A 268,740-nucleotide genomic window follows, 5' to 3' on the forward strand; every position below is an offset into this window, starting at 1 on the left:
AAGTTCTGGATAATTATAAGTAAGTGTTCCTGATAAGCTGCACTTCTGCTGCTGCTAACCAGGAAACAAAAGATGATAGCACCACACCTCTACAGTTTGTAAGCAGATTCTTGTTGTGCCTGTGCAACACTACTGTGTTCAACTGTGGTGGTGTTCTTGCGCTTTATGGATAAGTGACTAGATATATACAGGGGGTGGACAAAAATGTGGAACACCAAAACACATTCCTGTGCCTAACATGCTGTTATAGGAAACCAATTGGCATTCAAAACAACAGAATGGATAAATACAGGTCCTGTATGGGTTTCAAGGGAATCTTATACCATTCCACTTGCAAAATAATAGCAAGTTTAGAAAATAATTATAGAGATGGATAGTAATCGCTCACCCTTCTCTTTTAAGTAGACCACAAATGCTCAGTAATGTTGAGTACTGCTGACTGTGATGGACAGAAGAATTGCAACAATTCATCCTTGTGCTAACAAAACCAGTCCATGACAATGTGAGCTGTGTGAACAGTGGCCCTGTCGTCTTGAAACATCATCTCCGTTGGGGAACAAATATTGTCTCATGGGCATGAAATACCATTGTATGGTTGCCCAAATCATCACCAACCCATGCATCATGTTCCTTGCTTGGGTCATAAACCCCACCATAAGTTGGAAACTGTATGAAACAAGATTTATCTGACAAAGTGGCTTTCTTCCATTTCTCCAGGGTCCAGGTTTTATGGCTTCAGCTTAAAGGTCCCTGTTACGGGCATTTGCATCACTTACGAGTTGTTTTGGAATTCCAGTGCTCCCTGCAATTCTCTGCTTATGGAGCTCACTTTGTTTTGTTTTGGTGTTGACAGGGTTTATGAGTGTGACCTTCAGTTCTGTAGTGACTTTTGCAGCTGTTGTTTTATTTGTCATCACAATCTTCCTCAATGACAATCTGTCATGACCACTCAACACACACTCATCCACATTGTGACTTAGTGGATGATGTTTTTTTGATTTCCCTGTATGTGTTATAAATCAACAATATGATGCCTCTTGAAACATGAAATATTTAGACTGCCTTGGTTACGAAGCACCCACCATACAAGCACCAACAGTTTATGCACGTTAAAATTTACATAGCTCTGAGATAATGCACTCACAACTACATAGAATACTGCTCTGACCACAACTGATGCAATGTGTTGAGGACATTCAGGTGCTGTTCATGGCCAAATACAACAGTGCAATCTCCAGGTTTGGCTAGAAAGTGCATTTATATTCAAGCATATATTTTTCATGGTGTTTCTATATTTTTATCCAATACCTGTATACAGGGTGATTCAAAAAGAATACCACAACTTTAAAAATGTGTATTTCATGAAAGAAACATAATATAACCTTCTGTTATACATCATTAGAAAGAGTATTTAAAAAGGTTTTTTTTTTTTTTTTTTCATTCAAAAACAAGTTCAGAGATGTTCAATATGGCCCCCTCCAGACACTCGAGCAATATCAACCCGATACTCCAACTTGTTCCACACTCTCTGTAGCATATCAGGCGTAACAGTTTGGATAGCTGCTGTTATTTCTCGTTTCAAATCATCAGTGGTGGCTGGGAGAGGTGGCCGAAACACCATATCCTTAACATACCCCCATAAGAAAAAATCGCAGGGGGTAAGATCAGGGCTTCTTGGAGGCCAGTGATGAAGTGATGAAGTGCTCTGTCACGGGCTGCCTGGCGGCCGATCCATCACCTCGGGTAGTTGACGTTCAGGTTTCATAACTAACCTTTTTTGTAGGACTCTCCATACAGTTGATTGTGGAATTTACAGCTCTCTGCTAGCTCTGCGAGTCGATTTTCCTGGGCTGCGAACAAATGCTTGCTGGATGCGTGCTACCTTTTCATCACTCGTTCTCGGCCGTCCAGAACTTTTCCCTTTGCACAAACACCCATTCTCTGTAAACTGTTTATACCAACGTTTAATACACCACCTATCAGGAGGTTTAACACCATACTTCGTTCGAAATGCACGCTGAACAACTGTCGTCGATTCACTTCTGCTGTACTCAATAACACAAAAAGCTTTCTGTTGAGCGGCCGGCATCTTAGCATCAACTGACGTTGACGCCTAGTCAACAGCGCCTCAAGCGAACAAATGTACAACTAAATGAAACTTTATAACTCCCTTAATTCGCCGACAGATAGTGCTTAGCTCTGCCTTTTGTCGTTGCAGAGTTTTAAATTCCTAAAGTTGTGGTATTCTTTTTGAATCACCCTGTATAAAAATTCATATTCTGAAAATGTGCATTTCAGATCCAGTTTACTTTTGTATATTGAGAGGAAAATGCACTAGAAAAAATTATAAAACTATGAGACAGAATTGTTAGCCAGAACTTGCATTCAGGTTGTGAAATTTCGAAACTGCTGATAGGGACATATGGAAACACCTAGATATGTGATACTGCCCCAGATTGTGGAATTAATAGTTCATTCCTGACAGATAAAATGTCTCCTCTGATCCTCACAACAGGCGGGTACTTCTCATTGTGGGGTCTGAGTGACCTGCTCTTCCTTTTTAACCTTTGCCAATCCATCTCGCTCCCCTCTTTTCCCAAGGTAGAAGCTGTTAGTTCCAAAAGCCAAGGTAGTATCATGTATTTTTACATGTGCCTATCAACAGTACTGAATTTCGGCCACTTGATTGAAAGTGATAGCTAGGAATTCTATATCTCAATTTGCTTTTTCTATACGTTTCTTAAACATCTCCAGGCAAAAGCTGGGATGTTTCCTTAAGTACCTTTTCCTACCTGTGACCAGCATGGCTACTGTTGTCTCTAGTGGTGCAGCTGAACAAGTATCAGACATTAACTTTTTTCCCATGGTTTCTAGAACTACTACTTTCAGTAATGATGGCAGTGTGCTTAATGTTGCAGAGAATTCTCTCATCACACCCTGAAAACAAAAGCACAAGTTGTCTGACATCTAATTGTTGGCAATGCATCATTGTGTGGTACTTCAACACAGGAATTGTGATAAGAGAGAAAAATTTGTGTTTTTGCCTTAGATACACTCTTACAGTCCTAGTCCATCAGCTGTGAAAACGGGCCATCTAATCCTTGCTTACATCTGCACTGAATAAGGTAACCCAGAAGTTTGACAGATGAAGAGCTGAGTTAGATGTTCCACACACAATTGTGCTGATCATCACGTAAATCCTGTAACAGATAGTTTTGTTAGTTCAGTCTGAATAAATGGACTAATGCTTTTTGCCAGCACCTTCTCATCTTCCGACCACTTGTGTATCTGAAAGTGAATGATGTTCAAAGCCAGGGAAGATTAAAATCTTCTTGTGATCCTGTCTTGTGCATAAGGAGAGCATGGTTTGTTTTAGTGGTCTGCGATGATAGCCTTCCAGCAGTATTCAGCAAAATTTATTGAAAATCCAGTGTTGTTTTTGGGAGTCTGATGTCTTCTGATGGAATGCCACATATTGTGTGGAACAATATGATAGAATGGACACTTTCCAGAATTATGAACAGTGGCTGTTGCTATTTTTACTTCAGTAAAAATCAATCTGATTGGTGATAACTTCACATAATTTATGACCAGATCATGCACATCACAAAAAACTCTAAACTAGCACCTCATAAAATGGCTTTTACCCTGAACCAGAATCAAAGATGATGTCAAGACAACAGCTAGCTTTGCAGTTCAGTAAAAGCAAGAACAGTCATATAGAGCCGTTGAATCATTCGGCTAAACAGTGTTGTAACTAAAAAAGAAAGGCAGCTGTTCCATGCCTATCTATTTGGGCTTTATTGATGCTGGCAGTGTATATGAGCAAAAACATCATTCTGCATATTTTTGTAACAGTTGTTATACAATTCCTTATGTTATTTTTGAAAAAAAAAATCATATTTCAATTTTCCTGGGTGAACAACATTGCATTCATCCAGTTACAATGTTGCACTGTTGCAGTGCACTCGTTTTTCTGTGTTGCTTGTTGCAGAAATTGAAAGCTTATTTTGAGAAAAGATAACAACATGGGTTAAAATCACATAATGTTTATTGCAATAAAGATCTGCTCAAGCAGCGGTACAAAATACTGAAAAGTTTGACACTATTCTCCGTGCTATTACTTTAAACATGTAGTCAGTATTACATTTTCAGTCCTCAATCAATGGGTTTCACCAGACAGACTTGACAAATCCATCATTCACTTGATAGTTGTGGATAGAAATTCTAACATGTGTCAGTTAAATCTTTCTTCTTGTCACTTTTGCTTGGCAAAAGTTTATCACACAAGGTAGGGAAAAATAAAACGTTAGCTGACAGCAGATTTCTTTACCCAGTACCTCTCGGCTTCTTTGCATTGATCTGACCACATCATGGTTGTAGGGTGTTACGACTTTTTCTTCCCTTACAGTAGTAGGGTTGTCATGAAATTTATTGTCAGGCATACTCAGTTATTTTGAATGAGCCTCTATGCAACCCTTGGTCTAGTGCACTAAGATCCCTGAAATCCTCTGGTTACACCTTGCAGACTCGAAATCCATTGTCCTTGGCATTGGTAGTTACTTGAATCAGTCATTTTGGTAATACACACAAAAAGATTCTTTGTTCTTCTCTGTAAGGACATAATTCCTATCACATGGTAGGAAAATATGCCACACAATGACGAATTTCCGGTCTACAACAGTGAAATATTTACAGCTGAGCAGTTTTTGGAAAAGGAAATTTTCTGTCTGTTGTTCTGCCCAAAGCAGTGATCAGACCAGATTATCATATTCTGAAACTCACCATCATTGAGCGGATCGAAATGTGCAAGAACATACTTCAGGTTGCATGAAGGTGTGTGTGCTGCGCATGTTCTCACAATGTTTACTTGTCATAACGACATGAAATCAGTGTTATTACCAATATTACATATTGCCACATTGTAAAAACAGTACTGATGTTGATAAAATGCAGAAGAATTGATTCAACTGTGGGCAGAAGAATTGCTACTGAAGATCGTCACACAAAGTCACATTACTTCCTGATGTTTTGCTTTTCCACTAGCAGCTGCAAGCGTCTTGTATGCTGCTTCAGCCGTTATGTGGTGAATTGCACTTTCCAATTCAGCTTTTTAAATCATTTGGCAAAATTTTAATAAAAATATTGTCCGACTCTGGCGCGCACAATTTTAATTTAAAATCATTTCTGAAAATATCTCTTTACATGTTTTCACTGATATTTAGTTTAGGATACTTATTCTGGAAAAGGACATACATTTTGTGCAGGCTCAGAGCTGAATTTAAATACCAACTAACAGTTTTATCCTTCGAGTAGTGGCTCTCTTACTTTGAAAGTGATTCAGTGTGTTTCTTCACCAAAACCTCTGTCATGATCCGTGATTGTGTTTAAGCTGTTGGAATGCTCTTCTGTTTTGTCTTCGAGGGTTGAATTGTTCTTTAATTTGTCAATCAAAATTTGCACTTCGCGAAATGTAATGAGCAAAACATTACATAGTGTCTTTTGACAAATGTGTACGTCTACTGGTTTCTAAAGGTAAATCAAACGTATATCAGTGAACAATGGCAACAAAATGTTTTCTCTTCTATTGTACATCTCTTCAGATCAGCTACCTCAGTGCACTGTGCAGCCCAAAAATGTGTTTGATTGTCAAAATCAGGTGCGCAAAATCTCCAAAATGAGCTGCACCTTACTATTTGCTGATAAAACTCTGCAAAATAGGAATTATGTTCAGAACATTGCAGTTTCGATTACATGTCACACTACTATATTAGTGCTCTACAAATATGTAAAATAAGGGAAAGGAAACCAGTCATATACATCGGACTGACACGTGGAGTACAGAAACACGCAGCAGAAAACAGCGTTCACACTAGCTTTTGAGTACTACTGTAGTACTTTTCTAGTAATAGTACACACAGTCTCGCAGACACCCAAATACACACTCACATGCCATGACAAGACTATTAATACTTGACTATTGAAAGCAGTTACCTGGGCTGTTAGATGGAAGTGTGGAGGCGTAGGGAAAAACAGGAGGAGGTGGTAGTGTGAAAGAGGTCAGTATGTTACAGATGACATAAGGCCATGCAACAAGATGAACAAAGTATACAGCAGGGGCGGCCAAGATTCTGGCTCATGGGACATGCCCTGGCATGAGTGCCATAGCACTCGGCTTCGCTGCATATTTCCCCGCTGCCATGCCATACTGTCTGAACAGGAGAAGGAAACTGTGAACATGCCATATTTAAATAGCACTGCAGTTGCACTGCATACAACTTGGTTTTATATTTCAGATTTCTCAGCAGCATGGATCACAAACAAAACAAATTTTCAGTACTATTTAATTATTTGGTGGACTGAAGACATAATTTTTGGTCTGGTACAAACTGTCAGCGTACTGGCAGATGCAGACAATTTCACATATTTTTGCACTCAGGTTGCCATATAGCCTTGACTTATTTAGTTTCGTAATCGAAAAAAGTTCTTTCGCACAAATAAGTTGATCAAAGCACTTTTGCTACCTCATTATGGAGACATGGAAACTCTACCTGAGGAAAACAATGTAGACATCGTCGACAGTTTTGACATAAAAGAATTTATCGTTAAAACAGGAATTTCCTTGCAGATCAGACTATTACATGTGCACATCACAAGGGCGCTTTCAACTGAAACAGCGAATGGTCTCGAAAATTGATGTAAGATTGGCAGTATCCTCAAAACTTTTAGAAAACTGCTTTTTTAATTCTTCTGAGGCCTCTGTGATTTCTTGAAACCTCACATTTTCTTTAACAGCAGTGAGCTTAGGGAAGTGGACTGCATTTGTTTAATGTGATTTTCTTTCTAAATGCCTCCTCATCAAATCAGAAAATAATTGTCCCTCACCTTGCAGTGCCTTACTGTGGGCAGTGAGCAGTGAAGTCTGCTCTTAAAATGCAAGATCTGCACTCCGTTCCAGATGTTATAATTTTTGTTCCTGACTTCTCTTTCCTACATAAATTCAACAATAGTGAGTTTTATATCGAAAAATTGTTCCAGGTTTGACTCTTGACTTAACCAATGTAGTTTGCAGTAATATATACAGTCTTCATATTCTTCGTTCAACTCCATCGAAAACAGTTGCAACTGACAGTGGAATAATGCTTGCAACATCAGAAATTTAACTACTTATATCACCGATATCTTCACATGCTGCATGCCTGCAAATTTAGGACAAAGTGCTTCTTGATGTACTTGAACAATAGATCCCATCTGTCAATCGTTACAATTCTTTGCTGTTTCATTGTCAACTAAATCTTTATATTCTTTCTGCATTGTAATATTTTTCCTAGCAAATTTGCAGTACCTGTTGCTTATGCAATTGCATAATATATATTGAGAATTTCATCCCTCTCTTTTGTCATTCCCATTGTTTTTTTATAGGCTTGTGATGATAGAGTGCTAGATTTCCTCTTTTTGTGCAAACATCCACTGGACCTGTGAAAAATGAACAAATAGTGAAGAGTAAACACTGCTGATATCACAATTCTGCTGAACTGAAGAGAGTTATGCCGACCGAAAAAATCACACTGCATTGCTAAATGAAATGTCACACTGTACCAAGTACTTCCAAGAAGGACCAAGCAACGTTGATATAGGTAGAGCCATGGCATGTACACTTCGCCCTGCATGAAGTTTAGCATGCCGTGGCTGGCCCTGTTATAGAGGGCACAATTAAAAAAAAAGTAGGGAGGAGGAGGCAGTGGAAGAAACTGAGGGGCAGAAAGGGGAGAGGAGAGAAAGGTGAAGATAAATAGGGAGAAGAGGGGGGAGGGGTTGAAAAGGAGGGAGAGTAGATGGTGTGGGAGCATGCCTGGAGGGGGGGGGGGGGGGGGGGGAGCAAATGATGGGAGAAGGCAGTGCATTGTTTGGACAAGGAAGGGGTAGTATGGACATAAGAGAGTACGGAAAAGGCAAGGTGAGGCAGTGGGTACAGGTTAGTTGAGGTTTAGGCCAGGGGGATTGAAAGAGTGCAGGATGTGTTGAAGAGGCAATTCCTATCTGCATAGTTCAGAGAAATTTGTGCTGTGAGGGGTTATCCAAATGGCTCATGTAGTGAAGCAGCTGTTGGAGCCATTTGTATTGTGGTGTGCAGCTTGATCAGCAACTGCATGGTCAAATTGGCATTTGCCACAGTTTGGTAGTGGCCATTAATTAGACAGTCAGTTACTTGTCATACCCACATATAATGCTGTGCAGTAATTGTATCATAGCACCCAAGGGGTGCAGGATTGGGGGTTGGAATAGGGATGGACAAGGATGTTTTGTAAGGTGGGTAGGATATCCCTCATCTCAAGTTGCATGGAGCACAGAAACACACAACTGAAAACAGCATTCACACCAGTTTTTGAGCCCAAGCTCTTTTTCTAGCAATAGTTCACATACATGTAAAAACACCCACACACACACACTCCCAAGGCCACAGCAAGACTAATTTATTGATACTTCATTATTGAAAGCAGTTGCCTGAGCTGATGGAAGTGGGGAGGGAGTAGCAGGAAAGAGGCAGGTCTGTGGACAGATGATTTCCTGCCCACACAAGATGAAGAGAGGATAGAGGGTACAGCAAAAAGAGATGTAGGAAGAGGTGAGGGATGACTGAAGGGGGAAGAAAGGGGAGGAGGAAAAGGAGAGAAAGATGAAGACGGAGAAAGAGTGGGAAGGGAGAGGGGTTGAAAAGGGGGGAGGAGAGGTAGAGGGAAAATGCTCGGATGGGTTACATCTGTTTTTAGTTCAGTCAGTCTTGTCATGGCCAGAGGACTAGGTGTTTGGGTGTCTGTGTGATTGTGTGTGTGAATGTGCGTACTATTCCTGGAAAAAGAGCTAGTGCTCGAAAGGTAGTGTGAATGCTGTTGTGTGTTTTTGTGCTCCATGCATTGATCTACTATAGGTGAGTATTTTATATATTGCTCCATCCAAGAATTTCCATTATTGTTATAAAACTCTACAAATATACAACATATACACCTTTTTGGCTACACAAATTATGAAAACATTTTCTCATTTCAAGTAGCAGTTACGGTGTTCCACTCACCCCCTCATATAGCAGTTTTCCAAGAACAGGACCATTTCCCCTCGATGTGTAAGGTTGTCCACTATCCCCTAGCACCTTGTGTTTATTGTCCTTCCACACACAAATGTTAACTTTGTTTCTTATTCAACCCACAGTGCATTCACTCATAGTGAAGTACACTGCAACAAAGAATTTCACAGTTCAGCAATTATAATAAAAATAATCTGCAGTGGAAACAATAATAAAAATAATCTGCAGTGGAAACAGTTTAATCAGCAGATATATAGTGTCATATACAATGTTATTCCAATTCTAACTCACTTTTGTCAAAAATGTTAGTTACAATTTTGTCTGGGCAAATGGTTCAATTAAATAAACCATTGCTACTACTGTTACTATGTCAGGTGATCGGAAAATTTACCATTATTCACTTGTTCTCTAAGTCTCTGGGGAAAAGCTAGAACTTTCCTGAAATATGAAGTTATTTTCCCTAACTAGATTTTCAATTTACATACTGTACAGGGCAACTGGAAAGATTTAGGTTTACTTATCCCTATATGGTTGAATGATGATGATGTCAGTAACTGTGCTATTTTTCCATTGGTGGAAAAAGCTACATTATCCTTGTATCACTTGATGATAGGGCGTACAACTGCAACCCATTGCTCAGAAATTGTGCATCTTCCACACCAAATCAAGCTTGTACATTCTCATACTTCATTGTTCGATTTCCATTAACAAAATAGTCCTTTGTAATCATTTTCTGCACCGTTATTTGCAGAAAGACAGCATTTCATACATATAGGACATACCATTTGATGGAATAATTTCTAAGACTGGATACATCCAGTGACCTTTATTGGCATAAACTGATTTGTAAAATTGTTTATCCAAATACTACAATGATGGTGGAATGAACAGTTCTTGTAGGTGGTGGTGGTGTGGTCACTTCAATCCAAAGAATGGTTTTTCCAGTTGTGTGTGTACAAAAGTTGGTCTTCAGATAAGATGTGGTTCACAACTAGTGTTCTCTTACAACACATACAATGTACTGTCCTGTAGTAAATTTCATTGCTGCTCTTATGGCTTAATTTATATGCATTAGTTCTGGTTACCTTACCATGAAGAGTATCTTCAAAATATTGCTATATTTACTTCCATTTGCCAGCATTCTGAGGAAAGTCACAGGATTGTGATTAGTACTATCTTACACACAAAGCTGTAGGTCCAAGAACACACAGTTAGGCAGTGTATACAGGAAACTCAATAGTACTGCAGGTTGATGGTTTGTCACAGCTGTTGCAATGTGGATATGACAGCACATAAGTAAGTTACCACATCCTTCCAGCAAAAAATATGATTATTAAGTACCAGTAGTTTATTACACTTGTATTGTTTGGTCATTTCTTTAACATCTAAATGATTTTGATACTTGAAATACTTCCAGTTTCCTCTTTATCATTCACCATGGTTTTCAGTTTATTAAAATGATTGATTATCTATGTTACATCACAACATTTTGATTTTTAATAACATATTTTAAAACAGTGTAGAATTTCTTATAATGAAACAAGTCACATAATGTATTGCAGAAAACAAATAAAACAGATTATTATATTCCAATAAAATTACTTGTTAGCTGACTATTCACACCTTGTAACTGAGTTCCAACAGTCAAAACTTTTGATGTCGTGCGGAAATTGTATGCTGTTGCAATTGTGCCATGTTAATGTATGCAGCTGAGACACCTGGAACAAGCAGCGTGTAAAAACTGGTATTTTAAGCCCTACTCACAGACTGTTTGACTACACTGACTGTAACAGGAAATATTGTTTTGTCCTGCTTCCTCTCTGAGATAGCTCCAAAGCATTGACTGCTTTCTGGCAATGGGCAGCCACAGCAGACTCTCATGTCTAATACCCCGTGCCTGGCGTGGCAGCGGAACATCCATCGCTATTCATGCAGCAATCAATGCGTTGCGCAAGGGACAGTTGACACAATGTGGTAATGCTGTAGTGGCACACAACCAATGTTAACAAACAAGAAATTGCTTATTTCATGCTCTGGCAGAAACAAATATTATAGTATTCATGCATTGTGTCTGTTTCTACTTACAATCAGATGCATATTTTGACATCACACCGACTGCTTTCTGTGGTATGTGGTGACTTTTATCCCTGTAGTGCACATTTACATAGGCTGCAACTGCCGACTAGTATTATGCAGAGTACAACATTGCAGTGACAAAGGATAATATACACTAAAAATATGGAACAGCCCACATGTCATGCAACCATAATAGAGCTGCAGCAACACAAAGGCTTTATAAAACTGATGAAGGCATGTTTTGTTTGCCCCCCATGTCTCATGGCTATAGTGGTTTCCACGTGAAAAGTCGGCAACACAATGCATTCTGTGCATGGAGATTCCTTCTCTCTCTCTCTCTCTCTCTCACTCACACACACACACACATACACACACACACACACACACACACACACACAGAGTAAAATGAATCAAACTGCCCTGTATAAGACAGCTTCAAACTTCTGATTACTTTACAAAAGAGTTAATGTGTTAAATGTTTGACATTAAACATGTAAGCAATAAAATATTTGAAATTATATTTAAAGTTTGTTGACACTGGATGAGTATGTTTTAGGTCATTTCTGCTCTGTTTTAAGAAAAAGCTAATTTTTCATGCATCTCACTGTTTGTCATACCACCTGTAATCATTTGTCATACAATCACACAATTTTGCAGGTACATTCAGTGATATATGTGGATACTGTATGCAAAATGCGTTGCAGATAAACTTAGTAATAATGCCTGCTGTTGAAATTTTACGCTATGAACAACGAAAATGTAGTAAGGAATGAACTTTTTCTCTTTCATCATTTATGGGCCCAGGAGGGTGGGGGGGAGGTGTCAACAAGAAAAATTTCCACAATGATTTGAAATTGTGTGTAAAGTTTTTTGCAAGTCACCAAGTGCTGTCATTCTCAAATACTGGATGAATATAGTCAGGGTATTTGTGCACAGTAAGTTACGTTGCCTCGAGGCATATACACAGTTTATAACTGTAATACTTGTCATACTGTGTTGAACATTTCACATAAAATTATGCCTATTAATGATTAGACTACATTAACTTTTTACATTCGGTGACTATTTACGTGATATATTGAAAATCAAATTTTTGTTGCATGTGGAAGCTATTACATAGGCATCCTTCAACTGTGTCTGGGTTTTGTGCCACAGTATTGTCACTTAGTAACATTGATAAGCTTGGGAAGACTACCCTTGTCACTTCTTAGTGTAGTACTTGTCATGTTTCATTTATGCCATCCATAATGAACACTATAGTGGCTAAGTAACCTCATCATACATTAGCTAACATGAAAATCAATGCTAAATATGCTATGTGCATCCCAGTACACATCCTACAGGCAGCCAACGCAGACTGGCACTACTGGCTGGAGCATCATGCCATGCAGTGCACTACCTCTTGACTCTGTGCATTGCCTCTCCACCTGCCTCCTTATGTGCACATCACTATAACACCCTTCAAAATTTTCGATGTTTTTAGTACTCGCACTTTCAGATCTCTGTGTTAGTTTATCACTGACAGTGAGAGCCATAAACCAAGCAACAATCTCTGCAAATTTCTCTGGTCCATTTACTGTCAGCTGCAAATGGAAAGTGGGTGCAAGGAGGCCGCAAAAAATAGAAAAACAATTTTCCCCAAATAAGAAGCACTGACTGAGGCTTCTTAGTGTGGAAGAATAATAATAATGTGAGTTTGATGATGATTATGATGATAAGTGGGTTTCACATTGACACACTACTTTAAGGATGCAGTCCTCTTGTTTAAAACAGTCAGATAGAATGTTAACAAGTCAGTGTGGGGTGAACGAGGACAATCAAAAAAAGCAAGATAGTTGTGAAAATCCAGTGTATGGAGTCGTCTGAGGATACTATGCATAAAAATAGTGTAATAAGATTTGTGAATGAAGATATTTTCCTATGTTTGGTATTTGAAATAACACATTTGTATGAACAGTTAGCTAAGTATTAATAATGAAATAATGTTAACTTCAAATAAAATAAAACAACAACATTCAGGAAAGCCTGACACTCCTTTAGCTTCATGATATAAACTGTTGAGAAAAATACTACCTGAATCCACTCAGAAAATGACTGAGGAAGTGTTTGAATTTTCCAAAGTGACAGTTGATTATTTTTCCCAAGATTATTCCTATGCACCTGTAGAGGGTAACACTTCAACAGCTACTCAAGCATGTAAAGTCCTTTCGCATGTGGAGGATGGAATTAAAATACTTTCCTTATCCCAGGAACTGAGAAATTTTACTGTTTCAGATATAAAATTAAAAGCGTCTGGGAGAGTTTCTTTAACACTTCCATTTAAGGTGCCACAACATGCTGTAGTTGATTCTGGAAAATTCAGTATAGATTAATGACAGTATTAGGAAGAGGATAGATTGCTCCTTACTGTACAGTGGAGATACTGAGTCACAGTCTGGCCTCGGGGGCCAATTTCTTTTGGCCAAAATGTTACTCATAATATTGTAGTTGATTTTTAGTGTGATCTTGTGCCACATCAGGTGCTGGAGACATGTCCAAATCCAGTTCCTACGTTCAGAAAGGGCTGTTGCACACTATGTCATTGGTGACATCAATATAATTGGTGTCTCACTTCCTCTCCTTAGCTGGCCGGAGTGGCCGAGCAGTTCTAGGTGCTACAGCCTGGAACCGCGAGACTGCTACGGTCGCAGGTTCGAATCCTGCCTCGGGCATGGATGTGTGTGATGTCCTTAGGTTAGTTAGGTTTAAGTAGTTCTAAGTTCTAGCGGACAGATGACCTCAGAAGTTACGTCTCATCGTGCTCAGAGCCATTTTCCTCTCCTCAGTGGTCTCTTTCTGGTGCACAAAAACAGCATCCTGACTAGTGGTAGTGGTGATTTTAGAACAAGGTGCTCCACTGTGGACAGGGCAATGTCTCCTCACCACTAACAAATTCAAATTGAATGACACTTACAGGCATCAATAAGAGCCACTATTCTAGTGCTACTACTGCTTATACGTGATCAATAGTTATAAGAATGTGCACCTACAGCTTTAATATACCGTCTAATTGTGAATACATGTTTGTACAAGTTACAAAGTCTTCAAGAACAGAATTTTTATTTCTACAGCTGAGCTGTATATGACTTGCATAGCTTACAATGGCAACTAATCAGTTGATACCAGGACTTACTATCATTAAAAAGATTAGAAAGAACAAAAATTTACTAATGGTCATTTACTGAACATATTGGAAGGCAGCTATTTTAAGTTTGAACATAATGAATTGGTGGAGAATAGATTAAATCTTAAGAACGTAGGGGTATGCTGTTGTGATGATAGCGTGGAAGCAGAGATTTCAAATATGTTTTATGACAGTATAGTATTGGAAAATATGGGCAGTGATGGTGATGAAAGCTGTCCAATTAGAAAACTACTGAGAGAAAGATTCTCAGTTTGAAAATAGAGGAATAGCAGTGATCATGAGGCAGACAGATATGCTACCAACTTACACTCTTTGCATTTTGCTGAAAATCCACAGCCAAGACATACAAAATCACATGATCTGTTATACAAAATATGGCCTATACTGAATTATTTTAACAATGGAATGAGGCCTATCTCTGAATAAATCAGTTGTTCTTTGGAGGAGGAGATTGTCATTTAGACAATAAATACCAATTAAAATATTCAAGTGTGCTGTGTACACAGGGATGTTTTGGTGGAAAGTCTAATGCTGAAAAGGTCATTTTACATTTGTTGATGGAGAACCCCATGTTGCCCATCATATTTACATGGAGAGTTATTACAATAACTTTGCGATATCTAAAACTCTGTTGTATCTGAAAATGGATTGCATTGAGATACTAAGGTTAAATAGGAAGAACATTAAAGAAGTTGTAGTCACAGTACTGGTAAATGAAATACATTTGCTCACTGTTTGCATGACATGATGATCAGAAAATGGAAGGCTAGGTAGAATGTTAGTCACATTTTCACAGATTCCATAATACAATGTTCCAGTTGATGAATTCATGCTAGCAAATAATTTCAAAATTGCTTCCATTTGTCAAATACACCACAAATATGTATGGGAGTGATAGAAAGCACCAGATAATCTTGTTTATGTTAATGGAGGACCATATGATGGCGCAAGAACTATTCTTCCACATCACTGATGTGCTACTTTTCAATTTGCATTACCTGTACAATAAATGCTCAAGGAGCAAAACAAAGAGGTATGAATAGATAATAAAAACTTCCTCCCATGAAAATTCAAAGAGACATCATAATACATTGTTCAAAATACATCTATACTCTGTAAACCACTGTGAAGTGCTAGGCAGAGTTAGGTCCGATTGTACCAGTTATTAGGGTTTCTTCCCTTTCCATTCGCGTATGGAGTGCAGGAAGAATGATTGTTTGAAAGCTTCTGTGTATGCTGTAATTATTCTAATTTTGTCCTCACAATCCCTATGTGAACGATACTTAACATGTTGTATATTCATAAAATCATAATTAAAAGCCAGTTCTCGAAACTTCATTAGCAGACTTTCTTGGGATAGTTTATGTCTATCTTCAAGAGTCTGCCAGTTCAGTTTCTTCAGCATCCTTGTAAAACTTTCCCATGGGTCAAACAAACCTGTGACCTTTTGTGCTGCTCTTCTCTGCATACGTTCAGTATCCCCTAGTAGTCCTATTTGGTATGGGTCACCCGCAGAGCAATATTCTAGAACGAGTTGCGCGAGTGATTTGTAAGCAATCTCCTTTGTAGACAGGTCGCACTTTTCCAGTATTCTACCAATAAACTGAAGTCTATCACCTGCTTTACCCAGGTGTTATACCCAGGTATTTGTATGAGTTGGCCAATTCTAGTTGTGACTCATTGATATTATAGTCCTAGATACTATGTTTTTTCGTTTTGTGAAGTACACAATTTTACATTTCTGAGCATGTAAGCAAGTAGCCTACCTTTGCTCCACTTAGAAATCCTATCAGGACTTGACTGAATATTTATGCATCATCTTCCAGACAACACTTCATTATAGATAATTGCATCATCTGCAAAAAGCCTGATTTTACTATTAATCTTGTATGCAAGGTCATTAATATAGGACACAAACAGCAAGGATCCCAACACACTCCCTGGGGCACACCTGAAATTACTTCTACATTTGATGCTGACTCTCCATCTGAGATAACATGCCGCATCCTCCCTACCGAAAAGTCCCGAGTTTAGTCACAAATTTCACACGATACCGTGTATGATTGTACTTCTGAAGGCCATGTAGGTGCGGTACTTAGTCAAATGCTTTTTGAAAATCAAGAAATACAGCATCTACCCGGTTGCCTTGAACCAAATATTTCAGTACGTTATGTGAGAAAACCCCCCCATGAACCATGGACCTTGCTGTTGGTGGGGAGGCTTACGTGCCTCAGCGATACAGATAGCCGTACCGTAGGTGCAACCACAGCGGAGGGGTATCTGTTGAGAGGCCAGACAAACGTGTGGTTCCTGAAGAGGGACAGCAGCTTTTTCAGTAGTTGCAGGGGCAACAGTCTGTATGATTGACTGATCTGGCCTTGTAACACTAACCAAAACGGCCTTGCTGTGCTGGTACTGCGAACGGCTGAAAGCAAGGGGAAACTACAGCCGTAATTTTTCCCGAGGGCATGCAGCTTTACTGTATGGTTAAATGATGATGGCGTCCTCTTGGGTAAAATATTCCGGAGGTAAAATAGTCCCCCATTCGGATCTCCGCGCGGGGACTACTCAGGAGGACGTCGTTATCAGGAGAAAGAAAACTGGCGTTCTACGGATCGGAGCGTGGAATGTCAGATCCCTTAATCGGGCAGGTAGGTTAGAAAATTTAAAAAGGGAAATGGATAGGTTAAAGTTAGATGTAGTGGGAATTAGTGAAGTTCGGTGGCAGGAGGAACAAGACTTTTGGTCAGGCGAATACAGGGTTATAAATACAAAATCAAATAGGGGTAATGCAGGAGTAGGTTTAATAATGAATAAAAAAATAGGAGTGCGGGTAAGCTACTACAAACAGCATAGTGAACGCATTATTGTGGCCAAGATAGACACGAAGCCGACGCCTATCACAGTAGTACAAGTTTATATGCCAACTAACTCTGCAGATGACAAAGAAATTGAAGAAATGTATGATGAAATAAAAGAAATTATTCAGATAGTGAAGGGAGACGAAAATTTAATAGTCATGGGTGACTGGAATTAGGTAGTAGGAAAAGGGAGAGAAGGAAACGTAGTAGGTGAATATGGATTGGGGGGAAGAAATGAAAGAGGAAGCCTCCTGGTAGAATTTTACACAGAGCACAACTTAATTATAGCTAACACTTGGTTCAAGAATCATAAAAGAAGGTTGTATACATGGAAGAACCCTGGAGATACTAAAAGGTATCAGATAGATTATATAATGGTAAGACAGAGATTTAGGAACCAGATTTTAAATTGTAAGACATTTCCAGGGACAGATGTGGACTCTGACCACAATCTGTTGGTTATGAGCTGTAGATTAAAACTGAAGAAACCGCAAAAAGGTGGGAATTTAAGGAGATGGGACCTGGATAAACTGAAAGAACCAGAGGTTGTACAGAGTTTCAAGGAGAGCATAAGGGAACAATTGACAGGAATGGGGGAAAGAAATACAGTAGAAGAAGAATGGGTAGCTTTGAGGGATGAAGTATTGAAGGCAGCAGAGGATAAAGTAGGTAAAAAGACGAGGGTTGCTAGAAATCCTTGGGTAACAGTAGAAATATTGAACTTAATTGATGAAAGGAGAAAATATAAAAATGCAGTAAATGAAGCAGGCAAAAAGGAATACAAACTTCTCAAAAATGAGATCGACAGGAAGTGCAAAATGGCTAAGCAGGGATGGCTAGAGGACAAATGTAAGGATGTAGAGGCTTGTCTCACTAGGCGTAAGATAGATACTGCCTACAGGAAAATTAAAGAGACCTTTGGAGAAAAGAGAACCACTTGTATGGATATCAAGAGCTCAGATGGAAACCCAGTTATAAGCAAAGAAGGGAAAGCAGAAAGGTGGAAGGAGTATATAGAGGGTCTATACAAGAGCGATGTACTTGAGGACAATATTATGGAAATGGAAGAGGATGTAGATGAAGATGAAATGGGAGGTATGATACTGCGTGAAGAGTTTGGCAGAGCACTGAAAGACCTGAGTCGAAACAAGGCCCCGGGAGTAGACAACATTCCATTAGAACTACTGACAGCCTTGGGAGAGCCAGTCCTGACAAAACTCTACTATCTGGTGAGCAAGATGTATGAGACTGGTGAAATACCCTCAGACTTCAAGAAGAATATAATAATTCCAATCCCAAAGAAAGCAGGTGTTGACAGATGTGAAAATTACCGAACTATCAGTTTAATAAGTCACAGGTGCAAAATACTAACACGAATTCTTTACAGACAAATGGAAAAACTAGTAGAAGCCGACCTCGGGGAAGATCAGTTTGGATTCCGTAGAAATATTGGAACACGTGAGGCAATACAGACCTTACGACTTATCTTAGAAGCTAGATTAAGGAAAGGCAAACCTACATTTCTAGCATTTGTAGACTTAGAGAAAGCTTTTGACAATGTTGACTGGAATACTCTCTTTCAAATTCTGAAGGTGGCAGGGGTAAAATACTGGGAGCGAAATGCTATTTACAATTTGTACAGAAACCAGATGGCAGTTATAAGAGTTGAGGGACGTGAAATGGAAGCAGTGGTTGGGAAGGGAGTGAGACAGGGTTGTAGCCTCTCCCCGATGTTATTCAATCTGTATATTGAGCAAGCAGTGAAGGAAACAAAAGAAAAATTTGGAGTAGGTATTAAAATCCATGGAGATGAAATAAAAACTTTGAGGTTTGCAGATGACATTGTAATTCTGTCAGAGACAGCAAAGGACTTGGAAGAGCAGTTGAACTGAATGGATAGTGTCTTGAAAGGAGGGTATAAGATGAACATCAACAAAAGCAAAACGAGGATAATGGAATGTAGTCGAATTACGTCAGGTGATGCTGAGGGAATTAGATTAGGAAATGAGACACTTAAAGTAGTAAAGGAGTTTTGCTATTTGGGGAGGAAAATAACTGATGATGGTCGAAGTAGAGAGGACATAAAATGTAGACTGGCAATGGCAAGGAAAGCATTTCTGAAGAAGAGAAATTTGTTAACATTGAGTATAGATTTAAGTGTCAGGAAGTCGTTTCTGAAAGTATTTGTATGGAGTGTAGCCATATATGGAAGTGAAACATGGACGATAAATAGTTTGGACAAGAAGAGAATAGAAGCTTTCGAAATGTGGTGCTACAGAAGAACGCTGAAAATTAGATGGGTAGATCACGTAACTAATGAGGAGGTTGTTGTGGTCTTCAGTCCTGAGACTGGTTTGATGCAGCTCTCCATGCTACTCTATCCTGTGCAAGCTTTTTCATCTCCCAGTACCTACTGCAACCTACATCCTTCTGAATCTGCTTAGTGTATTCATCTCTTGGTCTCCCCTTACGATTTTTACCCTCCACGCTGCCCTCCAATACTAAATTGGTGATCCCTTGATGCCTCAGAACATGTCCTACCAACCGATCCCTTCTTCTGGTCAAGTTGTGCCACAAACTTCTCTTCTCCCCAATCCTATTCAATACTTCCTCATTAGTTATGTGATCTACCCATCTAATCTTCAGCATTCTTCTGTAGCACCACATTTCGAAAGCTTCTATTCTCTTCTTGTCCAAACTATTTATCGTCCATGTTTCACTTCCATACATGGCTGCACTCCATACAAATACTTTCACAAATGACTTCCTGACACTTAAATCTATACTCGATGTTAACAAATTTCTCTTCAGAAACGCTTTCCTTGCCATTGCCAGTCTACATTTTATATCCTCTCTACTTCGACCATCATCAGTTATTTTGCTCCCCAAATAGCAAAACTCCTTTACTACTTTAAGTGTCTCATTTCCTAATCTAATTCCCTCAGCATCACCCGACTTAATTAGACTACATTCCATTATCCTTGTTTTGCTTTTGTTGATGTTCATCTTATATCCTCCTTTCAAGACACTGTCCATTCCATTCAACTGCTCTTCCAAGTCCTTTGCTGTCTCTGACAGAATTACAATGTCATCGGCGAATCTCAAAGTTTTTATTTCTTCTCCATGAATTTTAATACCTACTCCGAATTTTTCTTTTGTTTCCTTTACTGCTTGCTCAATATACAGATTGAACAACATCGGGGACAGGCTACAACCCTGTCTTACTCCCTTCCCAACCACTGCTTCCCTTTCATTCCCTCGACTCTTATAACTGCCATCTGGTTTCTGTACAAATTGTAAATAGCCTATCGCTCCCTGTATTTTACCCCTGCCACCTTTAGAATTTGAAAGAGAGTATTCCAGTCAACATTGTCAAAAGCTTTCTCTAAGTCTACAAATGCTAGAAACGTAGGTTTGCCTTTCCTTAATCTTTCTTCTAAGATAAGTCGTAAGGTCAGTATTGCCTCACGTGTTCCAGTGTTTCTACGGAATCCAAACTGATCTTCCCCGAGGTTGGCTTCTACTAGTTTTTCCATTCGTCTGTAAAGAATTCGTGTTAGTATTTTGCAGCTGTGACTTATTATGCTGATAGTTCGGTAATTTTCAAATCTGTCAACACCTGCTTTCTTTGGGACTGGAATTATTATATTCTTCTTGAAGTCTGAGGGTATTTCGCCTGTTTCATACATCTTGCTCACCAGATGGTAGAGTTTTGTTAGGACTGGCTCTCCCACGGCCGTCAGTAGTTCCAATGGAATATTGTCTACTCCGGGGGCCTTGTTTCGACTCAGGTCTTTCAGTGCTCTGTCAAACTCTTCACGCAGTATCGTATCTCCCATTTCATCTTCATCTACATCCTCTTCCATTTCCATAATATTGTCCTCAAGTACATCGCCCTTGTATAGACCCTCTATATACTCCTTCCACCTTTCTGCTTTCCCTTCTTTGCTTAGAACTGGGTTTCCATCTGAGCTCTTGATATTCATACAAGTCGTTCTCTTTTCTCCAAAGGTCTCTTTAATTTTCCTGTAGGCTGTATCTATCTTACCCCTAGTGAGACAAGCCTCTACATCCTTACATTTGTCCTCTAGCCATCCCTGCTTAGCCATTTTGCACTTCCTGTCGATCTCATTTTTGAGACGTTTGTATTCCTTTTTGCCTGTTTCACTTACTGCATTTTTATATTTTCTCCTTTCATCAATTAAATTCAATATTTCTTCTGTTACCCAAGGATTTCTACTAGCCCTCGTCTTTTTACCTACTTGATCCTCTGCTGCCTTCACTACTTCATCCCTCAAAGCTACCCATTCTTCTTCTACTGTATTTATTTCCCCCATTCCTGTCAATTGCTCCCTTATGCTCTCCCTGAATCTCTGTACAACCTCTGGTTCTTTTAGTTTATCCAGGTCCCATCTCCTTAAATTTCCACCTTTTTGCAGTTTCTTCAGTTTTAATCTACAGGTCATAACCAATAGATTGTGGTCAGAGTCCACATCTGCCCCTGGAAATGTCTTACAATTTAAAACCTGGTTCCTAAATCTCTGTCTTACCATTATATAATCTATCTGATACCTTTTAGTATCTCCAGGGTTCTTCCATGTATACAACCTTCTTTCATGATTCTTAAACCAAGTGTTAGTTATGATTATGTTGTGCTCTGTGCAAAATTCTACCAGGCGGCTTCCTCTTTCATTTCTGTCCCCCAATCCATATTCACCTACTATGTTTTCTTCTCTCCCTTTTCCTACACTCGAATTCCAGTCACCCATGACTATTAAATTTTCGTCTCCCTTCACAATCTGAATAATTTCTTTTATTTCATCATACATTTCTTCAATTTCTTCGTCATCTGCAGAGCTAGTTGGCATATAAACTTGAACTACTGTAGTAGGTGTGGGCTTCGTATCTATCTTGGCCACAATAATGCGTTCACTATGCTGTTTGTAGTAGCTTACCCGCATTCCTATTTTCCTATTCATTATTAAACCTACTCCTGCATTACCCCTATTTGATTTTGTGTTTATAACCCTGTAGTCACCTGACCAGAAGTCTAGTTCCTCCTGCCACCGAACTTCACTAATTCCCACTATATCTAACTTCAACCTATCCATTTCCCTTTTTAAATTTTCTAACCTACCTGACATTCCACGCTCCGATCCGTAGAACGCCAGTTTTCTTTCTCCTGATTACGACATCCTCTTGAGCAGTCCCCGCCCGGAGATCCGAATGGGGGACTATTTTACCTCCGGAATATTTTACCCAAGAGGATGCCATCATCATGTAATCATACAGTAAAGCTGCATGCCCTTGGGAAAAATTACAGCTGTAGTTTCCCCTTGCTTTCAGCCGTTCGCAGTACCAGCACAGCACGGCCGTTTTGGTTATTGTTACAAGGCCAGATCAGTCAATCATCCAGACTGTTGCCCTTGCAACTACTGAAAAGGCTGCTGCCCCTCTTCAGGAACCACACGTTTGTCTGGCCTCTCAACAGATACCCCTCCGTTGTGGTTGCACCTACGGTACAGCTATCTGTATCGCTGAGGCACGCAAGCCTCCCCACCAACGGCAAGGTCCATGGTTCATGGGGGGGAATGAGGCGGTATTGAATAGAATTGGGGAGAAGAGGAGCTTGTGGCACAACTTGACTAGAAGAAGGGATCGGTTGGTAGTACATGTTCTGAGACTTAGAGGGATCACCAATTTAGTATTGGAGGGCAGCGTGGAGGGTAAAAATCGTAGAGGGAGACCACGAGATGAATACACCAAGCAGATTCAGAAGGATGTAGGTTGCAGTAGTTACTGGGAGATGAAGAAAATTGCACAGGATAGAGTAGCATGGAGAGCTGCATCAAACCAGTCTCAGAACTGAAGACCAAAACAACAACAACAACATGTGAGAAAAGTGCGAGTTGAGTTACACATGATCGATGTTTTCGAAATCCGTGCTGGTTGTCATTGAGGGGATCATTCTGTTCAAGATACCTCATTATGTTTGAGCTCAGAACATGTTCTAAGATTCTACAAGAAATCGGTGTCAAGGATATTTGACAGTAGTTTTGTTGGGTCACTTCTACTGCTCTCCTTGTAGATGGGTGTGACCTGTGACTTTTTCCGAGAACTAGGCATGGTTTTCTGTTCAAACAATCTTCAATAGATTATAGTTAGAAGAGGGGCTAACTCAGCCGCAGATTTAGTATAGAATCTGGCAATGTTTCTTCGGGCCCTGGAGCTTTGTTCTGTTTTAACGATATCAGTTGTTGCTCAACACCACTGACACTTAATACTTATTTCATTTATCTTTTCAGTGGTATGAGTATTAGTATGGGGAATTCTCCTGGGGTTTCTTTTGTAAAGAAACATTTGAAAACAAAATTAAGCATTTCAGCTTTTGCTTTGCTACCCTTAAAAATTTCAGTTCCTGTCTCATTCACTAGGGACTGGTCACTAACTTCGGTACCACAAACAGCCCTCACATACGACCAGGATTTCTTTGGGTTCTGTGAAAGATCACTTGAGGGTATTCTGCTACAGTAATCACTGAAGGCATCATCCATTGCTCTCTGGACAGCCAAACACACTTCATTCAGCATCTCTCTATCTGTATCCCTATGCTTTGTTTTACACCTATTCTGCAGTAATCTTGGTTTCATTAGAAGTTTCGTTACAGTGATTATATACTATCGAGGTTCCCACCCATTATTAACTGTTCTTCTTCTTTCATGGCTCTGCAGCTCATGGTGAGCCTTGGCCTCTTCTAAAATTTCCTTCCATTTCTCTTGGTCCTTTGCCAGTGCTCTCCAGTTTCTATAGCCCATCTTCCTAAGATCTTCAATTACTCCATCTTCCCATCTGGCTCTTGGTCGGCCATGTCCTCTCAGCCCTCCTGGCTTTCCTTGTAATATTCTTTTTGGTACTTCTGCATCATTCATGTGAGCCACATGTCCCACCCATCTCAGTCTGGAGATGATTTCACTTTCCTTCTGATGGGTTGGTCTTACCAACTTTGTCGAGAATCCCAGTTCATCTAGAGCTTGATAGAACTGCTCTCTATTTATGCTGTCACAAACTGCTTTGAAAACTATAAATAGGTGATGCGTGCCAACCCCGTATTCGTGTTTTTCTTCCCTCCAGGATTTGTCTTAAGGTGAATATTTGATCAACAGTTGACTTCCCGGGGAGAAATCCGCATTGGTATGGCCCCGTCTCCCTCTGTATGATTGGGAGGATTCTATCGAATAGCATATTAGAGAATATTTTATATCCCAGATTAAGTAGTGTGATCCCTCTGTAATTGCCACACTCCATCTGATCTCCTTTCATATATATGCGGCATATGATACCCTCTTTCCATTGTTGGGACATTTTCTCCTCTTCCCATGTTCTGGTGACCATTTCCAGAAGGCTTCATTCCAGCTCTCTGCCTCCTTGTCTAAACAGTTCTTCTGGAATACCATTTATCCCTGCCACCTTGTTGTTTTTCAGTTTCTTCACAGCAGTTTTCACTTCTTCTATATTTGGTGGGGCACTGTTGTTGTCTGTGTCCTCTTCCCCATTTGTTTCTATTGGATTCCCTGGTATAGTTTTCTAGGGTTGAGGAGACTATCAAAATACCTGCACCATCTTTCACATATTCTCTTCTCTTCACTTATTATATTTCCTGTCTCATCTTTTATTAAGCTTGTTTTACTACCAAAAGGCTTCCGTGCCGCATTCACCTCTCTGTAGAATTTTATTATTTCATTTTTGCTTCTCATGAGCTCCATTTCTTTGACACTTGCTTTCATCCATTCTCTCTCTCTCTCTCTCTCTCTCTCTCTCTCTCTCTTTTCTTCTTCTTCTTCTTCTTCTTCTTCTTCTTCTTCTTCTTTTTTGAGTCCTCTTTTCAATCCTCCATTTTTCTTTGTTGTTTCCTATTATCCCCCTCGTACAGTGTGATCGCAATGTCCTTCTATGTGCTTAGTTCTTTTTCCCATTCAGTATCAAACGGTGATGGTCTTACTCGTCTAGTCCCAATTCCAAGTATCTCTTTTGCCGATGTCTCTGCCATCTTTTTAATCACTCCCCACTGATCTTCAATGTTGTTATATTCTCCAACGTTTTCCAGAATCCGAATTATCTTCTCCTGATACTGCTCTCTAACTTCCACTGATTCTAAAGTTGTTATATTATATTTCTGTACCCTGGGTCGGACTCCTTTCACCGCATTAGATATCCTCACCCATGCCCATACCAGAAAATCATCTGTATGTATGTTTGGGCCTCTGAGGCTCCTCACTTCCAATAGGTCCGATTTGTGTCTCACATTTGCCAACACGAGGTTTATCTGGTTTACTGTTAGAACTGTTCTACTGGGTACAAATATATCTACTGCATGGTCAACTATTCTTTTAAACTTGAGCCAGAGTTCCTCTGCACAACCCTGCCCTGCACTATAAGATACAAGTTCTTCATTGAGATATGTCTGTACTGACATTTTATCTAGTTTATTGAGCATATATTTCTTTCTGGTTGTTTTAGTTGTACTTTGGTAATCATTGTGGTCACAACCGAGTCGTGGTCACAGATACTAGTTTTGATAAAAATATCCTCAGAGAGGTCAGGTCTGTTTGTTCCCATTAGATCCAATATATTTCCGTCATAAGTGGGGTTCCTGATTATCTGTTCTACGTAAGTTTCAGATAAGGTATTTAGTAAAGTTTCACAGGATGTCTTGTCACACCCACTACTAACAAAACTGTAATTTTTCGAATTGATTGTTTTATGATTTAAGTCTCCACCAATGATTACAGTATGACTGGGGGACTTTTGTGTAAGTGAACTGAGGTTCTCTGTAAAATTTTCAGTTACATCAGGAGATGAGTCTGATGTGTGATAAATGGATCCAATTATCATTTTATGCCCACCCCTGATACCGAGTCCTCCCCCGAACAATATCACATGCAGCTTCAATTTCTACCTTGGTGGATTTGAGTTTCTTGTCCATTGCGACAAACAAATCACCTCCATCTCCCATCTGCCGATCCTTTAGATATGTACTTAAATTTTCCCCAGCTTTCTGTCCCTAGTATTATGTGAGCTTCGCTGTGTTTTCTGAATGCTTCAAACTTTAACTCTGTGTTGCAAATGCTTTGGCAGTTTACCATTAGGATTTTAATACTCTCACCTGTGGGAGGCATTTCTTTCATTCTTAGACTGATACTTCTGGGTTTCCTACAGTTATTGTTATCTGGTTTGGATAGAGAATTGCCTAATCTAAAAGACCCTTTTTTGCATCCCACACATAGTCAGCTATCTGAGTAGCAGCCTATGATGTGTAGTGCACACCTGATCCACGTAGGGCGACGCTACAGTTCTCAACCTTACAGCGCAAGTCCAGGAAGTCACAGCCTAGCTTGTCACAGAATTTTCAAAGTCTCTGGTTCAGTCGTTCCTCTTGAACCAAAGGTCCATGATTAGTTCTGGAGACAATACTGCAAATTGTAATTTTCATTGAAACTCCATACGCAAGGCTGGTTTTCTTGACATAGATTGCCAGTTGCTGTAATGCCCCAAGAATGAACTTGTATTCCAGATGACAGGCATCATTTGTTCCAACATGTGTCACAGTCTGAAGTTGGTTGCACCCTGTTCCTTCAGTGGCTGCTGGAATAGCCTCTTCTTCATGTTGAATGAGGTCCCCAGGCATACACACTGAGTGCACCTGCTGTCCTTTCCTGTCTCTTGCTGCCATTTCCTTAAGGGGTACCATCTTTAGCTGTATGTTTGAAATGGCGACAAGTAATAGACAGACCCCTACCCTTCTGTGTTTGCCTCCTCCTCCTCCTCCTCCCCCCCCCCCCTCCCCCCACCTCTTCCTCACGGTGGACAGAACAGGTTTCACCAAAACAGGTGAAGTGAGTCCCACTAGTCAGTTTGATCTCCCATTTCAGTGAAAGGCACACCTCAAACTTGTTGGTTAGGGGGATTGGTGCAACACCTTCAGTCCTCTCTGGACCCTGCCCACCCTGTCCTGGACGCTTAAACTGCTGTTCAAACGTCACTTGCAGTCAAGTGGATAAGTAATGACAGCTCTAATACTTTCTGCAGAGGAGAGGTTAGCACTTGAGGTACCTCTGGTACAGGTACACAACTCACAAGAGCTTTTCCAACACTCCAATTCACAGCAGCTACCAACAGTTTGACAGTGGTCAAAGCAATTTCCAGTTGCTTACGAACATCAACCAACTTGTCCTGTGTCCAAGAATAGCATTTACTGTGGGGCTGCATTTTGACTGGTGTAATGTATTACAAGCAGTGAACAAATAAATCTAAATTAAGCCCACTGAATATCTTTTAATGTGTTGAGCTAAAAAGTTGCTAATTCCATATAAGAACGTAAGAAAATACACAGAACACAAAAACCTGTGGTAAAAATTATTTTTGTAGACATTTTGGGGTTAATTATACAAATATTTATGTTGTTGTTAGCAAATTCAAAAACAGAGTTAATTTACAGTAAATGCAGATAAAATATAGGTCCTACTTAAGGGAAAACTGGGTGTAACACAATATATTAATTAGAATATCTGCTACAGTAACTAAACCACACATGATGATTTACTACAAATTACTCACAGATTATGTGAAGGACAATGGCAGTTTCCAAAAATTCTCCAAAATGTATGTTTATTTGCATTGAAATTCAGGGGTGATGTATTCTTTGGCAGAACTGTGAACCACCAACACTGATTTTCTATTAAATAAATTACATATCCAAATCACTCATACCAGTAACTTACGAAAATATACGAAGTATGTCCACAAAGTAAGTTCCCTTAGGTTATATAAAACAAATGTGTTCAGATACAGAAAAAATATTTATTGCACAAAAATCTACAACTGTTAAACTACTTTTCTACATAGCTACCGAAATTTTGTAGGCACTTCTCATAGCGTGGCACAAGTTTTTTGTATGCCTTCTCCATAGAAGGTTGCTGCCTGTGTATTCAACCATGGGATAACATGTTCTTTCAACTCGTCATCATTGTTGAAGTACTGACCACCAAGGACAGATTTTAGGTGTAGGAAGAGATGAAAGTCGCTAGGAGTGAGGTCCGGGATGTACGGAGGATGATCAAACGCATCGCAGTGAAATTTCCATAAGAGTTGTTCAGTCACATTCGCCGTGTGAGGTCGGGCATTATCGTGGAAGAAAAGAACACCTTTTGACAGTAATCCTCGGCACTTTTCTGTGTTGTGCAGCACAATTTCTTAATGGTCTCACACTAACCATGTACATTGATTGTTTGGCCTCGTGGTAAGAAATCAATCAGCAAAATGCCGTTTCTGTTCCAAAAAAGGGTGCACATGACTTTATGAGGTGTCAAGATTTGCTTGGCTTAACCTTCATTGGGGATGAAGTGTGCCTCCATTCCATTGATTGCTGTATTGTTTCAGGGATGTCATATATATATATATATCCCGTGTGGGGTTGTTGGTACCCCCATCGGGCACCTCCCCGGTGGCGGATAGGGGAAAGCTTCCTCGATATAGGTGGTACTGGGGAAATGAAATACCCAGGGCGGACCAAAAACCAATAAACCCAGTGGTGTCTGTTCAGCATCTGGCGGCCAGTTGAGGCTGCCTCTAGTTGAGGCGGCTGCACAAAATCTTCTCGAACTCAAAAATTGAGTCGTATACCTGTGATCTCAACAGAGATCACCACAAAAACTAAAATTCAGCTTGAACGCATGATGGAAAAGACGACCACAGAGTCACTACCCCAGGCACCAGTCGATAGACTGGATTCACCTGATCATCGGATTCTGGGGGATCAGGGACACCATGCGGAGAAGAATCGGAACTTCTCAAAAACTCCTCACACTCTCAAAACGAAACGTGAAAATTTTATTGGTACAATTAATGTGAACACCCTCACTAAAACAGGCAAATTAAAGCAACTTACCAACGCAATGCGAAAATTTAACCTGAAAATCACTGCACTGCAAGAGACAAGATTCACAGATGAAGGACACTTTAACACAGAGAATTACAGGCTCTACAAGGGCAAACCTGCCATAAAAGTAAGAGACAAACTACCACTTTTCGGAACAGGATTCGCTGTACACACTTCTGCACTCGACTCAGTTATTGACTTCACGTCTCCCAATGAAAGAGTCTCCCTTTTATCAGTAAAATCAGCTAATAAAGCATACACTCTGATCAATGTGCACACCCCCACAAATCACCACAATAAAATCTACCCTGAAACAGTGGACAATTTCTGGGAAACACTAGAAGAAACAACAAATAAAGTACCTAGGCACCATGTGAAAATCTTAGTAGGCGATTTTAACGCACAATTAGGGAAGGAAAAAAAAATTCAGAGATACCACTGGACCCCACACCAAACACAAACGTACCAACAAGAATGGTGAACAACTAATCGACTTCTGCAGAAACTTTGGACTTAAAATAATGAGTATCCAGTTTCAAAAACCTGCACATAAATTAACCACATGGAGATCACCCAGTCTTAGACAGGGTGAATACCAAATTGACCATGTCGCAATTACCAAAGAAAACATAAAAGAAATTCAAAACATCAGAACCCGCAAAGGTGTCTTTGAATCAGATCATCATCTTCTCCAAATAAAAACAAAATTCCAACCCAACAGAATGCTAAAAAGGCCACCCAAAAGTACCAAACCAGATCCGGAATATCTGCAACTCAACAAAGAAAAAATCATCATGCAAATTAATCAGGAAAAATCAACAGACTGGAAGAAACTAACAAAGAAAATTCAGGAAGCCCTCAAATTAGGACAACCCTCTCGCAACAGGAAACATCGCTGGTGGAATGCAACCTGTGATGAGGCAGTCGACAACCGAATAACTGCATGGAAAAAATTTAGCAGTCACAAAACTGAAGAAAACTGGGAGAACTTTCTTAAAACTCAAAAACAGACCTCAAAAATAATTAGAAAAGAAAAACGGGGATATGACAACAACAGACTCTCTGAAATCCAGCAGGATTTCATCAAAAATAATACAAAAATTTTTTATAAGACTTTCAGAGAAAACTTACAGGGATACCAAGCGCCTAGCTTGTGCTTCAAGAAACCCGATGGCTCTTTGGAAACCAACACGAAAAATAACTGCAAAATCTTAGCCCAATATTTCAGTTTCCTCCTCAACTGCGAACCACCCCAAGAAAAACTTGTCTTCCCTTCTCCAGTATTCACACACCCAGACTCGCATGCCCCGGATCTTGAAGAAAGTGTGGAGATAGTCAAGCAGTTGAAAAATAACAAAGCATCAGGAGAAGATGGGATCATTGGTGAGTTCTGGAAACTAAATGATCCTATACTTATGAAGAAATTACACCATATAATGTCAGACATATGGATAACGGAGCAGATACCAGAGGACTGGAAATGCACTCTAATTGACCCGCTACACAAAAAGGGTGACAAGACAGACATGAACAATTACAGAGGAATTTTCCTGCTCCCAGTCGCTTACAAAATCCTTTCCAAAGCGCTTTTAAACAGGATAGAATCCCAAGCAGATACACTAATTAGTGAATACCAGGCCGGATTCAGAAAAGGACGCTCATGTGCGGAACAGATCTGGTGCTTAAAGACAATATTACAAATGAGGAAATGCAGAAACACAGTAGTTACCTTCATCGACTTCAGGAAAGCATATGATTCAGTGGACCGTGGAACCCTGTTTAAAATCATGGAAGAATTTGGGATTGACCGAAAGACATGAAAAATCACAGAACAGACACTTACATGAACAACGGCCAAAGTGAAATTCATGGGCAAAGTATCAGAACCCTTCGAAATCAAATCTGGAGTCCGGCAGGGGGACGGGCTATCCCCAATCCTTTTCAATATTGTTCTAGAAAAGATAATCAGGGAATGGGAACCTCACGTAAAGGGTATCCAAATTGGTATCAAGAAAGAGAACCGAATTAAAGTGCCTTGCTTTCGCTGACGATATTGCAACTATCACCAATAACAGAACAGCAGTGATTCATGCAGTGGAAAAACTACATGAAATTTCACAAAAAACCGGACTACAGATAACTTATGAAAAAACTCAATATATGGAAAGGCAGCCAGAAAATAAATCCCCTTTAATAACAAAATATGGTAAAATTGCACAAGTCTGCCATTTTAAATACCTCGGTGAAACTATACAGTCCTCAGGATTAAACCAAATTGCCAATGAACAAAGAATCACCAAGCTCCAGAAGGACTACAAGCTAACATGGACGCATTACAGCAAGAAGTGCATTTCGACAGGCGCAAAATTAAGGCACTATACAACAGTAATCCTTCCGGAAGCAATCTATGCAGCTGAAACAATGGTGATTGATGGTCATTCAAAAATTAAGGAAATAGAAAAGCAGGAAAGAAAAATTCTCAGGAAGATTTACGGTCCAATCAATAAAAATGGCATTTGGATGAAGAGACCACAAAACGAACTCTATAGAACGATCAGCATAGTAACAGATGAAATCAGAAAGCGCCGAGCCAAATTTTATACACACATCTACAGGATGGAAGACTCCAGAACAGCAAAGAAATTATTCAATATTATAACAAGGAGTAAATGTGGCACAGAACGGCTGAAAGAAGTCCAGAGGGATCTACAGCAGATCAACATAAAAAATCTCGAAGATCGCACCGAGTGCCGGCATAAAATACAAGTGTGAAGCTTGGGGAAAGATCATCTTGTCAGCCTGATAAAAAATGGACACAGGAATGGAAGAAGGAGCATTCTGAGGGGATGAGGAGGTTTTGGGAAGCAAAGAAGAAAAACATCCAAAGATGAAATTATGAATTCAAGTTCAATCGCTCTCCTAAAGGGGAACAATCGTTATTTTTATATATATATAAAATAGAGGGAAACATTCCACGTGGGAAAAATATATCTAAAAACAAAGATGATGTGACTTACCAAACGAAAGTGCAACAAACAGTTGCTTCATCAGGAAAGAGGGAAGGAGAGGGAAAGACGAAAGGATGTGGGTTTTAAGGGAGAGGGTAAGGAGTCATTCCAATCCCGGGAGCAGAAAGACTTACCTTAGGGGGGAAAAAGGACAGGTATACACATGCGCGCGCGCGCGCGCGCGCACACACACACACACACACACACACACACACACACACACACACACACACACACACACACACACACACACACAGACATTTGTAAAAGCAAAGAGTTTGGGCAGAGATGTCAGTCGAGGCGGAAGTACAGAGGAAAAGATGTTGTTGAAAGACAGGTGAGGTATGAGCGGCGGCAAATTGAAATTAGCGGAGATTGAGGCCTGGCGGATAACGAGAAGAGAGGATATACTGAAGGGCAAGTTCCCATCTCCGGAGTTCTGACAGGTTGGTGTTAGTGGGAAGTATCTAGATAACCCAGACGGTGTAACACTGTGCCAAGATGTGCTGGCCGTGCACCAAGGCATGTTTAGCCACAGGGTGATCCTCATTACCAACAAACACTGTCTGCCTGTGTCCATTCATGCGAATGGACAGTTTGTCGCTGGTCATTCCCGCATAGAAAGCTTCACAGTGTAGGCAGGTCAGTTGGTAAATGACGTGGGTGCTTTCACACGTGGCTCTGCCTTTGATCGTGTACACCTTCCGGGTTACAGGACTGGAGTAGGTGGTGGTGGGAGGGTGCATGGGACAGGTTTTACACCGGGGGCAGTTACAAGGGTAGGAGCCAGAGGGTAGGGAAGGTGGTTTGGGGATTTCATAGGGATGAACTAAGAGGTTACGAAGGTTAGGTGGACGGCGGAAAGAGACTAGGCCCCCTACAAAACCTTTCACCTGACTCCATCAACCTCCTGACCCCACCAACACCCCGCACCCCTACCTTCTACCTTCTTCTTAAAATTCCCAAACCCAATCATTCCGGCCGTCCCATCGTAGCTGGTTACCAAGCCCCCACAGAACGTATCTCTGCCTACGTAGATCAACACCTTCAACCCATTACATGCAGTCTCCCATCCTTCATCAAAGACACCAACCACTTTCTTGAACGCCTGGAATCCTTACCCAGTCTGCTACCCCCTGGAACCATCCTTGTAACCATTGATGCCACTTCCTTATACACAAATATTTCGCACGTCCAGGGCCTCGCTGCGATGGAGCACTTCCTTTCACGCCGATCACCTGCCACCCTACCTAAAACCTCTTTCCTCATTACCTTAGCCAGCTTCATCCTGACCCACAACTTCTTCACTTTCGAAGGCCAAGACATACCAACAATTAAAGGGAACAGCCATGGGTACCAGGATGGCCCCCTCGTACGCCAACCTATTCATGGGTCGATTCTTGAGTTTCTCCCGGCATATTTGATAATCAAAATATTCACGGGTGTGCTGCCGGTCTATAGTGTCCAACGGGCACAATATTTCGGCGATCATACATGTCGCCATCATCAGGTGAACTGACGGACTGAGCTCCTGTGAACGTGCCGGCACGGAGATCCGTACTCTATGGCTGCTCAGAGGGAACTGGTGTGCACTTCATCACGTCCTTCATTGAACAGTCTGACCCATCTTCTAACCATTGAATCACTCATAGCATTTTGTCCATAAACCTCGCAGATTTGCCGATGAATTTCCGTTGGCTTAACTTTCTTTGCATTTAGAAAACAAATCACAGATCTGATTTCACGTGTGTCAGCATTTTCAATTACGGCTGACATTATAAAGAAGCACTATAAAGCACACATTGGTAGCATCAATCTGAAAATGGCGTACGTGTCTTCTCCTTGAGTCAGAGCAACTGCTATGCATGCTTGGAACTGCAATCGTAGCGCTGCCACGGATAGAAATAGAAATGGAACTTACCTTGTGGATGACCCTCGTGGTTTTGTGACCTTCCAAAAATTCTTTAATTAACCTATTTCTCACATATTTGTATAGTGAAATTAGATTGGTGGTTTTGAATGAGGATAGGCCTACTGTTCTCAAAAATTTCAAAAGAGCACAGTTAAGTTTAAGCCTACAATTAATGATAATAGTAAAAGTTTCTTATGGCTCTCGCAAATGTTCGAAATTTCACAATATATCGTAATACAAACAAGTATTGATACAATCAGTGAAACAGTATGCTACCCTCAGTTTCAGTTCCTGCCTCATTGTGTAGGGACTGGGCACTAACTTTGGTGTCACTAACAGGCTTGGGTTTTGTGAAAGATCATTTGACAGTTTCCACTATAGTAGCCATTAGGGCTTGACGCATTGCTCTCTTGACAGCCACACACGTTTGATGCAGTATGTCTCTATCTATAGCCTTATGGGTTATTTTGCACCTAATAAGCAGTAATATCTGTTTCTTTAGAAGTTTCTCTACAGTGACTGTGTACCATGAAGGGTCCCTCCCATTATGAACGGTTCTACTTGGTACATATCTATTCAGTGCATGTCAGCCACTCTACTCTCTTAACCTTGAGTCATAGTTCACCTACATGCCCCTGTTCTGTACTGAAAGTTTCAAGTTCCTTATTGAGATATGACCCTACTGTTTTTTTTTTTTTTTTTAAAAATCTAGTTTACTGAACATATATATCTTTCTGCTCATTTTAGTTGGCCTTTGTATTTCGGTAATCATTATTGCCACAACCACATTATGACCACTGACCAGGTTCAATGTGGACAGCCTCAAAGAGGTCAGGCATATTTGTTGCTGTTCGATCCAATATATTTCCATCATGAGTAGGCTGCTAAACTAACTCTTCTGGGTAGTTTTCAGAGAATGCTCAGTACTGTTTCACAGAATGTCTTATCATGTCCACCACTAACAGAACTGTAATTTTGCCAGTTGATTGTTGGATGATTAAAATCTCCACCGATGATTACAGTATGATTTGGGAACTTAAATATACAAGCGAACTGAGATTAGGTTTTTGGTTACATCAAAAGATGAGTCTGGTGGGTGATAGAAGGATCATTTACTATTGTATGCCCACCCTGGATATTGAGTTTTGTGCAAACAATCTCACATGCAGCTTCAGTTTCTACCTCAGTGGATTTGAGTTTCTTATGTACTGTAACAAATAAACCACCTCCACTTCCCATCTACCTATCCTTTCGATATACACTTTAGTTTGCCACAAAAATCTCACTGCTTTTAGTTTCCCTGTTTCAACTAACTTTCTGTGCCTAATATTACATGAGCTTCACTGCTTTTCATGAGCACTCCAAACTCTGGCATTTTGTTGCGAATGCTTTGGCAGTTAGCTATTAGGATTGTGATACTCTCAGCCAATGGGAGATATTACTTTCAATCTTACACTGTTACTTCTGGGTTTCCTACAGCTGTTGTTACCTGGATTGGATGGAGAGTCACCTAACCTAAGCAGCCCTTTTGTGCACCCCACACACTCAGCTACCTGAGTAGCAGTCTCTGATGTGTAGTGCACACCTGACCATTTTGGCAGACGCTAGAGATCTCAACCCTGTGGCACAAGTCCAGGATGTCACAGCCTGACTTGTCACAGAACCTTCAAAGTGTCTGATTCAGTCCTTCCACTCAACTCAAGACCAAGGAACCACAATCAGTTCTGGGGACAATGCTACAAATTGTGAGCCTTGTTGAAACACTGCGCACAAGGCTGCTCTTCTCATTGTACCCTACTAGTTGCAGAATAATCCTTAGAGCCCAGATGACAGGCACCATTTGTTCCTATGTGCACCACAGTCTGCAGCTGGTTGCATCCTGTTCACTTAATGGCTGCTGGAATAGCCTCTGCTATGTGTTGAATGAGGTCACCAGACATACACACTAAGTGCACCTTGTGTCATTTCCTGTCTCTTGCTGCCATTTCCCTGAGGGGTACCATTATTGTCCCACTGCCTCAGTTTCAGTTTCAGTGGAAGACAGGACCTCAAATTTGTTGTTTAGAGGAATCAGTATAATGCCCTGTGTCCTCCCTGATCCTCATCCACACTGTACACGTTACTTATATCTGCCATTGAAACACCAGTTGCAGTCAAGTGGACAAGTAATGGCAAATACCATACTTTGTGCAGAAGAGATGGGATCAACAGGAAGAAGAAGCGAGTGATGAGAAAGAGCTGTAAAAAGTGTGCCAAATGAGACAAGTGTACTGTCACAATTACATGAATGTCAGAATTTCTTTTCCTTACTGTTATATAATTATTTCATTATTTTCAAAGCCTGTTTTTTTCTTTGTTAAAGATGCACATTTGCTCATTGTTTGAATTGTAGTTTCATTGCATTGGCGACAAAACCGAGGTGCCACTGTGATTTTTGAAAAACGGTTATAACACTTACAAGCTTATTATACAAACCAAGTGCTTTGCATGCTGATATGTGTCAAAATAGCTATCAGTATATTACGTAACTACAGAACAGAGACCTCAAGATTTTGCTCGAGTATGCACACTCTCAGTTTTCCGTCTCACAGATTGACTGCTCATACTGATTCCCACAGTGAACATGTAGCAACCCTGCAAGTCTGGATGGCATCACATACAGGTTTTAGTGTAGTGAAAAACATGGATTGAGTTCAAGAACTGTTTCTATAATCTCTTCTGAATGTTCACAATAATACTGGATTTTTCCCTTGGCAACTGAGAAGCAGCAAGTTTATCAGCAGATGACCTGCAATTAAATCTATCAAGAGCTGTAACAAATTTGTCCACATTGTTCCTATAGGGAGCAGTGGTCCCCAAGACTTTGGGGGCAGTGCATCATTGGGATGATGAATTGTACAGCTATGTATTGCACCCAATCCTGGCAATAATCTCTAATTTAAACACAGCTAGCTAGCTGTACTGATTCTGTTTTACCATGCTGAAAACACCATTTTATTTATATGAGGGTTGGAACTTTAATAGCGGCAACTGTTTATTTACAGCTCGCACAAAATAGATACATGTTTCAAAGTTTTACTGACCTTCACAGTAGTCACCAGCATTGTGTATAACCCATTGCCAGTGATGTGGAAGGCATAGGACACACGTAGCAGTGCCAGCTGTGTTGACAGTTTGAGTGGCGTGGTCTAATGCCTGACGAATTTGTAGCAGTTACGAAGCGAATACCAAGAAGTGTTTCCTTCAGTTTAGGAATCGAGTTGAACTCAAAATGGCTTAAGTCAGGGGAGTGCCGTAGGTGGTACAGCACTTAGCAGCCCCATCAGTCAAACAAATCAGTAACAGCTTGCACTGTACATGCTTGACCATTGTCCTGCAAAATGATGGTCAGGTGTCCACAGCTCGTGGTCTTGTGGTAGCATTCTCGCTTCCCACGCACGGGGTCCCGGGTTCGATTCCTAGCGGGGTCAGTGATTTTCTCTGCCTTATGATGACTGAGTGTTTTGTGTTCTTCATCATCATTTCATCAACATAAACTCGCAAGTCGCCGAAGTGGCGTCAACTAAAAAGGACTTGCAATACGGCGGCCGAACTTCCCCGCTTGGGGCCTCCCGGCCAACAATGTCATACGATCATTTCATTTTTTCATGGTCAGGTCCTGCAGAAAGTGTCATCACTTCTGTCTCTAAGCTGGTTGTAGGTTGTATTCCAAAAATGTGTTCCACCTTTGCTTGAGGTAGAATGAGAAAATTATAGTTGTGCACTAAATACTGACAAGCGTATTGCAGTTGTAACCAGTCAAAGGAAAACAGATCTGGTAACCCAGGAACCCATGGGCTTTAGTGAAGACTCCAAGGAAGTGATTGTACTAGAAACATTTGATATTGAACAACAAACGAAATAACTCGATACACAGTTTTCTGTAACTGCTCCACAACTAGTTGTTGCTCAGAGCAATAGCAACAATTTAAGAAAATGTTTCAAAATGACTATCCCTTGTCATCTCTTGGTCATGGCTATCCAGTATTCCCTGTATGCCCTCGAACAATGTGGATGTGACCGTCATCTGGGCCCGGGCCATTTTGGGATCCTGGGAAATGAACTTGCTGATAGCCTGGTCAAACAGGCTACCAGTAACATGACTCTTGAGATCAGTATTCTGGAAACAGACCTCCAATTGGTGTTACATCATCAAGTTTTAGGGATCTGGAACACGGAACTGTTCACCCTGACTTCACCAAACTAACTACGAGTGATAAAGGAGACTACAAACCTGTGAAGGCCTTCCATGCAGGTCTCTTGCAAGGACTCAACTGTCCTTCGCTGGCTCCGCATTGGCCATACTTCACTGAGTCATAGTCAATATCTCCATTGCGAGGACCCACCCCGCCATCATTATGGTTCCCAATTGACTGTAGTCCACATTTTGTTGAACAGTCCCAATCTAGCCCTCCTGCAGTAGACTCTTAATCTCTCTGACTGGCTACCTCTGGTGTTAGGAGATGATACTTCAGTGGCTGACTTAGTTTTACAATTTATTTGTGAAGGGGGCTTTTACTGCTCACTTTAAGGGAGGGTCACTTAACCTTACCAGTCCATTGACGGGTTGGCAGAAAACTCTGTTGCCTCCACTGTCCAGACCAGACTGTAGCTGTGTGGGCTCAATGGTCCACACCCGCTCTGATTCTACCTGCTCTTTTACTGTTCCTCCCCCCTCTTGTGTGGTCTGTTCGACTTGTTACTCTTTTATCTGTCCATGCTTCTCTTGCCATGTCTGTGTTGCTCGGTCTTTCCAAGGCAGTTTGTGAGTGGGATACCTCTGGTACGTGCTGGGAGGGGTGGGGGAGGTATGTCTCCTCATTGCACTCTGCTTTTGGGGGCTTCTGGCTGCTCCCTAGATGGCGCACCTCACCTGCCTTTCTTCTTATGTCTCTGTTTCTTCTTTTTTGTCCCTTATCTAGACTTCACAGACCTTTGGTGGACAGTGCAGTTTTCTTTGCCCAGGTTTTGTGTGATATGCCATCTCTAATGTACGATGATGTACACCTGTCTGTTCAAGGAAAAGGGACTGATGGCCTAGTAGTCTGGTCCCTATAATCATCCAACCAACCAACAACTATTTCAGCCAATGAACAGTTTAAATTCCTACAAAGTCTTTCAGGTTTATCTGAGTCTTTTAGAATTTGCTTATTTTTCCAGAAAAAAATGGTTTTCCTGACCACAGCAGTTTTCCAACTTGCCAGCTTGCACTGGAATTCCCAAAGAAAACAGGAGGAATGTGTTACAGAAAAGGATTTTAATTTAGTTTTAAAACTGTAAATTTCACACCTTTATCATTGATTATGTAATCCTACTGAAAATAAATGCTGGAGAACTTAGGAAATTTTAATCCAAGTATAAACCAATTTTCTATCTTGTTTTTATTTAACACGTGTAGCAGGTTCTCCTGAACAAATTCATGTTACTGACAACCATCTCCACAAGACTTGGGCAACGTATTCCAATTCATATAACCTTAATAATATTTTATATTTGCGTTGCAGATTAGTGATAAAATTACTAAACCCTCTGATCATGTATCTTCAGTAGAGAGCACTGTTTACACAGTGAATGAAGGGCAGCATCCACATGGACAAACAGAAGCAATCATTTTCAGAGTATTAACTGATAATGGATGGAGAATGTACATGAAACATACTTCTGATTTTAGCAATGTCAGAGTTTTTCTTACCTTTAAAACATAATACACTAAATAGAATTGGGGTCTTCTTTACTTATAAATGCAATTGAGTTCTAATGTCTGACTTAGCATCATATCCTACAGATAGTCTGGTTGAATGGATCTCAACAGTTAACTTTGGGGCCCTGCATGTTATAGAAGTATAATACAACTCTGATAACAGGTTACGCTTTAACCACAGTAGCCGTATAAATGCTGTAAATTTTTCTAATAATTATTTACTAGTATACTATGATAAATTTCTGTGAAAAATTGCATAGATGAGTATTTATTAATTTCCAACACGTGAGACATAATACGGATAGTTGTGGAGGTTCTACTTTTTGATATTGTCTGTCAGCATCAGATTTGATGAGTGACTACGGTACTTCAGTGTTACATGCTATCCGATATTCATTGTTCTTGTATTGGTGTCCTGAAGGACTATCTTACAAAAAAAGTGTTATTGAAAAAGTTTAAAACAAACAAGTTGACGTTCCTATTGAAAGTTACTGCAAAAGAGTTTAATATAATTATTACACATTCACAATACTTAACTGCAATTTCCACTTCTTGAATTTTACATTAGCTGATCATCAGATTAGAAAAAAGAACTCCTTGCTATCAGTGTATTTCTCATTGTATGCAGAACAGGGTTCAGTGGTAGCTTTACTGCAATCATCTGTTCGAGACTAATATTAATACAAAAGTGGATATAAGAATAATCAACAACTTATTTTCACCTTTAATACATATTTCTAGTACACAGGTCATATAAGACTCAAGTTTTTGAGAGTTACATTGTCCTGATTGTTAGCAGATGAAATCTGATTGTTGATTTGTGACTTATGGGTGTGTCTGTATTCACAGAAACTATCACTATTGCCAGTAGGCATTCTCCAGCAATGAGTTGAACTAGTTTATTGTGGAAGGAGGACCCATCAACGGCAGCAAGGGCCTTTGCAATTGTGTGGTCTATGGGACACAAACTGGCAGTCAGATTTTATCACCTGACAGTGAAGATAGTAATTATGACCTTCAAGTGGTTGAATTTTGATTTTCATTTGATGTAGATACTGTAGTAAAAACATTGTATTAATGAGTGCTGTTGCAATAAACTTCAAAATGATAGTGTGTGAGGCTTTGATCCCGTTCTGTCTTGGAAACTTTTGGCAGTCTCAGGTCTGGATTTATTTTATTTTCTGAGTCCCTCCTTTATTTAAGACTCTGTGTGCCTCACAAACATAACTTTTGTTTTCCCTGAGTTGGCCAGTCCGATTAACTGAACCATTCAATACTGTTTCGCCAACACAAAACCAAACTGTCACTTTCAATGTAACATGGATCTTGGGATATACCATAAATCAGTATGTCAACCAAACCTACATTCCAACAACTAATGTTGAATCAAAAGAAATATTGTCAGTGTTGTGTTCTCATTTTATTTGCAGGCATATGACATAAAATACATCACCATTACGTTACATGACAAAGCCGAAATTCGGTAATGGTAGGTTCAGCTGACCCAGTCAGTCAACTTTTTTCCACAGTTTCTTTTTCATTTCAGTCATTATCAAAATATCTTATAATTATGATATTTTGTTTTCCTAGGTAATGTAAGAGGCACATACTACATGTTTCGTTGTTGGTGTTATTCCTGCTTTGACAAATATCAAGTTTTCTAGCACAGTGATGGGGGTGAGGAGGTAGCAAGACCAAGCAAGCATTGTATATCAGAATCTAGATCAGTAAATAATACACCATGCAAAAATAATTTTCTGTAAGTTAAATCTTCAAGTCAAATAGCATTCTGTTCATGAATGGGGTAGGTGTACGTAGTGCAAATCTCATTCCATGTAGTTGTTCTGTTCAGAGATGAAACCTTGAATTGCCATTGTAATGATGATCACACTGAAAATTTGGAACCAATCAGATTCTTAGCTATCATTGGATTTTCAGGAATAACATCATATAGCACCAATCAGGCCAATGTACTGTGGCAACTTTCAATTATGTGCAGCTGTTATACGGGGTAAAACAGTTTCCACTGTTTGGTTTTGCATTACATTTCTTCAATTTAAACCATGTCCGGCCCCGGTAGCTGAGTGGTCAGCGTGACGGAATGTCAATCCTAAGGTCCCGGGTTCGATTCCTGGCTGGGTCGGAGATTTTCTCCGCTCAGGGACTGGGTGTTGTGTTGTCCTAATCATCATCATTTCATCCCCATCGACGCGCAGGTCGCCGAAGTGGCGTTAACTCGAAAGACCTGCACCAGGCGAACGGTCTACCCGCCGGGAGGCACTAGCCACACGACATTTCATTTCATTTAAACCATGTTGTTGTTAATACGAGGGTTGAATAAAAAGTAATGCCTCCACCTTCAGTAATTGGGTTTTGATGGGAATATTTTAATAAATCAAACACAGAAATAATCCTTAGAATGTGATTTTTAATTACCAATATTCACTTTTCCACATAATCACCAGCCAAATAGATACATTTCTACCAACGATGAACAAGTTTTCTGAAGCCATCAGGGAAGAAATCGACATTCTGTTTCCATAACCACAGTCTCACAGTTCTTTCAACACCTTCATCAGAAGCATAATGATGTCCCCGCAGATCGTCTTTCATTATTAGAAACAGATGGAAGTCAGATGGTGCTAAATCTGGACTGTATGGAGGATGCCATATGGTGGTGAGATTCAGTCTCTGCTGTGATGGCATGTGAAGTGTGTGATTTGGCATTGTCATGCTGCAGGAAAACATTTCCCTCTTCCTTTCCCTTGTTAGCCGTCGTTTCAGAATTCGCAGTGTTGTGACGTAATGCTCCGAGTTTATTGTTGTTCAACAATCAAGGAAATCAACAATGATAACACCATCTGCATCCCAGAACACTGTGGCCATGATTTTTCCAACTGAGGGCTGCATATTGAATTTCTTTTTCTGGGGCGAGTCTTTGTGTTGATATTCTGTAGACTGACATTTCATCTCCGGGTCGTAATAGTGTCCTCACATTTCATCTCCTGTCACAATTGAATGGAGAAAGGCGTCATCTTCATTCTCGTAACGTGAGGGGAGTTCCTGAAAATTTCAAGTCTGTGCACTTTCATTTAAGGAGTCAGCATCCGGGGTACCCATCGTGCGCAGTTCTTCCGATAACCAAGCAAACCAATACTGTAACCCACACATTCTTGTGAAATGCCGATTGTGCTTGCAGTTTCTCTCTGAGTGACATGACGATCATTCTAAATCACTCTGTCAACATTTTGCTTGTGAAACTCATTGGTTGCTGTTACAGACATCCAACTATTTGTTTGTCATGCAGGTCAGATGTTCCTGCCTCAACATCGTTAAACTTACTCGCCCAACGCCGCACATCAACACAATCACCATAAACTGCTTTCGTTCTCTGACGAATCTCCTTTGGGGTGACACTTTCTGCTGTCAAGAATTCAATAACTGCACATTGCTTAAATAGCATGGACCGACCGTCTGCACAGCATTCCATTCTTTACACTGTAACAACACAACCGTTCAATGCTAAGGTTTCGTGCCAACTGGAGCTGTAGGGAAGAGGCTTTGGAACAAGCCAGTACCTGCCGCGTATCAGTGCTGCCAAGTGTTGAAGAGTTACGAAGGTGAAGACATTACTTTTCTGTCAACCCTCATACAAACAGGAACATTTCTGCAACAGTACTTTTTGTGATCTCAATATGAGCTAAGTGTGTGCATTAACAGTAACTATTGAAGATGAAAATTGACCTGGCCACCAGCAACAGCTAATGCAGGAGATAATAGTCTTGTGTTCACACAGAGAGAATATCCACTATGTTTACCAGAAAATGGTAATCTGAAATAGATGGCACTAAATCTACCATGCTATGCGACATTGCTTCTCTAGACTTGGTGAAACTTGGCATCAAGGTGGCAAGCACACCTTTAGTTGTGCACGTTTTAAGAAGCTTTTGCACATGTGCAACTGACGTGATGTAATTGCCTTAAGGGCCAAATACATACGGATTTGATAAACGATGTGCACAGTTCATGGCATGCACAGCTAGCCGTTACTACTCAGCTACAAGTTAACACCAATGCTACCCGGTGGTAGCACACTACAGCAGACTTTTATCTCCATTCGCTTGGCGTAAATATAGACAGTAGCACATTCCTCAGATATGCCAACTCACTCACTATATAGTAAAATTAGATAGGATATCAGAATATGTTGTAGTTACCATGATAGAAAAACCTATTTTGGGGGTTCTGAATGAGGTGCAGTGTATTCAAATTTGGATTTTATCATACAGTAATCCATGTGAGGTGTGCTGAGAACCATAAAGCACTTAATCATCAATTGTAAGGCTGTCATTTATTCATGCTTCTGACACCTGTTGATCTTATGGTGGGTCTGGTTTATCTGTACTGTGGGCCCACATTGTACATATATATGAACATTCACGAAAAGCTGTCTCAATGGTTTCTCTGATATTCACTTGAATGTGGTGTCGAAGATGGTGTGCTTTTGGTCTTTATGGCTCTCACTGCCTCATTCGTATTCTAGTCAAATGATATTGTTGGTGGATGGTACTACTTCAATTGAATCATTTCCGCAAATGACAGTTTATGTTTGGAGTTTTATTTATTTAGTTATTCTCCATGGACAAATACAAGGATTTGTTTTGGGTAGTTTACATATTGACCATTTCCCCTTATAACATTGTGGGAAACAATTATATAAAATAGGTCTAACAGATAAAAAAATTATGTTGCTTTTTTTACATGTAAGTACTATTTATACAAATGAAAGTATTCTACTCCTCTGAGAGGAATTCCTTAATGCTATAAAAACACTTATTGCTGAGGAACTCCTTCGAGGCAATTTCAAGGCAGCTTCCACTTAAGGGGATTTTAGTTTGTTATAAAATTTGATCCCCATTTAATAGAGACTCTTGTCTGCACTTTTTGTATTATTTCTTTCCAGGTGATAATCATCGTCCCTCCTGGTATTGTACATGTGCACTTCTCTATTTAGGTGATTGTACTGCTTGCATTTTAGCATCACCTGAACAGTTTTATAAATATATAGTGATGGAAGTGTTAGTAGATTCTTAATTTTAAAAATTGCTTTGGTAAGCTTACACATGATCCTAACTGCCTTTTTTTTTTTTTTTTTTTTTTTTTTTTTTTTTTTTTTTTTTTTTTTTTTTTTTTTTTGAAGGATGAATACCTTATTTACAATTTACATGCTTGGCAGCAGCACATCCCCATACTTCAATTCCATATGTGAGAAATGGATACACTAAAGCATAGTAGATTACACTCATTTGCTCATATTTAAGAAATTGTGACATTGTCCACATTGCATAAATTGATTTGCTAAGTTTTTGCCATAAGAAATGGATATGATGCTCCCAAGAGAGATGCTGATCTACCATTACGCCAAGGATGGAAGTTTTACCTTTCAATTTTATTTCTGAACCATCATCAGACACAACACTCCATTGCATTTCATCTTGTTTGTGGTGTATTTGAAATTCCATTAGATTTGTTTTATTGATGTTTAAGCTTAAGTGATTGTTTTAGAATGAGTTCTTCAATCCAAATAAGACATCAGAACAATTTTGGGCCAAATCATTCTCGTTGGTTCCCCAGTTAACGGTTGTGTCATCCGCATAGTTAAGTATCTTGCTGTTGTGTTCTTTGGGCAGATCGTTAACATATAGTATGAACAATAAAGGACCCAGAACTGACCCATGGGGCACACCATACTTTACTATAGCTGGACTGGAGCTGTACTTCTTAATAACATAGTCCACTTGGTGTGTGACTTGTGTGACCTGATATCTGTCTTGTAGGTATGACTGTATGAGATTTTTGGCTATTCTTCTAATACCATAAGATTCCAGTTTCTCAAGTAGCAGCTCATGAGGTATTGTGTCGAATACACGCGATAAATCTAGGAACAAACATGCCACCCTTTCTTTATCATCTAATTTCATAAGTATCATATGTACTACATCGCATATGGCAGATGATGTTGAATAGCCTTTCCTAAAACCATGTTGGGTTTCTCGTAGCACTTTTTCTTTGACAAGAAAGTTTTCTCATCATACTAATATCTTTTCTAATACTTTGCTTAGGATTGGAATTAAGCTAATGGGTCGGTAGTTTTCTACCATTAGCTTAATTCCAATCCTAAGCAAAGTATTAGAAAAGATTATCTATTCAACGTCATCTGCCATATGTGATGTAGTACATACGATACTTATGAAATTAGATGAAAAAGAAAGGGTGGCATGTTTATTCCTAACTTTATTGCATACATTTGACACAGTATCTACTTTTAGTACTACCTTTTTTGTGCAATGGCTTGACTATTTTATATTTCAATTCAGATGGAAACACACCTTTAATCAAACTTTCATTGAAAAGGCGAACCAGAACAGGTATGAGTGAATGTTTGCATCGTTTTAATATAACGGAGGAGATTTCATCCCATCCCGTAGAGAATTTGTTTTGCATTTTATTTACTATTCCCTTTACTTCAGTTGTACCTGTTTCATACATAAATACTGATTTTTGTACCTGGTAAGGAGTTCTGTAGTCATCAGTGACAGAGGTCACATACATGTTACCTGAATTTATAAAGTGGGTATTAAAAACATTGCTGATCATATATGGATCTGAAATATTTACATTATCAGTTGTTAGTTGGATATTGTTGACACTAGGCTTTGGTTTTCTGATGATTCTCTCATTTACACAGTTCCATACTGATTTGCTTATGTTATTTGAGGTAGCAATTTTTTGCTGTATAGTTTCCTTTGTGTATACATTCAGTGCTTGTTTATAAGCTTTTCGATATGTTTGGTAGTTGTCTCTAGTTGATGTGTCCTGGAACACTCTATATATTTTCCAAATAATAAACATTTTCTTCTTCTGAAGGAAGTCTTAGGCGGTTTTGAGTATATTTATTTTTGAAAGTAACTGGACATGTTACATTGAAATGGGTGAAGAAAGTGTTATAAAAGTTATTCCATTGGTCTGCAACATTTTCTGCACAATGTGTCATTCCATGCCTCAGACTGCAGTGCGGACCCCAACTTCTCTAAACATTTTTCATTTTTGCTTCTTATTTCAATCGTCTCATATGTACTTTGTGAATCATACATATTCAGTATTTCCATTGTCTGGCAAAGATGATCAGAGAGGTGAAGGTTTATTATGTCAACTCTGCAGTTATCTATGTTGGTGTAAAAGTGATCTATACAGCTAGAGGAGTCCTTAGTTAGTCTGGTTGGCCCATTAACCCTGTCTGACAAATTATAGCTACATAGAATATCATTTACTTTTTCATAATCTTTAGTATACTTTAAGGAATCTATATTAAAATCACCAGCTATAACAATATGTATGTTCTTATACTTATTACATACAATTTCTATCATTTTTTCCATGTTTTGTAAGAAATTGTCCACAATACTACTAGGAGATCTGTACAGACCTATAAAATCAGAGCTTTATTGCTGAAATTTCAAATGCCATGTCCACACTAAGTTCTGTGATAAAATCCAGTTTTGTGACATGTAGATTGTCTTTACAATATATGGCAACTCCCCCACTTTTATGATCTGTTCGACAGAAATTACTATTCAGAGTATAGTTGGTTGTTTACTGTACAGGAATCAGCTTTCCATAACATAACTAATCTATTTTAAATGCTAACAGAAGAGAAAATTACCAGAAAAAGTTAACCACAAAGGAACTAGTGTCTCGTAGACCAGATCCATTGTCTGAGAAAGTGACAAAATGAAATAAGTGAGACTATAAGCAAACATTTAACAAAGAAGTGTATAATAAGCGCAAGTAGTTATGTAGGTGCAATGTAAGAATGTCTGATTTTCAGCCTGGAAGTTAATTTGTTAACTAACACATGTTTTAGGGGTCTTGTACATTTGTCCAAAAAAATGAAAAAGCCCAAAAACTCCCATTTACACAAAATGCGAAATTGAGAGTAGTGAAAACTTAAACATTATTTTGTTCTTGCCATAAACTGTACTTAATTATGTGAAAAATAACAAAATTCCACAAAAATATTTTTTTTTGTTTTTTCACAAAATTATTATTGGCTCTGAGCACTATGGGACTTAACATCTGAGGTTATCAGTCCCCTAGAACTTAGAACTACTTAAACCTAACTAACCTAAGGACATCTCACACATCCATGCCCGAGGCAGGATTCGAACCTGTGACCGTAGCGGTCGCGCGGTTCTGGACTGCAGCGCCTAGAACGGCGTGGTTTTTCACAAAAGTTATGCATGTAATAATAATAAAAATAATAATAATAATCATATTAAACATTTGGGAAACAGAACAGATCCCTTCTGAATGGAAATGCGCATTCATCCATCCACTCCACAAAAAAGGGGACAAAACTGAACCAAATAATTACAGGGGTATCTCACTCGTACCAGTCACATATAAAATCCTATCAAAAGTTCTCATGAATAGATTAGAAGAACAAGCTGACCCACAAATAGGAGAATACCAGGCTGGTTTTCGCAAGGGACGATCATGCATAGAGCAGATCTGGAATCTGAAAATGATTCTCCAGATGAGAAACACCCGAAACACAGTGGTTACTTTTGTAGATTTTAAAAAGGCCTACGACTCAATAGACAGAGTAGCGCTCTGCAAGACGCTGGAGGAATTCAGCATTGACAGAAAGACAAGAGCAATCATTCAGGAAACATTAACTGACACAATCTCCAAGGTTAAATTTATGGGGGATATCTCGGAACCATTTGAAATCCAAACTGGAGTGCGACAGAGTGACAGACTTTCACCATTACTCTTTAATATCATTCTTGAAAAAATTATCAGGACATGGAAAAAAGAAGTCAAAGGAATCCAAATTGGCATTAGAAAAGATAATAGATTCAATGTGAAGTGTTTAGCTTTTGCGGATGACCTTGCAATCCTCACAAATAATAGAAAAGAAGCCACTAACGCCATAGAGAAGTTACACGAAATTGCACAAAGAACTGGCCTGCAAATCTCATATGAGAAAACCCAGTACATAGAAAGAGTGCCACAAGACAAATTGCCTATTGTGACAACCCATGGGAAAATCGTACAAGTACCACATTTTAAGTACCTGGGAGAAATCATCCAGCCATCAGGGATCAACCTAAAGGCCAATGAGGAAAGAATAAAAAAACTACATAAAGCATATAAACTCACGTGGAACTATTATAACAAAAAGTTCATATCCATTAACGCAAAATTGAGGCACTACAACACTGTCGTACTTCCAGAGGCACTGTATGCATCTGAAACAACACAAATAGGTGGGCAAACTAAAATCAAAGAAATAGAGAAACAAGAAAGGAAAATTCTCAGGAAAATTTTTGGCCCGATACAAGAGCAAGGAATCTGGAAGAAGAGACCAACATCAGAATTATATAAATACACAGACAAGATTACGGATACAATAAGGAAAAGAAGAATGCAGGTCTATGGACATATCCACAGGATGAATGAAAACAGAATTTCAAAGCGAATTCTTAAAGTCATCAACTCAGGCAGGGGAAAAACAAAATGGATAAAAGAAGTTGAAGAGGACCTCATACAAGCACACATAACAGTAAACGATGCATAAAATAGAACTGAATTCAGGAACATCATCAAAAAACATAAATTTGACACCACAACACAGAAGAGACCAGGATGCAAATGGACAGCGGAGCGAAAGAAACAACACAGTGAACACATGAAGAAAATTTGGGCTCAGAAAAAACATAAACAATCATCATAAAGGAATTACAGTTCAAACGCTCTCTTAAATGGGAATAATCGAAAATAATAATAATAATAATAATGTTATTTATTATGATTTTTGACAGCAGCTCAAATTGTATAAATATGATGATAAGCATAAATGTTATACAGCAGATGCTATTAATTTCACACTCTCATATTTAACTGAATTCAGAAATTTGTGATCACCCATATTGTATACTTACAAGCCGTCACTGCGTACAGCTGTTGAATGCCATAGTGGGTAAGTCAAGAACGAAAGATTCAGGGTTTGGATTTCTGTGCTCATATGTTGGATAGGTTTAGTGACACCATTTGGCACTGTCACTAGTGAAAAAGTGTAGTGTGCATAATTTACAAAAGATAATGCATTTCAAGTCACTGATACTTCTCTAATAAAAATTACAATAGCAATGTGTGTGCACAAAAATGAACAGTGTAAGCATTCTTCACTGCTGGTGAACACACAGCCACAGTTGAAGATGTGAGGCATAGGAACATAACCACAAACTGGTGTAGTGAAATATGCCTTCATAATCATTTGGGAAGAATCCACAGTTGGACAGAGATGACCCTGCATTGGATACTGTTCTACTACATATAGCAACTGCTCCTGTGGCAACAAAAAAATCAAACACTTTATCTTGAAGAATCACATTCCTAAACAGTTAACCCTTCACTTTAGCAGTCCAGACTTCCTCCTGTGCGCTTCCTCTATCTTTCTAAAAGAGACTTGATCAGCTGTCAACCTTCTACAATCTTATCATCAGTCGTTACTCAACCACCATAAGTACATAATTATAGTATGCATGTAGTCATCATACACCATAAATAAATGTAATCTATTGTACTAAAAAAATGAATTGACTCTACATCACTTGAAATAAGATGAATATCAACAAAAATAAAACAAGGTTAGGAGATTAAAATAGTTGAATTAAATTGGGTGGTGCTGGGGAATCTAATTAGGAAATTTGACACTGAAAGTAGTGGGTGAGTTTTGGTATTTGGGCAGTAAAGAAACTGATGATGGCTGCAGTAGAAAGGATATAAAATGTAGACTGGCAATGGCAAGAAAAGCATTACTGAAGAAGATGTTGATTGATGGATGTGGGGTGCTCAACAGCATGGTCATCAGGACCCTTACGAAGTGTCAGCATGCCAGCCATTCACTTGGGTGGGGGGAGAGGGAGGAGGGAGAAGCTGTCTCCATGAGCAGAGTGATTTATAGAGCATGAAGATCAACCTATCAGTTATAAAACACCTCTATCATGATGCACTAAGCTATGACACAGAATATAGAAGAATGTAAATGTCAAAGTGATTGGGCAAGCTATTCATTCATTTGATGCTGACGTCAACTCCCTTACATTTAAGGGATGAGGCCTGATAGTTCACAAAATTTCAAAACCCATGTTACACTAGTCTTGGTTAGGATGGTAGGCAGATATCCAGCCCAGCTGAGGGTTGCCCTTATGTCAATATACAGAAAACACAAAGCCAAATCGTGTTGAACCAAAAGTGGCACACCACAAACTTCAAATAGTGGTGGAGCCAGAGGAGGAAACCATGTGTTGGTGGGCAATTTCCGATGTGCAGTCTGGTGGGCAGCACTTTCTTCCATTGGTGTCACTGGCCTGAAGTCCACCCTGCCTTCATGGTCAATTTGAGCAACCACAGTTTGTTCTTCACCACTTCCAACCATTCGGCTTCCCACTGACACATGATTTTCTGTCAGCCAATGACATGACGATGTGCAAGAGAATGGCACATCGATGCATAATGCCATCCCTACTCACTTCTTTTCCTGTTTTGTTGGCTGTAGCATTCCCCTGTATCCCGACATGTCCAGGTTCCCAGAAAAATACCATCTCCTTGCCTCAGTGTAGAAAATACTGTATCACGGATGAATGGATGATTTGAATCAGTTGGTTTACTGGATACATGCAGTGGACTGCTCATAGTGCACTGAGCAAGTCCGAACAGATGAGAAACTTTGTACTGTGATGCCTTTGAATTCACTTTAGTGCTGTCATAATGGCATATAACTCCACATTGTAATTTGTAAAGTGTTCTGGAAGGCATACTAGGAAACCCTATTGGAGAAAACAGCTGAACAATTTGCATCTAGATCTACATCAATACTCCGCAATTCACCTTACAGCGCATGCAGAGGGTACCCCATATCACTCATACCACTACTAGCCATTTCCTGTCCTGTTTCACTGTCAAACAGAATGAGGGAAAAGTGACTGTCTATATGCCTCCACACAAGCATTAATTTCTCATATTTGATTTTCTTGGTCCTTATCTGCAGTGTGTTGGAGGCAACAGAATTATTCTGCAGTCAGTTTCAAATGTTGATTCTCTAAATTTTCTCAATAATGTTCTTTGAAAAGAATGTCCCCTTCCCTCCAGGGATTCCCATTTGAGTTTCTTAAGCATCTCTGTAACACTTACTTGTTGTTCGAACCTACCAGAAAAAAATTTAGCAGCCTGCCTCTGAACTGCTTCGATGTCTTCCTTTAATCTGACTTAGTACGGGTCCCAAACACTTGAGCTGTACTCAAGAACAGGTCACACTAGCATCCTATACATGGTCTCCTATACAGATGAGCCACACTTTCCAAGAATTCTCTCAATGAACCGAAGTTGACCATTCACCTTTCCCACCAAAATTCTCACATGCTTGTTTCATTTCATAGTGCTTTGCAATGTTACACTCATATATTTAAATGATGTGCTGTGTCAAGCAGGATACTACTAATGTTGCATCCAAATTGTAGGGGCTTATTTTTCCTACTCATCCACATTAACTTACATTTTTCTACATTTAGAGCTAGCTGCCATTCAACATACCAACTACAAATTTTGTCTAAGTCATCTTGTATCCTCATACAGTCACTCAAGTTCGACACCTTACTGTACACCACAACATCATCAGCAAACAACTGCAGATTGCTGCCACCATGTCTGGCAAATCATTTATGTGTATGAAGAATAAAGGCATGCTATCACATTTCCCAAGGGCACTCCTGATGATACCTTTGTCTCTGATGAACACTTGCCATCAAGGACAACATACTGGGTTCTGTAACTTCAGAAGTCTTCTTCAAGTCAGTCACATATCTGTAAACCTATTCCATACTCCCATACCTTTTTTACCAGCGTGCAGTGGCGCACTGTGTCAGATGCTTTTCGGAAATCTAGCACTATGGACTCTGCCTGTTGCCCTTCATCCATAGTTCACAATATATCATGTGGGAAAAGGGCAAGCTGAGTTTTGCATGAACAATGCTTTCTAAAACCATGCTGATTCGTGGACATAAGCTTCTCAGTCTCAACAAAATTTATTGTACTCAAACTGAGGGATTCTGCAACAAATCGATGTTAGGGATATTGGTCTGTAATTTTTTGGGGCTGTTCTTTTGCCCTTGTTATACCCATAGTCAGGTGCATTCCATTGCTGGAAGCCACCCGTATATGCAACAATAAAACAGATTTGTTAAAATATAATCTGGAGTACACATTTTTTTTGTAGTATTGAACTTAGATTACTTTGGACCTCTGAAGACACCAAGGTGACAATTTGTTCCATCTGTGGTTGTGTATTCAGAGGTCTGATATATGCAGAACTATAAGACAGTTAGTAACACCTATCCTGCATGGCGCAGTTGCATGGGATCAGTTCCTCAACAGCCACAAAGTTGGTGTGGACTGTCACTCTAAATGCTAATGACTGAGGCAAAGTTAAGATTTTCGGAGCCTGTTGAGCTTGAAGGAAGTGTCGCCAAATCTGGAGTGGTGGTTCACCAACCTTTACACACAGACTCTGAACTGGACTGATTCAGAAAGTTCCAGTTGATATCCAAATGCCCTCATGGTGGATAATGTCTAACATCTTGAGACAGGAAGTATGTTCCAGTCCATAAACAACACTGCCTTAATCTAATTGTGATCTGACAAATGCCCTACGAAAATGTAGGAGGTGAGGCCTGTCAGCTCGCCACGCCTTTTCACCAAGGTGATTCAAAAGATTTAGTGATTTGATGTTCTTTTTCATAAATCTTTCAGGTGCAGAAGCAAGGTTAATTTCATATCAAATAGTGGACTCAAAAAGTGCACATTTTCCATAAAATTTAAAATAGTGTCCCTCATCATGAGTTCTTGTTGGTTAAAACTTCGATGAGCTCAGTTAAAATTGATGCAAGTAGGCCTTCTTTGGTGAAGATCTAAAACCAGTTTTATTGGCCCAAGCATCCAGTCTCCTAATGATCAGCTATAGTTGCCTAGTTGTGCTCAATAGTCTTACTCACACAGCTGGTAATGGGTACACTCTGGTACCTATTAAGAGTTGGTAAGATCCTTGCCTGGTTTTCTTAATGGAATTGATATTGCTTCCTTCCAAGTGGCAGATCTGATTGAAACAAGATAGGAGCTTGCCTTCAGCTCCAGGGCACAGGTGATGGAGCATGGCATAATGAATCTGATCCAGTCCTGGTGCAGTGTCTCTGGCTGCGGATGGAGCTGATTCCAATTTCAATATGTAGAATGGATGATTGTAGACCACCTCATTATATGAGAAGAATTTGAGCCACCTCATCTCCAGAGTCCTACAGAATATCTGAAAGTCATAAGTTTGTCCAGATGACATAGTGACAGTAAAAAAATGTTCAGCTAAGACCTTAGTCACATCTTTAGGCATGTCTACCAAGACTCTAATTCCCAGCGAGGCTATTAGGGGAAGCGAACTTCCTTTGCCTGAAATCTGGTTATTGATTCCCAAACTCATGCAATGGAAGTGGGCTGATTAATGGAAGTCAAAAATTCCTTCCAGCTCTACTGCAATAGAGAAGTCCCTGGGGACCATTGATAAGCACTGGTTTTCCTTGTCCTTCTTCATCAGTGGCAGTGATTTACACAAGAGGTGGGGAGGAACTTTAAATGGTACCTGGCTCTCCGGGCCCTCCTTATGGATATCAATATCCTTGTCAGTAAAATCACCATTGGAAACAGAGAGTGCACACTGATCAGGTGTTTTAGCTGACACATTCAGTGATTTTGAAGGACTTTTTATTTGACAGCTTCCTTACTTATGGGAGGAGTTGGTTGCATGAGTAGAGGTGATGGCTTAATGAGTCTCTGATGGTGAGCTGTGGTATGTCACTGAGGTTCCAAGTCTGTTGTTGACAGCTTGCAAATGGTTTTTGGGTCAAGTGTAGCTTTCCTCCTGAAAATACATGTGCATGTAATCACACTTGAATCTGTGGTCTGGGTTTGTGTGGAGGCATCACTCTTGGTGACTGGCTTCTTCAGGGCCAATGTGAAAGAAGACTAACCATTTGACATCTCTTTGTTGGGTGGGCGCGTGTTCTACCTGACGGTACATCCATCTCATTATGAGTAGATTTGAGTTGAAGTCTCCATTGAGTGACCATGAATCGCTACAGAAACAGATGTCGATCCAGGCAGAGTCCCGTGTGCCTCAGCAAACCTTATACAACTGGTGGTTGCAAGTGCCCCAGAGGTTGCCTGGTAGAGGCTGTTTTGCCTCAACAGCCATTCACCCCATTGGCACATAGCACACTTTGAGGTTTTTAGTGTAGAGATGTGTATATTCCTTGCAGCCCAGGTGATGAAGCTTAGGCCCCCATTCTCCACAAAACTTAATTCTCCACCGCCATGCCTAGCGATGGTCCATGAAGTATGCCCAATGTTCAAGGTAGATAAGGTTTGGCAGCACTGACCAGTCCGAGGCTTGGGAAACCCCTTGTCTCTGTGCCTGTATCCAACCATTGCTGGCGAAGCTACCTGAAAAAAAAAAAAAAAAAAACAGTCCTCCCTTTCCTAAGTTGTGGGCTCTCATTGTCAGGCTCCTCCGCTGAGACCTGCCCAGCGTGGGTGGCCCTAACAAGTAGCTACACTGCTGCCAGCATAGCCCTCAGTGCCATTGGGGGGCACAAACCCTCCTGCCTGTCACAAAGGGTGCCTACGATAAGATGGCACCCTGGGAGGGTACTGAAGAAGAGAAATTCTTTGACATGAAATATAAATTTAAGTGTTAAAAAGTCTAAGTCTCTTCTGAAGGTATTGAATTTGTCTGGAGTGCAGCCTTGTATGGAAGCGAAACATAGACAATAAGCAGTTCATACAAGAAGAGAACTGAAGCTTCTACTCATTGGCTGAATTTTTAGATATAAATTAAGGGGGGGGACAACAACTTAAACATTAGTGTCATGCAATATTTTGTGTAATGTAATATCTTGTAGAGACATCTTTTATTAACCTGACACGTTCCACGTCATTACGAAGTGTTGTATTCATGATCTATGGAACAAGTATTAATCTAATCTAATCTGGTGCTACACAAGAATGTTGAATATTAGATGAATGTTGAAGGTCAGACAAATATTGACAGTTAGATGAATGTTAATGATTAGTTGAATGTTGTACATTAGATATGTAGATTTCGTAACTAATGAGACGGTATTGAACTGAACTGGGGAGAAAACAATTTTGTGGTACAACTTGACTGAAAGAAAACATTGGGCTAGAATGATTTGAGGAGGAAGCACCATATCAGTCAACTCCTATCAAAAGCACATCTCTAGAAAATCCTGGTAAAATGTAGATCACCCACAAAGGTCACTTACAAAAATGATCATTTGACCTTTTGAATAATGTTAGTTAGTCTGGGATTCTTACCAAATTAATGGAAGAAGTAGATAAGATTCAAAGAAGGGTTGTGTTGAAACTTCCTGGCAGATTAAAACTGTGTGCCGGACCGAGACTCGAACTCGGGACCTTTGCCTTTCGCGGGCAAGTGCTCTACCAACTGAGCTACCCAAGCACGACTCACGCCCTGTCCTCACAGCCTTACTTCTGCCACTATCTCGTCTCCTACCTTCCAAACTTCACAGAAGCTCTCCTGCGAAGGGTTGTGTTGTTAGCCATTGGTTTATATAACCAGAAGGTTGAAAGCATCTCAGAAAGACTTACTTTCAAAATTCTGAGAGCCTGTCTACATCATCTCAAATAATAACCTAACAGAGAAAAGTAGAGAAATTTGATCATATACTATTTGTTGTTGTGAAATGTTTTTCTCTTGTATGATTAGCATATACAGAAAAAAATATTGTACGATTTGCAAATGTAGAGGGGAAAATATGAAAATGACTTTGCTACACACTGTACAGTAGCTTATGGAGAAAGAATGTAAATCCAAAGAAGAAAAACTAAACAGTTTGTCAGGCATAAAACTTGGAAAAAAGTTATAAGGTGTAAATGCTAGCTTGTGGCCAAGGTAAAGGTGCTACTATTTCAACATCCTGGGTGATTTTATTAAGGCTCAGGCCACGCCATTATACTCTACGGAAACGATAGTTATATACAAGGATTTCTGTTTTTGGATTTGAAATTGGATATGCTATTGTTATGTGACTGTCATTTTTACTCGTCCCGCAATTTCTGAACAAACTTAATGGAAAAATCCGAAGTCGTCGTAATATTACGTATACCGTACTTCAACATTTTTGAAAGATTGCGTTTACTAAATGAACGTATACGGAGATTTAATTTATTTGACAAAATTAAGGAACGAATTTAATTTACTATCCATTTATAAGCGTATGTATTGAAAACTTACGGTCTGATTCATGCTGGAGCTGTTAACCACGTGAAATAACTTTCACCGTTCCCTTTCTTCTGTCGAACATATGGGACTACTATGCCTATAATACAAGCATTTACTACACAACCTTTTGTAAGAGTCTGTTATTTATTACAAGTGGTAAAAAAAAAGTTAGCCATATGTGTTCAATGTTGGAAGTAGTTATAATGGGGGAGTACGGGCAATTATGTCTGCAGTTTAATAGTTGATTCAGTGTAGAAGCAAACAACTCAGTCCTGAGTGAAGCCGATAGCAATAACTGCAACTAGTTTCTCTTAACTGTCCGACTGTTATGAGCTTTTGTGTGAATACCATTTGCTGTTCTTCCGAAGCAGTCGCTTGCATATCGTGTAACTTATCATTATTGGTGAAGCGTTCTACATTACACGAAAAATAATTATGCAAGTGTTAAGCAGAACAAAGGACTGCCCTAATTCCAGCAGCTTACGGCATGAATGTTTACGATATTCAAAGCGCTCATTTCAGCAATGCGATTACAATCAGAAAAATATCTGGCGCATTATGACAATAAAATACCCTTCCTTAGATTAGATACATTAAAATATAGATTCTCGTTTTATAGATTATGCGTTCAAAACTAAGGCTCAATTCGTTTTTCCATCTCTCAGTCTTCCGCATATTTGAATTTTGAGGATACAAGCCACTCAAAATTTCGTGCGTGCTCATCGTGCTGCCATCTAGTGTTGCATGACGTTAAATAGTGTCCACGTGATCGGCGCTTGGTAAATGTGTGTGTGTGTTGATGTGTGCAAGTCCCCAAAGTTTGGTTCCACATGTGAAGATTATTGAAAAATTTGAGGACACCCAGTAAGGAAAAATTTTAACCTATGTATGTTGTTAATGTAGAATCAGCTGTCTTGTCGATTTGTAAACAACAGTGCATTTGTTGGGACGTAGTTTGCTGTCGAAAGCTGGTGTTTAAAAATGTGCCTATCGTGTGGCATATTTTGTAGGAGTGTTGCCTGTTCACGTTGGCTATAAATAACGTTACTGTATTAATAATTTTAACGTTTCAGTGTAATAATTGATTAATATATGTCATTTTTGTTTATTCCTGCATTAATCATTTCGAGGACATGCCGAAGTTTCGTAGGTATTCCGACCGGCGCCAAGCTAAACAAGTGAGCATTGATAGCATACCATGCCTCACGGCTTGGGTTACTGTTAGCCGGTTGCTAGTTGTTCAGAATATAAATATGAGGTACCAATATAAGTATGATGATTGTAATGAGAGAGGTTGGATAAGGTTTTGTTTTCGATCAATCAGCAGCTTTGCTCGTTCGTTTCTATAATTGTTTTTTTTTTTTTTTTTTACGTGACGGAAAAAATTATCGATGCCTGCCATGGAATTTACTTTCCTGAAACCGCCTTTTTTTTGTTAGTAATAATGATGATGATAATTATTTACTAACGTAACTAAAGTAGAAGCGGGTGTCCGGACATTATAAGCAGCGTTTCGGATAACCGTATTGAGAAAGGTGAAGTGAAAGTAAATCAGATTTACAAATGTTTTTATCGCATAGAGGCATTTCTTCCTTTTTTTTAAAAAAAAAAAAAAAACATTTTTCCATTTGCATATTTTACTGGTGTTCTTCCTTTTATTGACTTTCGTTCCAACAACTTTGTTAGGTCTAAATTCGTTTTCATTCGTATTTTTTCGGAATGAATTAAGAGGCAAGATTAGGATTTGCTGTAGATAAGCGAAACACTATAGAACATTTATAAACGCCCTGTTTCTCAAATATTTAATAATTAAATTGGCATTATACAGAAGATAATGTGCTTACTGCTTTGTAGCCATATAGGTACGTAACTGTTGATATGCAAAAAATTTCTTCTTCCCTATACAACTAACCATGTTACAATAGTAGCAGAGATAATACCCCGACGTCAGGATCATATGTTTGAAGTATTTGTGCTAACTGTAGAATAGTAGTAGCCAGTCACTGCAACATTCAGTACTGCTTATAAACAAATAAAAAATATATACACATAAATCCATAATTGCTTGCTCCTGTACCAATCTCATTGTGATACATTTTCAGTTTTAACATTAGATAACAATGCTTATTGTGTACTGGAGGCCCAAGCTAATTGATTCTAGCACCACTAATCATTTGATACACTACATTAATAACATCCAGTAGTGATATACTTCATTTCAAAAGTTGCAGTGCATTACCTTTATTTACACAAATACCATACTGTTCTATCTGCTCATGACTTTAGTCACTGCCCGTCAAAGGGCAAAATATTTTTAACTGACAGGTTTTTTAGTTGCTTAACTTCATTTACAAGCAACTATGAAAATGTCTGTATTTTTCTTCTCTATTACCTGTCTGCTATATTTCACATTTGCAGTTGTTATTGTTGATGTGAAAATTAAAAACTTATGCCTCTTCCTATTTTTTTCTGTCAAACAAAGGACAACATTTAAACCTGCAGTTGCATTTAGATAATAATAAACATTCTGAAAAACAGCGTGTGTATAGTGTATTTTAGAGTGTAATCATTGTTGTTAGTGAGAATAAAACTGCTGACCTGGAGAAAATGTGTAGTATCCAAGATGTGGCCTGTACTAAATGATCACTGATGCTCTTTTTGCAGTTGACAGTTCCATTATGGGGTGCTAGAGGAAAGTAGCCTAGATGAATCATGGGCAGATGCTAGATAACAAATGAAACTGTTTTGCATACAACTCTTTCAGCTCTTGTCCCAAGTAAAGAAAAGCACACGTGTAAATTGTCATTTTTTCATAACAGAAATAATACAACTGCTGCCTCTTTCCCCGATGTACATAAGTGCTCAGTATTGCTGGTTAGTTTCAACCTGTTTCAAGAAATATAAGTTGTCATCTGGATAGGAATCCAAACGTAATATTTATTTATTTCTAGCTGTCAGTACATGCAATACAGGTTCTGGTTGGCACCAGGTTTATTATATTAATTGTACAAACAATGTTGGATACAAACAGAATCGGATTATTTGTTGTTGTTGTTGTTGCTCATGTGCATAATACATTTGGAAGTCTATACATAGTTGTTAGAATAAGACCAGAACTGTTGACCAGGAGAAAATATGGCAGGGTCTTGGCAGTAGAGAAAAATAGTTGGGACATAAAAGACTGGCAGATAAAAAAAAACTTAGATCTTGAAATCCTGCGTATAATAATACTTTTTGTACACAGTAGGTACTGCTTTCAAATATCCCTTCATTTTTGTTCTTGGTTTGTACATTAATTAAGATAACATTGTAACTGACATTTCAACAAGTGAGTGGTATGGGCCAACTGCCAATCATAGTTCTCTCTAGAAAGTCACATGTGACCTTTGCTGCCTGCTTTGTAAGTACACATAAGGTTTTGTCAAGTGTACCCATAACCATCTGTCTATATTCTGTATGGCAGAGTTTATCTCCTATTATACCAGATCTTAGGGCTTTTGCCCATTCTGTTCACTTGTGGAGTGCGGGAAGGATGATTGTTTAAATGCCTCTGTGCATACTGTAACTGATCTGCACATGTCCTCAGGATCCCTGTGGGAGTGATATGTAGAAGGTTGTAGTATATTTCAAGAGTCGTCATTTAAAGCCAGTTCTTGAAACTTTGTAGGTAGGAATGTGTGAATAATTTGTCTCTGTCTTCTAGAGTCCGCCAGTACAGTTTCTTCAGCATCTCTCCGACAGTCTGCCGCAGATCAAACCAACCATTCATGCTGCCCTTCTCTGTGTACAGTCAATATTCCCTGTTAGTCCTATTTGGTATGAGTCACACACACAATATAGTAGGATATGCTGCACAAATGATTCATAAGGAATCTTCTTTGTAGACTGATCGCACTTCCCACATATGTATAAATCACAGTCTTACCATCTGCTTTAGACCGGTAATTACACTATCAAATTTGTCAAAGTTTATAAGTCAAAAATTTTTGTCAAAGAAGTTTGATGGTGTAATAGGGCACTATGTCAAATCTCGTCTGTCGTCAAATAAATTTGATCAAATCTAGGGCCTCGCTGTAGATTTTATCATAACAGTCGCTTGGCTTCTGTTCACTGTAATGTGACATATTACCACGTGGAGCGCTAGCATCGCAGCGTTTTGTCATCTGTAGTGTGTTTATAAACATGCTTGGTAAATACAGTTGGTGTGTACCGACAACTACAAAATTAATAGAGATGTATGAAGCTGATGAGGCACTTTACAACATGAGTCATCCTGAATACAAAAATATATTGAGAAGATTGGAGACCTAAACTAACCTAACTCTCTCCTGTAGCAAGGAATCTGAGTGTTACAGTGAGCCTGTCTTCTGCAGATATAGCAGTTCTTAAGTGAGTATTCTGCTTTGTGATATGAGTATACACTTCACTGAGCAAATACTGAAATGTATGCTCACGTAACAAGTTTTGTTGAATGCTTTTATCGTCTCATTGTAAAACCCACGGCTTCACCTAGGTACGTTCCCTTTTTTCCCTCGTGCTTGTCTTCCACATGTGCACACAGTGCAATTGTGGTACATGCAACTGCTTGACGAAAAATATGAGGACAGTGTAATACCCCTTTTTAGTGCCACGTCATAGATCTTTGTCAAATAATTTTGACGGATATTTCATCAAATCTTTGACAAAGAAATTTTATAGTGTAATATCGGTCTTACCCACAGCTGAACCTGTATGATCATTCCATTTTGTATCTCTACAAAGTGTTAACTGTAGGTATTTATTTGTGTAAGTTAACAGAACACTTAATGTCGGGTCATGGCTGGTGTGCAGTACTTAACAGCTGTGATTCAAACAGCTGAGGGGGAATGGCTTCTAGATGTTGCTGGCAGGAGGCAATTTGCAAAGGTGTGATACAAAGTAAGAAATATTATCATAGATATTCAGCATAAAACTTAATCAGGTATATTAATATGCACTTTAAGAAGTAATAAATAAATTGTGATCAAAACTGTTTTTTATAGTAAAAACTTTAAGAAAGAGCTAGAGTTTTCACATACGTCCAAAGAGAAATATTAATTCAGATTACAAGTTTTCTCAGCACTTATAGGAGCAATTAAAAACACAACTGTCAGATGCGCTCTTCAAATAAATATCATTTTAAAACTTTTACATTAGGTTCAAGGAACATACACTTACACAAAACATAACCACATTTGGACAGTACTTCACTGCACACAAGCATACTGTAACTAACATAGACTAAAAGATGCGAGTTGTAGAAGCTGTGCCTAAGGGATGTTTTTGAATTTGCGTCTAACATCTATTTTACATCATATAACAGGCTGTTGTAGGCCTTCCATGTACTAATGGAGCTGTTTCTCCCCTGTGCCTCTGCTGCCCACATTTATTTGTCTTGGTTGTGTCAAGGCTGCTGCTGTGTGCAGCCTTTTTATCGCGTTTTCATATGCTGCTTTCAATTACCTTAATTGAGCACTGTTTAAGCTTTAGAGCTTTCAGTTGTATTTCTGATTCTGCCCCTTTGTGTTATACCTTGGCCCTAAGCCATCCACAGTTTCTTAAATCTTTTCTTGGTATCCCCATTGCATCTGTGACTTCTTTTTGGTACACTGAAGTCAGTTAATTATATTGTACTGCATATTTGCAGTTACCTTTTAAAATTCAAACTAATATTTCTCTGTGGACCCATGTTAAAACTGTAGCTTTTTCTTAAAGTGCATTCTAATGTGTGCAGTTTATTACTATGCAGAATATCTAAGCTCATATTTCTGACTTTGTGTCATGCCTTTGCAAACTGCCTCCAGCCAGCGACATTTAGCGACCATACACCCTCAACTGTTTGCACCATAGTTGTAAGCACAGTACACTGATGATGACCTAACATTATGAGTTGTGAGTGTTTACCATTTTATGATGATTTTTACTCTGTTAACTTCATGAAGACAGGTATGTTTGCTAACCTTCTGGACTATGGATGTTAAGTACTGCTTGTAATAGTTGATAGCCTACTAGTATGTATGTTTTTCATAAATATGCACATTTTTTCTTTTTACATCAATCTGAAGATGAGCATAGGGATTGAAACCAGTGATTGAATAAACACACATTTGCAATCAGAAACAGTTGTGATATTTACAGAATTTCTAACATTGGATCACTGTCACCTTCATAAAGATTGTTGCCCCTTATCAAGAATAATGGTTCATGACTGGCATTCAAACCCAAATATCATCTTTCCATGGGCAGTCTTCTTTCAGTTGGAAGAATGTTACCAGCAAGTGACATGTACCCAGGGTTTGAGATTTGGTCTGGCACAGCTTTAGTGCTCCTGTACTGTTCTCTGTGACACGTACAAATTCCTCTTAGTAGTTCCATAGTAAGGAGAACATCAAGGATGTAGAAGCTGTCATAAGAACAATAATACACGATACGCGTTTTCATAAGAATAGTTATGTTAATATTCTTTCCACACATCCTAATTCAAATGGTTGTGAAGCCTGAAGGATAAGGAAGATTATATTCTTTCTTAGTAATGGGACATTCGTTACTCAATTGTAGTTGTCTTCTTGCCTTTATAGGCAAGAAAACAATGCAACGATTGCTGAAATACATTGTTGAGAATAACTGGCATGCAACAATTAGTCTATTTGGCCTCAGTTGCTCTTTGTCTTTCTGTGAGACAGATGATATCTGTTCGTGGTGTGGCCCTATAATAATATGTCAAGATTTATGAACAGAAAACTGACATCAGTGATGGAAATGAAAATGATGTAGATGAACCGGAGGTGACATTTCACGAATCAGTACTAAAAAGTCAAAGTATTGAGGGTGCAAATAAAGCTTTGCATGATTTGGGGTGCTCTCCCTTAACCCTCGAGTGGGTGCGGCGTTTTCATAACACGAGCGGGCACACGGCACACTTAGTACACATGAAAAGAATAGTTTTCCTTATGTTACCAAGGTAAGTCATGTGTGATCAAAATCACAGTTTAATCTTAGTTTATTTCAACAAGAAGAAAATAAACTTACATAATATGAGCTAAACTACTGTTTTATTAAACAATAATGAAATAAATTTTCACTATAACTCTCTGTTGCCAAGGACAGGTGTTAAAGAGACAGTAATGACCCATTTGAAGCATTAAGCAGTGCAGTTCCATCAAATCTTGGTCAGCTGCTTATTCGATCACTAATTATCTCGTAGACAACTACCTCAATTTGGGATTATGGTGCTAGTTCGTAATTGGGGTCATTTTTTTGAACTGATCATAAATTTTTTTCTCGCCAAGCTCGCTTTGTATTTTATATTGCTGCTGCTCCCTTGGACGTACGACAGCACAATTTATCGCTGTTACCTGTAGGGATAGGTATAGGTTTGCAGTTGTGAAACAAAAATGGAACAGCACAAAATCATTTTATTTTTGGTTGGCGCACTTTACCCTCTCGAGGGTTAAAACTTAACTCCATTCCAAATCACAACAAGGCTTCATATGGCAAAAAGAAATTAGAAAAAGCATGTTTTGGAAAGAAAAGCATGCTGGACATTAGATTGCAGTTCCTATCCAAGATTCTGACCAAAGAGAAGAAAATTTTGATGATGGCATTGTTAGGAAGCCAAAGGCTTTGATGCCATGATATTGTTAACGACATAAAAAGTGGGTAGTGTAAGAGTACCTGAAAAAATTCAAATTTTAACTTTAGCTCCACCCTCTTCGTCAAAAAGAAACTGTGTCATAATTCAATGTTAGTGAGGAAACTGAAAACAGAAATGGGTATTTTATCAATTCCTAAACCAAAAAGTGGGAAAGTTATTTTGCTGATGAAGCGGTAAAGATTGTCACTGATCAAAATGATGAATATACTCGAATGTTACCAAGAGCAAAAGACAAAGTTAGCATTCAGAAAAATGTGCATATACTCCTGTTTTAAATGGGAAAATCCAAGCACATTAACATTGGTCTTTTTAAATTTTATTCAGTAAGACCAGAGTGTGTATTTTTGCTGGTGTTGTGGGAACTCATTAAGAGAGAGAGAGAGAGAGAGAGTGAGTGTGTGTGTGTGTGTGTGTGTGTGTGTGTGTGTGTGTGTGTGTGTGTCGGAGGAGGGGGGGTATCCGCTAAAATGTAAAACTGCTTTGGGATGTGGAACACATTGAGGAAACGTACAAAGAACTTATAAAATTTCTTATATGTGACTCTGAAAACTATGGCTGCTGGCTTAATCACTGCGATAATTGTCCCAGTGGTGACAAACTGTCAGAATTATTGAAGCAGAAATTAGCTTACAAAGATGCTGATGATGAAATTGAGTTCAGTCAGTGGATAAACACAGATCATTGGTTAGCATTGGTAAAGCATTGTGCAACTGTTGGTGAATACATAGACTTGTTGGTGACAAAATTACAGGCACTTTGAACCACACCCATTTATATCCAAATGTCAGTCAAAATCATTGAAAAAACTGAAAGAAAATCTAAACCCGGAAAAAAGTTCTGTTAATGGACTTTGCTGAAAACTACAGTATTATAATTCAGAATGAAATGAGTTGCCACTGGACAAGAAGCAGCTTTACAGTCCATCCCTTGCGTGTTTGTGGTAAATGATGAAAGTTAATTGGTAGTAGTGAACCAATGCTTTACAAGTGATTGTGTGGAACATGGTGTTGGATTTGTAAATGCTGTCCAGAAAGAAATGTTTAAGTGGCTGGCAGAGCATTACCCACAAGTGAAGAAAGGGCATTATTTCACTGATGGATGTGCTGGTCATTATTAGAAGCAGCTTTAAAAATTTGTGTGAGCACAAAAATGATTTTGCTATTGATGCTAAGCATTCTTTTTTTTGCTACTAGCCATGGTAAATTTGTGTGTGATGGTTTAGAAGGAACTATAAAACATATTGGGAAGAGCTAGTCTCCAACTACTGGGTGATGCAAAAATAACAACTGCATCTGGTGTTTACGATTTCTGCAAAGCTACTATTGACAGATGTTTATTTTGCTTCTTTGAGAAAGTAAATGGGATTTCCTATGCAAGAACCTCAAGAAGACATTTTCTACAACCCGCACAATACCTGGTACCAGAAATTATCACCATTACAAACCACTTTCTTGTGATTCTTTAGAGATTAGAAGAGTGACTTTTTCTGAAAAGCCATTCTTGATTTTTGTCATTCAATGAAAGTGGCCCACAATGAACATGCACTCGTCCCCAACAAAATTCTTTTGTAGCGCCTGTATATGACGACAGGTGGTACTTTGCCTTCATAAAAAATGTGTGTGATGAAGAAGGAGATATTGAACTACTTTTCTCCACCCACTTGGACCAGCAAAGTCATTCTTTTGGCCTGAGAAGGAAAACTATGTTTTGTGCCTTTGGAAAATTTTTATGTGCTGTTAGTGTGCGTAAATTAACATCATTAGGCGGAATGTATTCATTACTTTAATGAAAAAGATGTGAAGTTAACAAAATATAATTTGTCACAGTGGATTAAAAACAGAGATGCTCTTAAAAAGTTTCATTGATAGTTTCACTGCTGAACATGTACATTTTAAATTAACATTCGTGTGGATAGAATGATTGCTGTTTAAAGATGTTAATTTGACACCCTAAATAAAGTTAACCCGTGTAATGAAAATGTTTCAGTTAAATTTATAACTTTTGGTTCTCTACATTCACAAGGCAGCCTTACTGTAAAGTGTCAGTTTACATACTCTGATTTGAATGATCTTCTGAACAATGATGCGATATAGTGAAATGAATATCCAATATCTATCAAAACTCAGGGTGCTTTTTCCTTTTTAAAAGCCGGCCGCTGTAGCCGAGCAGTTGTAGGCGCTTCAGTCCGGAACCACGCTGCTGCTACTGTTGCAGGTTCGAATCCTGCCTCATGCGTAGATGTGTGTTGTGTGATGTCTGTGGCGAAATAAATAAAAAACATTTTATATTTTAAATTCCACGTCATTGTTGATTTAATCAGAGTTCTCACCTTAGACGTAGAATTAGTCCTTCTGCCACAATATTAATTCATTAGTCGCCATCGATGTTCTTCTCTTTGTTGACCGTGTGTACCATCATGAGTCGGCATCGGTTCACTTCACGAAGACGGTGGAAACCAAGGAATACTATGCTACGTCGCTATAAATAATTTTCGTAACACTTCGATACTTTTCACTATTTTTTATTCACAACACAATAAGACTTGCTGTGCTCATCGCACAAACCATAATTACCAACCACATGGCTGCCTTTCCGCACAGTCCAAAATCACGTCCATCCTCTACAAGGCAACAATCGAAAGTGTCCCTTAGCTCCTTGGAGTATCAAACAAAAGAGAATCCAATGTGAACTTTACAAAGATTATAATATACATGCCTCTCAATTTATCTTTGGCGCAGCTTTTAAGATATCGTATGTCTCTGCATAGGAATGTGTCATTACAACTGCCCCCCTACTGTATACTGTCACTAGAAAATTTTATTTGATTGACAGGATACAGTAGTCGACCTTGCAATTGATAGGTTTGGGGGTCTTTTATTTACAAACTTCATTTTTATTCTCTCATTTTCATGGCACTGTGAATTCTTTGGTATTTCTGAGTGTGTGTCAGTTTTTTGGTATACTTATGCTAATATTTACAAACCTTAATCCTAATATACAAAGTTCTGGTTAATACTGAGAAAATGACATCATGTAGTAAAGTTTGTACCATAAAATATACACTGAATACAACGTTACATACAAATGTTTCCTTCCTCATCCGAGGTGAAAATTAAGTCCTTGTATTGCTTTCTGTATTTATTCTGGGGCGACGAGCTTTGTTCGCTAGCCCGTGTTGAATATGGGCGGGTGACACGCGCGCCTGATTGTTTGGTCGTCCGTTAGCTGGCGACGTTGGTTGAATGCGCGCGCCAGTGCACTGAATATACACCGACGTGCGGGTACCGTCAAGACTTCCGAACCTCAGTATGCGTGTGCTTTTTGTAGTTCCTTCCAGTACTTAGACTGGATACAACGAGGTACATTGGAATATGTGCCCCGAAGAACACACCACACTATGTGCGAGGCGGAGGACGATCCCGTCGATGCAGCTCCTGGTAAGAAGCGTACCATGTCAAACTTGTTAGGCATTGTCCTTTCCTACTGTGACGCCATGGGTCGTTTGACGATACAAGCTTCAATTTTCGCTGTCACTTGTTTAGGGTCGCTGACATTTGCAACGTAGCACTACTTTGCACAATTTTAATTTCTACACACACACCACTTTAACCGCGAGTATTGCGATCGAAACTTCCTTTTCACTACACTTTTTTTTCTTCGCATTAACCCCTTTTACCTATTGTACTGAGATTCATTCCCCTCAATACTTCTGGTCAATGTACATAATTTGTAAGTCACGGGACTTGGCATGAAATACAAAATACATCACATACAATGGAATAACATATAATACATACAATACATTGTTTACATTAACTACAGGAAAAAACTATCGACTAAAATTGAAAAAATTTTTGACCACTCATAGTGGCTTCTTCGTCTTGGATTTTACTGACACACACGCTCGCCTTTTTCCATTAATCTGTTAGAAGGAACAAGTCCTTTGTTTTCCTTCTTGAACTCGAGTATAAGTTAAGGTTTGCCTCCGTTACGTATTCTTCATACGTAACGACATGCATCAGCATGCTGAGAATACACCTGTAGCCGCTCCACTGAAGCTTGGGAAGGGAATTTTCTACCTTCTACTTAGGTTAGTGGCAACGACTACGTGTATGCTACGGTTTTTCGCGTATAAAATCTGAAAATGCACGAAATAATCATTTATATGCAGCATAACCCTAATATGTACAGTGTTTTGGGCGTAAGCACATTCTGGTGTGCTTGTAAATCATTAACCCTAATAAAACTTCCTACCTTAACATGGACATATAAACATAAAATTTTGAAGTTCAGGGTGTAACTACTATTACTATGTACAGAGTTTCATAATAGCGGCACGCCCTTGTTTGCGTGTATCATCTTCAATTAAAGTGCGCTTATAGGCGTCTTGTGTTATCATGGGAGAAAAAATACAGACATTTTAATGCATCGGTTGTCATGAAAATCTATGTACACGAACAATCAGACTTTCATAGCTTCAGTGCAGCATGAAATTCTTTACGACGCTTTTGTTCATAATTCATTTTATAGGCGATTCCTTTGCTTACAGGTCGTCGATCACACTACTTACCTGTTTCTCGTATAGCGGCGAGATCATTTTCATTCTTTGTGACTGTAAATTGTAATATGTGTGAAACATATAATTTTGACATGATTTTTTCCTTTCATGTTTCAAGTGGGTAAAGTAATTCATACCTTCCTTTTGCATACATGAGTGAAGCATCGCTAATATTGCACTTTGTGTCAGGTTTTTCACCTTTTCTCGTACACTCGTAGAGTCTTACAGTTTTAATTAAGTTGTTTCCTGACGTTAGGTATACCTGTTTATACGAGGTTGTCTTACAGTTTAATTTTCCTTATACACTTCTACGTTGTGTAAGTTCCGTACATGTACAGGGCTTCTTTCGCCTTTCACACATTCATACATACGTTTATACACAAAAAAATATCTACCACTATAATATACACTTTGCTGGTGGGGCCCTTTTTCGGTACCCTGCACCATTCCTTCAATATTCCAAAATAATTCAGGGTGTGCTGAGCATCGTCCCTTATACTAATAATACTTACAACTAAATATTTCTTCTTACATACATAACTGCCTTACAGTCCATTAATGCGCAACATTCCCTATTTTCCTCCTTTACACTTTAGCTTTCGTACATGTACCCTCGTGTATAGCTTATATATTCTACAAAGTTGTTTGCTGAGTGCTTCAGGTGTTTCCTAACGTTAATGTGTGTCTCTCTCTCTATAAACTCTACGTATTTGTTTTGAGAGCGATTCAGTTCATTACTCACGCTGCATAGATCTGTTTATTATTTTCCTATTTAAAATAGCTTGTGTCACTCTTTTCCTTAGTCACAAAAATTCCCGCGTTTACCTTGTTGTTCATTCTGAAAATCGCTATCTACTGTGTAATGTAAATGTATGCGTTATCTCTTTGATTTCCTCTTTGCTGCTTTTTCCCTATATGTAATTGTGTGCTGTTCTCGTGTACATAGCCTTTCTTCCGGTTATATATCTGCATTATTTATCTATTTATTTTTTTTCTATTTTCTTTCTCCTTCCGTACAAGCTAAGATTTTACTCAGTATAATATAATATTACAATACCGTCCATGACCAGTATGTACTTGCATGTTCACTTTTATTACGTAATACCAGCTTATAATTAAATTTTCTAAGTTACTATTTACAAGACTTGTGTACCCTTTCCTTTCTTGTTTTTGAATGACTTTCGTCTCTATGTCTCATAGTAAGAGTGGCCTCAAAACTTTTAAACTTTCCGCGCATGCGCGCTTACGTACCACGACTGGACTGTAGGTGCGGGGAAAACTCTGCATTGTTGGTGAACATTATTCGTGATAGCCACCATCGTGTAATAGTCACGTGACACCTGGACTCGACCGCGCATGCGCCTTTGCGCTTTGTATACGCTCAGCTGATCGGACATGGAAGGGGGGAAGATTTCTCCCCGGCTCGCTGCCTACAGCGCGGCCAATGACCTCGTCTTGACATGCAGCTATCGCGTGCTCATGAGCTGAGCGTTGGATTGCAACTTCGACGTGTGGTTTGTTGCTCGTCTCAAGCGAACAAACTCTGACCTTCGCGCTAATTTGTCTTTGTTCCCCTCTCTTAAATAATGAGTTAGACTACAAAAGTACTGTATGGTTTATTTTTATGGTGTTAAGACTCACAGTAACACATGTTTCATTAGGTTTGGTTAAATATGCGCTTTTAAGCTGGCATATGCCCCCAGTTGTTCGCAAGTTTCTTAGGTTAATGACAGCAATTTTACTATGTGATCCAAGGTTGTACAATTTCAATTTTGCTAAAATAACATATAACCTTTAATGAAAAAATTCCTTGATGTCCTTGTGGGGGTATAACCCTTTCACCTTGCCCGTTCGTGTTTTACCTAACAGATAACATCCTGGGTGAGGTTTGTCTATTATAATGAAAGGGCCATCATACAACAACTGCCACTTTTTGTTTAATGCCTTAATTTTAGAGGATTTTGGGTGGGTACGTAATAGTACTTCCTGTCCAATGTTAAATTCTGTAACCTTTCTTATCTTTTTGTTGTTATTACAGCCTGCACGAGGTCACTTACCTTGTCCGGTGCTTTCATCTCTTCTTCACATAGATCATCTTCTACGGTCGCATCCTGATCATATCTTAAAAATAATTGTCTAAGATGTAATGTGTGCTTGTTTGTGCCCCCTGTTGTCAAATCGGTCGGCCGGTGGGGGCTCATTACGACCGATTGTTGTTTACCGGGGGAGACAACGGCGTTGCTTCAGTAGTGTCCGTTACCTCTACAAAGTGTACTGAGTGGTTATTCTGTCGCCAATTAGTTTCCGGACCGCTGCGTGCAACATTTTCTTGCGACCGGCCGTCGCTATTCCTCCTTGGTCTATCATTCCTATTACTGTAACTATTGTAATTTTCATTTGTGTGCCGCCTTTCATCACGCGGGCCTGACCAATCATTCACGTGATTTCTATCATTTCCATACCGGCGTGGACCGTAATCTGTACTATACCTTCGGTCTTCACGTCTCTGTGGCGCCGAATTCCTCCGATTTCCGTAATTCCAGGTTCCATTATTTGGCCTTGTCGCATACGGATGCCAACTGTGTGGGTTTTGTCCACTGCCATTAAAATGATATCCGTTACCGTTGTTTTGATTGGTTCCGGAATATTCATTCCGATTACTTGTGCTCGGCTCTTCTTCGTATATTAGATCAATTGAGTCAAGCACGGAAAGAAAGTATTCAAGGTCGTTCTCCGGTATGGTTACCAATTTTTCGCGTAAGTTCGCGGGTAGTTTGTTTTTCAGAATTTTGAGAACATCTACGTGCGGTATTGGATTGTTCCAATAGCGCGTCTTATTCAAGTACTTTTCGAAATACTTTCTCAACCCGCCGTTTTTGAGGTTGAACGGTTGTGGGTTGAATACTTCACGGCGCAGTCTTTCTTGGACCCCAGCAGACCAATATTTCTCCAAGAAAGCCCGTTCAAATTGTTCGTAGGTGACGCACTGTTCAGCCATGTCTGTGGCCCACAAAAGTGCGTCGCCTTGTGTGAAGCCTACTACATATCTAATCTTCTGTGCCTCAGTCCAGTTTCTTGGTAAGACATTTTTAAATGCTCTTACAAATACGACTGGATGAGTTTTTCTGGATTCTGTGGAGAAAACTGGAAACTGTCTATGTTTCAACAGGCTCTCATCGACTAGAATCGTCGAGATGCAAGGCGACACGCCTACTGCCTGTTGCAGCACCGCGTTTGGCGAATAGCCATTGTTTGCCTGTGCCGGTGCGTGCACATACGCCGGACAGGGCGCGTGATGTTCTGCGTTATTGACATCGTAATCTGGCATGGGCGAATAAGTGTCGCGCTGCTTGTTGCTTGACGTAGGCAAGTCATTTGAAACGTTTAGTCTACCAGCAATTTCCTTACGTATTCTGTCCTCGGCTACTTTGATTTCATTACCTAATTTTTCAAAAAGTTTTGTTTCCCGGTCAGTTATTGATTCATTTACACTACCGTTTTCTAAAGTTTCATTTATTTTGATAATGTCCGCGTTGATACGTCGAGTCTCCTGTTTCAGAAAACCGACTTCTTCGTTAACTTTATTAACTTGGTCAGGTATTTCTTCACATGCGGACTGTACTCTTGTTAAATTTAATTGAATAGCCTGTACGTTTTCATGTATTTCTTTTTGTACGGTTTGTGTTTGATTGTGTGTTTCTACTATTTCTGACAGTTCCTGTTCCTGTTTGGTTGTAAGATCTGACAATTTCTTTTCTAAGTCATTTGCCAATACATTGTATACACTATTGACGGTTTTGATGACTTTGTCTTCGATCTTTTGATCGATTTCATTGGTGAGTTTATTTAAGCGTTGATCGAAATGTCTGTGTATGTTTTCAAATTGCGTGTTTACACTTGAAAACTGCTGTTGGAACCCAATTTCCATGTTTGACAATTTTGTGTTTGTCATTATTTCTAGATTCGCCAGTTTCTCGCTCACATTTGACATCAGACTATATAATGCCTCAAGCGTAACTGACGAAGCTTGTGTGTTTGTATTTATGCCATTATTTGTTGCCATTGTTTCTCTGCCACGGTCTGATTGAATCGAAACCGGGCTAGGTTCACTGACTTCACGCGAAATATTTTCATCTGATCTGGTAATCGATGCTTCATCGACTGAGCACAAGGTTTCATTTGCAAGTGGTTCGTTATTTTTAATCCCTGTGGAGTGCAATTGAATTGTATTTACTTCTAGATTATGTTGTGCTGAAAAACTAATTGCGTCATCATTTACGTCACTATTGTCAGAATCGGTGACGTGTCCATGAACATTTGTCAAATTAAAGTTCTTCGATTCCATTGTGAAGATATTTTTTTTATCTGTACTTTACTGTTAATCTAAATCTTTAAATTCTCTCGCAGTTGAATTAATAAAAATATCTCGCGATTGTTATTTGTTGCGCGTCGGAAATTTACAAGATGGCGCACTACGTCTTCTAATTCTGCGATTGTTGGACATAAAAAAGTAATTATCAAAGTGTAATTGTGTGTTGCCACAAACACTACCAGGATTTTAATATGGACAGGAAAATGGTTCTGCTTTAAGTGGAGCTAAGCCAAGGTGCAGCCACTGCATGCGTTTGCGCTTTCCTACCTTAATTCCGACTGAGCTGCGTCACTCACGATTACGTTAGTTTTGTAAATCCTTGTCCTTGTTCCTTCTGGTTATTGTGCCATCCGTTTATACAGTTAATATTGTTTCACTTTATTCGTCATTTTCCATGTGCGTCATGTAACAGAGAAACAGTAATTAGTACAAGTACATTTGTAGCACAACAATGAAGTACTTACTCTTTGTTCCACCAGCACTGTCCCTGTCAGCGGTCGCCAGTGTGGCGATATAAATAAAAAACATTTTTATATTTTAAATTCCACGTCATTGTTGATTTAATCAGAGTTCTCACCTTAGACGTAGAATTAGTCCTTCTGCCACAATATTAATTCATTAGTCGCCATCGATGTTCTTCTCTTTGTTGACCGTGTGTACCATCATGAGTCGGCATCGGTTCACTTCACGAAGACGGTGGAAACCAAGGAATACTATGCTACGTCGCTATAAATAATTTTCGTAACACTTCGATACTTTTCACTATTTTTTATTCACAACACAATAAGACTTGCTGTGCTCATCGCACAAACCATAATTACCAACCACATGGCTGCCTTTCCGCACAGTCCAAAATCACGTCCATCCTCTACAAGGCAACAATCGAAAGTGTCCCTTAGCTCCTTGGAGTATCAAACAAAAGAGAATCCAATGTGAACTTTACAAAGATTATAATATACATGCCTCTCAATTTATCTTTGGCGCAGCTTTTAAGATATCGTATGTCTCTGCATAGGAATGTGTCATTACATGTCCTTAGGTTAGTTAGACTTAAGTGGTTCCAAGTCTATGGGACTGATGACCTCAGATGTAAAGTCCCATAGTGCTTAGAGACATTTGAACTTTTTTAAAATAATAATATCAGAGTTTTGATAAAAATAAATCTTGTATCAGCTGGCAGAAAGTGTTTTACATACTATTTAAAAATCATTGTTTGGGCCTCAACAGCCTAAGTTGATTTTCTGTTTCAACAGGTCAAGAGTAGTTATTATTTTTTTTCCAATAAAGATACATCCCTTCTGTGACATCAGGCAAAATATGACTGTGATGTACTGAGAATAAGATACTTTCTGTTGTTGTCTGAAGTAATGAAATCCAAATGACAAACTTCAGTTGCGGCATTTACATTTGTAAAAAATTTCCATTTTTTGTCCTCAAACTATATGAAGTATGTGGAGATATTTTGCGTTGATTATTGCCATCCAGAAAGTAACAAATAGAAAAAGTTCCGTGAATACTGAAGCAGTGACTGTTAGGTATGGATGAACTTACTTAGAATTATTTTCTTTTCATCGCAACACAGAGTATTGTGATTTCAGATTTATTTGTATGTCCATTTGTAGAAAACTCATTAATAATTTTATTTTGAATTATTTAAGACCAATTAAAAGTTCCCACCAGGTTGGAGACTGTGATATAGGCATTTTTCAATGCATCTTACTTTTTTCAGAAATAGGAAAGTGACATATATTAAAACTTTTTGCATTGTTCTTTGTAATTTTATTGTTTAAGTAATTACATGTCTGTTAAGTATGTGCTCTTCTTAACTTATAAAAGAAATCTAAATCAAAAGCTTCATAAACACCTGAGTTATGGGCATTTATGTAGATAAGTACCATTTTTGCATTGACATTCTCGCAAAGCACAGTATAAGCATAAGCAAATGTGCAAAGTTTTATGAAAATCTGAGGTGGTGGGTGACAAGGCCTGCGTGATTTGTCGTGGAATGACCCTTGTCAGTCATATTTTTTTTCTCAGGAGGATGTAAATTTTTTCCAACAGAGTGTAAGATTCCATTTTTTGACGATCTTCTTGCTAAGTCAGATATTCAGTGCCTAAAATTAACACAACTAATTTATTTGCAGTATCTCAGTTATCAGTTTCCTTATTTTTAATTTTTAAATTGCTATTTTTATGTTCATGTATGCTGGTTTTAGGTCTGGGAAGTCCTTTTATGTCAGCTTTTTAACTATTAATTTTTCTCTTATGTTGAATTGAGAAAAGCACAGACAAGGATACATATACACTCCTGGAAATGGAAAAAAGAACACATTGACACCGGTGTGTCAGACCCACCATACTTGCTCCGGACACTGCGAGAGGGCTGTACAAGCAATGATCACACGCACGGCACAGCGGACACACCAGGAACCGCGGTGTTGGCCGTCGAATGGCGCTAGCTGCGCAGCATTTGTGCACCGCCGCCGTCAGTGTCAGCCAGTTTGCCGTGGCATACGGAGCTCCATCGCAGTCTTTAACACTGGTAGCATGCCGCGACAGCGTGGACGTGAACCGTATGTGCAGTTGACGGACTTTGAGCGAGGGCGTATAGTGGGCATGCGGGAGGCCGGGTGGACGTACCGCCGAATTGCTCAACACGTGGGGCGTGAGGTCTCCACAGTACATCGATGTTGTCGCCAGTGGTCGGCGGAAGGTGCACGTGCCCGTCGACCTGGGACCGGACCGCAGCGACGCACGGATGCACGCCAAGACCGTAGGATCCTACGCAGTGCCGTAGGGGACCGCACCGCCACTTCCCAGCAAATTAGGGACACTGTTGCTCCTGGGGTATCGGCGAGGACCATTCGCAACCGTCTCCATGAAGCTGGGCTACGGTCCCGCACACCGTTAGGCCGTCTTCTGCTCACGCCCCAACATCGTGCAGCCTGCCTCCAGTGGTGTCGCGACAGGCATGAATGGAGGGACGAATGGAGACGTGTCGTCTTCAGCGATGAGAGTCGCTTCTGCCTTGGTGCCAATGATGGTCGTATGCGTGTTTGGCGCCGTGCAGGTGAGCGCCACAATCAGGACTGCATACGACCGAGGCACACAGGGCCAACACCCGGCATCATGGTGTGGGGAGCGATCTCGTACACTGGCCGTACACCACTGGTGATCGTCGAGGGGACACTGAATAGTGCACGGTACATCCAAACCGTCATCGAACCCATCGTTCTACCATTCCTAGACCGGCAAGGGAACTTGCTGTTCCAACAGGACAATGCACGTCCGCATGTATCCCGTGCCACCCAACGTGCTCTAAAAGGTGTAAGTCAACTACCCTTGCCAGCAAGATCTCCGGATCTGTCCCCCATTGAGCATGTTTGGGACTGGATGAAGCGTCGTCTCACGCGGTCTGCACGTCCAGCACGAACGCTGGTCCAACTGGGGCGCCAGGTGGAAATGGCATGGCAAGCCGTTCCACAGGACTACATCCAGCATCTCTACGATCGTCTCCATGGGAGAATAGCAGCCTGCATTGCTGCGAAAGGTGGAAATACACTGTACTAGTGCCGACATTGCGCATGCTCTGTTGCCTGTGTCTATGTGCCTGTGGTTCTGTCAGTGTGATCATGTGATGTATCTGACCCCAGGAGTGTGTCAATAAAGTTTCCCCTTCCTGGGACAATGAATTCACGGTGTTCTTATTTCAATTTCCAGGAGTGTAAATTAACTGAGACAGTCAGTATGATCGGAAGAACTCTGGGAGGACCAATGTGCCCTACAGAAAGCATACTTTTCTTTTTTGTTAATGTATTCCTGGCATTTGTAATTTTAAGACATGTAACATTTCAGTTGGTATATGATAAAATTTTTTGCGATATAGCTATTGAAGAGACATTATTGGCAGGATCTGTAAACATAACTGTCCACTCCTTTGGTGATTTGATTTAGAAACTGCTTGACATAACATTAAAAAACCATGTTCTAAGAAAAGTTCATACATCTACAGTGTAGTTGAAACAAAATTGCACATGTAGCTGGAATTAATTACCAGCAAGCAGTCTCTAGTTCTGCGTTCTGAATGTCAGCTTCCCCACCTACGTTGTTACTGCCCATTCCTTCTTCCAGGTGCCTATGCTTATCTAGAAAGCTATCATAATGTATAAATTGACTCACGATAAAATCTCATTAGAGATGCAACAATAACATGAAACATTGTTTTCTTATACTTTGGAATTGTGACATTCTCCTTAACCAGAAATGTGAATGGCAGCATGATGGAACAGCCCTATAAATTAGTGTTATGTTAGGAAGGCTGCAACTTGAGTGTAAATGTGTACACTTTAGTTTTTCCTGCATATCTTTGTTACACAAATCATGAAAATTTCTACACACTTTGTGTAAAACAATGAAATACTGTTTTCTTAAGCAGGTAAAAAAAAAGGATATAGACTATGAAATTGTCTTAGGAAGCATTAGAACTTTTTGGTGAATAATTTTTGGAAACAATTCTAATTTTTCATGTCTCACTTGCTGTCTAAATATTGAGATATTGTATTATTTATTTATTTTGTGAGGTTAATTCTTAGTCATTTTTGCTTTTCAACCTTTTTGTATGTATTAAATAAGTGCAATTAATTTTTATTTCCGTACATACTTATTTGCATTTGTCTATAATTATTGTTTTTGTTTTGCAGAAAATGGAGGCAACATTTTTAAACTTTTGTGATGAAAATTTTACAACTTTGTCCCATTTTTGCCGAAAGGTACGTGTGTTCAGCAGTAATAAATTTGCTTATCATAACGTAATTGCAACTATGTAGATGTTTATGCTTCACACCAATCTTTAACTGATTTACGATTTTGTTTTAAAGGATGAACCAGATGATCCAGACAGTGGTCTGCTTGATTTAATTCATGATGACTTCTCATACCAGGCATCAAACTTTGGGGTGGCAATGGATCTCTGGGAAACTGAACAAGAGTAAGTGGAAGAAATTAAACAAAAATAGTCTACAAAGTTTGACTACTTACTCATTTGACAAAAAAATGCTGCTTTAAACAAAACAAAACTGACACCAGTGGGCCCAGCTACACATGTAATACACCATGAACACATCAGTACACCAAACAGATGCTTATACACAATAGCTGAGCTGGAAATCATCCATACTCAGGGCTGAAATCGGTTAATATCACAAGTTTTTGTGCTACATGTGATAAGTTCTATAAAAAGCAAATCACAGTTATAGTAGAAAAGTTCTGATAAAATGTAAATACTTCAGGAGTGAAGGAGACCTCCCACCAAAAATTAGAAGCACTGAGTGTTATCAGGCACACATAAAAGAAGACAGAAAACTTGTTAGGTTTCCGAGTAAATATTTTCTTGTGCAAGAGTATAATTTATTTACTCTTTAGTCGAGCCGGTGTAGTCAGGTTCCCGACAGCTTGCTTGTCAACTTCAGTCTGTGAAGTGCTGACAGCTAAAGGTGAAAACAGTAGCTGTATACTGAGCTGTGACAACACCGAAGGATTGGCAAACAGATGTTTACAAAATCGTATTATGATATTGGTTGAGGCAAGTCGACAGACCTGCTGCTGGCCAGCACACTGCAACTGTCAGGGCTCAACTATAGCTTGGAAAGGATTTACTTCACATAGCAAGCCTTCTGCCTTTTTTTGCGTGTGCCTTTTGAAGACTCAATGCTTCTGTTTTTAGGTGAGTCATTCTTTTTAATTCTAAAATATTTACAGAGGCAAATCATATTCACATGGCATTATGCCGATATGGAGGAATAATGTTTATTTGGAAGAACTTGCTGTTAGTTTTCATTCACAAGAGTGGAAACAGAAGATTCAGATAGCTGTTCCGGAATTGCTCCTGTTCGTTTATTTTGTAGCAGTTTTCTGTTTTCAGACACCCTCAAAATCTGCTTCTAGGAGTTAACATGGGCCATTTAATTTATGCATATTGATAAAATTTCATACAAACTTGTAACTCATTTTTATTCTTAAACTAATTTTTAGGTAGTTTGGAGGATGAGACGTATAACTTGACGTTCAGTGTTTTTCGTGTTCAGTGTTTTTCGTGAATTTGTTTGATAAAATTGGGTGTAGCTAGTAGACCTGATGGCCTATTGTTGTTTTATATAATCTTTAACTTGCAGTCAGTGTAATTATAACTTTCAATTCTTAATCTCACACTTCATCCAGGAAATGACACAGGAAAAATGGTGCAGAGTCATTACAGGATCAAAACTTGTAAATTACTATTACTGTTTACTTTTTCTCATTTGATGGACTAAGGTGCTTTTTTGCTTACTGGTTTTCAGTCAAATCAATGCATTTGACAGTTGCCTCCATGTCAAGTGCAGTTCACCCATCTACTTACCTGAAGAATCTTTGAGTTGGTTTACTTGTGTATCATATTGAAAGCCCAACAGTTCATTCTGGATGATGTTAAATAAGTCATTCTTTTGCTGCACATGGAGATTATTATTGTTGTTACTACTACTAATAGTAATACTAATACTGATGTTGTTATAATAGTTTTAGTGGCAGCAGTACAAGTACTGCCTGTATTAACTTTACTAGTTCATAGTCAGTATGATTAACTCACATTGCCACATGGCAGACTCTCTGTGATTTTAATACTACTTACACTATTAAAATTATTTCCTAGGAAGCTATGGTGTAAGAAGTTAGTGTTTGTGTGAAACCATGGTCCGATGTAAGAGGGGGGCCTGATATCCATACTCACACCATGTTTGATAAAAAATAAATCGAAAATTAAAATTGCAACCAGATGTTTACAGATGGATTTCAGTTTACACTTAGCCCTAATTTTAGAACCCTCGGTATTCTTCTCACTCTTTGTAAGGGGAAAACTTGAATACAAACACTGAAATATAGGCTCTTGACTTTTAATAAGAAAAATAAATCCTTCAGTAAAAATGTTCATCGAACTTACTTTTACACTGAGAGGAACACAAAAAGAGCCCTGTAATCAAGACGAATGTCTAGCCATTACTTACAATACATTTATATACACTTGAGGTGACAAAAGTTATAGGGTAGTGATATGCACATAATACAGATGGTAGTGATATCGTGTGCACAAGTTAAGAAATGGCAGAGCTTTGGTGGAGCTGTCATTTGCACTCAGGTGATTCATATGAAAAGGCTTCCAACATGATTATGGACACATGACAGGAATTAACAGACTTTGGACACAGTATGGTAGTCGGACCTAGATGCTTGGGACATTTGATTTCAGAAATTACAAGGAAATTCAATATTTTGAGATCCACAGTGTCAAGAGTTGCTGAGAAGACTGACTTTCAGGTATTACCTCTCACCACGAACAACTCAGTGCCCAGTGGCCTTCACTTAATGACTGTGAGCAGCGCCGTTGTTTGCGTAGAGTTGTCAGTGCTAACAACACTGCAAAATATTTGCAGAAATCAACATGACTGCCGGAAAGCCTCCATGCATGCTCAAATCTCTCTAATTTTACATTCATGATCACCTCGGGAGGTATAAGTAGGGGGAAGCAATATATTCGATACCTCATCCAGAAACGCACCCTCTCGAAACCTGGCGAGCAAGCTACACCGCAGTGCAGAGCGCCTCTCTTGCAGAGTCTGCCACTTGAGTTTGCTAAACATCTCTGTAACGCTATCACGCTTACCAAATAACCCCGTGACAAAATGGGCCGCTCTTCTTTGGATCTTCTCTATCTCCTCTGTCAACCCGACCTGGTACGGATCCCACACTGATGAGCAATATTCAAGTATAGGTCGAACAAGTGTTTTGTAAGCCACCTCCTTTGTTGATGGACTACATTTTCTAAGGACTCTCCCAACGAATCTCAATCTGGCACCCGCCTTACCAACAATTAATTTTATATGATCATTCCACTTCAAATCATTCCGTACACATACTCCCAGATATTTTACAGAAGTAACTGCTTCCAGTGTTTGTTCCGCTTCTTATAATCATACAATAAATAATTCTTTCTATGTATTCGCAATACATTACATTTGTCTATGTTAAGGGTCAGTTGCCACTCCCTGCATCAAGTGCCTACCCGCTGCAGGTCTTCCTGCATTTTGCTGCGATTTTCTAATGCTGCAACTTTTCTGTATACTATAGCATCATCCGCAAAAAGCCGCATGGAACTTCTGACACTATCTGCTAGGTCATTTATATATATTGTGAAAAGCAATGGTCACATAACAATCCCCTGTGGCATGCCAGAGGTTACTTGAACGTCTGTAGATGTCTCTCCATTGAGAACAACGTGCTTTGTTCTGTTGGCTAAAAACTCTTCAGTCCAGCCACACAGCTGGTCTGATATTCCGTAGGCTCTTACTTCATCAAGCGACAGTGCAGAATTGTATCGAACGCCTTCCGGAAGTCTAGGAAAATGGCATCTACCTGGGAGCCTGTATCTAATATTTTCTAGGTCTCATGAACAAATAAAGCGAGTTAGCTCTCACATAATCGCTGTTTCCGGAATCCATGTTGATTCCTACAGAGTAGTTTCTGGGTTTCCAGAAATGACATGATTACGTGAGCAAAAAACATGTTCTAAAATTCTATAACAGATCGATGTCAGATATATAGGCCAATAGTTTTGCGCATCTGCTCGACGACCCTTCTTTAAAACTGGTTCAACAGAACTGATCATTGATTGGAAATAGTTATTTTCAGCTACTCGGAGACCATATGCAGCCATTCATAGACATTGTACCCATAGACCGATGGAAATTTTGCTCAGTGGTTCTTCAGGGGCCTTCCAATGATTTTTGTGTCCATGCCGCTGCCCCCCCGCCCCCTGCACGCGCGTGCACACACACACACACACACACACACACACACACACACACACACACACACACACACACAGTCAGTCTGTTATGTGTTATGTTGCTTGTTTTATTCCCTGCTTTGCAGTTCAGCATCTGTAGTAAATCACTTGTGTTCCATTTAGCTGAATGCTGAAAAAACTATGAGTGACGGCCAAGTGCCTAACTTATCATCATATGTGAACGTCCTTGTTTGAATAAGTAAATAATAGTTTTTCAGTATATGAAACTTGTTCCAAATTTTGTTGTTCTTTTGACGCTTCCTGTTGTTCCATAAACTGATCCAACATTTTGGTTCTAAGAGTTCTGGCATTGCCAATGTGGATTGTCTTTACAATTATTTGAGTTTTCGTCACCAGATAAAATTTTTGGTTAGCGGCCAAGTTGTTATATTCTTAAAATAGCTGGTATACATGTACAGGTGTTCATTAACACAAAACACAAAGCAGTAATTCTGCACAGTAATATTGTAACATGCACATTGAAGCAAATAAACAATAACTGAATACAAAACTGAAAGTCATGGCATATCTATATACACATAGAAATTCTATTAAAATGTAGAAATGTTCAAACACAAGAACTTTGTATTTTGCTACTATCCACGCCAGTTGTCTCTAGTTTTACAACAACACAGTGAAATTCCTTTTTTATGCTATTCTGCGGACTGATCCAAAAAAGTTTAAAATGCAGGATAGTGTAAAATTCAGAAAAGCATAGGAAACACAACAATCAGAAATGAATAAATTACACTTACTGTCATTTTCTTCGTATTGTTCAAAATATGAAATTAAAACAGTTTAAATTTTGCCTATTAAAAAAATCTGAAATCATTACTCGTTTTTGTTTCTTTTCAGCAGCAATTAGCTCTACTTGTCTCTCCACAGTACTCAAAAGAATAAATGACAAAGGCAGTGGCTGAGTGCTAATACAGTCCCATTGAGGTCCGATGAAATAAATAAAACATGGAAGCAAAAGTCTTTTGTGAAAACATATTAAAAAGATATTTGTGTTTTAATGTGAGACTTGTTATTGATAATCATTATAAAACTGCAATAAATAAAACTTGTAACACAGTATTGCTTAAAACACTGAAGTTGACAGTCTTCATAAACAGAGATCAATAGGCATGAAATCCACAGCTTGTTGTCGAGAAGGAGTACTTCAGGGACATCCTGGTTGAGAAAAAGGCCAGAAATAGTTGTGATGTTACAGAGCATCTTGAGGAGCAATGCTTACTCCATCAGGTTGTACCAACCTAAGACTGTACGCCTAATACGGATTAAAATATCTCATGCAGAAGTAACGACGATTTGTGAGAGCTGATTATAAAGATGGGCATCTTTGAAAATGGTGTTTATTTGAATAAATGGCTGTGAAATTAAATTAATGTTGCTGTAATTCAATGTTACCCAATATGCCGACAATGAAAATCTTGCTTGCCTTGCTAGCGCTACATTACATGATAGATAATTTTGCGTATTGTCAGTGCATTCTGCTTTGTTCCAAGGCCTAGTTTGAGCGGGAATATGATACAATTTTTGCAGAAATCTGTATGAAAATCATTGTTAAGGGTTGCGATAATGTGAAAGAAAACTTAAAATGCAGGAATTGTTAATGATGGGAAAGAATCGTATTGAGAGAGTAGGACTTCTGTTGGGACCGACAAAAATGAACGTAAAATCGGGGTTTTACTGTGTTACAGGTATCATTATCTAGGACTGTAGTTTCACCAAACTAATTGGGCAATATATTTCTATATATGAGCATTAGTAAAAATTGCAACCTATGTTGTCACAAATATTTAGGTGTTAATTTGAAATGTATTGCAGTTGTGGTTACGGGTAGAGCTTGAGACTGCAAAAGTTCTGGTCCCCCCTTCCCCCCACCTGCTGAATACGTAGCAGATTTCGCACCTGTAGTGACATGAGAATGTGACAATAGTTCTTCCTCTCTTGCTTCCCAGTGTGTCGTGTACCCATTTCCCAGAGTGTCGTCTACCCATTTCCCAGTGTGTCGTCTACCCATTTCCCAGTGTGTCGTCTACCCATTTCCCAGTGTGTCGTCGGAAGCAAAATGCCATGTTTTGCATGTTTCAGTTCAGTGAACCCTTATACATTTCTTTGTGAAGTACTGTTTATCCCCCCTCCCCCCATGGGTCCATCTTTACTTGTGTTATTTCAGTGTCATCACAGTTATGATTATTCGTACTAGCTCTCTTTAGTATTTTCTCTCATCCTATGAAGTGTTCAAATGGAACCTTCATTCTCTAATCTTCCCAAGAGTGTTGGTGGTTTTGTTGTGTGTGAATATTGTATGAACTGAATTGGCAAAGAAAATAGTTGCTATTTGCAGACTAATGAGAAGTCATTATTTACTCTATTTTTTCAAGTAAAATTTGCAGTTTTATTGTTTTTTCCAAATGAAATAATTCTATGTTTTCATTTTTTTTCTGTGGGTGGTTGTCATTTAACAATGCTTTTGTGATGTTGCAGTTCAAACAGTGATTCATCAGTTCTACCAGTCACCATTCCACAAGAGGGAAGCTTGTCCCGAATTGATCATAGTAACAAGGAAGATTTCCAAAAAATGCTGTTGGATTGGCAGGAACATTTGGGATCATTGCAGGTATGTAACATATTATTATACTGTATGTTGGCTTTTGTGAGTTGTTTTCTTTGTGTGAAACATGCAAAATTTGAACCTTCATATATTCGTGAATCCAAACAGTGTGACACATTGACATGAAAATCTAACATTCCTGAGATTTTTTCCTCCCCCCAGGTGTCAGATACAGAAGAAATAGATGCTGTGCCAGAGCAGCTACCAGACAACATATTTGAAGATCACATATATGACAGCATGTTTACAGAGAAACCAATATTTACTTCCGTAACTTCGAAGTCAACACCAAGTATATCTATTAAGGATGATGATATCAATATCTATAACTTGGATGAGTTGTTGGATTGTGCAGATGATAATGATGACAAATTACCTATAAAAATTCATGAACATGTACTCAGAAAAATGGGACAGTTTAAAGTGGATCCAGTTGCTAAGCCTGAGATAAAGGCGGTGGTGAAGTCAGAATCTGAGATACGTGAAGCTGGAGGAGAACGACCAATAGATAAAAATAATCAAAGAAAATCTGTCAAATTGGAACCTAGAATTTCAGTGAAGAAGGAATCATATGTTGATTGCAAGTTTATGAAAATTAACAACATTAATGAACAGTTAGCGACAGCAGAATTTGCTAAAGGTGCAAGTACTCTTTCAGAGCAAAATGATAGTTTTGAACTGTTGAACTGTGATCCTTTAAAGATGGAAGAAGAACTGTTAAAAACATTCCCAAAAATAAAAGTTGAACCATCAGAGCTGGATCTCAAACTAGAAGTTGATGAAGATTGTGTAGACATTGAGACAGTATCTGAACAGATTCCAGGTAATATTTTAATCAGTGTCTATAGCATTCTTACTCATAATTTCCCTTATAGTCCTCTGACATATATTTTTCTTCCTTCCAGTTCTTGAAGCAGGTGATCTTAAGAGTCTACTAGAACAGTTTGAGGCATCAGAAGCAGTAAGCCCTAACATAGTTACAGGAACTGCAACATCACTGCAGCAGCAGATGCCAGCTGACAGTACACTGTGCAGAGAGAAAGCAGATACACCTGCCACTGCTGCTACAAGTGCTCCCTCCACTAGCATAGTTTCTGCACCTATCAAGCCTCCAATTACTTTACCTTCCTCAGGTCAGCAGGTGTTGCCGAATGTTACCACATCAGTTACTACCTCAGTTGTGAGCACACTAAAAACACACACACCTGCACCACATGCTACATCTGCCATTCCTTCTTGTCTCAAAATTTCTAATTCTGCAACTCGACCACTTCTTAAATCCCTACATTTGTCTCAGTCGGTATCTGCAGTATCTGTTGCAGCCAATCAATGTCCCAAAGAATCCAAGTTGTTTGACAATTCGTCACCTTCAACATCTGTAGCAAGCAGTGGGAGCAGCAGTCCAGTGTCGCAACCAACTACACCACCCCAGTCAAACCATAAAATCCAGGAGTCATTATCTGCTGCACTTATAGAGAAACTAAAGGTATGTTTGAAATAGATTAGGAATTAGTCTAAGCAGTAGATCAGCTAAATGTAAATGTGCACTCCACACAGTATCTTGTTTACCTTTTTTACAGAATTTTGAAATGTGGTGATGTTCACCGTTGTCTTTGCCGACTTTCTTTATGAACAGAATGATGGTTATTGTTGAAAGCTCAGGTTTTTGTAGGGAATAAATGCAGCAAATGCACAACACAGAAAAGTTTGTGTTTGAACATTATTTCAGTTTACATTACCCTGAAGTCTTCTGCAATGGATTTGATGTATAAACTGTTCTTAGGTGTTGTTTTAGAAATAAAGATTTCATAGTCATGAAAGTTAAATTAATGTATGAACACCAACTTTTCTTTGTTCTGAATAAATGCTTAACCACAGGGACTTGTTGTGGACCTATTATTCCTTTCAGTGGAAATCCACTCAGGATTAAGAAAAATGTGTGGTGTCTTTATGGTAGTAGTAAGTTGTTAATTAATGATGTTTAATAGAGTGAACAAGAAATGTCTTCCAGCTGTAAACTTGTCACTTAGAATCAGAATGACTCATTCTTGTAAGTACTTCTATTATGATTGAGTTGGTGTTGTAATGTCATTCCAGATATGATGCAAGGGTTTGTATTTGAAACTTAATTGACTTCAGTTTTAAAATAGGAAAGCTGTGACAGCTGGAGAGTATGGAAGAGGAAGGGACAGTAGTTTAGTTTGCCAGTCATGAAGTGGTGAAAGATCTTGTGAACAATTAGTTTGCTTGCTATTAGGAACACCATGATATTCCTTTCGCATAGTTATAATCAGTGAAGATACTCCTCTACATGAATTATATACTTAGTTCTGAAGCCAATGTAGGGTTTTTTAATGAAATTTCTGCCATTTTGCTGTAAATTATTACTCATTTATTTCCTAAATTATTACTCATTTACTTCACACGGTTGTGATTTCAGTGCTGTAGCCATTATCAAGTGAAAAGTGAAATACTACCGCAAATGTCCAACATACCTGCATGACATGTCGTCATTGAAATAACGTATCTGGTTTTATAAGCCACTCGCCTTATTACAGGAGATGAGTGCAGATCAAAAATATGTAAAATGGCAGAACTTCATTCAGAAAGTTGTACTTGACTGTGGTCCCCAACGAAGTAAAAAATCATCAGTGTTATAGTGGTCCTATCATTCTTCAGATAGCTCATTTATATAAATTTGTAAAGGAAGACAGATATGGCTCATGTTTTTTTATTGTAATTATCAGTCAAAAAACTGGTTTGATGCAGTCTACACACTAGCCTATCATGTACAGGCCTCTTCGTCTCTGCATAACTGTTGCAAGCTACACATCTATGTGAACCTCCTTATTATATTGATGCCTTGGTCTCCATCTACAATTATTACTCCCTCCCCCACATTGCTGTTTATAAATTGACTACTCCTTGATGGCTTATGATGTGTCCTATCAGCTGATCCTTTCTCAAATTATGACAGAGGTTTCGTTTTTCTCCAGTTTGATTCAGTGCCTCCTAATTAGTTATTTGGTTTACCCATATAATCTTCAGAATTCTTATGTAGCACCATATTTCAAAACCTTGTATTCTGTTTGCTTGATGTAACTCTTAGACAGTCATCTTGCAGTTAAATATTGTTTATTGACCTGTTAAACATTTTTTTTATGTTGACAGTTACATGTGGTGGTATTACAATTATATTCTGCATGCTAATGAATTTTGTGCTGTTACAGGCCAGTGGCCGCAAGAAAACAATACCAGTTATACCAGCGATGCCAACAAAACGTTCAGGGAGAGGTGCCACCCGAATGCAAGATGCTGGAGCTGCTCTCAGTAGAAACAAACTTCTGAAAATTGTAAGTGTTTGTGTTGTTTGCTCTAATTATACAATATAGTCATTTCTTAAGTTACTTATTTTTCTTGATCAGTTAGTAACATGCGGCAGATAGAAAAATTAATTGCTGCAAGTCAGATTTCCATTACTTGTAACTCAGATTTACTTCTGAACAAGTGCTGATGGAATTGGAGTAGATTGGATGAAATGAACTAGTGTAATGCAAAGAAACACAATGTAACAGAGTAGTGTGAAACTGTAAGGAAACAAGGACAGTGTGTGAAAGAAATGGTATATTTTATTGTCAATTAGCAGTTCGATAAACAGCATATTATGAAGGAACAGATAAGTAAGCTTCTTCTCAGTTACACAAACCTTCTGTGTACTTAAGTCATTATCTGCTCCTTCTTTTGCCCTGCTCTGTGCACTCCTTGTAGCATGCCATTCTGACCTTATACTCATCTTGAATTACATTTAATCTTGTGTTTTGAGTTTGTGTTTTCTATGAGCATCTATAGGGTATTTCATGTAAAACGCAAGTGGCATGTTTGGTGTTCCACAGTAATAAATACTGTGAGGGTGGGCTCTGTTCACCATGAACTCTAGGCTTGGGCAAGTGTCGTATGGGTTTTAGTTGAGCCACTGAAAGAACATCCCTGACAGCTGGCAGCCATGTTGCCAATGCTACTACATCTCAGTTTGTTGTTATGTTGTGTTTGTCAGTCTGTGAATACCACATCTGTAAATTTTAGAGCCACTGCAGTGCCAAAACGCTAATAATCTCGAGGGATCAAGACATCTCAGTTCATAATTAAAAACAATATATTTGCAAATATATGCTGAGATAAAGATTACGGTGTTTCAGTATTTTAGTGCATATTTTATTTCTTACCTGTATTTTGGAGACGACTCCACAGTCTTCAAAGAGAGTTCCTATTATATGTGTGGTGTCTCTCCATTCGGACATATGTGAAAGAACGGACACCATCCACATAGTAGTAATATTCCCCCTGCGGGTCCGGGGTAAGAATAGGCCCGAGATATTCCTGCCTGTCGTAAGAGGCGACTAAAAGGAGTCCCTCCCCCTCAAGGGGGTAGTTTGCCCCTACGTCAGGAGACGGATGGTTCAACAACTTCCATTTGTGGTCATTTTGGTTTTTCGCTTATTCTGGTTTCTTCCTTCATTTGGTTGTTTCCTTTTTTTGTTCGTCTCCCTCTCTCACTGTCTTCCTTACTTTTTACCTTGCCTTCTTCTCCTTGCCTTTTTGTCCACCCTATGGTCTCCGCCTTGGCGTTTGAGACAGTCTGTCCTTTCTCTCCCTTTTTTTCCCTATTCTTCTTTCCTCCCTGTGCGTGCCTGAAGGCCGACCCACGTGTTCGCACACGTAGCCGGTGACGGGGTAAAGCGTAATTCCCCATCCTGGGTAGACAAATAGGGCCCGTGCGTACCCCCTGGTAAAGGCCAGGTCCGGGGAAGGGTGATTGCCTGAGCTGACACCTTCCAACCATGCCGATTGGTCCCTCCGTCCGTTTCTCGGGAGGTGTGACCTGAGGTGTAAACATTCACCTAAGGTGGGTGTGCCCTCTGAGAGGGTCCCCTCAAGGAAGGAGTGTGCCATTGGAGATGCTGGCAATCACAGGGGATTCATCTGCAATGGACTTCTCTTCTTCTTCTCCTCTCTCGACTTCTGCCCAAAAACGGAAACTTGACCAGCCACCAGTGACAAAAGTACTACCGCCTGCCCCAAAGTTCCTCGTAGTTTCGAGATCTGAGGACGGAAACATTTTTCATCTGTCAACCCTTTCGTTATTCAGAAGGTCGTAGATGCCATAGCCGGACCTGTCAAGTCTTGTACCAGGATGCGTAACGGTACCTTGTTGTTGGAAACTGAGAGCGCCTTTCAGGCACACAAACTCCTTCGGGCCACACTCCTGTACACGTTCCCTGTCCGGGTGGAGGCTCACTGCACTTTGAATTCATCGCGTGGTGTGGTATCTACTAGATCACTCGACGGATTGACTGACGAGGAGATCCAGTCTTTCCTTGCTGAGCAGGGCGTAACTATTGTCCCGGACACTTTTCTTGACCTTTGGTAATGTTCAGGTGCCATCGCACATCAAAGCAGGCTATGAGGTTATTTCTGTTCGCTCCTATGTCCCGACACCTACGTGCTGCTACCAGTGTCAACGTTTTAACCACACCCACCAGTCTTGTTCTAATGCAGCTAAACACGTCACTTGGGGCAGGGACACCCATGAGGGTGACTGTCCACCTTCGTCTCCTCGTTGCGTGAACTGTCAGGGTGACCATGCAGTGTCCTCTCGTGACTGTCCCATCTACAAGGATGAACGCTGTATACAGGAAATTTGAGTCAAGGAGAAAGTGTCCACCTCGGCTGCTCGCAAGCTTTTTGCTAGTAGGAAGCCCACGTTGCTCCCAGCGGGGAAATACAGTACCGTCCTCGCCTCTCCTCGACCTACCAGGGAGGTATCGACGCAGACATGCGATCTGACCTTTAGCGCTACGGTCGTCCGTTCAGCCAGTGCTAAGATAGTCCAGTCAACGTCTCCTCCTCCTCCTCCTCCTCCTCCTCCTGTCACCCCTAAGACACAAGCACCTTCATCAGCTTCTGCAAGACTAAGACCCAGAAGTCAGATGCACGGGCCTTCAAGAAGGAACCATCCCGTGAAGACGACTTCTTACGTACCCCGAACTCCCGGCCATTGACCAGTACTTCCACAAAACGACCTTCCAAGAACACATGGAAGATGACTTTCTTCCTTGCTAAACCTGGCCTTTTTCGCATATCTTTTGTTGTAATTTGTCCAGGAAAGTTAGCATAGTATTCCCCAGTAATTGTTTGCCCAGTAGGGAGATAATCTACAAACAGAATCCCCTTCGCATCCCAGAACACTGATGCCATGACCTTTACCCTCCAAAGGAATTGTCTTCGCTTTCTTTGGTGGTGGAGAATCGGCATGTTTCCACTGCTTTGACTGTTGGTTTTTGTCTCTGGGATATAGTAGTGCACCCAAGTTTAATCTGTGGTCACAAACAGGCGCAAAAATCTTGCCCGTTTCTCCTAAAACGGGCCAAACATTGTTCCAATATGTCCAGTGTCTTGCGTTTTTGATCCAGCATCCTGAGTCACGGCACCCATCTTGCAGATAATTTTTTGTTTGTTTCTAATTCTTCAGTTAAAATGTGATATACCCTTTCATGTGACATCTGGCAAGTGTGAGCAATTTCACACACTTTCAATCAGCGATCCTCCATGACCATTTTGTGCGCTTTTGCAATGATTTCTGGCGTAGTGACACATCTTGGCTGACCATTGCGCAGATCGTCATCTAAGCTCTCCCGACCAAATTTAAATTCATTTGTCCACTTAGCAACAGTTGAATGTGAAGGAGCAGAATCCCCCAGTGTGTTTTGGAAATCGGCATCAATGTTCTTTGCTTTCATACCTTTCTTTATGAAGTACGTACTCACTGCTCGAAGCTCAATTTTTCCCATCTTCGCAAATCAATGTGCAGGAACAACAACAGAGGCACGTCACTGCCAAAGCTCTCTTTCAAGAGCACTGACATGGCATGTGTTTACAGGCAACAGTCCAACGAATATGACGTGAACAACTCGTTGCGCTAGCGCTGACCTCTTGTGGTGATTCCAAGAGCTTTTCAAACCACCCTTGTACATGTCACCAGCTTGTGTCCTCTTGAAAATTATTCAGCTCTATTGTTTTAGCAGCAAGCATGCTGGTCTTCCCTGGAATCAGAGTGGCAGTTGGCTCTTGTAGATCTCCAGCACACTCCTCCCTTGTTATTTTTTTCACAGAAGTCATTCCTTTTCTCAGAACAGCAGCTACTTTACAATGACCTGTGACAATGGTGTAAGAGGCCTGCCTTTATCCCTTCCTTCCTCAAAATAGCATCAAGTGTGAAAATACGAGCTCACGAGATTGGCTCTGTAAGGTAGCACCCCTGCCGGCTTTCCTAAATATAAAGGAAGAGACCATATCACAAACGTTTGAAATTGTGACACTTTACACCGTACCATTAACACAAATTAAATCAAAAGTCACTATCCGCAACAAATGATGAACATGTGGCAGATGCTTTGCAGTCACTCAGAAAGCCTCGCAGCACACATGACCTTGAGTGGTAGGATGTGCCACACACGACCTCGAGTGGTAGGGGTGGCAACCTTGCGCCTTCACTATGGTAACAGCTACACATTTCAGTGCTTGGATTGGCACTAAAGTCCCCCACACACAATGCGATCCACATAAATGAAATGTCAGAGATGTTGGTGGCCTGACTATAACGCTTCAGGCTCACAGAGCTGTTCATAAACACAAACTGATACCAGACAATCATCCTTTAATCAAAAACACTTTGAAATATTGCCATAGATGCATTGTCCTACATGAAATGACCTTAGGTCTTTCATTAGTTGTTAGTTCTCTGGAAAAAGGATGCAGATATGTTCACATACCTTCAAAAGTCCTGCTTTTATGGGAAAAGAGCACTCCAGTAATTCTAATTGCACTCCACTGTCCTGTTTCCCCATCAAGCAGAGTCTCTTGATGTAGCCGAAGAGGATTTTCAGAACTCTTAACGTCAGTTGTTAGGCAATTTCATGGATCCTAATAAATGCAGCCTTGCATAATCAGAGCTATGTATCAACCTCTCCGTCATACACAGGATACAGCAGCTAGGTGCAGTACTGACATCAAGCGGCATAACAAATCGGTCACCCAGTGCACTATTACTTTGTAAGGTTGTATTTTGTGTTTGGTGCACATCTCTGTGAGCACGACACTCTGAAATGATAAATTGTGGAATGATTTCCTTGGGCTTCCTTTCAAAGCCACTAGTAACTCATTCAGTGAACCAGTACACTAGCATTCGGAGTTAAGGAGTGGGCTGCAGCACATGAAATGATCAGAAACTGGTTTCCCAGTGTTGTTTCCTGCAAAATGCTGGATATAGGGCTTGCATTATGCATGAAACACGGTGTTTTCCAATTTCTTTAGGTGTCTTTTTTTCCATTGCAGTGATACTTACTGTTATTACTTTTAATTTTGCTTCTAAAGAACTGATAATACTTTATCTTACCAGCGTCTTATGTATTCATATGTTTCCTTTTATTGATAAACTCCAATATTTTATGAGTATTTTTTGATTTTCATGTGTTTTAACACTTTACCTGAGGTAATCTATTTAGCCTTCATAGGTTTTTTTATGTTTATTGCATTACATTTCGTTCACTCTGCCCCCTCTCCAACCTTATTCCCCCCCTTCCTCTCTTTTATTGTGTCCATTGTCCACTGACTCAGATAATTTCCATTTAGTCATACTCCATAATGAACATCTTGTACTTCACAAAGGACCTCATGTTTGTACACCATGAGGTATGTGGGGTCCTGCCCACTCGTCTCTTATAGGGTGCCTAAAGGATGCTGCTTTCTCGGTTAGCTAAACAACAATTCAAGCAAGTCACATTAATGGTTTTTATGAGAATGAAATAGATTGTCAATACTTAACTTTGATTTGTGAGAACATGTCGTAAGCGATGGGTGACACTCAAACAATCAGTGTCCTTTGCTATATACAATGTTCGAGCAAGTTTGTGGATCACTAATAACGGCTATCGTAGTGCTCTCTTCTGGTAAGTGTCTTGCTAGCATCTGGTTCCTACTCCGGCCGAGGCTGGCATGTGCGGCACATATATTCCCTTCTTGTAGAGGCTGCTCCTGTCGTGATGCAGTCCTAGTCAGTGGGTTATTGGCTAATGTCGTCTCACAGCATTGTCTGCTCTAGCGTTTGTCATCTTCGTGTTACACTGGAACAAGCTACTCTTCAAAGGTGGTTATTTGCCAGGTTTGTAAACCTGAATACTGGTCTGGCAAATACACTTTTGAAGTGCAGGTAATAGTGTGTGACAAGATGTCGTTTTATTGCAGCTTCTTCTTCTTCTTCTTCTTCTTCTTCTTCACCACCACTTTTGATCTCCACAGGTCATTTTCCTTCCAGTTTTCTAGCTTAAATTTGTCTTCCATTGCTTCCTATATGTACTTTTCCGATGTTAGCCATTGCCTACCTCTTCCTCCTACTGGGCGGCTCCTGGTCACCTATGGTCAGATATTCTCAGTACTTGGGCGCACTAGTCTCATAAGGTGTGTGGTTCCCCCCCCCCCCCCCCCCCCCCCCCCCCCCCCCCCTTGAGCACATTATCACCATTCGCCTCCATACATCCTTATTTCCTATTCTGTGTTGCTTCATTAAGTGCAGACATCTCATATACTCCAGTTCCATGGTTCTAATTTTCTCTCCAAGTTCCTTTGTTTGAGGCCACATCTCAGTTCCATGTAGTACTATGTTCTTCACCACACTGTGATGTACAGGATGACAATTATTGGACTGTAGTTACAATCCAAGGTGTGCATACACTTCATTCAACATGTAAACGTCAGTGCAGATATCCGGATTTAGGTTATGACATGTTTGATGTGACTTCCATCAATGACGATGATGTGGCATAGATGAGTAGTGAAATTCTGGGAGCCCACTGGAGTGTCTGAACATCGATGCTGTTGATGACCTGAATGGCTATTTTCACCTCGGCAATGGTTTTGGAGTTATTGCTGTACACCTTGTCTTTAATATATCCCCACAAAAGGAGTCACATGTGTTCAGAACCAGAGAATATGGTGGCCAATCTAGGCCCATGCCAGTGTACTGGATACCCCAGAGCCAGAATGTGGTCCCCAGAGTGCTCCTCCAGGACCTCAGACACACTCCTGGTTCGATGGGGTCGTGCTCAGATGATTTCATCTTCATAATCCAAAGTGACCCTGATTTTGACAATATGTGGTTCATGCGAAAAAGTGGTCCAACTGAAACATTCATATTTCTTTACGTACTACACGAATATGTAATAAAAATGGGTACTCCTATTTTAAAAAATGCAATTGATATCCGTTTGACCTATGGCAGTGCCATCTAGCGGGCCAACCACAGCGCCATCTGGTTTCTCCCTTCAAGCTAGACGAGTTTCTATCTTTGTAGTTTTTTGCTTGATGCTTATTTCGTGAGATATTTGGGCCGGTCACTATCAATGGACCACCCTGTATATTTCATATTAGGGAGTTCAGCAGTGGATTTAATAAAAGGAGGTGACAGTTTCCATTTTCTGCTTTCACCATAATAATTTTATTAGTTCACCTTTATTACAACAAAAGTAAAAAGTACCACTACCTTCTTTTAATGTATATAAATAAAAACAAATCAAAATTAGTGAAACCAAGGTTTTGCTTGTCACCAACATCATTCAATATTTTATAGATGACTTGATCAGAGAATGGAAAAGAGAGATGGAACACCATCAGATATAAAGATTTGGGTGAATAAACACATTAACATGACGATGTTTATTGATTGACATTCTCATACTAGACAGCAAAGATAAATTACAAATGGAATTACATAAACCAACAGTATTATGAAAACGATTGTTGCTATTCACCATTGAGCGGACATGCTGAGTTGCAGATAGCCACAACAAAAAGATCACAGTCTCTGGCTACTGAGGCCATGCATTCCATCCTGGATTTTCCATTGTTTGATTGCATAAACTAAATGAGGTAAACACAAATGACAATCTGACTATATCTATAAATAAAACAAAACCCTTAGCCTTTTTAGGTATTCATCCAGTACAAACAAAAGTAGTCCCGATAATAAACCTATTGAATAGGTAGCCTGTTTCAAATATTTAGGATCTGTCATGTCATATGAACAAGATATAGATATACAGGAAAAAAATTAGTATTACCAACAGATAAGTGGCATAATAAGGAGAACATGTGAGGGTAAAACAAGGAAAGAGGACAGCTGAAATTTTGTAAAGTCATGGCAGTTGTAAGCTTCCGCTCTGCACTATTTATTGGTTTACTCTCGATTACTACTTGCTGATTGGAAAATTAGGCATTGGACATTGATAAGTAGCCAGTTTTGGAGTGCAAACTTACTCCCACAGTACATGTGCCAATATCTAAAGTTCTGGCCTTGAGTCTGACACATGCACTATCTATTCTCCCACACTATTCTGTAACTCATCCTCTTCCAAAAAATCAAATAGCAATGATAATTTATTTCACTTGAAATTCAAGTATTATGTCCATACTTGTTTTGATCACACTCACATTACAATCACAGTCACTTATCTGTCATGAGTGTATATGAATTTATCATTTGCAGTTTCTTACTATACTATCACTTTTGAATTATATAATAATGCCCCTGATACAAAATTAATCCTGAACTTCAAAATTATTATTTTGACAACAATCATGTCTTCCACACACCTACGTGTCCTACTCGCGCGATGGCTGTAGTGCAGCTCACTCACTTCATTGCACCAATGGATCTCCATTCTCTGATCTGTCCTTTCTGGAACTATGGGATATTATCATCAGCTATGCTGCTGCGTGGTAGTAAAGAAGCATAAGGTTAGATGTGATCCATTACGTACAGGGTTGATATCTGTACCCTCACAATTCCCACTTTATTATATGGGACAGAAAAATGGACACAGAAATAAAAATTTACAGCAGCTAGAAGCATCACAAATTAAATTTCTAAGATCTGTAAAAGGCTACACTAAGGAAGACAAAGATAGAAATGAAGTAGTAAGGAAGAGTTGAGGCTGCATCCAATAACCCGAAAGGCAATCCAGTACAAAGAAAATTGGCCAGCTGTGAGTACGACCCACATTGTGAGGGTTCCATACAAACTAAATTATGTATTTAAGTAGCACATCCATCCTGGGAATCAATATTAATAAGGATTTTTGCATGTAATGGACATCGATCCTGGCAAAGTATAGGTCCCGCAGTTCCAAGACTTTTGAGAATTTTTTAAGTTTGAAGTTGGATAACAAATGGAAAAAAGTATTTTTTATGTGATATAAACACAAATTAACACTTTTTGATATTTGTCCTGTACTTTTACTGGGAAACCTTGCTTCTTGCCAAATTTCATGATTCTACCCTATACGTTTTGATGAGTTGGTTTGTGAGTATCAAAACATATGACAGAAATTGCCATATCTTTTGACTGCATTGATTTGAAAGCTAACATTTATTACACCACCAGGGAACAATAAACTTTAGAAGGTACCATAAATTTCGACTCCAGGTGTCTATCCATTCCCAGAGGAAGAGGGTTTTTTGCAGTCAGACAGATGGAGAACGAAGTGATCCTATAAGGGTTCCGTTGTTACCTTTTGAAGTACAGAACTCTAAATTGGAAGAGAATCTTTACTTCACATGTCACCACAAAGGTTTTCTAGATAGTGGTGGATTATAAACCATGGGGCAAGAGAAGTGCAGGAAGACTGAGGAAGAGATGGTGTGACTGGAACAAGCCCTAGACAAAAAAATATATATATTAAATTACCAATATCCTTTACTGAATGTATCAGAGGGCACAGAATATTGGCAATTTTGTAATTAAATAGCACTTACAGAACCAAAATGCACTTGAATTTTGATTCTGGGTTACTCTTTCCAGGTAATCGGGCAAAACCCCTGTTTAAGAAAAAAAATATTTGGGTCCCCAGAGATTTGTTTAGAAGAGAGAGTGTGGTGTCTGAGAAACTGCTTCTCAGACAATAACCCCCGGACTTTGTACATAAACTGATTTCCTGCACCATATCCCCAAATACTCCTAATCCTCCCCACTACCACCAAGAACTAGCTAAAAGAAACAGCTCATTTGTCACCCAATAGTGCTCCACAATACAACAACTGAACCACAATCTTCGTCAGAGCTTTAATTGTCTATCACAGCAGTTGAGAGACCTTCAGCATACTGGGCAAGGGAGTTCTTTTCACTGCAAATACACTGTCCCTGGGTGACCAGGCAGTATAGGAGGAACTTTTTGGTGTTGTAATGCAGGTATTGTTGGTTGTTAGTGGGTTTAATAAGAATATAAGTGTGGTTTGATCCATCAAGAGAGGAGGAGGTCAATTTCCTGGAAAGTGGCGTGCTGGATTGAGGAGGACCATGTGAAACTAATGGAACAGTGGTGTTGAGGTTGTGAAGGAATGAGGATAAGGTGCCTTGGCTGTGAGTACAGACCATAAAGGTACCATCAATTAACCTAAACCAGACCAGGAGTTCGAGGTTTTGGGAAGCTAGGAAGATTTCCACTAGATGGCCTATAAACTGGTTGGCATGGGGGGGGGGGGGGGGGGTATTATTTAGGTGCCCATGGCTGTGCCACAGATATGTTTGTGTACCTTCCCTTCAAAGGAGAAGTACTTGTGTTTAAGGATAAAGTTAGTAAGGAGATGATGAATGAGGCAGTGGGTCAGAAACACCCCAAAAGGCTGGCAAGGGTGTTGAGGGTAGGTTGGGCTGAGAAATAATTGTTAAGAAGAAAGTTTGATATGTTGCACCATTTCCAAGGTATAATTAGCATTGAAGTTCATTAATCAGGCCATTGCATGTGCAAATTCCAGCCAGTAAGGATCGAATCTGAGCCGAAGGCAGAACGATTTCAACCGCCATCTTCTAAACTATGTGAGCAACTGGCACTAATTGTATGTGGCAGTCTGCTGGAATTTGCAAGCGCAACGGCCTGATTGGCTAACTTGAATGCTAATGAACTCTGAAACAGTGCAACATATTGAATTTTGGTCTTAGCAGTTGTACCCTGCAGCACTCTTACAAGCTTTTCAGATTTTTTTTGACCTAAATAAAAGGTGTGTCAAGATCCTACACAGGGACTTCGGTGCTCAACTAGGAAGAGAAAAAAAAAAAAATAGAGAGCAATCTGTCAGTGGACTCAACAAAAACATACTGACATGAATGATGAAAGACTTGTCAAACTCTGTAGGCAGTGCAGCCTCATCTCCAAATCCACGCACTTCAAAAGGATACCAAAAAAAGTTAACATATGGGAATTGCTGTTGTACACTATATGATCAAAAGTATCTGGACACCCTCAAAAACATGTTTTTCATATTAGGTGCATTGTGCTGCCACCTACTGCCAGGTACCCCAGATCAGTGACCTCAGTAGTTCTTGGACACGATGAGGGAGCAGAACAGGGCACTCTACAGAACTCACGGACTTTGAACATGGTCAGGTTGTTGGGTGTCACTTGCGTCATACATCTCTACATGAGATTTCCATACTCCTAAACATCCCCAGGTCCACTGTTTCAGATGTGATAGTGAAGTGGAAACATGAAGGGACCCACAGAGCACAGACTCTCAGAGGTCGCCGACAGTTGAAGAGGGACGAAGTGTGTAATAGGCAGACATCTATCCAGAGCATCACACAAGAATTCCAAACTGCATCAGGGCCGACTGCAAGTACTATGACAGTTAGCGGGAAGTGAGAAAACTTTGATTTCATGGTCAAGCGACTGCGTATAAGCCACACATCATGCCGGTAAATGCCAAACGATGCCTCGCTTGATGTAAGGCGCATAAACATAGGACGATTGATCGTGGAAAAATGTCGTGTAGAATAACGTATCACGGTACACAATGTGGCGATCCAATGACAGGGTGTGGGTATGGCGAATGCCCGGTGAACGTTGTCTGCCAGTGTGTATAGTGCCAACAGTAAAATTCGGAGGTGGTGGTGCTGTGGTGTGGTCGTGTTTTTCATGGAGGGGGCTTGCACCCCTTGTTGTTTTGCATAGCACTATCACAGCACAGGCCTACATTGATGTTCTAAGCGCCTTCTTGCTTCCCACTGTTGAAGAGCGATTCAGGGATGGCGATTGCATCTTTCAACACGATTGAGCACCTGTTCATAATGCATGGCCTGTGGCGGAGTGGTTACACGACAATAACATCCCTGTAATGGACTGACTTGCACAGAGTCCTGACCTGAATCCTACAGAACATCTTTCGGATGTTGCCGACTTCGTGCCAGGCCTCACCGATTGACATAGATACCTCTCCTCAGTGCAGCACTCTGTAAAGAATGTGCTGCCATTCACCAAGAAACCTTCCAGCACCTGAATGAACATACGCCTGCGAGAGTGGAAGCTGTCATCAAGGCTGAGGGTGGGCTTACACCATATTGAATTCCAGCATACCAATGGAGGGCGCCACGAACTTGCAAGTCATTTTCAGCCAGGTGCCCGGATACATTCACATAGTGTATTATGTAAGCATTGACGTACCTTTCCACAGATAAATCTACGATGTTAGAAGTCCACCTTGCCTGCCTATCCTTCTTTCCTTTCTCCTGATGAAGCGTGTACCATATCGGAAAGATTGAGATCTAATATATTTGTATTCTTTGCTTTTATTACGTATGCCTCTAGCTCTTTAAGTTACGTCCAGGTATTCTTTTTCCACACTGTTTTTTTATTTTTTCCTTGAAGATTCATATATTAAATTTTTAAAATAAATTATTGATTTTGAACCTCAAGAATAAAAGAGTTAACCATATAATACAGGGGAAATAACTACTAAATTATTGATTGATATTACAGGTAGCAGGCGGTGAGTCCATCCAACTGGACCATGACTACTGCTCAATGTCCAGTGGAACTGTTGAAGCCCCACGCCCTTTCTATCATTCTGATGCTTCAGAGTACTCAGTAGCACCAAATGCCTCATTACTGCTTCCGCAAGAGCAGCAGTTGAAACATTCATCATCGACAGATTGCTGGGAGAATAGTTCACGGAAAGATAGTGGCCTTGAGTCTGGAGATGTTAGCGATGCTAGTGAGGAAGCTGGAGGTTCATCAGTTGTAACATCTGTTGATTGTGGCTCTGGTACAGTCATCACGACACTTAAAAGTTCTGTGACTTCAGCACAGATACAGCCTGGAACATCACTTTTGAGGAAAAGCTTGAACACAGGTTAGTTTAACTTCACATATTTTTGCACCATAAAATAAAACCTTTTTTTGCAGATCTGCTAATAAGTAACTGCAGAGGGATATAAAGGTGCCTTTTCGAACATTTAATACAAAGGTGAAAATGAATGCCACCGGTAATTCTTCATTTTACTGATGAGAATTTCTGAGATATTAGTGTTCGCTATTTATTTAGAACTTACAGCCTTTTTTTTTTTTTTAAAGGATCATAGGTCATGGGAACAACAGCTGTACAAATCTTCCTTGTGCCCTTTGTAGACCAGGTTCGGAAGGCCATTAGAGGGCAATTTTCAAGGCTATACATATTTCCCAGAGTGTTTTTATGTCACAGTTATAGTATCATTTTTCATACAATAAATTTCTCATAAAATTTTTAGCAGCATGTCGGACGGTATTGAAAATTTTAATACTGATTCAACACAGAAACTTGCCATAAATGCGTTTACATTGTATTTGTGCCAGTAGTGCAAAATCCTATTGATTTTAGTATGCACGGGCAACAAATTGGTCAGTTATCGAGGGTGTTAGATTTTGATAATTTTTTAAAATAAATTTCTATGAAATTTGCAGAAAAAGTAGGAAATTAATTATTAACAGGATTATTGCTAACTTGTGCAAATAAATGTAATTCTAAATTAGAATTAGTATATCAAACAGTAAATTCATTTAATACCCAGAAGCAGTATTCATAGTCAAATATAATGGGGTAAATATGTGAAGAATAAAATAAAGAACATGTTAAAAATCCAAGAGTTTATTTGGAATAGGGTCTTTTATAAAATAAATTGTATGACATTGTTGTGCCTTCATCTTGGGAAGTGGGGCTCTTAGATCAAAACAGCGGAAGCATTGGCACAGGATGAACAGTTCGTAACAAAATTTTGTTATTAATGTATTATGCTAACATGATCCTGAAGTTTATGCTTCACGTGAAGGGCTGCTGCCGGACTTTCATCAATTGGAGGGGTTTGAAAATATTGTGCATCCTCTAGCTGAGGGAACAGCAGTGATAAAATGATAGAAAATAGAGTTTGTGCGTGTATTTTTATTACCTCCTCTCTAAAAGCTAGAATTTATGTATAGAAACAAAGGCATTAAATAGTGTTGCTGACAACTGTCTTATTATTATTATTTTGTTCACCTTGCATGATGATATTGTGTATGCCTTACATGATATTATTTTGTCTGCTTTACAGTATCACGTCATGAGAGATATTTTCTATTAGATATGTATGAGAAAAGTTTTGAAATATTGTTCCATAAGTTATCTGATGGTAGTCCAAACAGTGTCCAGTAAAATATTTGCAATGATTATGTCTAATTTATTGACTTGAAGCTAGCTGGTTCAAACATTGGTGATAGAAGCAATTTTCACTGCCTTTATTTAGCCAGCAAGGGAAGGGGAGGTGGTAGCAGTGAGTACTTGATTACAAGACTTGGTACAAGTGTCTGGGACTAAATGCCAAACATCTTTGCAATGTCTTACGAGTGAGGGCATGCTACACTGTTTGGATGGGAACATTAAGTTGGGCAACCTGGTGCTGTCTGCTATGGAGGAAAAGGCTTTATGGTGGTGTTGTTTCATCATCATCATCACCACAAAAAGATGGTAGTACACTCTTCACACGCTCTGTAGTCACCTGGTCTCCACCGCCAGACTTAACTGCACCATTTATGTTTTCTGAAATAAGGTCACAATCGAAATTGTCATTGGCAGAAATAAACACAAGTAAAATCATCAACAGAGACCGTGATTGACTTATTTTATTGGTTTCAATCACACATTGATAATCTTCGGACTAACCACACATGTTGCGTACAGTGACATTGGGTATTGTCATACAGTACAACTGCTGATGACAGCTGGGTAAGTGCTTGAAATTGGTTGCAATGTGAAAAGTTCTTATGATTGTATCAGTAACGGAATGAAAGAAGAAACAGTCATTTTACATCATTGATTCAGGAAAAATGCTTATAATTTTGAAATAGTTTTATGCATTTCTCCACTGACAAACAGATTATGGGACTGTGATTCAAAAATAAATGCTACGTTGTGTGTGCATGTTTTTACTGAGAGTAACTTTACTGACATGTAACCAGTGACTAGGTAACGCGAAATTCCCAACCGTGGGTTGACAGGTAGGGTTCGTACATACCCCCGGTAAAGGCTAGGCCCAGAAAGGGGCAATAGCCTGAGCTGCTACCTTCCTAAATTGCTGATTGGTCCCTCTGACAGGTGTTCGGGAGGTGTGAACAATCACCAAAGGTGGGTGTGGCCCCTTCTGAGGAGGGGGCCCCTCAGTTGGAAGGAGTGCACCATCGGAGATGCCAGCAATCATGGGGGATTCTCTTGCAATGAGCCAAACATCTTCTGCATAGTCTACATCCTCTAAACTTAAACGGAATGAGGCTAACAGTTCAAAGACTCTCCCACCTGCATCATGGTTCCTCATGGTTTCATGTACTAAAGACAGTAAGTTCTTTGCTATGGTAAATCTGTTTATTATTCAGAAAGGTATTAATGTAATTGCTGGCCCGGTGAAACCCTGCTCTCATTTGCGAAATGGCCCTTTTGTTCTGGAGACTACTTTTGATTTTCAAGCACAACAACTGCTTGCAGCTTCTCTCCTCTATTGCTGTCGTGTTCGTGCGAGGCCCCTTGAACACTGAATTCTTCACGTGATGTTATTTACACTAGGCTGCTTGATGGTCTGACTGAGGCAGAAATGCAAATGTACCTCTTTGATCAGGATTTCAGTGCAGTGCAGCCATTGTATGATGAAAAAAGTAGATGCATCCTTAGTGCCCACACACATTCTTTTTCTCACTTTTGATACAGTGGTCGGTCAAAGATCAAAGCAGGCTATGAAGTTTACCACAGTCCGACTATACATTCCGAACCCAGTGCGCTGCTACCATTGTCTTCGTTACAACCACATTCAAATGTCCTGTCAACACCCAGCCAAATGTTTAACCAGTGTTAGGAATGCTCATGAGGGCGATTGTCCACCTCGTCCTCCCTGCCTTATCAACTGCAACAGCAGCTATGCTGCGTCCTCCCAAGATTGTCTCATGTATCTTGATGAGCGGGCTGTCTGGGTGACCAGGGCGAAGGAAAAAGCTTCTACCCAGTTGCTTGCAAGTAGTTGGCTTTTTAGATACCCTGTGTTCTACCATGTGGCACTTTCAGTACTGTTATTGCTGCATCCCGCTTCACGAAGGACGTGGCCACACAGACATGCAACCTCAAATTCAGCACTGCAGTTGTGAAATTGCCCAGCGTCATGGTAGTGTCCCTGTCTCCTCCTCCAGCTGTGCAACAAGCCACCAAACTTTCGCCTCACTGCTACGCAACTGGCAGGCTGGAAAGGACGGAAGGAATACTCCTGCGAAGACTTCCTACATCCCTTCAGCCAACAAACATCTGAGTCTTCCTCAGCCAACTGGTAAGGCTCCAAGAAGTCAAACAAAGGCAAAAGGTCTTCTCCTTTGCCAACTTGGACATTCTCTTTGACATTGTTGCCACGTGATACCCTCACCCGGCCAACCTCCGTGTCGCCGGTGCATATAACCAACCGTTTTTCTTTCCTGGACTCCGCAGACTGAGAGAAGGAGAATGTCGATGCCTCTGTAGACCTCTTGGAGCAGGATCCTCCAGCCTCTGTGCCGTGTAGCAGTGAGTCTTCGAAGGTTGCCACTCGGCAGCTGCGAAGGTGACACCCCTTTATTTTTTTCTTCCTCCACTTTCCTTGTTGTGACTCTCCTCCAATGGAACGTTTGCGGCCTTCGATCCATCGAAGAGATCTTAACGGTTGTCTTAGAATCGCTTATTCTCTGCCTCCAGGAAACAAAATTGCATCCTCATGACTTCTTTGAGCTCTCAAGTTTCTTCCCGGTCCACTTTGACCTTCCCCGAAGAACGGCATTCCCTCTCATGAGGAGTCATGTGGCTCATGTGGGGGGATGATCATAGTCGACCCATATCCCTGACCACTTGGTTTCAAACTGTTGCAGTCTGCATTTTCCTTCTTCGTTTGACCTTTGACCATTTACATCCCTCCATCATTTGGTGTCACCAGGGCAGACTTCCTCCAGCTTATTGGGCAACTCCCTCATGTCTGTCTGCTGCTCGGTGACTTCAATGCACAACATCCCCTTTGGGGCTCATCCAGGACCTGTCAGAGAGATGTCCTCTGACCTTCTCAATCACCTTAACCTCACCTGCCTCATTCCTTTCAGACTCCACTCACCTTTTCCCATTTGGGCATCTCCTTTTGCACTGCCCAGCTTGCCCATCATCTCAAGTGGCCGTTCTCTCTGATACATACTTGAGCGACCATATCCCATGTGCTGTCAGATTGCTGACTCCTATCCCAACTATGTGCACACCCAAATGGCAGCTTTCTAAGGCCGACTAGTGACGTTCGATGAACATTATTTCCCCATTTGCGATGACCTGGTAGAGTATCTTACAAACAAACAATCCATTCCTTGCACTTCCTCTTTGCTGCGACATGTTCCAGTCCCTTGGTGGACTGAGTTGTGCCGCGATGCAGTTCGTGCGCAAAGATGTGCTCTCTGCATTTTTAACCATCATCCTACAATGGCCAACAGTATTTGTTACAAACATTTAGGTGCACAATGTTATCGTGTTCTTTGGAATAGCAAAAATGCTAACTGGATTTGCTTTACCAGTTCTCTTCTGTAATGTGGGCCAATCTCTTGGCAGCTGTCTGGGACCAAGGTTTATTCCCCAATTTCCAGCCTGTCAGTAGCAGACGATGTCATAGTGCACCCTACTGCTATCTCCAATACCTTGCGCAGCTATTTTGCGGAGATTTTGAGCTCCACCCACTATCACCCTGCCTTCCTCCATTGGATCTCAGCATTGTAAGTACTACAATGCTGCCTTTACTACGAGGGAGGTAGATCATGCTTTCACTTCATCCCAATCCTCTGTCCCAGGGCTGGGCGATGTTCACATTCAGATGTTGCAGAACCATTCTCTAGTGGGCAAGCACTTTCTCCTTCATACATACAATCGCATCTGGACAGATGGGATGTGTCCCAGGTGATGGCGTGAAGCCACTTTCATACACATACCTAAGCCCAGCAAGAACAACCGTTTCTTCTAGTTATTGCCCCATTCTCTCACCAGCTGTGTTTGCAAGGTGATGGAAAATAATATTCATGCCTGGCTGATATGGTGGTTCGAGTCTCGCAATTTATGAACCCCTGCACAGTGTGGATTTAGAGCACACCATTCTGCAGTTGGTCATCTCGGCACATTGTCAACCCATATCATGAATGGTTTTCTGCGGAAATACCAGACTGTGGCCGTGTTTTTCGATTTGGAGAAAGCCTACGACACCTACTGGGAGGACTGGTATCCTTCTGTGGCCGCATGCCCTGTTTCGTTCAGGAATTCTTAAAAGACCGAGTTCTCAAGGTTTCACAACCTCCACACAGAACTTCGCAATAGTACCTTTGTGTGCACTGATGGCTCTCGGACTGACCGTGGTGTCAGGTGTGCCTTCATCATTGACACCAATGATTTTCGGTATTGACTTCTGGAACACTGGTCAGTATTTACAGCTGAGTTCTTTCGCCCTGTATCTGGTCACACAGTACATCAGGTGACACTGGCTTTTCAATTGTGTTATCTGCTCCGACTCTCTCAGTGCCCTTTGGAGCCTCAGTGTGCTGTACGCCATCCATCCATTAGTACAAAAATACAAGAAAGCCATCACTTGCTCACTTTTGATGGCGCCACTGTGATGTTTATGTGGGTTCCTGGTCATGTTGGTCTGATGGGGAACAAGGCTTCTGATGTTGCTGCCAAGGCTACAGTCCTAGTACCTCGGCCCACTAGTTCTTTCACTCCCTCTGACAATATCTGTGTTGCCGTCTGTCAGCAGGTGGTGTCACTTTTGCATCACCACTGGTCCTTCTTTCATGGGAACAAGCTCTGGAAAATTGATCCTCTCCCATTGGCTTGGACGACCTCCTCTCGGCCCTCTCACCGTTGGGAGACCATTTTAGCTAGGTTGCATATTGGATACTGTCTTTCTACCCATTGCCATTTGTTAAGTGGTGCTCCCCCGCCACTATGTGCTCATTGCCCTCAACCTCTGACAGTTCGCAATTTCCTAACAGAATGCCATTTTTTTAACCACTTACATTATCACTTTTGTTTGCTGTCTGAGTTATCAGACATTTTAATGAAAGACGAATGGGCTGTCGACCACATGTTACTTTTTATCTGTCATAGCAATAAGACAAAAGACATTTAATATTTAGTTCAGGACCTCTGTTTCTCTATGGTGTATTTCACGGACCTTTCTCCAAGTCCCTGCTTTTAGCTGTCTTTCCTTCTGTCGCTTGGGGTTAATGTGTAGTCTTTCTTTCTTTCCTTTTTTTCCCCTAATGTTCTATAGTTCGGGCATGGGTACATATGACCTAATTGTTTTTGTGCCTTAAAGCAAGACAAAAACATTTTGCGTTATATCATGTACAGAGTTAATGTACAGTTATCTTGTTTATCACCACTTGATACAATGTTTCAAGAGTTTGCCTTGCACACTGACCATCCAGCATACTTATTATTATTGTTATTATTATTATTATTATTATTTTTAGACTCATCAAAAAAAGTTAAGCACATTTCCAAATTACCCACCAATAGTCACTATGGATTTTCCTTTTGTGTTTATGTAGGAGGGTGGTTGTGTACATAATGCGAACTTGTTCATCTTTGCCACTCAGCCTCATCAGGGGCCATGCTGTCACGGCTTGTAAACAAACACAGTACATCACAGCTGATTTCTTGTGAATTCACAGTTGTCTGTGTGCCTTAGAGTGTAGCACAAGGCCTCAGAACAGGCTCTTTATGGCAGACCGTATCAAAATCATGACACCGACACGCAAAACATGAGACAAGTTGACGTTGCGAATATTGTTTACATAAATCAAAGTGTTGTCTCCAGACTGTGGAAAAAGTTCCAGGAAATGTATTCTATAGTGGATCGACATCGCGAAGGCTGTCCATGCAAAACTACAGCAGCTCAGGACCGGTATGTAATGATATCTGCATGGATACGTCCTAGAAAGACAGTGACTAATCTGTGCCATGAGCTTTGAGAAACCATAGGGGCTACCCTAAGTACCCAAACTGTGCACAAGAGACTTCATGATTGGGGGCTTGTATAGCTAAGGACCTTTCAAGACTCCAGCACTCCGTCCACATCATAGGGATGCCGTGTAAGATGTGCTGGAGCACATGAACATTGGACACAAGACCAATAGATCAAAATGCTGTTCACATACGAAGTGTAAATAGGCTTGCACCCTGATAACAATTCTGTTCGCATATGGAGGAGAACAGAGGAACACAATCACCCATCAATGACTGGGATATCAACAAAAATCCTGTGGCTCAGTCATATTCTGGACAGGTTTCGCGTATGGCTGCCATGCACTGGTCGTTCCAGTTGAAGGCAACATAACTGCTGCAATGTATGAAAACAACTTTCTCTGACCCACAGTCATTGGTTTTGCAGAGACTGTAGGAGAAGAGTAGTAATATTCTGTATTATCAAAGAATACAGTATAAGACATCTATCTCATTTCAAGATATGAGAACCAGTTATATGCTTAACTTTTTGATGGGGGCATAGTTGTTATTATTATTATTATTATTATTATTATTATTGCTACTACTACTTCTACTGTGTAAGTGTCTCATATTGTGTAACACACTTCCTGTGTTATTTTTGACTATCACAGTCTTTCATGACACACACACACACACACACACACACACACACGCACAGAGAGAGAGAGAGAGAGAGAGAGAGAGAGAGAGAGAGAGAGAGATGAAAAAAGTAGTTGTATTAAATTTCTGCATCTGTTTTGCATTTCTTAGGACCCCATGTGGCTAGTAATTCAAACTCTCAGAAGCAAAAATTGAAGCAATTTCAGCAACAGCAACGACAGCAACAGCAGCAGCAGCAGAATCAGCAAATATCACAGCAACAGCAACAACAGAATTTTCAAAAGCAGCAGCAGCAACAGCAGCAGCAGCACCACCACCACCAGAAAGAGCAACAGTCTCCATCTGCTCAGACTCAACAGGCTCCAAAGAAACGGAAGTTAAACTTGGAGGAATATCGTAATCGGTTGAAAGATCGTGATCGTGCAAAGGACACACCAATGGGAACTTCAAAAATTATTTCTGTTGCTGATATCCCTATGCCTCCCTCCAATACTGCAGCAGAAGTAAATAAGAAATCCACAGACAACGTTGAGTCCCGTGTGCGCCCAGAAATGTGCAATGCTGAAGTCCAGGCTGATGTTTCGAAAGAAATGGGTGCAACTTCAGACACCGAAAAAAGGTGCGTATCTTTGTTTTTTTGAAAATCTGTTGGAGAAAAACATATAGCTTGAAAATCATTGTATTATTTTTGTACCATTTATAGAAAAAGTTTCAGTTTTACGATTGAAATGCACTGCATATAAAGTGTGGATGACACAGAGAAACTGGCTAGAGAACAATGAATTATTCTGTGATTACTGCAGTCATGTTTCTCTCTTGAAGTTAATGATTAGTCTCAATGAATGTGCAACGTTCCTTTCAAATACCTTCATTTCTCTGTATACATCTGCACAGTTTTTCATATTTTTCTGAGTGTTCACAGTTTCAGAATTACATTGATGGATAGTGTCTTGTTTGATGGATAACTGAAAGTGCCTTAATGTAAGAATTGTGATTAAATTCCCACAGTTTCTGGATGGACATTGAAACTTGTAAATGTGAAATTTGATGACTAAATACACATTCAGTGTGAGCAAAAAATGACAAACTTAAGAAATTAAATGAATGTAATGACATCTCTGGTTAACATGGAGAAAAATTTAGTGACTTATATAAAATGCAGAATAGTAATAACTGAAGATCAACTGGAACATCAGAATAGTGGGAAGAGAGTGGAGAGAATGAAGAAACATTAAAAGAACAAGAAAGATGGTGAAGCTTTCATTTTCAACTCGGTCTAGTGCTTTACCTCTCTAGTGCTTTACCTATAATTGTAAGAAAGGATAGACATGTTTAGAAGTGGTGCTGAATTTTGCATTTGTGACTCAGTTGCCGAGTGGCCAAGTGTCAACTACAAATTCCATTGTTTTAGCTTTGTTTCTTGGTTCAGTTTTTTTCCCATGTAAAAAAAAAAATTGCACTGTGGTTTGGATTTGGTGTTAAGATTGTAGATCCTCTTGTAGTTGTATAGATACATTAGTTTACAGTCTGGAGGAAGACCAGAAAATATTACCTCCAAGAGGCTAATGTTTACTAAAGCCCTGTGGTGCTTGAACCAGTGTTTGGGTTTTTATTTATTTTTCACAAAAAAATTATTAGGCCATTGTGACTAATTTTTGTTCATATCATTTTGGCACTTGTCTGGCAAGGCTCCCTGCTATTATTTAGATTAAATGTTGGCTCTTGAATATTGAACTCTTTTAGCAACTGTAGTTTTTTATAGCATTGGACCATTCTTACAACATAGGTGAACACATCACAGTAATGGAGTTCTTGACCTCGTGGCAATGTACACATGCCGTATCCAATTTGTTTTCTCACTACTTCTGAGAAACTTACACAGTTCATACATATAAAACATGGTGAGAGGTCAGTTTTACTACTCTTTACAGTACATGTATTCCCCCATGAAGTTTGTTGTAAATACTGCAATATCTTGCAGTTCAAAAGCAACAATTATGCACATAATTACAATTTCAGAAGGAAAAGTGACATTTATTACTCCAAAATGAGGTACTCTTTCACGCAATAAGAGGTGCATAATGCTGCCACCAAAATTTTTGTCCGCATACCCAGTGATCTAAAATGTCTGACAGCAGAGATAAGTTTGAAAACAATCTGAATAAGTTTCTCCTCAAGAGCTCCTTCCAACATTTTTCAGAGCTTCCGATTACTTTGCACTCGATTCTAAGCCGCAGGCGGTTTTATGGATTACAAAAACCAGAAAAAAAGTGCAGCTTAGATTCGAGTAAATATGGTAAACACAGTGCTCATACAAGCGTCTGCCAACAGCAAAACGTGTTAAAGGCCTTAGGAAGACTGTTCAGTGCTTCATAACTACAAATTGCCTCCGTGTCTGATGAGCGTGATGTCACAACTGTTTACTTTAGGTTCGTTTGAGCAGTTGTGGGTGGGCTCATGCGCATGCACAGTTGAGTCGTGCATGTGTAGTACCTTCTCCCACTTCTGGCTACAGAAGTGTGACTATTAGCTGTATAAGCAGCAGCAGCACCAAAATGCTACCCGGAAAACTTTTACTGGCATGTGCAAGTTGCCAGTTCACTGGGGGCAAACCGGGGTAACTACCCCGGGTGGCAATTTCAATGAATGGGAAGGGGGCGCCAAATTTATATTCTTGAGGGGAGAAAACCTTGTTTCACAAAGCGCCTAGTATTCAGCGCACGTTGGTCTGTCGATTATTTGTATAATTTTAAAACGTATCCCTATTGGTTTTTTAACATTTTAGAACATATTCTAAGTTTATTTGTGAATGAATCGTAAGTTGAATTTTGAATGCGTGTGTAGTGTATGTCATGTATCTGCCAGTGAAATCGCGTTGCATCTAGAAATAAACTTTCCTGCAGACAAAAGGGGATGGGGCTATATGAACTGATCGGAATAAAGCCGAATGGATGAATGGCAATCGCTGTTTATTTTTGTGGTGGACTGTGTTTGCGAATGATCAACGTTGTTATGATTGCCACCGAAATCCATAGATTCAGACAACCAGAGTGGAAATAAACGACCAACAGGAGTGATAGGTAAGAAAGATTACCTATTTTCTTCTTGGTGTATCCAAGAAAATGAAATTTTGATAGAAAATTTTTGGCCAGACCGTTACACTAGTGAAGACCAGTTGTACTGTCCTCGGTAACAGCCGCCTGAGTAGTGTGGAAAACGCGTTGTATGAAAACGTAATAACGCCTAACTGGAGAATAAACGTGGGATAACTAAACCGTTGATTGTGGCAGGGTTAGCGAAGTTAAGCGGAGAATAAGTTACAGAATTAGTGATAACAAGATTGTTTGGTAGAACGAGGAAGGAGAAGAAACGGGGACATCACACAAATTATGGAAGAATAAGACAATTCCAAATATAAATAAAAATTTCAATCTACTACTTTTCAATCTCATGCTTGAGAAGCTGGAGCGTATGAACGAAATGTGAAATTGTTTCCGAACATAAAACTTTTTGCTTGTAGTAGGCCTAATAAGCATTTGATATTGGTACTTCGTGAATTATATTTTCTCGTGTTATAAAAATGACCATTTGTGCCAAAACAGTCTCTTTTATTTGGTGTGTGTTACAATAGCTGCAATATGAGACAGGCCTATTTTGTTTTATCTAGCAGACAGTGACGAAATACACAGAATCATATAGAGAAACCACACAGGTCTTGGGGTACTGTTCGTATTAACAGCTTTTTCAGTACTAGACAAAGACATTTCTTCTTTTCATGTAGCAAAACATTTGATGATCTTTGATGAGGTAATAGATTCCTTCCCAGAAAGGAAAGCACGCCATGTAAAGCTGTAACAAGGGTGGAGAGAAAAAACTGCTAGGACTTATGGACTGAAGAAATGTGCACTGTCTTGCTTGTTTCTTCTACTGGTTTCATGTATCTTATATTTAATTTTGTGCAGACAAAAAAGCAAGTTATTAGCTATGGGCAATAAAGAATGCAGATTTTCTGAAGAATTTTTGTTCTCCCGGTTACAAATTATCCCATGCAATATTGATTGATAGGTTTTTTTTTTTTTTTTTTTTTTTTTTTTTTTTTTTTTTTTTTTTTTTTTTTTTTTTTCTGATGCACAGAGCAGTCTGAGTTAGAGTGAGAAAGTGGATAATCTCCACGTGACCGGCATTTACGTTTAGTGATTTTGCTGTTTTTCCTCTTCGTTTATTGCTCTCACGTCAAGTGAAAATAAAATGAATTTCTGTAGCCGGGAGCTATCAAGTGAATTAAAGTACATGGACATGAGTACAGAAAGCTAAAATATGCTATTAGTTTCAGGTTTTATTTTATTTCCACCTTTCTGACAGTCAAGTATTAATCACCTTGCAGAACAATGAAGTTATTTTTGTCGATTTGCTAAAGAAATTTGGCTTTTATTAATCTTTTCCGATGAGGCAGTCAATTTATTTGAAATGAAGTGTTTAATTCCACACTATTGGCTAGTTTCAACTGTTCGCTGCATTTCAAAAGTGCACGTTTTTATCTTATAGCACATATGACATTATGTCAGAGTGAAGAACCAAACATTAGATAATATAGTACTGGTACTTCAAGAAAATTTACATCCGAATCTGCACATACGAATGTGCACTTAAGCTGAATTATGCGTTTTTGTATGGTTCACGAAATTCCGATGCTCTTGGAGTATCCTCTGATGTCTTGTTTCTTTTATGACATATTGTACGATCTTTTAATGTCTTACACCTATGAACATACACACTTCCCGCATCCTAGTAGCTGCGCAAGCGTGGTGACGTCTGTTGTCTGGCGCTCTCTGGCAACTACTGAAACGAACCTATTTCTAACAGGTCACAGAAAAATATTGCGAATGGTTATTTGAAAAGTGTTATTTTCAAAGTAAATTTCCTTTTATGTAAGATGAGCTATGTGTGAGAATGAACGATGAATTTCTTAAATCACAGAGCGTTTGACTCTCATTTAAAAATAAGTCTTTGAGTACAGACTTTTAGAAAAATTTTGAGCCCAGAAGATCAAGACATTTATGTCTTTATTAAAAATTTTACTGGCACGTTTGTGGGATGTATCTTAAAGTGTAACACACGCAAAAAAGATCAACACTATATGTGAAAGCTTAGCTTCTCTTGCAGCTTATTAATCTTAGAGACAAAGATAATATGTGAAGGCTATGCTTTTCTTGTAGTAACAGTATGTATAATAATTTAAATCATTAACGTTTCCTATGTGTGTGCACGCCCTACTTAACAGTGATATCGCTATTGGCTGACTACATCACGTGTCCTATGCTCGAATATCCTCTTGTCATCGGCTGGCGAGATCACGTGACATGAGGTATGACTGGCTACAAAAGCGCATTGCAATCTTGATTTCAATGCTTCGGAAAGTAACATGTGGCATCTGGTGGAATTTAAATTTACACTTTCGTTATGCGAAAATATGCGGCGTACATATTTTTTCTTGTCCGCGTATACACCCTGGTTTAAGGGGGGTAGGACGTCAAACGGGCTGACTTGGAGCAGGAGAGGCACCACAGGACATTTTATTTTCTACTGTCTATACTTTTACAAATAAATTCATAAAACTTTGTCAGCATGACCAGGAAGGATTCAGGAGTCACACTCATAGTAGTGGAAGTGCAAAAACAACAAAATAATTTTTTTTTAGGTATGAAATTTCATCATTTTTTTCACGTACTGTTGGCTTCATTTGTTGCTATAGGTACATTTTTCTTCACAAGTAAGAGAGATTCTTAGATGAATTTTGCACAGCATACAAACCATACTTACAGGTGTATGAACTCTAGAATTTTCCAAATCTATTAAAAACTGTGGTAAAAATTGAGATAATTAACTACAAAATTTGATTTCTTTTCTAAACATAAAGTTTAAAACATAACAGCTCATTCATTTTTTCATAAATTGAATAGATTCTAGAGTTTCAGACACCTGTAAGTATGGTTTGTATGCTGTGCAAAATGCATCGAACAGTCTCTTACTTATGAAGAAAAGTGTACCTACATCAACAAATGCAGCCAAAAGTAAGTGAAAAAATGATGAAATTTCACATGTAAAAAAATTATTTTGTTATGTTTTTGAACTTCCACTGCTACAAGTGTGAAACCTGAATCCTTCCTGGTCATGCTGACAATGTTTTATGAATTTACTTGTAAAAGTATAGACAGTGGAAATTAAAATGTCCTGTGGTGCCTCTCCTGCTCCAAGTCGGCCCATTTGACGTCCTACCCCTTTAAAATAAACTAGCGAACCCGGCAATATTTCGCAATTGCTAAATACGTACGGGAATTGGATGTGTATCCTACTATCTCCTTCTTCTCACTGCCTCTGTCCATCTCCTCCTCCCCTCCCCCCCCCCAAAAAAAAAAATCTCTGATGATCTTCCTTTTGCCCCTGTGTGTCTCTCTTATCCCACTCTCTATGTATCCATCTTCTACTGTCTTACCTCTGTCCGTATCATCCTTCCCTTCGTAATACCCATATCCTCCCTGTTTTCTTTCCACCTCATCCTCACCCTCATCCTCCCCCCTCATCCTCCCCCCTCATCCTCCCCCCTCATCCTCCCCCCCTCATCCTCCCCCCCTCATCCTCCCCCCTCATCCTCCCCCTCATCCTCCCCCCTCATCCTCCCCCCTCATCCTCCCCCCTCATCCTCCCCCCTCATCCTCCCCCCTCATCCTCCCCCCTCATCCTCCCCCCTCATCCTCCCCCCTCATCCTCCCCCCTCTTCCTCCCCCCTCTTCCTCCCCCCTCTTCCTCCCCCCTCTTCCTCCGCCCTCTTCCTCCGCCCTCTTCCTCCGCCCTCTTCCTCCGCCCTCTTCTTCTGCCCTCATCCTCCCCCTCTCATCCTCCCCCCTCATTCTCCCCCTCATCCTCCCCCTCTCAACCTCCCCCTCATCCTCCCCCCTCATCCTCACAACTCCTCGTCCCCCTCCTCCTCGTCCCCCTCCTCCTCGTCCCCCTCCTCCTCGTCCCCCTCCTCCTCGTCCCCCTCCTCCTCGTCCCCCTCCTCCTCGTCCCCCTCCTCCTCGTCCCCCTCCTCCTCGTCCCCCTCCTCCTCGTCCCCCTCCTCCTCGTCCCCCTCCTCCTCGTCCCCCTCCTCCTCGTCCCCCTCCTCCTCGTCCCCCTCCTCCTCGTCCCCCTCCTCCTCGTCCCCCCTCCTCCTCGCCCCCCTCCTCCTCGCCCCCCCTCCTCCTCGCCCCCCCTCCTCCTCCTCGCCCCCCTCCTCCTCGTCCCCCCTCCTCCTCGGCCCCCCTCCTCCTCGTCCCCCCTCCTCCTCGGCCCCCCTCCTCCTCGTCCCCACCTCCTCGTCCCCCCTCGTCCCCCCCTCCTCATACCACCTCGTCCCCCCCTCCTTGTCCCCCCTCCTCGTCCCCCCCTCATCGTCCCACTCCTCCTCGCCCCCCCTCCTCCTTCTCCCTCTCCCTCCTCCTCCCCCCTCCTACTTCTCCCTCTTACTTCTCCCTCCTACTTCTCCCTCTTCCTCCTCCTCCCCCCTCCTACTTCTCCCTCTCCCTCCTCCCCTCTCCCTCCACACCTCCCCCTCCTCCCCCCTCCCCCTCCTCCCCCCTCCTCTCCCTCCTCCCCTCGCCAACCTCCCCCAGCCCTCCTCCCCTCGCCAACCTCCCCCAGCCCTCCTCCCCTCGCCCTCCTCCCCACCCCCTCGTCCTCCTCTCCCTGCCCTCATCACCCTTTCTCCCCTCCCGCTTATGCTCCCCTCCTCATCTCCCCTCCTCATCACTCCCCCCTCCTCTCCCTCCTCCCCTCGCCAACCTCCCCCAGCCCTCCTCCCCTCGCCAACCTCCCCCAGCCCTCCTCCCCTCGCCCTCCTCCCCACCCCCTCGTCCTCCTCTCCCTGCCCTCATCACCCTTTCTCCCCTCCCGCTTATGCTCCCCTCCTCATCTCCCCTCCTCATCACCCCTCCTCATCACCCCTCCTCATCACCCCTCCTCATCACCCTCCTACTCACCTGTTCTACTCACCCCTCCTCCCCCTCCTATTCACCCCTCCTCCTCACCCCTCCTCCTCCCCTCTCCTCCTACCCCCTCTTCCCTTTGCTCCTCCCCCATTCCCCTCCTTCCCTTGCCTCCTCCCCCTCCCCCTTCCCCCACCACCACTTCCCCTCCCCCTTCCCCCACCTCCACTTCCCCTCCCCCTCCTTCAACTACCTCTCGCCCACCTCCCCTCCCCCACCTCCCCCTTGCCACCTCCCCCCTTGCCTCCTCCCCCCTTGCCTCCTCCCCCCTTGCCTCCTCCCCCCTTGCCTCCTCCCCCCTTGCCTCCTCCCCCCTTGCCTCCTCCCCCCTTGCCTCCTCCCCCCTTGCCTCCTCCTCCCCCCTTGCCTCCTCCTCCCCCCTTGCCTCCTCCTCCCCCCTTGCCTCCTCCTCCCCCCTTGCCTCCTCCTCCCCCCCTTGCCTCCTCCTCCCCCCTTGCCTCCTCTCCCCCCCCCTTGCCTCCTCCTCCCCCCCTTGCCTCCTCCTCCCCCCCATGCCTCCTCCTCCCCCATGCCTCCTCCTCCCCCATGCCTCCTCCTCCCCCTTGCCTCCTCCTCCCCCTTGCCTCCTCCTCCCCCATGCCGCCTCCTCCCCCTTGCCTCCTCCCCCCTTGCCTCCTCCTCCCCCCTTGCCTCCTCCTTCCCCCTTGCCTCCTCCTCCCCCCTTGCCTCCTCCTCCCCCCTTGCCTCCTCCTCCCCCCTTGCCTCCTCCTCCCCCCATGCCTCCTCCTCCCCCCATGCCTCCTCCTCCCCCCTTGCCTCCTCCTCCCCCCCTTGCCTCCTCCTCCCCCCCTTGCCTCCTCCTCCCCCCCTTGCCTCCTCCTCCCCCCCTTGCCTCCTCCTCCCCCCCATGCCTCCTCCTCCCCCATGCCTCCTCCTCCCCCATGCCTCCTCCTCCCCCATGCCTCCTCCTCCCCCATGCCTCCTCCTCCCCCTTGCCTCCTCCTCCCCCATGCCTCCTCCTCCCCCTTGCCTCCTCCTCCCCCCCCGCCTCCTCCTCCCCCCCCGCCTCCTCCTCCCCCCCCCCGCGCCTCCTCCTCCCCCCCCCCCCGCGCCTCCTCCTCCCCCCGCGCCTCCTCCTCCTCCCCCCCGCGCCTCCTCCTCCTCCCCCGCGCCTCCTCCTCCTCCCCCCGCGCCTCCTCCTCCTCCCCCCGCGCCTCCTCCCCCCCGTGCCTCCTCCCCCCCGTGCCTCCTCCCCCCGTGCCTCCTCCCCCCGTGCCTCCCCCCCCCCGTGCCTCCTCCCCCCCCGTGCCTCCTCCCCCCGTGCCTCCTCCCCTCTTGCCTCCTCCCCCCTTGCCTCCTGCACCTTTGCCGCCTCCTCCTCCCCCCTTGCCTCCTCCTCCCCCCTTGCCTCCTCCTCCCCCCTTGCCTCCTCCTCCCCCCTTGCCCCCTCCTCCCCCCTTGCCTCCTCCTCCCCCCTTGCCTCCTCCTCCCCCCCTTGCCTCCTCCTCCCCCATGCCTCCTCCTCCCCCATGCCTCCTCCTCCCCCATGCCTCCTCCTCCCCCATGCCTCCTCCCCCATGCCTCCTCCTCCCCCATGCCTCCTCCTCCCCCATGCCTCCTCCTCCCCCATGCCTCCTCCTCCCCCATGCCTCCTCCTCCCCCATGCCTCCTCCTCCCCCATGCCTCCTCCTCCCCCATGCCTCCTCCTCCCCCTTGCCTCCTCCTCCCCCCGCGCCTCCTCCTCCCCCCCCGCCTCCTCCCCCCGCGCCTCCTCCTCCCCCCCCGCCTCCTCCCCTTCCCCCCGCGCCTCCACCTCCTCCCCCCGCGCCTCCTCCTCCTCCCCCCGCGCCTCCTCCTCCTCCCCCCGCGCCTCCTCCTCCCCCCGCGCCTCCTCCTCCTCCCCCCGCGCCTCCTCCTCCTCCCCCCGCGCCTCCTCCCCCTCCCCCCGCGCCTCCTCCTCCTCCCCCCGCGCCTCCTCCCCCTCCCCCCGCGCCTCCTCCCCCTCCCCCCGCGCCTCCTCCCCCTCCCCCCGCGCCTCCTCCTCCCCCCGCGCCTCCTCCCCCCCCGTGCCTCCTCCCCCCCGTGCCTCCCCCCCGTGCCTCCTCCCCCCCGTGCCTCCTCCCCCCCGTGCCTCCTCCCCCCCGTGCCTCCTCCCCCCGTGCCTCCTCCCTCCGTGCCTCCTCCCCCCCGTGCCTCCTCCCTCCGTGCCTCCTCCCCCCCGTGCCTCCTCCCCCCGTGCCTCCGCCTCCTCCCCGTGCCTCCGCCTCCTCCCCCTCCCCCCTTGCCTCCGCCTCCCCCCCGTGCCCCCGTGCCTCCACCCCCCCGCGTGCCTCCTCCTCCTCCTCCTCCTCCTCCTCGTCCTCGTCCTCCTCCTCGTCCTCCTCCTTCTCCTCCCCCTCCTCCTCCCCCGTGCCTCCTCCCCCTCCTCCCCCGCGCCTCCTCCTCCTCCTCCCCCCGCGCCTCCTCCTCCCCCCGCGGCTCCCCCCCCCCGCGCCTCCTCCTCCCCCCGCGGCTCCCCCCCCCCGCGCCTCCTCCTCCCCCCGCGCCTCCTCCTCCCCCCGCGCCTCCTCCTCCCCCCGCGCCTCCTCCTCCTCCCCGCGCCTCCTCCTCCTCCCCGCGCCTCCTCCTCCTCCCCCTGCGCCTCCTCCTCCTCCCCCCGCGCCTCCTCCTCCCCCCCCCGCGCCTCCTCCTCCTCCCCCCGCGCCTCCTCCTCCTCCCCCCGCGCCTCCTCCTCCACCCCCCGCGCCTCCTCCCCCCCGTGCTTCCCCCCCCGTGCCTCCTCCCCCCGTGCCTCCTCCCCCCGTGCCTCCTCCCCTCGTGCCTCCTCCCCCCTTGCCTCCGCCTCCTCCCCCTCCCCCTGGTGCCTCCTCCCCCTCCCCCCGTGCCTCTTCCCCCTCCCCCCGTGCCTCCTCCCCCTCCCCCCGTGCCTCCTCCCCCTCCCCCCTTGCCTCCTCCCCCTCCCCCCTTGCCTCCTCCCCCTCCCCCCTTGCCCCTCCCCCTCCCCCCTTGCCTCCTCCCCCTCCCCCCTTGCCTCCTCCCCCTCCCCCCTTGCGTCCTCCCCCTCCCCCCGTGCCTCCTCCCCCTCCCCCCGTGCCTCCTCCCCCTCCCCCCGTGCCTCCTCCCCCTCCCCCCGTGCCTCCTCCCCCTCCCCCCGTGCCTCCTCCCCCTCCCCCCGTGCCTCCTCCCCCTCCCCCCGTGCCTCCTCCCCCTCCCCCCGTGCCTCCTCCCCCTCCCCCCTTGCCTCCTCCCCCCGTGCCTCGTCTCCCTCCCCCCTTGCCTCCTCCCCCCGTGCCTCCTCCCCCTCCCCCCTTGCCTCCTCCCCCCTTGCCTCCTCCCCCTCCCCCATTTCCTCCTCCTCGTCCCCCCTTTCCTCCTCCTCCTCCCCCCTTGCCTCCTCCCCCTTCCCCTTGCCACCTCCTGCTCCTCCTCCCCCTTGCCACCTGCTCCTTCTCCCCCTCGCCACCTCCTGCTCCTCCTGCTCCTCCCCCTTGCCACCTCCTGCTCCTCCCCCTTGCCACCTCCTCCTCCTGCTCCTCCCCCTTGCCACCTCCTCCTCCTGCTCCTCCCCCTTGCCTCCTCCTGCTCCTGCTCCTACCCCTTGCCTCCTCCTGCTCCTGCTCCTACCCCTTGCCTCCTCCTGCTCCTCCTCCTACCCCTTGCCTCCTCCTGCTCCTCCTCCTACCCCTTGCCTCCTCCTGCTCCTCCTCCTACCCCTTGCCTCCTCCCCCTACCCCTTGCCTCCTACCCCTCCCCCTTGCCTCCTCCCCCCTCCTTCTTCTCCCTCCTCCCCCTTGCCTCCTCCCCCTCCCCCTTGCCTCCTCCCCCTCCCCCCTTGCCTCCTACCCCTCCCCCTTGCCTCCTCCCCCTCCCCCCTCCTTCCCCGTCCTCCCCCTCCCCCCTCCCTCTTCTCTCCCCCTCCCCCTCCCTCGTCCACCCCCTCCCCCCTCCCTCGTCCACCCCCTCCCCCCTCCCTCGTCCACACCCTCCCCCCTCCCTCGTCCACACCCTCCCCCCTCCCTCGTCCACACCCTCCCCCCTCCCTCGTCCACACCCTCTCCCCTCCCTCGTCCACCCCCTCTCCCCTCCCTCGTCCACCCCCTCTCCCCTCCCTCGTGCACCCCCTCCCTCGTCCACCCCCTCCCTCGTCCACCCCCTCCCTCGTCCACCCCCTCCCCCTCCCTCTTCTCTCCCCCTCCCCCCTCCCTCGTCCACCCCCTCCCCCCTCCCTCGTCCACCCCCTCCCCCCTCCCTCTCCACCCCCTCCTCGTCCTCGTCCCTCTCCACCCCCTCCTCGTCCTCGTCCCTCTCCACCCCCTCCTCGTCCTCGTCCCTCTCCACCCCCTCCTCGTCCTCGTCCCTCTCCACCCCCTCCTCGTCCTCGTCCTCGTCCCTCTCCACCCCCTCCTCGTCCTCGTCCTCGTCCCTCTCCACCCCCTCCTCGTCCTCGTCCTCGTCCCTCTCCACCCCCTCCTCGTCCTCGTCCTCGTCCCTCTCCACCCCCTCCTCGTCCTCGTCCTCGTCCCTCTCCACCCCCTCCTCGTCCTCGTCCTCGTCCCTCTCCACCCCCTCCTCGTCCTCCTCGTCCTCGTCCCTCTCCACCCCCTCCTCGTCCTCCTCGTCCTCGTCCCTCTCCACCCCCTCCTCGTCCTCCTCGTCCTCGTCCCCCTCCACCCCCTCCTCGTCCTCCTCGTCCTCGTCCCCCTCCACCCCCTCCTCGTCCTCCTCGTCCTCGTCCCCCTCCACCCCCTCCTCGTCCTCGTCCCCCTCCACCCCCTCCTCGTCCTCGTCCCCCTCCACCCCCTCCTCGTCCTCCTCGTCCTCGTCCCCCTCCACCCCCTCCTCGTCCTCCTCGTCCTCCTCGTCCTCGTCCCCCTCCACCCCCTCCTCGTCCTCCTCGTCCTCCTCGTCCTCGTCCCTCTCCACCCCCTCCTCGTCCTCCTCGTCCTCGTCCCCCTCCACCCCCTCCTCGTCCTCCTCGTTCTCGTCCCCCTCCACCCCCTCCTCGTCCTCCTCGTCCTCGTCCCCCTCCACCCCCTCCTCGTCCTCCTCGTCCTCGTCCCTCTCCACCCCCTCCTCGTCCTCCTCCCTCTCCACCCCCTCCTCGTCCTCCTCGTCCTCGTCCCTCTCCACCCCCTCCTCGTCCTCCTCGTCCTCCTCGTCCTCGTCCCTCTCCACCCCCTCCTCGTCCTCGTCCCCCTCCACCCCCTCCTCGTCCTCGTCCCCCTCCACCCCCTCCTCGTCCTCCTCGTCCTCGTCCCCCTCCACCCCCTCCTCGTCCTCGTCCCCCTCCACCCCCTCCTCGTCCTCCTCGTCCTCGTCCCCCTCCACCCCCTCCTCGTCCTCCTCGTCCTCGTCCCCCTCCACCCCCTCCTCGTCCTCGTCCTCCTCGTCCCTCTCCACCCCCTCCTCGTCCTCGTCCTCCTCGTCCCTCTCCACCCCCTCCTCGTCCTCGTCCTCCTCGTCCCTCTCCACCCCCTCCTCGTCCTCGTCCTCCTCGTCCCTCTCCACCCCCTCCTCGTCCTCGTCCTCCTCGTCCCTCTCCACCCCCTCCTCGTCCTCGTCCTCCTCGTCCCTCTCCACCCCCTCCTCGTCCTCGTCCTCCTCGTCCCTCTCCACCCCCTCCTCGTCCTCGTCCTCCTCGTCCCTCTCCACCCCCTCCTCGTCCTCCTCGTCCCTCTCCACCCCCTCCTCGTCCTCCTCGTCCCTCTCCACCCCCTCCTCGTCCTCCTCGTCCCTCTCCACCCCCTCGTCGTCCTCCTCGTCCTCCTCGTCCCTCTCCACCCCCTCGTCGTCCTCCTCGTCCTCCTCGTCCCTCTCCACCCCCTCGTCGTCCTCCTCGTCCTCCTCGTCCCTCTCCACCCCCTCGTCGTCCTCCTCGTCCTCCTCGTCCCTCTCCACCCCCTCGTCGTCCTCCTCGTCCTCCTCGTCCCTCTCCACCCCCTCGTCGTCCTCCTCGTCCTCCTCGTCCCTCTCCACCCCCTCCTCGTCCTCCTCGTCCTCCTCGTCCCTCTCCACCCCCTCCTCGTCCTCCTCGTCCTCCTCGTCCCTCTCCACCCCCTCCTCGTCCTCCTCGTCCTCCTCGGCCTCCACCCCCTCCTCGTCCTCCTCGTCCTCCTCGGCCTCCACCCCCTCCTCGTCCTCCTCGTCCTCCACCCCCTCCTCGTCCTCCTCGTCCTCCACCCCTTCCTCGTCCTCCTCGTCCTCCACCCCCTCCTCCCCCCTTGCCTCCTCTCACCTCATTTGTTTCTCTGTTTGGGAATACAAGTCAAAATGAATGGGTAAATTGGTTGGAATCATTAGTACATGGAGTGTAAGAGAGACCTCTCCAGTTGCTGGATCTGTGGGGAAAATAACTTTAATGACAGTATTTAATCTATGAACAGGAAGGATTATAAAGGTAGCCAAATAAAAACAACTTCCCTGGCTTCTTTTAAAAATGACAGCAAAAGGGAAAACAGAAATGCACATTTACACAGCACAGTTTAGCACTTTCTTTCTCGCAACAGGTTCAACAGAAATTGTTTATTGTATAACATGTCTATATCGCCAGTGGTGGTTTAGGCTGTGTGTTTTCTGTCAGCCAGCCAGTTAATCAGTTGAGAAAGGATTCATCCAACAAATAATTTCCTTGAATTGGTGTGAATTGAAACAAAACAATTTCAGTATGATGAATTTATTAAAATGAAATAAATCTAAATTCATTGTTTCAACAATAATTTGTCAGTGTCTTTAATGCATTCATTGCAACACTTCGTGATGAATGATAGATTCTGTCATTCTGTCCAGAGAGAAAACAAATAGCGCCAGTGGTTTACTGACTCTTGAGCATGCTACGTACAACTGTCCATGGGAAAAACATGGCAGTTCAGGGTTTATTCCACACACTTCCCATGACTGGCCTTGTGATTTATTAATAGACATTGAAAATATGAGACAAACTGGAAAGTGGACACACTTACATTGAAATGACAATTGTGTTGAAATCAGTGGTATTTGTGGAATCGGAACATACTTGCCTTAGAACTCTCCTATGATTATTATTACTTCATTCACATTCTTTGTCAGTTGCTTAACAGCAAGTCTTGTTGCACTGCATAGTTTCGGTTGGTTCAGATTGCGTAACATGATTATCACTAAGCCGACCTGGAGCTGCAAATGGTGTGGTTCTATTCCTGGTAAATCCAGTGACTTCAATTGTTTAATTGACGACGTCATCTGTATCGGTAATGGAATTGGTTATATGAATGCAATTAGCCCCATTTTTGTAATTTGCAGCAATATTCATGAACACTTTTTTGATCAAATCTTCTTTTGATGTTGTGAATTGACAAAAATTGTGTGGAAATGAAAAGACACTATTGGGAGCATCAACCAGAATTTTCCGTTGCCAATGTCTAATAATTGCTTGGAAAAAACTGCCACTTATTCATCATTTGTTAAGGTGACTTGCATATTTGTTGTTAACTTGAGCTTTCATGTATTTCCACAAAGTCAATGACTTGAAGCAAGTGTTTACTTCATCAGCAGTTGTTGATCTTGGAATGACTGACAGTGTTTGGCAAACGTTACTGGCCAGTAGAACTTGAGCTTTCATGTATTTCCATAAAGTCAATGACTTGAAGCAAGTGTTTACTTCATCAGCAGTTGTTGATCTTGGAGTGACTGACAGTGTTTGGCAAACGTTACTGTCCAGCAGAATCGTCCTACCACTAAAGGTGTCCAGATTATTGTGCAGATCTCTCAATGCTCGATTGAGTGTCCCAGTGCTCATTTGTGCACCATCGTACACTCATCCCAAATAATTATTTTTCAATTTGGTAGTACTTCCTCCATTGCTGAATTTTTGGCAATGTTGTACATCAGTTCATATATTGTTTTTGCAAATCCAGTGGCAGTTTGAACACAGACTGAGCTGTTCATCACCCTCCTAACAACATTGCAGCAATCCCAGACAATGCTATGGCCAGCATTATTTGACTTTGTGCACTAATTGAAGCTAAATTAATGAATTTTGTAATGTTTTGATAACATTGGACAGCAAAACTGCCACATCAACTGTCACACTCCTTTTGTTGGTATTTTGATACAAAAATGCTATCAAAATATCTGACTTTTCCAGTGGAGTTCCCAAAAATTTTCTTTGATACAAACCTTGCCCTGGTAATTATAAACTCACCTAACACATTGTTTTGTACAAGGTTTGCTGTTTTAAAATAAATAATTTTATGTCACTGCATTTTCTTATACATATGAGTTAAGATGATTCATCTTTTCAGAGAAGTTGAGTACTTTGATGCACACTTGGGAATACTGAATTTTTCCATTGCCTTCATGCCTTTTGTATTGGCAAATTACATACTGTATGACTAAGTTGACATGACACACACAGTCCTAAAGAATGCTGCTGCTGTCCTTTTTCCGCATATAGCAATTTGTCTGTACTACTCTTTATCACCTTAACGATTTTGTGTGACATTTAATACACATAATAAACCCAAGTTCAGTGAATAAAAATGTGTTTGCTCTATTTAACAGGTTAGGAAGGTTAAGAGATCACAGGCATCGGCAGTATAGATCAAAAAGACATTCTAGCTCTAGTTCCAGTGAGAGCTCACAAAGCTCATCAAGTTCATCTCGTAGTTCTTCATACTCCCCGTCAAGAAAACAAAGACGACAGAGAAATCGCAGCTGCCATCGCAGGAGGTCACGATCTAGGCGGCGGACAAGGTGAGACTTTTTTGATTGAATTTTTTAGTTGGAATAAAGTGCTGCTTGCAGGATACATGTACGTCATCTAGCTTTGTCAAGCATATTTCCAACCAGTGTTAATGTTGCTTACTGTGGTAGGGTATTATTGTGGAGTAAACATTTTTTAATTTAAATCAACAAGAATAAAAATGGTGGTAAAGGACTAAACATGTTGAAGTTACAAAGATTGGTTAGCAAAACTGATGAAGTAAGCTACTCTGTGACTTCCTCGTTTGAATTTCTTTTCTTGTAGTCTGTCTGCAAATTGAAGAGTGAACAGGCAAGTACCCACTCTCTGTTTCCTACTATGTCACAAGGAGCAGCTACATGTGATTTCAAAGTTACACCGACCATTCTGCAGTGTGCCAATTAAAATCAGTGGAGATCTGATGCCAATCACATTTGGAGTTTTTATTTTCCACCAAATGCAAGAACACTGTACTGAGTGTGGAAATTACTAACAAAAACAACTACTGCAAGAAACTCGGACAAACAGAATCTACTTCAATTGCAGCACATTCCACTGCACTGTTAAACGGGAAACTGATACTTTCTCATACTGTTTGGTGGGGGAGGCCACTTCCTTCACTAAAAGTGCTTCTCGCTCTTCAATTTGCTGATAGACTATACCAGTCTTATTCAGATATTCATCATTGTTGTCGTCGTCATCATCACCGGCATGCAACATAGCATCCCTGCAGGTTCTTCCATTTGAACTTCCCATTGCCAGTTCAATCCATCTGTCTTCTTAAGTCCCAGTCCTATTTGTCTGGTAGTCTGCCCCTTGGTCTTTTTTGGTAAATTGGGTTCTACTCTTTCGTGTGAGCGACCTGACCAACCCACTATCATTTCGTGTATTTGCTCTTTCCATTATTTTGCTGACCTTTGTTGTCTGTCTGATACCAGCTTCTTTCTTCATGTAGCCCAACATTGATCTTTTCATTCTTCTTTGGGCTATATTCAGTTTTATATCAATGAATTCATTTAATGTCCATGTGCCGCAGCCATAAGTTATTATTGGCAGTATGCATCACTCAGAAATTGTTTTCTTCAGCTTTGCCAATAGCTTAGAATTAAAAGCTGAAGAGTATCTTCTGTAGCTAACTTGATGTGCTGAAATATTTCTGAATTTAGGCCTCTTTTCATGTTTAACAGTTGATCCAGATAGACATATTCTGTGACCCTTTGCAGTGCACGTTTACAACAGATACATTTCCATGAAATGTAATCACAGTTGTGAATATGGACAACCATTACATCTACACTCCGCAAGCCACCGTATGGTTTGTGACAGAGGGTACCCTGTACCCGCACTAGTAATTTCCTTTCATGTTCAACTCACAAATAGAGTGAGGAAAAAACAACAGTCTATATTCCTTCATATGGGCCTCAATTTCTCATGTCTTATCCTCGTGCTCCTTATTCACAGTGTATGTTGGGAGCAGTAGAATCATTTGGCAGTCAGCTTCAAAGCCAGTTATCTAAATTTTTCTCACGAGTGTTCAGCAAAAGAATGTTACCTTCCGGTAACAAATCTAGCAGCCCGTCACAAAATTACTTCAGTGTCCTCCTTCAGTCCGACTCGGTACGGATCCCGAACACTCGAGCAGTACATAAGAATTGGTTGCACAGGCATCATATATGCAGTCTCCTTTACAGTTGAGCCAATATTTCCTAAAATTCTCCCAATAAACTGAAGTTAACCATTTGCCTTCCCTGTCATAGTTCTTATATGCTTGTTCCATTTCATATCGCTTTGCAACAATACACACAGATGTGATCCCATAGATTTTCCCGGCGGGTATGCTGTCATTAACTGGTTAATTTTTGGATGATAACACTACTGAACTGTGTCGCCATGTGTTGACATTGAAATTTTTTTATTTAATGATGTATTTTTTGAACAGAGTGTCCTCTATTGTCGCCAGTCTTTTTATGGAAGATTTTGAACATATCACTCTCAGGTCGTCTTCCCTTCAACCTACATGTTTTTGGAGATAAGCGGATGATACTTTCGTTGTTTGGCCTCATGGAATGGAAGCTCTTAATTGGTTTTTAGATAATTTTAACTGTCTTCATACACACATCAAGTTTTCGATGGATATTGAAAAAGATGGGAAATTACCTTTTTTGGGTGTTTTAGTACACAAAAAAGAAAATGGTATCTTGGGACATGGCGTATACTATAAACCCACACATATGGACCGCTACCTTCATTCTAAGAGCTGTCATCCACCACATCAGTGCATGGGAGTTCTACGTGCATTGGTCAAGAGAGCTTATGCCATTTCTGATTTCGAAAATTTGATACAGGAACTAGATCATCTTAAGGCTGTCTTCAAGCTCAATGGATATACTAATCAAATTAATCATGATTTACAGTTTGGACCATCAAGAGAACCAACGCCGGATACTAGTAAATCGGTTGCTTTTCTACCCTTTCTTCAAAAATTTCTAGAATTCTCAGGAAATATGATATTAAAAGTGTACTTATGCCTTGGCCGAGACTAGAGTTCTCTTTGGACCTGTTAAAGATGATTTGGGACTGAGAAAGCCTGGCGTCTATAAAATTCCCAACCATTGTGGAAAGGCCTATATTGGACAGGCTATTCGCACTGTTCATGACTGATGTGTGGAACATCAATGTCACATATATTTGTTCCAGCCTTAAAAATCTGCTATCGCCGAACATTGTCTCAATGAAGGGCATGTCATGTGATTTAGAGAGACGCAAATCTTGGTCCAGCTTCTGGCGACTGGGATTGTGTGCTCAAGGAATCCATCGAAATACGATTATCTGATGACGTTATTAATAGAGTAAAAAGTTTTCCTTTAAGTAAGATATGGATCCCTATTATATCGGATATAAAACAACAACGGTCTGGTTTTCGACCTGTTAAATCTTAATAAATGAAAAGCAACAGTTTGCTTTTGTTCTACAATCTTGATTTGCAATTTATCGCTTTCACCAGTTTCTACCGCTGGCAGCGCTGCAATTCTTCGCTTCGCAGGGGGCAGCTCTTCTGCTTCTTGCAGTGCAGTGGCCTGGACCTGGGGTATAAAGGAGCCCCCGTTTCTGATGTTCATTCAGTTCCGGTGTGATTGTGCACTCAGTGATTGCACCTGAAGGTGGCGGCCGGATGGATCACCGAAATATCGTGTAGTGAAGACAATCGTATCTGTCAGCATACCCGTGAAGAGCATAAATACACAGATATTTTAACGGCTTGACTGTGTCAAACAGGACACTAGTAATACTGTATCCGAACATTACAGGTTTGTTATTCCTACTCATCCAGATTAACTTTCATTTTTCCACGTTTATAGCTAGCTGCCATTTGCCTCACCAACTGGAAATTTTTGTCTACGTTGTCTTGTATCTTCTTACTGTCACTCAACTTTGACGCCTTACTGTACATTTCAGCATCATCAGCAATAAATCACAGATTGCTGCCCACTCTGTCCATCAAATCATTTATGTATATAGGAGAACAACAGTGGACCTACCATACTTCATATGGTGTGTTCCTGACAATACCCTTGTCTCTGTTGAATGCTCGCCGTTGAGGACAACATACTGGATTCTATTACTTAAGAAATCTTCAAGCCACTCACATATCTGAGAACTTATTCCATATGCACATATCTTCATTAACAGCCTGCTGTGGGGCACTGTGTCAAATGCTTCCCGGAAACCTAGAAATATAGAACCTTCCTGTTGCCCTTCATCCATTGTTCTCAGTATATCATGCGAGAAAAGAGAAGGCTGAGTTTCGTGTGAGCGATGCTTTCTAAAACCATGCTGATTTGTGGACAGAAACTTCTTTGTCTCTAGACAGTTTATTATATTCGAACTGAGAATATGTTAAAGAATTCTGCAGCTAACTGAATTTAGGGGTATTGATCTGCAGTTTTGCGGGTCCGGTCTTTTACCCCTCTTATGTACTGGAGTCACCTTCACTCTTTTCCAGTCGCTTGGGACTGTTTGCTCGGCGAGAGATTTGTGGTAAATGCAGGCTAGGTAAGGGGCCAATACATAAAAGCACCCTTTGTAAAATCGAAATGCAATTCCATCGAGACCTGGTGATTTACTTTCTTTCAAATCTTTCAGTTGTTTCTCTATGCCAGGGATGCTTAGTACTATGTCGTCCATATGGGAGTCCATATGATGATGGTATGTTTGTACAATTCTCCTCTGTGAACGATATCTAGAATGTGAAAATTAAGACTTCGACTTTTGTTTTGCTATCTTCAACTGCTATACCAGACTGATCAACAAGAGGCTGGATGGAAGCCGTAGACTCGCTTAGCGATTTTACATGAGACCAGAATTTTCTTGGGTTCTCTGCCAAATCTTTTGCGAAGGTGTATCGATGGTAGTTCTATGCTTCACACATAGATCTTTTCGCAGATGCTTGAATCTCAACTAACCTTCGCTTTGCATCATTTATGTGTTCCCTTTTGAACGTAGTGCAACAGCCTCCACTTCCTGAGCATCCTCTGAATTTCGTTATTAAACCATGGTCGGTGTTTTCCATCCATCGGCTGTGTAATGGAATGATGACAATGAAAATTTTGTGCTGAACTTCAACTTGAATCTGGATTTCTTGATTACATGAGCATTCACCTTAACCACTTTGTCTGTCCATGTATGGCTCAAGGCCTGACCCAAAGTATCGTATGTCATTCATGTGTGAAAATCTGTAATTCCCATAGGGGGGAGGACACATAATTGAAAGTCACTGCCTGGTATTGGCGGATAAATATGGTGTTGTAGTGCCTGCGGTGTTAAGAATTATGATGCAGTGTTCCTTCTGACATGCCTGAATTTTCCACAGGTGTTCATTTATTCATCATGATCTTGGTTTTATGATAGTTCAAAATTTACAGACAACAAATAGCTGTATAAATTTCGTGATGAAGCTGTAACGTTAATTTGCTCTGTTTAAAAACTACTGTTATGCATTGCTGTACTTTATTATTGCTTTCTCATGTCACTGTTTCTTTCTCAGTAGCAAACGTAGGCACTCGAGCGCATCCCGTTCTTGCTCTCGGTCATCCTCCTCAAGGTCCAGTCGTGGAGGCTCATCTTCAAGGTTAGCAGTTGTTTTTTATTTCTGTTATATGTATAATAAAATTTATTAACATTCTTACTGCTTTCTTAATAATGTCATCTATGTATGAGGTGTCAGAGACAATGTCCATGTGAGTGTGAGTTGTGCATGGATGAATGTGTGTGTGTGTGTGTGTGTGTTTTCTGTTTCCTGTTTCCAAAGAAAGTCTTGTCTTATATGTTTAGTAGTCTTTTCATTGTGCTTAGCTGTGACTCCAACGCCTGCTCTGTGTGGCAAGAAGCAACCTCTAGAAGTAATTGACTCAAGAACTTAAGAAATTCTTATACAAAGAACAGCAGCAGAAGTCAAATTGACAGTGTCTGTGGTGATACCACTCTTTTTCCATGTTAACACATTGTTACCTGTGAAAAGAAACTATCAAAAGAACATTGAAATTGCACTTATTTTGTGATTGCCTTTGTTTTGAGATAAGAATGCAATAGGAAGTAAAATTGTGTTTTGTAGATTTTACACACAAAGGTTTCTTACTGATATCTGACTTTGTTTTGAGATAAGAATGCAATAGGAAGTAAAATTGTTTTGTAGATTTTACACACAAAGGTTTCTTACTGATATCACATACGTCAATTGTCATTTTCTGGCCTTTCGATACTGTACACTGTTTTCCATTTCTTACTCACTGGCCTGTTTTCATTATTTGAACCACTGCTAATTACAGAAGATTGTTTTCGCCACTCTCTTTCTCTTTGCTGAGATAGTGTATAAACTGCTTATGGTGGAGAACTTTCCTTATAACTGCCCTGTAAAGGATGCATGCATTTATTCCAGAAAAGTTCATTTATTGTAAAACAGTATTACTGACATCTCTGTGGATATTTTATAGTCATCTCAACCCTTAGAAGACTGGCCATGAATTCCTCTCCTATCCTCATGTCAGAGTAGCATTTGCACCCATCGCCCTCTGTTATTTGTTCGATGTATTTCGGTATCTGTCATCCCATACAGATTTTACCCTCCACAGCTCCTCTAGTACCATGGAAGATATTCCTTGGTGTCTTAACAGGTGTCCTATCATCCTGACGCTCCTTGTCAGTGTTTTCAAACACTTTGATTTTCTTCTTATTCTGGTTTTTCCACAGTCCATGATTAATTGCCACATGAGCTGTGCTCCAAATGTACATTCTCAGAAATTTCTTCCTCAAATTAGGGCCTGAGTTTGATACTAACAGACTTCTTTTGGCCAGGAATGCCTGCATCAGCTGTGCTTGTAGGCTTTTTATGTCCTCATTGCTTCATACATCGTGTTATTTTACCTCAAATGTATCAGAATTCCTTAACTTTGTCTTCACCATTTTGGATGTTAAGTTTGTCTTTTTTCATTCTGCTGTTCCTCTTTTATCTTTCTTTGGTTTATCTTTAATCTAGTTTTTGCATTAATTTGACTGTCCATTTAATTCATCAGGTCTTTTATTACTTCTTCATCTTCGCCATCATTGACAAATCTTATCATTGGTATACTTCCATCCTGAATTTTAATCCCACTCTTGCACCTCTCTCTTATTGCCATCATTGCTTCTATAATGTATACCAAATTTACTCGAATCTAAGCTGCACCTGAAATTTGAGACTCGAAATTCAAGGGGGGAGAGAAGATTTAGACCGCACCTCCAAATCGAAACAAAGTTGATCCATTGTGACGTGAGACACAATTTAGAGCAAATGGATGAAGATACAACTACAGTAGTTTGGTTTGAGTTGTAAGCTTAACAGTTAAGCTTTACCAGCTAGCCATTGCTATGCGTCAGGCGCTCCATCCGTACTTATACGGGTACCCTTCCTTTTTCATGTGCTTCGTCTGGCTTGAATCGATTGCTTATTTTGCTTTGATCTGATAAGTGCCATTCTCTTTGTTGTAGATGTTTGCGTCACTCTAAGCTGAAAATGCGTTATTGTGTGTGTCATGCATTGTTTGTCGCATTCTGATAATGAGTGTTTACGACCTGTCGCCGCTCTCGACATGGCTTGCTTATGTGCGCGCTACCGCCACTTACAATTAAAAAAAAAAGAGAGGAATTGTCTCATTAGCAAAACAATGGCAAGAGACTGCTATTTGTTGTTACTTGCACTGCTGCTTTCTTTGATAATGATCAATGACAACCAAATAATAGACTGCGTATGATAGAAGATGTTCTGAATGAGAGTTTAGCGAAAACTTTTCTCCGTTTGAAAATTTTTGCAGATGCCTCTTATATTACATTCTGCACAGAAATTAGAGTCATCTTAGATTTAAAAATCTAGTCAGTTGCTGTGCTTCATTTCTGACTGTATCACTATTCAGCATAAAAATAATACGAATATAAACATGACATGACATGACATGACATGACACGTATATTCTTCCGTGTTTGCTGTTGTCTCGCTCTAGTTTCGTAGTTTATTAGGCAGACAGGGTTTAAATGAGATAGCAACAAACACGAAAGAATACATGAATAATGTTGACATTCGTATTATTCTTATGCTGAAGAGAGTACTGCATGTGATTCACGATTCATAAAAGTTCTTATTAGCAACCGTCTCTTGTCACAGGTAGGAAAAAAAAAAAAATTCAGAATGTAGAGTTGGCCATATTGACATACATCCCAGTCTTGCCAGTCGGATTTTCGTAGTAGATATTTAGTGATGACTTGAAATGCGTGGTGTGTTGTTGTTGTTGTTGTCTTCAGTCCGTAGTCGGGTTTGGTGCAGTGCTCCACGCTTTTCTATCCTGTTGAATGCAGAGTAGCAACACTTATAAAATAAGAATGAAAATAAATTAGAAATTAAATGCTGAATCACTCGATTCTTTGTTGCTCATTTTTTCATACGGAGCATCGTCCTCCGTACCATCTAGTGCAATGGATATTGAACATTTTTTAATTGCTTGTTGCACAGTCTGCTTTGGAACATACTTCCATGCATCATAAATCCACTGGCACACTTGCGACAAACTCGGGCGTTTTTCATATCCTGTTGGTGTCAGCTGTCTGTCGCTTTTCGAAAGTCAATCTCTGTACATGCGTATAAGCTTGTCCTTAAATGGTTTATTCAAACAGACGTCAAGTGGTTGCAGAATTGATGTCATTCCACCTGGAATTACCGCCAAATCCGTTTTGCTTTCCTGTAATTTTCGTTGCACTGCAGGTGTTGTATGGCCTGCGTACTTATCTCCTACCAACAGACTGCGTAAACCAAGCATTGCGCCAGGACAAAGGTTCCACACACACCTAATCCATTCCAGCACCATGTCCTCCGAAAACCACCCAGTTTTGTTTGCTCGTACAATTACAGTTTTTGGAAATACATCCGATTTCAGTTAAGACTTTCTCCTGAAAACTATGAATGGGGCTAATTTATGTCTCTCTGCTGTGCAAGCAGTCATGATGGAGATCCGCTGTTTTTCACCCCCTTGATGTAAGGACACTTATGTCTTTCTTTCCTTTGGCGTCAACCATATAATTTGACGGCATGTCAAAATATACGAGAGTTTGGTCAGCATTTCCTATCTGACCAAGAAGGTGTAGCTATTCTGTGCGCCACCTAATTATGAAGCGTTGAAATTCCACAAGTTTTTCTTCATAATTTTTCGGCAGCTTCTGTGCAACTGAAGTTCGCCTCTGAAGTGAAAAATCCTAGCGCTTCATAAACAGATCAATCCAGCTGCGACTACCCTTAAAATTTTAGATTTTTTGCTCTCTTGCAATTTCATGTACCTTCATTTTTAAAATTTCGACATTCACAGGCAGGAATTTTTGATGCTGTTCCTTAACAAATTCATTTAAAATCACTTCTAGTGCATGATAGCGGCCACACTTTGGCCCACTAAATGCTTTCCTGCTACTTGAACATTCAAATAATTTGTCTCTCTGCACTCGCCATCGCCTGACATTGCTCTCATCAATCCCGTATCGCAGACCTGCAAAATGATTAGAACTTGGTTCTGAAAAAGAAATAACTCCCCTCTTGAATTTGGCACTATAATGAAAGCACTTCATTGTGATTCACTAACACCAACAAGCACTTCACAAAATTCCACGAATCAATAGGAGCCGCTACGTGAAATATTAATGAGCCCCAGCGTATCTACTCGTGCAACAATCCTAAAGCCTTGTGCATTGTTGGTATTTTTGTGTAAAGAAATTTATTTTTGTTGCTATTAATATTTGAAAGGATACTACATTCGAAGATGAACAATACGGAATTTCTATTTACTTCATTGGATAATGTATGAAAATGCAGTGGTCGAAACTCGGGGCAGATAAAAAAGCTCATCTTCTATCTTTTTTTTATTTACTGACGCAAAGGTTTTGGTGCCAGTATTTATCTTTGTGCCTGCAAAGCATGCCTGTTTAGCCCTGCATATACTCGACAGCAGAAGTTAGTTGTGGCGGCACCTACCAACATTTTTCAGAACTTCCGCTTGCTTTGCACTCGATTATAAGTCGCAGGCGGCTTTTTGGATTACAAAAACCAGAAAAAAAGTGCGGCTTAGATTCGAGTAAATATGGTAGATTCAACAATAGAGACAAAAGACTACATCCCCATCTTAAAACTTCTTTTATTTGAACACTTTGTTCTTGGTCTTCCAACCTCATTGTCCATATTTTACATATTGTATATTACTCATCTTTCCTGATAGCGTACTGCCGTTTCTATGAAAATTTCTAACATCTTATACAATTTTACATTGTCAAACGATTCTCTTGATAGACAAATCCCATGATGATAGCTTGCTTACTCTAAAGTCTTGCTTCCATTATAAAATGTGATGTGAACTGTTTCTCTGGTCCTTTGCCTTTGTCTTTACATTTCCTAGAAGCGGACTGAACCTTGGCTAATAAGTCCTCAGATTTCTTTTTCCTTTCTTCTGTATATTATTTCTCTCTGCAATGTGAACGCACAAGCTGTTGATATGATTGTGCAATCATACTTATCTGCTCTTGCTATCTTCGAAACTGTGTTGGTGACATTTTTCTGGAAGTCTGATGGTATGTTTCCAGTCTCATAGATTCTACACATAAGCTGGATTTGTGGTTTGGTAACCCCCCCCTCCATGGTTTTAGAAATTTCTAAAAAAATTTTCCGCCTTTTCTTTGTTTTCACCTAAGTTTGTCCTGACTTTCTATATGCTGCAGCCATTTCGCCTTGGCTTTCCTGAACTTCCTGTTTATTTCATTTCTCTGTGACTTAAATTGTTGTGTCCCTATCTTTCGTGAATATATTTTTACTTTCTTCTTTTGTAGTTCAATTGAACTATTTCTTCTGTTACACAAGATTTCTTCCCAGTTATCTTCCTTGTACCTATGTTTGTCCAGCTTCTGTGTGTGATCTTGTTAGAGAGGTCAGTACCTCTTCAACTGAATTGTCTACTGAAATTTCCACCTTTGCACATTGCTTTTTCTGAATGAATGATCCTCTTAAACTGTAGTCTTTTCTTCATTATTATTAAATTTTGATCCAAGTGTGCATCTACTCATGGGTACATGTTGCAATCCAATATTTGATTTCACAATCTCTTTCCGACCATGATGTAGTCCAGCTGGAATCATCCTGTCTCTCCAGCTGTTCACTAAATGTACCTCCTCACCTCGTGATGCTTGAACAGTGTATTTACTATTGCTAGCTGGATTTTTTTTTTTTTTTTTTTCATGTCTCTGTTTCTCCTCTCTGTCCTACTATCCAGTACTTTTTCACCTGTAACTCTTTCTGCTAACCCTTCCCCTATTATTATGTTTCAACCCATTTTGATTATTTAATTTTCATCTCCTTTACATACTTAATTTCCCGTTAAATGTTCTCATGTATTTTCTCTTAATCTTCAGCTTGTTTCATTGGCACACATACCTGAATTATTGTTGTTGGCAGTTGTTTGCTGTCAGTGCTGATTAAGAACAACCTGCCACTGAACTGTTTCACAGTAACTGCCTCTCTGTCATATCTTCCTGTTCATAACAAATCCCTCTCCTGTTACACCATGTTCTGCTGCTATAATTATCCTATATTTGTCTGACCAGAAATAATAACTTTCTTTCCATTTTACGTTGCTGATCCTCACTATATCGAGATTGAGCCTTCCCATTTCCCTTTTTAGATTTTCTTGCTTTCCTAATACATTCGGAATTTTGTCAATCCATACTCTCATGCGGAATCTTATCCTTTCATTGCTTATTGAATCCTTTTCTCATGGTTACCTCCCCCTTGGCGTGTCTACATTTCCTAAATTTTATTGTAAAAATATTGGGGAGTTTCCAGACCACAAGCTTTCAATTTAGATTCCTCTGTTTGAAGGGGACAAAAAAGGGCACGCACAACTGAAATCAATGCTTTAAGCTCAGATAGGGAAACACAACAAATGTTTGTGAAAGTTGCCTATGAGCTAATGTGTCTGTGCACAGATTTATGTTTTCTTGCGTTGTTGTCTATGAGCAGTCGACAAGAACTAGCAGTGCTGTAGATTTTAATGTTTGTCTTCGTAAATCCCATTAGTGATCTACATCCACATCCATAGCTCTGACCACTGTAAAGTGCGTGGCAGAGGGTACACCCCATTGTACCAGTTGTTGGGTTTCTTCCTATTCCATTCATGTGTGGAGCACAGAAAGAATGATTGTTTGAATGCCTCTAGTTATTCTAATCTTGTTCTCATGATCCCTATGTGATCGATACGTAGCGGGGTAGTTAGTGCATTCGCAGAGTTATCATTTAAAGCTGGTTTATGAAACTTTGTTAAACTTGTCAGGATAGTTCATGTCTGACATCAAGAGTCTGTTATTACAATTTCTTAGCGGCGCTGTAACACACCCACAGGTCAAACAAACCTGTGATATTTGAAGCTGCCCTTTCCTGTATATATTCGATATCCCCTGTTAGTCATATTTGGTGTGGGTCCCACACACTTGAGCAGTATTCTAGAACCCGTCGCACAAGTGATTTGTAAGCAATCTCCTTTGTAGACTGCGCCAATAAACTGAAGTCTACTGTCAGCTTTACCCTTGACAGGTCCACCAGGGGACTCACAACTCTTTTGTAAGTGCTTGGCTACCATGGGGCCTCTGCCTTTGCAGTGTTACTTTGTTTCTGTGCTACAGGCTTTTCCTTCCACTATTGCTTCCCTCTCTGCCTCTCCATTGGATGGTATTCTTGGAGTATGTTCTGTTTGGACCAGGTTTATGATTGGGACTTGAGTTTCCAATTCTGTCACTCTCTACAATATTTCATTAAATAAACCCATGTTCCCTATTCCAGATTTGCGGATCGTGCAGGAAAGGTCAGCCGATGTGGTGTTTGCTCCGTCTTTGTACCCTTCTCTTTAATAAGATAATACAGTGAAACCTCACTTTTACAATTTTCAAGGAACTTCAAAAAATGGTGTAAAATGCAGGAAAATGTGAACTGTGGTTAATAATGTTCTAAGATGCAAAAGTTATGTGTAGGATACCCCCTTGCATTTTCGCACTTTATGTATGATATATATATGTACATAATACGCATCAGAATACAAATCAGGGACTTGTTTATTATCTAATAAAGGTTTATTATCTAACAGAAACAGCTGATGTAAGTGGAACTGATAACTGTCTGGGAAGTAGAAGCATTTAACTCAGTTTCATATGTCATAATAGATGTTTTTGGAATGCCTGCAGCTGTTATTCGTTAATTAAATAATGAAACATTGCACTACTTACGTATTTTTTCATGCTTAGCATGACATATTTCGATAATTTTTTCTCGTTGTCAAGTGCAAATATGTGCGTAAGTACTTTGTGTGGTGTTTGTGTATGTGTTGTTCTGCATCTCTTGCACTTTAGTTGTCAGGTAACTTACTGTGCCTCCTCAGTTATGTAGAAAACCACACACAAGCAAACCATCACTGACATTGATTGTGCAACATCACAAAATATACACATGTAAATACTGTATGTGACAATGAGAATAAATTCTTGAAACACACTCAGCATGAAAAAATACGTAATTGGCATTGTTGTTAAACATTTGAGCAATGAAAAGTGAGTGATGGTGTCAACTAGCGGTACAAGTAGCCAAATGCTGAAACGCGCTAAATATGGTTCGACAAAGCTGTCACAATGATCACAACAGTCACGAAACTGCCAATTCGCAGTAGAGACAGTTTGGCAATGGTTGCGATTGGTCACAATATCTTATTCAAATGTAGCTAGCTGCTCCCATCAGCCACCATGCCCAGTAGAGCTTGGCAGCAGCAGAAGATACAGTACGAATTGTTCCAACTTTGACATGTTTACCAGTTCAGATACTCTGAGTGGAGCACTGTTGTGAAAATAAACTGAACCACGTAATGTTTGAAACACTACTTAACAGCCAACATCACACCAGCGTCATTTTCTGTCGGTTTTTTCTTCATGAACATTTATTCATAGTATGTAAATTGGGGGAAAATTATAAATATGTTTACACAAAATCAGGTGCAGATTAACATTGTGGACATGGTAAAGGTGCACAGTGGTAGCCTCCTGACCAGGCAGGGATCGCACTGTTGGTGCCAAGCTAAAAACTCCACATGTATGTCAAGGAGTATGTGCCCATCATGACTGGAGCATGGGGACTGTAAGCAACAGATTACTTGCCAGGTAGCCATTGCGGAGGCTGGGTGGCACCCGTTGGGGGAGTCCTTGTTTGGAATGGGTGGCACCATGGCGGATAAGGCCACACATGAAGTGGATGAAGTTACCTCCTCCTGGTGGCCATACGGCACATTTTTTTGCCGAGAGATATGACCCTAATATGTTCCATTCCCTGGCTACGCTGTGGGAGGAACATAGGGATAAGTGGCAAGCAGAAAAATACTCGCGCCCTGTAATTTGTGGAGAACTTAGAAGACAGGTTTGAGGAAGTTGCAGCTATCTCCAAAATGAAGATGGGGTCCATTTTGATCAAAACAGCATCCCCTGCCCAGTCACAGGCACTACTTGCTTGTAACAAGCCAGGTGACCCACCAGTGACTACCACTCCCCATAACAGTATTCATATGGTTCAGGGCATTATTTTGCACAGAGACCTGCTGTAACAATCTGATGATGATGTACATGCCAGCTTTGAGTGATGGGTGTACACTTTGCCTCTTGGGTGCATAGGCGGCCAAAGGACAAAACAGTCACTACCAGTGCCTTCATATTGGCCTTTGAGGGTGATTCATTGCCTGAATAGGTAAAGATGATGTGATGTGAAACCATATGTCCTCCTCCCCTCCCCTATGCTGTGCTTTGTGTCTGAAATATGTCTTAGCATTGCAGCACTAGCCCCATCTGTAGGGATTGTGGACAAGAACAGCATGCAAATGCTCCTATTGTCCCCCCCCCCTCTCCCCCAATCTTTGTCAGCTATGGAAAGCACCATTCTACATGCTCACCATATTGCATGATTTTCCACAGGGAGTAGAAGATTCGGGAACACAGGACTCTGAACAAACTTACTTACCAAGGGGGCAGAAAGAAGTAGGAACGGCAGCACCCAGCATTTACAGCAATGTCACAAGCTACAGTCATAACGACGCCGCCTCCTTTGGTGACAGTACTACTGCCTGTTACATCTCCTACAGTGGGCTCTCGGGGCCACTTAACCATGCCTGCCCTCCAGTGTGAACATCTCATAGCTGTCTTCTTTAACCTGAAAATGACCTGTGACAACAAATGTCGACACCTCATCCTTGCTATCTTACACAAATGGGTCTCCAGGGTCCACTTTTATCCATAACTTCCAATTGCACCATGTGTTCCAGGTTTGCATTGGTGCTTCTCATTGTACCCCCTCCCTCCCTCCCTCCCTCCCTCCCCACCATATTCAAGAGAATGGGTGGGGTCTCTCCCATTCTAGTAGCCATCAATGATCTAGCAGCAGCTATGGGGTCCTCAATATCACCCTCCCTGCATGCTGATGACTTTTGTCTTTACCATTGCACCTGTAGTGTTGGTGTCACTGAATGTCAACTGCAAAGTGCCACATGAAAATCACAGGCATGGTGCCTCTTCCATGACTTTTGGTTTTAACTGCCAAGACTCTCACCCTGCACTTCTGTCAATGATGTACCATTCATCCACAACCAGAACTGTACCTTGACAAACAACTACTCAATGTGGTGGAGACTTATCGCTTTTTAGGACTGGTCTTTGATTCTTGGTCCATGTGGATTCCCCATTTTTGCCAGCTTAATTGAAAGTGCTGGCTGCACCTTAATTCACTTCACTGTCTGAGCAATACCAGCTGGGGTGCAGATCGCACTACCCTTCCCCATTTTTACAAAGCCCTTATACAGTCCCGTCTTGATTATGGGAGTCTGGCATATGGTTCGGCATCGCCCTCAGCATTGTGGATAATGGATCTGATATGCCACTGTTGGTTTCGACTTGCAACATGACCCTTTCAAACTAGCCCTGTCAACAGCTTACTTGTGGAGGGTGGGGTCCCTCCATTGCAGATCAGGTGCTAGCAACAGCTTGTCATTTATGCTACCCACATTCACAGCTCCCCTAAGCATCCAAACTACCATCTCCTCTTTCTAAACACAGAAATCCATCTCATGCAAAGGCAGCCCAAATCAGGGATTATGATCGCAGTCCGTGTCCGGTCCCTCTTCTCTCAACTCCAGTTGTTTCTCTTCCATCTCTCCTCTGGGCCCACATACATGCACCTCAGTGGTGCATCCCTTTGCCACAGTCTTATCTTGACCTATCACAAGGTACAAAAGACTTGGTCTCTCCTGAGGCCCTCCACTATCAATTTTTATATATCCTTGACTCATCCCAAGGTTTGGAAATGGTCTATACTGATGGCTCGATGGTTGCTGGTCATATGAGCTTCGCTTATACTTACGTGGGATATACTGAACTGCATTCCTTGCCAGATGGCTGTAGTGTTTTCACTGCAGAGTTGGTAGCCATCTCTCGGGCTCTTGAGCATATCCTCTCTAGCACCAGTGGGTTCTTTCTCATCTGGAGCAACTCCTTGAGTAGTTTGCAAGCTCTTAACCAATGTTATCCTTGCTATCCCTTGGTCATTGCTATCCAGGATTCCCTGTATGCCCTCGAACAAAGTGGATGCTTCGTGACAGTCATCTGGACCCTGGGCTACATTGGGATCGTGTGGAATGAACTCGCTGGTAACTTGGCCAAAATCTCTACCAGTAAACCGACTTCAGATTGGTGGTACACTATCGAGTTTTAGAGTCTGGAATATGGAATGGACCACTCTGACTTCACCATGCTAGCTGAGGGTGATTAAGGAGACTACCACTGTCCTTTGCCGGCTCTGCGTTGGCCATATGTGCCTTACTCATGGTCATCTCCTCCATCGTGAGGACCCACACCATTGCCGTTGTGGTTCCAATTTGACATTGCTTCACATTTTGGTGGACTGTACTAAACTAGGCACCCTGTGGCTGACTCCTAATCTCCCTGACTTGCTACCCATGGTGTTAGGAAATGATGCTGCAGTGTTAGGAGAGGGTGCTTCAGTGGCTTGACTTAGTTTTAAGACATATTCATGAAGGGGGCTTTTTACCACTCACTTTAAAAAGGGAGGACCACTTAACCTTATTGGCCTATTGAGTGGTTGGCAGAACACACTGTTGCAGTCCAGGCTGCAGTTGTCTGGTCTGGGTGGTCCAGACCAATCCTCATCCTACCTGCTCTTTTAATCTTCTCCCTCCCTCTCGTGTGGTCTGTTAGACTTGATCTCTTGTCTCTGTTTGCTTGTCTTGCCCTGTCTGTGTTGCTTGTCTTTCCTAGCCAGTTTCTGAGTAGAGAACCTCCGGTAAGTGGCGGGAGCCGGGGGATGTGTGTCCCATCATTGCACTCTGCTCTGAGGGACCTTCTGGCTGCTACCTAGATTGGGCACCTTGCCTGCCTTTCGTCCTCTTGTCTCACTTTCTTCCTTTTGTCCTGTATCTCACCTTTGTTGATCTTTCGTAGACCTTGAGGTTTTCTTCCTCTAGATTTGTGTGCTAAGCTACCTCTGATCTACGTTCGTGTAGACCTGTCTGTTCGAGGATAAAGGGACTGATGACATAATAGTTCGGTCGCTGTATTCATCCAACCCACCAACCTTGACTTGGCCTATATGATCATTACATTGCATATCCATACAAGGTGTAACATTCAGATATTTGTATGAATGTGCTGATTCCAACTGCAACTCATTAGATGTTATTGTCACAGGATACTACTTTTTTTTTCATTTTTTGGAGTACACAATTTTATTCTTTTGCATATTTAAAGCAAGTTGCCAGTCTTTGCACCACTTCGAAATCTGATCAAGGTATGACTAAATATTTATGCACCTTCTATGCATTCAGGATCTGATCTAAAATCTCCTCTTTCCCCCAGCAGTCCACAAAAAATAGTGAAAGTAAATGAAAACTTCCACTTCCTCTCTGTTTTTCTCTGTTGTAGTGAATGTCCTCTTTTTATGGGTGCTATATTGATGTTGAAGGAGGGGTTTGTCTTGCTCATGTAACACTCAATGGTGTAACTTCTCCACGCGCATCGCAAATTAATTTCACTGTATTCAGCATTGCCTGCTGTATAATAGTCTAGTTTCTGTTGGCCTTTCGATTTCACTACCTGCATTATCTGCAATGTAATCGGTACTACTAGTTCCTGTTTCTTTTAATTTCACTACCTTTAGGTGGGTGGGTTATTTGTTTTGTTGGTTGGTTGCAGGCATGCAAAATATTCTGTTCTTTCCTTCTCTGACAACTCAGGAGCCATTTTCAATATATGTATTGTGATTAAAAAATCTAGAAATTAAGGTGTATCAAGACACAGTAATCAGCTCAGAAGCTTCAGCATACTTTGTAGTATCAAGTCAAAATCACCTGCAACACAACTGAGCATTCGCAACTCATTCAGGTGAAATGGCTTTTTAAAGAAACATTATTAACAGGTTGAAGTTACCGCTACCGCATATCTGGATATACAGTGATAAAATTGAAGCCATGAATATAGCTATATATCTGTAGCTGTGATTCTTGTGTTGACATAAAGATGCATTCATATAAAATTTCTGTATTGTAGACCTGTCACCAATTTCTGGACACTCACCACCAAAACTTAGGCCCTTGTCACGGGATAGCTTGTTCTTTTATATTCACTTCTTGAAAAATATTGCTTGTAAGGACTCCTGTTTTTTCAGAATACCGTTAGTCACACCTTAGTAATTTCTCAGCCATTCACGCTGTCTTTCTACAATAAATATGTTTTTCTTGATGTCAAGGCTGTTGTTTGTGGGTTTGTGTGACTGTGTGGTGAGGTGCCTGATATCAACATGACACCGCCTATTCAGGTAGCTTACCAAAGCTTGTTGAGAGTAGAATCCTAATGTGCTGCCAAAAAAACTACCACCACGGGCTTTGTTTGATGTGTGTATCTGCTATGTCAACTTTTAGCCATGTCTTCCGATAATGCTTGTATCCAGAATTCTGCTCAGAATTCTGTAGCAAATTTGACACTGCTGAATCTTGTGTTACATAGTCCTGTGTTTCTGGAAATGATAAGTTAATGTGAAAAACGCCAATTTGCAGATCTCCTTACATGTTGCTGGCTGAGGCAGTTAAAGTAAAAGGGCATATACATCAAATAGGACCATTCTTAGTGAAACACTGAAGTGTTCAAACCAACCTTCAAATTGTGGATGAGTTTATGTAATTGGACAGCATGTGATTACTGTGAAACAAGAGTTAAGAGTTTTATCATTGAATAAGGGAATTTTCAATATTGTCTCCATTAAAGTTAGTTAGAAAAATATTAGTTATTTAGTCTAAACAGTGTGCAAAATGATAGGAGGTAACTTAACCATCAAGTTTACAGATAAAAGTATTCCTCTTTTACATGATTTAGTTACAGCCACTGTTCTAGTGAACTGTATCATATACATTGGAATCTACTTATACACACATCAAAAAAAGTTTTGCATCACTCCTGAAGATAGACGTTGACTGTGGATGTTGTATCACAGACACAGTCTCTTTGACTGTTCAGAGATGTCACTAAACCCACCCAAAGATGTAAACAACCATGCATGAGCAGCGCCTATTAGACGGAGTGGGTTTGACAGCTGATCAGTTCCAGTCATTCCACCAGGAAGGAGATACACAGCTCGTGTTGTCTCTAGTTCAACCATGCCTAGACGGTCAAAACCGCGTTTCAATCGTGTCCGCATTGTTACTTTGTGCCAGGACGGGCTCTCAACTAGGGAAGTGTCCAGGTGTCTCTGAGTGAACCAAAGCGATGTTCGGATGCGGAGGAGATACAGAGAGACAGGAGCAGTCAATGACATGCCTCGCTCAGGCCACCCAAGGACTACTACTGCAGTGGATGGCTGCTACATACGGATTATGGTTTGGAGGGACCCTGACATCAATGCCACCATGTTGAATAATGCTTTTCGTGCAGCCACAGGATTTTGTGTTAAGACTCAAACTGTGCGCAGTAGGCTGCATGGTGCGCATTGTCACTCCTGACGTCCATGGCAAGGTCCATCTTTGCGACCACGACATGCCGAATGGACCGCTCAGGATTGGCATCACATTCTCTTCACCAATGAGTGTCACATATGCCTTCAACCAGACGTTGGAGACGTGTTTGGAGGCAAACCAGTCAGGCTGAACGCCTTAGGCACACTTTGCAGTGAGGTAGAGGTTACCTGGTGTTTTGGGGTGGCATTATGCGGGGCCGACATACGCCACTGGTGGTTATGGAAGCCACCGTAATGCTTTACTATACGTGAATGCCATCCTGCAACCAATAGTACAACCATATCAGCAGCGTATTGGCGAGGCATTCATCTTCATGGATGAGAATTCGTGCCCCCGTCGTGCACATCTTGTGAATGACTTCCTTCAGGATAACAACATCGCTCGACTAGAGTGGCCAGCATGTTCTCCAGACATGAACACTAGAGCATCCGTGGAATAGATTGAAAAGGGCTGTTTATGGACGATGTGACCTACCAATCACTCTGAGGGATCTACGCCAAATCGCCTTTGAGGAGTGAGACAATCTGGACCAACAGTGCCTTGATGAACTTGTGGATAGTATGCCAAGATGAATACAATCATGCATCCATCAATGTAAGAGGACGTGCTACTAGGTATTAGAGGTACCGGTGTGTACAGCAATCTGGACCACCACCTCTGAAGATCTTGCTGTATGGTGGCACAACATGCAGTGTGTGGTTTTGCATGAGCAGTAAAAAGGACAGAAATGCTGTTTATGTTGATCTCTATTCCAATTTTCTGTACAGGTTCCCGAACTCTCGGAACTGAGGTGATGCAAAACTTTTTTTGGTGTGTGTATCAAATGGTAAAAAATCTTAAGTATTCAATATAAGTATAATGTTTTGTGACTCTTCTTTAGTTTGTAGAAGTCTTTGTTTGCCATTACAAATTTCTCCTTGCAATTGTCCGTATCTACGTCCATTTATTTTTGAAGCTGGTGCCTAATCTTGCCTATTATGGTTCCAACAATATGAATTAGGATAGATTGCTATGTACCACGCTGAGGAGGCATCTAGTGGCAGACTAGCACATTTAAAAGAAGACTAAGCTGTAGGAGAAAGTCCCGTGTCAGATTTAGAAAAGCATAGACATACATGCTTCAAATCCTACACATGACCACTTTTATAAATCCAGTTATTCTAAACACTTTCACATGTACATCCATAATTAAGAACTAAACATTGTTAGGTATGTATTCATCTTGTTTTCATCATTAGTAAACTACATGTCCGTGTATTAGGCTTTCTTCCCATTCCGTATGTTTATGGGGTGAGGAAAGACTGACTACTGTAATTAGTATAACAGTCTTTACAATCCCTACGGAAGCGAAATATAGGAGGTTGTAGGGTATGCCTGGAGTTCTCAGTTGATGAGCATTTTTTCAAAAATTGATAAATACTGAGTTGTTCAAAATTTAGATGTGTATAATTACAAACCAACCTTATTGCCATGCACAACCTACTGAAACGATTTTGTCCAAAGCTGATATTTGCTGTTTGATAGAGTGTTGAAAATTACAAGCTTTTGCGAAACTCTATAGTTCCTGTCAGGCAGTCTAAAGAGAAGTCGGTAATTAAAACTGATTTATTTCTGAGAGACCCGAAGTGAGAAGAAAAAAAAGTAGGATGTCATTGTAAATAGTGATAAAGTGAGTGTTTTCTGCAAAAATGTACACAAGCACTTGCCATCAGAACAAGTAGTAGAAATAAATTAGTAGTTTACACATCTTTAACTTCTGCTTATTGCACAGTTCAGCCAGGAAGAAGAAACATCAAGAAAGAAGCAAAAAGCTGTTTTCATAAAGTACAATTTAAGGAAAAAAGATGGCCAGACAGTACCTGTATCTTCTGCAACATTTCAAGCAACATCAGGGATGTCCAAAGACAGACACTTCAAAGGAATAAGATCTGGGGGAAAAGGATCAATTAATGACAGACCACAAGTTGCACAAACTTTGTGCAAAATATTTCTGTGCAATAATGGAGGAGGAAAATCCAAATGGAGATAAAGTAGAGTGTAACCCTGCTTTTACATTCCCGTAATTAACATTTTCCCGCTGTTTACAACATTTTTCTTTGTTCCTGTCAAATTTCGTGTGTTCACAATGTTAATTCACAACCGATTTTCTGTGGAAATATTTACAATTTTTCCACAATTTATGCATCATGAAAAAATGTCTCCCAAGAAAAGAACTGAAGTAATTGACATTACGTTATGCAGGATGTCCAGTAATGTAGACAATTGTTATGTGGTTAAGTTTTTTGACACCAGGGCACTCTACTCAGCTGATCTCAACCGGTAAACAGGTAAAAGTCGAAACAAGTCACGCTTTATCTTGTGCCTCTTCCAAGTGCTACTCACCATGGTGGCTGATGGGAGTAATTACACTCGTTGGAATAAAAGTATTATGACCAATCACTACCATTTCCAAACTGTCTGCTGTGCACACATAGCTTTGTGATTGTTGTGGTCATCTTATTTACATTATTCAAACAATATTTAGTGTATTTAGCCATTTGGACACTTGTAGTGCTAGCTGAGGCACTTGCTGACTTTGGGCCAAATGTCTTTGATTAAACAGGCCACCAGTTAAATATTTTTTCATGCTTAGCAACACTTGTTCGGAAAATTAATATCTTGTTGTTAAGTGCGTATATTTACATACGTATTTTTTGTGATGTTTCACAAACAAGCAATGTGAATGATGTTTGCTTGTGGGTGGTTTCTTGCGTAATTGAGGAGGCACAGTACCTCATAACCTCAAGATGATGATTACAGTGTAAGAGACATAGAACAACATATATGCAAACGCCACACATAACTATTGCAATGTTTCATTATTTATGTAATGAATGACAGATGCAGTCTTTCCAAAAACAATTATTGTACTGTATTGAATTAAGTCACACTTTTCTACTTACCAGTTTCAATTACATTGGCGGTTGTTCTGATAAATTATTAGGTGGTAAACAAGTCACTTGACAAGTATTTTGATGCCTATTATGTACATGTATCTTGCATAAAGTGTGTAACTTTTAATGCTTAAAACATTGTTTCCCACATTTTACGCCATTTTTTTCTAGTCTCTTGAAAAGTGTAAAAGCAGGGTTTCACTGCGCGCTTTGATATACAACAGAATCGGCCAATACCAAAACTATCCGTAGCTGAAGTATACTCTTTTAGACAGATTTGGCTATACAATTTCTGCGTTATGATTCATTTCTGGGTATAGACAAAGAAAGGGACTGCTTTCTTTATTTGGCTTTGTACAGAAGGATTGAAAGGACACAACCAAGTAACGTCCGCTCTATTGAATTTTCTCAGAAACCTTGAGATGTCCCAATCAGAAAATGGTCCAAATGATCTTTTTTCTGTCTTGACTCCTGTACCAGTTAAAATAAAAAGATAGTAATGATGTGCACACTAATGACCTTCATGAAAGAAAGCAGAAAATTTAATATGGTGGTGCACTATTTTCCTATTTGTGATCACGTCTATAATTGTGACAGTGTGTTTGGTAGGTTAGATTAAGACTGCCAGAAAAGGAAGATACATTTTCAATGGCTCAATGCTGTATAGTGTTGGAAGAACATAGCATCGCTAAGATACTAAATAAAGATCGGGAAGCAAAGGATCTCAAGTCCAGTGCACTAAGAGTCCTTTGATCTAACATGACTTTCAAAATAGGTGTTTAGTGAGTGATTATATATGAAAAGTCTAAGAATAAAATATTGTTTGAGTATTGGGCATTTAATAATTCACTGTAGAGTTTGAGGTATGGAAATCCAGAACTGCCCCCTGTAAGTGAGAAAAACTGTATCCATCTTGAAAGGGGAGAAATTGGTCAGCAAGGAAGAGAAAAAGGATGCCTTAAAATTTTTGAGGCATTTTAACATACCAGAAGGAGTGGAAGAGTTTTATAAGTGCACAGTAGATTTGGAAGTGCTCAGTAGATTCCCAGTATAGCATTGTTGTAGCCAGTATTTTATGTTGTATATGAATAGCATTTGTTACAATTTTGCTTATCAAACATTTAAGCAAAAATGGATAGTAAAGTGCTACATTGTTGCACATTACTGCATTTCTACACAAAATGAACAATAAAGTTGCTTTCTTTGTAGTTAATGTTAAGGATAGAAAAGGGGGGAAAAAAACAATTTTGTGTGTGTATTAGCATACTTTTAACTTACATCTTTGCATTTATGGACTTTTGAAAAACTAGGAGACTTTGTCCCTCTATTCTGAAATAAACAATGAAAATTTTAGAGAAGTCAAACACAGACGAAATTCGCGTAATTAGTATTTTGGTAGGAGATTGAAAAGCTGCATTTCCTCAAAAACGATTTTTTGCCTTTACCGAGTTCTGAAAAAATGCTCTTCAGTTATTACTGGTTCTTAATATCTTGTAAGTAGACTTTCGTGGGATAGTTGGTACACTGATTAGCCAGAACATTATGATCACCTACCTAATAGCCGGTATGTCCACCTGTGTCGTGGATAGCAGCGGCGATGTATTGTGTCATGGAAGCAGTGACGCCTTAGTAGGTTGCTGGAGGGAACTGGAGGCACCACATCTACATACACAAGTCCCCTAATTCTGGTAAATTCCGGGGAGGGGGGATAAGAGCTCTGATGCCATGTTTAATCACATTCCAGATATGTTTGATCACATTTAGATCTGGCGAGTTGGGGGGGCCAGCACACCAATTGAAACTCACCACTGATCCTCGAACTACTCCATCACATTCCTGGCTTTGTGACGTGGCACATTATCTTGTTGAAAAGTACCACTGCCGTCGGGAAACATGATAGTTATGAATAGGTGTACGTGATCTGCAACTGATGTAAGATACTTCTTGACTGTCGCGGTGCCTTGCATGAGCTCCACTGGACCCAAGGATGCACAAGTGGGTATTCCCCGGAGTATAATGGAGTCACGCAAGCTTGTCCCTGTTCTGCAGTACAGTTGTCAAGGAATTGTTCCCATGGAAGACAATGGATTCACACCCTCTCATCAGTATGATTGGGAAGGTATCAGGATCCATCAGATGATGCAATGCTCTGCCACTGTGCCAATGTCCAGTGACGATGCTCATGTGCCCATTTAAGTCATAGTTGCCAATATCGTGATGTTAATGTTGGCATAGGCATGGTTCGTCAGCTGTGGAGGCTCATAGAAGTGTTTGGTACACTGTGTTCAAACACACTTGTAGCCGGCCGGAGTGGCCGAGCGGTTAAAGGCGCTACAGTCTGGAACCGCACGACCGCTACGGTCACAGGTTCGAATCCTGCCTCGGGCATGGATGTGTGTGATGTCCTTAGGTTAGTTAGGTTTAAGTAGTTCTAAGTTCTAGGGGACTTATGACCACAGCAGTTGAGTCCCATAGTAATTTTTATTGTGCATCAAAAGCACATGGAATGAGACAATTGACGAACTATTTGATAAAATTAATCTTCACAAAGAATTATGTTGTGCCACCTTTTCACTAGTAAACAAGAACAATTATTCCAGAAAGGGTGAATCTGCATCGAGATAAAGTAATATATACCAAGGTCTTTTAATATCACACAGTTTCTGCCAGTGATGAAGTGATTTCTGCACTATTATGAAATAGATATACTCTTTCTTGGCTGCTCCAACAAAAAACAAAATTATTGATTCCTTCTTTATACACGGCCCTTGTTCAAGATACAGAGTCAGTCAAAGATGATTTATTATTCACATCCATATGATGGTTATAAATAAGTGGTCTGAATGAGGAAGCCCTCTTATTTAGAAGTTGTTAGTGGAAGTGTTGTGTGATGTTGCATGGCCAGTCCCAAATGTGTCACCATCACTAGGCACACAGTAAGCAGTAGTGTCATGTATGGTACTGTAACCTGTGTATATGTGACAGATGCGTTACATTTAGCTTTTGTATGTATTATCCCTTTTTACACACAAATTCCATTTAAGAAACATGGAATGAGCTGCTGTGTGCTGAGTAATAAACAATTCTTTTAAGTAATGCTGTATTTTGTGTTTTCTGTTAAATAGCATTACACCACAGTCTAAGGCATATTTTTGTGCTTAATATTTTACCTCCTTATACCCTGAAACATAATTAGAGGCTATACAGGCACTGATAGTGGTTACAAACTGATGATGTGTCCAGCATTTGGAGCTAAAATGTTAGGTACAGAAAAATGCCTGAGACCCTGCCACTGGGCACCCATGTAACAGAAATCACTAAGGATCCAAATACCAGCTGTGAAAGCCTGGAGTGTAGTGATATAGTGTTCTATCAAAAAATGAAATTTTGTGTGTTGGTACTGCAGAAAATTGCAGTCCTTGCACACTGCAACTTCTAATGCACTCTTAATATTCAGAAGATGGAAACTTTGACTGCTCTCTTTATAGTTCTTGTTGGCCATTCAGCTGAAATTTGGCATAGTATACCTTTTTGGACTTAGTTCATGTGATCAGATTTTGGTCTTATCGGCTTCATTGTTTTCTTTTCATTCTGGAAAAAAATGTCATCTAATGTTGATAATGTGTAGGATAGATTCTTCACTACAGCCTTGAACAATGTGCAACAGTTTCACTTATAAATTGGGTATTGTTTTTATCATTTATTTAGCACAAATGGTGCAGTGGAGACAATAAATGTATTCTTTTTAAAATGCTTGTATGATTTCATACCAACAAAACTGTCAGAAATGTGGTGCACAGCTCCCATTCTCTGATAATTATTGAATTAAACTGACATGACCAAGGGAGGTTCAACATCCAAGAAAAGAACTAAAACTGAAATTCGGTGAAGGAGACTGTGAATGCCAGTAACACAATTCCATCATGGCATTGAAATCAAAGAACTGAAGATTTCAATTCGGCTTTTCAGTTACTCATCTCGAAGTCGCTCGAGATCTTGGAGTAGCGGAGCTCGTTTTCGATCAAGGTCATGGTCCCGATCCCGATCCAGGTCCAGATCGAGGTTGCGCTGGAATTCTCGCTCCTCCCATCACAGCGGCAGGCCACGGCGTGACGGATATGCAGATCGTTGGCAGAGGTATTGATGATTGCATGTCTCAGTCTTCACCCTTGTTTTCATGTTTATTTTTCCATCATGAATCTGGCCATTGTGTAGTAATTACAGGTTGCCAGTTGTGTATTCTGTGCACTTTTTAATTAACATCTTGTTCTTTTATTGTTGTCATTTGCTCTGTTCTTGATTATAGGGCATCATAAGTGTAATTCACATATTTCATTTTGTAACTCACAGCTGTGACAATCTAATAACTGTGCTATTGTTAAGCACATATTGACAGATAGTGCAGCTCAGGTATAGCTTGGCCAAACAACCGATTTCCTTGTATTTATTAGAACAGTATTATTTACTCCCTTATGTTATAATAAACTGTTGTAAGTAAACTAAACTGTGGCATAGTTTCAAGGATTTTCATCTTTCTCCTGTGATTTGTGGTAGTTTCTTCTATTGTTTCTTTAATAACTAAGTATTGCTCAAGGCTCAGGTACAATGCTCTCTCCCACATAAACAGTCTGGTTTTTCAGTTTTGTAAACACTGAAGAGATTGTTAGAATACATTTCTTCCTATATTTACTCGTATGTCTATAAAGTGCTCTTACTCTTATCATCATCGCATAACTTAGTTCAGGCTCATTCTCATCTCTTACTTTCACAGTCGTTAGTTTACACTAATAATTTAGTAATATGGTTCCTTTGTATTATGTTCGGTTTTCTATTTGACTTTTACAATTAGTAGATTAATGTTGTTAGTTATTAACAAAATGTATTGTAATCATTGTACTGTGATATTTCAGCAGGACAGGTCTCCAAGGGAGATAGTGAATGTGTCAAGTGTGTCTTCTAACAGCAGAAAGAATATGATTGTGTCTTGGATAGAAGCCAAAGGAATTTGCCAGTTGCCAGTTTGTAGTTCATTTTACGTATTTTTAATTTCTTGTAGCAGTTCCAGTGATTTTTTTGTTAATGCTGTAATTTGGCACAGTTTTAGTCAGAATTTGACTTTGAAAAAGTAGAAAATAAATGATTATTACAATTTCAAAAATTTTTCCCAAGGGCACGCAGCTTTTACTGTATGGTTAAATGATGATGGTGTCCTCTTGGGTAAAATATTCCGGAGGTAAAATAGTTCCCCATTCGGATCTCCAGGCGGGGACTACCCAAGTGGACGTCGTTATCAGGAGAAAGAAAACTGGCGTTCTACGGATAGGAGCGTGGAATGTCAGATCCCTTAATCGGGCAGGTAGGTTAGAAAATTTAAAAAGGGAAATGGATAGGTTAAAGTTAAATATAGTGGGAATTAGTGAAGTTCGGTGGCAGGAGGAGCAAGACTTTTGGTCAGGTGAATACAGGGTTATAAATACAAAATCAAATAGGGGTAATGCAGGAGTTGGTTTAATAATGAATAAAAAAATAGTAGTGCAGTTAAGCTACTACAAACAGCATAGTGAACGCATTATTGTAGCCAAGATAGACACGAAGCCCATGCCTACTACAGTAGTACAAGTTTATATGCCAACTAGCTCTGCAGATGACGAAGAAATTGAAGAAATGTATGATGAGATAAAAGAAATTATTCAGATAGTGAAGGGAGACGAAAATTTAATAGTCATGGATGACTGGAATTCGGTAGTAGGAAAAGGGAGAGAAGGAAACGTAGTAGGTGAATATGGAATGGGGTTAAGGAATGAAAGAGGAAGCCGCTTGGTCGAATTCTACACAGAGCATAATTTAATCATAGCTAACACTTGGTTCAAGAATCATAAAAAAAGGTTGTATACATGGAAGAAGCCTGGATATACTGACAGGTAAGACAGAGATTTAGGAACCAGGTTTTAAATTGTAAGACATTTCCAGGGGCAGGTGTGGACTCTGACCGCAACCTATTTGTTATGAACTGTAGATTAAAACTGAAGAAACTGCAAAAAGGTGGGAATTTAATGAGATGGGACCTGGATAAACTGACTAAACCAGAGGTTGTACAGAGTTTCAGGGAGAGCATAAGGGAACAATTGGCAGGAATGGGGAAAGAAATACAGTAGAAGAAGAATGGGTAGCTTTGAGGGATGAAGTAGTGAAGGCAGCAGAGGATAAAGTAGGTAAAAAGACGAGGGCTAGTAGAAATCCTTGGGTAACAGAAGAAATATTGAATTTGATTGATGAAAGGAGAAAATATAAAAATGCAGTAAATGAAGCAGGCCGAAAGGAATACAAACGTCTCAAAAATGAGATCGACAGGAAGTGCAAAATGGCTAAGCAGGCATGGCTAGAGGACAAATGTAAGGATGTAGAGGCTTATCTCACTAGGGGTAAGATAGATACTGCCTACAGGAAAATTAAAGAGGCCTTTGGAGAAAAGAGAACCACTTGTATAAATATCAAGAACTCAGATGGAAACTCACTTCTAAGCAAAGGAGGGAAAACAGAAAGGTGGATGGAGTATATAGAGGGTCTGTACAAGGGTGATGTACTTGAGGACAATATTATGGAAATGGAAGAGGATGTAGATGAAGATGAAATGGGAGGTATGATACCGTGTGAAGAGCTTGACAGAGCACTGAAAGACCTGAGACGAAACAAGGCCCCAGGAGTAGACAACATTCCATTAGAACTACTGACAGCCTTGGAGAGCCAGTCCTGACAAAACTCTACCATCTGGTGAGAAAGATGTATGAGACAGGCGAAATACCCTCAGACTTCAAGAAGAATATAATAATTCCAATCCCAAAGAAAGCAGGTGTTGACAGATGTGAAACTTATCGAACTATCAGTTTAATAAGTCACAGGTGCAAAATACTAACGCGAATTCTGTACAGACAAATGGAAAAACTGATAGAAGCCGACCTCGGGGAAGATCAGTTTGGATTCCGTAAAAATGTTGGAACACGTGAGGCAATACTGACCCTATGACTTATTTTAGAAGAAAGATTAAGGAAAGGCAAACCTACGTTTCTAGCATTTGTAGACTTGGAGAAAGCTTTTGACAATGTTGACTGGAATACTCTCTTTCAAATTCTAAAGGTGGCAGGGGTAAAATACAGGGAGCGAAAGGCTATTTACAATTTGTACAGAAACCAGATGGCAGTTATAAGAGTTGAGGGACATGAAAGGGAAGCAGTGGTTGGGAAGGGAGTGAGACAGGGTTGTAGCCTGTCCCCGATGTCATTCAATGTGTATATTGAGCAAGCAGTAAAGGAAACAAAAGAAAAATTCGGAGTAGGTATTAAAATCCAGGGAGAAGAAATAAAAACTTTGAGGTTCGCCGATGACATTGTAATTCTGTCAGAGACAGCAAAGGACTTGGAAGAACAGTTGAACGGAATGGACAGTGTCTTGAAAGGAGGATATAGTATGAACATCAACAAAAGCAAAACTAGGATAATGGAATGTAGTCGAATTAAGTCGGGTGATGCTGAGGGAATTAGATTAGGAAATGAGACACTTAAAGTAGTAAAGGAATTTTGCTATTTGGGGAGCAAAATAACCGATGATGGTCAAAGTAGAGAGGATATAAAATGTATACTGGCAATGGCAAGGAAAGCGTTTCTGAAGATCGAGTATAGATTTAAGTGTTAGGAAGTCGTTTGTGAAAGTATTTGTATGGAGTGTAGCCATGTATGGAAGTGAAACATGGACGATAAATAGTATAGACAAGAAGAGAATAGAAGCTTTTGAAATGTGGTGCTACAGAAGAATGCTGAAGATTAGATGGGTAGATCACATAACTACTGAGGAGGTATTGAATAGAATTGGGGAGAAGAGGAGTTTGTGGCACAACTTGACCAGAAAAAGGGATCTGTTGGTAGGACATGTTCTGAGGCATCAAGGGATCACCAATTTAGTACTGGAGGGCAGCGTGGAGGGTGAAAATTGAGGGAGACCAAGAGATGAATACACTAAGCAGATTCAGAAGGATGTAGGTTGCAGTAGGTACTGGGAGATGAAGAAGCTTGCACAGGATGGTGTAGCATGGAGAGCTGCATCAAACCAGTCTCAGGACTGAAGACAACAATAACAACAATTTTTAAAAAGTTTATATTTGAGCAAGTGATTGCTTTGATTTCTGTCTTGTAAACTAAGTTCGCAGAAACATTGGCAGTCGTAACATTGAATATTTTAGCACGTAGATGGAGTAATGCCCAAGATAATTTGATTGTTCATACATCCTCAACCACCAGGCCCAACAAAATTCACTCCCCCTTTCTTTTGTGTTTTATGGTGAGAATGCCTTCAGTGACATTAATTTGATCACTTAACAATATTCATTACAGTGTTCAATACCTCAGGTTTTGCATTATTTATTATGAAGTCTAATAGTAGATACTTCTGCATATTTGCTATACATTTTCTGTTTTCCTTCTACTTCTTGGCAGGTCTTTCATGTTGCCCACTTCCTAAAGTACTTGGCAGCCTTTTCGTGTTTCCCACTCCCTATGTGTGTAGACTTCAATAAAGTGTTAATTGTTTCGTTCAGTGTCATTAGTGTGTAAATATGTTATGCCAAAAGAAAATTTGTGCCAGGCTGCGAAATGGGGAAACAGTTTTTGTAACAGGTTCTGGCTTACCTTGTTATAGAAATATATATAAATTGAATTGAACTACTTGATGTAATTTCATGTTAATGCATTTCAATGATATCAGTGACTTTACTTTGTGGCAAGGCAAGCCACGGTCCTCCTCCAAATCTATTCCTCGGTTGTAGTATTCCCACATATCCCATGGGAGAACCTCCTGTTGTTCTGTTTGAACGTAGCCGTAATGAAAGTTTGAAGTACATAACAATTCCAGGAGTTCATTTCCTTCATTTTTGAATCTGCTGTTATAAAATGGCATTTACATTTTCAGCTTACCTACCCCTTTGAATTTAGATACAAAAAAAAACCAAAACATATTTTCAAGTATGATGATTATCAATTTGAGGGCCATGCATATATGAAAATCTACTTACTCAGTGCCAGCCTATTTTCTCTGTCTCCTTCACTCAGTGCCAGCCATTTTTACAGTACTTCGTCCGTATGGTACAGATTCAGGAATACTCATAAATATGTTTTACTTTGACCAAAATAAAGTTTATTCTTTCTTCTTCAAATACATGTCATTTATGTTGCCATGTTTTGTAACCTGTCATCACCACAAAACTAAAGAAGCTGTTTTCTGATATGAAAAAAATTTTTTTGTGTATTATATACTGTTTATTTATATAAATGGTGGAGTTCATGTATTTGTGTACAGAGATTGTAACTGTTAAATTTCTGCGAATGATTTTTTGTTTCAAATAGTTCTTTTTTGAATGAGTGGTATAACTGGAAGCAGGGTTGCACAGAAAACCTCCCTTTGCTTACCACACAGTGAAATAAAGTATACTTGCTTCTGGTGACTCCTCCTTCCTTCTTGCCCCTCTCTGAGCACACTCTACATGTTTTCTGTGCCTTCCCTGTTGGAATGGGTATTTGGTGATTAGTCTTTGCAAGCAGCGGAAATGAAATGGCTGTTCCAATTTTTTTGTTTGTCACTTGCATGTGCAGCACATGTACATTTGAAGTTGCAATCAGGATGAGATGGAATGATAGCTTTGTCCTCCACTTGTCCCAATGATGGTCACTGAGATTGACATCAAACTTGTTCTTACTGTAGTCAAGTACTGCTCCTGGTTTGTGTTTTTCTCTTCCTTTTCTGTTTGCATATCATGTCACCTCTGTATCTTGAGCTTAGCATGTAAACATCCCATTTGCCTTTCCATCTTAGGACTAAAATTTTTCCCTTATTTCAGGAGGTAACTTCATTTCACTGGAGAGGAGCACTACTCAAAGCAGATGGCACTCCTCTCCTGTTTCGTTTTTTGACAGTGCCAACAAGACCGGGTAAATTTGTCTTAAAGAATTGTTACCCTCACCACACTTCTGTAGTCAAACAGTGTACAGTGTATCAATAATGCAGGAAAAGATAAGACTGCTACTTACCGTAAAATAACATGCTAAGTTGGAGACAAGTCACAATTAAGACACTTACACACAAGCATTTGGCCAGAGCCTTCTAGGCACTGGACTCGCATTCAGGACGACGACGGTTCAATCCCGCGTCCGGCCATCCTGATTTAGGTTTTCCGTGATTTCCCTAAATCGCTCCAGGCAAATGTCGGGATGGTTCCTTTCAAAGGGCACGGCCGACTTCCTTCCCCGTCCTTCCCTAATCCGATGAGACCGATGACCTCGCTGTCTGGTCTCCTTCCCCGAAACAAACAACCAACCAACCAGAGCCTTCATCGAAAAAAGAGAAATACCCACCTCTCTCTCTCTCTCTCTCTCTCTCTCTCTCTCTCTCTCTCTCTCTCTCTCTACCCCCCCTCCCCCCCCCCCCCCCCACACACACACACACACACACACACACACACACACACACACACACATTGTGTGTGGGTGGCCCTTATCTTGTTTAAGCCCAGGATGGCGTGCCATGAATGGCAACAAAATGGGATGTAGAATATTGTTGATGTATCACTGTGCTGTAAGGATGCTGCAGATGAGATGTCAGCCAAAGAGGTCCTGCTATTGAGTAAATTGGCATCCCAGTCCATCACTCACATATGCCGGGTGACAGTCAGGCTTGTGTCCTGCCACTGTCCAGGGCATCTCCAGATAGGTCTTTGCTGGTTATCAGGGCTCAGTTTGAAGCAGGCCTCTTCATTAATGTATGCTGCTTTGAATTGAGACCTGATGACCATTGAAGGTGTGTTTGGAGACGCCCAGGAAAGCGGTGGGATACCAACCTGACTGTCACCCACCATACAGCGCGACATCCAGGAGTGCTGGCCCAGGGTGCCATTTCATTTCATAGCAGTAACCCTTCGGTTGTCATCCGCAGCAACCTTACAACACAGTGGTATGTTGTTGATATTCTGTGCCCCATTTTGTTGCCCTCTGTGGCAAGCCATCCTGGGCTTTCATTTCACCAAGTAATGTCTTCTCACACACAGCGGGAGTTTCTATAGCTTGTCTTTGTGCTTGTCAAACCCTACTGTGGCCAGCATGGCCGCCAGATCTCTCCCCAATTGAGAATATATGGAGCATTATGGGCAGGACCCTTCAATCGGCTCAGGATTTTCATAATCTGACGCTCCAGTCAGACAGAATTTGGCACGATATCCCTCAGCCTCTACCAGTCAGTGTCAAGCCAAATAACTGCTTGCGCAAGAGCCAAATGTGGACCAACACATCATTGACTTGCTCAATTTGTGAAGCTCGTTCTCTTGAATAAACCATCCAGTTTTTCTGAAATTGTAGTTGTTTGGTTGTCTGTACATGTACACCACATCTACAGATTTCCATCCCATGTGGGTAATTCTTTTGTGGTGTGTTCCCTCACCTCCCCCCCCCCCCCCCCCCTCCCCCCTTCCATGAATGTTATACAATGCACTTGAAAACAGTTACTATTTCCTGAAATTTATTGAGTTCAAGATGTATTAAACAAAACTGACATCTGGCTGTTGAAATGTTTTGATGTTGAAAAATGAAACCATCACCACATTTTTCTGTTTATTGAAACGTCAGATTGTGTATCTTCCATAGTTTCATGGAATTACCATCACATATTAAGAAACATTAATTTTTCAGTTACAAATAGACAATTACTGACAAGTACTCACTCTTTGGTAGGCATAATTCTGCTATTTCAGATACACGCATTTAAAAATGAAGATGTGAATCCTAGAATTCAGAATTATTAGTTTCTCCCTTACAGAGAATGGAGGATAGTTTGGGGAAAGTTAGAAAGCTGGGGCAGGTCATTCAGGCTTTGCATTTTTTGAGGATAAGGAATGTGTTTCTCAACTTAAGGTCTGAGTCAAGTGTCTTTCCTTTGTAATTTTCCACCGGCCGCGGTGGCTGTGCGGTTCTAGGCGCTGCAGTCCGGAACCGCGGGACAGTCCCGAAAATTAGTGTTAGTTTTATCACTTTTAAATATTTCGATCAGCAGTACTGGGATTTCACCACCTGAGGGTAATTACTAGCTAGCCATTGTGCCTCCTTGTAATTTTATGGTTGTTATTTATTTTATTTTATTTACGCGTCAAGTTCCATAGGATCAAATTGAGGAGCAAATCTTCAAGGTCATGGAACATGTCAGTACATGAAATTACAACAATAAAGTAATAACAGATAAAAATAAAATGTTTAGGAACCCGAAAAAAGTCACTCCATAAGTTTAAGTAAATGCAATCAACAATACAATAAGAATCAGCTTAATTTTTCAAGGAACTCCTCGACAAAATAGAAGAAGTGACCCATGAGGAAACTATTCGGTTTCAATTTGAAAGCACGTGGATTATTGCTAAAACTTTTTTTGAATTTGATTGGTAGCTTATTGAAAATGGATGCAGCAGTATACTGCACACTTTTTTGCACAAGAGTTGCTTATTCTTGGGAATAAGCTAATATTATTAACGAAAAATGACAGTAAGGACTATATATATTGAGAAGCCAATGTCAAAATACCCAGACTTGTGAACAGAGGTCGACAAGAGGTTCGTGAACTTACACCACTTATTGCCCGAACCGTCATTTCTGAGCCAAAAATATCCTTTTAGAATGGGAAGAGTTACCCCAAAATATAATACCGTACGACAAGCGATTGAAAATCAGCAAAGTAGACTAATTTTCTTGTCAAACAATCACTCACTACCGTTCGAATAGTAAAAATGGCAGTATTAAGTCTTTGAACAAGATCCTGAACGTGGGCTTCTCGCAACAGCTTACTGTCTTTCTGAACACCTAGAAACTAAATATTCCTTTTGATGTAAAACCTACTGCTTTATGGCTATTTGTGATGGAAAAAGACAATCTCAATCGTAATTTGCTCAAAACTGCAAAGAAATGTGTTTTGGTGATTATTTTGTGTGTTTTAATGAAAAATCACAATTCTGGAAGTTTCTTTTATGTGCAAAATGCAATGGTGGGGAGGACGGAGAGGGGGTTGGGAGTGAGGAAAACTGTACTTGTCATTCAAAGTGTATAACCATCTTCCTGAAATGATTTCAAGTAATGGAAAGTTATAGGATAAAATGTACAGCATGAAAGACTAGAGCATGTCATACTTTGTGTCTTGTTAGGTCAGTTCGAAAAATTTTATAAACTTAAGTAGAGAATGCAGACCTGTGGAATAAAGGGCGAGCAATACTTGGCCTTGCCCATTCAAGGCTAAGAATCCATGAACATTTTCAGTTTTCATGAAACTGGGGTCTTTGATAATTTACACATCCAAGAAACATGCTCCAGAAGAGGCACCAATAACAAGGAGAGGTTCCCATGCGAGAGACTGTCTTCTTGAAACAATGTGTACGGTGGTGTGGGATAGGTACCAGGGACCACACCCTGCAGCCATTCACCACGAAGGAGAGTCCTTGTTTTTGAGCAATGACAAAAAGGAAAATTCAAAATTTCTTGGTGAATCACTAGAGTTTTGAAATTAGTATTGATTTCCAAACAATGCCATAATCTAGTGGTAATTTCACTAGTATGCTGAAGGTTGCAGGTTCAAATCCTGTTGGGTGCAGACTGATTCTTTTTTACATTTTTATCAAGATGAATGGTCATCATTTTTATTAATTGATTAGTTTACACATCATGTTTTTCAATTCTAATCTCTAGCTGTGTCATTTTAATCAACATATTAACTTTTTTTATTTGCCCTCAATTTTTTCTTTGTTTCATTAGTTTGTCATTTAGACTCTTTGTCCACATAATTTTAAATATCGAATAAATAATGATCAGTCATTTCGGTAAAGATAAAATAATAAAGGTGTACACCCAATAGGATTTTAACCTCGCAGCCTTCAGGATACCAGCCACATAGTTTAACTGCCAGGCTAAAGCATCAATTAGAAATCGCTGCTGATATTAAGGCTTTAGATAATCATAAAAAAATCTCAAATTATTTTTTGTCAGTTGCTTGTAAACGAGAGCCCACGAGGGTCAATGGCTGCCAGATGTGATACCCATGATCCTAACATATACTTTCATGTAGGTGGTTTCAAAAAGTTGACACTACTCCTGGGGTACTTCCTGTTGTAAATGGTGGAGATAACCACAAAAGGGAAAAAAAAGGTTTACAGCACTTTCGAGTGTTAAGATTGATGCAAAGAAAAACTTACTGTCTTTACTAACCTGGAAGTTTTGAATCACATTTTTTGTGAGCATAAAAAAGACTTTACAGTTAAGGTTGCATTAGAATTGACTGGATGACTACAAACGTTTTTACAAGATTACTTTGGAATTAGTATGCCAATATTTGAGTAGACTAAGAAGGATTGCACTTTCTATTGACAGGGGCCCTCCATATCAAAATATATCTCATTTCTCAGGAATGTTAATATTTTGTTTCCTGCTTGTTTCACAACTCTGAGCTGGAACATAGTTCTCCCTGTGACGGATAATAATAAACCCAATATTTTACAGATTATGCACGTGTCTGTTCTCCATTGACTCTCCAATACTGTGGCTCACCATACTGAGGTCAAATGCAAGCTGTTGTACCAAATCGGTTCCTGTAGGTCATTTTGGTAGTCAACTTTTTTACCAACCACCCTTTTTTTTATCTCTATTAGTAATTAAATTTTCTAACCCCCAATTGGTTCCACATTAATGGTGATTTATAGAGTAGATAAGTAACTTTATTTTATCAAATTTATGAAGCCGATTTACAGCAGGTTGAAGGATACAGTAATAATCATGCATGAAATCCTTTGTCAAAATGTTTTGGAAACTTAATGTTTTTAAAGCACTTACTGCCCATCCCCCTCCATGAAAACTGGAATGCCCACTAGTGGCAGGAAGCAGGGTGATTACAATTGCTGTAGATAATTGTTTGCATAAAGAAAAATGAAAAAGTCAATACAGTTACTTTAGTAAGGGATATACTCTATGCGATCAAAAGTATCTGGAAACCTGGCTGAAAATGACTTACAAGATTGTGGTGCCCTCCATTGGTAATGCTGGAATTCAATACAACATTGGCCCACTCTTAGCCTTGATGACAGCTTCCCGCAGGCATATGTTCAATCTGGTGCTGGAAGGTTTCTTGGGGAATGGCAGAGAGTGTGTTTTAATGAAAAATCATAATTCTGGAAGTTTGATGTAAAACCTACTGCTTTATGGCTATTTGTGATGGAAAAAGAAAATCTCAATTCCTCACAGAGTGCTGCACTGGGGGGAGGTATTGATGTCAGTCCGTGGGACCTGCCACGAAGTCGGCGTTCCAAAACATCTTAAAGATGTTCTATAGGATTCAGGTCAGGACTCTGGGCAGGCCAGTCCATTACAGGGATGTTATTGTCATGTAACCACTCCGCCATTATGAACAGGTGCTTGATCATGTTGAAGGATGCAATCACCATCCCCAAATTGCTCTTCAACAGCGGGAAGCAAGAATATTCTTAAAACATCAGTGCAGGCCTGTGCTGTGATAGTGCCATGCAAAACAACAAGGGGTGCATGCCCCCTCTATGAAAAACATGACCACACCATAACACCACCGCCTCCTAATTTCACTGCTTGCACTAGACACACTGGTAGATGACATTCACTGGGCTTTCGCCATACCCACACCCTGCCATCGGATCGCCGCATCGTGTACCATGATTTGTCACTCCGCACAATGTTTTTCGACTGTTCGATCATCCAGTGTGTACGCACCTTACACCAAGTGAGACGTCGTCTGGCATTAACCAGCGAGATGTGTTGCTTCAGAGCAGCTGCTCGACCATGAAATCCAAGTTTTCTGACCTCCTACCTAAATGTCATAGTACTTGCTGTGGATCCTGATGCAGTTTGGAATTCCTGTGCGATGGTCTGGATAGTTGTCTGTGTATTTCAGATTACAACCCTCTTCAACTGTTGGCGGTCTCTGTCAGTCAACAGACGAGGTCAGCCTGTACGCTATTGTGCTGTACGTGTCCCTTCACATCTCCACTTCACTATCACATTGGAAATAATCGACCTAGGGGTGTTTACGAGTGTGGAAATCTCGCTTACAGATGTGTGACAAGTGACACCCAATCACCTGACCTTGTTCGAAGTGCGTGAGTTCCGCGGAGTGCCTCATTCTGCTCTCTCACAATGTCTAATGACTACTGAGGTTGCTGATGGACCTAGCAGTAGGTGGCAGCACACTGCACCTAATATGAAAAATGTATGTTCTTGGGGGTGACCAGATACTTTAGATCACATAGTACATTTTAGAAATGTTTATTGTTATATTTGCATAATGAACCAGACAGAGACAACTTATTTCAGTACATTTTGTGGAAGGAGAAAGTATAGTGTTCTTGTCTTATATAACGTCTGTTCAAAAATATTTGCAACTTTATCCACAAAATTTTTCTACACTTACCTTTTACTTATTGTGCATGGTCTCCTTCAAAATACTTTCCTACACAGTTAATACACCACTCCCTATGTCATTTTTCAATTCCGGAAGCGGTTTTAGTACGCCTCTTGCTGAATCGCGTGGAGCACCATCTGCAGATCATCTTTTATCTCGTCTATCAGTACAGATCTTCGTCCTTTCACCGTCCCAGTATCATTACCGTAGATCCATGTCTCATCACCTGTTATGATTCTCTTAAGGAACATCTCATTCTCATTTGTGCTATCCAAAAGCTCAGATTAGGAGGTGAAGGTCTTGTGGTCTTGACTCATACGCCTTGGGTCGAACTTCGTGGCAACACGATGCATTCAAAGATGCTGTGTCAGGATTTCATGACATGATCCAGCTGAAGTCTTACATTCTTCTGCAATCTCTCGGACATTCAGCCTTCCATTTACACACACAGTTTCGTTGACATTCCTGACGTGTGTTGTCAGTAGACATCGAAAGACCTGCTCAATGAGGACCATCCTTAACTTCCATCCGCCCATTTTTAAACCATGTAAACCATTGGTAACACAGTGCAGCTCAAGCATTCATCACTGTAGGCTTCCTGCATCATTTAGTGTGTCTCCGTAGAGGTTTTCTTGAGTTCCATGCAAAATTTAATGCTGACGCATTGTGCCACTTACTCTGCCATTTCGAAATTTGCTAACTATGCGACACAACATTCTACTCTACACAGCATCAAACAATAACTAACAGGCAGACAAAAATGAACCTTGTGGCAGTTACATATTAGACACAGGTGTGTGCAGTGATGCCAACCACATTTCGCTTCAACACACTATCAGCGCAAAATTACGAATATTCTGGAAATTTTTGCACAGAACTCATTTATAATGACTTTTCTGTGTCATTAGTTGAACAAAACAACTGCCAAATAGTGATGTATCACATTTCGATGCTTTCTTTGAATTAACCCGAGTCGGTAGTACGTGATATAAAGTGAAAAAGTATTAAGTAAATGCTAAGCTGTATATTAATTTCCAACACACAAGTTTGTGATTAGAGTGTATTTATATGTTCTAATTTGGATTCTGATAACTCCGTTAATGTAACTAAACAAAATCACCATATGAAGTGGCACAGTAGTTAACACACTGAGACTCACTTTCAAACGGACCACAGTTCACATTCTCTTTCAGTTATCCAGGTTTAGGTTTACCACAGTTTTCCTAAATTGCTTGGTGAATTTCACAGTGGCTGCCTTGGTTTCATATGTTGGGTCATTGTTTGCCATTTTTAGCATTTGCAGTGGCAGAATCAGAACAACTACATTTGTGAAATTATTTTGTCTTGTGAAACACTGTTTGAATTTTTTCTCCTTGGTATTTATCCAACATGTTTTGTGTGTTTTTCATGCTTATTTTACTCACAGGAAGAAAAACTATTGTTGGTACTGTAATATCAATCAAAAACTGTTCATTTTCAAAGAAAACGATGCATGGTTGCATTTACAGTGTTCATGTTTGTTTGCTCTCGGCAGGTCACGTTCTCCATTCCGTGGACCACGCTGCAGAAACATCTCCCAGATAAGTGACCGTGAAAAACAGCGTCAAGTTGAGGAACGCCGAGTCATTTATGTTGGGCGCATTGATGAAGGAACATCGAAGGCTCAGTTGCGGAAACGTTTTGAAGTATTTGGTCCAATTATTGACATAAGCGTTCACTTCCGAGAACATGGGTATGTGCAAAAGATAAATTTGACTGAAAGACCTTTAAGCCAAAGATGATTTTTCAGTAAATTTTTTGAACACACATTTTTCGTAGTCAGTTTACATAAATGAGTGTTTTTATTGGCTCAATGATTTATGCAGTACTGATGGTCTAGGAATCATAATATATGGTTAACTGATCAAAAAGTGGTACACCAAATCCATTCATAAGAAAAAAGTTCCTATCACAAATGTTCCTATTATTAGTTATACTGCCATTGTTTAAGACTAGTTAATCATAGTTTGTTTCTCAGTTAGAAACTTCACTTCGTGACAAACTGCTCTTTCCACGTTTCCAAAAATATTGACTTCTGCAAATTCATGTTACGTACACATAAAATTGTGCTTTATCTTCATTATTGACACATTGATTATATGGCGATAATTATTAAGCAGACAATATAATCCTTAAATATCTATGTCTACATCTACACTCTGCAAACCACCATGAGGTGCATGAAAGAGGATAAGTTTCATTATACCAGTTATTAGGGTTTCTTCCTGTTCCATTCATGTATCGGAGTGCAGGAAGAATGATTGTTTGAACGTGTATGTGTGTGCAGTAATTATTCTAAATTTATCATCACAATCCTTAAGTCTGTGATTCATAGGGGTTGTAGTATGTTCCTATAGCTGTCGTTTAAAACTGGTTCTTGAAACTTTTTCCTTCAGTATCTCTGTGACATTGTCCCACAGATTAAACAAACCTGTGACCATTCATTCTGCCCTTCTCTGTATACGTTCAGTGTCTCGTGTTAGTCCTATATGGTACAGGTCCCATATGCAATATTCTTGAACCAGTTGCACGAAAGATTTGTAGCGATCTCCTTGATTGCACTTCCCCAGTATTCTACCAGTAAAACAGTCTATGTGATATGATACAATCCATTCCAAAATATGATACAGTTCATGTCTGAAAGTGACACACTGTCGCGTACTGTCCAGCCACCACCCACACAGTTGTGTACCACAGGTTGCCACCCTTTCCCTGCATCAGCAAAACCAAAGGAAACCACATCTCCAGCAGTATACTTGACTGCTGATTAAGAAAAGCCTCCAAACAAAAACAGAGTAAGCCAAAATCAGGAGAGCCAGTGTTGGGGGAAAAGGAGACTCTTGCACCATCTGTTGTTGTTGTATACGAAACTGTAGGCTGTCCTCTGCAACGTGTGTATATAACTGACTGAAACAGTAATGGATGCTGTGAATACATCTGTGAGATGAAGTTACTGTTGAATTCCTTTAAATACTAATGAGTAGCAACATTTTGATATTGAAATTCAGGAATATATGAAGAGATTTAGTGCTATTGCACATTCAAGAGAATTCAACATCAATGGAGAAGATTTTGAGTGACTTAAATCTCAAAATACGATCATGCCACACTACATTTCAGCACATGCAGATAAGTCTTAACATTGCTGTACTAAACTCCAAAGGATCCTACTGACTGATTCTGTGTTTATATAGTGTTACTTGGTGCATGCTTGCTCATGGCAAAGCAATATTGTGCATTTGGTGTAATATTTACATAGTAAAAAGTGACTGCTAAAGTATGGTGAATACTGCACAGCAGCACCATCACTTAGCGGCAATAGACATCCCGTTATGGGGTGACTAACACAGGTGCAGCGTATGTCCAAACTGTGACACAAGTGGTCCAAATTATGCTCAAATGCCATGCATTTAACGAGTCATTTTTCTCAGTTTTCTCACAAATGAAAATATTCCTGGTATTTTTACATCTCATTGTAGCTTCCCTGAATGAAGAATGAATGTGAGATCTTAATTGGTTAAATGTAAGCGTAGGCTTCCGCGGCCGTTGTCTTCTTCAATAAAATTCTTCAGGGTATCAGACCGCATCGTCATAATTGGTTGTTTCAGAATCACAATTTTCCAGTAACAATCCATTCAGTGTCTCCTCTTGGGTCTGCCAGGTTTATATCCTCCGTCAAGGCCATGGCTCCTACAACTTGTGATACTGTCAGTTGACACAAGGGTTTATTCATGCCTTTGAAAGCTGTAACTGATGCATGGGCATTGGTGGAATATCCCATCCCATCCTATCAAAATGAACTTTTCTCCTTGAGAGAGCAGAAGTGCACGACAGTCCAAACGTTATCATCTCCAGAGCTGTGGTTCTAGTGACATTGAGTTGGAGATTCTATCAATGAATAGTGTATAAAACATGACTGACTCCTGTGTCTAAGCTGGCACATGTCAATTTACTCCTACCAGTTGGTCCTTTGATACTGACACAAGCAGGATGCCTTTCTCCGTTTAAATTACAGAGTTCTGTTGTGACCATATCTAAGGTCTAAAAAGCAGGGATGCATTTTCTTCAAAGCATGTATTCTAGCCTGTAAGTTCGCAACCTTTCAGCAATCTTGACTCCAGCACTCCCTTTGTTCGCGATATAGACAGAGAGGGTCTGAATTTTGTTTTTTCTTCTTCTTGCCAGCCTATGTTTTAACTTTCATATGGAAGGTAGGTGCTACGGGTACATAATTGTCTTGTAGAACAATATCTCCACATATTCTGTGTGTGTGTGTGTGTGTGTGTGTGTGTGTGTGTGTGTGTGTGTGTGTGTGTGGTGATTCCCTCCACCTCCTCACTGAGGAACTCCACGAGATGTGTGAGATCCACGTTGTGGATATTTTGGATTCTTGCATGAATAAGCCAGGTTCTGCAAATTTCTTCTGGGAATGCATGTAGCAGTTTGGGGACACACACTCTCCCATAAGAATCCACATCCTCTCCTAGTGCTCTTGGAGCTTGAATCTGCTTATGGCAATCAATGTAAGTGGTGTTGACAGTCTGTGGACTGCTTGAAGTAGGAGAATTAAGGTTCTCTAAGAAGTCAGTGTGGCTTTGTATAATCCTGTTTCGTCTGCTCATATGTGCCAGCTTTAACAGCAATCCTATTGACTCAATCCTGATTAAAATATCCACGGAGGAGTATGTGCTTGTTCATAGGCATGACCATTGGATTTTTGTCTATGGAGACTGTGAACTGCTCCCAGAATTGTGACCATGCTTCTATGTCACCTGAGAAGGGCTGCATTTGGGTAGGCAACTTGATATCTACATAATTGTGCTGGTGAGCTGCTGAGATTGACAAATGTGTATCATCTGTAGTTCTATGTGCTGAATGTGCTTCTCCTAAAAGCCCTTTCACCTTTCGGATGGTGCATTTATGCATTTTTCAGTGTAGTCTTCACAAGCTTCTATGTCAGCCTCATGTTCCGTGGCATCTGGCAGATCCTGTATCTAATCACTGAGTTTAATCAGCTCTTCTAAGGTTTCCTGCAGGCACTCCTAACAGTGTCTGACTTCCTCTGTAGGTGTAGAAACATCAAAAATTCCAGGAGTTTTTCATCGTCATAGTTATGAGTTAAATGTCCCGCATGTGCTCAGGTGAAGAAAGATCGGTGATCTTGCTGGATAGAGCATTTGTTGTACACCAGGGTGAGTACATTGTGTCAAAGGAGCCGAATGTGGACGTCTATTGTCCTGCAGGATTTGTAGTGTCGACTGGTAAGAACTGATGCTCCAACAAAGAATTTTACTTTAGCCCACTAGCGCAGAATAAAACATAAATGAGAGAAAACCACCAATATAAAACTTACATTGCAAGGAAAATGCTCTTTTAAGAACAACAAAACACAGTGGGCACACAAGTGTCCGCTGACAGCAAAATTTGTCAAAGGCTTTAGGACAAAAACTACGAAATACTTTGTAACAGCAAACTGTTTTCGATGTGTGTCGCGTCACAACTGTTTAAGTTAGGTTACTTTGAGCAGTTTCCAGCAGGCTCATGTACATACGTAGAGCTGAAGTCACATATGAGCAGTGCCTTCTTCCGCTTCTCACTAAAAGAAGCGTGGCTGTTGCATGTATAAAATTGACTTCTGCACAGAGTAATCAGGGTTGTAGTGGGAAGTAGTCTCAAAGTGATCCATGTGTGTTAAGTGATTTTTACTATTCTCTCTGTTTTGCAGCTCTCATGTCAAGTGAAAGCAAAATGGATTTCTGTGGCTGGGACTAGCAAATGAATTAAAACACATTTGTGTAATTAATGAAGACTAAAATATGTTATTAGTTTATTTTCCAATTTTATTTTATTTCCCCATGAACCATGGACCTTGCCGTTGGTGGGGAGGCTTGCGTGCCTCAACGATGCAGATAGCCGTACCGTAGGTGCAACCACAACAGAGGGGTATCTGTTGAGAGACCAGACAAACGTGAGGTTCCTGAAGAGAGGCAACAGCCTTTTCAGTAGTTGCTGGGGCAACAGTCTGGATGATTGACTGATCTGGCCTTGTAACATTAACCAAAACGACCTTGCTGTTGTGGCACTGCGAACGGCTGAAAGCAAGGGGAAACTACAGCCGTAATTTTTCTCCAGGGCATGCAGCTTTACTGTATGGTTAAATGATGATGGCGTCCTCTTGGGTAAAATATTCCGGAAGTAAAATAGTCCCCCATTCGGATCTCCAGGCGGGGACTACTCAAGAGGACGTCGTTATCAGGAGAAAGAAAACTGGCATTCTACAGATCGGAGCGTGGAATGTCAGATCCCTTAATCAGGCAGGTAGGTTAGAAAATTTAAAAAGGGAAATGGATAGGTTAAAGTTAGATATAGTGGGAATTAGTGAAGTTCGGTGGCAGGAGGAACAAGACTTTTGGTCAGGTGAATACAGGGTTATAAATACAAAATCAAATAGGGGTAATGCAGGAGTAGGTTTAATAATGAATAAAAAAAATAGGAGTGCGGGTAAGCTACTACAAACAGCATAGTGAATGTATTATAGTGGCCAAGATAGACACGAAGCCCATGCCTACTACAGTAGTACAAGTTTATATGCCAACTAGCTCTGCAGATGACGAAGAAATTGAAGAAATGTATGATGAGATAAAAGAAATTATTCAGGTAGTGAAGGGAGATGAAAATTTAATAGTCATGAGTGACTGGAATTTGACAGTAGGAAAAGGGAGAGAAGGAAACATAGTAGGTGAATATGGATTGGGGCTAAGAAATGAAAGAGGAAGCCACCTGGTAGAATTTTGCACATAGCATAACTTAATCATAGCTAACACTTGGTTCAAGAATCATAAAAGAAGGTTGTATACATGGAAGAATCCTGGAGATACTAAAAGGTATCAGATAGATTATATAATGATAAGACAGAGATTTAGGAACCAGGTTTTAAATTTTAGGACATTTCCAGGGGCAGATGTGGATTCTGACCACAATCTATTGTTTATGAACTGTAGATTAAAACTGAAGAAATTGCAAGAAGGTGGGAGTTTAAGGAGATGAGACCTGGATAAACTGAAAGAACCAGAGGTTGTACAGAGTTTCAGGGACAGCATAAGGGAACAATTGACAGGAACGGAGGAAAGAAATACAGTAGAAGACGAATGGGTAGCTCTGAGGGATGAAGTAGTGAAGGCAGCAGAGGATCAAGTCAGTAAAAAGACGAGGGCTAGTAGAAATCCTTGGGTAACAGAAGAAATATTGAATTTAATTGATGAAAGGAGAAAATATAAAAATGCAGTAAATGAAGCAGACAAAAAGGAATACAAACATCTCAAAAATGAGATCGACAGGAAGTGCAAAATGGCTAAGCAGGGATGGCTAGAGGACAAATGTAAGGATGTAGAGGCTTGTCTCACTAGGGGTAAGATAGATACAGCCTACAGGAAAATTAAAGAGACCTTTGGAGAAAAGAGAGCCACTTGTATGAATATCAAGGGCTCAGATGGAAACCCAGTTCTAAGCAAAGAGGGGAAAGCAGAAAGGTGGAAGGAGTATATAGAGTGTCTATACAAGAGCGATGTACTTGAGGACAATATTATGGAAATGGAAGAGGATGTAGATGAAGATGAAATGGGAGATACGATACTGCGTGAAGAGTCTGACAGAGCAATGAAAGATCAGAGTCGAAACAAGGCCCCGGGAGTAGACAACATTCCATTAGAACTACTGACAGCCTTGGGAGAGCCAGTCCTGACAAAACTCTACCATCTGGTGAGCAAGATGTATGAGACAGGCGAAATACCCTCAGACTTCAAGAAGAATATAATAATTCCAATCCCAAAGAAAGCAGGTGTTGACAGATGTGAAAATTACCGAACTATCAGTTTAATAAGTCACAGGTGCAAAATACTAACGCGAATTCTGTACAGCCGAATGGAAAAACTGATAGAAGCCGACCTCGGGGAAGATCAGTTTGGATTCCGTAAAAATGTTGGAACACGTGAGGCAATACTAACCCTACGACTTATTTTAGAAGAAAGATTAAGGAAAGGCAAACCTACGTTTCTAGCATTTGTAGACTTAGAGAAAGCTTTTGACAATGTTGACTGGAATACTCTCTTTCAAATTCTAAAGGTGGCAGGGGTAAAATACAGGGAGCGAAAGGCTATTTACAATTTGTACAGAAACCAGATGGCAGTTATAAGAGTTGAGGCAGTAAATTTATTTGAATTGTTTGCTGACTTGAAAGTGCACTTTTCCATCTTTTAGAATAAAGAACCGAACATGAGGTGATGCAGCAATAGTACTCCAAGAAAAGTGGCTTTCTGAAAACCACACTGAAAAGCTTTAGCAGAATTTTATGTATCTACCTTCCATGAAACACAATTTGTTTTGATCACAAGACATGTTTCAACACTTGTTTGGTACCTCCGCTAGGCTTGATATTATTTAAGGCATGAACAACACAAATGTGTTGTTTATGTCGTAAATTTACAGAATTCTTCAGTAAATTATAGACTGACAGCACATCGTGGTTTATCATTTTAATTTCCCGCAGTTTTATATTTTCTCCTGGAGTAGAGTATAAACTGCCAATTGTACAGTTTCTTGGCTTCACAAGTAACCTTGTTAATTTTTATACAGTTTGAAAAAGTCATGGAAAGCTTATTCTTCTTAGCTGTGGTGTAAACCATTTTGTTTTATTTTTACAAGAAATTTTTATTCTTTCTTACTAGCTTTTCACAGTGCTTTGTGGATATAAACTAGATTGAAAATTGTACATAATAGTATTGCGTAGTACAAATAAAAAAGAGAAATCTATGTTAAAATCACCACATAGCAAAATATTAGGGTATTTTGAGCTGTAGGGTCTAGTTTTGAGATGAGTATTGTGCCAAGGACGGCTTTCTAATGTTGCATTCCATATCTGGACAGGATATGATTAAAACAATTACCCCCAAGTACAATAACTCTGTGTGTCCCCTCTGAACAACATGCCGCACTGCTGCACATGATTGTGTGATGCCACACTATACAAGAAATTCTGAATAGAAATGTAATGAAAGGTGTATGTGCAGAGCAAACACCAAACATGGGCTTCCTTAGTCATCATAGCTGTGCACGCGCAGTAATGCCTATCTTCTGGTGCTCTCTGGTAACTGTTCAAACAAACCTATTTCTAACAGGTCTGTGTATGTCTGTCTTTTCAGAGATGATTGCGGGACTTGGCTGTTTGCTACCTATTTGTAATAGGTAGTGGGAAAATATCATGAATAGTGGTTTGAGAAACGTTACTTTCAAAGTAAATTTCCTTTTACACAAAGTGTATAACTTTTCAGTGAGAATGTGAGATGAATTTCTTAAATCACAGACCATTTGACTGTGTCAAAACTTAACACTTGCAGGGCCAAACACTAAAAAAAATTTTGGGCCCAGAAGCCCAAACATTTATGTCGTAATTTGTGTCTGATATATCTTAAAGTATAACACACACAAAAAAGAGCAATATTATATGTGAAACCTTAGTTTTTCATGTAGATATACTGTATGTTTATTAATTTAAACCATGAACCTTTCCTATGTGTGTGTTTGTGCTACTTGACTGTTATGTTGCTGTTGGCTGACTACATCATGTGTCCTATGCTCTGAATATCAGCTGGCAAGATAATATCATGTGAGTTATGATTGGCTGATAAAATTGTGTTGTAATTTCTCTTTTTTAGTGCTTCAAAAACTAACATGCTATGATTGATGGAATTCATATTTATACTTCCATAATACATAAATATGCAGTGTTCATGTTGCTTCACATGAGAGAGCCATCCAAAACACTTTATTTCTTTTGCTGGGTTTCATTTCTTAAAGTGCCGGGAAGTTCCACACCAGTGTATAAAACCCACCATTTGAAGGGTTGATAAGTTTTACAGTTCTGAGGGAAAGTATACTGTCACGTAACATGGAGAAAATATATTTTTAACCAGGAAAATGTGTCTTTTCACTGGGAAAAGGTGTGTTTTTTTGAGTGTGAAAAAGCTTGTTTTAACTGGGAAATGTGGGACCATTCTCCCCATCCCCTCTCCGTCCTGCATATGCATCCTGATCAAGAGCGAACATTGACAGGCAAGCATTAACCTGTTTGGCAAGACTCTCGAGTTATAGTGCAAGGAGAATGGCCACTGAGTTCTACGCCTGTCTGAAGAGGAGGAGGTGGATATACTTTTTTTCCAGCAACCGGATTACTGCTGAAGCACACCTTTGCTCCTTACAAAATAAGTTGCGAGGTAATGAAGAACTGAAGTATATTTATGAGTAAACCATCTAAAATTACATTAAAATTGATCAGGAGGAAGTTGCACTTCAGAACTACCCTTGTTATGAACTCACGAACTTCCAATGAGCTTAGTGTGTGATGAGGACCAGCCCTTCTTTGGAAGCTGGTGGGAACTCATGATAGGCTGTGCAAGCATCACTTGAGGACGGGGTTTGGTCGCTCTCAGGTGAGTGAAGAGAGCCTAAACACCATGCTGATAGGAATAAAAGCCACAATAAACTCAAGACCCGTCACTCAAGGAGGGAGGGAGAGAGAGAGAGAGAGAGAGAGAGAGAGAGAGAGAGAGAGAGAGAGATATGGCATTGACTCCAGCTCACTTCCTAGATGATGGCAAACTAATAACCATGGTATGTGGGTCAGAATCGGCAACTAGAAAGCATCGTGCAAAGGAGTTCCATCGAAGGCAATAGATCACTGAGGTCATTCAGCATAGGTGGAACAATGAATACCTGCTGCTGCTGCTAAGAAGCTACTATGAGGTGAAGGGATACTCCCAAGAAGACCAAGAGTTGGAGAAGTCGTTCTATTTACTTGTGTAAAAAAGCAGTAGTGGAAGAGATGCGGCATTGCCGAGATGATAAAATAAGATGACTCATTCTCCAGCAGCTGGATGGCACAAAGATCTGTGATTGGTGGAGCTGGTCCATCCTCCTTGAGATAGGATGTTGGGGAATAAGAGATTCTTTAACACCGTCTGTTGGTGATATATAGAGAACTGTAGACTGTGCTGGTCTCTGCTGCGTGTGTTCATAACTGACTGAAAGTTTAATGGTTGCTTTGAAGAAACCTGTGAACTGAAGTTATTGTTGAATTCCTTAAGTTGCTAGTGAGTAGCATCAGCCAGAAAAGTATGCCTGTAACCAAAGCTGTGCCAAGTACACAAAAAAGAAAAGACTCTGAGGAAACTGGTTCTAATTTTGATGTCTCTTTGAAGAGTGAGACAGCATGAATTGTGTAAAGTCTGTTTGGAGAATCCACACCAGGTCCTGTTGTAATGATGTATCCAGCACTTGTAAGTGGAGGTGATAATATCTTGTCTAAATCTTGAGAAGGAAGGGGAATACATACAGCTTCAGATGTCTGCTGTATACGAAAAGTAGTGGAAATGACCCTAGAAGACATTGTTGTAGAGCCTGTGAATAAGGACAAAATAGTTTTCAAATTAAATGAAAACATTTTTCTTTTTAATAAGAGTGATGAGATGCTACTGCTACTGGGGTTGGAAATATTAGATGAGGAATCTTCTTTGTATTTAACAATCCTGTTGCTGTTGTTGAAGGGCTGAGGGGTTTCATTTGCAGTCTTTATCTGTCCCAGCAGACTGTCATTTTTAATGATTTGATGTTACGGATGAAAATCTGCTTTGTTTGTGTGTTTACCTTGTTGTCACTTGTAGGAATTGTAAATATTTTATTCAAATATATATATAATTTTTTAAGGCTTCTGCAATGAATTATATTGTATGAAGTATTTCCTCAAATTGCAAATGATGTGGCTACTTTCTGTCACAGAAATTTGTTCTAAGTGTATGCCTGGTCAGTCCCAGTGCTTTTGGGTGGACACATGTTAATTGCCAAGCTGTGCAGCTTATCATCTAAATTAGGTGACAGCATAGCGAAGATTCCACGCACAGGGGCCCGGGTTCGATTCCCAGCTGGGGTGGGAGATTTTCTCCCCTCGGGGACTGGTAGTTTTGCTGTCCTCATCATCATTTCATCCCCATTGTTGACGCGCAAGTCGCCCAATGTAGCTGCGCACTCAATAAGACTTACACTTGGTGGCTGAACTTCCCGCCTGGGAACTCCCGGCCACTGACACCATACGATCATTTTCCATAGCAAAGATTGATCGTAAAACACATAATTGATAGTGTAGTGACTCATTTCATGTATCGTATAAGCTGTGTTTTTCAGGCTATTATATTCCCCAATATCTTGAAGAACACAATTGTTGTTTCTGTTTCTGAGGATGACATAAACAGTCCTGAAAACTACAGGGTAATATCCCTCATTCTCATGTTGAATTTCATAGAGCTCTCTTTAAATTTGAAACTTAACAGTTATTTTAAAAATTATAATCTAATCTCTTTGGCTTTTAGGTCTGATCTACACCATTGAACCTGTAAAAAATATTGTTACATATGTTCTCAGATGTTGTGAAAATTATTTTATTCTTTGCTTGTTCCGTATCCTAGAACTAAGTAAAATTACAATTCTGTTATGAGACCCTTATTTTTAAATTTTCGCATTATGGTTATGGGGACAATAAACTGATGTCTAACAAACTGAGTTAATAGAGGTGCAACACATTACATTTATATTCTTAACTACAAACTCTCATTTGCTTCTCTGCTTCACTAATATTTTATGCATCTTACAGCTTTATTGCTACCATATTGTAATTAATTATGGTATTAAAATATTTTCTAGGGACAATTATGGGTTTGTAACATATATGTATAAAAAGGATGCCTATGAAGCTGTTGAACATGGCAATGATGATCCACATCTTCCGCAATATGACCTGTGTTTTGGAGGTCGGAGAGCATTTTGTAAGACAAGATATGCAGATTTGGGTAAGTAGAGGGGAGAGGGGGGGGAGGAGAGAGAGAGAGAGAGAGAGAGAGAGAGAGAGAGTAAAATCTCTTTTCAAAAATGCTTTATTTTACATTTTATGTGTAGTGTTATGGAATTATAAGAAGACATAGTATAGAAATGGAATGTAGATTTTTATGAACATATTCTTATGTAGGTGGACTAACAGCTCAACTTCTGCCATACTAGGTTCTATTCATAAATGCCATTGATTATTGGGGGCCATGAATGCCTAAAGTCTAGTTGTGTTAGACCTTAATTATTTGTCCATGAACCTTCAGGGCTGCTGTAGGATTTTTTCCTTTTATTAGGTAATACTACTTTGGTGTACTTTCTTCCCCTCCCCAGCTGTTCATTTTTAACATTTTCTTCATAAAACTAGGTGAGTTTAGTGCAAATCTAGATTTATTTTTAATTTACTGATACATACCACAATGGTATAAAGTTTAATTGCCAATAAACTGTGAAGATGATTAAGATGTTGAAAGGATGTTTGATAAGATAGAAGAAATTATTCACATTGTTAAAGAAGATAAAAAATTTAACTGTGATGGGGGACTTAAGTTAAATTGCTTGAAAAGGAAATGATGGAAAAATGGTAGGAGAATGTAGACTGAGAGAAAAGAATGAAAGGGAAAGCCACATGATTGAAATTTCCACAAAGCACATTTTACTCATTGCCAACACCTGTCTTAAAAATTATAAAATAAGATTGTTTATGTGGAATAGACCTGGAGGCACTAGAAGGTTTCAGATTGATTATCTAATGATAAGGCACAGGTTTTGAAATGAGACGGCAAAGTGTATCCATGAGTAGGTGTGGACCCAGCCGTATTGTATTGGTTATGAACTACAGATTAAAAGTGAAGAAAATGCAGAAAGGAAGAAAATTGAGGAGATGAGACTGATAGTGGAGGGTTTCAGAGGAAGCAGGAAAGGAATACTATAGAAGATAAATAGGTAGCTTTGAGGTATTGAATAATGAAGCCATCAGAGGGTCAGGTCAAGTAGACAAATAGACTAGACCCAGTACAAGTAGAAATCCTTGAATAATACATCAACTTTTGAATTTAAAAAGAGGAAATGTATGAGTGAACCTGGCTAAAGAAAATAACTTGTCTAAAAATGAGATTGGCAAAATGGCAAAACAAGAATGGCTAGAAGAGAGATGCAGAGCTGTAGAATCATGCTTGATTATGGGAAAGGGAAATGCCCCTATAGCAAAATGGGAGACCTTTGGAGAAAAGAGAAACACTTCTGTGAATTTCCAGATCTCAGATGGTTAGCTAGCACTAAAGTTTACAGGAAGAAAGTAAAATGTTAGATAGGCAGGCTACAGCAAGCATCACATTTCTAAAAAAGAGAAATTTAACATCAAATATAAATTTAATTTCCTCATAATACTTGTCTTTTACAGGAGTTAAATGTGGATAATAAAGTTCAGACAAGAGGAGCATAGAAGCTTCTAAAATATTGCGCTACAGAAGAATGCTGCAGATTAAATAGTGAAACTGGATAACTGAGGAAGAGGATCTGAATCCAGTTGAGAAGTTACAACTTGATTGAAAGAAGGAATAGGTTTATAGGATATGTCCTGAAGGCATCAAGGAATTGTTAATTTCTTAATGGAGGGAAGTTGGGGGGAGGGAGGGATAAAATTTATAGAGGGAGACAAAGGCTTGAAGTTTCAGTAGTTTTCAAATATGAAGAGGCTTGCAGGTGATAGACTGCCTGGAAAGCTACATCAAACCAGTCTTTGGACTGAAGACAACCAACAGCAATAATAATGTAGGAAAGTCTGCTCTTGTTCCAGAAGGAGAGTGGTAGGTGAAAAGTTAGTAACACTTCTTTACTATTGGGTGTTTCTATGTGCCATGCATCAGTTGCAGTGTGAATTTGCAGAAACTTTAATAAGATAGACAAGCATGGAGAGCTGCATCAAACCTTTGACCAAATGCCTTAACAACAGTTTCTGAACTGAAATGCCTTTCTGACTGCTTGGTGAGAATGTAATTCTATTGAAGGAATGGCCTTGTATACTCTGTTCCAAAAATACTTTAGTATTGACACTTCGGCAGGAGAACTTGGATGTGTGAAACAGTTGCCATTTCCCATATGGAAATTAAATTTCCACAATTCACTAAGTTTTGATATCCAGTATCCAGTTTTCTTGAGTTTTGGAGAGGTCCCACACTTTTATTATTGTTATTTAACTACCATCTTTAATTGAAAGAAAATCAAATTAGCAAGACATTTATTGATGGAAGTGTGTAATGTCCATAGTTTGAGATTAGTTATGTATCGTCCAACCAGGGCATGTCTAGGGCACAAGACACAAGTTGGAGCACCAATCTAAGAGGGAATAAAATCTTCTCGGTTTTCAAGCCGCGTCAGTTCAAATAAAATTCTTGAGCTTTTGATGGCTAGCTCCATCATCATTGTCAGGAGTAAAACTACTGACTGCCAGGGCTGGCACTATTTCCTGCATGTATACCTATGATTATGACCACTGGACGAATTAAAGAAGCCCAAAACAACATGTACATAGAAGACGAGGTGAGCAGCTCATCGTGGCTCCTGCCCGCTGCGGGATCATGTGGTGTCAAGTGGTGCGAGAGGCTGGTACCACACTTGGAACTGCTGCTCCCACCTCCCTAAAGGCGCTAAGCATCTGCTGTTGCTTCCTTTCAACATCCAGAGCCCACCCCCGTGCCCTACTCAGTGTGTAGTCCCGGTCTCCCTTGAAATTGTTGCTGTTCATTGTACTCTCAGCCACCTCTTTTATAACGTAGTCCCAGTATATTGACACATGGCCAAGACTCTCGTTTTCTCAAACTGTTATTTTGTGTCCATTTCCAAGGCAATGGTCAGCTACGGCCAACTCGCCAAACTCCATTTGTTTAATATGTCTCTCGTGCTCAATACAACACTCTGCATTTGCGCAAATTGTCTGGCCAATATAGATACTGTCACTCTCGCAAGGGACACCATACACTCTGGGCCCACGAAGAGCTATGTTGTCTTCAAGAGGACGCAACACATCTCATATCTTGGGGGCATGCTGGAATACTGGTCTCAATCCATGTCCCCGTGGTACGTGTCCTAACTTGCTGCTCATTGCCCCACAGTATGGCAGGAAAGCTGCCGGCTTGGCTTCTGCCAGTTTACAAGACATGTTTGTTAGATGACACCTGAAAGCGTGTACAATGTCCGTTTTGCTGTAGCCATTCTCCTCGAACATGTGCCTTAAGTGCTGCAGTTCAGACTGTAGGTGGTCGTCGTCAGAAATAACTTTGACTGTGTATTAATGTGGTCAGGACCACTTTCTTGTGTACAGGGTGGTGAAAACTACTGGCATTCTAATATTGATCAGTGTGCTTCAGTTTCCTGTACACTGTTTGACCAAGCCAGTCCCATGCCTTCCGCTCAACTGAAGCAGTGTACTTTCACCATGAGGATATATCAGGAAGACGTCATAGACATACCTAAGGAAGCAAGATGGATGCAACACTGCAGAATTCAGAGCCTGCTCCTCAAAGTGCTCCATGAAGAAATTCTCAACTGCAGGAGACAGTGGTGAGCCCATTGCTGTGCCATCCGTCATTTCATAATGTTCGTCACAGTACAAGAAGTACATTGTCATTAGAACAGGATGGAACAAATTGACGATTCCGGGTGGAAACTGTTGAGCCAAAAGATCCAGCGTGTCTTCTACTGGCACCCAAGTAAAAAGTAACCATGTCCAGAATAACCATTAAATTGTTTCGACCTATTTTCATTTTCTTGAACGTTTCAACAAATGTCTGCGAGTTTACATCATGGTGTTCAAATGACTCACTTGTGGCAGGATGTGTTGCCAGTCTGTAGGTGGGCGAGCTGATTGCACTAACAATGGGCCTAAGAGGAACATGTTCATTATGTATCTTCAGCAGTCCATAAAGCCTGGGAGGACTGTCAGTGTGAGGCACTAATTTCTTCATTACTTAATGTGGCAAACCAGTTTCCATTAATAACTGCCCTGTCTTCCTGACTATAATCTTGTGTTGGATCGCGACTAAGCTTCCAGTACATGTCATCTTTTAATAAATGTAGCACCTTCTGGCAGTAGTCTTCAGTGTTGAGAACCACAGTGGCACTTCTTTTGATGGCTGGCAAGACAACCAATTCCTCATTTTCTTACAATTAGCATAAGCCACATCGTTCCTCCTAGCTGATATCTGATTTCGGTGGCTTAGCTTTCGGCAGTATATGGCTGGTGATTAGTCTGACATCATCATCAGCTGCGTCGTGCGAGAGATGCCGCGTGCACTGCTCTATTCCACTGATAACCTCCAAAACTGACAGATGGCGCAGGACTAGTGAAAAATTAAGGCCATTACTCAGTGCTGCCATAGAGCTGTTGTCCAGTTCGTGTTTGGAGAGATTAACATTTGTTCTGTGGGCCTTATCATTCTCCACGTCAGTTCCTCCAGTCAAAGATGTTGCATTGCTTAGATGTTGTTCTGCACAAACTAGAACACTATTGTGCTGCCATGGATACGCCTACCCACTCCCAGTCGAATGGTGACAAAGTTGATGACTATCAAACGGGTTTCTGGCATTAAGATGAAGCTCATATCTTGTCTGCTGTATCCTCAGTCTCACTTGGCATGACTTGTCCTCTTCAATATCCTGTCCTCTGCAGCAGTTCAGATGTGGTTCTTAACTACAGTAAAGTGAGGAATTATCTCCTTGTCCTCGCAGCGTTGCAAAAATGCTAAAGAACTGAGCAGATGTGATCTCTTTTTGTGTAGTTTTTCCTGCAGTCTCACACTGTGCGTTACGTCCTCACCATAGAGGAAAGATGTGTGTCCTCGGAGTCTTTAACGACGACTTGACTGAATAAAATCTTCTCGCATTTCAAGGCACATCAATTTGAATAAAATTCTCAAGCTCTGCCTTCATTATCAGGAGTAAAACTACTGACTGGGGGGTGGCACTATTTCCCACGTGTATATCTACGATTACGGCTGCTGGCACCAATCAGAGAGGGCTGAAACAGCGCATGCGCGGAACGTGAGTTGGGTAGCTCATGGCAGCTCTGGCCCACTGCGGGACTGAGTGATGTCAGGTGGCACAAGGGGCCGGTGCCACGTTTGAAACTGTAAGATTTCCGTATGGGAAGTAAAACAATTAGGAGCATGCGCTTGGGGTGCCAGTGGTGACCGTGTTCAAGATTTGTACACACTTTTATCACAGTGGCAGTGCCATATGATAAGTTGCTTGTGTTGGAGAAATGTTCTTGGACCAGCACTGCGTTCAACTACAGTTGACTCAAGTACTTCACAACACATCCATCTACAAATCTAGCTGCTGTTTTATTTGGTTGCTAGTCAGTGTAGTTTGAATCTAAATAAACTTTTACTGTCATAGTCGTAATAAAGCAACACTTTACAGACGAAAACAGACAAAGAAACCAAAATGACTACATCAAGTTCTCCTGCAAGACAGCAATGAACATCCTAATGCTGTAGAAACTTTGTAGAGAAATGACATCACATCCCCTGTATTCTCTTAATCTCGAACTACCACACTTCAACATTATCCCTTCTCTGTCCAGCAATTTTCGAGAAGACTCTTTCGTTAATGATAGTTAGGGCCCTGAAAAATTCGCATTTCGCAATAAATGTGAATGTAGATGCAAATTCTGCCTAAAAATACAATATTACCCAAGAGACCTTGTTTCATAGGGATTTGATCGTATTCAGGTTAACTACATTGTCAGAGATAGTTTGAAATAACATTATTTTCTGCCTATAAATATCAGAATAGTAACCAGTTTTCAACTATAGAAGCCCAATTTGAAAAGATAATGTGCATAAGAATGTGTTTGCAAAATAAAAAGTGTACCAATGCAAAGACAAAACAGTGCTCGCAATGCTCCAGTGCCACACCAGTTGTGGGTATTTGAATGGTCCGTATAAGATGCACGTCGCATAATGCGAAGTAGGACTCAGATGTTGCCTTTTATGCAACAAAATGTGAAGCAATAACACTATGAAACTGTCCAAGCTGGAAGGTCATGAGAGAAGGTGTCACTCAAATAATACAGGTAAAGATTTGGGATAATTCAAAATATTTAAAGAAAAACTTCAAAAGAGGCCCACAGTGGCCAGTATGTTTGCTTTATTGTCACAAAGACACAGTGGTTTGCGTATGTCCTACAATATCTCCCATCTTATAGCAAAATCTGGAAAACATTTCAGTTTGGCAGCCATTGAAGACGTTTTAAAAACTGTTTTACACAAATCTGCTTATGATATACTCTAAAGAACTCATTTGAGAAACGCAGTTCAAAGATGTCTTGGTGAAATGAATTACAATCTTGAAAGCATCTTGTGTAATTAATATTCAAATGACTCATTTCTCCATAAGACTGTACGTGTCAACTTTACATGGTAATGAAGATTATTGTTGGGGTAGTTTGTTTTGTTACAGACAAAGACATCCATATACAATTGCTGTTTGCAATAACTGTCATAAGTCACTAAAGGTAAATTAATATTTAAACATTTTCAAAGATTATTTCATGGAAAAAGCAATCCCTTTATCAAATATAATATCAGTGGCAACAGATGGAACACTTATCATGTATGGCCACTGTTGTGAGGATTTACCAGCCATTTAGAACAAAACTTTCCTAGGATGTTTGCAGTGCGTTGCATCATCCATTGAAACATTTAGTTGCTAAAAATCGTGAGTGTTAGAATGCATCAATCTCCTCAATTTGTCATTAAAGTAGTAACCTCAAAGCAATGTGTTGAATTCTAGGTTATTTGTGCAGTGTAGTGAAGTAGAAGTAGAAGAAGAAGAAGAAGAAGAAGAAGATAAGGATAAGAACCTTAATCTGTTATTCCTTCACACTGAAGTATACTGGCTGTCAAAAGACTTTTGACAAGATTTTTCTCACTTTTTGAGTGTGTATGGGGTTTGGATCCTAAAGATCCATTTTTAAAAGAAGATTTTATGAAGTGGAAACCAGACATTGGTTATTTAACAGACTTGTTTACTAAATTAATGTGGTTAACCACCTACATTCAACATTTAAATGTCGATCACACAGGCTTTGAAACCAGATTTGAAGATGTTTTGACTATGGAAATACCACAGTGGATTATCAGTCCATACAGTGATATTGGAGAAAAGTATGTCATATTACAAGATGATCTGTTCAGAATAATTACTAATGAAGATCTTGAAGTACGGTTTAGAAATGGATATCAAAAATTCTGCCAGCAGTTCCATCTTCATACATCATGGAAAGGGGTCTCAGAATGTTTTCTAATCTTCTTCTTCTTCTTCCCAATCTGCATGTCTCCAGCTAAACTTAACGAAGTGAGCAGCACTGTATCAGACATCAAAAACACATTTAAAGTCTGAATTTGTAAAAATTCAGTGGATGAAATATAGGGTCCACCAAATTAGAAAAAATTGGCACATGGTCTACAAAACAAAGTTTGGGGACCTCTGATATAGAACAAAAAACTGAATAGTTTGTTTGCTAGCTGACATTCAGAAGTTAGTGTAATGAGTACACTTTTAACTGGGAAATTTCAGGCGGTGGGTGTTTTGAACCGTGATTGCGTTAAATGCTGCTAGAGGTCGGGCCTGAACTACCTCATTTTTGCTGCTGCCAACCTCTGCAAGCAATTTTGTGGTAGCCTTTACCAGATGCTTTGTGCTGTGCATTGCTCATTGTTTTCTTCTCATATTTTGAAATGACTGAAAACATTAATTCTGGTCCATCGCAGATTGAGTACGACACTCACAATACCAGAGGGGATTGGGATCATTGTCACTGTTAATGTGTGTCAGCTCTGCTTTTGCAGAAGCACGGACCACAGTTGTGAGAGGCTAGCGGAGCTTGCCTCCCCAAACCGCCCCTATCCCTTCTGATTGCAAAAATGCTATTTTGTGTTTGCGGATGATAGTCAGATTATAGTCTTCACTCTGTGCATTATAATGACCATAAAACAAAACCTGTCAATGTATTTCGAATGCGCCAAATATTCTTCTCCTAATGTACTATTATTTTTTCTGTTGTACTTCTGTGCTAAGTGCCTTTTTGGTTCTTTCTACCTCTACATCCATACTCCGCAAGCCACCTGGCAGTGTGGTGTAGGGTACCTTGAGTACCTCTATTGGTTTTCCCTTCTATGTACTATTGTCACATGCTTGTTTCACAGCTATAAATGCCCACAAAGGATTGGAAATAGTATTTTGCTGTTTATGTAGTTATCGAATGGGCTGGAAAAAGAAAAATCTAATCTATCAGAAGCACACTCAGTTCACTTGTGGAAAAAGTGTTGCTGCATCTCAACAGAAACAGTCATTTGTTGAAAGTTTAAATACAGACAACAGAGGGAAATAAAGGCCATTTCAGAGAAAAGACAGTAGAAGTTCTTGCAAAGTAGATATTCCAATCAGAAAGCTCCTGAGCCACCACGTTTTTTTAAACAGTCAGTTTCGCAGTAAAGTTTTGTAGTCACGAGGTGTGACAACCTTATGAATTTGTATGTCTTATCATTCACAAGCAAAAGAATTTTAGTTGCAAATTTTATCAAAAATAGATGTGAATTTCACCAGAAATAAATGCTTCATTTTCACATTCCTAGTGACAATGCTTGAAAAACTGACAATTTCTCCAACAGCAAACCAGCATGATGCTATGTGAAATTGAGAAATTACTTGGGTATTAGGAGTTAATCATTTATATGAAGGATAATATACTACTATAATTTTTGAACACAGTTAAACATGAAAAAAAAGCAATTATCACATTCAAAAAATACTTGGGAAATTGTTCATGTAGTTATAATGTAGTGGGTGCTGTGTTGATTGGTATCATAGTGTCTCTTTGTATTATTTTCCTGTTTTGTGAGCACTAAAATGTTAACTGATAGCCGGTGTTGACTGGATAAATGTAATCTTCCTTCCTAGTAAGGCACCCACATTCCTCACACATCACCAGTCCCCACCCCCACCCTCCCTGCCAATGCTTCTTTTTCCTTGCAGTTCTCTCAGTTTTGAGCTACGTTTTCTGTATGTGTGCGTAAAAGCAAAGAAATGAAATTTACAAAACCATCATAGGAGAGGTTCCTTGTACTAAAGTGCTAATTTATTACGTTGCAAAAAATAAATTGAAGAAACCAGAATAGTTGGAATTTTGTGTTCTGCTAACGGTATGAACCAGATTGTAGTCAAAATCGAAGGGGTATTTGGTGGCCTCTGGAGTTTCTCATCTTTTGTAGACTTCTTCCGTGGATTTGAATGAGATTATGCAGCTGAAACATATACAATCTAAATTTTCAAATTAATTTTGTAATTTACATTATTCAAATTTTTTTATAGATGGTCTGGCAACAAGCAATGACAGTGTAGGACAGTTTCCAGCAAGAGGACCGAACGTGAAGAGTAGGCAAGAGGACTCCTTTGATCTGCTTCTGCGAGAAGCACAAGCTACAATTAGAAAACGTAGTAAAGTTTGACATAGGTGTAGTCACCTAGGAGTGATTTTCTTAAAAGTATTTCTTTTTTGTTAGGGGGAGAAATTATAACTTATTTCTAAAGCTGTATGTTACTGGTGTAGTGTTTTGCGAGATGTGTTCCACTAGTGTCATGTCTTTTATAATGTCATATAAATATGGGTAAATGGAGCATGACAATTTAATGTCAGCTGCATGGTTCTCACAGCTGTTTGTATATGTATAAATATATAATGGAATATGTGGAAAGCTCAGTCACAGTTATTTGTCTGGGTAAATTTGTTAATTTCGTTATTTACGTGTGAGTATAAACACTCATTGATTTGAGTGCTACTTTTGAATACATTGTATTCATAATGATCTCTGGTCTTGTTTACCCTGCTAAGATAACAAAGAAACTGAAATAATGAAAGTTCTCTTGAGAAACTAAGAACCTCTTTTTCCTTGAATATTGAAATTACACTTAATTGGAAATGCTCATTTACGAACACAATATATTTTGGATACAAACAAAAGTTACACCATTAATTAGATTCCTGCATGGCTTTTGGTGTACATTTTGAGGAATCTGTGTTTAGCACCTATTATGAAGCAGTAAAATATAGGTGCATGAGATGTGTGATGCTCACATTGTGTTTCCTCATTAGCAACCACTGCATTTTTTTTTTAGTCATTCATTGTTTCACAACTTTTAAAAAGATTTGACAAATAATATTTTAATGATGCATGTCATTTTTAGTGTGACCAGGGACAATATAATGTGCAAATACTTGTGGTGAAATTTAATATGTATTTCATATTTTTATACATGTGTGTGCGTGTGGTGTATAACAGACACAATGTGTATGTCAGTATTGGGCAGAGAATCACCAGAATAAGTACAACACTAAAAGTTGAGCCATTTTTAACAAATTATTGTTCATCATCATGCTGCATTAATGCAAGTACTGTTTGCATAATTCTTCAGTGGAATTCTGCAGCAGTGGTCATAATTTACTGTAATTTAAAAGTTCATATTTGTTTGCCATGGGCAAGCCAATTACTGTTCTTGCCATTGCAAATATTAGTTGTAACCCTTCTACATTTTTTTTCAGAAATTTTTGTTTATTTAACATTGTTCCTCAGTTGTATAATTTGTAAAAGTGCTGGCTAAAGAGTACTTCCTACATGAAATTTCAGCCAAGTAAAGACAGACATAAGCTGCTTACAAGGAGAGATTTCCAGTGGTGGGACCAACTTTTTGAAGCAATCTATACGGTGATGTAGATCAGCATCCAGGGAATCTCACATTGCAGTCCTTCTACCTGGTGGACCCTCGTTTGCAAGTAATCAGCAAAAAAATATTTTGGAATTTCGCATGGTGTTCTATTATAGCTTTAAAAATAGTATCAGTTAACAGACTGCTTACTTAGTGTCATGGTTTAGGTACTAGCGTGACACTAAAAAGTTTGTCAGTTCGAATATCGGCAGGTACATTGAAATATTTTTATTTTAAAATCTTTATCAAAATGACTATTCATCGTTTTTATTTAGTTAAATGGTTTAAATGTAACTTTTTGTTTTTTCCTTTGTCACTTCTTTTTTTTTCCGGTCAGTCCTTTCTCTTGGAATTCTTGTTTGTATTATTTTGATTATTCTTATGTATTACCTTAGATTTAATTTCTTTCGCTTTCTCATCTACATTTCCGTCTATGTTATTGCATTTATTATTTGTTTCTCAGTTTGCTTGAATTTCGTTGTACTTATAATCACTGCTTTCATTTAAAATATCTTCCTTGTTATTTTGTCCATAGTGTGACAAGAATTTGTTTTAAATGTTTGTGTGATGATTGCCATCCTAAAAGATGTACATCTTGTAATGAAAAATACATTATTGACACCATTGTACAACCAGTGAAATAGATTATTTTGTCTTTTGTTTTTTAACCGACATAGTGACATTTCTAAAAATTATGATAGATTAATAAAAATAATTGAATTGACATGCACAATGATTTCAAGTTAAAAACAGAATGCTAGGAAGAGAAACTAAGAGCAGTTTTAGAAGGTAAAAAAGGTGTGACAAAGGAATACAAATAAAAGAAAATATGCATGTAAACCAATTAATTGAATAAAAGTAGTGAACAAAGTTATTTCAATAAATATTTATAAATAAAGAAATTTCAATGTAACTAATGAGCTTCGAACTGACAATCTTGTACATGTCACATTAGTACCTTCATCATTATGTAAGGCAACCAATCAGTAAATTGTTAGTATTTTTCAAGCTATAAAACATCACGCGAAATTCCGAAATTTTGTTTTGTCGGCTACTCATAAAGGAGGCACTACCAAGGTAAATGGCTGCAGGATCTGATTTCTTGGATCTACATCACTGTATAGATTGTTTCAAAAAGTTGATCTCCCTGCTGGGGACAATTCCTTGTTAGTGGTGTAAAAGGTGACACCAATACTGAGGGGAAATACATAAGCCAAATTAATTTCATACTCCTGTGAGTAAGAATTCTTCAATTCCTCTGTCCACATCCTCACCTGTTCTGTTCTTCCTCCTTTCCATTCCACCCTTTCTTTCATTTCTGTGAATGAGTGCCAGGTTCCAAAAATCTGTCATTGATCTCTTTGTGTGTTTCATTGAAGCAGTAATCCCTCCTCCACTACAACTCCCTTTCAGACCAGTAAAGTAGACAGTTTATCTTCCATTATTTGTTGATGTACAATTTATATTATTATACCAGTGTTAATAATTTTCATAAACTAATCTCAGTCCTTTTACTCTTTTGCTGGCATGTGTTTATAATACCTGTGGCAATGTTGTGTATTAATGTAAATTGGATGACAGTCCTTTGAAATCCTCTAGTTAACACTTTCGTAACATTTTGTTGACATTGACAGAAATTACAAATAAGTGTTGCCTGCCACTCAATTATGTGATGGGCTATGGAAATTAATTTCGGTGTTTGGCATGTGATAGTTAACTATTAATTGATAACATTTTGGAATTGGAAACAAATTTATATCTGAAACGGCAGTGTCTAGGTAATTCATATTGTTCCATTAACAGTTTCCTTTATTAAAAAGGTATAAGACATGTCATTAAAGCTTACATAGTCATTCTTAGGATGTAATATTTTTGTGATAGTTGATGTCTTTCATATAGTGTTGATAGAACAATCTTAAAAGTAAAGTTCAGTGCTTCACCTACCTTTTTCATGTTTGTTAAAATAGTATTACTCTTTAGTTTATGTCGATTCTAGAATTTTTGTACTACTTTCATTGTTTTAAAATATTTTAAATACTCGCTTTGTCATATGTTCCTTTCGGGAGTGTAATGGTCTGTTTTGTGTGTATGAATGAAGTATTATTAGAATAACCTGTAAATGTAGGTAGAATAGTTACAATATTTTGAATGTGCGCCTTAAGCCTCTTAATAGCTAAGCTTTTTGTGTGTCTCCATCTTTCAAACAGCGATTAAGAGCATTGAAAAGGTATTTTGGTTGGGTAGTGACATCAGCATAAAACAGTATCATTTCAAGAAATTTAATAAAACCTTTTTTGTGTTTATGTTCATCTTGTCATGTTATATTGACCAATATTTTCACCATTGTTACAAATGGTTAAAAATGTTGGTGAATATAATGTGATGACATGGTCACATACTGAGAATAGTTTGTAGTATGATGATGACTGTGGAAGCCTACACTTTCATATATCCTTTCTAGAATTTTTTTTTTTCTGTCAGTATTTAGAAGTAACTTGTTTCTGTTTGGTGTGCTTTTCGTGTAGCAAATTTTGTTTGCCAGAAGCTATAGATGGTGTTGCATGTTAGAGCTACACATTACAACTACTACTTTGTACATTGGCTCTTTGTTCATTTTAAGTGTCAATGTTTTGTATACTGTTGTCTCTCATCAGTCGTGTCCAATCATTAGGTGACACAGGTTTATTTTTGTTTACTCCTAGTAATCACTAAAGACGTACAATTTTGCTGTCTTAAAATTTTAAAGAGTCACTTTAAATCAACTTACCATTTTTACAAGTGTATGTTTAAATTTGAAATAGTATAAATTATAAATAGTTTGTCATTATGAAGGTTTAAATAGTTTGTCATTATGAAGGTCTGTTACTGCCAGATAGATAAAATACATAGTTGAATTATTCTTATTTATTGTTAAAAGATAGAATACAAAACTAAATAGACACATTTCACTTAAGTTATACCTCAACCTACTCTTTAACTTTTTTCAGTGATTGCCCATATAACATTAATATTTCAAACCTGTTTTTCAATATCAGAATTTTAACTTTATTTCCATGCCCAAGTAACTGCAACAATCTTTTCAACCTGGTTAAGGTAACAAAATATCAAGTAATATATTTTTGACCTCTTCAAGCCATTGTTATTAAATATTTAGATATTATTCTCAAATGTTTTATCTACCAAACCTTGTAGCAGCCATAATAGTGTTCGGGACAATGAGCAAATTCCAGATGTTCTTCAGATAAATTGTAACAACAGAAGTTGCAATGCAGTCACAAGAAAATTGGCCCTTGTATTAGGAACTATTTTACCTACTCGTTGCAACTGATTTCTATATTCACATTTCGAATTATTTAAATGTACTTTTAAGTTATTCTCTATCACACAAGTCTCTGCACTTACCAAAGATTTCTTGGAAGATAATTTCATGACATTTATCACAGGGTGTTTCTGCACCCACCATAGGGAATTCGTGCTAGTTCTATTTGTGTGTGTGTGTGTGTGTGTGTGTGTGTGTGTGTGTGCGCGCGCGCGCTCTACATGCAAGTTGTAAGATACCTCAGATTATCAATTCAGCACTCGTCTTTCGCAGTGTGGACTCTCCCATCACATGATATTTTTCTTTTAATTCATTGATTGAATAGTCTGCACCATTTTTGTGAATATTATTATTTCTTGTGGAAGCACGATATGTTGAAAATAGGTGAGTGAGGAAGTGAGAGACCATTGTAGTGTCTGCAGTGGATTAGTGTACTCAGACAATTGCTTTTTGTTTCAACAGACTGCTTTAATAGGTTTGTATCTTTTCTGAATAAAATGCTGCCACCGTTATTGGAGAATTATGTCCTGTTAACTTTTGAGAATATAGTCAGTTCTGAAATGTCACTGCTGATACTTTTTGTGTGCACAGTAAAATATCTGGACATCTAGGGGTGACTGAAAGTGCCATCTGTCTGTTGAACAACATGTATGACAGCATTTCAGTTACCGTAAGGATTGATAAATTATTCTGCTTTCATTTATATGGTGTCTTTTTTATTGTAAATTTGAAAGAGCATATATTGTTGAGCATTTCTAAATAACATTATATATATGTGGGAAGTTACAGATTATTTCTTCAGAAAAAGTAGAGGCACTGTTGGGTTTCTCATTGGATTGTGGTACACATATTTGGAGCCCAAAGCTCATTCAAGAATCAGAATAAACTAGCCTTTGTTGTGCAAAGATGATCTTCATTTTGGTATTGGACATACCTTCTATAATTATGTAGTAGACCTATTTTCATTTATAGTGATTTTAGTATTGCAACAGCTTTGTTAGTGAAATGTGTGTCTGTGCTGATGGATTGATGACTCACTCGGATGTTAAGGTATGCCCCCCACCCCCGGCCATCTGTTTCTGCCAGTTTTGCATGCTTGTACCATATAAACTGAAGAACAAGCAGTGCTAGCAATCCTAACACCTTACATGTGTTCCAGATCAGGCAGTGCTATTTTCTTTTAAGTCTGCCAAGATGCAGATATGGCAAAAAAGTATTTAATGTCACTATTTCCTGTGATACAATCTGCAGTTGAATCGTTTCCATATCATTTCATAATTATCAAGGCGTGATTCTCAAAAGTGACATGGCTGTTACTTTTGTGTGGTAAGAAATACTTTGCCTACAGTCTGTGGGCATTGACTCAGTGGTGTATCATTTTTGCCATGTACTATTTGAGATTTGTGTCTTCTAGAGTATGTTAGATGTGCCTTGGTTAGTTGTAAATTTTGGGTGACTGCATGTAGATTTAATACTGTGACAGTTCTTGGTACGAGTCTGTCTTCTGAATTGTAACATTAACTGAAAAATGTTAGGTATAAAAGATTGCAACCATTACTAAATTGCAAATTGTGCCATAGAATATTAAGGAAGTAATGCAACTTTTGAATAGTACAATATGTGAACTACCTGTTACTTTTAAAAGGTTGTACTGAAAATGACTAACCTCTTTCATCTTGATACGTCTAAATATGTAATCCATTATGTTTAAAACAAAAGCTTATGTGATCAGCAAACTGTCGTAAGTAGGTGAAATGGAACAAAATGAATTGTCCACTACTGCCAGAAACTGCGTTTACTGTCTTCTGCCTTACTTTCAGATACAGTCAAGGGAACACAAGGTTGCAAATGGAATGTATAAAGGTAGTGTGTATGCATTGAATATTGTACAAAATTGGTTTTACGGACAAAGTATATTGTCCTTAAAAATTTCTTTCAACGCAGATTCAGTGGTGAGAAAACATATTCATAATGGCAGTGCTGTTTTTTCAGTTTTCGTGCCTTATATTGCTATATGAAAAGTCTAATATTTGTGCATTGATGTGAATAACAGTGCTGTACTAAGCACACTTAATGAAACAGTGGCAGACATAATGTTTAATTTATTAGGACACATTTGAGGTGCCTGGTATATTTGCCTTAAAGAGTACAATTTGTTGGTCTCCCCCGAATTCTCAGAAACATGTACCTAATTTAATGTTTTCATAATTTGTATATATGGACTTGAGAGTGGTGCTAATTTATGAGAACTGTACATATATATTTTTATATGTGTGTGTGTGTGTGTGTGTGTGTGTGTGTGTGTGTGTGTGTGTGTCAGTCATGTATCCTTTTGTATGACATCTTCATCAGCATGTTCTGTTAGCTTTATAACTACTGGATATTTTCATGTTTCACTGAATAATTGCAATAACCAGTAGCCATACCATAATATTAAAAGCAATTTGAAAATGCGGAAATGCTCATGTAAATTCTCATTTGGGAGACATATTATTAAAGAATACTGCTGTACATATGTTGTCGTTTCACATTCATAAGATTTCCAGGTCATGGAATAGTGGTGGTAAAACATACTATATAGATATTGACATGTAAATTTGTAACAGATATCTTACATGCAGTGAAATTTATATTAAACCAGATGTACCATGTACATAATACACCGCATGATGTTACTTTTGTTAAGAAAAATTATATTCGTGTGATGTGATTGTATGAGGAAAATAAGTGCAGTCATAGATCATAAAGTGTTGATCACTTCGCAGCCACACAGATAAGTGCAGTCATAGATCATAAAGTGTTGATCACGTCACAGCTACACAGAATGAAGCCGTGATCAAACAGCATTATGAACAGTGTGTGTTGATAATTGAAACTAGATATATTGATTTAAACCTTTTTTGCATTTAACATTTTTGTTTACAGTAATTTGTGAAATATTCATCGTGGAATTTTCTTGAAGCCTCCATTGTGAGAGATGATGTCAGTAGTAATGTTAAGCTGTGTGGCATTAGGTGTACATTTGCTACATCCTGAGATTTTTAAAAGTGATCAGAAATTTCAGTTGTTTGAAGAGTGTCTTCTGCTGTTGATGAATTTTTGCAGAAGTGTTCAGATACTCTTACTGCTTTAGTAGCTGGGAAATAAAGAAATCGGTAACATGTTACTGTTGGAAACCATAGTAGGTTCTCCACTTACTGTAGAAATGAAATGTGGAATTTGTAAATTTTTCTGCTGTCGAAGAATTTTTTTTTCCCCCTCCATGGGCAGTGAATTGTGTAAATTATTGTACATTAAATAAAACTCTGTAGTAAAACTTTTTTGTTATGACAAAACATCATGACAAACACCTGTTGCTCTTCTGGAATTGACTGTGATCTCCATTGTAAGAGTGTATTTGCTGGATCATGCCTTCAGAGCAGTCATCTATCACATGGAAAAGGAAAATTTCTATTTTCCATATTCAGCCACAGTTTGCAAAGAGCTTAAACAAGTAATAATATTACAAAGCTTTGCAAGATACAAATACACATAACCCATCACAAGTAAGTTACATAACAAGATCAAGAGTATACAATGAAAAGACTCGTAAAAATAATGTTGTACCCAGCATGTATCGTCTTGTCATAATTGAACCAAGGTTACAACATTATTATATATATAAAAATTAGAAGTACAACAAGGGCTTCAGTTAAGCTCCAATAATGAATAAATTTTGAATTAACGAGAATAACAGTTTTTTTGCCAATGTTGTCGAAGATACGAAAAAATTGGTTTATATCTGTGTCCTTGTTTTCATAGGGAATTTTACAAATTATATAGAGGCCAATATCAGATGCGTTCTAACTATTAAATGTGTGCTTTGCTGAATTAATCTCTGTATATCATAGTGATCACTCCATTGCACAGATATTTGCTTTGGTAACTATTAAACATCTTAAAGTCTTTTTCATAAGACTTGTTTGTTTTCCTTATGTTGCTGAGTACTTTACATAAAGATCAATGAAGACAAAGTAATAGAAAGTTAAGTTGCATTTAGTTGATATTTTAAGAAAAATAATATCCAAAGGCAGTTCAGTGCATTTAAAAATTGTACACCTTTGCCCTCAAGTCTGGATCCAACACACAATTAAATTTCATAAGGAAAAGGGAGGGTGAGTGTGTGTTGAAAATTCTTCAGCCATTCAGATCTCTTAAATATATTTTTTTTTTCTTTTACAAATGATTTGGACAGTTGAGATTACATTACATCTTTTTTTCTGCGTTACAGCATAGCCATTATATTGTAGATATTGGTAGAGAGTGAATTTCTCTTTAGATTACCATCCAAATGTTTTAAAATTCAGGACGGCTTGAAGAAATGCACAGGTTTTGACGAACCTAGATTTTGTTAAAAATGGATGGCGTATTTACTTTGATATCGGTAAGATAAATTATTAAATAAAGTAAGAAATAGATTTATACAAGTGCATTTACAAAACAGAACTTCCATGTTTCATTAAAGCCACCAAAGCAAAGGCCTACTTTTGCAAGAAAACCATGACATCATTAAAAACTATAAATTATCAGCATGCCTCTACTGCTGCAAAGAAAATTAAAATCATCACTATTGACAATTGATACATAAATGTCACTGTAGCACACAGCAGATTTTGTAATAATCTTTTTCTAAGTAGAATAATGGAAGTCGTTCTCAGAACAGTGACAGGAAACTCCGTACATGTCTTGGTAAATAACATTGCTGGCAGATTTAAATAGCTGAATTAATATGCTGTGTATATCCAACAAAATCCAGGTGGATGGCAACTTTAATTTTATTAGAACTGCAGGAATGTTAGAAATGTGATACAGTACTTGGAATGCTATTCTTCATGATGCACCAGTTTTAAGAGGTATAATAATATAAATAATAGGAATGCTGGAAGAATAAGTCTGAAGTTCATAGATAATGTCAAAACATATAATTCACATTAAATAATTAAATTCCTAGGCACTGAAAGTAAAATTTGGAAGATACTGACGTAACATAATAGCTTTAGAACTGAAGAGGTGTAAGAACACAATACGTGATATAAAAGACCTGACATTTTAGTAAAGGTCAATGGTGTCAATTGTTTTTAGGTTAAGGAGGTGTATTGACTGACAGAAGTACAATGTAATGCATAGATGTGAAAAATAGCAATGAATCCTAATGACCAGAAGACCTCTTAAAATATGAGATCTACACATTAAAATTTGAGAGATTTTCCAACTATAAGCGATTTCACAATTTTGGGGTTTATTATGTGTTGCTTTAATAAATATAAATGTTGCATGATTAAACGAGTAATAGAGTAGGCTTAATGCAGTAGGGGTATTGCAATTATTCTTCAGGAATTCAGAATTCTATCCCTGCACTTACATTTGATTGTTTTGAAAGATATTATACCTGATGCTGTTTGAAGTACAATAATTGCAGTTTTTTTTGACACAGAAAGCAGCCATTCTTTGGTTAGCAATAATTGTGACCAAGCGGTGGCAGGAGGCATTACGTATGCATGCTTTCGGAGCCAGTGGGTCCTTCTTCTGGCAGAAGGGTTGTAGGGGAAGGAAGATGGGTAAAGGAAAAGGAGTAGAGAGGTTTAAGAAAAGCGTCAAGTTCGAAAAAGTCGCTCAGAACACTAGGTCTGACCCTGGGTCCTAGGTGACTTTGTGGAATTGGATTAGACGTGGGGTTCTGGAAGGCTTTGGAATTGGCTCAGACGTGGGGCTCTGGGTGACTTTTCTGGACTCTACCCCTTTCATAAAATTCTCCAGTCCTTTTACTTCACACCTTTTCCTTCCCCTTCAACCCTTCTGCCAGGAGGAGGAGTCACTGGCACCAAAAGCTTGCATATGTAATGTCCTTTTTTATATGTGTTTTCTCCTGCCACTGCTTGGTGAGTAATTTTTTATTCATCCAATTACACTTTTCAAGAATCTATTATTTTCTTTGATATAGTAGCAATTGTGAAGAGCAGGCATGTTGAATGTGGTGCTGCGTAATGTTCAGTCTTAATTTATGTGTATTATTGGGTAGGCTTTACTCTGAAGGAAACACAATGTAATAAAAAGGTCTTGTCATGAAAGAATTTACTTGGAATCTGCAATATGTTGCACTTATTTTGTTATTACTTGTCAGTGATTTGCACTAATGAGCTGCTTTCTTTGCTGTATCTGGCAGTACCATTGTTTTGCTGATGTATAAACAGTCAGCTTTTGCCCACAGCTAGTGGAGATTGGCTGTTGGGTAGTCAAAGCTGTGCACATCCAAAAATCTCTGTTGCACTCACTATAATCAGCTAGGAAAATATTGTTACACTTGTAAGTTGTTTATTGAAGCACTTCAGTATAGTTTTGAAGTGAAGGGATGTATTGTTTAAGAGCAGTGAAAAGTGACAGCACACTTGCAGACCATCTCATTAAAAACAACCACCACCAACGTGACACAAAAACAAACTTCCAAATCCAAAAACACAATAATGATCTGTACCACTTTTAACAATAGAAGAAAACTGCTACATCCAATACCACACACACACACACACACACACACACACACACACAAAATAGAAGCAAAAAGAAGAAATTTAAAGATTGAGACCATCACAGAAAAAACAAATCTGAAATAAATGACATCGAAAAATGTATCACAAATGTAAGCTGTGCTGTGAAAAAGAGTGTTGAAGTCACAGAAACATAACAAGGTGCAGGTTTTACAAATGAGCAGAAGGGAACATGAGTAAATGCTGTTAAAATAAGAAACATAATCCAGTGAATAACAAACCACCCCACACAGTTCTCCAGACTAACGCTTAACAATTTCAGAATAAAATTTGGTCGTAAGTTGCAAATATATTTCGCGTTACTGGTTTCGATAAATTTGTCATCTTCAGAAGCCTACAAAAGTAGGAATAATTATAAATCTTTAGACCTTGGCTGGATGATTGACTGATCTGGCCTTGTAATATTAACCAAAACGGCCTTGCTGTGCTGGTACTGCGAACGGCTGAAAGCAAGGGGAAACTACAGCCGTAATTTTTCCCGAGGACATGCAGCTTTACTGTATGATTAAATGATGATGGCGTCCTCTTGGGTAAAATATTCCGGAGGTAAAATAGTCCCCCATTCGGATCTCCGGGCGGGGACTACTCAAGAGGATGTCGTTATCAGGAGAAAGAAAGCTGGCATTCTACGGATCGGAGCGTGGAATGTCAGATCCCTTAATCGGGCAGGTCGGTTAGAAAATTTAAGAAGGGAAATGGATAGGTTAAAGTTAGATATAGTGGGAATTAGTGAAGTTCGGTGGCAGGAGGAACAAGACTTTTGGTCAGGTGATTACAGGGTTATAAATACAAAATCAAATAGGGGTAATGCAGGAGTAGGTTTAATAATGAATAAAAAAATAGGAGTGCGGGTTAGCTACTACAAACAGCATAGTGAACGCATTATTGTGGCCAAGATAGACACAAAGCCCTTGCGTACTACTGTAGTACAAGTTTATATGCCAACTAGCTCTGCAGATGATGATGAAATTGATGAAATATATGACGAGATAAAAGAAATTATTCAGGTAGTGAAGGGAGACGAAAATTTAATAGTCATGGGTGACTGGAATTCGTCAGTAGGAAAAGGGAGAGAAGGAAACATAGTAGGTGAATATGGATTTGGGGGAAGAAATGAAAGAGGAAGCCGCCTTGTAGAATTTTGCACAGAGCATAACTTAATCATAGCTAACACTTGGTTCAAGAATCATAAAAGAAGGTTGTATACCTGGAAGAATCCTGGAGATACTAATAGGTATCAGATAGATTATATAATGGTAAGACAGAGATTTAGGAACCAGGTTTTAAATTGTAAGACATTTCCAGGGGCAGATGTGGATTCTGACCACAATCTATTGGTTATGAACTGCAGATTGAAACTGAAGAAACTGCAAGAAGGTGGGAATTTAAGGAGATGGGACCTGGATAAACTGAAAGAACCAGAGGTTGTACAGAGTTTCAGGGAGAGCATAAGGGAACAATTGACAGGAATGGGGGAAAGAAATACAGTAGAAGAAGAATGGGTAGCTCTGAGGGATGAAGTAGTGAAGGCAGCAGAGGATCAAGTAGGTAAAAAGACGAGGGCTAATAGAAATCCTTGGGTAACAGAAGAAATATTGAATTTAATTGATGAAAGGAGAAAATATAAAAATGCAGTAAATGAAGCAGGCAAAATGGAATACAAACGTCTCAAAAATGAGATCGACAGAAAGTGCAAAATGGCTAAGCAGGGATGGCTAGAGGACAAATGTAAGGATGTAGAGGCTTGTCTCACTAGGGGTAAGATAGATACTGCCTACAGGAAAATTAAAGAGACCTTTGGAGAGAAGAGAACCACTTGTATGAATATCAAGAGCTCAGATGGCAACCCAGTTCTAAGCAAAGAAGGGAAGGCAGAAAGGTGGAAGGAGTATATAGAGGGTTTATACAAGGGCGATGTACTTGAGGACAATATTATGGAAACGGAAGAGCATGTAGATGAAGATGAAATGGGAGATAAGATACTGCGTGAAGAGTTTGACAGAACACTGAAAGACCTCAGTCAAAACAAGGCCCCGGGAGTAGACAACATTCCATTAGAACTACTGACGGCCTTAGGAGAGCCAGTCCTGACAAAACTCTACCATCTGGTGAGCAAGATGTATGAGACAGGCGAAATACCCACAGACTTCAAGAAGAATATAATAATTCCAATACCAAAGAAAGCAGGTGTTGACAGATGTGAAAATTACCGAACTATCAGTTTAATAAGTCACAGCTGCAAAATACTAACGCGAATTCTTTATAGACGAATGGAAAAACTGGTAGAAGCGGACCTTGGGGAAGATCAGTTTGGATTCCGTAGAAATGTTGGAACACATGAGGCAATACTAACCTTACGACTTATCTTAGAAGAAAGATTAAGAAAAGGCAAACCTACGTTTCTAGCATTTGTAGACTTAGAGAAAGCTTTTGACAACGTTAACTGGAATACTCTCTTTCAAATTCTGAAGGTGGCAGGGGTAAAATACAGGGAGCGAAAGGCTATTTACAATTTGTACAGAAACCAGATGGCAGTTATAAGAGTCGAGGGGCATGAAAGGGAAGCAGTGGTTGGGAAAGGAGTGAGACAGGGTTGTAGTCTATCCCCGATGTTTTTCAATCTGTATATTGAGCAAGCAGTAAAGGAAACAAAAGAAAAATTCGGAGTAGGTGTTAAAATTCATGGAGAAGAAGTAAAAACTTTGAGGTTCGCCGATGACATTGTAATTCTGTCAGAGACAGCAAAGGACTTGGAAGAGCAGTTGAACGGAATGGACAGTGTCTTGAAAGGAGGATATAAGATGAACATCAACAAAAGCAAAACGAGGATAATGGAATGTAGTCAAATTAAATCGGGTGATGCTGAGGGGATTAGATTAGGAAATGAGACACTTAAAGTAGTAAAGGAGTTTTGCTATTTAGGGAGTAAAATAACTGATGATGGTCGAAGCAGAGAGGATATAAAATGTAGACTGGCAATGGCAAGGAAATCGTTTCTGAAGAAGAGAAATTTGTTAACATCGAGTATAGATTTAAGTGTCAGGAAGTCGTTTCTGAAAGTATTTGTATGGAGTGTAGCCATGTATGGAAGTGAAACATGGACGATAAGCAGTTTGGACAAGAAGAGAATAGAAGCTTTCGAAATGTGGTGCTACAGAAGAATGCTGAAGATGAGGTGGGTAGATCACGTAACTAATGAGGAGGTATTGAATAGTATTGGGGAGAAGAGAAGTTTGTGGCACAACTTGACTAGAAGAAGGGATCGGTTGGTAGGACATGTTTTGAGGCATCAAGGGATCACAAATTTAGCATTGGAGGGCAGCGTGGAGGGTAAAAATCGTAGAGGGAGACCAAGAGATGAATACACTAAACAGATACAGAAGGATGTAGGTTGCAGTAGGTACTGGGAGATGAAGAAGCTTGCACAGGATAGAGTAGCATGGAGAGCTGCATCAAACCAGTCTCAGGACTGAAGACCACAACAACAACAACAGACCTTGGCTATACATTTACGTAAAGTATAGGAAGTATATTACAGAAACTTACTTAGTATTGGATTAGCAGATGTCAATATGTTTATAGCAGCATAATGCCATGATATGTCCAAAATATACAGATATAAACACAGTTTGACAGATTCTTAATTTAAGTAAATAAATTGCATTTATGTACATGTGCAGCAGTTGTGCCAGTAATGTGGAACATATATAAAAGCATAACTAAGTTATATAAAGTAGTCATATCTGAAAAAACATGGCACATAATTTTTACATACAAAACAACTGGACTGATTTTCACTTTTTAAAGAGATAGTATGCAGTCAAAACAGTGTCTGTCTTTTTTTTTTTTTTAGTGCAAGTCAATGATTCAACAAATCTTTTGAATTTAGGTGGGAATGTTCATATATTTCAAATTCTTCTGAAAAGTTCATTTTGTGCCCCATGACAAGTATATGCAAAATTTCCATCTTAGGCAAGGTTTGGAGGGGAAGAGTTGGTTTCTCAATTTTGAGATGTTCTGCAAAAGTTGTCTTATATGAGTTCTCACTGTCTTGGTTAAACAAGTGTTAATGACAGTGGGTCTTAAATACCTTCCCTGCCTGTCCTATATAAATACTCAGACATACATTACATTGCATTTTATACACCAAGGATTTGAAAAATTTGTTAGTTGAAGGTTTGTCATTATGTATGAAGAGCAACTTGGTAGCATTACTTGTTGTAAAGAACACAGTGTTGCCTTATTTTTGAAACAAATTAACTATACAAAATGAAATGTTACTTATAAATGGTATTGTAACGTATTTCTTAACAGTAAGATCATTTTTATTGCGTGTAGAGAAATCTATAATCTTGTTGGTTTTATTTTTATCAAATTTTTGCACAAGGTCTACTTGATATCCAACTTCATTCTCTCTTATCAATTGCAGAAGGGGGTAGAGTCATCTCAGTAATACAGTCAATCATAGTGTGAAAGAACACCAATTTGTGCTTAAGGGGGTGACAAGAAGAGGCAGATATGATGTTATCTGTTGTGATAAGCTCCTATAAACATCAAAATTAATTGTACCATGTACTAAACAAAGTTCCAGGTTGTAATGTCTCTTTCTGCTATAAGTTACATGAGGATTCTATTAAGTTCGTGGAGTTAAATTTCATAAAGCTATCTTTCATAAAACCTCGTAAGAAACAATTACAAATAAGCAATATTATATATATATTTAAATTCTGATTGAAAACGAGTGCCAGGCAGCGTCTACTGAGGTCGAAGTAGAGTGTGAAGTTATCTGGACACATTTAACAGGGCTAGGGGAAATAAAGTTAATTGTGGGGTGTTATTACTGGCCACCAGGTTCCACCGTGACAGTTCTAGAATCATTCAAAGGGAGTCTACATTCTGTATCGCAGAAGTATCCGGATCATGCTGCATTAGTCGGGGGCGACTTCAACCTACCTAGTATTGACTGGGATGTCTATGGATTCATTACAGGTGGTACAGACAAGCCGTCATGTGAATTACTTTTGAACACATTATCCGAAAACTGTCTTGAGCAGCCAAATCGACAGCCAACGCGTAATGGAAATATTTTAGATCTGGTAGCCACGAACAGACCAGACCTCATCGACGGTGTCAGTGTTGAAACAGGGATTAGTGATCATGATGTTGTCATTACGACTATGGTTACGAAAGTTAAACAGTCGGTCAAGAAGGCTAGGAGGGTATTCTTACTAGAAAGAGCAGATAAGCAGTTGTTAGCATAACACTTAGTAAATGAATCAACTGCATTTACTTCCGGTACGATGGACGTGGAAGAATTATGGGCAAATTTTAAACACATTGTAAATCATGCATTGGACAAGTATGTGCTAAAAAGTGGGTTACGGATGGAAAAGACCCACCGTGGTTTAACAGCACAATTCGGAGAATGCTCAGGAAGCAAAGACAGTTGCACTCGCGGTACAAGAAAGATCGGTAGAATGAGGACACACAAAAGTTAGTAGAGATTCATGCTGCTGTAAAAAGAGCGATGCGCGAAGCATTCAACCACTACCACCGTCATACCTTAGCAAAAGATCTTGCAGAAAACCCAAGGAAACTCTGGTCTTACATAAAATTGGTAAGCGGGTCGAAGGCTTCCATCCAGTCACTCACTGATCAGTCTGGCCTGGCAACGGAAGACATCAAAACGAAAGCTGAAATTTTAAATTTAGCATTTGAGAAATCTTTCACACAGGAGGATCGTACAAACGTACTGCCGTTCGAGTCTCGTACAGATTCCTGTATGGAGGACATAGTGGTAGACATCCCTGGGGTTGTGAAGCAGCTGAATGGGTTGAAAATAAATAAATCGCCAGATCCTGATGGGATTCCAATTCGGTTTACAGAGAGTACTCTACTGCATTGGCTCCTTACTTAACTTGCATTTATCGCGAATCTCTTGCCCAACGTAAAGTCCTGAGCAACTGGAAAAAAGCGCAGGTGACGCCTGTATATAAGAAGGGTAGAAGGACGGATCCTCAAAATTACAGACCAATATCCTTAACATCGGTTTGTTACAGGATTCTCGAACATATTCTCAGTTCGAATATAATGAATTTCCTTGAGACAGAGGAGTTGCTGTCCGTGCATCAGCACGGCTTAAGAAAGCATCGCTCCTGCAAAACGCAACTTGCCCTTTTTTCACATGATATCTTGCGAACCATGGATGAAGGGTATCAGATGGATGCGTTTTACTCGGTGCCCCACTGCAGACTCCTAAGTAAGGTACGAGCATATGGGATTGGTTCCCAAGTATGTGAGTGGCTCGAAGACTTCTTAAGTAATAGAACCCAGTACATTGTCCTCGATGGTGAGGGTATCATCTAGAGTGCCCCAGGGAAGTGTGGTAGGTCCGCCGTTGTTTTCTATCTACCTAAATGATCTTTTGGATAGGGTGGATAGCAATGTGTGGCTGTTTGCTGATGATGCTGTGGTGTATGGGAAGGTGTCGTCATTGAGTGACTGTAGGAGGATACAAGATGACTTGGACAGGATTTGTTATTGGTGTAAAGAATGGTAGCTAACTCTTAATATAGATAAATGTAAATTAATGCAGATGAATAGGAAAAATAATCCTGTAATGTTTGAATACTCCATTAGTAGTGTAGCACTTGACACAGTCACGTCGATTAAATATTTGGGCATAACATTGCAGAGCGATATGAAGTGGACAAGCATGTAATGGCAGTTGTGGGGAAGGTGGATAGTCATCTTCAGTTCATTGGTAGAATTTTGGGAAGATGTGGTTCATCTGTAAAGGAGACCGCTTATAAAACACTAATACGACCTATTCTTGATTACTGCCCGAGCGTTTGGGATCCCTATCAGGTCGGATTGAGGGAGGACATAGAAGCAATTCAGAGGTGGGCTGCTAGATTTGTTACTGGTAGGTTTGATCATCACGCGAGTGTTACGGAAATGCTTCAGGAACTCGTGTGGGAGTCTGTAGAGGAAAGGAGGCGTTCTTTTCATGAATCGCTACTGAGGAAATTTAGATAACCAGCATTTGAGGCTGACTGCAGTACAATTTTACTGCTGCCAACTTACATTTCGCGGAAAGACCACAAAGATAAGATAAGAGAGGTTAGGGCTCGTACAGAGGCATATAGGCAGTCATTTTTCCCTCATTCTGTTTGGGAGTGGAACAGGGAGAGAAGATGCTAGTTGTGGTACGAGGTACCCTCCGCCACGCACCGTGTGGTGGATTGCGGAGTATGGATGTAGATGTAGATGTTACCCAGCAGCAATCCCGAGCCTTTGTGGAATTCATGTTGTGTAACTTAAATAACAACGAAATCTGTTGGAACATATTTCCTAACTTAATCTGTATATATGTATTTTAGAAAAATAAAAGAAAAACACCCACTGAATGTGTCACAACTGTCATTAAACATTTTTGGATATTAAAGAAAGATAATAATTGTGTGCTTACCAAAGGCAGACCTACTCATAATTCATCATTATGTATTGTCTTGCTGAACATGTAGGTCTTAAGTGGGATACTGTATGTGGACATATTAGTGCACATGATATGTAAAGAAAGAAGACTCAAACAATATGTACATGATTATTGCCCCACCAGTCTGAGCTGCTCAATATAGTCTCAAGCTTTTCAAAATAATACTGTGATGCAACAAGGAACTGGGCTCACATTTGCGAGGACATAATTGCAAGTCCCCCTGTGGCTATCCCAGATTAGTTTTTCCGTGGGTTTTCGTAAATTGGCTTATGCCAAATGCCAGGATGCTCCCTTTGAAAAGGGCAAAGTTGACTTTTTGTTGCTCTTCTCACAGTTTTCATTTTATTTGTTGATTTTGAAATACTGTCATTAACTGATTTGTCTTTTTCTTGTCGTATCTACTGTGTGTACGTTAAGTGCTGTTCGTAGGTTTCAGTACTTTCTCGCTGTTTTATTACTCTGAAGGTTGCCTACAGCTCTATTACTCCGTTGTGATCCACAGCTTGTTTTGGAGAATTTTTCTTTTCCTCTTCGGTTTTGTAACTGCTGTACTGAAGTACTATGTTGAAGTTTTTTGAAGAACATTGTATTTTTCATCTGTTCCCTGAACTTGAAGAGTGTCTCAATATTACTTTAAATATGTTGATGTTTTTTTGGCTGAAAAGCTTAATATCTCTTTCTATCTTCTGTTTGTGTGTTTAGGTTTCCATATACTTTAGGTAGTTGTCCAAAAATGATCAGAAAGTCCTGTTTGTAGAACCTTTGTTATATATGCATATTTGTGATAATATTATCAATAGTTGACTCAGTTTCCAAAATTTGCTCTTATAGGTTCCATTACAGTTGTCTTCATATTGTACTGTATCAACAACTCCTCAATTTTTTATTTCTTTGTGTGTCTTCCCATATCAATGTTAAAATTACCACATACTATACACAGTCTTTCACTTTCTTTTTCTTCTAGTAGATTTGGCATTTTTTGAGGTAAGTATTTATTTTGCCATATTGTGATCAGCAACCAAAGAACCTCTTTAACTCGTTGTGCACAATGCCTGTAATTTCAAAGTCTTTTTCTTTACTTGTAGGTAAATTTCTGTATGTATTGTACATACTGCTATCTTAATTCTCAGGTGTCATAACAAATTTTGGTGCTACTCCTCCACCCTTATATTCTGATCTACATAAATAGTTAGCAAGAATACAGTCTTTTATAGTAAAATTGCATATTTCATTTTGAGAGAGAATTTCAAATACATTTGTCTAGTAAGTTATTAAACAAAAAACATCACATTTGTTGCTGTGGTACCATAAGAAAAAAGTGGGCCGGTCTTAGCTGCACTAGAGGCTGCATTGACCAATTCAGTAATTTCTTAATGACAAAGTGGTAATAATGATGATGGAACAAAGTAAACTCAAGCTGTATCTCTACAGTAGACATTCAGGAGCACGAGAAACAAATAAAACACTTAATTTTGAAGATAAGGATTGGTACTACTGATCTATATTCAGAAACTGATATCGTAAATATTCAAATGTGTAGTATATTTCAGCTACTGACTGACTAATTTTCAAGTTACATGTTACGCTATGGCAACTATTTTGAGTGGGACTATTATCATATGTTAAGGATACTGTACAGTATGAACGTGGGCATTAGTACATAAATTACTGAAGCTTGTTTCTTTGAAATAGCCATAAGTTTTTAGACATTTTGGACTGATAATTCTGATGAATACGTCCCAAGGATAAAATAGTTTATATTTTTATTCTGGCCATTTGAATACAGTTCACTTTAACACCCTCATCAGTCCCAACTCCAGAATATACTTCCTTGTCATATAAGACTATAGAATATTTATATTTCAACACTTTGTTGCGCTGGACATTATCTTGCATATCAGAGAAACATTCTGAATCACCATCAGATTCCAGCACCATTTCATTTTCATTTCTGGATTACTTTGGCCCAGACTAAAGTAAGAGTATATTTTTAAACAAGTGCATTATTTTGCAAAATTGTTAAATGACCGAAATTTAATTTCACATGAATGACAGTTTCTGGCCTTATTACTTAATACAGATGGAATGCAAAATTATACTCACTATATTTTTAGCCTAATTGATGTGAACACTCCAGGCCAAAGTTATTGGGGTGTAACAGCTGTTAAAATACTTACGATTGACATTGAGTCTAGCATTACCAGTACAGTCTAATAATGGAAAATCCAGGATGGAATGTAACAATACCAGAGAAGGAAAGTTGCTACTCACCGTATAACGGAGATGCTGAGTCGCGATAGGCACAATAAAAAGATTCACACAATTAAAGCTTTCGGCGTTTGTCAGCAGTAGACACACACACGCACAAACACACTCACATAAATGCAACTTGCACACGCATCTGCAGTCTCAGAGAGCTGAGACCACACTGCAAACAGCAGCACCAGTGCCTGATGGAAGTGGCGACAGGGTGGGGGTAAGGAGGAGGCTGGGTCGGGGAGGGATAGTATGGTGGGAGTGGCAGACAGTCAAGTTCTGCAGTTTAGATGGATGGCTGGAGAGAAGGTGCGGAGGGGGGAGGGGGTAAGTAGCAGAAAGGAGAGAAATAAAAGAAATTAAAAGACTGGGTGTGGCGGTGAATTGATGGCTGTGTAGTGCTGAAATGGGAACAGGGAGGGGGCTGGATGGGTGAGGACAATGACTAATGAAGGTAACGCTCCTGGCCTCAACCTTCGTTAGTCGCTGTCCTCACCCATCCAGCCCCCTCCCTGTTCCCATTCCAGCACTACACAGCCTTCATTTCACCGCCACACCCAGTCTTTTAATTTCTTTTATTTCTTTCCTTTCTGCTACTTACCCCCTCCCCCCTCCGCACCTTCTCTCCAGCCATCCATCTAAACTGCAGAACTTGACTGTCTGCCACTCCCACCATACTATCCCTCCCCGACCCAGCCTCCTCCTTACCCCCACCCAGTCGCCACTTCCATCAGGCACTGGTGCTGCTGTTCGCAGTGTGGTCTTAGCTCTCTGAGACTGCAGATGTGTGTGCAAGTTGCGTTTATGTGAGTGTGTGTGCGTGTGTGTATGTGTGTCTACTGCTGACAAAGGCCTTAATGACCGAAAGCTTTAATTGTGTGAATCTTTTTATTGTGCCTATCGTGACTCAGCATCTCCACTATATAGTGAGTAGCAGCTTTACTTCTCTGGTATTATTACCAGTACAGTATTACTTCAAGGAACTCAGAAGCTTGTAGATCATTCTCTCACTGTAAATGCATAAGAACTCGTTTACTCCATGCTAAAGATTAATTTTAGTAGAAGAAAAAATTTAAAACTATTTCTGACCAGTGGACCAAAGTTACCCTCAAAGGGCGAAAATAACCCCCCCTTATGGTACTTATACTGCTGTTTTTTTATTGCTCATGTATTCTACATTTTGATGCAGAATTTTGAGCCTTATTTCTTTTTCCTTAATGATAAAATTCTCAGTCTGTTTGATTTTGTGTTCATATTTCTCACCATCCCCCCCCCCCCTCCCCCCCCCCCCTCCACCACTCTGTGACTGTATTATAAAATATAAAAAATCAACAGACAAATTCTGAGATGCCATCTTTTTCCTTACTGAAAATGTTGTAGGCACTATTTCACTTGACTTTCCTTTTCTCTTTTGTGCAAGTGCTGCTTGCTGATGGTCATCAGCTTCATTGGTTTTGTTTTTGTTTGGAATTAGTTCCCACGATATATGCTCGTCTGCTGAAGTGGATTTTGGGTTTTTATTGACCGTCTATAATGTTAATATATTACAGTTCAGCCCAGTCTCCTATCATATTAATTTAAAGGATAAAATACCATAAGTTTTGAAGTAAGAAAACAGAGAAGAATAAGTCAAATTTATGAAAAATGCATCTGAAAATTGTTGATGAATATTCATGCTGTAGTGACTTAATATACTACTGGACATTAAAGTTGCTACACCATGAAGATGACGTGCTGCAGACGCAAAATTTAACCGACAGGAAAAAGATGTTGTGATATGCGAATGATTAGCATTTCAGAGCATTCACACAAGGTTGGCGCCGGTGGCGATACCTACAACATGCTGACATGAGGAAAGTTCCCAACCAATTTCTCATAAACAAACAGCAGTTGACCGACGTTGCCTGGTGGAACATTGTTGTGATACCTTGTGTCAGGAGGAGAAATGCATACCATCACGTTTATGACTTTGATAAAGGTCGGATTGTAGCCTATCACGATTGTGGTTTATCGTATCGCAACATTGCTGCTTGTGTGGGTCGAGATCCAATGACTGCTAGCAGAATATGGAATCGTTGGGTTCAGGAGGGTAATACGGAACGCTGTGCTGGATCCCAATGGCCTCATATCATTAGCAGTCGAGATGACAGGCATCTTATCCGCATGGCTGTAACGGATCGTACTGCCATATCTCGATCCCTGAGTCAACAGATGGGGACGTTTGCAAGACGACAACCATCTGCAAGAACAGTTCGACGACATGCAAAATAGCTAAGCAGGGATGGCTAGAGGACAAATGTAAGGATGCAGAGGCTTATCTCACTAGGGGTAAGATAGATACTGCTTACAGAAAAATTAAAGAGACCTTTGGAGAAAAGAGAACCACTTGTATGAATATCAAGAGCTCAGATGGAAACCCCCTGTTCTAATCAAAGAAGGGAAAGCAGAAAGGTGGAAGGAGTATATAGAGGGTCTATACGAGGGCGATATTATTGAAATGAAAGAAGCTGTAGAAGAAGATGAGATGGGAGATATGATACTGCTTGAATAATTTGACAGAGCACTGAAAGACGTAAGTCGAAACAAGGCTCCAGGAGTAGACAACATTCCATTAGAACTACTGATAGCCCTGGTAGAGCCAGCCCTGACAAAACTCTACCATCTGGTGAGAAAGATGTATGAGACAGGCGAAATACCCTCAGACTTCAAGAAGAATATAATAATTCCAATCCCAATGAAAGCAGGTGTTGACAGCTGTGAAAATTACCAAACTATCAGTTTAATAAGTCACAGCTGCAAAATACTAACGCGAATTCTTTACAGATGAATGGAAAAACTGGTAGAAGCCAACCTCCGGGAAGATCAGTTTGGAATCCATAGAAATATTGGAACACGTGAGGTAATACTGACCCTACGACTTATCTTAGAAGAAAGATTAAGGAAAGGCAAACCTACATTTCTAGCATTTGTAGACTTAGAGAAAACTTTTGACAATGTTGACTGGAATACTCTCTTTCAAATTCTAAAGGTGGCAGGGGTAAAATACAGGGAGCGAAAGGCTATTTACAATTTGTACAGAAACCAGATGGCAGTTACAAGAGTCGAGGGGCACGAAAGGGAAGCAGTGGTTGGGAAGGGAGTGAGACAGGGTTGTAGTCTATCCCCGATGTTTTTCAATCTGTATATTGAGCGAGCAGTAAAGGAAACAAAAGGAAAATTCGGAGTCGGTATTAAAATCCATGGAGAAGAAGTAAAAACTGTGAGGTTCGCCGATGACATTGTAATTCTTTCAGAGACAGCAAAGGACTTGGAAGAGCAGTTGAACTGAGTGGCCAATGCCTTGAAAGGAGGATATAAGATGAACATCAACAAAAGCAAAGCAAGGATAATGGAATGTGATGATCTTCGAAGTAGAGAGGATACAAAATATAGACTGGCAATGGCAAGGAAATCGTTTCTGAAGAAGAGAAATTTGTTAACATCAAGTATAGATTTAAGTGTCAGGAAGTCATTTCTGAAAGTATTTGTATGGAGTGTAGCCTTGTATGGAAGTGAAACATGGGCGATAAATAGTTTGGACAAGAAGAGTATAGAAGCTTTCAGAATGTGGTGCTACGGAAGAATGCTGAAGATTAAATGGGTGGATCACATAACTACTGAGGAGGTATTGAATAGAATTGGGGAGAAGAGGAGTTTGTGGCACAACTTGACTAGAAGAAGGGATCGTTTGGTATAACATGTTCTGAGGCATCAAGGGATCACCAATTTAATATTGGAGGGCAGCGTGGAGGATAAAAATCATAGAGGGGGACCAAGAAATGAATATACTGAGCAGATTCAGAAGGATGTAGGTTGCAGTAGGTAATGGGAGATGAAGAAGCTTGCACAGGATAGAGTAGCATGGAGAGCTGCATCAGACCAGTCTCAGGACTGAAGACCACAACAACAACACAACTAGACAAGGCTTAAACACTTCCATTTTGAAGTAATATTTGAATTTTGAATCTCTGTTCCCCTCTTGTTTGCATGTATGTAGGGTCCAATGACTCTGATGTGATGTGCTTTAAATCAAACTACTTCAATATAAGCCAGCATCTTGTGAAACTTACCATCCACATTTGTTGATTGTAATAGTGGTGATTTTACTTTAGTTGAGAGACAAATACATCCTGGTATTGCTGTTTATTAAACCCAAGGTGGTACATGTTTAGGGAGTAGAGGGCTGAGTTTATTTGGCCATAATCTATGAGGAGCTTCTGGTGCCTCTTGTTCCTATCAGCAAGGAAGTGACTCCACTATACAGATTCAAATTTAATAGGCTCTTCTGACCAGGACCCTCAATGTTGTCGGAAACAGAGATCTGTATAAGTCACAACTGGCAATGCCAACAACAGTTTATTTTCTGGCAGCTGCCAGAGAAGAAAGAAGGAAGGTCATTTACCAAAACACTATGATTTACCAGCTCTATATTATTGGGCTGTCATTCTTTCTGCAGCTTAAGTAACTCACTATTATATTTACAAAACTTCAAAATTCTAAAGTGATTTGCGATACTTAGATCTGAATTTTATGATTATGAAAACTGTATTACTTTAAAATTGACTGCAATTGTTAAAATGTTTCAATAATTTAAAAACGAACTCTGTGGCTAGAAAGCATATCATAGTAAGGTCTCCATTGATTTTAGTGGCTCTAAATTTCTTAAGCCTTGATATTTGAAAATCAGTCTTAATTAACAATACATCTCACTTAAAAGATATATATATAATAGAGGGAAACATTCCACGTGGGAAAAATATATCTAAAAACAAAGATGATGTAACTTACCAAACGAAAGTGCTGGCAGGTCGATAGACACACAAACAAACACGAACATACACACAAAATTCAAGCTTTCGCAACAAACGGTTGCTTCATCAGGAAAGAGGGAAGGAGAGGGACACACACATCCATCCACACATACACAGACACAAGCAGACATTTGTAAAGGCAAAGAGTTTGGGCAGAGATGTCAGTCGAGGCGGAAGTATAGAGGCAAAGATGTTGTTGAAAGACAGGTGAGGTATGAGTGGCGGCAAATTGAAATTAGCGGAGATTGAGGCCTGGCAGATAACGAGAAGAGAGGATATACTGAAGGGCAAGTTCCCATCTCCGGAGTTCTGACAGGTTGGTGTTAGTGGGAAGTATCCAGATAACCCGAACGGTGTAACACTGTGCCAAGATGTGCTGGCCGTGCACCAAGGCATGTTTAGCCACAGACAGGGTGATCCTCATTACCAACAAACACTGTCTGCCTGTGTCCATTCATGCGAATGGACCGTTTGTTGCTGGTCATTCCCACATAGAAAGCTTCACAGTGTAGGCAGGTCAGTTGGTAAATCACGTGGGTGCTTTCACACGTGGCTCTGCCTTTGATCGTGTACACCTTCCGGGTTACAGGACTGGCGTAGGTGGTGGTGGGAGGGTGCATGTGACAGGTTTTACACCGGGGGTGGTTGCAAGGGTAGGAGCCAGAGGGTAGGGAAGGTGGTTTGGGGATTTCATAGGGATGAACTAAGAGGTTACGAAGGTTAGGTGGACGGCGGAAAGACACTCTTGGTGGAGTGGGGAGGATTTCATGAAGGATGGATCTCATTTCAGGGCAGGATTTGAGGAAGTCGTATCCCTGCTGGAGAGCCACATTCAGTGTCTGATCCAGTCCCGGAAAGTATCCTGTCACAAGTGGGGCACTTTTGTGGTTCTTCTGTGGGAGGTTCTGGGCTTGAGGAGATGAGGAAATGGCTCTGGTTATTTGCTTCTGTACCAGGTCGGGAGGGTAGTTGCGGGATGCGAAAGCTGTTTTCAGGTTGTTGGTGTAATGGTTCAGGGATTCCGGGCTGGAGCAGATTCGTTTGCCATGAAGACCTAGGCTGTAGGGAAGGGACCGTTTGATGTGGAATGGGTGGCAGCTGTCATAATGGAGGTACTGTTGCTTGTTGGTGGGTTTGATGTGGACGGACGTGTGAAGCTGGCCATTGGACAGGTGGAGGTCAACGTCAAGGAAAGTGGCACGGGATTTGGAGTAGGACCAGGTGAATCTGATGGAACCAAAGGAGTTGAGGTTGGAGAGGAAATTCTGGAGCTCTTCTTCACTGTGAGTCCAGATCATGAAGATGTCATCAATAAACCTGTACCAAACTTTGGGTTGGCAAGCCTGGGTAACCAAGAAGGCTTCCTCTAAGCGATCCATGAATAGGTTGGCGTACGAGGGGGCCATCCTGGTACCCATGGCTGTTCCCTTTAATTGTTGGTATGTCTGGCCTTTGAAAGTGAAGAAGTTGTGGGTCAGGATGAAGCTGGCTAAGGTAATGAGGAAAGAGGTTTTAGGTAGGGTGGCAGGTGATCAGCATGAAAGGAAGTGCTCCATCGCAGTGAGGCCCTGGACGTGCGGAATATTTGTGTATAAGGAAGTGGCATCAATGGTTACAAGGATGGTTTCCGGAGGTGACAGACTGGGTAAGGATTCCAGGCGTTCGAGAAAGTGGTTGGTGTCTTTGATGAAGGATGGGAGACTGCATGTAATGGTGTTGATCTACGTAGGCAGAGATACGTTCTGTGGGGGCTGGGTAACCAGCTACAATGGGACGGCCGGGATGATTGGGTTTGTGAATTTTTGGAAGAAGGTGGGGGTGCGGGGTGTTGGTGGGGTCAGGAGGTTGATGGCGTCAGGTGAAAGGTTTTGTAGGGGGCCTAAGGTTCTGAGGATTCCTTGAAGCTCCACCTGGACATCATGAATGAGATTACCTTGGCAGACTTTGTATGTAGTGTTGTCTGAAAGCTGACGCAGTCCCTCAGCCACATACTCCCGACAATCAAGTACCATGTTCGTGGAACCCTTGTCCGCCGGAAGAATGACGATGGATCGGTCAGCCTTCAGATCACGGATAGCCTGGGCTTCAGCAGTGGTGATGTTGGGTGTAGGATTAAGGTTTTTTAAGGAGGATTGAGATGCAAGGCTGGAAGTCAGAAATTCCTGGAAGGTTTGGAGAGGGTGATTTTGAGGAAGAGAAGGTGGGTCCCGCTGTGACGGAGGACGGAACTGTTCCAGGCAGGGTTCAATTTGGGTAGTGTCTTGGGGAATTGGATCATTAGGAGTAGGATTAGGATCATTTTTCTTCGTGGCAAAGTGATATTTCCAGCAGAGAGTACGGGTGTGGGACAGTAAATCTTTGACAAGGGCTGTTTGGTTGACTCTGGGAGTGGGGCTGAAGGTGAGGCCTTTGGATAGGACAGAGGTTTCGGATTGGGAGAGAGGTTTGGAGGAAAGGTTAACTACTGAATTAGGGTGTTGTGGTTCCAGATTGTGTTGATTGGAATTTTGAGGTTTTGGGGGGAGTGGAGCTGGAAGTGGGAGATTGAGTAGATGGGAGAGACTGGGTCTGTGTGCAATGAGAGGAGGTTGAGGTTTGCTGGAAAGGTTGTGAAGGGTGAGTGAGTTGCCTTTCCGGAGGTGGATACGACTTCCTCAAATCCTGCCCTGAAATGAGATCCATCCTTCATGAAATCCTCCCCACTCCACCAAGAGTGTTTTTCTGCCATCCACCTAACCTTCGTAACCTCTTAGTTCATCCCTATGAAATCCCCAAACCACCTTCCCTACCCTCTGGCTCCTACCCTTGTAACTGCTCCCGGTGTAAAACCTGTCACATGCACCCTCCCACCACCACCTACGCCAGTCCTGTAACCCGGAAGGTGTACACGATCAAAGGCAGAGCCACGTGTGAAAGCACCCACGTGATTTACCAACTGACCTGCCTACACTGTGAAGCTTTCTATGTGGGAATGACCAGCAACAAACTGTCCATTCGCATGAATGGACACAGGCAGACAGTGTTTGTTGGTAATGAGGATCACCCTGTCTGTGGCTAAACATGCCTTGGTGCACGGCCAGCACACCTTGGCACAGTGTTACACCGTTCGGGTTATCTGGATACTTCCCACTAACACCAACCTGTCAGAACTCCGGAGATGGGAACTTGCCCTTCAGTATATCCTCTCTTCTCGTTATCCGCCAGGCCTCAATCTCCGCTAATTTCAATTTGCTGCCACTCATACCTCACCTGTCTTTCAACAACATCTTTGCCTCTGTACTTCCGCCTCGACTGACATCTCTGCCCAAACTCTTTGCCTTTACAAATGTCTGCTTGTGTCTGGGTATGTGTGTGTGTGTGTGTGTGTGTGTGTGTGTGTGTGTGTGTGTGTACCTGTCGTTTTTTCCCCCTAAGGTAAGTCTTTCCGCTCCCGGGATTGGAATGAGTCCTTACCCTCTCCCTTAAAACCCACATCCTTTCGTCTTTCCCTCTCCTTTCCTGTTTCCTGATGAAGCAACCGTTTGTTGCGAAAGCTTGAATTTTGTGTGTATGTTTGTGTTTGTTTGTGTGTCTATCGACCTGCCAGCACTTTCGTTTGGTAAGTCACATCGTCTTTGTTTTTAGATACATTAAAAGATATATAGATATACTTCCCTTATCAGCCTTGGCCACAAAGATGCATACACTCCACCACAATGACGCAGTGCACACAATACTGCACAGAGAACCAATCATACTAGCCACTCAAAGGACACCCAGTGTCTAGCTAATACATTCCAATCTGGGCCACTAGCGTACTTAGCCATAACTGGAAAGCAATACTAATACTGGCCAGCATATGTGATGAGTATCTTAGTACTAAGCAGTCACAGGTTTTCAGCACTAGCATTTGTAATAATAACTCGACTTAAGCAGGTAGAGACATCCCTAGTCTTACATGAGTAATAAGTAATTTAAAAACCGTTCTCACACCAGAATCGTACAAATGTGTGTTTTGACCATCACACAAAGTGTCGTATGGATGGCATAGTAATAAGCATCCCTGACGTAGAGAAGCAGTGAAAGAATTGAAAACATAAGTCACCAGGTCTGGATGGAATCCCAGTTTGATATTACAAAGAGCACTCTGCAGCATTGGCCCTTTACTTAGCTTGCAAATCTCTCTCTCAGCACAAAGTCCCAAGCGACTGGCAAAAAAGCGCAGGTGACTCCAGTATAGAAGAAGAGTAAAAGAATGCACCCACAAAATTACAGACCAAGATCCTTGACATCTTTTTGCTGCAGAATTCTGGGACGTATTCAGAGGTTGAAAATAGTAAATTTAATAACTTGAATAAAACATATTAATGTTCCACAATAATTATTAAGAGTCGATGGAATATTCTGTAAATATTATATTAAATATCCTAGAGACCAAAAAGCTTATGCCCAAAAATCAGCACGGTTTCACAGAGCATTGCTTTGGTGAAACTCAGCTTGCCCTTTTCTTACATGATTTTCTGTGAACTATGAATGAAGGGCAACAGGCAGATTCCATATGCAGCAATTTGCGGTTGTTTGCTGATGATGCTGTGGTGTATGGGAAAGTTCCGAAGTTGGGTGAGTGTAGGATGATACATGATGGCTTGGACAAAATTTCTAGTTGGTGTGACAAATGGCAACTGGCTCTAAATGTAGAAAAATGTAAGTTAATGTGGCTGAGTAGAGAAAAGAAAGTAGTAATGTACAGATACAGCATTACAAGTGTCCTGCTTGACACAGTTGCATTGGGTGTAAAGTTGCAAAGCAATATGAAATGGAACAAGCATGTGAGGATTATGAGAGGGAAAGAGACTTCGGTTTAAGAGGAGAATTTTAGGAAAGTGTGGTTTATTTGTAAAGGAGACTGCATGTAGGCCACTAGTGCGATCTGTTCTTAAGTACTGCATGAGTGTGTGGGATCCGCACCAGGTCGGATTAAAAGAAGACATAGAAGCAGTTCAGAGGTGGACTGCTAGATGCATTACCGGTAGGTTCAAACAACACCCAAGTGTTATGGAAATGCAAATGGGAATCCCTGGAGGGAAGGAGACATTTTTTCAAGGAACACTATTGAGGAAATTTAGAGAACCAGCAATTGAAGCTGGCTGCTGAACGATGTTACTGCAGCTAACATACATTTCGTGAAAAGACCACGAACTGTTGTTTTACCCTCGCTCTATCTGTGAGTGGAACAAGAAAGGAAATGACTAACCATGGTGCAGGGTACCCTGAACCATGCACGTATATATGCAGAAAAACTGCAGTACGTATCTCTTAATTTGTAATCAGTGTCCAGCCATAGGCACCATTCAGATCTTACACTAGTAGTTAACCTTAGCTGGCAACCCCAGAGCTCACTCAACTTGTTTGAATGTGGCCACACTGCTTGTAGCTTACATTACAGAACCAGGAAGCTGGGGATTTATTATGTGTAAACAAGTCAACAGCTGATGGTCGCCTCACTGATATCTTAACAGATTTTGTTTGCAGATAAGCACTCCTAACTTCAATCTTCAAGCAGGAACACAACAGGGTAAGACACTGATCATTCACCAAAAGACTAAGCGACCTGGTAGCTGGAGGGTACCAGCACAACCTCACACAGCAAGCAACGTAATTACAATTAAAATGAACTAACTATCCAGTTCAGAAGCTGCCTCAGCACAATGTACATGGTTTTAGCCAAACACATGTCATGCCTCAATCTGACTGACTATAAACCTTACAACCAAAGTAATTGACTCAGATCCCAATTCTGCAATGTGATAAGGACAGTAGCAACCTACACAGGTAACAGCCAAGGTGAAAGACAAGCAATGTATAACACCACCACAATTCCAATTTGCACTTGCTCTGTCCATCACAGAAATCCTTGCAAGAATCCATTGTCCATGTGCTTATTTTACACACAACTTAACTACTTTATGACTGATACCTGAGTGAGTGTCCTATCAAGAAACTGCTCCTTATAGTAAAAGGTTTGCCAAACCAGCCCGGACCTTAGATATGTTATTGAATACCTCCTGATTCCAAATTTTATCTCTCCACACTATTTTTCATATTCTCGTGTAGTACTGCATTTCAGATGGTTTTAGCTTTTGTTATTCTCATTTTCTAAGTGTACAAATGGCTGTTCTAGGTGCTGATATGCTCAGAAATGTGATAAAACCCACTGTTTTAATTCTGAAAATTTGTTAGTAACTATTAAATTCCTCCTTGTAGACAGTATTTCATAAAATGCAATTTTTTCTCATTCTTGCTTCAGTTGGCTTGTGTAATTTCATTTACTGAATTCTATTCATTCATGTACTGAATTCTATTGATTGCTTCTCATAACAAATGTGCAAAAAAAGAAAAAAAAAGAAAAAAAATAAAAAAAAAAATCGCGCCAGAAAACTACAAAATCACAAAGAAACAGAATGGCTGACTGGAATTTACCTTCAGCAGACGATGTTGTAATTCTGCCACTAGACACACGCCTGTTTAGTACCTACTACAGCCATGGATTTTTGCAACTTAAGAAGACAAGAACAGGGTGCAGCCAGCCTTTTGATGATACCTGAGTGAGCAGTGGCTCCGAGGTCTGGGAAGCTCACAGTGTCTGGTAATCATCATTACAGCCCTAAACATTCAATAGCATATCTGAATGATGAATGATGAATGATGCTATTGGTGTTGTTGGTATTGAATGGGCCATCTGGGCTGGAATGTAGAGCTGGTAAGAAATTTTAGTTATTACTGCTGGGTACGTAGATAGTACCAAGTATTTATTTTAATGTTCAAAATTTCAATTTTGTGTAATACGCCTTTAATGGTAAAAGTGGTTTCAACGCTTTAATTGCTATGCCCATACAGATACAGGTGGAAGTTGAGGTGCTGTGCCATAAATACATAGGTTCACTTTTCGATTTCATATGCTAGTTTCCTGTGCTGCACAGGGGTTGTGCATCCACTTTCCCTACACTGGAATGAAAGTGAGTGAGATGATATACTGTTTCTGCTGACAACTTATTAGGCCGATCTGTGTTGTGTGTAAAGGTTGAAACCATACATATTTGTAGTTATTGTACGGCACTAGGGTGAAACAAATACAATAATAAAACTGTTGCATGGTGTTAAGTGGAGCCCAGTTATCACATTTTTAGTGATGTTTAAGTGTAGTTAAGATGGTTTACGTCAGGGTGCCCAACCTTTCAGCTTACATGTGCAAAGGCAAGGGGAAGAAGAAACTTTTTGGGCCACATATAATAATAACTGCTTGGGGGGGATGAGAGAATAGCATCATGTGGTGGGAGTTTTAGCTTGAAAATATTCAATTTATCATAACTGCAATTTTATGGATTCCCCTCCCCCCCCTCCTCCCCCGATCATGTAATAGATCCTCACTTATTGGGCCACATTGATACTTGATTTGGGCCATATTGAGACTGGCTTTGGGCCATGGGTCGAACACTCCTGGTTTAGGCATTAGGGTTTTCTTGTATGATATCAGCAAAATGAAAATGTTGCGAATTTTGATAGTTGTGAGGAGATGAAGATGACTATGTGAAGCAGTACGATTGGATCACTGGAGCGGAGTACATGACATCTGTGCTCGAAAAAGTTCAGTTCGGGTCTTTGGTTTTCATGGTTTTGATTTATAAAGTACAGGGTGTGGCAGAAAAATGGGCCAATTTGGATATTGTGAAATAGGCCAAGGATTTTATTATAAAACATTTTCATCCACAACAACAAAATCCATACGTATTGCCATTTCATGCACTTTTCATGTTTTGAAAATTATGTTTTCTAGATGGCCACCTTTGTTACATTGATACCCAGAGAATCTGTGCTGAAAATCATTTGTGGCATGTTCTAAAATCTGTATAAGAATGTTTCTGATTTCTGCCTGAATGATGTCTTTCAGTTCCATACTTGTGTGTAGAGGTCTAGCATCCACACTTTGAGCAATCTCCAAAGGAAGTTAGTCAGGTGATCTGCCACAAATATCACCATTCCTTGAAATGATGTGGTTACCAAACACTCCATGCACTGTTGGCATTGAAATTTGAGCACAATGAGACATAGCACCATCTTGCTGAAACTGGTACTCATTTGCAGGAAACTGTTCAAGTTCTGGTGTGAGGAATGTGTGAACCATGGAAGCTTGCCACTGAGTTGTGACTATGGCTGCTCGACCATGTACATCCTCAAAAAAGACAGGGTCAATCATGTCCACTGAAGAGACGGTGCACCACACTGTGACTTTTTGTCTGTTATAATAATACTGATATAATAGAAAAATAAAACTTATTAATCACTTCTGCTGGTGGCAAAGCTTTTGAAACGGTAAAATGGTGCAAAGAATTTTTTTTAGTTTGTCATTAAATTGCATTACGCCACCCAACGTCAGATATCCATCAGACCAACGAGAATGTTGACCGACAGCATTGTTTAGAGGCCAGTGACCCATCTCAAAATTACACAGTTTGCATAATTACCTTGCCCAGTTACTGATAGAAAACATCAGTAAAACAGATCTCAGGGATGCTGAAATAAAAGTTTGATAAAGTAAATGCCAGTTGAACAGTAGTAGAGTTTGGCTGTGGCCACCAAACAATTTGTTGGCAATTCTCCTTCGCTGCAGCCCGAAAAAGTTCTAAAATGTAACATAATAAATTGAGATGTGGCATTAGTGGAAGAGGAAAGTAGTTTCTCAATTCAAACATGACTATTGTAATTAAATTAGTGTAATTATTTAACCAAAAGTTACAGATAGGAGAGCGGCACTTACATTGTTTGAAACAACCATCAAAAACAAACGAGAGAGAGCTTTACTTTTATATAATCCAAAAACAAACTATGGTGACTGCCTTCAACTTGCTTTACAGAGCTTAAAGTTTCAATATATAAACATTTCTCTGGAACATTCTTTATCGGAAATGCAAAAAAATACATTCCCTACATTCAACCATGACCTTTTCTCCTTACTTTACAGATTTATTTACACAGAGAAAATTTATTCTTAATGTATTTTAGCCTTCATTAAACAATTGGGGCATATTCTATTAATTATTCAAAAAGCAACATTTCACTGTGTAAGGGGTGTTGATTGTCGCACCAATAAAGGCAGTGTGGTCCTCCTTTTGTCTGGAATACTGCAGCTACTCAAAGTGACATGGCCTCAAAAAGTCTTTGGAAGTCCTCTGCAGAAATATTGAGCAAGGCTGCTTTTGTAGCCATCCATAATTGCGAAAGTGTTGCCGGTACAGAAGTTTGTGCACAAACTGATTTGTTCTAAATGTTCGATGCGATTCATGTCAGGTGACCTGGGAGGCAAATCATTTGCTCAAATTGTCCAGAATTTTCTTCAAACAAATCGCAAACAATTACGGCCCAGTGACATAGTACTTTTCCATCCATATCAATTCCATCGTTGTTTGGGAACATAAAGTCCATGAATGATCTCCAAGTAGCTGAACATAACTATTTCCAGTCAATGATCGGCTCAGTTGGTTCAGAGGATGCAGTCATTTCCATGTATCTACATCTACATCCATACTCTGCAAGCTACCTGATGGTGCGTGGCGGAGGGTACCTTGAGTACCTCTACCAGTTCTCCCTTCCGGTATGCCTCTGTGTGGGCTCTAATCTCTCAGATTTTATCCTCATGGTCTCTTCGCGAGATATACGTAAGAGGGAGCAATATACTGCTTGACTCCTCTGAGAAGGTTTGTTCTCGAAACTTCAACAAAAGCCCGTACCGATTTATTGGGCATCTCTCTTGCAGAGTCTTCCACTGGAGTTTATCTGTCATTTCCGTAATGCTTTCGCGAATACTAAATGATCCTGTAATGAAGCGTGCTGCTCTCTGTTAGATCTTCTCTATCTCTTCTATCAACCCTATCTGGTACGGATCCCACACCGGTGAGCAGTATTCAAGCAATGGGCGAACAAGTGTACTGTAACCTACTTCCTTTGTTTTCGGACTGCATTTCCTTAGGATTCTTCCAATGAATCTCAGTCTGGCATCCGCTTTACCGATGATTAATTTTATATGGTCATTCCATTTTAAATCACTCCTAATGCCTACTCCCAGATAATTTATGGATTTAACTGCTTCCAGTTGCTGACCTGCTATATTGTAGCTAAATGATAAAGGATCATTCTTTCTATGTATTCGCAGCACATTACACTTGTCTACATTGAGATTCAATTGCCATTCCCTGCACCATGCGTCAATTCATTGTAGATCTTCCTGCATTTCAGTACAATTTTCTATTGTTACAACCTCTCAATATACTACAGTAGCATCTGTAAAAAGCCTTAGTGAACTTCCAATGTTATCCACAAGGCCATTTATATATATTGTGAATAGCAACGGTCCTACGACACTCCCCTGTGGCGCACCTGAAATCACTCTTACTTTGGAAGACTTCTCTCCATTGAGAACGATATGCTGCATTCTGTTATCTAGGAACTCTTCAATCCAATCACACAATTGGTCTGATAGTCCATATGCTCTTACTTTGTTCACTAAACGACTGTGGGGAACTGTATCAAACGCCTTGCGGAAGTCAAGAAACATGGCATCTACCTGGAAACCTGTGTCTATGGCCCCCTGAGTCTCGTGGACGAATAGCACGAGCTGGGTTTCACATGATCATCTTTTTCTAAACCCATGCAGATTTCTACAGAGTAGATTTCTAGTCTCCAGAAAAGTCATTATACTCGAACATAATACGTGTTCCAAAATTCTACAACTGATCGACGTTAGAGATACAGGTCTATAGTTCTGCACATCTGTTCGACGTCCCTTCTTGAAAACGGGGATGACCTGTGCCCTTTTCCAATCCTTTGGAATGCTACGCTCTTCTAGAGACGTATGGTACACTGCTGCAAGAAGGGGGGCACATTCCTTCGCGTGCTCTGTGTAAAATCGAACTGGTATCCCATCAGGTCCAGCGGTCAGCAATCTTTCCTCTTTTGAGCGACTTCAATTGTTTTTCTATCCCTCTGTCATCTGTTTTGATATCTACCATTTTGTTATCTGTGCGACAATCTAGAGAAGGAACTACAGTGCAATCTTCCTCTGTGAAACAGCTTTGGAAATAAGACATTTAGTATTTCGGCCTTTAGTCTGTCATCTTCTGTTTCAGTACCATTTTGGTCATAGAGTGTCTGGACATTTTGTTTTGATCCACCTACCGCTTTGACATAAGACCAAAATTTCTTAGGCTTTTTTGCCCAGTCAGTACATAGAATTTTACTTTCGAATTCGTTGAATGCCTCTCGCATAACCCACCTCACACTACATTTCGCTTCATGTAATTTTTGTTTGTCTGCAAGGCTTTGGCTATGTTTATGTTTGCTGTGAAGTTCCCTTTGCTTCCGAAGCAGTTTTCTAACTCAGTTGTTGTACCATGATGGCTCTTTTCCATCTCATACAATCTTGCTTGGCACATACTCATCTAATGCATATTGTAAGATGGTTTTGAACTTTGTCCACTGGTCCTCAACACTGTCTGTACTTGAGATAAAACTTTTGTGTTGAGCCGTCAAGTACTCTGAAATCTGCTTTTTGTCGCTTTTGCTAAACAGAAAAATCTTCCTACCTTTTCTAACAGTTCTATTTACGGCTGAAATCACCGATGCTGTAACTGCTTTATGATCGCTGATTTCCTTTTCTACATTAACTGTTTCAAATAGTTCGGGTCTGTTTGTCACTAGAAGCTCTAATATGTTATCGCCACGAGTCAGTTCTCTGTTTAACTGCTCAAGGTAGTTTTCATATAATGCACTTAAAAAAATTTCGCTGGATTCTTTGTCCCTGCCACCCGGTATAAACCTTTGATTCTCCCAGTCTTTATCTGGTAAATTAAAATCTCCACTCAAAACTATAACATGGACAGGAAATCTACTCGAAATATTTTCCAAAGTTCCTTCAGGTGTTCAGCCACAACAGCTGCTGAGCCAGTGGGCCTATAGAGACATCCAATTAGCATGTTTGAGCCTGCTTTAACCATGACCTTCACCCAAATTATTTCACATTTCGGATCTCCATCAATTTCCTTTGATACTATTGCACTTTTTATCACTATAAACCTGCCTCCCCCTTCATTGTCCAGCCTGTCTCTGCGGTATACATTCCAATCTGAGTTTAGAATTTCATTACTGTTTACATCTGGTTTCAGCCAACTTTCCATCCCTATGTGGGCATTGTGGCCGTTTATTAATGAGAGCAGTTCTGGGACCTTTCTATAGACACTCCTGTAGTTTACTATTACCACATTAATATTGTCATTCCCTGTTGCGTTTGCCTTCTGCTACCTTGTCGCGTCTCAGGAGGCATCTTGTCGGGCCTAGGGAGGGAATTCTCTAACCTAAAAAAATCCACATGTACTCCACACGTACTCCGCTACCATTGTAACCATTTCCTGCGTGTAGTGCATGTCTGACCTATTCAGGGGGACCCTACGTTTCTCCACCCAATAGTGGAGGTCGAGAAATTTGCACCCCAGATCTCCACAGAATCGTCTGAGCCCCTGGTTTAAGCCTTCCCCTCGACTCTCTATCGCTGCTGACAGGGCCTCCTCCACATCTCGGATGAGACCCCCCGGCAAGCAGACAGAGTGAACACTGACCTTCTTCCCCAACCTTTCCACTATTTCCCTAAGGGGCTCCATCACCCACGTAACATTGGAGCTCCCAATCACTAACAACCCCTCCCCCCCCCCCCCCTCCCTGTGTGCCTGCTCAGACCTCGCTGAAGGAGCAGCCACATGTCCACTCACAGGCAGAGTGGGCGATGACCAGCCTCCACATTGACCCTCTGCCTCATGCAACGTGAACGTCATGGAACCTGCCACTCCCCTTGGGGAGAGGGTGGCCCAACCGCGCCCGGTACCTGCAAAGATGTCTCGACAGGAGGGACCGTGAGTGAAGCATTTAACACCTGAGGTGTACCATGCGATGCGATGCACCAGACTCCCCACTGCTGCTACACTCCGAGGCAGCAGCCTGAAGTCAGCTGACCATGGCCATCAGCACATTCAGCTGTTCACGAATAGTGGCTAACTCCTCCTGCGTCCGTACACAGCAGTCACACATCCTATCCATCCTAAGAAATCAACAATTTACTGTAGAGAGTTAAATAATCAACTTTTAACTAGACTGCTAATTTACTAAAGGCGGCTGATAACTGACGAAACTGTGGTTACTAGACATTTCTTGTTGGAAACAATGAAAATAAGCACTAACTGTCTCTGGACTGTATTCAAAACAGACCCAAAATCTATGGAACACTTTTATTAGTACTCGAAAATTAAAGCTTCCTAAAAGCAAAACACGTGGAAAAAAGAAGTAACAAGTAAGATATTCTTAAATGTACGTAGCTTGCTGCACAGGAGATGTGAAGCAGATGGCAGTTACAATGACACTGGCAGTACTGGCGCTAGTACTATAAAAACAGGACACACATTTATACAGCCACCGCCAGTTTGCGTAGTGCCTTGTTGGCAACTTATGTCTATGGCTTCATTGTGTGTGCATCACACTCGAACCCTACCATCAGCTCTTACTAACTGAAACTGGGACTCAGACTCATCTGACCGGGCCAGAGTTTTACAGTCGTCTAGAGTGCAACCAATATTCTGACTAGTCTGGTAGAGGTGCTGCAGGTGATGTGCTGTTAGCAAAGGCACTTGTGTCGGTCATCTGCTGTCGTAGTCCATTAATGCTACATTTTGTGACACTGTCCTAATGGATATGTTCATCATACACCCCACATTGATTTCTGTGGTTATTTCACACAGTGTTGCTTGTCTGTTACCACTGTCAAAGCTATGCAAAAACCGCTGCTCTCGGTCATTAAGTGAAGGCCGTTGGCAACTCAGTTGTACCTGGTGAAATTTGGTATTCTTTGCACGCTCTTTCTTGACAATGTGAATCTTGGAATGTTGAATTTCCTAATGATTCTGAAATGGAATGTTCCACATGTCTAGCTCCAGTTATCATTCCATGTCCAAAGTCTGTTATTACCACTGTGTGGCCATAATCACCCAAGTACAAAAGCTCCACCAATGCCCTACTCTTTTATACCTTGTGTATGCAGTACTACCGCCATCTGTATATGTGCCTATCACTATAAATTGACTTTTGCCACCTCAGTGTATCTCGTACAGTTGCAACTTTAAGTCATTCGATAATCTTATGTGCACACCATGACTGGAATTCCCACTACTGCTGCAATTTGTCTCACTGAACACTTTGGACTGTTGATTACAAGATTTTGCACCTCTTCTATTCGTTCCTGCGAGTACAAACTTCAAGGCGGTTTCAGCCTAAATGCACTTTCTTTTGTTCCAAGGTTTTTCACCCATAACCTCATTGTATATGCTGATGGTAGAGGATCATTCTGTCTAAGATTGGTATGGTGATGGTATTCCCGACCAGCAGCAGCAACAGGGTTAGTTTTCACAAAAGATCTTCACAGCAACAACACATTCAGGCCCCCTCCTGTACTTCATATCAGCAAATGGCATACCTACCTGAAATATGTGAATAAAATTCAGTGTTGTCAATAATACCATTCCACATCTAGAGACTAATTAAAAGAGCTCACTTTTCTGCCTCACCCAGTGTATATGTTACACGAGAATGACACAAATCAGTAACAGAAACAAGTAAATGAACACAGCCACCTTAGCTGTATGGTCAGTGAATAAGAGTGCCATGCAGTGGGCCTAGGTTCAATCCCAGCCGGGTCAGATATTTTGTCCACTCGGGGCTGGGCGTTGTGTTGGCCTCATCATCATTTTATCATCATCAACATGCAAGTTGGCCAGTGAGGCATCAGCTGAAAAGATTTGCAACACCAGAGAGAGAGATTAAAAAAGGATTTAAATGTTGAAATGATCTCTTTCTAAGTGAAGACAGGACCAAAAGAATGACAGAGATTTGACTCAATAATCCAACTTTGGTGTATTTTGTGCCTCTGATTAAAGCATCCCCCTTTTTTCAGTTCCTTACTGCATGTGTGGTATATTAATGCTATGTTTTAAAATTTGAATTGATTGCTTGACTGACTCTGTATCTTGTTAAGTAAGGCGTTTGAGAATGGTGTGTCAAAGAACTTATTCAATCTTGAACATCTAGCTTTTAAAACAGTTGAGCTTATAATGTGGACACTATAACATGGTAATCAACCACGATCATAAACAAGCAAGAACAGCTGCATGGAGAAGAGAGGTGTGAGGTAACAACCCTTGCCTCCCTGTCCAGGGCCATGTATCTGTGATAGAGGAACAACACATGGATAGCAATTGCTGAACTATTCTGGAGTCATGGGAATCACAGTTGAGCCATGTGATGGATAATGATTAATCTCTTCATTCATATCAAAATAAGAAAACAACAAGTAACACACAACAAAAAGCAAAACACGGTACACAAAACATTTTGTAACGACTACCTACAATTGCTTGCTGAAGTTGGCAGCCTCATAAACAAGATGCTACAGGAAAAATAGAAGCCTTTTTTATGTATTTTGCTAATTATTTATGTCTTAAGAAATTGTGTAAATGGACAGCATGTCATCATATCCATCTTATTTTTTTCTGGGAAAGTGTACTGTAATGGAAAAACTGACTTGTCAATATTTTAGCAAGGTGTAGCAAATATAATCTATGGTACATGCAGTTAACTAATTGTAACTTTGAATGAATTTATAAGTCTGCCAGTCACTGTAGTAGAAAAGCTATCAAGGTTTATTTTACCTCTGTGTACTACTTAAGAAGTGCTAAGCTACTGTCTTGGCATAGGTAGCACTAAGTATTTACAGTTGGGACAACTTAACTGGCATAGTGGTAATACATTATATACACAAACATTCTTCAAGAATCTATTAGTGAAAACTGTATCAAAATCCCTACAGTAGTTCTGAGATTAGCCTTCATTTACATATAGACAGAAAAATGCAGAAGAGAGCTTTAATTTATAATTTATACAGAAGGAGAAATGTATAGACGTACAGATTGTGGAAATGATAATTTCATGTGGCTCAATGGACTGGTGGAAGTCTTTCAATTGGAGGCCGCTGTGGTTCTTCCACTAAATTTCGATTACGCGATAAGTCACACAAATCTGAAGGCTGTAAATTCAACTAAATATTTGGGAATTACAATTACTAATAACCTAAATTGGAACAATCACATAGATAAGGTTGTGGGTAGAGCAAACCAAAGACTGCGGTTCATTGGTGGAACACTTAGAAGGTGCAACTTGCGTACTAGAGAGACTGCTTACACCATGCTTGTCTGCCCTATTCTGGAGTATTGCTGTGCGGTGTGGGATCCCGTATCAGATGGGACTGACATATGACATCGAAAAAGTTCAACAAAGGGCAACTTGTTTTGTATTATCATGAAATAGGGGAGATAGCGCCACAGACATGATATGTGAACTGGAGTGGCAGTCATTAAAAAAAAAAAAAAGGCGTTTTTTGTTGTGACAGGATCTTCTCATGAATTTCAATCACCAGTTTTCTCCTTCAATCACAAAAACATTCTGTTGGCACCCACCTACATAGGAAGAAATTATAATCACGATAAAATAAGAGAAATCAGGGTTCGCACAGAAAAACTTAGGTGCTCATTTTTCCTGCGCACCATTTGAGAGTGGAGCGGTAGAGAGAAAACTTGAAGGTGGTTAATTGAACCCTCTGCCAGGAACTTTATTGTGAATAGCAGAGTAATCACATAGATGTAGATGTAGATGTACTGGGGAGTCCATAACAAACCACAATTATCCAACCATGGATAGGGGACCTACAGTTTAATGTGAAATGTGAACTGCCTGTTGTTTCTGATAGTTTGTCACATCATTGAGAGGTGAATGGTAGGTTAGGAAGCAGACTGAAATAATGGTGGCCTGACTGCATCCTGCAGCTTATTAATTTCCAGACACATGCGTACTTCTAGACCAGCAGCCCTGACATAGATGTTATTCAAGTTTCAATGTTCTCTGGAGTTTTGGCAGCTGGTTATTGCTCTTCCTGCCAGATCCCCCTACTCTGAAACTGACCAATTAGCATCCATCATTGCCATGAGATGTGACTCCAGATGCCAGTTGAATATGGAACAGATAACAATACATAAATTACACATTTATCATACTTAGCAGTTAATAATTATACACACAAATCTTCCTTGTGAATCAGTCCATCTATTAGTGAAATATGTATCAAAATTCCTAAAGTATTTCCTAAGATTAACCTGAATATACAAACAGAAACTGCGATGGTGGACTGTAATTTATCATATGTGTAGACAGATGTGGGTGGATGTGAGACAGAGCAGTAGCAAATTTGTTAACAAATAAAGCTTTAAATTGTTTACCAGTACTAGTTGATTAAGAGAAAAGTTTTAGGTTGTTCGCTAACAGTTATGATATGCATAATTAACATGCTGTCTGCCACAAGGCTGCTCCCACCCACCGCAGACCCTCGCACAATGTACACACTGGTGCCAGAGCAGATCCTCACACATGACACTGTGGCCTGGTAATGAAACATCCATCACTATGCATGTGGCAGTCAACATGTAAAGTTGTACTTCCTCTACCTAGACATGTGAGGTATCATTCCACACCACATGATATTTTACCAGGGTGATGACTTCTGGAAAACCTGGAATTCTCAGGGACTTATATTTTACCTGGAAAAATCAGGGAAATCTCAAGGAATTTCATAAGATGTTGAAGAATTCTGCATTTTTACCCAGCACTGAAACTGGATGTTATTGCATTTTATAAAGTACAAGTTTTAAAAATACTCAATATCTCAAAGCGTGTTAAATATATGAATATTATTTAATATAAATTGTCAATGTTCAAAAAACTGTGGTTAAACTTCTGTTAATGGAGGGTGGTATATAACTCAGCTGAGATAAAAGTCATTATTGTGGTACACTCCCCGCCCCCCCCCCCCCCCCCCCAGCTCACACCTGGAATTATCGCAAGACTTCACTGATGGTGGGTGGCACCTGGTATTTTAGATTATTATTCACATGATTTATGGTGAGACTGCTAAGGCTTCAATGACAGACTATTTTATGAGTATACATTATAGGACTATCATGCCAGTATGGATTAAACTGGAAGGGCTATATGCATTTAAATGAACTTCAAAGAATATACTGGAAAGAAAGCTGAGTAGCCTTTGAACTTTTTTCTGTTAAATGTTTTTCTTTTCCCCCAGAAAAAGTGCGAATGATTGATTGATTCATGAGATAATGACTGGGTTTTACACAAATTATTTCTTATTTCTGCAGTTGCGATCTGGAAGGCATGTCTCCATTGATAGTTTCAGGAACCTTCTTTGTTCTTGGCAGACAAACAAGGCCATTGGGGGATCTTATATAAAATAACAACAGAAAAATTATATATAAATACAAAGATGAGGTGACTTACCGAACAAAAACGCTGGCAGGTCGATAGACACACAAACAAACACAAACATACACACAAAATTCAAGCTTTCGCAACAAATTGTTGCCTCATCAGGAAAGAGGGAAGGAGAGGGGAAGACGAAAGGAAGTGGGTTTTAAAGGAGAGGGTAAGGAGTCATTCCAATCCCGGGAGCGGAAAGACTTACCTTCCCTAAGGTAAGTCTTTCCGCTCCCGGGATTGGAATGACTCCTTACCCTCTCCTTTAAAACCCACTTCCTTTCGTCTTCCCCTCTCCTTCCCTCTTTCCTGATGAGGCAACAATTTGTTGCGAAAGCTTGAATTTTGTGTGTATGTTTGTGTTTGTTTGTGTGTCTATCGACCTGCCAGCGTTTTTGTTCGGTAAGTCACCTCATCTTTGTATTTATATATAATTTTTCCCACGTGGAATGTTTCCTTCCATTATATTGATAACAACAGAAAAGACGCATTCACAGATGATTTTGGTAGGTTACTACCTAATGAAGTATTCGCAGCTTTCTTGATTAATCAGTTTCAGGTAACCATTTCCCTCTGTAAGTTCACTGTCATATCTCACATTTCTTAGTGTCTATTTCTCTGTGACCATAGTATATAGTGGGACATGATCAAGATGTACACCACTAATCATTGATATTATTGGGTTCTTTCTCTTTCTTATGGACATTATCACACATTTATCCACATTAAAAGAGTGCTGCCATTAATTATACCAAGTGAAAATTTTGTCCAAATCTTGCTACACTTTCTTACAAACATACGACGTTGACACTTTTTTATCGATAACAGCGTCATCAGTGAACATCTTACAATGCTGCCAAGCCTATCTGATAACAATGCATATGTTACACATTCATCATTAATTAGCTGTTATTAATTGTACACACAAACCTACCTTGTCATAAATGGTTAATGGATATTGAGAATGTTTTAAGTCTATATTTCCCATTTGCACAACTGATTTAGTTTCATTTCTTTTGAACATTTGTCATCCAGTATAATGTACTGGGTTCTATTAGTCAAATATTCCTCAGTCAAGTTACATTTCTGCACAAATATGCTGCATTATCATATATTGGTTTGTAATCAACATTGTGGTACACTGTCAAATACTTTCTGAAATCTAGGAAGATGTAATCTGTATGTGAACTTCAAAATTTTCGCAGCGAATTGAATGTTGAAACAAATTTTGGTCAGTTGTCATTCAGTTCATTCCATGATATTTCAACTGGGCATCTGCCAGTCACCCTAATGTGAGCCATCAAAGAAATCCTTAGTTTCACAGTATGAAGCATGCTGGAAGTATTCTGCATCAAAATCAGTTTGACAGACGGACCACACTACCCTCACTGGTGTAACTGGGACTCAGCTGTCCTCTGTGTTGCTCTGGCCATTGGCACACACTGTTATCTTCAATTTGAATCCACACATTGACCAGCTGGTAGCTGCTGTCACAATTCATCAGATTTTCTTTCATAATGGAATTCCAAAAATATGTTGTTGTGGTCAGAATCATTGTTTTATCAAACTCCATTGAATGTCAAATGCAAATAAAGTGTTCGACAATAGTGGATTTGTTGGATTGCAAAAGTTGAGTGCAGCGTTGATTTTGAGTGCAGCGTTCCTTCACGGTGCATACGATCTGACCTATGTAAGCCATACCACATTGGCAATGTATTTTGTAAGTTCTGGCATTCCACAGTAACAAATTGTCCTTCACTAATCCCAGGCAGTCTGCAGTTTTAGATGGTGGATGGTGGATTTCATCTGAAATATATGGAGAATTCTTTCTATCTTAAATGAAATGCTGCCAACAAAAGGAAGACATGCTGAAGGCTTTGCCTGCGTGTTCTCTTTATCCACTTCCTGGTTCTTCGTTTTTAACTGATAGCGCCCTGTTAATCTGCTGGGTGAAATATCCATTTTCCCTGAACACCGTCTTTAGGTGGGCGAACTCTTTAGGCAAACTATGTAGGTCTGAGACTTTGTGAGTTCTCTACCAAAGTGTTTCAAGCACACTCGTAATTTGTGATGGGTGATGACAACTTGATGCTTTGTAAATACAAATCAATATACCTGGGCTTCCCAAGAAACACAGGCAACCATCTTTATCTATTTCCATAGTGAACTGGATGTTGTTATGAATGGAGATGAAGTGATGTAGAAATTCCATTAATGTATATTGTCTACGAGATGTATGTTGCCTATGAGATGAAAGTATCATCCACATACCTCCAAAATACGTTTTTATGGAGGATTTTGAGGAGAGCATGCTTGAATCAGCTGTCCTTAAACCAAATGTATTTCAGAGATATGTGGATGGTTCTTTCATAGTATGGCCTCATAGAGAAGATAAATTAACTCTTTAATACTTGAATAAATTTCTAGATGAAAGATAAAAATAAAAAATTGTCGCACTTTAGAGGTACCTGAAACACTCAGACAATGCTGCACTTGTCAGAAGTGTTGCTAGCTTCATTCAGAGGCAGCACCTGCTAGCACGGGTGCTCAAAAACATTTCACCTTCCAATTATTAGTACAACAATGTTATGATGCGAATTCACATCACTTGGCATTAAGGGTTAATGGAATTTCTACATCCTTTCATAACAACATCTGGTTCACTATAGAAGTAGAGAAACATGGTTGCCTGCTTTTCTTGGAAAGCCTGTTCACACTGATATGTGTTAACATGTGTCATTACCCATTGAAAACCATGAGCATGCTTAAAACACTTGCACACAGAGCTCACACAGTCTCAGACTCAATAGTTTGCCTAAAGAGTTCATCCACCTAAAGACAGCATTCAGGCAAAATGTATATTCTACCCAGCAAATTAACAGGGCACCCTCAGTTAAAACCAAGAAGCAGAAAGTGTAGAAAGAGGAGAACACGAAGGCAAAATCTTTAGCTTTTCTTCCTTTATTTGGCAAATTTTATTTAAGATATCAAGAATAATTCATTGATATCAGGTGGAAGTGGTTTTTGTGCCAACTATCGAAGACTGCAGGCCTTGTGGGATAATTTGTTACTGTGGAATGTTCGAATTTACGGAATACTTTGCCAATGTGGTATAGCTTACATAGGTCAGACCATACCTATTGTGAAAGAACCCTGCACTGAAATCAACATGCACTTGCCTTTTACAACCAAGGAAGTCCACTATTGCCAAACATTGTATTTCCACTGAACATTAAATGGGTTATGTATGATAAAACAATGATTTTGTACAGAGAAACAACTTTTTGGGAAACCATTATTAAAGTATCCATGGAAATATGTTTTGTAAACTGTTGTCAGCAGTTTTGTAAAGGCCTTGCCGCTACTGCTGGGGAGGCAGAGATGCCACTGTTGTTACAGTAGTTCGTGAAACGGCTTCTGGTGCAGCACACCACTAAGACAATTTCTCCCTGCCACTATTACACAGCTATACCGCAGGCTCAGGTAACAGGGCAGGAGAACGAAGGTTCTACAACACTCTGACAAATTAGTAACAAAGTCACACAAATGAGTTAAAAGTGTTTGCTTATCTTTGTGACCTGTTGAATAATGAGGTCTGCAACACTTCATGTAATATAACACAAAGAGGCGCTCAATGACTAAGTGCAAAATATCATAGGTAAACTTCACAGTATACTGCAAATGTGACTTACAACCACTCTCTGTTCACTTCCAAGAGTTCACTAAATGACGTTCCCCCTCTAAATCAGCCCTGTATGATGATCTATAACTAAGTGGGTGAGAACTGCCCTTTTGTCTTCCAAGTAGGCTTCTTTCTGTCATCATCCAGTCATTGGTGGATTGTACTCAGCTGGCAATTGGCCGAGGTGAAGTCGATATCTTCATCCTCAATGCCGCCCATGGCGCTGGCAGAACTTGCGCAAGTGATGAGTCTTTAGGGCACTGGCACCAGCTTGCATCTTTGTGCCTGTGGTGCTTTGGCCCTGGCTGTGTGTTGTTTGGATATGACACAGCAATATGCCTGATGGAAAATCTAATGAAACATTATAATGACTATCAGCTTGACAATCCTCTCCATGATTTGCTCAAATTGAAGATGGCAGAGTGCACTAACAGCTGTGACAAGTGGCGACACAGAGGACATCCGAGATCCACAGCTACATGAGGGAGGTCGCTGCCACCGGGTAGTGTGGTACATCTGTCAAAATTATTTTGACACATGCATGAAATATTGACAGCACCTGAAGACGACTGGCATATGCTCAGTTAAAATAGAGTGGAATGTATAGGACAACCATTGGCTGCAAGCCCAAACTGGTTTTAACCATCAGTTTGGCAGGAAAATTTTAAAATTCACATCAGACGACTTTAAGGGAGGAGTGGCCTCTCATGTCTGAAGTTTCGATAAGCTAAGTGGCTAAGAGCAAATTTTTTTAAGTTGTTTAACCTTTTTGCGAATTGTGAGGACCATGGCATAATACCAAAATTTGCCAGAGTGATACAGTTTATTATGGCTGCCACTGCATGGAAGATTAAGGAGAAACCTGGTTATGGTACTGTTGAGGAAAGGATTTGCTATACAAAATGAAGGCTGGGCATAATTTCAGAAGAACTGTACCAGTTACATTTAATGGTTGCAACAAATCTTTGTTCTGTATCATGATGTTGGTTTGAAGGAGTATCTTTTATTTATTTATTTATCCATCTGTAGACAATCAGGATTGCATGGACGTTGTCAACATAAGTACATACAATAGGTACACAAATTTATAATTATCACAATCAGAATTCATGAATATTGTAACATAAAGATACATTGTTAAACCACTTAATAACACAGTTGATAATTTTTACATATATCTACGAGGGTCGGTCAAAAAGTAATGCCTCCCATTTTTTTTCTACTTAAAGAAATTAAGTTAAGTGAAAAATTTGAATTTGGCGCCATTCCTCAAACCTTCTTCTGCAATCCACTGCAGTAGTAACTTTCTGTGTCAACAGGTGGCAGCACAGCAGAAGTTTGTAAGATGGCTGACATCGATGTTCGTTTGAGACAGCGTTGTGTGATTGAATTCTTGAATGCAGAAGGTGAAACGCCCATACGCATTCATGAAAGACTGAAGAAGGTGTATGGTGTTGTGACAGTGGATGTCAGCACTGTTAGACGATGACATCATTCGTGGTGACCGTCGGGTGACTGCAGATGAAGTGTGTCGCATTATTTCTCTTAGTAAAGGCAGTGTGATCACGATTATTAAACAGTTGGGGTACTCAAAAGTTTGTGCACGGTGGGTTCCAAGAATGTTAACCGATCAGAATAAAGAGGCAAGGAAAACAATAGCCTCCCAACACTTGCAGCGCTTCTGTTTGGAGGGAGATGAGTTTCTGAAAAAAATTGTGACCGGGGACGAAACATGGGTGCATTTTTTTGAACCCGAATCAAAGAGGCAGTCAATGGAGTGGCGTCACACAAGCTCGCTGAGGAAGAAAAAATTCAAAACTGTGCGATCGGCAGGGAAAGTTATGGCAACAGTTTTCTGGGATACAGAGGGTGTGATTCTGGTTGATTTTTTGGAGCAGGGATGCACAATAAATTCTGTTCAATACGTCACAACCCTCAACAAACTTAAAGCACGTCTTCAGCGAGTTCGCCCAACAAAATCAATGGCAGATGTTCTTCTTTTGCATGACAATGCAAGACCACACACCAGTCGTCACACCTCTGACGAGATTGTCAAAATTGGATGGGAAGTTTTGCCTCATCCCCCATACAGCCCTGACCTGGCACCATCAGACTTCCATCTGTTCGGGCCACTAAAAGAAGCTCATCGTGGGATTCATTTTGAAGATGAGGAGGCCGTCAAAACATCCATGCGTCAATGGCTTAGGAAGCAGAGCTGTGATTTTTACCGTGCTGGGATACATGCCCTTGTTCAAAGATGGACCAAAACTGTAGAGATGGGCGGAGATTACATTGAAAAATGACAAAATGATCCTCAATGTTGTGGTTTTCAACCTATGTAATTGCATTTAAATTTCCTGACAATTAAACGTAGAAAAAAAAATAGGAGGCATTACTTTTTGACTGACCCTCGTACATACAGGATGATTCTAAAGTCACTATACATTTTGTACTTAAACAAATTTTATTAACCAATATGTAATGGCACTGCAACTTATGTTACAATAGGGCATAATTTCAGTACATTTCAATGTGACCACCTTGCATGTCTAGGCACATCCTCCAGCACTCCACTGTAGACAGAAAAACCTGCCCAAGCATGTCTGGTGTAATCTCAGCAGCTGCAGCTCGAATCTGCTGTGTTAAGTGTTCAGTGCTGTGGATCTTCACCTGGTATATCTTAGACTTGATAAACCCCCATGCAGAAAAGTCGTCAAGTCAGGAGAGTGGGGTGCCCACATCCGTGGAGAGGCACAACCAATCCATCTGCTGAGAAATGCTTGCTTCAGATAATCCTGAACAACGAGGGCAAAATGGGGTGGTGCACCATCCTGTTTAAAAACAACAGTATTCATAATCCCATCAGGTATCAACTGGGGCTCCAAAAACTGTTCCAACGTATCTAGGTATGTGGTTCCGGTAACGGTTTGTTCTGCGAAGAAGAAGGGCTCGTACACTGTTGACCTCGTTATCCCTAACCACACATTCACTTTTGCTGTGTCCCGTTACCACTCCTACAGCACACTTGGTTGTTCATCTGCCCAGATCCTGCAACTGTGTCTGTATGAAATGTAGCTTCATCTCTCAACAAGACATTTCGCATCAAATTATCATTTTCCACAGGTTGTAGCAGGTTATGACAGATAGCTTGTCTGGCTGCAGAGTCCTCCGCTTCTAGCTTATGTATGACCTGGATATGGTACGCACATTTGTGCAGCTCATAATGAAAAACTCTCCATACAGTGGTTTGAGGGATACCAAGCTCCCTATAAGTCTCCTGGTAGGAAAGGCTACGTGTGATCGCATCCTGCAGACTTTGCACGGTGTCTGGCATTATGGCCAGCCTCCCTGGACGTTCTTCATGTGCAACGCTACCAGTACGCTGGAATTCATTGACTAGGGTCTTGATAGCAAGCCTGGTGGGGCCTGTTTTCCGGAATCGACGGGCAAAGTCTGTCCGCATCTGTTATTCCATGAAGACGAGCAGAAACAACAGCGATTCGTTCTTCTTTGGTTAGCATTCTGTTGTAGTACCTGCAAGAATCAAATATTCCGTTACTATATCACTGAAATGTACAGTGACTTACTATATCACTGAAATGTATAGTGACTTACTATATCACTGAAATGTATAGTGACTTTAGAATCACCTTGTATTTACATCATTCCAAATAATCCTTGACAGTATAAAAACACTTTTCCAATAGATATTTTTGTAGCGATTTCCTGAAGTTATCTATTTTGCTTATGTCTCTGATCCCTTGCGGAAGATTGTTGTACAATTTAATTCCATCATATAACATGCTATTTTGAGTTTTTGATTTGTTTTTCCTATAGAGGTGTAAGTGTTGTCTGTATCTGGTTTCATGTGCATGTATGGAACTGTTTATCGGGAATTGGTCAATGTGTTTTTTTTTACTTATATTACTGTCTGCAAAATGTATTCACATGGAACTGTCAATATACCCAAAGATTTGAATAACTCCATGCAATGGGATCTATTGCTACTTTCCATTATGATCCTTACAGCCCTTTTTTGCAACTTAAATATTGTTTGTCTGTTCTGCTCTGTTGTTCCCCAGAAGGATATGCCATAACTAGTTATAGAGTGGACATACGCAAAATATGCAGTTCTAGCACACAAGCTACTATACACTGAATTTATTATCCTAAGTGCATAGCATGCTGAAGCTGTTCGCTTTCCAAGTACCGCAGTGTGCTTGGTCCAATTTAGTTGAGAGTTGACATGTATGCCTAAAAATTTTGTTGATGGTACACCTTCTACATGCTTGTCATTAACTTTTAGCTTGGTACCCGTTTGGTTTTCTGTTTAAGTGGAAACTAATACTGTTGGTTTTTTTTAACATTTATGGTTAATTTATTAGTCTCTATCCACTGGCATACATGCTGAAGTGTTTCCTTAGCTTTTTCATTGATTACACTTGGTGACTCAGCTTTGACTAAGATGTTACTGTCATCAGCAAACCGTACTGATTCACCATGTTTGACACTTTTTGGAAAATCATTGATGTATATTAAAAAGAGGATTGGGCCCAGCACACTTCCTTGGGGGGACTCCTATATTGATGTATTCTGGGCTTGAAAGGTATGATTGGAGTTAGTTTGAGTGATCTCCACCTGTTGGACCCTGTTTTGCAGGTATGAATGAAACTACGTGTTTGTTGCTCCTCTTACTCCTAGTGCCTTTAGTCTGTTCAGCAAAATTGTGTGGACTACTGTGTCAAACGCTTTGGTCAAATCAAGGAAGATCCCTGTTACGTGGTCCCCTTTGTCTAGTGCTTCGAGGATAACGTTTGAGAAATGAGCTACAGCTGAATTTGTGCTTTTGCCAGCCCGGAAGCCAAATTGCTCTTAACTCAGAAGATTGAACTTTGTTAAGTACCCCACGAGCCTGTTTTTCATTATGGTCTCTATGACTTTTGAAAAGGATGACAGTAACGAGTTTGGCCTGTAATTTTCTATGATTTATGGGTCACCTTTCTTATATATAGGTAGAATTTTTGTATGCTTTAGTATGTCTGGGAAGCAATCTGTGGAGAAGGATTCATTGATGATGTGCACTAAGGGTCTTTGATGTTGTCTATGCAGTCCTTCAGTAAGTACGCAGGTACTTCATCTATGCCTTCTGAATTTTTACATTTTAGGTTAATCACAACATTGCATACTACTCCTGCTGTGGTTGGTCGTAGCATCATTGTCTGTGGTATTTTGTTCAGCATTTGTAAATGCTTTGTTTTGTTGGGCTTCTGTTGTAGTTTGGTTGCTATGTTGCTGAAATCCTGATTGGCAAAGTTTGCTAGTTTTTTGGGGTAATTTATTTTGGTATCATTGTGTTGAAACTGCATGTTAGTGGCTTTAATGTTTTCCTATTATTTTCCTGTTTGGTGTTTTTCCATGCTGCTTTGATTTTATTATTGACTTTTTCTATAAATTTGTCTTTTTTGTACCTTTTAGCCACTAACAATACTTTTCTGTAGATCTTTATGTATGTATGATAGTAGTTATGAAATGCTGAATTGTTACAGTAGTTTTTCACTGAGCTAAGGTGCTTCAGGGTTTCAGAGGATTTCCTTATCCCATGGGTTACCCAGCTGTTATTGTTCATGATTTAGTGATTATTAGAACTTTAGGAAATACTTCTAGAAATCTGAATTTAAACATTGACAGAAACTTTGAAAACTTCCCATTTATAGTTGTTTCTCTGTACACTTCGTCCCATGTTTCACTGTTAATTAGTGAGGTAGATAGAGCTCTTTTTGACTTAGAAAAAACCATACTATACTTGTATATTTTAGTGTTACTATCTTTGACCAAGTTCAGCTGGGTCCATAAGGATGCAAGTTTTCAGAAGATGTCAAAATTTGATTGTCTGTTGCCTTAGCAGTCATCACCACAAGAAGTAACTGCATGACATTTCATTACCCATTCCATGGAGAAAAATTTGGATGATTTGAAACCGTCTGTATAAGTTTTGTGAGTGGTATTGAAGATGTCTTCCTTTGAATGCCTCAGAAGAAATGAAAAGGGAAACTTGTTGTGTTCATTAGATGGCTTCTTCTCAATGCAGTAACTTAATTGCCACAAAAAGGGTCGCTCTATGAAATCTACGAGAGGACCTTAACATAGTAGTACCAAAAGCTGAGAGAGGTAATGCAACCATTTTGCTACCTCATAATGTGCATGATGATAAGATGCATGCTCTGCTGAGTAATTCTACCTATAGGACAATTGATTATTACCGTTCAGGGTGTGAGCAACAAAAAACTTCTGCACTTTTGAATTCCTCTTCCTCACCTCAAGAGGTTAAGTTTTGTACCACCAAAACAGTATGGCCTTCCAAAAACGCATAAAGAATGTCTTCTTTAAGTCCAGTAGTGAGCAACATTAGAGCTCCTACATATGCTTCTTTACTGAGACAACTGATGGGCAGATGCTCACATCACATAGATAACTCCGCTGACTTTGTCAATAGACTAGGAACTCTCTGTCTAAGCAGTTTGGATTGTTTAGTCAGCACTCATGTGGTATCACCTCTCATTCTTTGGCACTAGTTGATAATAAGTTTCAGATGGACTTCACAGCTTTGTTTTAGCATGCTCTTTCCTCAACCTGTTTTATAATCAACCAGAATATTTTGAACAGACTTACAGCACTGCCATGGGTAGGCCTTTTTCTCCCTTAGTGGCCAACCTTTTTATGAAGGTTTTTGAGGTAACCACACTTAAATCAGCTGGCCTTAAAGCAATTGTATTTTGGAGTTATATGGATGATACTTCCATAGTGTGACCCCATAGAGAAGATAAATTAATGGAGTTTCTACACCTTCTCATCTCCATTCATAACAACGTCTGGTTCACGATGGAAACAGAATGATCGTTGCCTGCTTTTCACAGAAAGCCCACCCACATACATATTTACAAGCATCAAGTTATCAGCTGTCACAGACTACACTCTTCAAAAGAGTTAGGGGACATGTGTATCGACAGCTCAGCAACCACTATGTAAATCTATTTTGATACAGGTGGTATCTGTGGTCTTATTGCATGGCTTGAGATCTATGGTTTCAGTGCAGGCAACAATTAAAATTGTTCACTATCTATTGGCTGTGTAATACATTACAGTGTCAGGGGACCCCTCAGAAGAAAGTGAGTACAAGTGCCCCAGTGTTTTCTAGTGAAGTAGACAGATGGAAGTTGTTATTTGCGGCTGTTGTACTCAACTAAATACATGCAGTGTGATGTCTTAATGAAATACAAGTTGCAAGGGTGGTCTGTATGATCCAAAAAGGATGGACTATCGGTTGGGCTGCTGTAGATGCCAATGTCATCCATTGGATGTAAACATGCTACAGGGAGACAGGTTGGACAAGATCACCGATACATTACAACCCCAAATGAGGACCAATATCTGGCCATCTCTGTGTTGTGGCACCATATGAATACTGCCAAGGGCACTGAAAGACGTTCTCAGAAGGGCCACTGGAGCCGCTGTCTCCGATAACACTGTAATAAACAGTTTATGGGAAAGGACCTTATGACCCAGACATCCTGTTCAAGGACTCCACTTGACATGATGACATCTTGCAGCTCACGTTCAGTTCTGCTATTCCGATGTCAACTGGAAACTTAGTCACTGTTCAGACTTCAGTGTTGACCTCCATACAGATCTTAACATTATCTGTGGTCGCCTTACTATCAGGCAGTCCATAAAGCAGATCCTGTTGGATTGCATAGTGGCTGCAGCATAAAGTGGTGGCTCTGAAATCCTTCTAATGCCAGGTCCCTTGTGGCAGGCATCAGCAGAGATGTCTTGCCAAGGTTGTACATTGAAGAAATGGAATGGCTGATGATGAATTCTGACATAAACCCCGTTGTGCATATGTGTGACATGCTTGACAGTCATGTTTGTGGTCATCCTGTTCCACCACAGACTCTCCAAAATTATCATGGGCTCTCATTGAAGAATGGAAATGGATATCACAGGAACATAGACTTATACAAGAGTGTGCCGCATAGATGTCAGATAGTGATAAAGGCTCATGGAGGGCATACGCATTATTGAAACTGTCAAAGTCCAATGAAAAGTGCCCTGAATAATGGGATGAATGATTGCTTCCACGTTGTTTTCAATACCTGTCGGAGATTTCAGTTCTTTTTATGTAGACAATCAAGAATGTAATTATGTTTTGTTGTGTACTTAATTTTGTGAAAGATGAAGGTATAATTTGGTAATATACTCAGTCCACAATTATTGCTCAATGCATAATGGTAGATGAACAAAGTCATGTTCCCTTATTTCTTTTTAGCAGTGTATGAGCATGCTTAAAACTACACACAGAGCTCACAGTCTCAGATCTACATAGTTTGCCCACCTGAAAACAGTTTTAAGGGAATATGAATATTCTACCTAAAAGATTAACCAGACATATCAGTTAAAAACCGAGAACGAGAAAGAACATTCAGGCAAAGCCTTTAGGTTGTGTTCCTGTTGTTGGCAGCATTTCGCTTAAGATAGAAAGAATCCTCTGTAAATTTCAGGTGAAAGTGGTTTTCCATCCACTATCTAAGACTGCACACTACCTGGAACATGTGAAGGAAATTTGTTACTGTGGTAGGCCAGAATTTACAAAATACCTTGCCAATGTGGTATGGCTCATGTAGCCCAGACAACACACACCATTAAACAATGCTGCAGTGAGCATCAACAATGCACTTGCCTTTTGCATCCAAGCAAGTCCGCTATTACTGAAAATTGTATTTCCACTAGACAATGGAATATGATAAAACAATGATTCTGACTGCAGCAACTCCTCTTTTTTTTATTTTTTTTAAATTTTAGGGTTCCATTAGTAAAGAATCTGTGGAAATACACCGGGTGGAAAATCTGATGAACAGTGACAGTGGCTGCCAGCTGGACAATGCATGGAATGTTATCATCCCCCCAATTTGCTCAGCTTGAGGTCAACATAGTACACCAATGTGGAATCATTTAGCTCATGATGTACATTTGTAATCATCTGGTTTGCATACAGGAAACATGTCAAAAATTTATAATACAGTTTTAATGGTTTTTACACTAATAAATAATAGCACTAAAATAAATAACAACATGGTAATGATATTTCTTGGAATATATAACACATTGCCTTCTGCTCAAATTTCCAGTTCGTTCTGCATAAATTCATCCACTGAGTAATAACATCTTTCTTTTAAGGGGACCTAATTTCATCTGCATTAACTTGTACCCTTTTAATTTATTACAAATTTCCATTCCCGTGCCTCCTTTCACATCTGCGATGTTTGCCATGACTGTGTCAATGCACGATCGCACTTTGCTTGTAAAGCTGTATTACAAAATTGATGACTGTGCACACATTGCTCTGCAGAAGTTCTGGGCACTGAAGGGTTTGAAAAAGGCATCGGTCTGATAACTGCCGTGGGTCTGGAGCAAATGATTCGGAAGTTCAGAAAGACAGGTCTTTTGGTGTGCAACCTGGTAGAGGGAGGAAACGAATTGATTTGACATCACTGGAAGCAGTGACCACAGCAATGCAGGAGGAGATGAGTGGTGGTGTGCAAATGTGTAGTGCATGGATAATTGCCCGAACATTGGACATACCCATGAGCACAGTGCATAGAATCCTATGAAACATCCTTCTATGCTATCTATTCAAAATTACCCATGTGCACGAGTTGCTTCCCATTGACCTGCGAGCAAAAGAGACCTTTGCCTTAGAATTTCTTGCTCACATGGAAGTGGACAATGATTGGCCATGGAAGATTTTGTGGACAGACGAAGCCCACTTCCATCTGACAGGATATGTCAATACACAGAATTGTCAAATATGGCCAATGGAAAATCTACACACAAATCAGCCAGTACCACTTCATCCTGAAAAGGTGTGGGTTTATGGCATGATTTATCATAGGACGATATTTTTTGAAGGGACAGGTGCTTCTGGTCCTGTTACCTGTACCATCACTGGTAAGCGCTATGAGTGTGTTTTGCGCAAACATGTCATTCTAGCTCTCCAACAGCATGGATGGGATCATTTTTATGCAAGATGGCGAACCTCTGCACATTGCAAATCCAGTTAAGAAGCTGAAGCACCACTTCCCTACAGCCTGAACATGACCCCGGAAACACTTCGATCAGTTGTGGAATGTGTTGTTTCTTGATTTCCAGCTTGTTGCAGAAAATGGTGGACAGCATATTGAACATGTTTTGCGCAAGTCACGGAAGTTAATAAGCTGATTTGATTTTGATTGGTGCTTTTCATGTGGTTTTTGGCCTCAGGACAATTAAAAACCGATGTGAGCGATACTTTTTATGTGGTTTTTGGCTTGAGGACAATTAAAAACCAAATTTTCCTATCCAGTGTGATATGACCTTGCCGTGGTGGATGGGCTTATGCAACTAACAATATCACACATGTACACCCATGCACACCAAGTAGTACAGTTTGTTTAATGTCAGACGTACACCTTAGGCATTGTCGTATGATTCACTTGTCATTTATAGTCGACCACTATTAAATTATGATGCTTACAGTGCCATCTATTGTGACATTTTGTAACTATTTATTTTTCTTCTGCCATGTTTTCCACCCTCTTCTATAATATTCCGTTGCAATTTGACGTCATTCTGACCAGTGGTGTTATTTCTACAGCGAAACAAAAGACCTCAGTTGGGATATGGCTAAAGCCAGATTAGCTACTTATGTAAATTATGCACACCACTGCACTCTGCTCATGTCTCACAACTGCTGTTCAAGTGGCTGATATGAAAGTTTACATTAATCATAACATTACAAAGTGTAATATTTATTTGCTGTCCAATAAAGCTCTGGGCAGAGAAGTTCTCTTTGACCGTATTTTACGACTCTTCTAAACACTCCTGCTTCAAAGATTTTAATGCTAACAAAGTACTATGCACCTAAGGGAATCTATGCAACCTGCCCCAGATGTTGAGTTGCTGAGAACTTCATTGGGACTGAAAGATCTCGATTTCTCAATATGGATGGTGATATGTACCCCTGTACTGCAACTGGATCATTTTCTGCCATTGACATCTCATTCTGATGTGCTGCCTTTGCAAATGCTGCTGTATGCTCTAGGGGAATTTGCACTCATTTATTTATTCATTCACACACTGTTTTCTGTAAATCAAGGATGTGGAACAAGTCAGAGTATAGATTACCCGATTAATATGCATAAGCAAGGAATGCTGGTGATTTCTGTAAAGTATGTTAACAAAAAATTATAACTATCTCTGATTTATTCACATTGATGATTGTGGGAATTACTTCTAGACTAGTTTATATAAGTACCTGGCAAAGATTCACAATTGCTAAATATGTGTGCGATTTGGATGCACACCCTAATTTCTATCTAACATCCACTCTCTGTCTATTTCTACCTCCCCCCCCTCCCCCCGTCTTTGTCCATCTCCTCCTATTCCTCCTTTCTCTTTCCATAATCTTCTCATCCCTCTTTTTGTCATTCTCCCCCTTCCCCCTCTCTAAGTCACTTAAAATGAACGAGCAAATTGGTTGGGATCATTAGTATATGGAGTATGAGAGAGACCTCTCAGGCTGCAGAATCTGTGAGGATAGTAGCTTCAGTGACAGTATATATTTATATACCTTATTAAAAAACATGTAGCGTCATGGAGGCTGTGTCTATCTGAACATTTATTACAGCATCTTGTAAAAATTTAAAGTAAATTAGTTAAGAAACTTTCCAAGATTTTTGTTAAAGACCTTTCCCTTTTATTATAAAGGTGCCCATACTCAGGGGCAAGGGGGCTGTGTACCCCCCTTCCCCTTTCCAGATCTCAGGGAAAGATAAAAAAAAAAAACTATAATGTATTCAAGAAAACAAGTTAAAAGTCAGTATTTTGCAGATTTTTAACAGGGTCAGAACTATAACTTTTTTTAAGGTTACTTACAAGTTGCCATTCGTCTCCCAAAATATTAATAATTTAAAATACTCCATATCCTCAGGTCTAACACCACTCTCCTCATCCCCCCCCCCCCCCACCCCAAAAAAGAAACTGCCATATGAGTGCCCTTGCCTTCATGTAATATACTGGTATACAGATTTACATACCATATGTATTCAAAATGTGTAGTCTATGTCTGCCTGAATGTTTATTGGAGTAATGTGTAAAAATCTGAAAATCCGTCAAGAATAGTTCAAGATTTTTGGTAACAATGTTAAACTATGACTTGTCTCTACAGAGTAGTGTAGATGTTAGGTGAAAAATAGCTACTTTGAAAAAAAGGCACTGTTCATTATAAAACTTTAAATAGACCACTATTATCTGTCTAATACAAATATTAGTTATGCAGAATTCACACCCCAATCCAAAATATTCTTTTTCTTTGTTTTTGAATATTCGGGTATTTTCAATTTCCTGCCTATGTTTACTGTCCACCTATTAAGGGTCTTCAGCACTAGAGTATACAGCTCCATTATGAAGCCTAGAGAGGGACATATACGAAATTTATTTCTTCTTCCTGTTTTGTAGGTGTGAAATGCAGATGTCATCCTAAATTAACTGTTGTTATTAGCAGTAAGTACCATTGTCCTTGATGTTGCTGTGATCCTCAGTCTGAAGACTGGTTTGATGCAAATTTCCCTGCTACTCTATCTTGTGCAAGCCTTTTCATCCCTGAATAACTACTAAATTCAACATCCGTTTGAATCTGCGTACTGTACTTGTCTCCTGGTTTCCCTCTGCAGTTTTTACCACCCACACTTCCCTCCATACTAAATAGTCCGTTCCCTGGTATCTCAGGATGTGTCTCATCAACTGGTCCCTTCTTTGAATCAAGTTATAGCGCAAATTACTTTTCTTCCCAATTCTATTTAGTACCTCATCATTGTTTATGCTATTAGCCCCTCTAATCCTCAGTATCCTTCTGTAGCACCATATTTCAAGAGCTTGCATGCAGCTTTACTGTATGATTAAATGATGATGGCGTCCTCTTGGGTAAAATAGTCCCCCATTCGGATCTCCGGGTGGGGACTACTCAAGAGGATGTCGTTATCAGGAGAAAGAAAACTGGCGTTCTACGGATCGGAGTGTGGAATGTCAGATCCCTTAAATGGGCAGGTAAGTTAGAAAATTTAAAAAGGGAAATGGATAGGTTGAAGTTAGATATAGTGGGAATTAGTGAAGTTCGGTGGCAGGAGGAACAAGACTTCTGGTCAGGTGACTACAGGGTTATAAACACAAAATCAAATAGGGGTAATGCAGGCGTAGGTTTAATAATGAATAGGAAAATAGGAATGCGGGTAAGCTACTACAAACAGCATAGTGAACGCATTATTGTGGCCAAGATAGATACGAAGCCCACACCTACTACAGTAGTACAAGTTTATATGCCAACTAGCTCTGCAGATGACGAAGAAATTGAAGAAATGTATGATGAAATAAAAGAAATTATTCAGATTGTGAAGGGAGACGAAAATTTAATAGTCATGGGTGACTGGAGTTCGAGTGTAGGAAAAAGGAGAGAAGGAAACATAGTAGGTGAATATGGACTGGGGCTAAGAAATGAAAGAGGAAGCCGCCTGGTAGAATTTTGCACAGAGCACAACATAATCATAACTAACACTTGGTTTAAGAATCATGAAAGAAGGTTGTATACATGGAAGAACCCTGGAGATACTAAAAGGTATCAGATAGATTATATAATGGTAAGACAGAGATTTAGGAACCAGGTTTTAAATTGTAAGACATTTCCAGGGGCAGATGTGGACTCTGACCACAATCTATTGGTTATGACCTGTAGATTAAAACTGAAGAAACTGCAAAAAGTTGGGAATTTAAGGAGATGGGACCTGGATAAACTGAAAGAACCAGAGGTTGTACAGAGTTTCAGGGAGAGCATAAGGGAACAATTGACAGGAATGGGGGAAAGAAATACAGTAGAAGAAGAATGGGTAGCTTTGAGGGACGAAGTAGCGAAGGCAGCAGAGGATCAAGTAGGTAAAAAGACGAGGGCTAGTAGAAATCCTTGGGTAACAGAAGAAATATTGAATTTAATTGATGAAAGGAGAAAATACAAAAATGCAGTAAATGAAGCAGGCAAAAAGGAATACAAACGTCTCAAAAATGAGATCGACAGGAAGTGCAAAATGGCTAAGCAGGGATGGCTAGAGGACAAATGTAAGGATGTAGAGGCCTATCTCACTAGGGGTAAGATAGATACTGCCTACAGGAAAATTAAAGAGACCTTTGGAGATAAGAGAATGACTTATATGAATATCAAGAGCTCAGATGGAAACCCAGTTCTAAGCAAAGAAGGGAAAGCAGAAAGGTGGAAGGAGTATATAGAGGGTCTATACAAGGGCGATGTACTTGAGGACAATATTATGGAAATGGAAGAGGATGTAGATGAAGATGAAATAGGAGATATGATACTGCGTGAAGAGTTTGACAGAGCACTGAAAGACCTGAGTCGAAACAAGGCCCCCGGAGTAGACAACATTCCATTGGAACTACTGACGGCCTTGGGAGAGCCAGTCCTGACAAAACTCTACCATCTGGTGAGCAAGATGTATGAAACAGGCGAAATACCCTCAGACTTCAAGAAGAATATAATAATTCCAATCCCAAAGAAAGCAGGTGTTGACAGATGTGAAAATTACCGAACTATCAGTTTAATAAGTCACAGCTGCAAAATACTAACACGAATTCTTTACAGACAAATGGAAAAACTAGTAGAAGCCAACCTCGGGGAAGATCAGTTTGGATTCCGTAGAAACACTGGAACACGTGAGGCAATACTGACCTTACGACTTATCTTAGAAGAAAGATTAAGGAAAGGCAAACCTACGTTTCTAGCATTTGTAGACTTAGAGAAAGCTTTTGACAATGTTGACTGGAATAGTCTCTTTCAAATACTAAAGGTGGCAGGGGTAAAATACAGGGAGTGAAAGGCTATTTACAATTTGTACAGAAAACAGATGGCAGTTATAAGAGTCGAGGGACATGAAAGGGAAGCAGTGGTTGGGAAGGGAGTAAGACAGGGTTGTAGCCTCTCCCCGATGTTGTTCAATCTGTATATTGAGCAAGCAGTAAAGGAAACAAAAGAAAAATTCAGAGTAGGTATTAAAATTCATGGAGAAGAAATAAAAACTTTGAGGTTCGCCGATGACATTGTAATCCTATCAGAGACAGCAAAGGACTTGGAAGAGCAGTTGAATGGAATGGACAGTGTCTTGAAAGGAGGATATAAGATGAACATCAACAAAAGCAAAACAAGAATAATGGAATGTAGTCTAATTAAGTCGGGTGATGCTGAGGGAATTAGATTAGGAAATGAGGCACTTAAAGTAGTAAAGGAGTTTTGCTATTTGGGGAGCAAAATAACTGATGGTGGTCGAAGTAGAGAGGATATAAAATGTAGGCTGGCAATGGCAAGGAAAGCGTTTCTGAAGAAGAGAAATTTGTTAACATCCAGTATTGATTTAAGTGTCAGGAAATCATTTCTGAAAGTATTCGTATGGAGTGTAGCCATGTATGGAAGTGAAACTTGGACGATAAATAGTTTGGACAAGAAGAGAATAGAAGCTTTCGAAATGTGGTGCTACAGAAGAATGCTGAAGATTAGATGGGTAGATCACATAAATTTCGAAATGTGGTGCTACAGAAGAATGCTGAAGATTAGATGGGTAGACCACATAACTGATGAGGAAGTATTGAATAGGATTGGGGAGAAGAGAAGTTTGTGGCACAACTTGACCAGAAGAAGGGATCGGTTGGTAGGACATGTTCTGAGGCATCGAGGGATCACCAATTTAGTATTGGAGGGCAGCGTGGAGGGTAAAAATCGTAGAGGGAGACCAAGAGATGAATACACTAAGCAGATTCAGAAGGATGTAGGTTGCAGTAGGTACTGGGAGATGAAAAAGCTTGCACAGGATAGAGTAGCATGGAGAGCTGCATCAAACCAGTCTCAGGACTGAAAACCACAACAACAACAACAACATATGAAATATGTATAGGATAACCCAAAAGTCCATTAACATTTGAAAATTCAAAACGTCTTGGGGTAATGTAGGTAGACAGGTAAAAATTGACAATCATTCTACAAATAAAATGGGGGTTTTATTGAAACTAAAAAAATGTACAAAATGACCAACAGATGGCGCTTCATATGATACAAAAGCGATAATTAACATAATCAATTTTTAGCAAAGATAACGTTCTTTATAACAAGTGCTCAATATTTTAGCTTTCATTCACCAACAATACCTGTAGTCGAGAGGCAATGTTGGAACAGCACTGTACGGGATATCAGTAGGCGTGGTGAGATATTGCCGTCAGATGTTTTCTTTTAGCATCCCTAATGAGACTGGACAGTCGTGGTAGACTTTCAACTTTGGGTAACCCCATAATCAATAATCGCATGGATTGAGGTCTGGGGACTTCGGAGGCTAAGCATGATAGAAGTGGTGTCTAGGCATGTGATCATCACAGCATAATGTGTGTAAAAGACCTTTCACACTTGTTGTGATATGGAGTGGAGCACCATTCCGTGTAAAAGTTGTACCTTCCAGCACATGTTTATCAGCCAGGCTAGGGATGATGTGATTCTGTAAAATATCAGCATGCCTCACATTGATCGTGCTGACAGTTTAGAAAGCAGCACCACACATTTCCTTGAAGAAAAAGGGTCTGATTACAATTGGTGTGGTAAATTCACACCACACTATGACTTTCTACTTGTCATGCAGTGGGTTTCCGTAACAGTTCTAGAATGTTCAGTAGCCCAGCTTCTGCAGCTGCAGACTTTACAATTGTGTAATGGGCTTCGTTGATCCAGCGCTATGTGTTGGCGGGTTTTTGCACTCATTTTTGGTTTCAGTAAAACACCATGCTATTTTAGGCATGTGTGTCAAGTTTTACCTCTGTATGTACATTATTCTGTGAATTAGTGCACTTTCAAATGTTAACAGACTTTTGGGTCACCCTGTATATAGGCATGTAAGTGTAAGAATCCCTGAGCTGTTGAAGAGGCTTCTGTAAGATGTTCGCTTATCAATGTTACATGATATTCTTATTCGACATTTCTGTAGAGTAAATACTTTTTTGACCTAAAACTGTGTTGCCCTAGAATAACATGCCATAACACAGTATTGAATTGAAGTATGCTAACAATTGTCTCTGCAGAATTATTAATCTATTTATTATCCTCTGGGATGTCTAGGGACTTCATACTTGGAGATTTGTTGAGTGTCTAACTATTGATCTCTTTTTCTGGTACCTGTAACAGATTTTGATTTGTTTGAGAAATAATCATATGAATTTTTGTAAGATTAAGGCTTAACATGTTGCTTGTGAAGAAGTTGTAATCCTGTTCTGTTATTTTCCTGGTTGTATGTGGTATGGATATATTTGGATCTTTATGAAGATACTCATGTCATCAGCAATTATTACAATTTTTGCAGGTTCCTTGAATATCCCAGGTAAATCATTTATGTAAACCAAGAATAAGAGCAGGCCAAGCACCAAACCACAAAGGAACACCATAAATAATCTTTTCCCTCTCTGAATTTAATCTAATTCCTGCCTTATCATTTCCTAATGAGACCCTCTATTCTCTTGTGCTAAAATGTGACTCCATCCATGCAAGGGAAATGACTTCAACTCCATACCTTTTTTGTTTCCCTAACAGAATTTTGTGTTCTATACTTTCTCCACTGTCAAGGGCATTGGGCAGGATCACAGAAAACAGCAGCAGGATAACTTTTCAATAGTTCTAAAAACTAAACTTGAACTCCATCCAAACCAGCCTCGGAAGGCCCAATGGTACGATCGACTGCTGTGTCAACCTCATCAGAGGCATCATCAAGTGCGAATATAGAGGGGTTTCTCTTTTGGAAAAGCATTTAATTAAATGTTTTTAAAAATTAATGGAAAACTATTGTAGTTTTAAAGTCATTAAGGACAGAGTAAAACTGATTTCTCGCTAGCCAAGAAGTTTCCCACACTATGTTAGTACATGATAGCTTATAGTTGTGTCTGCTGTTTGTATTTTTTAAAGTTTGATTTATTTAAGTCATGTGAAATTTTAGAGTATTATGTAATACAAATAGCTGAATAATGTTAATTTACTGTAAGTGAAATGAAGACTGTAAATAATTTGATTCATAGGTATTTTCCTGTAGGTCCATTTAAAAAATGTTTTTGTCATTGTGCCACACACATTTTCAAGAGGACATTAATTTGACTAAAGAGTTAGTTGCAAAAATCAATAGAAACTGTGTGGTAGCAGTTGCACAAGCCAGTGGGTGGTTGTGGTGGTATGGTTTTATAAATGCTAAAGTCTTTGGCTCTTCGTCATCATTGTAGAGGATGTTGTAACTGTACTTGACATTTTCGTAATAAAAAATAATGGTCCATGATGTACAAACCCGACCAAACAACAGTAGTGTTGTAGACAGGTGCAGTATGCAAATAATGTTCAACTATGAGTTTAAAGTTTAACTTTAATGGTTTATTCAACTATTTCTCAAACTAAATAACAGACTGGTAATTAATCTTATTGCTCTTGTTAATAGAACCACACATAATGGTAGAGATGTCACTATAAATTTAAAATAACCAGTAAGACTGCACGTGTTCTATGCCCAAATCAACACTAGTCACGATAAATGCAAGTCCATCAGAAACCTGATGAAATAAGTGTCAACTGTTGCTAAAAGTAATTACACTCCCCACTAAACAGTATGAGTTACACTCCAGCTTGATATGAGAACCTCAGACAAAATAATTCCAAATGTTGCCAATGCAAAATTGTCAGAGGTCCCTCTGAACCACTGTGTGAAATAATTCTGTCACTAATGTCATTCTGTAAAACTTCATGTTTGTAAATGGCCAGAGTAGCATAGATCCTGCTGTCCAACCAACTGTGGATGAGGCAAAATGGCCACTGCCATTTTATGTGTGTCGTTCCCCTGCTCCCAAAAATTCCAAGAATTTACACCACTTAACATTTTAGACAAACCACTAGTCTGAATTACATCTTTTTATACGGGAATCCAATCTTAAAGCTACTTGCATAATTAAAAGTGTGCTGAAGACCTGATTAAAATGACATATTAACACTTAGTAATACATGAAGTAGTTTGCCCACAAATCTAAATCAAATGATTACACATTTCAATTGCAGTGATTTATTTTCAGTCTTTGCTCTCTGTGCCTCAAATAATGACAGTTCTCACAAGTACAGCGCATGTATCTTGTGGAAAATTACATGCTCTTTTTACTGCTACAATCCACATTTACATAACTTAAATGAAATTTAAATTACAGGCAAAACTATGCAAAATTCTGATTAAATAATTAAAAATAATCATACATATAAAACTTACAGTCTAACTGTTGCATTTGAAGCATGTTTACATTTGCCAACACATACTGCCATGCTGATCAGGTACCTGTCTTGGTTCATTAATTGTGCTGACTTTAACGAAATGTCTGATTAAATTGCCTTTCACTGGCTACTTAAGAGTATAATCAAGCACATACACTCCTGGAAATTGAAATAAGAACACCGTGAATTCATTGTCCCAGGAAGGGGAAACTTTATTGACACATTCCTGGGGTCAAATACATCACATGATCACACTGACAGAACCACAGGCACATAGACACAGGCAACAGAGCATGCACAATGTCGGCACTAGTACAGTGTATATCCACCTTTCGCAGCAATGCAGGCTGCTATTCTCCCATGGAGACGATCGTAGAGATGCTGGATGTAGTCCTGTGGAACGGCTTGCCACGCCATTTCCACCTGGTTCCTCAGTTGGACCAGCGTTCGTGCTGGACGTGCAGACCGCGTGAGACGACGCTTCATCCAGTCCCAAACATGCTCAATGGGGGACAGATCCGGAGATCTTGCTGGCCAGGGTAGTTGACTTACACCTTCTAGAGCACGTTGGGTGGCACGGGATACATGCGAACGTGCATTGTCCTGTTGGAACAGCAAGTTCCCTTGCCGGTCTAGGAATGGTAGAACGATGGGTTCGATGACGGTTTGGATGTACCGTGCACTATTCAGTGTCCCCTCGACGATCACCAGTGGTGTACGGCCAGTGTAGGAGATCGCTCCCCACACCATGATGCCGGGTGTTGGCCCTGTGTGCCTCGGTCGTATGCAGTCCTGATTGTGGCGCTCACCTGCACGGCGCCAAACACGCATACGACCATCATTGGCACCAAGGCAGAAGCGACTCTCATCGCTGAAGACGACACGTCTCCATTCGTCCCTCCATTCACGCCTGTCGCGACACCACTGGAGGCGGGCTGCACGGTTTGGATGTACCGTGCACTATTCAGTGTCCCCTCGACGATCACCAGTGGTGTACGGCCAGTGTAGGAGATCGCTCCCCACACCATGATGCCGGGTGTTGGCCCTGTGTGCCTCGGTCGTATGCAGTCCTGATTGTGGCGCTCACCTGCACGGCGCCAAACACGCATACGACCATCATTGGCACCAAGGCAGAAGCGACTCTCATCGCTGAAGACGACACGTCTCCATTCGTCCCTCCATTCACGCCTGTCGCGACACCACTGGAGGCGGGCTGCACGATGTTGGGGCGTGAGCGGAAGACGGCCTAACGGTGTGCGGGACCGTAGCCCAGCTTCATGGAGCCGGCTGCGAATGGTCCTCGCCGATACCCCAGGAGCAACAGTGTCCCTAATTTGCTGGGAAGTGGCGGTGCGGTCCCCTACGGTACTGCGTAGGATCCTACGGTCTTGGGGTGCATTCGTGCGTCGCTGCGGTCCGGTCCCAGGTTGACGGGCACGTGCACCTTCCGCCGACCACTGGCGACAACATCGATGTACTGTGGAGACCTCACGCCCCACGTGTTGAGCAATTCGGCGGTACGTCCACCCGGCCTCCCGCATGCCCACTATACGCCCTCGCTCAAAGTCCGTCAACTACACATACGGTTCACGTCCACGCTGTCGCGGCATGCTACCAGTGTTAAAGACTGCGATGGAGCTCCGTATGCCACGGCAAACTGGCTGACACTGACGGCGGCAGTGCACAAATGCTGCGCAGCTAGCGCCATTCGACGGCCAACACCGCGGTTCCTGGTGTGTCCACTGTGCCGTGCGTGTGATCATTGCTTGTACAGCCCTCTCGCAGTGTCCGGAGCAAGTATGGTGGGTCTGACACACCGGTGTCAATGTGTTCTTTTTTCCATTTCCAGGAGTGTAGATAGCTCACTCAATACATATGGATAAGTTCTACGATGTGTTAGCTCTATCCCTGTGGTAGTTGCATAATTACAGTGAAAATCCATTACAGATACGTTTTTGGGTCTATATCTAATTACACATATCAGTTGCATAGTTGATCTGTATTCCAACTGAACTGTCTCTCTCTGCTCTAGAAGTTGGTGCATTGTACTTCACTGTTAAGTAATATACAGGGTGTTTCAAAAATGACCGGTATATTTGAAACGGCAATAAAAACTAAACGAGCAGCGATAGAAATACACCGTTTGTTGCAATATGCTTGGGACAACAGTACATTTTCAGGCAGACAAACTTTCGAAAATACAGTAGTTGCAATTTTCAACAACAGATGGCGCTGTGGTCTGGGAAACTCTATAGTACAATATTTTCTACATATCCACCATGCGTAGCAATAATATGGCGTAGTCTCTGAATGAAATTACCCGAAACCTTTGACAACGTGTCTGGCGGAATGGCTTCACATGCAGATGAGATGTACTGCTTCAGCTGTTCAATTGTTTCTGGATTCTGGCGGTACACCTGGTCTTTCAAGTGTCCCCACAGAAAGAAGTCACAGGGGTTCATGTCTGGCGAATAGGGAGGCCAATCCACGCCGCCTCCTGTATGTTTCGGATAGCTCAAAGCAATCACACGATCATCGAAATACTCATTCAGGAAATTAAAGACGTCGGCCGTGCGATGTGGCCGGGCACCATCTTGCATAAACCACGAGGTGTTAGGCAGTTTGTACCGCCACAAATTCACGAAGAATGTCCAGATAGCGTGATGCAGTAATCGTTTCAGATCTGAAAAATGGGCCAATGATTCCTTTGGAAGAAATGGCGGCCCAGACCAGTACTTTTTGAGGATGCAGGGACGATGGGACTGCAACATGGGGCTTTTCGGTTCCCCATATGCGCCAGTTCTGTTTATTGATGAAGCCGTCCAGGTAAAAATAAGCTTCGTCAGTAAACCAAATGTAGAATGTTAGTGAGATTTGCTTTATTTAAAAATCTGTAAGAGTTTTGACATAAAATATTCAGAGGCATTACTTTTCAGCACCACCTTGTACATGTTTACATGATAATAAAGCAATCACTGTACCTACCTACACACCAGCTTGCCACCATTTTCGCACCTGCAGGTGCACCTAGCACACTTGTAGTTAGCACCATCATTTAGTTCAATAAATTGGTACATGTAACTGATGTCACCCACTTAATTAGTTTGAGAATCAGTTGCTAACAACAAGTTCATGCGTAGATTAGGGACTACTAACAAGGAAAGTATTTGCATTTGAACAAATATATCTGTATGAAATTTTGGTTACAGCTCCATTACACACCTCTCATAGTACTGGTGGATGTTGCTTTTCTGCAAGACACCAAAAATGTGCTCTAGATGTCTCTGCAGATGTCATTGTAGAAGCCAAATGCAGTACAGGTATCTTGACTACAAATGCAAGTGAAGACTTCAATAAAATGCTCAGAACAATACGAATGATTAGAAAATCCACAGAGAATAAAAGTGAGTTGATCACATGTGATAACTGAACAGCCTGTAACATCGGAGGTGAATACCACATCAGTGACACTTTTGAAGTTGTCCACAGATTCACCAATATTTTTGCCAGCATTCTACCATGTATAACGAAACATTGGCCTATATACTACTGCAGATAGTTGACTGTAGAGGACAGAATGCATTTTCATAATAAATAATGTGTCACATAATTTTGACTCATGTAACTGGAATGTAGTTTAAGTACGTCTTTTATTCTCTTGGCATATATTTTATATTGCCTAAAAATATACATGTCCAGAGGTTAGCTTAAGGCGGACTGATTTTTAAAACTACACCATTTCCTCCAGAGACTTCCAGTAGTACTTGTTCGTCCTTATGTCCATATCAGGAGTCACAAAGTACTAGAGACTTTCTCAGCAAATATGGATTCAAAACTGACCGAAAAATGTCTTCAGATGTTCTTTAATTATCTTCCCACTAACACTTGCATCTACAGAGACTTTTGGCAGGCACCATTTCTTTATGTCCCTTGACACACTGGGTCCACACTTTCCATTTGGTTCTTAGAATCATACAGTTTGTCTGCCAACCATCTGTCCATTGATGTAACAAAGTTGATCGTGTAGCTGTGTGTTGCACTGTTAACTGATTGTGGCATCGAGACAGTTTCTCTCCACTTTTTGCATAGCGTTCTTTTTGAAGAAAGCTCATTGGTGAACTGACTCTGAACACAGTTCCATACAGAACCCATTTGGATGACTTCAGTGACAAATTGACAAATGTTTGAGCTATTTGAATCATCTTTTCTTTGTCGTCCTTATCTTTTCAGGATTGGAGCATAGTTATATGGTGTGATGTTATCCTACACTCATTTTTCAAATTAGCAATAAATCCTAGTGATTATGTAAAGTTTGTGTGTCTGAGAGTTTTGGCTATGCCCAATGTCCAGTGTTGTAAATGCCAATAATGAATGGAGGAAGAAATACATTCTTGTGCTCCTTCAGTACAGGGTATCTTTAAAGATGCTTGTCATATGTGTTGAAACAGTAGTCAGATGGCATAGTGGTAGGCAAAGGTTGAATTTGGCAAGGGATACTCAGCAGCCTCTAATGGATGACTGCAGAGGTTTGCAGATAAACGAATATCGCAGGTGTAATAAGGGACATTTAAATGACCTCTCATGGGACTGTGGTATAAATGTGTTTCAGTCCAAATGCTTTCCTTGTAAGAACCCAGGAACATAAATAACACCCATCAATAGTTACATCAAAAATACTTTTGTACTTAACTGGTCTGCTATACCTGCCAGTTGCAGTTTTAATTTTCACTCCAGTTACAGGGTACACAACACAATCTTTATTATTAAATTATATTTGTTGTTATATTAAGTTGTCTGTTCAGGTCCTAGGTGCATCAATTGAGCTGAACAGACTGCCAAGTCATCCTCTGCAAATGGTATCATCAGATGCGGTATGGAGGGGCACACCACTTTCTGTCGTCGTCATGTTTCCTGACCTTCGAACTGTTACTAACTGGTCCAGTAGTTCCTCAGTTGGTCTCATGAGGCTGAGTGCACCCCATATCAGTCATAATCTTCCCACCAAGAAAAAAAGCCGTGGCACCACAAGGAATCAACTTGAAGTCTTCCACATGACAATCAGCCACACTGCCCACTCAGCTATGGAGGGGGACATCCATACTATTAAGGTGGTTAAAAAATGACTCTGAAGCATGTGACACATCATTGATGGTGTTGACCAGGCAATTCACTTCAATACTGTTAACAGAAACATTTATGATTGGCTGAATTTTCTCTTCTGACTCCTTTTTCAATTAGCAAAAATTGCTTGGTGGCCCAGTTTTGCTGTCTTCGCCAAAAATTAAATCAAAAGCTGCACGAAACTCGGGCTGATTCTCGCCTAAACTGCATAATTTTCTGGCTATCTTATATTTTTCCGTGGTATCATAATCTCCATTCTGCACTGTGCAGTGTAATCACTTAGTTGTCAATCACATTCATCTTTATTGAGCCACTCACTGTGTAAATCATCAATAACAAATTGTTCACTTTCATGAACAATGATTGATGTCTTAATTCCTTCACAGCTGTCAGAAATGTTTATACTATTATATTGATGATCAGATTCCAGTGTGTCTCTTACTGAATCTGTAATAAGGTCCACAGCAGCACCCTCTATACAGTGGTAATTTCGTCAGTACATATAAGTTCCTTTTTATGCCTGGCTCCTGTCCTTGCAGCCATAGGTTCCACTTCCAGTCTGCTATTAACTAAGCACTGTGACGCCACAACTGTCTCAGACTGTGCCATATAAAAATTCATATTGGCTTCGTTGTTTGCTGTTGATATTGACCCACTCACCTGTGTCAAGCTCTGCTGCTACAAATCTTATTAAATGTTATTCATTATGATCTTTGTGATTAAATAAACACTAAATTTACATCTACAGATGGCGTACTTTGGCCCTGTCTTCTGTTTCCACCACAACTGTGCTGTCTCCAGCTTCCCCATAATTATTTGTTGCCCAAATTGGCATCAATAATACATATTTGTGCCTCTTTGTCTGTGTTATAGCTGTTGCTATGATCCCTTCTCCTCATTCCATCCCTGGTCCTATTCATAGCAAATTTTGTCCTGCTCCCTTGTCAGACCTCATCCAGGAGAAAATTTAGTTACCTGGCTGCTGCCTGAGTTGACTATTACTCTGCAACACATTGCCATTCTGTCTCCCATTATCCAGGCTTCTATTATTCATCTGATTCCCACGACTACCGGAATTTTGTTGTTAATTATTTATATCTCACTGGAAGTGCTCTTTCTCTGGATTTTGCACTTCCTGCCTTCTTTCTCGAAATTGTGTTATCCACACTCTCCACAAAATTAGATATCAGTTCAGTGGGGCTATGGACTAGGTTCCACAGCGGGTAATCCAATAGGTGCCTTTTCAAAGTAGATATCTCTGTCAGAGTGCACAAGGGTTTGTCAAAATGCACCAGTTTCTGCAGTTTGGCATGGCAGAACTCATATATACTTCCATGACTGCTGCTGAAGCATGGCCCATTCAGCAAAGCATTCTGTAACTGCTGATGCTTGCAACCTACAAAGGTAATTGGTCCTTGAAGTAGTTCTTGTTGAGCAGTATCATTTCGAGTAATAGAAAAGGTATCAACACTCTTCTACACAGGCATCCTTGATCTTCTAGTCCATCTTCTCCTCCTGTAAGGCATGGCTGTCTGCTTGGTGTGGCTGCCTTGAGTCGAATGAGCATGCTCCTGCCTCTATAACGGAAGTTGGTAGTGATAAGAATGGGCGCGGCAGGAAGTAGCGCGCCGATAAACCGCAATGGCGACGCCGGAAGTCGAGCAATTCAGCGGATTGCGCTCAGTTAAAACTTAGCGCGATCCGCCGAGCCCTAGCGAAACTCGTTCAAGGTCACCTGCCAATATGGCGGCGCACACAGCCATGATGTAACCTCCTCCTCACTGATCTCAGCCTCCCTCATTACAGCAGTAGGCAGTTCTGTTGCAATTCCTGCCCGGTTCTGTTTCACCTAGCCGACACTTGCGGTCATTGCTTTTATCACAAATTCCGTGTCTTTTGCTTTGCTCTCGCACACCATCTGCATGTCAGCTATCCTCTCCTCAGAATCCTTTACTATTGCTGTCACCCGATCTGCCAGCTTCTTTTCAACTTGACTGACCTTAGGTCCAATTCCTTTTAATATACACTGGGATTTCACTGTCTGACCATTGAAGTAATTTTGACTTTTTATTTAATTTTCACCTAATTCTCCCATAAACGTAAACTCCCCCCTCTACAAGCCCTGGTGGGGCCACTGGTACTATCAAATGGTGTGTCTTGCAGTGTGGAGGGGTGTGGTGTCAGTACACCACTCTCCTGACTGTTGTCACTTTTTGTAACCTGCAACCGGTATTTCTTGGTCAAGTAGCTGCTCAGTTGGCATCATGAAGCTGAACTTGCTCCACCCCAGTCCTCCACCCCCCACCCCCCCAAAAAAAAAAAAAAAAAACCTGCAGTACCTGGAATCAAACTTGGGTCTTCTGCATGGCACTCAGCTGTGCTGACCACTCAGCTATGGGGGCGGGCATCTAATGCTCCCAGTTTCTACATTATATACGTCATTTGTGCTCAAAAACCTTGTAACCCATGATATTTTCTTTCTTCCCCCTCAGACGCCAAGCTCACTCCCTACATGATCAGAACTACACTCACAGGGTGACTGCTTAATCCCCTCCACCACAGCTAACAATCAGCAATGACAACACTAGAGCATAGGGCAACTACAGGTGCTTCTTGCACTTAATGTTTGGTCTGTAACTGCTGGTGTGTTGGCGATGACAGAGAACTCCAAACCGTGTGTGTGTGTGTGTGTGTGTGTGGGGGGGGGGGGGGGGGGGCGCCACGTTGTTGGGGAATCCATACCTTTGCTGTTGCTGTTGAAATAATTACTTATATAATTTTATCATGTTGTCCAAGCTGCCACTTTGTAACTGTGTTTGTAGTTACTTGGTAGCTTTGTCTTTCATAAACATTTACCTTAACAAGGCCAACTGAAGATACTCTGGGATTGGTTAAACAGTGCTGTGGCTACACTGAATGTTTCTAGAAATTAACCTTGCAAGGAATCTCTTACCAGAAACCTTCATATACAGATCCTGCCATATACACAATTTGAGGTGAAACAAATCAGCCACACTTTACACTCCTGTGTAATTGCTCCACTCTGTTGAGCAACTCCTCAAGCTCTGCATTTACATGCTCGACAGAACATTTCTCCCAGTGCTTGTCATTTTGATCGAAGTGTGACATAATCTTCATATTTGTTTGAAGAGCGTTATCAGCAATGTGTGTTGATATTATCTGCAATTGTGTATTCGATGTTAGAGTCCAAACTGTTCGCAGCACCTTCGATAATCAGTACATGATTTTCTTTACCAAGATCTTTCCCCAGAGACCCTAAACCACAGGTGACATTGCTGAGCGCTGCACATTGCTTAAATTGACTAGTTGCCTGTTATTTGCTACCCATGTCGTTCTGGTATTAGTTTACACAATGGGCCTCTGCCAACTACTAACCTTAGCTTACACCTTTTCCCTGTCTGGTCAGGGTGTTTATGTCTGCACACTTTTGTTCACACTTTCCAGAGCAGTGAAACTGTCAGTTGTCTAGACTAAAACTTGCAGACATAAAGCATCTCTTGAACTTCTTGTGTTTTGCTCCTCCTAAACAACTGCTTCACAACTTGAAAACAGCCTGGACAGTCTTGACACTGTCATCTGTTTCTCACTGCTCTGCAGCAGTTTCTGACTTGTTCAGTGTGATATTTTTTATGCTTATAAGGACTATTTAGCAATAGCTGTTCTATGAAAAACCAGGGTTATGCGACTTTTGTGGTTTTATTAAATAAAAACTGACTGACTTGTGATACCAGTACGTTATTTATGGGACAAACATGTATAAACATTCACTTAATGTTAGTTTACTAAATATTTTTCAATGAGATGTTATGTTACCTGTATAAGTTTAATTGCCACTACAGCAGAGACTGAGATCAGGTTAAGTTGCATTCGCTACACAAGTATAATACACTTAGTAAAATATGATACTACTACTGGTTAATCTTATCCTCTAAATTGATGGAAAGCTCGTAAATGATCTATATACAAACACTTTAGAAACTGACTACTGTTTACTACAACACTACAGAATTTAATTTTGTTGCCTTTGGAACTTTGATTATTACTGTTCTTTGACACTTGAAGCACAAAAATGTCAAATTTAGAGTCATTTGCAAGTCCTAGCAATCTTTTCAGTGTCATTTTTTGCCACCACACTGAATCAACTCAAGTGACAACTTCCTAATCTGGCTGCACCTTTTGAAAGACACTACTTGGAGGCGTATCATCCTCAGACAGTTCAACGGATTGGACTTCTGGGGACACTTATAAACCTTCACATGGTTTTTCCTGTCTAGGCACATTTTGTTTTAGATTTTGAGATGGCAACATTCTGCCAGAAAAATACAAACAAGACAATGGAGTCCCTCGGGAATCTGTTGTAAGTGTGACAATGTTTGCTTCTGTAATCAGTAGTATTAAGTTCACAGCTAAGTATCCCAATCCAACTCTCAACAATCAGTCTTTCCTTCTCAACCCGTACGGTAAGTCTCCGCTGACCTGCGGTTCTGGATGACTTTTCCAAAGTCTACCCCTTTTCCTAGACCTCTCCAGTCCTTATCCTTTTCCTTCACCCTTCTTCCTTCCCCTTCAACCCTTCTGCCTGAAGAAGGAGCCACTGGCTCCAAAAGCTTGCCAATTCTAACAGTCTTTTATGTGTGTGTTCTGCTGCTGCTTGGTGAGTAGATTTTTTACCTATCCAATTAAATAATCCATTGTTTTTGTTTTTTGTAGATGACTGCTATATTCTTCTATTCCATTGAACTTCCAACAATTGCTCATCATTTGAAACTGATAATTAGGATACTGGAGGAATGTTCAGATTTAACGAGTTTTAAATTTTCATCAGAGAAAAGTGAATGTGACAATTTTAACCATTCCCACAATATTTTTAATTTGCCCATACTAAAGATGAGGGACACTGCTCTAAATTTTCAAAGCTCTTTAGAGGTTTCTGTGTCTAGCTTTTGTTAAGAGAATTTAAATATTTTTCACACTGTAAACTGTAATGACCAATGATCTAAAAGGACTGGAATATATGGAAGTGTCTCAAATCATAGATTATGGAGTGAGTCATACATTTCTGCAGCAGTTCTACAACGCTTTTGTGGGCAACTATGGATGTACTGTTGAAGGTTCAACAAGGCAGCCATATGAGAAAGTAATGACACTGTTTAGCATGGAGGAATTAACCTGGCTTTGGGTGTTTAAGACCAAACCTTATTTCCATCCTATCTGCTGAAGTTAGTGAGTCGTTACCACCCGTCTGTGAGAAGATCCCCATGCATCATGCATATAGCTAACTATTGATCTCATAAGTACTGACATTCTGTAATTTTTCTCTTCCTCCAATGGAGCAAATATTCATGAAACAACTGCAAACAGCACAGCCATTTAGGATTAACACTAAGCATGGCCTATGGTTCTTCGTGCAAGCCACATTATTGTACGCAGCCCAGGGTATAGAATTTAAGCACCCTCATTGATAAGGAAGTCCAGAATTATTTTAGATATATTATAGTACAGAAATGATAGGCTGCAGACTGTTTTATAGCATTTTGTAAGAGCACTGAAGCTACATGATAGTTTACAGAGAGGGTTACAAACATGGGTATTAAATCTGCTACTCTGAATTATTTTCGAGATATATCATCACCCAATAACTACAGCTTTTTTATGCAGCTTTATGTGCAATATTGAGGGAAATGAATCAGATGAAATGTTATTGTTGCACTAAATCTTCATTTGCATGGTTTAAGTGTCCTCCACGCCATCTGTGGTATGTACCCAGTAGATACACAAGGCTCAGAGGTGTCATTCTGCTTAGTACCAGAGCACATGGAATTAAAGGAAACTAAGATGCAGTTAAAGATGCCTGCGTAGAAGACAATGCTGGATAGTGTGCTATCATACTACATCCAGTCACTTGGGTGTTGAGGTACTGGATATGTGATAATGGAAGAAAGAGTGGCTGCTGCTAGGATGGAGGAACAAGTAGCTATGAATGGTGAAGTAAGCAGTTTGGCCATGTTGTTTGTTCCTCTTGTGAGCTACTGAAGAGAGGTGAAGCTATTTTAATGTCCTTCTGGATAGGACACTGTCCAGTGATGTCAATTACAACTGTATGTGCCTTTACTATGTACGCCCCATTTGAATTGAATGTTTTTATATCAATTACAACAGAGCTGGTATACTAGCTGACCTCTCTCATATTTTAGGTGTCTGTGAGACTAAAATGATATAGGTTTCAGCATTTCTTGTTATGTCTGACCTACTAAGTTCTTAGGCATCACGGTGGCTGATTCATACTTTTTTTCTATGGAATTATCTGAATTATATAGAACTACTATAGAACAAGTTTAATGGACTGAGTGCTTGTATGTGAGCAACAATAATACAAAGTGGATCAGATTTCAGTTGCAGATTGAGTTTTAAATATTTTGACCACATTGGTTTCAAATACATTCATCTATAAAGACCAAGACATTATTTGCTCTGGAGAAAGAAAACTCATTTACGGAACCTTGTAGATAATATACTTCTTAGGAAGTGAAAATTCATTGCAAACTGATTATATATAAAACTGAAATACAAATAAATAGATGATAACTGTAATCTGTTATGGCCTAATGAAATTACAACTATCCAGTCATAACTGTGGATTCTTTGACTGCTCTGGGAGATGATGGATCAGAACTACAGCATATGAAATATTAGTTCACTATATCACAAGAATGATAAAAAGGTTTACTTAATTTTGTACGATCCATAGCCACAAGAATGTGCTGAATATTTACAACTGTCTTTGAATATTAAAGTATCAAATGATGCATACATTTATTAAACTTCCTCCTAAAGTATACATATCACTAAGTTCTGAAATATATTTCATTCTAAGGCATGAATAACACTTGTCTCCTAGCTAGGTAATGTCGTTTGCTGGATCAGAGGTCATGAACCGTGCAGATCCTCACTCTGCTGGGCTGTATATCGGCCTCCAAGCGCTGGTGCTGTGTAGCTGAGAGCAATGGTGTGGCTTCACCAGTGCCAACCATTTGTCGGTACGGATTGTAGAAAAGACATCGACACAAGCTGTGGACTTCAGTAAAGCACCGTGATCTTTGGACAATACCACATAATATCGTAATTAAGTAGTTTTATTAGTCAGAAGCTTCAGTGCAAAAATAGAAAAAGAAATTACGGAAAACATAAAACAAATAATTTAAATGTGTTTGGGTATATCATCATAGAAGTGCACCATGGATGACCAAAAATGGTCCTCACCGCCTTTTGGTTCTGTCTGAAGATCTCCCTTGGTGCAGGGTGTGGGACAGAGCCAGGAGCGGAGCAAGTGGCCTACAGTTTACATTCCTCTGCGTTTGCAGCTGCTAGTGATGGCCAGATATTCCCATTTTTTGATATTACATCCAATCTCCCAATTATAAAGTGAAAGCAATCTCATGAGGCAGGAGAGAGATTTTCAGATGGCTGAGGCCAATGAGGATCATTCACTGCTGATGCTTTCCACTTTCTATCCTTGTTTTTGGATGGAGTCACTTGCAGGATGTTTCTGGCTTTCATGAAGATTTTTCTGAACATCTGTCTCTGTATGGTTGCTGGACAATCATGCAATGGATGGCTAGGTTTGGTGACCAGGTGTATTATTTCCACACTGACGAAACTAACTTCACGGTGGATGTCTGAGAGTGCAACACCTCTTTCTTTTTTTGCTCCTGCCATTTGTCCCTTTTAGTTTGGGATCACCTTTTCTAGAATTTGACAAATTTTATTTTATTTTATTATTTAAATTTGTGGCTAGATGCTCTTCCTGAAGCCATTGTCGTCAAGGTAACCTAAGGGCAGAAGTTGTTTGCACCTGTCTGTGCATCGAGTAAACTTAATTCTGTATCCAGAATGACATTTTCACTCTGCAGCGGAGTGTGCGCTGATATGAAACTTCCTGGCAGATTAAAACTGTGTGCCCGACCGAGACTCGAACTCGGGACCTTTGCCTTTCGCGGGCAGAGCACTTGCTCGCGAAAGGCAAATGTCCCGAGTTAGAGTCTCGGTCGGGCACACAGTTTTAATCTGCCGGGAAGTTTAATTCTGTATGTCATCAAATTTTAACGGTTTGTGTATTGCATTCTCTGAGGCACGATTTGGGGACTGGCCCAAAATTTGCCTAAACAAGCTTGGGAAACCATCTAAAAATCATATTCTGGCTGGCCTGTGAGCAGCCCACAGTTGCCAGTCTGCATCTCAGATTCATTCCAGGCATGGCTCACCTCCCGAGTTAATATGCTGTGCATTATACTATGTGAGCTGGTCATGGGAAGCAATACTAGCTAAATGATGTATCTTTGTAAACAATGTGGGCCTTCTGCAGCAATAAGCCAGCACATTTTATTTAGGAAGTATCATCATGGTGAGAGATTAATAATTTTTATGTTGTATACATCTATCAAGAAAGTTATATTGTGAATATCCCATATTGTTACAGGAGTGGGGGAGTACTGTAAAATTACGCCCAGAAACAAATCCTTGCAGAGATACAGATAAGTTTATGTACAGTAAAAAAGGTTCAATGCCCACTGGTGTAAGCTGTCTTCCAGATTATATTCACTACTCATTTTTTATCTGTTGTGTGTGTCCATGTATTTAGTCCACTGACTGTTCATGATCCAATCGTAACAGGTGCAATCAAAACCTACATCAGACATT

At 40.5% G+C, this 268,740-nt stretch overlaps 1 protein-coding gene across 5 annotated transcripts; it reads left to right on the forward strand.

The window, feature by feature from the left end:
- Positions 1 to 58,005: 58,005 nt before the first annotated feature.
- Positions 58,006 to 189,187, forward strand: LOC124788255 (formin-J-like). Of its 5 annotated transcripts, none has more exons than XM_047255452.1 (15): positions 58,006 to 58,096; positions 78,535 to 78,603; positions 78,712 to 78,821; positions 85,203 to 85,335; positions 85,492 to 86,152; positions 86,235 to 86,815; positions 88,560 to 88,682; positions 101,190 to 101,562; positions 109,504 to 109,972; positions 125,874 to 126,065; positions 131,099 to 131,182; positions 152,606 to 152,773; positions 166,656 to 166,853; positions 177,908 to 178,053; positions 187,463 to 189,187. In XM_047255452.1, the coding sequence occupies exons 2-15, from the start codon at positions 78,538 to 78,540 to the stop codon at positions 187,597 to 187,599; spliced, it is 3,441 nt and encodes a 1,146-aa protein (XP_047111408.1). In that variant the 5' UTR covers positions 58,006 to 58,096; positions 78,535 to 78,537; the 3' UTR covers positions 187,600 to 189,187. The 5 variants fall into 5 exon arrangements, with proteins under 5 accessions (XP_047111408.1, XP_047111410.1, XP_047111412.1 ...); XM_047255454.1 differs by having other exon boundaries at positions 131,102 to 131,182; XM_047255453.1 differs by having other exon boundaries at positions 58,031 to 58,118.
- The last annotated feature ends 79,553 nt before the right edge of the window (positions 189,188 to 268,740 follow it).

Source organism: Schistocerca piceifrons, chromosome 3 (genome assembly GCF_021461385.2).
Source record: "Schistocerca piceifrons isolate TAMUIC-IGC-003096 chromosome 3, iqSchPice1.1, whole genome shotgun sequence".
Taxonomy (NCBI): Eukaryota; Metazoa; Arthropoda; class Insecta; order Orthoptera; family Acrididae; genus Schistocerca; species Schistocerca piceifrons.

Coding starts and splice junctions, on each gene's coding strand:
- LOC124788255 (XM_047255452.1), top strand. CDS start 78,538: ATGGAGGCAACATTTTTAAACTTTTGTGATGAAAATTTTACAACTTTG. Junction 85,336..85,491: donor AACATTTGGGATCATTGCAG/GTATGTAACATA, acceptor TCCTCCCCCCAG/GTGTCAGATACAGAAGAAAT. Junction 178,054..187,462: donor GACAAGATATGCAGATTTGG/GTAAGTAGAGGG, acceptor ATTTTTTTATAG/ATGGTCTGGCAACAAGCAAT.